Below are 288,358 nucleotides of genomic sequence, written 5' to 3'. Positions count from 1 at the left end.
CATCCCCATTATATTGTTGGCTACTTTTTATAATTCCTTATCTCTCCCATGCAAACCCTTGGAAACCTTTGGAATATATCTGTTGGTATTTCACCCAAAGTGTCAATTACCCTACAAAAAGAATTAACTGTTCTCATACAATTCTTAGATTATCTGAAACTCCAAATACCCCTAGTATTCAATGGCAACCTGTTGAAACAAACCCTGATTACACTGGTCCAATTAGTTCTCTCAAGTATTCATTCAGAAAAAAATAGCTCATGTAGATTGGGGGAAGATACAAAATTTTCAGATGGAAAATTTGATTAAATCGTCTAGACATGGTTATTATTATTTATTTTCCACTTGTCTGTGTTGAATCCAAAAGGGATTTCACCCCTTTACATCACAACCCTGAGACTTGGTCCCACTCTTCTTTATCCTTTTCCTGCCTCTTTCTCTACACCTTTACCATTAATGTTAGTTATCTGTTTTAGATGAAGATGAACTTCAAAGATGAAAAGACAAACCACCCAAGGAAAATATGGCTGTAAAATCTCTATATGGATGCTGAAATTCTTAAGGATAATAATAGGATTTATATATATATATATATATATATATATATATATATATATATATATATATCAATATCATGCAGGTGCCAAAATGTTTATCCAAATTTTGTTGCTTAATCAATTGCTCTGTAACTTACTGGTTGAAAAATACAAATCTTTACTATTTAGCTCATTTTTCTGTGAGCTGCTGGGATAACTGGGACAACCCAGTTCTGGTCTAGATGGAATCAGGTGATTCCTGATTGGCAGTTGGCTAGTAGCTCCACTGGAGTTGAATAATCTAAAATGGCCCCACTCCTCTTATGTTTGGATCTCAGCTGGTTTGCTTGTCTATGTTCTATATGGTCACTCTCTCCTACCTGCTATGCTCAGCCTGTTTACAACGTGGAAGTGGTCCTAGATGCACACAACCACCCATTCACCCACTCACAGACAGAGCAGAAACTGCAAGTTTTCAGATCCTATCTCAGAAGTAGCTCAATATACCTTTTGCCACATTTAATCAAACGAGCCAAGTCATGACATCATTCAAGACTTAAAGGGTGGGGGAATAGACTTCAATTATTGAAAGAGAAGGCACAGAGACTTCATGATCATTTGTGATCTGCCACAACATGTAAGCAAGGTGTCAACAGCCTGTGTGGATGTTAAAATTCTCATGAATAGCAATAGATGTTCCATGTGTATATGTGGGCAGAGGTGAGACAGGTGACAAGGGCTTTAATGTGGAGAGTGAACAGATGAGAAGACATCAAGAAAGAGTAGAAGTAGGTTTGAATAGACAGATGGAACAGTCTTTCAAATAACAAAAACTACTGCATGAGATCAGCGAGTTAACAATAAAAATCTCACCCCTGCTCCCCTGCCCCATACATAGTTCTTGGAATAGCTCACCCAGAGAGTGGCTTCCAGTCAAGACAGTTACAAAAGAAAGAAATATCCTGAAGAAAAAGTAATACTTCTGCTATGAAAAAGGAGATTCAAACATTTAAACAAAGAGTATGTTATTAATAATGGACTAGAAACCCCTGAGAACACTGTTAAAGGAATTGGAATAAAGTGGGAAATGGAATGATTAATTAGGGAAGCAGCAAAAGGACAGAGGTGTTGGGTATTAGAGTATGAAAGGACATATTTGCCATATGTATTTGAAGATGACAGGGATAAAAGGCAAAAAATTAACCAACCTCAAAGTCCTTGGTAGAAATTTGATCAAGGGGCAGTTTTTGTGCTGACATCACCCCCATGTTTGGAGAACTTCTGCAACTGCTGGCACTAGGCTCCAGGTATCACTGCAGATGGTATGGGTAGAGTTACCATATTTAGCAAAGAAGATACAGGATACCCAGTAAAATATGAATAGCACATAGGCATGGAATAATTTTTTAGCATATGTCCCATGCAATTGCTTGGGATATAATAAAAAAAACATTATTTGTCTGACATTCAGATTTAACTGAGGATCCTACATTTCATCTAAGAACTCTGGGGTAGAGAAATGAAATGAAACAGATGAGCAGATGATGAGCAAGCCTATCACTACTGACACACCTGGTGGCCGATTTGGGCATAAGACCTGGAAATGAGTCCTCTGACTTCCAGTCCAGCATCTCTTCCATTTTCCAATTAGGTTTTCTTTTTACCTCCAACTCTTTTAAAGGGTCTCCTCCTACATTACTTCTCTCTCTTCTTCATTCCCATTATCTTCACCTTCACATCTCCTGGTGCCGGGCTCTGGCTCTCCTCTCTTCCCCACCATTCTCTGACTCATCTAATCAACTTCAAGTTCATCATGAAATTGGTGTTCTTATTCTGTCAGCCATATTGTCAGATTTTTCAGTACTGAAGTGGTGTAGAATTGCCTTCTACTATGAAAGAGGAGAGGGGATCCTCCTTCAATCACATCCTCAAGACTGACTCCAATGCTGCTAGAATATGTCACTAATTCTACAAATCAGGAATGAAGGTGACATTCATTAAGAAATATCAAATAAAATATTTAAATGTCTTTAGATTTCATATCCTCAGGTTGATTACAGAAACCCTTGGGGTTTGTTGGAAAGGCTGCTTCTTTTTGTGAGCAGTGAATAAATACCAAAATGAAGTACTTAAAATTGGTTTACAATACACCTCCGTGCAGAGCCGATAAATTAATAAAACCTGATAAGTTTTCAGATCCCTCGAGGGGTGAATATGCAGCTTGCAATGAAGCAAATTCACAGCAACGTGGCAGAACGGTGGAAGTTAATTTTTTTCTTTCCCTATGTGGCAAGGCCCAGATAATTTTTCACTGCCAGCCCCCCTTTTAAAAAATATATATGGTTCTTAGCCCATACTGCTTAATAGTGATTTTCATGTCATTCATTCTCTCTCTCTCTTTCTCTCTCTCTCTTTTTCTCTCTCCCTCTCCCTCTCCCTCTCTCTCTTCAATTGCTTTTGAGGAATTCCAACTTACAAATAGGGACTGCAGATGGCTTTTATCTTATTTACTCAAGTATTTTCAGTGCACTCAGTAATCAGAGGGGTACACTTATCCTGGTGTTGGGCAGGGAATTGCATACCCAGCTCCTATTACTGTTCATAAATTATTGTTCCCATATGCACCATCCTGAAAATGTACCCCAATGGGCTTTGTTTGGTCTATGTATTCCTACTGTTGGTAATGCTAGGAATCTCACCAGCAAATCTGGAAAAAAAAAACAATTAAAAGGCAAATTCTCTTCCCATTCCAATAATACTGACCAAAGCAACTGAGCATAAGGAGATAAATGTGAATTATTTTCTGTGTTTTGTATAAACATTGTAAATTTTAAAATGCATTTTAATACTGAATGTACAATAAGGTCCCCTGGAGAGTTCTGCTTAAAGATGCATCATGCACACAGCCCACCTTTATAGTTCTAATGACCTGAGATATTTTTCCTTAAAGCAGTCCTTAAAGCAGTTCTGAACAATCACAGAATTAAGTAATAGCATGAAGAAAGCTCCTCAATTTACAGCACAAATAAGACACTTTGACACAAGTAAGAGCAGTCAGTTCAAGGTCAATCCTCTAAGAAGATATTTTAGTTAATTTCAGTGTCTGATTAAATAATGTTGCTATGTAGTTACTGCTGTCTACCGGGTCACATTTTGGGATGGTCCCATCTCTCAGAGGCTTATATAGGTGCCCCCTAAGGGTATGTGGAATTGATGAAGTCATCTATTTATGGGTTTTCTGAGTATACCAGAAGGAGCAGGATACCATCCATGTCCTCTGGTAGCTCCCAATCCAGCCAGACAGCTTGAGAGATGCATCTGGGCAAAGAAGATCATGTTGTACAGAGTATAAAGAAGTCTTCAGTAAACACCAGGCACAGGTAATCCAGTCTTTCTTCCTTCTTTTCTTCTTTCTAGAAGAACTGATCTTAATTCTTAGGGGAAAATATTTCAAATTTCCCTTTGTTTTATTTCCAAGAATTGTTTCTTTTCTTCCCAAATAAAGAATTCTTTCTGAAGAAGTGTTCAGTAAAACAGCTACCACTTCAATACAAAGAAAGCAAAACAAAATAACTGATCCATACAATAATATACAATGACTGCATAAATAAAAATAAACATTCTAGTTCAAAAATGAAACAGAGTTGTCACTCTGATGAAGGAAAAGAGAAATATTTCCATACTAATGGTGAACTTGAGTTCTAATGATCTAAATATGCCGCCACATTCGTGAGTAGTTTGCTTCTTTCTACGTATCTATTTTATCTTTATTAGAGAAGTTGATGAAGCCTTTGATGTTCCAAAAATGCAATATGGGATGAATTAAACATCGTTTTCACAGTCATGTGTGCAGATTTGAACTTGAGTTTTTTTTTTTTAATTCAGCCAACCAGTGTCCAAAGCATTTTTCATTATTATTTATATCTTCTCACACCAATTTCTTTCCCAGCCTGATACCTCATTCTGATTAATGGACTAGTAGCAGGGACTACTTTTTTTATAATGATGTTTTGCTTAGAGTGTCTGTTTATGTTTCAACAAAACAAATAAAGTCAGGCATATTAAGGAATATGGTGTTTCAGAAACAAAGAAAACAACCAAGATTAGAGAAAAGTTAACTGTTCCCTGGGGAGAAACCCTAGTGGTTAAACTGTTTCATCAGCAACAGTACAGAAATTGTTTTAATGGTGTTCTGAACATCTTATTCTTGCAAAAATAATACCCAAGCTCACAAAACACAAGGGTGGAAATCCAGGCTATACATTTTGGAAGGTTAGCATTTATGAAGTGCAGTATTTCACCAAATCGTTAAAGTGTAGCATGAGAATATAGAAACTGTGGCATACCTTCAAACTGGATCAAACATTTTTCATGCTAAACTGATTAGTATTATTGAAAACAATGAATATTATTCCGGAACTTGGGAGATGTTTAGTCCTGAGTTCTAGGTCAGAAATCGCCTCATAAAGTTTGTTTAATAGCAGATGAAGAGAAATCACACAGGAAGCAAAACTGAAGTCTTCTGTTTATGTAAAAGCTGAATGCCTATGGAATTTGTATTCACTTTCTCTGCCCCCACAAAAATGCAGCATTCTTTTATTCTCTATTTATTTTCTAGGCCTCAGTTTAAAAATGTAACTCTCCTAAATATTTTGAGGAGGCATATTCCTTACATGCTAAAATATGCTCTGGAGCATTTCCCTGTCTTAGGGGAAAAAAAAACTGTAACTGTTAAATACATGCTCCCATCACTAGATTACCTTGGAGAAACTTCGAGATTGTCATAGCAGCGAACTCCATCATGCTTGCTCAAGTTAAGGCATAAACAGACAGGGCAAGGTCCTCCTCAGACTGCACATCCACCTTAGAGTCTTTACATTTTCTTTCTCCCTCCATCTGAAATCCAGCATGGTGTCCTTCCCTTAAATGCTTTGGTTTGCCTTGATAAAGGCTGTTTGTCACAGCCCGTGTTTGGAGGGCAGAAGTTCTTTGGTAAAACTTGTCATTATTTATGTCCAAGAAAGGGAAACCTTGTCTATTAAATTAATTAGAATGTGGCCTGAAAAGGAATATTTTTGATCAGGGAAAACAGAAGTCTTCGGGAAAAGGAGGGGGGAAAAAAAGGCAGAAAGGTTCAAAATACAGAGCTGCATTGTTTGCAGAAAGCCTGCTGCTTCTTTTATGCCTAACTGAACCATGCCAGGAGCCCTCTTGAATTTCTACAAGAATACAGTTTCAGATCATCTGCATTCAGGGCCAGAGTCATGGCCCTGGAACCGATAATTGCCTCTGACAGGATTTAATTACCTTCTCTAGGACCTTTTCTCTGTTTGATTGGAGACCACCCCCTGCCTCCGATCAAATCAGACAGTAATAACACGCTGAAGCTCAGCAGCCAATCACGAGTCAAGTCTGAACAGTGACCTTGCTGAGCCGAAGCTGATTGGTGGTGTCAGCCTTGTCAACGGTGTCAGTGAACCATCAGACAAGAAAGAGCGAGGGGGGAGCCGAGGAGAGCGAGGGGAGATAAGAGACCAGCATTAATGCTAATGGAGGCTGTCAGCATTCAAGGTTCCAGGCCGCCTTACAAGCGGCCTCGCACAAAAAAAAAAAAAACCAAAAAAACAAAAATATTAGAGAACTCATACAAGTCTGAAATATTCAGAAGGGGAACATTTTCGTTCTCCAGTTTGGGGAATCTATTCAAGGTATAATTCACATGCAATTCAGATGAAATGACAGATACACGCACATGATGTGACAGAATGATTTTTTATGAAAAGGAAAAGTCTCACAAAAGAGCTAGATGAATTTGAGAGAGATGGTGGGAGACGGTGGGAGAACGACAGGACTTTTTAATTTTGAACTATGGGACTGAAAACGTAGGTATTTAAGATACACCACAAAACTGTGCTTTTCATATTAACCTGGCTTTGCAGTCACTATATCATTTATGATCATTTTAGTGAGGGAATATAAGTTTACCCATAATCTTAAAGAATAATACATTCATTAAGTGGCCAATCTTTATGTACATATAATTTTGAGAGATTTTTATAGTAAAGCATAATTCTGGTGATTTGGGGGAAAAAAAAGTTTAAGACATAAAATTTGGTTAACTTCTATTCCTTTTGAAAAGGTGATTTTCCCCAGAAAAATACCACCATAGAGTTACAATATGCACAGAGTCTGTTACGAAATAGTAGTAAGCCAATAAGTGGAAAAGTAGGATGCATTATCAGTCCTGTGATAATTTGGAGTTTGATTTATTCATTATTTTTGTCTGAAAATAATCTTTCCCATAGCATTTATTCTGTTTCCAACTAACCTACCTCTTCACAAATGAATATAAAAAACATATTTACACAGGTACATTAGAATTATTCTTAATTAAGAAACTAACATTCAGTTTTATTTAGTAAAAATGAAATGTTTACCAGTTGTGATGCACATATCTTCCACAAACCTTTTAAGAAAACTATAGTCTAATTTACCTTATCTGGAAGGCAAGGGAAATTATTATGTACACTGGGACTTTGACCAAATAGAATGTTCCTGTTACAGAAGTTGATTCAATATTTTTGATTTCCATTTTATTTTTTATACTCCCTCCACCAAGAAACACATGTTAAAATCCTTTCTTGTATAGCTAGGATTATTTTCCATTATGATTATAAAATTTAAAAGATAGATTTATTAACATAAATAAATCATAATTTTTATACTGGATCAAAATGTATAATGCACTTGTTAAGATGGGATAGCCATTTTGACTTTGAAGCAAACTATTTGAAACAACCTAGAGGGAGGCAGAGCTACTTTGAAAAGATTGCTTATTTTCAGAGCCCCATGATTAAACCAAGTTATATAAGAAGAAATATAACTTACAGAGAAAAATCTGACACTTTAGAGTGTTATCCTAGCCTAGTTATTGACAAACAGTCCATTTGGGGTCAAGTTACTTTGTCGTCATGGATATTGGTTTTCTCAGCTATAAAAGGCAATTAACATGAGGTTACCTAAAGAATTAAAAATGTGTAGAATACAAGTATAATTAGTATGTGGACATGGTAACAGAGTCATTTTACTTCTCAGGGACACTATGTGGGGTTGTGAGTTTTCTCTGCTTCTGTCCTTCCACTCCTATCATGTCACTTGCTCTCAAACCCACCCACCCACCCCCTCTCTCTCTCTCTCTCTCACACACACACACACACACACACACATTTATAACTATTTTGACCAGTATTGAGAGGAAGGTAACACTTGTCACCATCAGTTTCAGGACTAGAATCCAAATATGCTAAATCTTATACCTAGGTTCATTCTGATTCCACTTTTTGCTACTTTGGAGTGAATAAATTATACTTAAGTACATGCTGGTCTTTTACTGCAGTGCTTTAAGAATTTTTCATTTATAGACTCTAGATACATCATGCAATCTCACCTATGTAACCCATGATAAAGACTTTTTAGAAATCATACAAAAATGAACAAACCTAACCCATTTATGATAATCATCAATTATCTCTGTTTTTCTTTCTGAGCCCAGGACTCCAAGATACTAGGATGTGATTCGTACTTTGCAGGCTGAACTTTTACCATCCCTAAATAAAATACCCTAGAATTGTATTGTTTTGTCACATTATTATTGTTACTATTATAGCAATATTGGGGTTTGCCCATGTGTTTAGGAAGGGGTGTTTCTAAGAAGAATACATCTGATTGGATTATGGGTCACTTTTGGTAACTAACCCCAAATCTGGAATATATGGAGCTCTGAAAATGAGGACAAACTTTATTTAGTTACTTTGAAAACATTACAGAAAGCAAACGAGGTAAGTATGTGTATATTCCACACATTGGGGTTTATGTCTCAAAGCAGGTAGCTAATAACATTTTTATTTCAATGGTGGATATTACACTTTCCAAAGACCATCTACCCCAAGTTGTGAAGGCAAATGCACATTTACATTCTCTCCTCCCGCAGTCACATCTTCAGCCAGCTCACCCCAGAGTAACCTCAACAGAGAGGGCAGGAAAGAAGCCAATATCATGCCTTCTTTCATTTCTTTAGCAACAACACCGTTCTCACCCTGAAAAGGTGAATAATTAATACCCATCTGACTCCACCTAATTAAGTCCACATTTGCTTGTTCTGTTCACTTGAACCTGCTTTCCTTTAGAGAAAATAGCCTCTGCTTATCTTCGCAGTTTATATTTCTTAAATGAACACTTTTGGAATTAAAGAGATCCTATCTTGGTTTTGAAAAGCTGTGTGTGTGTGTGTGTGTGTGTGTGTGTGTGTGTGTGTGTGTGTGTATACATGAACCATTAGGAATCAATAGCAAAGCTTTACTGTTTTTCTAAATGGGAGAGAATATCAAACAATTACTGGGTTGAGATTCTTATAAAACAATCAAGCCTCTGGTAATCTTCGATTATTCCCTACCCCTGCCTCCATTTTGGTTCTAGAAAGATGATAAAAAAGGCTTTTTGGTCTTTTAAAAATTGAATACAAACACAAAAATGAGAAATTAGAGAAAAGCCATGCACCAAATGCTGGGTTATATCTTGGTTGCTGTTCAGAATGATCCTTGCATAATCTGAGTTACACAACAGAGTGACTCTAATTGCAAATTCAATCACTCCTTGACTGAGACTCAGAAATCAATTCCCAGTAAAATATGACACTCAGTCATTCAAAAACAATAGAATAGTCAATATTTCACCATAAACAGCCTAGTTAGGACCTATTTCAATACAATACAAATTCAGTTCTTTTACTGTGCCAAGCAAATCTTTTCTATTCTGTGTAACCCTGTCTCCCATTCCCAGTAATCAAAACCATGATGGAAAGTTAAATACAATCATGAGGTTGCCAAGACTCACAGGGAGAATCTCACTGAAACACTTCTGATCTCTCCCTTAATTTGTATTGATTGTCAACTTCTCTCGTTTCCTTGTGGTTTGGTAATTTAAATTTAGACATATCTCATCCAAGTGAAAGGGAACGAGTATAAATGTGGACTAGAGACAGGGGAGTAAGAGAGCAAAGAGGATCCATGTTTGATTAGACAATTTAGAGTATGATCTGCAATTGTAGAATCCTGAAGTTTACTGTACTCAGAATGGAAATTGCCATGTGGTTTCCAGTACAGCCTTCTTTGACATCATTTTCTCTAACTCTAAAAAGACTGAGAGAAAAACCAAAATTCAGATACAGCATTAGAATGCAAATCTAGATAGAAAACTGGTAATTGGTATAGTGTTGAATCAACAAATGTTTCTAAGATTAAAATCCCCAAATTTTGATTTCATGTACTGATATTATTTCTCACTTACCACCTAATCAAATTATTTGGCTGCCAAAAATCTCTGTTTTTCTTTCTGAGCCCAGGACTCCAAGATACTAGGATGTGATTCGTACTTTGCAGGCTGAACTTTTACCATCCCTAAATAAAATACCCTAGAATTGTATTGTTTTGTCACATTATTATTGTTACTATTATAGCAATATTGGGGTTTGCCCATGTGTTTAGGAAGGGGTGTTTCTAAGAAGAATACATCTGATTAAGTGCACTGTTTATTTACTTTGGGATCCACGTTTTAAAAGACTTGCACACAAAAGGCTTGGAAATGCTTCCAAAATGAGAAACTCCAGTCAAATGATTACTCAGCTGGCAAAATGGAAATTTCAAGTTGCATAGACAGCTAATTGTGGCCTGCCTCTGGAATGACAGGTCTATAATTTTTAGTTTTGTGTGCATTGAAAGCCAGTCACCTTGACACTCAGTGGTCCATTATCCACCGGCCACCAACCATATGATGATGTTCAAGGAGTGACAGGCACTTTCCATTATGGGTGATGAAACACACCCGGCTTTATTTGGATAAAGCTGTCCTAAGGGAAAAGAGAAAGCCAGGTGCCTGCTCCTCCCCACAAGCAACAATAACACTGGAACACCTTTAATTCCAGAGAACCAACTTCTTTGTTCTTGCATAATAACAACCATCAGTTTCTCTTGATATTTGTTGCCAACGTCCTTTAACGTGTCACGGTCATAGCCTTTTAACATAAATTTTCCCCCTTAGTCTTACTAGCTCTCCCTATTAAATTTTATGTTAGAAGAACTTGAAACCTGGTTAAGCCTGTGTTTTAGGGAATGCGTAACATGCTAGTTCTTTGCGCTTTTTTTTTTTTAACTCAAAACCATCTTTTTAAATGTCCCAGGTCTTCATGAAATAGAGGAATGTTATTAAACCAAGGGCCAGGAGATGACATCGTACTTTCAGGTATGAATTCATTGACTGTGGACTTTGAAGGAGTACATCACCTTTCTGAGCCTTGCATCTTTAAAATAAAGAGGCTGAAGCAGACCTTTCATTCTCTTCTATCCCTGCTCATTTCTAAATATTAAAAACACAATCGTGAAATTTTCCTGACTGCCAATAGCACTGAACCTTATTTGTCAAGTGGAACAGTGAAGATGTGTTCAGCCACAAGTTAACAATACCAAATAAATGGCATGAACAGATAAAACAGTTAATGATTAGGCCTAACAGGAAATTCTGAGGCCTGTTCTCCAAGATTCTGTCTAGCAACTCAGCATCATTGCCAGGAACCTGGGCTCTTTCTCTTCTTAGTATGTAGGATTTTCATTCTTCAATATTATTTACTGGCTCTACAAATGACTTTAATGACTCCAGGCACCAAAGTCTCTCCAAAATAATTTCCAGAAGAAAAGAAAGGGGAAGACTGAAACAAGGATTCTGTAATGGTCAGAAAGTAAAACTTTACCCAGAAGTCTAATGTAGACTAAGTAATGGCCATCGAGTCCTTGCCATACTTCTCAGAACCTGTGAATGTTACCTTAGATGGCAAAAAGACTTTGCAGAAATGATTAAGAAGGATCTTGAGATGGGAAGATTATTCATGATTACCTCAAGAGCCATAAATATGAGTATCCTGATAAGAGAAAGACAGTGGGAGACCAGAAGAGAAGCAGGAGAAATAATGCTCAAACCAGGAAATTGGCATGACATGAGGAAGGAATCATGAAACAAGAACGCTGGTGGCCTGTAGGAAGTGGAAAGGACAAAGCACTTGATTCTCTATTAGTCTCCAGAAAGAACAGCAGTGCCTACATCTCCACTTTAACCCAATGAAACTGATTTCAGACTTCCCACTTCCAGAACCATAAGAGAGTAAGTTAGCATTTTAAGTCACAAAATGTATGGTGACTTGTTACAGCAGCAGTGCTAAGCTAATACAGGCCCCCAGCAAACTTCCTTTATATCTGATTCCCCAGATATGAGCTGTGTAGAGGCTATTCATAGACACAAGGGAGGCTGTGGTAACAAGTTGCTGGCAAACAGGAAGAAGAGGGTTATGATTGTGTTAGAATTATTTTAATTCATCCCCTGGGTCTGAGTATATTGCTGACCTGAAATGAACTGGAGTTCTATAAGCATGTAAGAAAATGAACATAAAAAATTAAAGGGGATAAAGTGCCAAGGAGTGATATTGGCTAAATGATATTGTTATACTGTATGCGTGTGTGAATCTGTAACAACAAATCCCATCAATATGTACAACTGTAACACACCAATTAAAAAAAATGTGAAAAAAGAAAAAAAACACAAAAAATACTAGAAAATTTTTAAAAGTTCGAAGAAACCTGCAAACTCTGACATAGATTCTATTCTGATATATTTCAAAAAATTATTTAGGTACAATATGTACTAAATGCCTAGTCACCCTGCTTAAAACTTCAGTCATTAAAAGTGCTCCATCATGTAAATTTGCTTATCTTTTCAGGCTACGTCTCATCACTCTAGGGATCCAGGATTACTTGAGTTTTTTTTTTTTGGTTTTGTTACAAACCAGGCTTTCTTAGGATGAGTCTAAGAGTCTCATCCTTCTGTACACTTGCTTTGCTTTCCATGAAAATCTTCCCAACTCATCTCCATGCCCATACTTTTGGCTTAGCTGAATCCACCGACTTTTCACACTCAGCTGAAACAGCAATTCTTCACAGTGTCCCCTGGACTACTCCATTCTACATTGGAAACCTTCATTAGGTGTTCATTTAGCATATTTTAGGTAACATTCAGAGATGGAGAACTACCTGTTCCATGTTGTTTTCTCCACTAGGCTAGGTGCAGCCTGTTCTAACAACGGGAAAACATCCTCAGAGAAAGGCTAGGCCAGAAAATGAGGCCAGGCCTATTGGATAAGGGGGGTGGGAGGTGGGGGAGGGAGCAGGCAACACAACTCCTTCCTGCCTGTTTCACCACATGAGCACTGATGTTTCCATTGTGTATTGAATAGTCTAGCTCTTGGTTTTGATAGCTTTCTTTGACATCATTTTATCCTGGTCCTCACCAGCATGTCAACGTATTATGTTAAAATGGATAGAAAGGAGCCATGTTGTGAGAATTTGCTGAAGGAGGTGGAAAATGAGACGTTGAAAATGACTTCTCTACCCAAATACTCAAAACCCCATCTGCCTTAGTGACCATTCTTTACAACAGAGCTAGGCACAAAGTACTCTTTGGAGAAAATTATGATAAATTATATATCTATTAAGCAAAGTTACCAAGCTCGACACTGGAGTTGTACAAGTCAACAAGACAGTGACCTTCCCCACAGTGTGGCCAAAAGCATCAAATTGCATTTTTACTGCTTCTTAAAATTGGGTCCACACCACTTGCATAGTAATCACTTGCAGTGTTTGTTGAAAAAGAATATTCATGGGTCCCACCCTTGACCAACTGAATAAGATTTTCTTGAGTAGCAATGTTTGGGTGACTTTATGCCAACTAAAGTTCAAGAACCACTATCAAAAATTGAAGACAAAAATGGCCCTATTTTTTTCTATCCCTCCCTGATTTTTTTGCTTTCATTGGCTTTCTTCCAGTCATTTCAAAGACATCCACCCTTTCTTCTATGTATATTTAGTAGACTGTTATGCACACACTTTATTCAATGGGCTATTGCATCCACTGAGCAATTCCAAGATCTTCATCCACTTCTCCATGCAGCTATAGAACAAACACATCATTTGCGCCACAGGATAGCTAACATTCAGGCAATTGTGTTTCGTCTAATTTCTTACAATTAATGAACAAGTTCCCCTATCAGTTTTAATGGCATTAGGTTCGCATTTTGGTGTAAATTATTCATCCTACTAATTTAGTGACAGTCACTGAGGCGAGTTTAAGGCAATAATTTCACACATACGTTGGCCATAGGTTAATTATTTAGGGTGCCACAGTGGGCTTTGCGATACTGAAATCTCCTGGATAGACCCCATAGAAATACATTCCTTACCTTTAACAAAAAGAGGTTTCATCTTTTGAAGTTTCTCATGTGGTTGTTTATGCAACCTTCACAGTTCTACCAAAATGTTAGGGAAGAGCAGAGAAATGCTTGTGCCAAACAAAAAGGGAGAGATGATAAAAAAAAAAAAAGAAAAGCAGGTACACATGTAAAATCTTTACAGAAAAATTCCAAAAATGAGAGGTGACTTAGGACAAAGAACTTTGGGCTTTAAAATACTAAATAGTCAAAGTTTAGGCCCAGTTTATTTTGTGAAATCTTCTTGAATTCCTCCATTTGTAATGCATAGACATATTTGAAGTGTATAATGCTTAGTTAAAGTCATTCATTCCCTTAATTCTAGTAGACAGTAGAAAAGAAAACCTGAGCATTTTGATACAGCAGTAATCCTCAGACTCTGTAAGGTATCACTCTGTTGTACTATGTGCCTTCCATAGGCAGGTGCCAAAGTTTAGTCACTTTGAAAAGTTTACTTATCAATATAAATTAGAATAAATACTGTGATACCAATCAAGAAGCTGGGCGGCTCATGCACTGTGGTATATCACAGGATAAGAACTCTATGGAGCTAAAGATGGAATGTTAAGCCAGAACTGGTGACAAAGTGTGCATTTTCTGATAAGCTTGAAAAGTCTGCTTTCTGAGTATGCAAATCAGGAGGTTAAATGTCCCTTTCAAATAGCAATAGGAAGCTGAATGACTTCCCAGTGAGCACAGTAGTATGGATGGGTATCACTAATCTCCTCAAATCTTTTGCGAAAAATCCCATACTCAAAAATCAAAAGGTTGGGGACCCACTGTCATCCAGAGTGGCAGAGATCTGAAGAAGATATTAGGGTAGAAGAGGAGCCCTTGCTCTGTTTGGGTTTGTGAGCAGAGGGCTTCCCTTCTGGAGTTGCTACTTCCTGGAAAACTTAAAATCATGAAGGAAATAATATAACCCATGAAGGTGATTAATTTATTTTCTGAACTATCTAAGAAAATAATGAACATAAAGCCAGGCAGTTACTCTGAGGAAAGAACTCAATGTGTTGGGGAGCTCCATCTCTGTTCTCACCTGCATAATAATTAGGAGCACATTCCTTTGTTTTCTGAGGCTGTTTAGATGGGTGGACCAATATTTCACCTCTATATGTCAGGTTCCAAATAAACAATGTGTGAAATGCAAACTTTCCAACAGCTAATACCAGTATGAATCCAAAAATTCCCACATATACTTCATTCTTTTGACCCATGATCTTTGAAACATCTCCAGTGAGATCATTATTTCCTTGCTTACCCCTTTGCTCCAGGGAACACTTTGAATGAATCCCAGTCCTATGAATTTATCTCCTTATAAAGCCCAATAGGCTTTGATGCCTTGGTCCCTTCTGTTCATACTCATGTAAGAAGGTGAGACAGGTATTTCATCCTAGCAATAGAAAGCTGACTAATACACATCTGAAATGCTCAATTAAAAGTTAGGGAGGAAGGGAGGATGGCGCGAAGGGAGTGCATCACCCCCGTGTACCGTGTCACTGTGCGGAAGAATGACGAGTTAGAACCGCTAAAACTATCTTTTTAGGAATTTCCAGCAAAATTGGGGTGCTCCAAACCTAGAGGAAGGATTTTCATCACACGAGGATCAGCTACAGGGGCTCAAACGCGAGCGATTTATCAGCACAGAGGGTCACGCTGCTTATTCAGCAAATCGCCCTGCAGCTAAAGTCTGTGGCGCGCGCTGGGAAACAACGAGATAGCAATGCAAAGATACAGCGCTGCAGATTCTGTGGGCTCCTGCCAGCTGTGCAATCACTGTACTCAGTGCTGAATTCTGGGTTTGAGACGGGCGGAAGGAAGCGGTCCAATTCGGTACTCCACACAGGTCAGACCACAGAGGAAGCCAGCGGCCACCATCTTGGAGAGCTGACGTCACCATCCCTGTTTTCGACTGATCGCAGCTCATTCAGCTATAGAACAGGTAATTTCAGGCTGCCATTCGCCTGCGTCTCACAGACAAATTACTCAGGCTCAGTGCTAAAGAACCTGCGGAAACTGCTTCTTGGAGCCTGCTCCTATCAGAACATACACCGAGCCCAGAGCAGCCGAATTCCGGCTCCAGGAACTGCTCTGGCACAGGGCTAAAGAACCCGCGGAAACTGCTTCTCGGTCCGGGTCCTGCTGAATACTATGGAGGCCAGAGGGGCAGAGCAGAGCCGCCGCCCACGCCCGGAACAAGCCCAGCGACCCGCCGGCGTGGCAGTCACGTCACCCCATTTGGAGTAGGGGCTGAGCAGAGCCACCACCCGCATCCGGAACAGGCCCAATGACCCGCTAGCATGGTAGCCACGTCACCCCAGTTGGAGTAGGGGCAGAGCAGAGCCGCCGCCTGAGCCCGCAAGGTAGGCAGACCTGCAACCAACCGGCGGAACAGGCCCAGTGGCCTGCCGGCGTGGTAGCCACGTCACCCCAATTGGAGTAGGGGCAGAGCAGAGCCGCTGCCCGCGCCCAGAACAGGCCCAGTGACCCGCCGGCATGGTATCAAGTCACCCCAACTGGAGTAGGGGCCGAGCAGAGCTGCCGCCCGCACCCGGAACAGGCCCAGCGACCTGCCGGCATGGCAGTCACGTCACCCCATTTGGAGTAGGGGCCGAGCAGAGCTGCTGCCCGCATCCGGAACAGGCCCAACAACCCGCTGGCGTGGTAGTCACGTCACCCCAATTGGAGTAGGGGCAGAGCAGAGCCACCACCTGCGCCCACAAGGTAGGCAGACCTGCGACCGACCGGCAGAACAGGGCCAGCGGTCCGTGGGCGTGGTGGACACGTCACACCAATTGGAGGAGGGGCAGAGCAGAGCCGCCGCCCACGCCCGCAAGGTAGGCAGGCCTGTGACTGACTGGTGGAACAGGCCCAGCGGCCTGCCGGTACGGCAGACACATCACCACATTTAGAGTAGAGGCAGAGCAGAGCCACCGCCCGTGCCCGCAAGGCAGGCAGAACTGCGACCGACCAGAGGAACAGGCCCAGCGGCCTGCTGGCATGGTAGACACGTCACACCAATTGGAGTAGGGGCAGAGCAGAGCCACCTCCCGCGCCCGGAACAGGCCCAGCCACCCGCCGGCATGGTAGACATGTCACCGCAATTGGAGTAGGGGCAGAGCAGAGCTGCTGCCCGCGCCTGCAAGGTAGGCAGACCTGCGACCGACCGGCAGAACAGGCCCAGGGGTCCGCGGGCATGGTAGACATGTCACACCAATTGGAGGAGAGGCAGAGCAGAGCCGCCGCCCATGCCTGCAAGGTAGGCAGACCTGCGACCAACTGGCAGAACAGACCCAGCAACCCGCCAGCGTGGTAGACAGATCACCCCAACTGGAGGAGGAGCACAGCCGCCGCCCGCCCCTGCAAGGGAGATTTTTCAACTATACAAGAGCAATATAAATATATAGGGGGAAAATTTCAAAAACACAACAGTTTCACCTAGCAGAAAGAAATGCTAGCAGTATGAAAAGACAAGGAAAGAAAGGACCACAAGCAATGCAGTTCAACTCAACTTTAGAAGAGGTAATAGCTGCAGCAGATGGAATGTCAGATAAAGAATTCAGGATATACATGCTTCAGATGATCTGGAGTCTCAAGGAATACATTACACAGCAAAATCAGACAATGAAAGATCACTTCGACAATGAATTACATAAACAAATCCAAGAAGCAAAAGATCAACTATACAGGGAGACAGAGGTTATAAAAAACAAACAAACAGAAATCCTAGAAATGCAGGAAGCAATAAACCAACTTAAAAACTCAATTGAGAATACTACCAGCAGAGTAGAACACTTAGAAGATACAACATCAGACAATTAAGACAAAGTATTTCAAATTGAAAAGAATATAGACAGCTCAGCAAGACTCTTAAGAAACCATGAGCAGAACATCCAAGAAATATGGGATAATATAAAGAGACCAAACTTAAGAGTCATTGGGATACAGGAAGGTATAGAGGTCAAAACCAAAGGAATGAGCAACTATTCAATGAAATAATATGAGAAAACTTCCCAGACTTGAAGAATGAGACAGAATCCCAAATCCTGGAAGCCTACAGGATGCTGAATGTGCAAAATCATAAGAGATCCACACCTAGACACATTATAATGAAGATGCCCAACATACAGAATAAGGAGAGAATTTTAAAAGCTACAAGAGAAAGAAGCAGATTGCATTTAGGGGTAAACCAATCAGGATAACAGCTGATCTTTCAACACAGACTCTGAAAGCTAAAAGATCCTGGAATAACATATTTCAAACACTGGAAGAAAATGGGTTCCTACCAAGAATCGTGTATCCAGCGAAATTAAGCTTCAGGATGGAAGATGAAATTAAAACCTTCCACGATAAACAAAAGTTAAAAGAATTTGCAGCTAGAAAACCATCTCTTCAAAACATCCTCGACAAAACATTACAGGAAGAGGAAGTGGAAAATAACAATGACAACCAACAGTGGGAGGTAGGACAGTAAAGGGGGGAAAAATAATCAAAGAGGAAAACAAACCATGTTTAGTAACACAAATAAACAAATATGGCTGGAAGAACAACCCATATCTCAATAATAACCCTAAATGTTAATGGCTTAAACTCACCAATTAAGAGACAAAGGCTAGTAGAATGGATCACAAAACAAGACCCAACAATATGCTGCCTACACAAGACGCATTTGATAGGAAAAGACATACATAGACTGAAGGTGAAAGGTTGGGAAAAATCATATTACTCATATGGACTTCAGAAACAAGAAGGAGTGTCCATACTCATATCAAATAAAATAGATTTCAAGCCAAAGTTAATCAAAAGGGATAAAGAGGGACACTACATACTGCTCAAGGGAACCATACACCAACAAGACATAACAATCATAAATATATATGCCCCAAACAACGGTGCTGCTATGTTCATCAAGCAAACTCTTCAAGAGTCTAATAGACTACCATACAATAATCATGGGAGACTTCTACACACCTCTCTCACCACTGGACAGATCTTCCAAACAAAAGTTAAATAAGGAAACTATAGAACTCAATAACACAATTAACAACCTAGACTTAACTGACATATATACAATATACCACCCAACATCAAGCAGTTACACTTTCTTCTCAGCAGCACATGGATCCTTCTCAAAAATAGATCATATATTATGTCACAGGGCAACTCTTAGACAATATAAAGGAGTAGAGATAATACCATGCATATTATCTGATCATAATGGAATGAAACTGAAAATGAACGATAAAAGAAGGAAGGAAAAATCATGCATCACTTGGAGAATGAACAATAGGTTACTGAATGATCAGTGGGTTTTAGAAGACATCAAGGAGGAAATTAAAAAATTCTTAGAGTTAAATGAAAACACAGACACAACATATCGGAATCTATGGGACACATTGAAAGCAGTTCTAAGAGGAAAATTCATTTCTTGGAGTTCATTCCTTAAAAAAAGAAAAAACCAACAAATAAATGATCTCATACTTCAACTCAAAATCTTAGAAAAAGAAGAGCAAAACAACAGCAAAAGAAGTAGAAGGCAAGAAATAATTAAAATCAGAGCTGAAATTAATGAAATCGAAACAAAAGAAACAATTGAAAAAATTGACAAAACTAAAAGTTGGTTCTTTGAAAAAATAAATAAAATCGACAAACCCTTAGCCATGCTAACGAAGAGAAGAAGAGAGAGAACTCAAATTACTAGCATACGGGATGAAAAAGGCAATATCACAACAGACACTTCAGAAATACAGAAGATAATCAGAAATTATTTTGAATCCTTATACTCCAATAAAATAGAAGATAGTGAAGGCATCGATAAATTTCTTAAGTCATATGATCTGCCTAGATTGAGTCAGGAGGATATAGACAACCTAAACAGACCAATATCAATTGAGGAAATAGAAGAAACCATCAAAAGACTACCAACTAAGAAAAGCCCAGGACCGGATGGGTATACAGTAGAGTTTTACAAAACCCTTAAAGAGGAACTAATACCAATACTTTTCAAGCTATTTCAGGAAACAGAAAAAGAGGGAGAACTTCCAAATTCATTCTACAAGGCCAACATCACCCTGATTCCTAAACCAGACAAAGACATTTCAAAGAAAGAAAACTACAGACCAATTACTCTAATGAACATAGATGCAAAAATCCTCAATAAAATTCTGGCGAATCTAATTCAAAAACATATCAAAAAAATTGTGCACCATGATCAAGTAGGATTCATCCCTGGGATGCAAGGCTGGTTCAATATATGGAAATCAATAAATGTTATTCATCACATCAATAGACTTAAAAATAAGAACCATATGATCATCTCGATAGATGCAGAAAAAGCATTCGACAAAGTACAGCATCCCTTTATGTTCAAAACTCTAGAAAAACTAGGGATAACAGGAACATACCTTAACATTGTGAAAGCAATCTATGCTAAGCCTCAGGCTAGCATCATTCTGAATGGAGGAAAATTGAAGGCATTCCCTCTAAAATCTGGAACAAGACAGGGATGCCCTCTCTCACCACTTCTGTTCAACATAGTTCTCGAAACACTGGCCAGAGCAATTAGACAGACGAAAGAAATTAAAGGCATAAAAATAGGAAAAGAAGAACTTAAATTATCACTATTTGCAGATGACATGATTCTATACCTAGCAGACCCAAAAGGGTCTACAAAGAAACTATTAGAGCTAATAAATGAATTCAGCAAAGTGGCAGGATATAAAATCAACACACATAAATCAAAGGCATTCCTGTATATCAGCGACAAATCCTCTGAAATAGAAATGAGGACAACCACTCCATTCACAATATCCTCAAAAAAAAAATAAAATACTTGGGAATCAACCTAACAAAAGAGGTGAAAGTTTTATACAATGAAAACTACAGATCCCTAAAGAGAGAAATAGAAGAAGATCTTAGAAGATGGAAAAATATACCCTGTTCATGGATAGGCAGAACTAACATCATCAAAATGGCGATATTACCAAAAGTTCTCTATAGGTTTAATGCAATGCCAATCAAAATCCCAACGGCATTTCTTGTAGAAACAGAGAAAGCAATCATGAAATTCATATGGAAAAATAAAAGACCCAGAATAGCAAAAACAATGCTAAGCAGGAAGTGTGAATCAGGCGGTATAGCGATACCAGACTTCAAACTATATTACAGAGCAATAGTAACAAAAACAGCATGGTACTGGTACCAAAACAGGCGAGTGGACCAATGGTACAGAATAGAGGACACAGAAACCAATCCACAAAACTACAACTATCTTATATTTGATAAAGGGGCTAAAAGCATGCAATGGAAGAAGGATAGCATCTTCAACAAATGGTGCTGGGAAAACTGGAAATCCATATGCAACAAAATGAAGCTGAACCCCTTTCTCTCGCCATGCACAAAAGTTAACTCAAAATGGATCAAGGAGCTTGATATCAAATCAGAGACACAGCGTCTGATAGAAGAAAAAGTTGGCTACGATCTACATACTGTGGGGTCGGGCTCCAAATTCCTTAATAGGACACCCATAGCACAAGAGTTAATAACTAGAATCAACAAATGGGACTTACTCAAACTAAAAAGTTTTTTCTCAGCAAAAGAAACAATTAGAGAGGTAAATAGGGAGCCTACATCCTGGGAACAAATCTTTACTCCTCACACTTCAGATAGAGCCCTAATATCCAGAGTATACAAAGAACTCAAAAAATTAGACAATAAGATAACAAATAACCCAATCAACAAATGGGCCAAGGACCTGAACAGACAATTCTCAGAGGAGGACATACAATCAATCAACAAGTACATGAAAAAATGCTCACCATCGCTAGCAGTCAGAGAAATGCAAATCAAAACCACCCTAAGATACCATCTCACTCCAGTAAGATTGGCAGCCATTATGAAGTCAAACAACAACAAGTGCTGGCAAGGATGTGGGGAAAAGGGTACACTTGTTCATTGTCGGTGGGACTGCAAATTGGTGCGGCCAATTTGGAAAGCAGTATGGAGATTTCTTGGAAAGCTGGGAATGGAACCACCATTTGACCCAGCTATTTCCCTTCTCGGTCTATTCCCTAAAGACCTAAACAGAGCATGCTACAGGGACACTGCTACATCGATGTTCATAGCAGCACAATTCACAATAGCAAGACTGTGGAACCAACCTAGATGCCCTTCAATAGACGAATGGATAAAAAAAATGTGGCATTTATACACAATGGAGTATTACTCTGCATTAAAAAATGACAAAATCATAGAATTTGGAGGGAAATGGATGGCATTAGAGCAGATTATGCTAAGTGAAGCTAGCCAATCCCTAAAAAACAAATGCCAAATGTCTTCTTTGATATAAGGAGAGTAACTAAGAACAGCGTAGGGACGAAGAGCATGAGAAGAAGATTAACATTAAACAGGGATGAGAGGTGGGAGGGAAAGGGAGAGAGAAGGGAAATTGCATGGAAATGGAAGGAGACCCTCAGGGTTATACAAAATTACATACAAGAGGAAGTGAGGGGTAAGGGAAAAATAATACTAGGGAGAGAAATGAATTACAGTAGAGGGGGTAGAGAGAGAAGAGGGGAGGGGAGGGGAGGGGAGAGGGGATAGTAGAGGATAGGAAAAGCAACAGAAAAAAAGTTAGAAAAAAGTGTGGATGATAAAAAGGAGCAAATAACAAGAGCAACAAATAGAAAACAATAATAAGTATGTTAGATATTTATCTGTGTCAATACTCATTTTAAAGGACAGTGACCTAAGTAGACTAATTAAAAGAGATTGTAAGAGTGGATCAAAAAACAAGACTCAACTATATGCTGTCTATAAGAAACCCACTTTAATAAAAGATATAGTTTTAAAATAAATGGGTGGAGAAAGGTACATCATGCTAACACTAATCAAAAGAAAACTGAGGTATCTATAATAATTTTGTACAGAGCAAACTTCAGGGCAAAAAGAGAGGAACAAATAAATTGAATACAGAAGATTTGGGGACATGAAACTAATCTTTATGATACTACAATGATGGGAAAATGTCATTCATTTATCAAAACCCAGAGAATGTGAAACTTCAACAGTAAATCCTAATGGAAACTGTAGACTTTGGGTGATAATGATGTGTCAACATAGATTCATTGATTGTAGAAAATGTACCCCTGTGGTGTAGCATGTTTAGAGTGGGAAAAGGTGTATGTGTGTGTGTGTGTGTGTGTATGTGTGTGTGTGTGTGTGTGTGTGTGTGTGTTAGAGAGTGACTATAGGAATTCTCTGTGCTGTCCACTTAATTTGCTCAAAACTCAAAAATTAGTTGACTAATTTGAAGAAAAGTGACTTGTCCAAGATCACACGGCCAGGGTGAATGTTTGAAGAGAGATCTCCTGCTTCCCATTCAACATTTTCCTCATTGCATCATGTTCCCACTCCTCTGTCAGTTTTTATTTTTGTTTCTTACACTGAAAGATTAGTTAAAATATTTGTCGTGTGCATTTTTTTTTTTTGCAGGAGCTGAGTTATCCTTTCATAAGTGAACCATGATTTTCCAAATGTTACTCTCATTCCATCTTATTTAATGCTACATGCATTATTCATATAGAGAAAACAGGGATTAGACTTATTTGTATTTCAGGATCTTCCTAAGGCCTTGTTTTAGTATTTCAGGAGTATACAGTTCAAGTACCTATTTTCTCATTTTGGAGCATCTGATATTTCATCTCAGGTACCTGTGGTCTTCAGAAGCTTCAAGTAGATCATTTTCATGCCAAGAGTTGTTCAGTGCCATAAATTTTAATTTCTTGATTATCTGTTTAAGCATAATCTGTATTTCATTAGTATTACTTATTTCTCCCCAGAGGAAACTACAGACATCTTGCATCTGTTTCTCATAGTCTGATATAAATAATGAAGATAAACTGTACATTCGAAAAGACAGTACACACTTTCAAAATATTTTCCATTACAGTCTTGTCAATTCAAACTCTCTTTTTTTGAAATGAACATGCTCTCTTTTACAATGTCAGTGAGAGCCGGACTGCTGGGAAAAAATATATCTATATTGCGAATAAGTATTAATTCCTTCCTTCTGTTTTCAGTATCTGCAAGCTGTCTATCCCTGCCTCCTGGGAAGTTAGTCAGTGTAAATGTCTGGTGATTTGGATAAAGCTCTCCAGAATTCTTTCAGCTGAGGTTTGAAGAGTTAAACTAACTTCCACCTTAAGACAAAGAGATCATTATGCTGAAACTGGAAAAAAAATAAGCTAAATATGATATCCTATCACATATGAAGTCAAATTAATATTTTTACTTTTAAAAAATGAAATAAAACAATTTAATATAATTACCTTTGGGGACCATGATCTGTATAATTTCAATGTATGCTTTAAAATTGTAGTTTGACAAGGGAGAGAAATGAATTACAGTAGATGGGGGTAGAGAAAGAAGATGGGAGGGGAGGGGAGGGGGGATAGTAGAGGGAAAAAAAGGAATATATATGTACATAGAGAATCAAAATCATTTACAAAATCAATGTTTGTGCCTATCAATGGATAAATGGATAATTTTTGATTGATATGTCTATCTATCTATATATATATATAAATAATTTTTGATTGATATATCTATATATAAATATATAGATATATAGATATAGGGGATGTATATGTGTATATGTATGTATATGTATATGTGTATATATATTAATTATGTATGTGTGTATATACATATATACACATATACAAATATATATATACACATATAGATACACACACATCTGTGAATATATAGCTACAGATATATATACAAAAAGGAATATTGGGCCAGGATTGTGGCTCAGTGGTAGAGCGCTTGCCTAGCATGCATGAGGTACCGGGTTTGATCCTTGACACCACATAAAAATAAACAAATAAAATAAAAGTATTGTGTCCATCTACAACTAAAAATAAATAAATAAATAAATAAATAAATAAATAAATAAATAAATAAAATTGTAGTTTGACGGAATATGGAGAAAGGGTAGAGGAAAATATAAAAGAAAAAGAAAGGAGGAATTGGGTTTTGGTTTCAGTCTCAAAACATCAGTTTGGTCATAAAGTACAGGCTTGTGGAACAATTTAAGGGACACAATTAGGGGAAAAAATGAGCAGGGAAAGTGCTGATGACTGGTCATTGGAAGTTTCCTGTACCTCTCTTTTCTGGGACTGAGCAAGTCAGGAGACAGATAGGGCCTTGGTAGAGAGAAAGATAAGAGTAGATGACAGGTTTTGTTTTGCTTGTTTCAACTTGACTTGGTTTGTTAATAGACTTGTTTTTGTTGAATAAAACGTGTAATCTAAAGGTAGTAGCCAACCTAGAACTAAAATGGCTTCATTCATTCATTCATTCAACAAAATGCCTTTTTGAAGAAGTTGTGATCAAGCTGAAAACAGATAAGGGGCATCAAGAGTGAAAACTTTCCAGGCAAAGGGGACACCATGTGCAAAGCTCTAAAAAGTTTTGAGGAAAAAGAAGGTCAATGCAGCTGTAGTGCAAAGTCTGGGTAGAAAACTGGCATTATATGTCACCATAAATCTAAGAAGAAAACATCTTAGATAAGTTGCTGAATGGCTTTATAAGGGTTTTGAATAATTTCCTCAGAACCATTAAAGACTTTCCAATAATGACAGCTTATAATGCACACACACACATACACACACACACACACACACTATGGAATACACACATAATAGTAGAGTACTTCAAAATATTTTCTACTATGGTTTTGTCAATTCAAATTTCCTTTTGTTGAAATTGACATTCTATCTTTTACAAGCTGAATTGGTCCAGGGGATTGATTAAGTTTAACTTTGTCTTTGTAATTGATGGACTAGAACAGCGATTCCCAATAGAGGCTGATTTTGTCTTTCAGGGGACACTTGGCAATGTCTTCCCCAAGGACAGATTTTTGGTTGTCATAAGCAGGAAGAGAAGGGAAAGGGTGCTACTCTCATCTACTGGATAGAGGTGAGATATGGTGACATTCTGTAATGCACAGGACACATCCCTGCCCCCACTACAGAAAGGAATTATTCTACCCAAAATGTCTATAGTGCTGAGATTGAGAAGTCCTATATTCAAGGAGGCAACTAAGAATACAGGGAAAGTAATTAAGTGACTATTGCAGTCGTCTAGGTAAAAGTTGATAGTGCTTAGGTTGTTGGTAGTGAAATAGAAGTGAATGAGGTCATGCTGAAACTGGACTTCTACCTTTTGTCTATGCTGAAACTGGACTTCTACCTTTTGTAATGCGAGATTAGATCATTCAAATCACTGTTGTTGACTACTAATAAAGGGGAAGTAATTTTTTAAAAAATTTTAAAGATAATTAAATAGCTAATAAATAAGTGAGACATAAATAAACTAATATCTAAAAAAGCAGGGAAGTTTAGAGACATAAGCCACATATTTCAGGTTACTTTTATTTTGTATTTGCCCATTCAGGAGAAAAGCCCCAGAGGTTGAGTTTTGCCTTTAACATCCTCAAAACATTTGAGGAATAAAAGTCAGAATCCAGAGTTTGGCATTGGTGGGAACTCTGCAGAGTTCTGCACTAAACTAAATTACATTCAGTAGTTTAACTCTGCACTAAACTCTACTACATTTCCACTTCAATCTCAAACCCAGAAGGGCTACATCATGAAAGATAAGTGAACTAGAAGCTAAATAGACCTTCCACAGAAGGCTCTAGCTTCCAGTCATCTGGGTGACCCAGAAAAAGTCCAGATGTGAAAATTACATTGGAATGACTTTTTTAATTGCTAATGGATGCCTCTCTGAAACATACAAAAAGACTCCCTAGAGAAAGATGATATTCTCTAAAAATTTTCTACAAATATTTGCCTAACATAGTATAAAATCAAATCTAATTATATACAGGAGAAGATAAGATAGATGTATATAAAGCCAATAGATAAAGACCAACCAGCACTCCTTTAATCACGGACTATAAATCAATTATATTCAAGAAAATAAAAATCAGTCCTAATAATTCAAGCAGAGACTGAGAGACTATTAAGATGTGATGAATTAGCTGAAAGAAGAAACCAAATAAAAATTCAAATGGAAAAATGCCAAGACCACAATTAAGAAATAAGTGGATGGTTAACAGAGCTGAAGATATCATTAGTGAAACAGAAGAAAATATCTAGAATGAGGACCAAAAAAACAAAGGGATAGAAAATGCAGAAGAACGCATATGTAGTCTAGAGTGGACAGAGGGAGCTTTAGCAAACATTTGATTGCAGTCTGGGGAAATAAAAAATGAGATAATAAGTAGAAGCATCATTTGAAGAGAAAATGGCTACTTTTTTTTTTCAAATATGCTGAAAGGAATCAATTCACAGATTCAAAAACCTCAACTAACCTGAAGATAATAAATGAAAATACTTCACATCTAAACACATCTCCAAAGGCCATATCACAATCTAAATTGGAAAAGGTGTTGCCATTCACTGGAATAAGAAAAAGCAAAGAAGGATAAATGGGCAGTAAGAATCTAATCTTGCAAGCATTATGCAGATAGAATATGCTGAAATTCTTTAGTGAAATCAGCATCATGACCAAAAAGCACAACATTTCTTAAACTAAAAGAATGCCCCAAAGAGATTGAGTGCCCCTTATAAATGTTCTCCTAACACTGAAAACACTCATCACACATTGTTATAGTCATCTATTTGCTTGCTATAGACTAAACACTTCAAAAACAAGAGCAATATATTTTATCTGTTATCCACAAAACTATATCAACTTACAAGTTTCTATAAAAATGTCTGCTTGATTATAACAGGGATTGTGTTGAATTTATAAATTACTTTAGGGAAAATTAGAATCTTAAAATACTATTTAATTCTGTGAATCCATAAACATGTTATATCTCTCCATTCATTTAGGGCTTCTTTAATTTCTTAGTTCATTGTAAAGGTTTTAAAAATATTTTTGTTAAGTTGATTCTTAATTCATGCTTTATTTTACATTTTAAATTTTCCTTTTTAAAGATGGGGACATAGTTCAGTGGTAGAGCATTTACCTTGCAAATAAAAAAATCCTTTTGTAATATTTGTTGTTATGACACATTCATTTGAATTTTAAACAATATTAATTCATACTTGAGAACTTACCAAACATTTATTACTTCTAGTAGCATTTTATTCATCCCATTTTACATAAATAATCATGTCATCAACTTTTAGAAGTAGTTTTATTCTCCTTTTCTTTATTCCTATAACTTCTAGTAGTATGTTGAAGAAAAGAGTGAAAGAAACTTTCTGCTTTTCTCATTTTAGGAGAGAAAGCAAATATGATTGTAGTTGTAACTTTTTTCATAGATGTCCTGTATCACATTGAGAATTCTCTTTCATTTCTCTATTTACTGAGAGTTCTTATGATGAATAAGTGAGAAATTTTGTCAAATATTTCTTCTGTATCTATTGAAATTATTATATACTTTCTCTTTATCCAGTTATATGTTGCATTTTTTATTAATTTTCAAATAATAAACCAATCTTGCATTCTTGGGTTAATTTCCACTTGGCTTTTATATATTTCTATATTTGATTACCTCATATTTTGTTGAGGTCTTCATGAAAGTATTAAGAAACAAATTTAAATGCAGAAGGACTGGTCACAAGAAGAAGAGAATATAAACACTAGATGTCAGTATTTGTCCCCCACCCCACAGAAACAAATAAACAACAAAAAGAAAAAAAACTCTAGGTTTAAATGTTTCATTGAGTAATTTTATGAAATGTTTAAAGAAGAAATACTGTCAATCTTACATAAACTCTTTGAGAGAACAAAGAAGAAACATTTCCCAATTCACTTATGGAGCAATCATTATCCTGATACCCAAATTTTTAAAAAGAAAGAAAAGGGACGGAAATGAATGAATGAATGAATGAATGAATGAATGAATGAATGAATTGTAACCCAAAATGTCTCATGAAACAAATGGAACAACTGGTATCCATATGGAAAGGAAGAAACCACAACCATTCTTTCACATGATACACAAAAATTAATTTGCGCTGGCTTATAGCTATAAATGTAAAACTATAAAGTTTTATGAGAAAATGTAAGAGACTATTTTTGTAATTCAAAAACAGACAAAATTTTATTAGACAGGATATAAAAAAATACCTATTAAAGAAAATATGTTAACATACTGTTGAAATTCAAAATTGCTGCTGTTTAAAAGTCACTGTTTAATATAAATTAGAAAGTCACAGACTTGAAGACATTTATGAACTATATATTCTAATTATATACAAAAAATCCTATAGCCACTCAAGACAACCAAATAAGACAACCAAATTCAAAAGTTGGACAACAGATTTGAACAGACAATTCAAAATGTAAAGCACACACAAAAGGTGCTCAAGATCGTTAGTCTTCAGAGACTTCCAAGTTAAAATCACAAGATGCCATTCCATATCCACTAGAACAGCAGAAATTAATAAGCATGACAATACAAAATATTTTCAAAATTGTGATGCAACTGGAAGTCTCATACATCAATGGGGACAATGTTAAAAGTGTCCATTCACTCTGAGAATTGCTTTGGCGATTTATTATAAAGTTAAACATGTATCTATGTTTGACTCAGTAATTCCACTCACACTTGTTTATGCAAGAGAAATGAAAATAATTTATCATCACAAAAAGATATGCATAAGCAAATTTTTAAAAATAACTTTATTCACAATACATAAGCATAAAAAACAACCCAAGTCTATAAACTGGAGAAATTTTTGTTTATCTTTACAATGCAATACAAAAAGAATGAGTTACTAATACATACTAGAACATGAATGAGTCTCACAGACATGCCAACAGCCAGACATGAAAGCACACATACTTGCAATTCTACTTATATCTTCTTGATTTTTTTTCCATATGTTTTATGTAAAACTAATAACAGTTAAAAACGATCAGAAATGTGATGGCTTAGGCAATAGGGTAGGCATTGACTGGAAAGGTACAGGAGGGAACTTTCTTGGGAGACTGAATTGTTTAACTAAGATATACATTTTAATGTATGGAATTTTATGACAAACACCTCTAAAAATTATATTTCAGCAAGGAAATCAGAGTTGAAAGGAAATATAGATGATCTAAGAATAATTAGAATATCAATTTTTAAAAAATATTTTAAGGAGCTGGGGATGTGACTCAAGCGGTAGTGCACTTGCCTGGCATGCGTGCGGCCCGGGTTCGATCCTCAGCACCACATACAAACAAATACATTGTGTCTGCCGAAAACTAAAAAAATAAATGTTAAAAATTCAAAAAAAATTTTTTTTAAATTTTCCCCCCTTTTCTTTTCTCTTTTTTCTTTTTTCATTGTTATTGGTGTTGTTGTTGTTGTTGGTAGTACTAGGGATGGAACTCAAGGCATCATATATGTGTTGTACCACTGAGGTGCATCTCATCCCTAAAATATAGGTAAACATTAAAATTGGGTGATGGTAACATGCGGGTCAGTATACAATTCTACTTACTTTTCGTATGTTTAAAGCTTTCCATAATAAAAATTTTATTCATATAATCTGGGATTACTCATATATCTCCGAATGCATACTTTCTTATCTTAGACTCATACTAATTTCACATCTTTATAAGAGAAATGTTTGGGACTTAATTTAATATTTTAATATCTCACTCATAATAGTTGCCCTATAGCTAATATCTGCACAGGGAAAAATCATTCTTTCACAAAACCAAAGTGTATCATAAGCTGGATAATAATAAAGCAAATAAGCCAAATTTAAAAAAAAACTTCATGATGTGAAGGATATAAGTATAAAAATTATATTAAAAAATCACAGATTATAATAATATAAATATCAGAGAATTAAGTACCTGTATAGTACATGAATAAAGCTAGACAAAAAATATGTCCCAACATTAATCAATGTGTCAGAATCTAGAAGAAAAAAAATAATTCACTCTTAATATTTCAAACAGGGGGATTTTAGTGCAGGGAACTGATTACACAGGTAACAGAGAAGCAAAAAAGTCAAAGGGGGAATTGTGAGGTGACCCAGAGATTGGCGACAAGCAGAAAATCTGCCACTCTGATGCTGGAGAGACAAAGGGAAGGAGCCCCAAACAGAGCCAAAGGGCTCTCAAGTCTCTTATTGGAAGTTCTTTCCATCAAGGATTCCTTCAACTCTAGACACAAGAGCAGAGGCAGCTGCTTCTAGAGATGCCACCCAGACAGAGAGGTCTGGGTGTGAAATTCCATTGTTTCTTCCAATTCTCACCCTCCCTTCTCCAGCCAGTGCTCCCATTGACAAAAGCCAGCTGATGTGAGAGCCTGGGAAAACCAGGCTGCAGGGGATTTAAGAATCTTTAGATGCAAGAAGAGGATGACTTCCAGAGCAAAGTAGATAATGAAGGAAAAGGAATAAAAGTAGGTTTTGGTACAAAGCCTATGCTTCAGCTTCTGTCAACATATTGAACTTCCTTGGTTCTATGGTTGCATGTTTGATGTCGTAGTAAGCACAGATGTTTAATGTCTGAGTGATTGCCTAAAGATCTTTCCATTTCCAATCAGAGGTGGGTTTACATAGAGCTAATGATTCTTAAACTTTACACACCCTCCCTTGCTCAAGGCTCTTCTAAGACCCTGGGAAAGATCCCAGTGATTTTTTAAAATTTACAACATTATATTTTTATGTATTTTTTAAGTTGACAATGGATCTTTATCTACTTATATGTGGTGCTGAGAACCGAACCCAGTGCCTCACACATGCTAGGCAAGCACTCTACCACTGGGTGACAACCCTAACCCCAACAATGTATTTTTTTAAAAATTAAGAATCCAAAATGATGTATTATCTTCCTGTCCCATAAAACCTAAATTTGCCTCTTTCCTAACTGCTCCCCCTCTGTCTTGTAATTTCTAAGTTAGCGTCCTTGCTCACATTTCTTTGTTTAACTCCTAGTTCATCAAATGAAGCCAGGACCCTGGATCAGAAATGCTGGAGAATTCAAATTCCACCTATCAAGATATAAAAGTATTTATTCCTCTTCTGGAAACGTTCTTTATACCTAACTGCTTCCACTTCTGGGATCCAGGCAGAGGACAAATGAATGAGACAGGGTAGGGGGGCTGGAGGTGTGGCTCAGTGGTAGAGAGCTTACCTTGCACCTGTGAGGCCCTGGGTTCCATCCTCAGCACCACATATAAATAAATAAAATAGAGAAAGGGTAGGTGGTGGCCAGGCAGACCCAGGGATTCACCACCAGGTGGACATAAGGAACCTACTAAGCTCCAGTGAACTGTGTTTCAAGCTGAGTTTGCTATATCAGACTTTCCTTTCTGTTTCTGGTTTTTGTTTTTTTTAAATATGATCATAGAGATATGATTTCTGTTTTTTTTAATCTAAGTAAAACTGTGAACTCTTGATTTTTTAAAATTTTTTTTTAGTTGTAGATGGACACACAATATCTTTATTTATTTTTATGTGGTGCTGAGGATCAAATCCAGTGCCTCACACATGTGAGGCAAGCACTCTACCACTGAGCTACAGCCCTAGTCTGTTCTTTTGATTTTTAAATGTACCCTGAAACATTTTTATTTTAATGAATCATTGAACAAAATAAATGACATTCAAGTGCAATTGGAAACCTCTGGACTCCAAGTATACAACATTTATTGTACAGGAAGAAATTTGTGACCAATCTTTCTATGAAATCTGATTCTTTCTAGTCCCAACATCAAAATCGAGAGAATGAAAAGGCTACAGCTTCTTTAGGAAGTCTCTCTCCAAGTTATATAGAAGAAATTGGTTTTTATTTATCACAAAAGAAAATGAGATTCAACAAAATCAGTTAAGTGCTAAGCACTGTTCTGATGCTAAGATAACCAACGTGAGAGTGAAGCCAAAAGAGCAGGGGTAGCTAGCTGACATACAACTAATTAGAATACCATGACGACAAAATAGCGAAGCTATGGAGCTACTAGTGCTAGACACCATGCAGTCAGGTGCTTTTGTCAATCAGACAGTCGGTCAAAAAAACGTGTATTAATCCAGGCACTGTTCTTTGTGCTGGGATTAAACAAGGAACAAGACACAGAATCCTATTTTCTAGAAACCTAGAGTTCAGTAGAGATAGATTGAAAATAAACATGTAAACAAAGAGATGTATAAGACAATTTCAAGCATCCTTTCATGCAATAAAGAATATAGGGAGATGGGGTAGAGAGACATTAGACAAGGGAGATACGAGTTTCTAGGACCATCAGGGATGGCCTCTCTAAGGAACCAACTTTGAATGAACTTGTGAGAAGGAGACAACCGTGATGCAAAATATGAAGTGTGTTCCAAGTAGAGGGTTACAAGTTTGGAATGATCGAGGGACAGCAATTAGGACAGTGTGACCAAAGTTAGAGAAGATGAAGATGAACTCAAAGAGTAGGCAACGTCTCTACAGCACTGTAGATTGTGATTGGGAACTTGGATAAGCACTTACTGTATTCAAGGAGCCACAGCGTCCTTCAGTGACCTGGTGTGTTCTGATTGAAGTGTTAAAATCAACCCGGCTGTCAATGGCCACAAAGGAGATACTAATGGAAGGCTGAGCCAGATTTGAGTATAGCAGTGCTGTTAGTGAGACACAGACAGATTTTGTATTCACTTATTTATTTTTAATGAACTGAATGTATAATTGGAAGTCAAGACCTAAAACAAGTATAGCTTTGTTTGGAGCTGACAAGAGCCACACGGGGCCACCAGCATGGGCAACCCCACCTCCACCCCGGTTACCTTCCTCTTCAAAGCAACCGCCAGTGACCACCTTCCTTCATGCCAACACATTTCCCAAGCCCCAGCACTTTGCCACAGCAGCTGCTGGGCTAGCCCCTATGGGCATTGATGGAGTCAATAAGCAAAACATTTCTATCAGGTGTTACAGGAGTGACTCAATATTACAACACCCAGTGCAGCCATGTCAGATGAATGTTAGTCCTAGACTAAGATGCTTGAAATCTATCCTATTTGACACAGGAAAATGGATGAACATTTCTGGCCAGGGAAATGACAGAATCAAAGTCGGGTTTCTAGAAGGTTGGACGGGCAGCCATAGGCTGAATGAGTTAAGAGAGCAGAGGAAAGAAACTGGAGGCAAGGAGATACAATTAGCAGGCTCCTCCAGAGGAAGCACAAGATAAGGTGAGAAGAACACAGTCATTCCCCCAGAGGGTTTGGTTGTGCAAGTTAGACCTTGCTTTGATAGGAGGGAGACAATGCCATCGCTTCCCCCTTCACATTGATTTGTTGGAGTGTTGTTTTCTTACTGAGGATACCAAGTGAATATATCACTGTCACCTACACACCCTGTGGGTCAATGATAAAATAACCATGCTGCTTCCTCTTTCTTGAAGGAAAGAACTTTAGAACACTGAGGAATGGAATAGGTCAGATTAGGAGAAAATTTCTGAGGTAAACTGCTACTTTCCGATGACAGAATCTTCCTATGAATCTTTGCCACATTGGTTAATCTGGGGGACAAGGAGAGACTTACAGATGATATGAAGAGTATTCAAAAGTCCTTGAAATATCCTCAAACTATATCTTTGCTTATTCACCACTGTCAGAATAGATACAGCAATTGAGAGTGAGAAAGGGAGAAGACAAAATACTAACAACGAAGCCATTGGTGAGTCTAGGTCAGGAGAATGGGGGTGATCATGAGCATTTCTTTTTATTTTTTTACAACTTTCTAATAATTTTGAAATACTTCATAATAAAAAATGGGAGAAGAAAATTTTCTAATTTGCTAATTGTTCTTTCTGGGAACTAAGTGACCTTTGGTATTTTTGTAATGATCATTTTAATGAGTTACTTTATTTTGACTCTTGGAAAGGTCTTTCCATAGGTTAAATGATAAAGTGAATTGCATATGTCTAAATCAAGGGACTAAGGTCTTAAATATTTCCTTTTTCTTTGTTTTAATTTCCCTAACTATCATTATGTAGGCAACAGATGCTTTGTGTGGCTGTAGAGTTTCTAAGGAGAAAAAGTCACCTATGTTTCTCTTTAGCATTTAATTGTTATTCAGACAGACACAGAAAACACTCAATCACGAGATGTTTTTCATTAGCAACTTATGCTTTGTTTGTTTGGGTTTATGATAGTTTTGAAAAGTGTCTACTGTGCTGAACAAACCTAATTTAATACTTAAGAATGTCAGAGGACACTTTACATTGCTATTTATTTTTCAGCTCATCTCTTCGAAATACCATCATGAAGTAAAAACAGTCACATCATTATAGCTTCTGTAAACCTGAACAAAATCCAGTGCAATTCCAGTTGGAACATTTTCTGCTTTGTGGGTTTATTTGCATCTTAAAACATAAGATTTAACTATATAAAATTGAAACTTGGGAGATCAAAAACAGTTGAATATTGACAGTTTCACACAATCCACCCTATTAAAATCAACCCATTTCTTGTAATGTTGACATTAGATAAATATGATTAATGTTGTTTGTTGTATATTATTTCCTCCTAATGAAAGCTCATAGCTTGCAGAAACAGAGAGACTTACAATTTACAGACTCAGAGTGTGCAGAGCATGTGCCCACAGCAGTTGTAAGATACATGTAAATTCACATATAAATTTTAAAACGATATAGTTCAGCATGTAGCATCCAACTCATTATTATTTTGTTACATCATTTCTAGGTTGGCAGTGTTGGAAGAATAGAAATTACTGTCTGGTGCTAGCTGGTGTGTGTGTGTGTGTGTGTGTGTGTGTGTGTGTCCACAGATTGTTTTCTTGTCTTATCTTGGTGACCAGTACAAATTCTGGAACAATTTGGATGCCTTTACCATGGATCCTCATGATTATCATCACCAAAATGTGTCACTTCTTTGCGTGACAAATGGAAGCCTCACTGAGGAGGTTGAAAGTTCCCTAAGAAGCCCTAATCTGTTGGGCACACTGTATCTTTTCCTTTCATTGTTTCCTGAATTACAGCTTCCGATAACCCCTGACAGGTGAAAAACCACCCATTGAAATTTCTTACTCTCTCTTTTAACAAGCGGGTATTTTCAATTTAGCATGTATCATACTCAAATGCCAAATGCTGGATGTCCCACATGATGCAATAGAGCATAGATTATCCTAACTGCTCTGGTAAGTGCTATATTAAAAAAAAAAGTCTGTGAATAATTCTCATAACTTGGCCCCTTTTCAACACTGGCATATCTTTTCCTTGACATAGAAAATGTATTTTCCCCTCAAATGATTAGTGCTTCCCTTGAATATTTCTCGTTAACATCCCTAAATATTGTAGCCCTGAGAACTGTAGTTTTTCTAAAAGCAGCAAGTTACATAGATTTTCCTTTGGAACCCAACTTTGTTAACAGAACGCTGAGATATTAGACCTTCCATACGATGTAGCTGCTCTTTGTTTTTCCACTTTACAACCAGTCAAACAAAATGAAGAAATAGCTGAGATTTAGGCATGTTTACTTACGGAATTCATGGAACACTGTTCTGGTCCAGGTACTTAAATGGTTTACTATTTTGTTCAAGAATTTTTTTTTTCTTTTCTTTCCTGGCAGAAAACCCACACACTAATGTTACCTACATATCCCAGTGACAAAAATAGCAGAGTAGGAAGGAGACTGGAGAAAAAAAAAATAACTAGAGAAGAAAACACAAAGAAAAAGGAGTACTGTGAGGGAGGCAAGAAGACTCAGGTTATGGTAGAGGCTGCTAGAGGCAGCCCGATGCCCAGGGCACACACGTCAGCACTGCCCAGTGCCACCAGCAGGTACCCTGAGTGACAGCGAGAGCCTGGATGCTGGTGTCACACTGCCTGGGTGCAAATCCTGTTTGCAGCTGGGTGATCTTAGATAAGTTGCTTATTTCTCTGTTCAAGTTTACTTGTCAAGGAAATAAATGTAAAAATGGTTGTGTATGGGATTTGGATAAGAGGATCAAATGTGGTCTTCCAGGTAAAGCACTTAGATGATGTTTTTGATCAGTTACCAACAAAAGTTGACTGTAAAAGTGAAAGCTATATCTTGATAACTTTCTTTCCTGGCCTTTACAGAAGGACTCACTAAAACAAGTAGGTATTGTTTCAAAATGCAAACGAAAATCATATTCCTTGGTAACAGCTCTGGAAAAAAACTCTAAATTCAGATGAAACCAGACTAATAAATTAATCGCATCATATAATAACTGAGCAGTGATTATAGCTTCATTATAGCCACATGCAGAGGTGCAGTGTCAAGCTTTGGAGTCACGCAGGTCCAGATGATACTTCAATAATTTGACCTTCAACTGCTCATTTGACCTTCCCCAGTCTGTTTCCTGACCTTTACAATAGGGATAACAACACCCACACACACACACCTTGCAAGATTGTCTAAATAAGCAATGATAACCAGAAGGGTGCTAGGCATACCATCTACACCCAATAAATGATAATTCCCCTTATTCTTAAGGGAGGAAGGCAGGCTATTTAATATAGTCAGACCAGAGTATATAAATTTTAACGTAATAGAATTGATTCAATGAAGCCTTACTTGCATTTGTGTTGGTACCAGAATGATAAAGCTCTGGGTATAAAGTAATATTTTAAATTCAAAAGTTTCTTTTAGTCACCCTACATTTTCTTTTATTTTCTTAGACATTTAAATCTTTACTTCAAGAAATTTGACATGGAGGCCAAATAAGATTTTTTTAAAAATCCAGCCCTCAGCCTGAGAATGTGGCTCATTGGTAGAGTGCTTATCTAGCAGACCCTGCGGTAAATCCGTAGCACTGTGTGGGGAAAGTGCGCCTCCAACAAAAGCTATCCAGTAGTTCTCCTTATTTTTCTCTTACTATGCACTCTGCACTTGAATGTCATGACATAAAGACCCAATCCAAGTACATTAGCATCAGAGGATCTTAGATACCATTAACTGAAAAAGCAAAAGCAACAACTCAGTTTCAGAAAGATGATGCAAGTTGCTTATAAAGCTAAATATATTGCTGATATTTGTGTAAATTTTTTCCTGTGTCAAGTACGAAGCCAAGTACTTTATATGCATTATCTTGTTTAATTCTCAAACTTTCCCCAAAGGCCAAAATTATTTTTATTTTCAAGATTTTAGAGCTGCACTGGCCAATGAGTAGCTACTAGCCACATGTGGCTCTTTCCTTTTTAATTTAATGTAAGTATAATTTATAATTCAGTTTCTCAGTTGCACAGCCCAAACTTCAAGTGATCAATAGCAGCTATAGTACTGATCTTCTCAAATTACAGAACTCAGAACATTATCACAGAAAATTCGGTTAGTGCTGCCTTAGAGTTTAAGTTATTCCTTACACTTACACAGCTAACACATGGTAAAACCAAGACTCGAATGTAGAAGTCCTTACCCCTAACTTGTCATGAACTAAGAACTAAGATGCCCCAGTATTCCCATTAGTGTTCTTTCCATCACCTACTTTCCTTCTAAGAATATGATTACCTTGGTGAAAGACACACATCATGATGACTGCTAGTCAGTTTTCCATTACTGTAATGAGATACCTGAGATAACTGACTTCCAAAGAGGAAACTTTCACTTTGGCTCAGTTTTGGAGGTTAGTCCTTTACTTTGGGCCTGTGATGAGGCAGTACATCATGGTGGGGAGTGGAGTGTGTGGTGGAGCAAGCGGCTTACCTCATGGTAGCTGGGAAGCCAAAGAGAGAAAAAAAGAGACTGGCATTCAACAATCCCCTATGACAGCACACCTCAATGACCTAAAATATCCCATTAGACCTCACGTCTTAAAGGTTTCCACCATCTTCTTATAGCAACAAGCTGAGGACCAAGACTTTAACATGTGAGCCCTTGGGATGCTCTCCAGATGCAAACTATAGCAGTGATATAATACTAACTTCACAAAAGGACAGTATTTCAAACTTCAGGCATTCATGGATCATTTCATAATTTTTGGCTCATCTACATACACATTTGATTAGTACCTAATTTTAAAGAAGTGTTCACTTTTATATTTTTCTATTTTAAAAATATATATTGTTATAGTAAATGACATATCTCCATGTCTTGCCTTATACTTAAATTTATAAAAATAAATACAATGAAAGAAAAATATTCTACAATATACTAAAGAACTTTCATTTCTATATAGAGAGATTTGTATGTCATATCATTATTAAACATAGACTAGTACAAAACAGATACATTTACTTGTCCTAATCCCAGTCATTAAAAAAAGAATTGAAAAGGGAATGCATTTCTCATGATGTGATTTGATGCCAATCATTGCTATATCTGTAGAACCACCTGAAACTTCTTTGGCCCACTAGGAGTTTGTGATACACCCTTCAGGAACTCCACACCAAACAACTAGGGGAAACAAAGCAGCATATAAGAAAGTTCAAATACAACCTTGTGCAAAAAGTAAATCATACACGGAGCAGATCTAGAAAGGAAGTGAGTTTCAAGGGAAAATCTTCATGGAAGGATATAAAAATGGGCTTTAAAAGCAGAATAAAATGAAAAAGATTATTTTGGCCAAAGTGGAAAGACACAGGAGTTTTAGGGGCAATAATATCAGCATGCTGGGTGCAGTGATACATGCCTATAATCCCAGCCACTCAGGAAGCTGAGACAAGAGGAGGCCAGCCTTGGCAATTTAGTGAGGCCATTTAATTTTTATCTCAACATTTTAAAATAAATAAATAAAAAGGGATGGGGATGTTGCTCAGTGGTAGAGTAATCCTGGGTTCAATCCCCAGTAACACAAAATAAAATAAAATGAAGAATACTAGCATACCTAAACCTGCAGGAACACTTTAGAGAATCTTGGGAAATATAACTGAGTAGATTCAGCAGGCTCAATTTGAAAAGGTTTGACACTAGATTAATACAAACTGAGAAGTTAAATCAGTCAAGAGAATGGCTTCAACTTTTATGCAAAGGGTCAGGAGGGAAGCTGCTATTTTCATGTCATTAGGGAAATGAAGGTCAAGGAGGAGTTGGAAAACATCATAGGACCACTAGAACATTCCAGACTTCATCAACTAGGAGTTGAAATTAGTATCACAATATCCCTCCACATCCAAATCTCTTTAACTAGGCCTAATATTAAGTCCAGTTTTTTTGAAGACGTTCCTTCCCCAAATATATTTCTAAATTTCCTAGGAGGTCTTATATGTCACCACCAGCTCCACTAGTCCCAAGTCTGGATGTTTAGTTCAGGAATGATTACAGAAGCACATGGCTGGATACATGGAAATCCAGTATCAGAGCCTTTGAACAGCGTCCCATCTAGCAGAGAAGGGAACGTACCTGCTGCTATAGCATGCTCAGACTGGGGCATGCTTTTTAGAACCAGGTTGGCTGAAAAGGCTCCAGAGCCATATTGCTTGGGTTTAAGTAGCAATCTAACTATCTAACCTCACTCCTTTCTTATTTAAAATGAATAATGACGATCTCACAGGGTTGCTGTTGATATTAACTAAAATAAATCACAGAAATTACTCAAAAGAGCACCTGACTCAATTCATGCCATACATCACTATTATGAATCCAATTATGATAGCTCTTTTAAATCACTCACAAACATATACACAAACACACACATTCCTCAGGAGGCTTGCATCCCAGTGGGGTGACTTGTTTGGCATATTTCCCAGTATTAGCCATATTATTTACCAAAACATATCATCACCACCTTCTGATACTTGATATTTATTGTTGACTGGAAGGCAGAAGATGTAGTATGTGGGGACACGAATGTGTTTGTAGTAAGATGGGAAGGAAACAGTGGATTAAAAGAGATAAAAGAGAAAAAAAATTGATGAGACAAGGTCAAGGTGGCCTTAGGGGTCACTAAATTTCTGAGAACTCTTTCTGGTCAGGGAAGAGGTAAGGTAAAAATGACATATCGTCTTCATTCTATCCAAAAAATCCATGATTCAGCTCCATGGAAATTCTACTTTACAAAGGAGCTTACTACGTTAGGCAACTAGTTCTTAATTGGGAACTATTTTGCTCCCAGAGGATATTTGGACATATTTGGACATAATTTTTATTATCAAGACAGGAGTTACATTCTTCAAAAGAAGAGACATGAAATCACCATATGACCTAATAATTGTACTTTTATGTATGTACCCAAAAGAATTGAATGCAGGACCTTGGATGGATATCTGTTTATCCATGTTCATAGCCATGTTATTACAATAGCCCCAAAGTGGAAACAACCTAAATGTCCATTGGCAGATGTATGGATAAACAAACTGTGATAAATACATACAATGCAATATTATTCAATCATAAAAAGGGAGGGAATTATGACACATGCTACAACATAGGATGAACCTTGAAGATGTTTTGCTAAGTGAAATAAGCCAGACACAGAATTATCAATTTGCACGATTTCCATTTATATGAGTAATCTAGAGTCATCAAAATTCATAGAGACCCAAAGTAGAGTGGTGGCTACCAGGGCTGAGGGTAGGAATGGGGAGTTATTGTTTGGGTTTGGACTTCCTGTTGGAGAAGATGAAGCAGTTCTGGAGATGGATGGTGGGAATAACTGCAATGTGGATGTACTTAATCCACTGGGCTGTGCATTTAAAAGCAATTAAAATGGGAGTTTTTATGTTTCTTATATATTTACTACAATTTAATAAAAAGACTGGATATGCTAGCAGCATCTAATGTGTAGGGGCCAGAGATGCTGCTAAATATCCTACAAGGCCTAATAAAATAATGCCCAAGCCAGTTCCTACAACAAAAATTTCCGGTTATGCTAAGTTTGAAAAATCTTGCTAAAAGACTGTGCAATGATATTGGTCTTTGTACTTTTACACTGCTTTTCCACTCTCAAGCCACTTTCTGGATTTTGCCAAGTTTCCCTAGCCAAATCAAGCTAAAAAGAAGCAGACGGAGCAGAAAAAGAAAAAACGGGGAGGGGGGGGACAATTAATCTTAGAGCAGAATTTCAGAATGCTTGATTTCTGAAATAAATCGTACGTGTGTGTGTGTGTGTGTGTGTGTGTGAGAGAGAGAGAGAGAGAGAGAGAGAGAGTATTTCTGTTTGTTATTTTTAACCAACAAAGTCTGAAACAAAATAAGAATCCCGACTTTGGAATAAATTCTTCACATTTTATTGTATTCTCAAGTGTATCATACACATGTCGAAGGAAATAACAATCAACTTTGTTAGTAAGGATGTATTGTTTTGGTATATATTGTGTCTAAATATATGAACACTGATTGCAACCTTTAGGAAAATTACATGTCTTCTGCAGATGTCTTTCCTGCAGAAAAGAAGGCATCTTGGTTTTTAAAAAAGTCTTTATTTCTGCTGTGTAATATCACAGAGAAATCTCATTGATAAAGAATTATTTTTCTGCAGCCTGCACTATTATTAAGAAGGGAACAATGTCTCCTATTAAATAACTAAAGCAAATTAAAATTTGAATGAACACTGACAGTAAAGAAAAATTATCCTTACATTCACTGTCCATGGGGTCACTGGATCAGTGGCTGTTCAATTGAGTCAAATAAACTTCTGATCCAGTCCAACAACCAGGGAGTCTTGCTATTTTCAAACAATTGAGCAGCTTACTTGATTGAAAACGATTGAGGCAACTATATGTGTGTGTGTTGGGCCACAGTATTTGATACAGGTTAAATGCAAGTGAAAAAGGATTAGAGTTTGAGAAATGATGTTTCTGAAAATTTTTTAGTACTTTCTTAATTTATTATTTATTTAGTCCTCCATTTTGTTCCACCAGAGATTTAAGGCAGGTCTGAGTAATTTTATAATCCTCCGACTCTTATGTCTGTGAATAATACGTAGACTGGGTGCTAAATACTCAAATGTTGAAGATCATTTAAAGGACAAAAGGAAGGAAGGGGGGAGGAAGGGGAAGGAAGGAAGAGAGGAAGGGGGGAAGGAAGGAAGGAAGGGAGGGAAGGGGGAGGGAGAGGAAGGAAGGAAGAGAGAGAGGAAGGAAGGAAGGAAGGAAGGAAGGAAGGAAGGAAGGAAGGAAGGAAGGAAGGAAGGAAGGAAGGAAGGAAGTCTATGTCTTCTAACACCCAATGAATTGTCTTATCTTGAAAACTATTTCAATAACTTACTAATGTCATAAGCAGACCAGGCATTTTACAAGCAATTCATTTGTATTCAAGGGTCCCAGGAGAGATCAAGACAGAAACTCCATCTTCTTTTATGTTTTAGCCTCTGATATCATATAGTGTCAGATTTGCACATGTGTGGGACTGGAGATTGAACCCAGGGATCTCTACCCCTGAGCTACATCCCTAGCCTTTTTTATTTTGATATAGTGTCTTGCTAAGTTGCTGATGCTGTCCTCAAACTTTCTCTCCTCCTGCCTTAGCCTCCTTTGTGGCTGGGATTAACCAGCCCTGCTTTCTTGATTGAAACACTGTAGAAGTCCACCTAGATTCAAAGAAAAACAAAATAGACCCACCTACCATCCAAATAGAACATCAATGTCACATTGTAAGAACAGGTGAGATAAATTATGTACAATCATTTGGGGAAAATTTAAACCACCACACCAAGCTTTCTTGATTGATGTAATCCTGTTACTTTTCAATAAACTCCCTATTGCTGACCTTAGCCAGGGTCAGATTCTATTATTTAAAAGTAAAGAATCTCAACCTAATAGGTAGAGACCTGTTTTATTAATCCCTTGGCAATCAAATGCCATTTTGATGCTGGATATTTAATTAATATCACCATCAAGAGGTTGGTACTTATTCATTAATTAATTACTAGGCACACCTGCATGACTCAGAGAAGGTTCTGCTTGGATGATGAACTATTTTATCAAGCTTCACTCCATTGCTACAAAATAGAGATGATTATAAGAAAATAACTGAGGTAGAGAAAGGTTATTTGGTTTATCACAGATGGCAATGGGGAGTGCAATGCTTCCAGAAAAAAACCCAGAAGTTTTCATTCCCTGGGCCAGGCTGAAACTATTAAATCACATAGAAATACCAGGAAAAGATAAGCTACATGAACCAGTGATTGCTAAACTAAACACTCTAGTGAGTTCAAAGAGCCCTTGGGGCCTGCTGTTTATTTGGAAAACCAGGAAAAAAAAAGTAGTGAGAAAATGGCAGAATAGAAATCTAGCTACATATTAGCTTATGATTTTATCTTAACCAGTCTTGTTTGAATAATTTACATATTAGTGGTGCTTGGGCTTAACTGTGAATTTGTATGTGTCTTTATTCTTTTTCATAAAAGCTTCAGTGTGTGTGTGTGTGTGTGTGTGTGTGTATTTAAAGTATATATTAAATAAAAATATGTTCTAATAAATATAAGAAGTCATCAAAACATCCCCCTAAAGAGAAAATAATTTTTACATAAAAGCACATGAATATCAACAATACAGATTTGAAAAATAGCAAATGAGATAATATATGGAGTATAATAGTGCTTTACTACAGATGAAAATTAAATAAAGGAGTGAGAGAGTAAGTTTGTTGTTTCTAGGGATATTGCATTCTTACTTCTGGAACTTTAATAAGTTCCTGAAGAGGTTGTAAGGTTCAAGAAAAAAAAATGTAAAATGTAATTGTATGATTTACCATCTACACTTCCAAACTCTTTTATGAATGAAGCTCTTGGAGAATGCCAGTGATGCTAGCCACTGATAATTTTCAGGATTAATTTGTCACCTCTTGGTGTTCCGGTATTGTATTTCATCGACTTTTTATCTGACTCTTTCCCTTACTCCATTTTGACCTCTCTTTCTCCTTGTTTCTCTTCCGGAAGAGGCTACTCTCTTCAGTGACAGACATTCCATGAGCTGTTCTTTGTGACCACTGCCTGTGTTTTGAGAACTGTTGTGGTCTTGCTTTTCTTCATGCCTGTCAAAGGCCACGGAGTGTGGAAGGCTGAAAACACAGCCTGCATCAGCATGCACCCAAGAGACTCTCAACAGCATCTCAATAAAACTTCCATTGATTTTTATACACAATATTTCAGTTATGACTGATACACTTCATCTGAAAAAAAAAAAGTTATATTAAATAGCACCTTAGATAAAAAGATCCATCCAAACAGAGAAATGCTATAGAGAATCGTACCTAACACCCTGCCTTTTATTATCCATTTGGAATAAAAATCACTATTAAAACCCAAGAAAAAACATGCATGTTCTTTTAAGAATTACAAATGTCCTAAAACCTTTTATTTGAAAACCTCTTATGGCCTAAGCATTTTAAGCAGAAATGCAGAAAATCCTATTTGTGTAAAAACACTTGTAGGGAGTATTTTTTTTTTCCAAAAGAAATTATTACTACAGGTCATGAGTGAAACAACTTCCTATTGACCCATTTGGGGAGTTATTCTTTTATTCTGTACTCTGCTTGCATTTGTCTTATTTGATTTGCAACTTGTTCCTGGATTCTGATATATTAATTCTTTGCTAAGGCAGAGGCTTTTAATGTTACGTTACACCATAATAGTACCCTAAAATATGTTACATCTTCACCTCTGTGGAAGTACAGTGCTGAACTGAACAACATACATAACTTTCCATCTATCATCTGCATTCCCTCTGCATTAGGTGTAACACTGGCACAAAAATCAGAGCCCCGGCTCCAATTTTTCCAGCTGTCTCTGTTGCCCTGTGATCTTTTGGTACAAATTTTCTAGCCTGTTTGAAAAGGCAGCTTTAACCCCCCTTTGATTGTGTTTAGGCATTTTGCCAGCCTGAGACATGGATTAATATGAACAGAATCACAGACTTTTCTGAACATAAGTCATTTACGTGTGTTTAGTGGTATAGACTGTTCGAGGAAAAGGGCGGACTGCCTTGCTTTTGTGCAGAGTTCGGGCAGGTTTTGATTTCACTCAGAGTAAGAACAAAGCAACCCCTGACTTTTCCTCAAACTCAGGCTGCATGACTTTTAACGATTTCATGAACGCTGGCCTTCAGAGGACTGGAGCATTTTTTAAACTTCTTCAGTTTTCTCCTTCTATGACGTTTTATGATTATACCTTATGGTGCAGTTCTATTTTTGTTCCTCGTGTTTTTTTTTTTTTTTCCTGAGTGCTTAACGTCTAAAGGGAAAATTTTTTAATCATTTGGCCACCATCAAATGTGCTTTTCAGTTTGGGGATAATGTGGAGAGAAGCTTTAAGTACTGTGCCAACCCCAAATATGGCATTCCCTATTGAATGAGCCAATTCCATCCCCTGAGTCTGAATAATTTAGAGGAGACGTGATGTCATTGTCTACTTAGAGATAAATGGAAAGGAGTCTGGGTGTAGAATTTTGGAGTGGTCTTTGTAATAATAGTAATTAAAAAGGGCATTACCTCATATATTTAAGCTTTCTGGGTATACCATGTGCTTTTCTCATTTTTACCCAATATTACTCATACAGGACTGGTATTTCTGTTTCATTATTTTTGAAGCACTGTTTGATGACACTGGTGTAACAGTTTCTCACAGTTCACTGCTTCAGTTTTCATCAAATTATATTTCTAGTTACACTAGACACTTTCATCATCAATTTCCATATGCCTCAAAAGACACACGAGGACCAGTTTGCCAACAGCAGATCAGATACCAGATAATAGATGAGGTAGAACCCATTTTTCTCCTAGTACAGCCTTTTTTGAAAATGAAAAGTTTAGAACTCACCAGGCCAACCCGTTGACACCTAAACACAACATATTCTTTTGTAATTAGATTAATCTGTGTCCATAATGAAGGTTAAAGATTACTACAGACTACTTAATTTTTATGATAAGATAAATCCTGGCACTGGCTATATACTTCCATATACTTCATATCTCGGCTGGTGGAAAAGCAGCAGCCATACAATTTGCCAAAGAACTGCCAACTTTTAAAGAATCCTAAAATCTCTCCTCCCTTAAATTCTACAACTTCCCCATGTTATACCCATCACACTTTGAACTTTCTCTTGTCACATAAATGTGGCAACTGAAGGGCCATTATGTGTTCTACAGAACTATGACGTATGCACAAAAGTGTTATGTCAACAATCGGTGAGAACGTTTAAATATTAGTTAATCATGACTTTTCAGTGAATTTTCAAAGCTTACTGTTTTGCTTATGTATTTAAACAGCATAAATAACTGATAACTTACTGTAGCAAGCAAAACATTAAACCCTTAATTTGCCTTTTAGAATATTGCTAATGCCACTAAAAGCAGGGGACTAATATAATCAGTGCTAAACTGACAAACTAAATGTAAATCTTTTGGTCTTCCAAACATAAATTTAGTCTGCTCCAAAAACATGAATATCAGAAGGGTTTTCTTAATATGTTTTAGGATTACTGGATTCTTAAGGGAGAATCTCTTAAAGTATTATCTCTTTGATTATAATATGTGTGCAGCATCCTGAAATCGAATATGGACTTTTGGGTATTCTGAACTTATAACAAGCATAGCACTTCTTCTAATGAAAGTTATATTCCACGGAAAGATGCTTAATGACATAGAAAAATGTGTACAGTGTACTACTCAGTGAAAAGAACAGGCTATACAGGTGATGGGCTATGACAGACAAAGAGGGAAATTTTGCTTCTTAATGTACTTCTGTATTTATTTACAATGATTGAGTATTAAGTGTATTAATGACTGAGTATGAATTTAAAGCCATATGATAATTGTTTGATATGTATGAGGCATTATTCTAAGCACTTTAAAAATATTAACTCATTCAACTCGTAACAACTCTATGAAGCAGGAGTTGTTTTTGTTTTTGTTTTTTAATATCTTCTTTTTACAAAAAAGAAAGCAAGGCACAAAAAGTTTAAGCAATGTATCCAAGTCACCCAGGTAGTAAGAGCAGAGATGAAATTCAGACCTTGTTCTGCCCTCTGTGTTCCCATTTTTTTCCCCATTTTTGTAAAATACATTTGATTGAATAACTATGCAACCAAATATTAACAGTGAATTTTCTGAGTGATGAAATTAATTTAATTTCAAATTTCTCATTTTGCTTGTCTGTATTTCCCAATTGTTCACACAATAATTTGAAACAAATTAGAACATTTGAAAATAAAAAATAAAAGTCTTTTTAAAGTTCCTTCTTTACTAAGTGCAAAGTGGGAATTTTGATGTAGGACTGTGATTTTTATTTTTTTATTTTTTAAAGAACTGCCTTCCAGTAAACCTTCCTGATTTTATGCATCCAGTAAAACCACATGCCCTAGATCTTGGCTATCCAACTGTTTGTTCTATTGGGTGCAGATTTTACTTGTTTACAGTTGGTCACTACGGAGAATCCTAAGAAAAGAAGAAACTGTTGGAAAATTTAAAATGTAGAAATGCTAAGAAAGAAATAAACTCAGAAAATATTGTTGTCATTACATTAGTCCTAAAATGTTCTTATTTATTCCTGCTCATCTTTTCTTAGTTCAAGTTGCTAAATAGGGCCATGATGACTTAGCTTGTACCAATATGGAACCCAGCCACTGGAATATCATTCTTACAATGGATTTTTAAGACTGATGGGGTCCACATGGAATAATCCCAGTACTGAGAAAATAATATTTGTAGTCAGTGTCCATGTGTCCTCTTGAAAGCATAGCTGTTTCTTTGAAGATCTTAATAAATGAACAACCACCAGTTATGAATCCCTTAGAATACTGTGTTGAATATTGAATATAAGTGAACTAGTTCTGATGAAATCAGACATGGAATGGATGTAGAATATAAAAACTTTAAAGTAAAACAGAAATACATTGACTTCCTGCGTTTTTATTTCATATGAAATAAGAACAAGTCCACATGTGGAACAAAAATGTTTTTCAGGACCTTTATTTTGAACAAAGTTAGTTGAATGAAATTTTATACTAGTGTTGCTCTTCCTTTAGGCATGGGATTCTAAAAAGTATGCACCAGATGGAATAAAGATGGCTTGGAGATGGAGCATAACTGCAGTGTGAAAGCACTGAGGTGAATGGAGTCACTTGGTAAGTGTGGCCCCAGCCTCCCAGGCTGGTTGGTACAGTGCCTTCAGTCAGTATTCTGAGATTTGGGTAATTTTTAATTACGTAAAATTAACTCACATCTCTTGAATCCATTCGTGTCTCTTCATGTCTCATCTTCTCTAAAATGTCCTCAAGAAGGGCCTCCAACCCAGTGATTACACTAACTCCCAAATGGCCTTCCGGTGTTCACTCTGGCTTCCTAAAATCCATTCTCCACAAGAGGGAAGAGTGACCTTTACAAAACACTAATGTAATCATGTTGCCCTTTCTACTTAAGATCTTTAAACAGCTTCCAGTTGCCCTCAGGATAAAGTCAAACATCTTGAACAGGGCCTTGACCATGACCTTCAAATGTCTTTAGCATGGTCCTGCAGTTCTGGTCTCTACTTACAATTCCACATCAATTCTGGACACTCTTACACCATGTAAACCATCATTCTTGGTGCCTGGACACACTGGCTTCTCTCTCTCTCTCTCTTTTCTGTATCTTTATATTCTTTTCCCTCATCATGGAAGACTTCATTGAACCTCAGAGGAGAAAAGACCTCCTTATTTTATGTTTTCTTTGTACTAACTGCCTCTCCTTTTCACAACCATAATTTGCATTCATTCGCATAATGATTTCAGTCAGGATCTCCCTATACCCATGAGATTATATATAGTCATCTCTCAGTATCTCCAGCTTGTGCCTCCACAGACTCAAACCAACCATAGATCAAAAATATTTTGTTTAAAAAAATCGCATCCATACTGAACATGTATACAATTTTTTCTTATCATTATTCTCTAAACAATACAGTATAACAACTATTTACATAGCATTTACATTGTACTGTGTATTATATGTAACCTAGAGGTGATTTAAAGTATATGGGAGGATGTGCATAGGTTATATGCAAATATTACACCATTTATTATAAAGCTCTTGAGAATCTGCATGTTTTGGTATACAAGGGGGAGGTCCTGGAACCAATTTCTCATGGATACTGAGAAACCACTGTAATTTTATATAAGGCAGGGAAGAACTCTCTGCTTTTTTGTATCATTACATCATCAGCATGGCTTAAGATCTGTGCCTGGAACTGAGTACAGCTTAAAAAATATTTGTTGAATAATTGAGCCATGACATTAATAAGATAGTGTGAAATTGGTGTTAGATTCTGCTGGTTTCAAACTCAGTTTTGAAAAACTGTATACATTAATTTAATTATTGCTGAGGAAAAAATTATATAGTCTCAAAATGTTGTTTCTTATGCTACCTTGTCAAACTGAATTCTTAACCTTAAAATACCCACATGCCTATTTTTTACCAGATTATTATGGATTTTTCCACATTGCCCATCTTGCAAGAGATATTTTTTTTATTGGTTGTTCAAAACATTACAAAGCTCGGGCTGGGGATGTGGCTCAAGTGGTAGCGCGCTTGCCTGGCATGCGTGCGGCCCAGGTTCGATCCTCAGCACCACATACCAACAAAGATGTTGTGTCTGCCGAGAACTAGAAAATAAATATTAAAAATTCTCTCTCGCTCTCTCTCCTCTCTCACTCTCTCTTTAAAAAAATACTCTGTCTTTAAAAAAAAAAAACATTACAAAGCTCATGACATATCATCTTTCATACATTTGATTCAAGTGGGTTATGAACTCCCATTTTTACCCCAAATACAAATTGCAGAATCACATCGGTTACACAGCCACATTTTTACATAATACCATATTGGTGACTGTTGTATTCTGCTACCTTTCCTATCCCCTACTATCCCCAGTCGCCTTCCCTCTCATCTTCCCTCTCTACCCCATCTGCTATTATTTAATTCTCTCCCTTGTTTTTTTCCCCTTTCCCCTCACAAACTCTTATATGTAATTTTGTGTAACAATGAGGGTCTCCTTCCATTTCCATACAAATTCCCTTCTCTCTCCCTTTCTCTCCCCCCACTCATCTCTGTTTAATGTTAATCTTTTCCTCATGCTCTTCTTCCCTGTTCTGTTCTTAGTTTCTCTCTTTATATCAAAGAAGATATTTGGCATTTGTTTTTTAAGGATTGTCTAGCTTCACTTAGCATAATCTGCTCTAATGCCATCCATTTCCCTGCAAAATCCATGATTTTGTCGTTTTTTAGTGCTGCGTAATACTCCATTGTGTATAAATGCCACATTTTTTTTTATCCATTCATCTATTGAAGGGCATCTAGGTTGATTCCAGAGTCTAGCTATTGTGAATTGTGCTGCTATGATCATTGATGTGGCAGTATCCCTATAGTATGCTCTTTTAAGGTACTCAGGGAATAGACCGAGAAGGGCGATAGCTGGGTCAAATGGTGGTTCCATTCCCAGCTTTCCCAGGAATCTCCATACTGCTTTCCATATTGGCCGCACCAGTTTGCAGTCCCACCAGCAATATACAAGTGTACCCTTTTCCCCACATCCTCGCCAGCACTTATTGTTGTTTGACTTCATAATGGCTGCCAATCTTACTGGAGTGAGATGGTATCTTAGGGTGGTTTTGATTTGCATTTCTCTGACTGCTAGAGATGGTGAGCATTTTTTCATGTACTTATTGATTGATTGTATGTCCTCCTCTGAGAAGTGTCTGTTCAGGTCCTTGGCCCATTTGTTGATAGGGTTATTTGTTATCTTGTTGTTTAATTTTTTGAGTTCTTTGTATATTCTGGATATTAGGGCTCTATCTGAAGTGTGAGGAGTAAAAATTTGTTCCCAGGATGTAGGTTCCCTATTTACCTCTCTTATTGTTTATCTTGCTGAGAAAAAACTTTTTAGTTTAAGTAAGTCCCATTTGTTTATTCTTTTTTTTTTTTAATATTTATTTTTTAGTTCTTGGCGGACACAACATCTTTGTATGTGGTGCTGAGGATTGAACCCGGGCCGCACGCATGCTAGGCAAGCTCGCTACCGCTTGAGCCACATCCCCAGCCCCGAGAGAGAATTTTTAATATTTATTTTTTAGTTTTCGGCGGACACAACATCTTTGTTGGTATGTGGTGCTGAGGATCGAACCCAGGCCGCACGCATGCCAGGCGAGCGCGCTACCGCTTGAGCCACATCCCCAGCCCCCCATTTGTTTATTCTTGTATTTAACTCTTGTGTTATGGGTGTCCTATTAAGAAATTTGGAGCCCGACCCCACAGTATGTAGATCATAGCCAACTTTTTCTTCTATCAGACGCTGTGTCTCTGATTTGATATCAAGCTCCTTGATCCATTTTGAGTTAACTTTTGTGCATGGCGAGAGAAAGGGGTTCAGCTTCATTTTGTTGCATATGGATTTCCAGTTTTCCCAGCACCATTTGTTGAAGATGCTATCCTTCTTCCATTGCATGCTTTTAGCCCCTTTATCAAATATAAGAAAGTTGTAATTTTGTGGATTGGTCTCTGTGTCCTCTATTCTGTACCATTGGTCCACCTGCCTGTTTTGGTACCAGTACCATGCTGTTTTTGTTACTATTGCTCTGTAGTACAGTTTGAAATCTGGTATCGCTATACCTCCAGATTCACACTTCCTGCTTAGAATTGCTTTTGCTATTCTGGGTCTCTTGTTTTTCCATATGAATTTCATGATAGCTTTATCTACTTCTACAAGAACTGCCATTGGGATTTTGATTGGCATTGCATTGAACCTGTAGAGAACTTTGGGTAATATCGCCATTTTGATGATGTTGGTTCTGCCTATCCATGAACAGGGTACATTTTTCCTTCTAAGATCTTCTTCTATCTCTCTCTTTAGGGTTCTGTAGTTTTCACTGTATAAATCTTTCACCTCTTTTGTTAGGTTGATTCCCAAGTATTTTATTTTTTTTGAGGATATTGTGAATGGGGTGGGTGGTTTTCCTCATTTCCATTTCAGAAGTTTTGTTGCTGATATACAGGAATGCCTTTGATTTATGCGTGTTGATTTTATATCCTGCCACTTTGCTGAATTCATTTATTAGTTCTAGTAGTTTCTTTGTAGACCCTTTTGGGTCTTCTAGGTATAGGATCATGTCATCCGCAAATAGTGATATTTTAAGTTCTTCTTTTCCTATTTTTATGCCTTTAATTTCTTTTGTCTGTCTAATTGCTCTGGCTAGTATTTCAAGGACTAAATTAAATAAAAGTGGTGATAGAGGGCATCCCTGTCTTGTTCCAGATTTTAGCGGGAATGCCTTCAGTTTTTCTCCATTTAGACTGATGCTAGCCTGAGGCTTAGCATATATAGCTTTTACAATGTTGAGGTAAGTTCCTGTTATCCCTAGTTTTTCTAGAGTTTTGAACATAAAGGGATGCTGTACTTTGTCGAATGCTTTTTCTGCATCTATCGAGATGATCATATGGTTCTTATCTTTAAGTCTATTGATGTGGTGAATAACATTTATTGATTTCCGTATATTGAACCAAACTTGCATCCCAAGGATGAATCCTACTTGATCATGGTGCACAATTTTTTTGATATGCTTTTGTATTCGATTCGCCAGGATTTTATTGAGAATTTTTGCATTTATGTTCATTAGAGATATTGGTCTGTAGTTTTCTTTCTTTGAAGTGTCTTTGTCTGGTTTCGGGATCAGGGTGATGTTGGCCTCATAGAATGAATTTGGAAGAGCTCCTTCTTTTTCTATTTCTTGAAATAGCTTGAAAAGTATTGGTATTAATTCTTCTTTGAAGGTTTTGTAAAACTCCTCTGTATACCCATCCGGTCCAGGGCTTTTCTTGGTTGGCTTTTTCTATTTCTTCCCTTGTTATTGGTCTGTTTAAATCGTGTGTGTCTTCCTGCCTCAATCTGGGCAGATCATATGACTTAAGAAATTTATCGATATCTTCACTGTCTTCTATTTTATTAGAATATAGGGTTTCAAAATACTTTCTAATTATCTTCTGTATTTCTGTAGTGTCTGTTGTGATATTGCTTTTTTCATCCCGTATGTTAGTAATTTGAGTTTTCTCTCTTCTTCTCTTCGTTAGCATGGCTAAGGGGTCTGTCGATCTTATTTATTTTTTCAAAGAACAAACTTTTAGTTTTATCAATTTTTTCAATGTTGTTTTTGTTTCAATTTCGTTGATTTCCGCTCTGATTTTAATTATTTCTTGTCTTCTTCTATATTTTGCAAGAGACATTACTTTGGCTTTTACTTCAATGAGAATGCTCTCGTTCACCATGACAAGCCTATCCCAAGTATGACTAAATTCTACCACTTTTCCAAAATTGGAACCATGACATAAGGAAAGATTAAGTAAGCATTAATTGTTAACAGATATCATGTAAGTCTGTTAGAATTAACATTAAAACTGAAAACACATTAACCATGTTCAGTATCTTGTTGAGACTTTAAAATGCATTATAATAGGGATGGAAATGCAGTCCAGTAGTAGAGTGCACATCTAGTATGTAGAAGGCCTTGGGTTTCATCCCCAGCACCACACACACACACACACACACACACACACAAATTATTGCATAAATACTATTTTTTTCTGATTTACTGATACATGCTAGACAATTGTCAGTAAATGTGGGAAGAATTAGTGAGTGTTTTGCAAAATTTTAAGGTCTTTTTTATTCCCTCCATGTTTAATATTTCAGCTGCCAGAAAAGCTGAATTTTGTTTAGCCTAAGACAATGACTAGAAAATTTACTGTATGAAATAAAATTTCATAAAATAACTCCATTCTAGTAATTCCTGACTCTTTCATAGCCATGTTTACCTAAAAGGAAATTTAAAATGCAAATGACACCAACATTATTTATATATTTATTTTAAAGACTTCAAAAAATAAGATTATCTATAAAAATTAAGAGATCTATCAAAAAATAAGATTAAACATCTTTCTTTTGAGAAATACAACTTGGTGAATTTTCTCTGTAAATTTTAAGGCACAAATACAACTCCAGATTCTTTTTATTTTGGCATCTTACTGTATTTAAAGAAGTCTACCTTTAAACAGATGTGACACATAATAATTTTGGTTTCTTTCTTAGAAAATTAATTTCTGAAACGATCTTGTATATTATTTTGTGTTTCTAAGTATATCCATAAATCCTTTAAAATGTGCTATTGTAACCCTCGGGAAACTTCTTAGCTCTGATCCTACCACACTGGTCTCATGACATCACTTCCTTTATTGTAGATCTGGCGTGGATTTTCTTTCATTGTGTATTTGGCTCACTTACTGATGTGTTCTCTTCATCACTTTCTCATTTATTGACCCATGCAGCCATTTAATAAATATTTCCACATTTCCACTCTATGTATAGTACACAAGGATGAAAGACAGAAAAGAAATAGAGGGCACAGTTTTTCAACTTGGGGGAGGGGTGACAATAAAATATTTGAAATAAATAAAAAAAATAACATAAGAACTGTGAGAATTCAGAATAAAGAAATTGTTGGCTGAAGCTTTTTCTCCCCTTAATTAAATGCAAGTAGTAGTCCTATTAAGAGACTGTCATTTATGATGGCATACATTTTAACCTTTGCTGGAAAGTGATAAAAATGCAGAAACTTAAAGGAAAAATAAAAACGATGTTAGAGTAATTATATAATTTTAATAAAATTGTTCAACGAAATGCAGTAATTTCAAGGAATTTTATTTTATTTTTTCTGAAGAAGAATCACAGGATTGAAGCAAGTTTTAAGTTATACACATGTCCCTGAAGTGTTGAAAAACCTGTTCTCAAAGGGAGGATGAAATAAAATACTGCAAACAAAGTACTGAACTTTCAAGGGATATATCATTCCCTTTCCAAGATTCCACCCAGAGTTCTCTCATGCTCTTCTCTCTATTTCCTTCCCTAAATGCATTCTGACAAGGTATTTTAAAAGGTACTGCAGAGAACTATCAGGAAGCATATTTAGCAGTTTCATTGATGAAATCACTGGAAAAAGGGCCCAGCTTTGTATTCTGTTAAAGAAAAATATTTGTAATATCTACTTAAAGCCCATCAGGAACTTGACAGTCCATTTCTGTCCCTTTGTTTTTTCATTGTAAAAAAACAAAAATTGAATTTACAGGTTTGCTTTTCTAAAAGTATAAAAACAAAAACCAAACTTTAGCCTATGATATTTAAAACTTGATATAATGAGGCAACATATCACAGTTTATATCAGGGGATGGATGTTGTTCACATTCAATCATTTTAAAACAAGCTTTGAGTGTAGATAGCTATATTTGTGGAGAATATAATTTAACAAAATGAAGTAAGATCAAATCCACATAATGAGAATTATTTGAAAAGTGATTTCCTTTTGTTCTTGATTTATTGTTCGAATTCACTTACATTTCTCCAACTTCTTTATTTTAGTAGCCAAATGGAAATAAAAATTCATAACCAAATACAGCTTGGTCAATACCAGGTAATTGATCTATTAGCAGGGACACATACAGTAAGGTTGACTTTTTCCTGAACTACAAATGACAATTGTAAGCCTTTTTTCCTCAATTTTTCCCACTCAGTAAAATGATATGTGAATTTCCCATCAACTTTTGTAAAATCACACACTTGATTTTTATAGCATTAAATATCCTGTAATATGTGCCACTAAAATAGAAGGTATTATTATTCACAGTCTGTGTGCACATATTTAGATTCCAAATCATGTTTAAACTAGTTTGGTGGCTTTGATTGACTACCAGTTAGTCTGAAAAGAAGAAGAAAACCACGAAAGTTATTTGGCTGGTGATGATTTTTTTTTTTTGACTGATCAAATCAGCCCAAATCAGTCTAAAAATTCAAACCATTTAGATTAAAGGAGTGTTCTGTTAACTCAGAGAGTCAGGAAAACAAACCAAGCATTTCTTCAAAAATATGATTCTAGTGAGTGTTTGCTGTTGGGCTGCAAAACAAAAGAAAAACAAAACATAAAAGTGCCCCTTCACCCCATCTTTGGCATCCTTTAACATCAATGTCACTTGCTGTGATTTCTGCTAGGCAAGGAAAGACAATGTCCTTTCCATCTCAGCACATTTGACAAGTACCGACACTCTGGGCATGCTGTACAATAAAATAAATACATTAGTAAGACCATTTCCCCCTTCATTTCAGCCCAGGCATAAGAGATGGGTTATTTAAAATTCAAGTGCCAGGAAAGCCCATTGTAAAAGGGAAATATTTTCAAGTGAATTCCGTTTGATCTTTTTTTATAGGGGCTCCTTCCAGCCTCTCTCCCTTCCTCCCCAGGCCCTGGAAACCAATTAGTCTCAGCACAGAAGCCACAGACCAGGTTGAAATGGCTCCATTTTATTTTTAGGGGGTATAATTTCAGCCAGGGTCTAGTCAGTTGTCACATAGTATACTTGGCCCTCTTCTCTCTCACACACATACATTGGATTTATCTTTGGAGAATGCAGAGATCTCTGGGTCTGACTTCTGGAAGGGAATTACCTCTGGTTGCCATCCAAATCCTTTAGCTATGACAATGGTATAACATCACAAGGCAACCACATCTTTCACAGACAACCCGGCCAACCAAGTTTTCTAAAAATCTTCTCTCCCTTGTTTTCTTTAGCATTGCAGCCGGTTTTCCTTCCCTTATGACTTTACATAAAATTCTGAACATTTTCTCTTACATTTTCCAAAGTAGTAGAGAAAACTGGAGTAACTTCGGTCTGAAAATGCTTTTTAAGTGCTTACCTTTTGGGGAGGGGCAAAGTGCCCCAAAGACAAAAATGGGAACAATTGGTCTTTGACTCTCTTCACCTTACTATTCTGAACCTGCCTTAATTTATGGAGGTGAAAGGAGAAAAAAAAAAAAAAAAAAGATCTGTTGGGTTGGCCTTTTCTTTCTCAGGAACAACATGCAGAGAGAAAGGTGTGTGTGTGTGTGTGTGTGTGTGTGTGTGTGTGTGTGTTGATGATGATGATGATGATGAAAGGTTTAGGGAAAGGGAACACAGTATCTCCAGGAAAGCCTCAGCTTAGCAGATAGTAGGAAACCTCGGGTCGCCTTCCTGGTCTGAGCAAAGTGCCCCAGCCACTCCCCTTGCCCCCGCAGGGAGTTCTGCATCTTGGAGCGGTGCCAGGACCTCTGACAGTGCCTGGCGGGTCGATGGGTGGGGGCCCCGGGTGTTCTTTTTGCAGAAGACGCCTATCTGGGGGGATAACTCCCTATTTTCCCGGCGCTCTGTAGCCCGCCCCACCTTCCCGTCCCCTATCATTTTTTACGCTGATCACACTCATGATGATGAACTTGCAGCTCAGCTTCCTGCAGCCTGCTTGACCCGGGAGCACCAGCAGGCTGCCGGCCTCGCCCTCTGCTCCCTCCTCCCGCTCGAAACCCGGTGGCCTGGGGGCGCCGGTGGGGGTTCGAGTGGGCCGGGACTGCAGGAGGGGCGTGCAGGGGCACGGGGTCCCGCCGGGGAGCGCGCACGGAGCTGCGCCTCGGCCGCCCTGCTTCCTGGAGCTGTGCTCCTTTGACCCCAGTGGCAGTCCCTGTCACTGCACCGCTCGCGCTCCCTCTGGCTCGCCGCGCCCTCGCTCCCTCTTCTCGCCCCCTTGTTCGCTCGCGCCCCAGATCGAGGCTGCTCGGGTCCTTTCTCCCCCGCCTCCCTCTAGCGCCGCGCCCCCTGGTCCCCCGCCCCAGCTCGCGGCGGGACCTTCGGGGTCGAAGGTTCTGGCCCGCCCGCGCCCCTCGCCGCCCCCAAGCGCCCCCAGCGCTCTTCTAGCAAGCTCGGGCCGCTCGGCGATGGATCGCCTGCACACCGGGCGCTGAAGGCATCCCCGGGACCCGGAGCGCAGCCCGGGAAAGGTAATCCGCCTCGGGAAGGGAGGCGGAGGGCGGGGGAGGGGGAGGAGGCGGCCGGGCGCCCGGTGCCGAGCGCGAGAGGAAGGGAAAAAAAATGCACACACAAAGCGGAGCCCGGGTGAGAGGTGCCTTGTCAGAGGCGCGTGCGGCGGGGATCGGAGGCTGCCGACCGCGGCTGCCCCGGTGCCCCTGACATTGGCCGAGCGGGCAGTTCAGAACCTGGGAGGGCTTATTTTCAATCCCCAGGCGAAAGCGAATTCTTTTTTAGGAACTGTCTTCCCTCCTACTCCCCATCTTGCCCCTTTTCTCTTGTCCCCTCCCCCCAACCCTCGGCCCCCCGACCTCTTGGGGTCCCCACCTCACTGCCCCCTCCTCCGCCCGTATTTCTTAGGAGTGGATGTCTGCGAAGGACAGGGGCGAAAGCCGGGCAGCGGGGATGGGGGTGGGGACGAGGGTTCGGCGAGCTGTTTACTAGAAAGTCCTGGGGTTATGTGTTCGAGCCGCCCCGGCCTAGGCCCGGGTGCATTGTGTTGGCCCGAGCCCCAGGCGCCCGCGGCGTTCAGAAGCCAGGTGCAGTGGCTGGGAAGGCGCCGTGCAGCTTTGTGCTCCGGCTGCGCCCCGCGGCCACCCCCCGGGGCCGCCCGCGCGCGCTCTGCTCTCGAGCGGGGCTTTTTCTCACCCTGTCCCCGCGCCCCAACCTCACTCTCTGCCGCCGCCTCAGGTCTTCACGATCGTAGCCTGCGGAGCGACCCGGCGACCCGAGCTGGGGCTGGGGCTAGGCGGCGGGGGACGAGCAACGAGAAAAAGTAACCGTTGCCGCCTGATTTCTTCTCTACCGAGGCTGGAGTTTCTTTGCTATTTACACGTAACAAGGTTATCTTTGTAAAGCCTTTGAATTGCAGGGTTTTGCGGCCTAGGAGGTGAAGGGGGCATTTTTCTGAAGGTTCGGGAGGGGGTTGGAATCCATCAGCAAGAAAATAAATGATGCCTCAGTGGGGTTGATTTATAGCACGTTTACACCCACCCCCCAAACACACACACCCCAAATTAAGTGCGAATGCGGCTCATGAAAAATGTGTAATTGATTTGCGATGCTGCAAACAAATAAACACAAACAGGTCAGGGTGGAAAAAAAAAAACAAACAAAACTTTAACTGAAAAGAAAAGATTTCCAAAGAGGGGGGAAATCCGTGGCCTCCACATCCCCTTCCAATGCTCTCTGTCTCCCTCCTTTCTCGGTCGCTCGAGGAAGGAACCTGGAAGCCCCCGGGCATAGAGCAGGGAGGCGGCGGCTACTTGGGGCTCGGGCTCCGCTCTGTGGGTTCGGGGATGCCAGCGCGCCTGGGAGGCTGACGTCGGGGACGTGGGGCTGTGATGCCCCAACGAGGATGGCGCGGTGTCAGAACCATTGGCCACCGGTGGTCATCAATCAATTCGGGGCTGGGGAAGAGGGAGAGAAAAAAGACAGGCACCCGGCGGACCCCGGGGCCGCGAGCGCTAGCGCCAATAGTGCCAGCAGCGGCGGCAACAGCGGAGACGACGCGGTGGCAACCGGGACTGAGCGAGTAAGGCGAGCTGGTGCTTCAGGAAGGAAGGGGGAGCTATGACCCGGACCAGGCAGCCAGGAGCCGGGAGGGCAGGGCAAGTGTGTGTGTGTGTGTGTGTGTGTGTGTGTGTGTGTGCGCGCGCGTGCATGTGTGTGTGTGCAGTAGCTGAATCCCCTCTCCAACTGCCCACCCTCGATTTAAAACAAACAAACCAATCCAAAGTAGAGAATTCTGCGCCCACCCGCCCCACCATATATAGACTCCACGCGTTGTCAGAGGCGCGGGAGAAAAGTCTCGCCCGCCCTCTCCGCAAGAATGTGCCAGCCGGGTGTCCGCAGTGCTGGAGACAAGTTCAGGTGTAAGTGCAATGGGAGGGAGGGAGCTCTGTGGACAGAGGAACGTGGAACTCTATGTCAGCATCCCCTCCAGACTGGCGGAGGAGCCTTGGAGAAGGCATGTGTGCATCGCTCCCGCAAGCAGGGATGAGTAACTGGAAGTGGGCATAAAAGAGTAGAGGCGTGAGTCAAGAAAACAGTGGATCTGTGGATCTGTGAGGCAGAGGGAGGAGAGAGCAAAATTTGGCGGAGTTGGAACTGGCAAGTTCCAAAGTCCCTTCACGCTGTCGGGAGATGTTCTTGGGGCAAGTGATTAAAATGAGCATCCTTGTTTAAACAAGGAAACCGCGGGCTCCTTTCTCATAGGCTGTGCAGGGGTAGAGAGGTCAGGAGTTGTTGCTTTGAAACTTTCGGTAAATTTGACTTCTGGTGTCTAGGAGGTGGAGACAGTTATTTAATTCTTCAGTTTTTAATCCCTGTACTGCCAGCAGACTTTAAGAGATTTTCCAAGTAGATTCCTGGAAAAGAACATTCCTTGTTGTATAGCGTCAGGGACAGGAGAAGTGACTGCTGTCTAGGAAATGCAAAATGTGCTCACATGATTTTTTGAGAAAAGAAAATCAAACTAACAGCAGTGTGGATGTTTGGCAGTGTCAGTCCCTTTTAGGTTTTTCTTTAGGCGAATTGGCGTTTTGTCCTGGGTGCCTTTGTTTTGTGGAGCAAATGTGTTGAAATATAAAATGAAAATTAAGAAAATACTTTCTGTGAATATCGTGGTGGTGTAAGTGTGAAGAGGGTGAGATGCACCAAAATATGGTCATTTGGAAGGTTTTGCTACATACATATATGAAGCAAGGTGGTGCAGCCTCTTGATAATTTTAGGTAGTATGTCTTCTTGCAAGCTTTCCCCCAATTTTCATATGAAGAGAGGTGATTTTGCTGATTGTCCCTTGTCTGAGAGAGTTTACAAAAACAATATATAAAACAAAAAGCAGGCAAATAAATAGAAAACCCCAAATCCAATCTTTTCCTTGTGTCTGTGCTTAATATTCTTAAGATACGTTCATTTTGAGATATGGGTGGAGGTGAAAATAGCATTTAAAAAAAAATAAGTCTTTTCTTGACTTGTCTGTAAAGGTGCTATGAAAGTTTTGAAGCTCTCTGCCTCAGTCTGACATTTTCTTCAAAGGACTCCAGATTAAAGAAGATAGACGCCGCAGGTGCACTGTTTCGATAAAGCATTTGAAAGGGAACATGGCAAAGATGAATTCAAATGAGGTGCCAACCACCCATTTAGCCCTTCAGAGTTCCAGGGGCCTGTGCTTGCTGATGAAAAGATGTTCTATTTGTCTTGCTGGGGCAAAGGTGCAAAGAGGCACAGATATTCACTGACAGAAAAGGCAATCTGTAGGTTGATGTTAGGATGGAGAAGACTGTTTAGGAATGTGGCTTGATTGCTTTCTAAGTTCTGTTTCTTCTAGGTTTCAAATAAGAGAACTTGGGAGGGTATCATGCTACCCACTTCAAGACATTGCATAGAAATTTAAATGTTAAGTTTGTATATTTTATTTGTAGGCCACATTCTGTTTAATGAGTTTACTCCAGAAACATTTAAACTTTTTCTGGCACGGAGTGTTACTCTGGGGTCACAGTGGTCTAGACATGAATTTGGTTTCTTTTGCCTCTGAATGTTCTGTATTTCACACAATAGACATTGATGGAAAGAACATAAGAATTGCCAAGTAATTTTTATACCACTCTCTAATTTATGCAAACACTAAGTTCTCGTAGTCTGAAAATGTGTATTTTTTTCCCCTCTGTGCTTTGATGGCTAACATTCTTTTTAATGACAGTCATTTCTATAACAGGAAGATGTTTTCATTTGTATTTACTTTTCAGCGCCACGCAATTATGCAGCTCTGCGCTTCAGTGGTGTCTCAGTACTTTGTGTCTCAAAAGAGAATTACAGTACTTAGAACAGGACTGCAATTTGAAGCAGGTGTTGTGTTTTACTGTTATGCAAAATAACAGTAAAATATAATTGTGGGGAAAATTAAGGAAACAGCTGCAAACTTGGTATGAAAACTGCTACATTATGATTTGTAAGCAGTTCTTATAGATATCTTACATCAGAGGAGCAGGCAAAGATTTTAATTTAGTTAATCCCACTGGCCTGGGTGTCTATCAACTGGTGCTTAAAGGAGTCATACCTCTCATGAAGTCAGGAGGAAGAAAGAGAACCCAAAGTGACACTTTAAAATGCCAGAGCACCAGGGATTCATCTCTTGGCATTGCAGTTGCACGTTAGGAACACAGACAAGGTTTATTTAGATGGCTTTGCTAATATGAAGAAGCCAGTGATTTGAGTAGAACGTTGCGGAATTTCTTAGCCCAGCTAGCATATGGAGGACTACACAAGCCCCGGGTTGTAAAATAATAAAATAAATGGCCTATGGCAGGCCATCTGCCTTTTGCTCGATATTTAAGGTGTTTCATGCCAAATTTAAATCTAATCTTATTATTCTAAATATTTTTATTCGAGATAGCAGCTAAGATTTCTGGAGCTTAATGGTGCACATGGCAAATGTATTCTGATGCATAGCAGTTAAAGTAAGAGTGCTAGTTACCCAAGGGTTACCAAAGGGAGTGCTTCCCACTTCTCTTCTGAACTCATCAGTTTTAGCAGCTTCCATGCAAGAATTTGCTTTCCCCAGTCTTTTGCACCCTGCCGTAAAAATAGACGCCTTCATTTCTCAATCCAATGTGGCAAGTAATACATGGACATTTATGAAAAGAATGAGAACTAATGGGATTTTTTAAAAAGATGAAATCAACTAGTGAGAATTATGCAGCACCAAGATGCAGTCAGGACTAAGCTCCCTCACTGGTCCATCAGGGCTGGGAGAGGGGAGGTAACGAATGGCATCCAAAGTGGTAGTTCAGCCCTGGATGGATGCCTTTGGCCTTTTCCTGAGTGAACCAGAGTGTTTAAAGAAACCGTACTACATTTAGCAAGAAGGATTTACCTTACCATCAAGTTCTTGGCCAGAGAGAAATGCTTATGCATCCTAGGCATTATATATGTTGGGACTGCAAGTGAAAGAAAAGTCACGTGTTAACGTGTGAGTGTTAATATAAGTATTATAGTCATGCCCAGGTGTCTGTTATAAGCACAGGATTTTTATTTACATTTGTCATGGTGGTATATAGATCTTTGAAGCATGGAGATTTCAAGTGATTATGTGACACCAACTTTGTAAAAACCAAACATTCCAATTAGTGGGGAAGGCTTGGAAGAGTCTTCACTTTGAGCACAAACCATTTATAGCTAGACACCATGGCAACTGCGGATTTGCCCCTTCAGTAATTCACGTTAAGTGCCATAATTATAATTAAAGAGGAAATCTTAGGTTGAACTCCATTGAGATGATTTAGTAGCATCCAGCAATGTCAAATACAGTGTAACGTCCACTCTGAAGTACGAGCAGGGTAGAGAGTTGGGATCAGTGGTACCTACAAGGCAACAACATTGATTCACATTTTTTCCTGAACCAATTTTGTGTCTAGATGTCAAATTTAATATCTCTGAGCATCTTATTTCTCTTTGTTCTTATTATATATACACACACATATATATATTTTTTTCTTCTAGAAACACACAGCGGTATTGATGAGTAAATCCTTGGATTCAGAGGTTGGCTGAAACGAACCATGCCTGCTTCCATCTTTTGCTCCAGAAAGTTGTGAATTGCTCATGCCTATAGGGAGGAAGGATGGCACATGGGATTCCTTCTCAAGGCAAAGTTACCATAACGGTGGATGAATATAGCTCAAACCCCACCCAGGCATTCACACACTACAACATCAACCAGAGCAGATTCCAGCCGCCACATGTACATATGTAAGTATTGCTCATGAACTTAAAAAAAAAATTAACAGTCAAGAGTATAGAAGTAAAATAAGAAAGAAAACCATTCTCTTCTAGCATTCTGCTAGGGAGAATTAAAAAGTAAATGATTTACAGAACAGATGGGTATCTGTGGTTCCAAATACAGCCCAGGAGAAATCCCTTACATTTGCGTAACAGTTCAAATTTTAGAGCACTTGCAAGCATAGTTTGACATTGGATATTCAAAGCCTTTGAAGGGTTATGGTTGGTTGTCTGCATTTTGTAGATAAGAACAGAGAGGTTAAGGTATTTTCTTAATGTTGCACAGGGAATTTTGGCAGCATCTCCTGACCCCTATTTCAGTTTGTTTTGCCCTGTATTACTTGCTTCCATAATGAAATATTTCTTTAAAATTTGTGTAGTTTTTTTCCCACACCTCACCCCACTACCCCTTTACATTCAGCTGGGAAATAGGCCTAATTGGAACTAATTGTCCAGCTACTGCTAAATCCATTGTCTTGCCTGTTGCTAGTGAAACGTGTGCTGCATGCTGCAGGCCTCAAACAATACCGGGTAACAAAGGATTAAGGGACAGTGGAACAGTTGGTTCCAGGAATTGTACTTTTCTCCCACTCCCTAATACTGCTTAAGTCCTGTCTGAGGTTTAAACTGTTTAAGAAGTAAAGTGTGGGAGAAACCCAGAGGCAAGGATTTCGCAGCACCTGGTTGCACACCAACTCTTTTCTGGTCTTCTGCCACAGGATGTGCTGGGCTTTCAGCAGAAGGGGGCCAAAGGTCACCATCTCTTTGTTTATTCAAGGCCTGGTGCTCATTCTCTATGAGACCCTTCCGATGTCTAACATGAGTCTTTCATAGTAGGACTAAACCTCTTTGAAAACTATTGTATAGTCAAGATAGAAGGGAGGTTAGGACTCTGTTGACTGTTTTTACCACTCCTGGAAGAATTGAACTCTGAGCATGTCCAAGTCACAACCTCCTTCTTTAGTAATTCTTTTATGTGGGCATTTACAAAGAGAGTAGAACTGCTACTGCCCCCACCCCACCACAAATCCTCTCAAATTCGGAAACACTAACCAAACATAAAGGCATTGCCCTTGACTATCTTGATATTAGTATAAATACTAGGATGTTGCTTTGTGAGGATATTCTAAAGAGCCACTCAGTAGCCTATGATAAAATTTATGCAAAGTTGGAAAACTAAAACACCATGCCTGAATAATAAAGAAAAAAGAAAAGAAAAATAAGAAAAATCATTGCAAATGGTTAGTGCTAAACTATTTAAAAGAATTTTATACTTTAAATTAGAATTGGTTCACGATTATGAAGGATTACTAATGTGATTTTAAGGAAGAGTTTTTAAGGTGAATAAGATTTGTCTTTGTTCAGATGGCTTTTCTGAACAATAAATATGTGGTCATTTCAGATACTCTTTTTATTCTGTTTCTATGCATTTGACTTTCTTGTTTTTGTTCTGTTTCTATGCATGTGTTTTAAAATTTGTACGACCCATATTTTTGGATACTTACTTTTAATTTGGTTTTGCTGGTGTGACATTGTGTATGAAGGAATCACAAAGAACTTGGTGAATCCTGTTTCCCATCTGGCAGGAGAAGCTATGATTTACCCAGATTCCTGGGAAATGACTTGACAGGGAGGCTCAGCTTGGTCTTCAGGGCTGCAGACATCTGCCCACTTATTCTTGGTCGTAGATTCCACTGATGACCGATGAATGCACAGGGCTATTTTAAAATCACGTAACCTTAGAAATGTTCTGCTTAGATTTAGCCATGAAAAATTGGAAGGATCAAATTATACTCCTTTTTTTGGGGAAAAAATAAAAGGCCTGAGAAATGAGATTTGCAGTGGCAACTTAGATAGCTGTGTAACCCTTTTATCATACTTCCAACCTAGGAACAGAGGCGTCTTCCAGAGGCTGGTTGCCACATGCCTTTTTTCTCTTTTATTACCAGTGGGTTTGCCTTCTTACACTCTGCTACAGCCACTCAAGTTGTCACACTGACACCTGAGCACACCTGGGGCTCTCTACCTCTTCTCATAGGTACAATGTGTTTTATCTGATTATCATATGCCTCAAAGCCAGTGTAGACTCCTGCTCTTACATGAAGCCTCTTCTTCCTCTTTCTTCCTAATCCAAAATGACTGTGCCTACCCAACAGGACACCCCATTACTTGGCATTTATTTCATATGACTTGCATTATTTTTCTTCAGATCTCTTTCTCTAATTGGCTCATCTACATGATTTAATCCTTAAAGTGGGGATTGTACTTCTGAGCAGGTGACAGATGTTCAGATACACTGATCGATCAATTGATTGGATTATGTATTGAGGTGAGAAATTGTGATTGATGCTTGGAGATTTTCATTGGAATTTTTCTGTCTTGACCTTTTGACTTTGTATGTGTGTTTTGTCAGGAAGTTGACTCACCTTTTCATTGCCTTTCCTTTTCCTTGCAAGAGCCTGCTTGATCTTGTTTTGCAGGCCTGAGGACCTGGCACTATGAGGGCCCATAGTAGATGTTCAGTTATCTTCATTGGATAGAATCATGTTATATTTCTGCACGTGCTGTATTAAAGAGCATTGCTCTTAATCTAAATAGAACTAAAGTGGCTTGAAAATACATATGAAATATTTAGTCTAAAAACTTCAATTTTTTTTTTGAAAATTTCAACATGTTTTGGCAGAAATTTGCTCCTTTCCCTAAATGTATTTTGTCTTGTGCATTTGAGTGTTTGCTCATTTATTTTGCTCAGGATTCTTAAAACATTTGCTTTTCTTTTTCACTTAACACCTGAGGTCTACGAAGACCTGTGACAGATGACCTAGAGTAGAGTTAAAATCTTGGCTTCTTTAATGACCCCTTGTTTTCTTTTATACAAGTTCGTGGTGGTATAGGTAGGGTTGTCTCATCTTAATTAAAGAATATCTCATTTCCCAATTAATTCAATTAGTCCTTACTCAGCTTTGTGACTGACCCTGGGCAATTCATTTACTTCCCCTCTCCAGGCCTCAGTTTACTCCCATGTAAACATTAGTGCACCAAATAACAGTTAAGGAACTTTTTTTAGCTCTGACTTACTAAGATTGCAATTAAGACAGGGCTTATTTGCAGGTTGTTGCTGGGGTGAGGAAACAAAGCTAAAGAAGACCTGGTCCCCACGTTGCCGATCTCAGAGCTGCCATTTCATCTGGTTAGAAGAGGTTTTGGTTTAGTTTTTATGCAGTTTTTATTTCAGTTCTGACAAGATTGTTAGCAGGCTTTCTGAGAACCATGGCCTTGAATCTGCTTGTGACTTAGGGTAGGTTTTTTTTTCCCCCTTAAGAAAGCAAGCCTATATGACTTTGGAAAAGAAAATCAAAGCACAGCTGGAGTTCACAGACCAAAATTTAGCCTAGAATTTGTGTCCCTGCTTACTCAGACTCTTGATCATACTAATAGATGTGATGATTGAAGCCTAACAATTAGCAGGGCTTCGTTTTTCTACAACCCCTTCATCTTTCAAGCAGAGTGTTGAGAAAATTATTTTGTATTTTTAATGATGATGGGAGGAGATGCTGAAGGAGCCAATGGAAGTCTGGAAATGCCATGAAGATTTTTTCTGCATGTTTTTAATGACTTTAGGCCTAATAAAATAAAATCGCTCTCAGTTTTCCCATGAAAGTCCCATGTTATGAGAAACCCTTCAGTCCCCCACACACCATGGTGACTACTTACCCTATGAGTGAGGATCATTGCTCTTTTTTTTTCTTTAAGGATTGGCCATGGGGAGGTTCAAAGTAAATTTTATTTTCAGTTTTAGCTTCTTTCCTTGTCTCTGTTTTTGACTGCTGACAGCTCTGGAAACTTAAATAGCACTTGCTTTTACCCTGGATCTGTGAAGGCAGTGTCACAGAGTGGTCACCTTACTAGTGGAATCAGTTGGCCAGGTGTGAAACCTGGTTACACCACCTACTGGCTCTATCATCTACCACAGAGAAAAGTCACTTCCCTGAGCTTTCTTGTTCCATGTGTTAAATGGGATTGATGAAAGTAATGCCTGTCTCCAAAGGTTGCTGGGGGGGGGGGATATAAAAGCATAGGAGTGTCCAGTGGACTCAGGTTTACCTGTTATCATTAATCATTATTTTATTCAATTCCGAGCTTTTAATTCAAATTGTCTCCACCCATATTGAAAATTGGGGATTGTTAATGAAGGAATAAATAAAAGTCACTGGTGAGTTTTGTCCTGTCTTTCTCAAGGAGCCATTATCAGAAGATGCCATGGAGACTTTTCTAGGTGGGATTTTTGGGTGGTTGGGGTCTGCAGGTGTCCTGATGTACAGCCTAGGAGGATCTCACTTACTTCCAATTACTCCCTGAGAGTAGCAGTTCCAAGGGGGAAGGAATTCTGTCAGCCAAGTGCTCCCTTTTGCCTCAGTGGAATGAATGACAGTGGCCTTCCTCCTCCTGGGGTGGATCCTTGGAACCCTGTGCCCTGCCTGGTCAGTGTCTCAGGTTCCCCGCTGATATCTGTGTTTCAAAAAGTTGATGGTCATGATCAGGATTGAATGCTTAGGCTGAAGAAGGAAGACACGGTAGGGGAGAATGTGGCGTGAAGTCAGACATTTGTATACAAGTGTGATCATGCCCTTACTGGCTTGGTCAGGTGACGATGGAGAATCAGGATCTCAGTTTTTTTTTAATGAGGTTTAAGACGGTTGTGAATATTAAATGAGATGACGCATATGACGTATAATCATGAAACAGGGCACTTAATGAATCGATGTTGTGATCATATCCTAGGTTTTAATAGCTGGTGAGCATGATATAAGTATTAATTTTTTCTTTCCAAAATGCTTGGCTGTGTAAACCTGACATGTCCAATGTGTGTTCTTGTTGCACTGTGTAGCAGACATCAGTGTTTGCTGAGCATCGTTGATCAAAAATGAACTTTCAAGGATGCTGAGTGATCATTCCATGCCAAATTCTTACAGGGTTTTGTTTGTTTGTCTGATCTGAGGTTTCATTCTTATCCAGTTCAAGAATGTGGTAGGAAGTCAATGTTTGTTTCAGGTCTGTATTAGATATCCTTAGTTGAAAAACAAAGTTACAGGAAAGTATTATAGAAAAATGCCATTTGGTCAAAAAAAATGCATGCTTATATATGTAAAAGTATGAAGAAGGATTAATAACAACATTATTGGTGAATATTTAGGGAATAAGTTTGGGAATAAGTTTCAGGGAAGGAGTGTTGTGTAATGACCTTTCACTTTTTATTTTATATATTTTTGTATAATTTAAATTGTTTTTATAACAACAAAGTGATAATCTTAAAAAAACACCTTTAAAAAAATAATGATAACAATTTAGCTAGTGTCCAAGTTCTGGTTTGTCAGCAAGGTTTGAATTAAGGATCTTCAGTTTTATGATACAATCAAAGAATAGGCCCATACAAGATATGGTGGCATATTCCTATAATCCCAGCTACTCAGGAGACTGAGTAGGGAGGTGATTGAGCTCAAGAGTTTGAGATCAGCCTGGGCAACATAGAGTACAGCTCAAAACCCAAACAAGAAAAACAAAAAAACCTTCCAAACTAAACCAAACCAAATCAAAATGAAAAACAGCAATAACAAATAATACACAAAGCAAAAGCCAAGGAATAAATCCAGGCTATTTGTTGGCTCAATAGAATTCAACTTGCTCACTTCTTAGACTTATAACAAAAGGGAGGTTTTTAAAGAAGTATCTTTGAATCCAGTTTTGGAACCCAGCAGAGGGTATGGTGTCAGGAAGCAGATATAACTGCAGTGGACTCCTGACAGTGTTGGAGAAACCCGGATTCTGGCCCTGTGGTGGTCACTGTTAATTAGCTCTGTAATCTGAGCAAGTTGGGCCTCTCTGAATTTTGGGTTCATTACCAATGACCTATAGCATGACCTATAGCATCATCCTCTTTCCTGATTGTCTAGAATTTTTTCTATTTCTCTTCTTTTCTTCTCTCTACTCAAAATTAAGAACAACAACCCCACACCCTTAGTGAGATTCCATAGGGAAAGAATATGTTAGTGAGACATCATGGGGATGTGGTCCGGGAGAAGAGAAATGATCTCTATCTCTCACACAGGAAAGAGTAATAGCAACAAATGAATGAAGGTCTGGGGCTCTATAAAATGGCACTTCACTAACAAGGTAGAAATTTATCCTTTGCTACAGAGCTGGGCTGCATTAGCTGTTTGGGAAAAAAAAAAAATTCTAAACACACATTTCTCTCTTGGTAAGCCACTTTCTCATTCTCATTACAAATTTATCACTGGCCTGCACATTAGCATGGCCATAATTTTTTTTAATGTTTTCAGTCTGAAATTTGTCTTGGAGATACTGAATGGCCCTTTTAGCTTGCACTCATATATAAACACAGGGTATTTTTCTTTTCCTCTCTCATTTCTTTTTGAAAATAAGTTCTTTTTCCCATACACTCCCTGAGGGTACCGTCTTGTGGTCCGTGACAGTTGGACTTGGTTTTAGAGCCGACTTTTTCTCCCATTTTTCTGTAGATTTCTTTGTTTACATTCAAGCATTAAAAAGGCAATCCAAAATTAGATTTGTTTTTTGTATCCATATGGATTTATTCTTAGACTCCTAGCTGGATGGTGGATCAGTGGGTAGTGATTTGTTGTTTTGTTTTGTTTTGTTTATTAGCTACTCGACTTTCAGGGAGGTTAAAGAATTTTGACACATAAAATGGATCCTTTGTCTTATAGGTTATATCTGGATTTCAAATTCTGAAATGGTTACCTACTTCCTAGTGATACAGAAAGATCATAGAGAAAGTGTGGCCACAGCAGTGGATGACCAAGGTCTAACACTGGGGAACCAGAAGATTGCTTCCCTTGGACTGAATCTTTCTCCTTCTTTACATAACCTTTTTGTTTTAAACTTCTTTTATGGAGATGTTTTGATAAAGTGGCAAGAAAACCTAAACAGGAAGCAATGCACTAGGTACTGTGCATTTGAGACATATTCAATTTTAATTCTGAGATTTTAGAGCCTACCAAAAAGAGATTTTAAGATGTCAAAACAAAGCTAATGACACTTAACCTATCCCATCTTGCACAACACACTTTAGGTAGTTCTGATCTGTTTCCAAAATGGGGGGGGGGGGGAAGCTCACTGCAATTTGGATTGTTCAGTGTGTTTTTCTTTCTTTTCTCTATTTCCTTAGCTCTCTCCTCCTCATGTATTTCTCCCCTTTAGACTCTCATAGTGTACTGGAAACTAGACTTTTCAGTAGCTGTCCTGGCCTTGATGGGCTATTATTTTGATATCAGTATGGGAAAAACTGCCGCACATTTTTAGACCACCATGGTAGTCAGTCTCTCTCTCTCTCTCTCTCTCTCTCTCTCTCTCTCTCTCTCTGTCTCTTTTTTTCAACATGTAAACGTACTCTTGGAGGTTCTGTGTGGAAATACTAATTTTGCATGGAGGAAACGGTTGGATTTGTTGGCCCTTGCATTGTTTGGATCTGCATATTGTTGTATTTTGCATTATTTTTTTTTCTTTTTCTTCAAATTCTGTCCTCATAAAAGGGTAAAATATTTTTGGTATATAATAAAATGTATTTTTGCAAGTTTTTCATTTTTTGTTCCTTATCATCCATCAAAAAATAAGCTTCTCTAGTTGGTTTAAATTATTTGGTGCAGTTTTTATTTTGCATTAAAGCTGTCAAAACTGTTAAAAAAGAAAAAGAAACTAATATGGCCATTCAATACAGAAAACAGTTACATTTTTAGGACTTGATAGTGTTGAGGTTTAAAATTCTGAGTGGGAATTAGACCATTTGTGAGGTTCCTTGGTCACAGTGGCTTCTTTAAAAGATTGCAGGACTCTGCTCAAACCCATTTATTTCTTGTACAGCCAGCCTCTGAAACCTTCCAGCTCAAAGATTTGATAATTCTTGGATTAGACAAATGTCTTTTTCCATCTTGCTGTGGGCTTTTTTGGCATTTATATTGATTGGCTAAAAAATGAGGCTTCCTTGTACTTGGTTTGAAATATTTGTGCCGTAGACCGAGTTTCAAACCTCTTGCATGTTGTACACTTAGTTTAAAATGTGTTTTGAACAGACTTAAAGCGGAAATCAAGAAAAAAATTAAATCTTCCACCAGCTAAGCAGCCTCAGCATGCTTCCCTAATTTCCTGAAAGGTTTAGCCTTTCACGATGACATAGACATTTTACCAGCTCTATTTAAAGTCTTGAGTTGGGGATTTTATTTTCTTCCCATTTTGATTCATTTTGCTCTGCTCTAAGACTTCCGAGATAACCATAGAAGCCTGTCAAACTGTATGAGTTTTTTAATCACAAAAATGATTTTCTTTGTTTTTATGATTTTATATTTAATATATTTTACTTTTAAAAATTTTTTGACTTTTGTGTCTTGGACCTGCTTGTTTATTGTTATGGTCTAAATTTTGTATTGCTTCAAAATTCATATGCTGAAACCCTAATCTCCAAGGCAGTGGTATTAGGGGATAATTAGTTTATGACAGTGGACCCCCCCAAAAAATGGGATTAGCATCCTTAAAGAGAGGCCCAGGTGAGATCTCTTGACCTTCCACCATATGAGGTTACAGTGAAAAGATGACTATCAGTGAACTAGGGAGATGGGCCCTCACCAGAGATTGAATCAGCCTTGATCTTGGACTTCCTAGTCTCCAGAATTATGGGAAATAAAAATTCCTATTGTTTATAAATTACAGTCTTTTTAAAACCAATATTTTCTTACAGCAGCATGAACACACTAGGGCAGGCAGGTAAGGATTAAGATGAGGGAATTTTGTACGAAGAAAAATATTGGAGAAACAGGGGCGTTTGTGAAGGTGGGGGAGAGAGAAATAGGAGAATATAGTGATAAAGTGGATATATTAGTGAAATCATAACTCTTTCTTGGCTATAGTGATGTTTCTGACCTTGGCTTTGGCACCAGAAGAGGGTCAGTTTCCATAAACTTTGCTTGACAGGGAGATGAGTTAAAATCCTACTTTGGCTAATCCTGGTAAGCGCCCAGTTTAGCATGCCAAAGGATCTAGCAGTCCAAAGGGTTGGGATGGCAATTTTTGACATGTTGGCCTGTTTTGCTCTCTGAGGTGGAACATTTTTTAAGTTCTTTTTAGGTAATTCAAAACTTCAGGTTTGGATTTCAATATTAAAAAAAAAAAAATCCATTTGACAAACAGTGAACTATGAACCGGCTCTTGAGAGATGTAAGAACATTTGAAGTTGTGGTTTCCCAAGGTTCGCCATCTGTTTGTGTCTAGGAGACTTACCATATGTCCTCTCACATCCTGACTTTTACAGGTTAACTTGTTTTCTCTTTGTTCTTAACCTCCAGATTTTGGGCACAGCTGGTAGCACTGAAACCTATTTTGACTCAACAAACTTAAAGAAGAATGGGGAGGGGTGAAACTTTGGGTGTTAACTCTTAAAGAATATTGGTCCCTAATTCTTCTATACTACAGTTCAAAGAAGAGTCTAATATTTTCCCCATGTGGAATATAAAGGTTTGGTCCAGTCTGTGGGACTCGTTCTACACTAGCTCCCAGCCCATCCTGAGGATTGGGAAGAGAAAGAATAACCTTGTGGGAGGTGGTGCCTCTCTGTAGTGGAGGGCTCCTCTGGTTTGTGTCTCCCCATCTCGATCCCACCACGATGTTAATGGCAGTCGGCACGCTTCACTGTTTATCTTGGAATTTGATACCATCATCTTGGCAACCAAATGGGGACCCTTACTGCTCAGATTGTTTGTCATTTGTTGTTAATTATCTGTTATCATAAATTCTGTACTTTGAGGAAAAAGGGAATGTTTTGAAATATTTCTTTCAACATGTAAGTGGAGCTTCATTTTCTGTGGACAAAAACAGAGAGAGAGAGAGAAAAAAAAAAGAAAAAAGAAAAATAAATGAACCCTTTTGGGAACTCAGAGCAATCAAATGCCCCCCAGGTTTTTCAGACAGGGTCCGTTAGATCCCACTCATTCAGCCAGGATTTGCACTGAAAGAACCTTTGCAAATTCAGCAGTGGTCTGCTGTGGTGAGGGGTACCCCTGTAGGAGGAGAAAAACAGCCTAACTCTATTTAGGGGCTTTGCTTTTTAACGGGAACTCTGTATGCTGTCATGGTGGTTTGTGTGTGCTGGGGTCAGTTCCCTTCAGATGGCTGGCTCCTCCTTTAGGAAGGTTATTAAGGTAGAGCCCTCCAAAGTGAAAAGTGGCTTCTGCTTACCTGCCTTCATGAGGTGTTGATTTTGTCAAGTGTGGAATGAAAATGAGTTTTTTGGCCATTAGTGTATTTTTGTTGAGCTTTCAGACCCTGCAGGGAGGTCATGTGGCATGTGATAAACACATAGTACCGTTTTGCAAGGTGCTGTACCCCAGGCTGCAGGAGCCCCTGCTGGACTCGGTATTTTAATAGAGAGAGAGAGAGAGAGAGAGAGAGAGAGAGAGAGAGAGAGAGACAGACACAGGAGAGGGAGAGAATATGAACATTTGTGTTTTGGACTGGAGAGTTTGGGAGTGCAGTGATTGTTGCTAAGCAGAAATCTGGGCACAATTAAAAATACAAAAAAATGAAATCATTTAAGAAGTTATAAAAACAGTGTATCCAGAATTTACTTTGCCCCTTGCCACCTGTCCTTCTTGCATATGTTCACTTATCTTCTCTGTGACTAATGACTAATCTTTATAGTGGGGATCTTGGTATGCTTTGAAAGATAGCCATGTGGTTGAGAGTTAAGCACAGCGCAGGGTCTTTAAATCAGGGATGGCAGCTACTGTTATCAATGATTTTGTTTATCTTGATTGTTTCTGTAGCATTAACACTTGAGCTTCAGCACTTTCAGGGGTGACATATGGTCCCTTATCACCAGAACTTTTTTTTCATGCCATTAAGTTTGGTGCATCTGTTTTCTTGTTTCAAGTAGTTTTTAGGGTTGTGCTGTCTCCCATGGGATTCTGTGCTTGGAGGCAGATGGGAGTCCCTGTTAACCTACTGATAGCCAGGGGCACAGGCTTAGTCAACACTTACCTCAGCTCCCTGCAGGCTGCCTGGGACCATGTGACTCTCAGTGATCTGTCTCTTGCTGGACTTGTGGAGTTTGCCTTGGTGAAGATATTCTTCCCAGATTCATAAGCAATCAAGCTAATAGTGTTATCCCTGAAATAAAGCACCATTTCTAAACACTTTGATATTCCTTTTATTTCTTCTCTCATCACTGTTTTTCAAAAGTGCTAAGGTCGGTGCATGTGCCCTGTTTTAGACCACGGATGGCAATCAAACTTTAAGAAGTGAGTATTGAATGTGTTAAGTTAGCGACTTAGTAAGTGATGAGGATAGAGAGGAAGGGAAGGATAGTGGGAATTGGGGGGAAAGGGATCTTCTAATGCTCTGGGGGAGGCTGGGAAAGGGATTTAACACTTTGGATTTTTTAGAAGCCATTAAAAGTCTGATGGGATCAGGTTACTTGACTGCACATCTGAAACATGAAACTCCTGTCCTAAACCATGCAATTGAGTTAAGCTCAAAATTCAAGGCCTCCCTCTAAGACTGGCCTCTGGGTGAGCCTCATTGTTGATCACAGAATTATTTCCTCTGAGAAGAGCAAGACTACAGTGAGGTTTTTATGGCCAATTTAGCTGTTCATTGGTGCCAGCCAGACATTTGGCAACAGTTAGTGCCAGCTTTGGTGATCTGTCCACCGATTTTTCCCAAGGTCTTCAACACCGTCTGGATTCGGTGCTGACATTGAAGGAAAGATGCATTGTAAGTGCAGCTCTCCATGCACGCCTCCTGAATTTTTATTTTTATTAAGTGGAAAGGTACTGAGAGTGCAGGGTAGCAGCAGCCTGAGCCACTATCTTCAACTTGGAGGCTCTGAGTGACCTTGGTGGTCTTTTCCTGTGTGCTGTTTTCTTGTCCACCTTTGTTATTTTTTTAGGGCTGCCCCTGCCCCTCTCTCTGAATTAGGTGGTTTCTTACATGTACTCACCATTAAAAATAAAAAAATAAAAAAACAAAAAGAAGAAGTCATTTGAGAAGTTATAAAAACTGTATATCCATGTGTTCAGGGTACCTACAAGTACTGTTTTACCTTGATTCTACTTGTTTTAAATATATCTTCAAATTGCTTGTGAAAGACCTACCATTCACTAGGTTGTAAGAGTTATGAAGACAGCAACTCCCTCTATTTTTATTCATTTATTTTGTTGTCTACATCCTCAGCGTGTGTCACAGTGCTAGGCACTATTGTAGAAACTCCACAAATACTTGTTGAATGAATGAATGAAAGTTGAGTTTTCGAGGATTCAAAGGATTAACCTGTGTTTCCTCAAAAAAAAAAATGGTACTCCCTTGCTGCAGTCATCCATTCATTTTGAGAACATGCATGTAGACTTGACAGTATTCTTGGCTTTAAAAAAAAGGGTAACTTATATAAGTCTCCCGTGTCTTTTTCAGGATGGAGCTGGATGAAACTCAGAGTGAGTATTTCTGATACTCCTACACTAATGCTGTGATCTATTCTGCCTTCAGTTGACTCTTGATTTGATTGTAGTAAACTCATTCTAACATAGGAAAAATATCAAAGATTCACTTTTGACTTGACCCTAAACATTTGAGTTTCCTGTATAGTTATATACCTTAAAAACTGGGGCATTAGAGAGTATATTGTTTTAACTCCTTATAAAGTGCTCTGTTATAGATCCTATTGGGAGTCAGCAATTATTGGATAAAAGTATGAAACGGATGGAGATTTATTTCAGCCCACTTACCAGGAGTCTGAGTGACAACTGCTCTGAGTTTACTTGAAATGAAAGCAGGTCATCTGTCAGCACAGGAATCATGTATTTTGCATAAGGCAAACCAGTTTTATTCAGTACTCTTACGATTTACAAACTCTTAAAAGCTCTTTATATAAAACAACTGTTTTGACAGAAGTCTGTGATTTGGGTTAAATACAGATAAAATTATTGAAACAACAGTGGTGTTGTAGCAATTGAAACTCTTTAAAAATTGACTTAAAGGGAAAGCAAATTAAATTCCAAGGAAGTATGTGATGGCATTCTAATTATGGGTGACTAAACTACAAACTTCTTGAAAATCAAATAATCAGAAAAAGAAAAACAAAAAAAAACCCAAAAAACACCTGGTACAGAGTACCACGCTTAAGGATGAATTTTACATGGAACAGAAATTCAAAGAGGTGAGATAATAAGAAAATGAAATTTGCATTGCAACCCTTTCTGGGGCAGGAAGTTTTTCATTTAGGTGACTTCAGGTTTTTTCCATCCCTCTCTTCCCCCCTGGCTGTACCTGCTGCTGTTGGTGTTTTGTAATTAGGCTTTCTGGAGATGCCCTTTGGCTGTAGACCTAATTGAGTCTCTGAACTTGAGTGCAGGGTTAGAGTTGGGGGAGCTTTTTGCCCTGCAGGTAGAAGCCCTTTGATGGACCTGCCTCTTTGATAAGTACCTGTAGTGACTGGCAGTGACATTGTTTAGGTAGAGTGTGGTGTAGTAATTGAGGAGTCAGTGCTCCATAGTATATGAAAATCTTTCTTTAAAATAGGGAAGACACCAAAATCCACATGCGCAATTTAAATGAGCCTGTATTCTGCATTATAAATATGCACCGGATGCCAAGTAGAAAACCGGAACACTCTCTCAGGATGCTGTTAGGGCCAAGCGGAATCTCATTAGGGACAGCTTCAAAGATCAGTTCCTCGTGTCCATAAAAACAAGTGTAAATTATCTGGTGCGCGCCTGCTGTTAGCAGTGCCGTGTTGCATTATGCATGATTCAAGATTGCACAGAGGAGACACAGGCTGCGCAGAGTTCCACAATATATGTGGGGATTTTGCCACATTTTTTTTTTTTTGGTGCTGAGTCCTACATTTTGGAAATTTATGGGTGTGTTTCAGTTAATGGAGGGTGCCATATATAACCTACTCCTACATTTTTGATGAATTGGAGTCAGTTCACAGAGGCATGATAAGGCCTGAATTGTTTATATAAATCGCCAAATCTACTTAGATTTATATATCTTGTTTGCTCACATATGGAGTCAAATTAGGGTGCTGCAGAGGTGTTCGGGGCACACAGACTTGGGCATATTGGTTTAACTCATTTTCTCCTCCTTTTTGGTCTCTTGGTTAGATTTTTAAAATAAGTTTGCATACACGGTAAATTAAGAAAATCTAGTAACAATTAACATATAGGACTTTTAACAATTGTGGAATAAATTTTAAGGATCTAGAAATATAGTCCCAAACTCTCTTGCCCAAGGAAGCAGAGAAGTGAGAGTATACTATTTGAGAACATGGATTCTAGAATTATAGTCCCAAAGCGTGAGTCTTCATCTGCATTTTACTACCTGTGTGACTTTGGGCAGTTTCTTCACCTCTCTGGGCTCTCATCTGTAAATGGGGGCAAAATGATGTTCCTCAAAGGGTTGTGGTAAAGATTAGTGTACCTAATGCTGTAGTGTACCTACAGCATTTCCTGGAATATAGTAGGTCTTATTTCATGTTTGTCCTTACTAATGTCATCGTTATTATTACCAGAAGGTAGAAGTTCTTCCAGTGTAGCTGGGATGTCTAGGTATGAACACACAGAGCTCAAGTTTACAAGCTTACTTGGGCTTTAGTGGATGTTCAAACATGCAGGTTGAGGGCAGGCAAAGTCAGAGAACAGTTACCTGGGGAGGAGAAGCCACTAAAAGTATAAAATACTTAAAGTATTTTATACTTAAAGTGTCTCTTTCTGGCCTATGTGATCCAGAAACCAGGAAATGTAGGAAAATATAAAGAAATGGCAAGAGAGAGGCTGCTTTTCTCTGGCCAGAGTGGAAGACGTTTGTCCATCTCCTTTTCCCAGTTGTCTTGTCCCCAAACAGAGCAGCACGCGGGAGAAAGATCAAAAGACCAGGGTCACCAGGCTTATGCAGAAACACATTGGCACCAATTACTGCTGTTTTGAAATTCACAGTTGCAAATAAAAGGGGATTAGCCACAGGTTTCAATATTTTGCTTTCTAGACTAGAAGCTCTGTAAGGGCAGGATTGATGCTGCTCATCTTCTTCAATCCTTCATGGTGTTCATGGGCTCAGAGGTTAGATACATCTGCACCAACTCAATTAACAGCCTTCAGGGTCTGTGTATTTTCTCTGTTGTTTTGTCCTCCCAGTCAGTTTTCTCTGAACTCATAATCTCTACTTCATCTTCAGAGTCATCCCTTCTATTAATATGCTCACTCAGGCACTAGTTTATTGCCCGCCTTGCTTAAGTTCAGAGCCCCTCCTTGTTGGGTGTCACTGAACATGTTACAGCCAGTGAATCCATCATACTTTTTGGAGGTAGCGTGGGGCGAGGGAGCATGGCTGTCTTGCTTATCCTTTTACCTGCAATGCAATGCCACAGTGCTAACACAGAAACTGTTACTGATGAGCAGATGGATGAAAGAATGTCTTCTTGGGTTTAGCATTCAGAAAAACAGAACTGACAACTCCCCAGTCCCTGTCGGTTAGGGAAACAACCAAATGCGTCAGTATTAAATATATTTGATACAATAATCATGTATGCATTATTAATAATCAGCTATCAGACCATTAAAAAAAATACTTGTGTACTGTCTAACTGTGAGGGGAAAAGAAGCAGAGATTTTTACATAGGGCCTATTGGCAGCCCAGAGGGGTTGAATGACCCACAGAATCACACAGGGTTGCTGATTTTCAGTACAGTGTGACTCTTTACGACCTATAATGTGATGTAGGGACCTAAGGAACTTAGGGGTAGACAATAAATGCTAGCTAGGTAAGAGATGTGAGGAAGAAGTTCTGGAAGAACACGTCTATGTTAGACCTTGTTGAGGATCAGAATTGGTTCTACCAAGTTGCTTTACAATATTTCAATGTTATTTCATAATTTTTCCCTCTGGATATGCACCAGAATAGTCAAAAGGGCTTCAGGCCTGATTCTTCTCCCATGCCTGAAAGAAGGTAGGCTCCCCATAGGGGACAAGCTGCAAATGAAAACTTCAAAGTAACAGAAGCAGCTATTTTACCATGTGCCCTGGAACACACTGGGCATTCATTTCAGAATATTGCCTCCTGCTCCCACCACTCTTGTGTCCCTTGGTTCCTCTCAAGAGATCTGGCAGCATCTCTCGGCCCTATGGGTTTCAGAAACCACTGCCATTTCCTACTCAGAGACTGACTGAGTGTGCACACTTGGACAGCAATTGCATTTTTGCTGGGATGTGGGAGTTGAGAAGTGTGTGGCCATATGCCGTGGGCTTGAATAATGGCTTACATTCCAAGCAAGTTAGATGGTTTCTGGCCCACTGCTTGCACAGCGTGGAAGTGAGCAAACCTGTATGTTTCTGGGTCTTTTCTGTTTGGAGACACGAAGGGGGAACATTGGATGCATCAACCCAGTACATTTTACAAAGTTCAGTAGATGTATAGTGTTGAGTCCTATCTGTGGTCGAATATTTAAGATCAAGGTTAACATCCTAGACACCTTTACTTTAGAGATGTTCTCAGATGTTACTTTTTGGAAGTTGCTATCTCTGACCAAAAAGAAGAGCCACAAATACCTAGCAAACTGCTTCTGTTATCCGTGATCTGTGCTGGCATCACTTGGGTAGACCACTCAAGTGTATCTCTCTCATTAAGATTGAGAAACCCTGTGGCCACAAGTCACTCCACAAGGAACAAATTCAGCCATGTGCAATTTCCCTCTTGAAAAATGCTCTGTGGCAGGTGGGAGGTAGCATATTAAGCCTTTCATGTTAAAACTGCAGCTGGGCCCAAGTTGGCTTTGGTGATGATCCTCTTTGCCTAGGGTGTCGCAGATCTGGCTATCAGTAAGACTGTAGACAGAGGCTTAGGATGTTGGTGCAATGAATGGCTGGCAGCTGGCATTGGTGTGGTTGCTGGTTGTAATCCAGTAGTATCTGTTAGATCTTAAAACCTGAGCATCACAAGAAGTTGGAAAAATCTTTTGGCTTCATAGTTTTTTTCCGGGAAGGTCAGAGATGGCATTTCATAGGAACTTTCGTATTTAGTTGAAGCTGTTGAACTTCACATTCATTTCAAATGTTGAACTTCGGAATGGGAAAATTATCTAATAAAAACTCTAGTTTGGGGCAGTGATTAAAAATAGTAGCTCTGGAATGCTCAAGATCCAACTTACTAGGTGGAGAAGTTCATAAAATATGCGTTGTGAGTAGTTCAGCTGGTGAATATCTTGGTTGTAGCAATAGATCTCACTAGGGAAATTATGTATCTGTATTGTCTATGTGCAAACTGTGTGTGTGGCGTGCGAATATATACATGCACCCACACCTACAGATAAATGATGGTTTCAGATAAACCTAGGTGAAAGTGCTCACTGAACCCTTACGTTAACTATCTAAAAAACAAATAAAACACCGGACATGGCTGCTTATGGGTTGAACACCTCAGCTCAGGATTACTCTCAGAGTTGACCTTGTTTTCTATGGAGAAGCCGCATTATTAAGCATATCGGGTCAACCCTGAGTTCATGTTAACATCATTTTTCTTTCTGCAGAGATGAAAAGGTCCTCAGCCAGATTGTTTTCTTTTTGTTCTGGGGGTGGGGGTGGGGTGGGGGGTGGCATGATTTTGCATGACTATGGGTCTGCTCTATAAATAAGCAGATTCAGTCCTTTGTTTTAAATGTAATCAGCAAGATTGCATTTGCATTGCTTGTAAGTGAATCACATAAGTGAAATTACATTGCCTGAATCTCATTTGGTATCATAAAATGTTATGGGATGCAGGCTGTTTTCCTCCAGCTAAAGTGTCTTGAGTTAGTATTAGGGTGCTTGCTTTCATTTTCCTTTGTGACCAAATTTGTTGCATTCTACAGAGCAAGGGCTCATATTTTCACTTATGTTAGCTACTAGAGAAATCCTCATTCGAGTGCTCCAGAATGAGCTAAGATATTGGTTCGGTAGGGGGTAAATGGGAGTTTTAAGAGTATCTCGTGTCGGGTTGCAAGTGATGGCTAATCACTTTCTGTCATTGGTGACAACTTTTGCTTACTAAGAGTAAATGCCAGTCAGTGTTGGAAGTATAAAACAATCTGAAGGTTTTCAGTCAGTTGGCTACAGAAAATGGGTTGCATAATTAAAAAAAATAAACTAAACTTAAATTAGTCACCCAATTTTTAATGACAAGTAGGAAATACACATCTTAATTGACTCTTTAAAAGGCATCCTTAAGGCAAATGATTCAAAAGTCTTTTTGAGATTCTCTGCTTATTTCTGTGAAAATAAATCATTTAACACAACAATAATAATCGCTGACTTTAAAAGTCAGTAATTTCAGTGATAAATGAGAATGTCCTATTTCATAAATCACCTGCCCCCCCCCCCCATGGATGTTGTCTTAATTCATGAATTTTTAAGATGGAAGTCAAAGGAAAGGTATGAATTCTTAGATGACCTGTAACAGTGTGGTTGCCCACAAAACCTCTGTTTATTAACTACATTATTGATAAAACCCCACAAGGCAGCAGGCGGCTAGTGTACTGATTGTACCCTTTGCTTAAAAGTGAAGACTGTTTTCAAAAGAAAAGACAGGCCAGTTTCACTGTACCCCAGCAAAATGTAGGTGCTTGATAGCAGTTGATGATCTTTGATTTGGGGAATAAAAAGTAGAGAGGAAGGAGAAGAATTAAATGTGATGAATGGAAAATTAAAATATGAGCATAATCCCCCCACCCCTGTCAAAATAGACAACTAAGGATCTTAAACCCAAAAGAAAAATTAACTTTCTGAAATGGCTTACATTTTTTTTTAGTAAGACTTCAAAAGATATTTGTAGTCTTCGTCTTTATATTATTTTTTAAAAATGTATTTGGAGAAAACATTTCATATGGAAGAAGATTGAGTATAATTTTTTTTGATTTATAAACTTTTAATTGAAGCCTAACATACAGAGAAGTGTAGAAGCGTGTTCTACGCAGCAAATTTTTACAAAGCAAAATATTTGTGAGACAGTATTGGGTGTAGTTTTGAAGATCATTTTGTTTGTTTTAGTTTGCAAAATAATATTTTAAAGTCATAATAATTTAAATGTTAATTGCAATCTATAATTAATTTTATTAATACAAATGGTCGAGAGAGACCTTTGTTATTATTGCTGTGTGATTTACAAAGAAGACATTTGTACACATTGGGACCCCTGTGGCTTCCCATAGATTCCCCTCTGATGGATGTTCCAGCATATAGACTTGCCTATGCAACTACTGCGACTTTTATTTCAACTGGTCTCCAAGGCACACTTTTCATTTGTAAGTCACATAAGATTTCCTGAAAGCTCCTTTCAGTGATTTGAAAAATTCTCTGGATAATATTTCCAAATTGATGACTTTCTTGAGTTAAAACATCTTTTTTTTTTTTCAGTTTAGCTTTAAAGATATCTTTATTTTCTATTCCATTCATCACCATTTTCTCATTGAAAAAATTAACCATGCTTATCCCACTTCAAATGAGCAGCTGCACTTTGAAACCAGATCCTTCTTTTGGCCGTAATTGTCCAAATGAGGAGGACCAGGTTCCCTAACTATTTGAAAAGAATTGGTTGTGACCATAAAGCATTTTATGTTTTCTCTTTTTTTCTCTTCAAATTTTGGTATGTTCCCAAGCCAGGAAATCAGAAGAGAGGCGAGAAGGGAGGAGGGAGGGAAGAAGAAAGGAAGGAATCAAAGAAAAGAGAAAGAAAAGTGGAAAAACTGCTGTTTTCAAAATACTTAGAAGGAAGGCAGCTCTTACCTGGCAGTACCTGAATTGCACCTCTGGAGGAAAGAGGACTTAGGATGACCTGATAAGACTGTTGGCTTGAAGTGTGACTCCAAACCACTGAGTCAGATTATTTTTACTCTTTTCAATAATTCACTGGTATAAGTAAAGTAATAATAAAATACATAACACGCACATACGTGGGTGTGACTGAGTGTGTGGGGGTGCTCTTGGGCATTGTTATTACCTATTCTTAGGATACTTGCTGAGAAAATTTCCAAACCACCTTATTTAAGAATTATCTTTGGAGCCAGTTCATGGGCACTAAGGAAAGAGTTCTCCATGTTTACCAGCTGCTGAAACCATCTTCACTCATATGCACTTCTCTCCTCCTGGCAAGGCCCTTACAATTCCAGTCTGATACGCCTAAGGAAATACAGTTCCTTAATGAATTTTCACATATGACTCTCTCCCTCTGGCCACAAGGCTCTTTAGACTCACCAGACTAAAAGCCTTCCACTGGATCCCTCGTGGTCATTGCCACGAAGATTTTTCATATGCACATTGTTCTAGCAGCTTCCCACTTGCCCACAAAAGTACTGGACTGAACACTGGAAAGCTAAGTCAACAGTTGGTCCGAGTGATTCTACATAAATGGGAAATATGATCTATCAGTTTGGAGGCTGAAATAACTGCACATTCTTTTGGTAAAGGCACCAAGATGGATGATTAGAGATCTTTGCTGATAGGTTAAAAATTAACATGTAGCCATTCTTTAAAAAAACAAAACAACAACAACAACAAACCCCAGAAACTAACAGTCATAATAGATTATCCGGCTATGTATGTAAGTTAAACCTTATAATAACTAGAGAAGGACATTTCCAAATAAAAGTGAATTATCACTGTGCATGGTGGCGCACACCTGTAACCCCTGCAGCTCAGGAGGCTGAGGCAGGAGGATCTTGAGTTCAAAACCAGCCTCAACAAAGGCTAGGTGCTAAGTGATAGTGAGACCCTGTCTCTAAATAAAATACAAAATAAGGCTGGGATGTGGCTCAGTGGTCAAGTGCCCCTAAGTTCAATTCCCGGTACAGCCCCTCCAAAGTGAATTATCATTCTATTTGTATTACTAGTGTGGAAGCCAATAGTTTGTTTTGACCTAATTGTCACTTTTAGGCAACAGTAATTATAAATGAAGGAAAATATCCATACATTTCCAAAAGTATATTTGAATCCATATGTTTTATAGTTTACAAAATTGCACACAGTCACCAACAAAAAGTGTGAATGGACCCCTTTAGTATAAAAATATTCAAAAACATACTTTAACCTTATAAATGGAATCGTGAATGCAACTATTTCAGCTTTGATGTGCATTTGCTTAGTTGGCACGGTCATTCTTTTATTCATTCACTCATTCAAATATTTATTGAATTCTTGCTATGTACCAGGCAAACAAATTGCAAGTCTGGAACTATTAAACAAGTTGAAATGATAAATTGCTTAAATTCATTGTGAGGGAGAACAGTTCAATATAGTGCCCACTAATGATTTGTATCGGTCTTGATACAAAATTTGTCACAGCCTGGAGTATGGAACTAACCTTGGTTATTTGATTTTTCCATCCCAGTGGCTTGGCCCTCATCATATTGCCGTATGTTGGTTAAATACTGCTTTTGTGTAACCCCTTCTCTCCCTCCTTTAAGACATCTCAGATCTGGATTATAGAGCACACAGCCTAAGTGAGAACCACGAGACCAGTTAAAAAGAGGCAAGCCAGATAAGACAAGGCAAAATCCACAGAAGGAATGATACATTACCACTAACGAAACAGCTACCATTTATTGAGTGCTTATTGTATACTTTGCCAAGTGCTAATTTCCTTATTAAGATAATTTATTATCTTACTGAATTCTCACCACATAACTGGATATTATTCCCATTTTTTCAGATGAGAAACCCAAGGCTCAAAGGGCCTGCTGAGGGTAACCTGGATTTCATAACAGTTTACTGAAACTCAAGTTTTCCTGAACCTATGTATCTTGCTACTCTGTCAAGGAGGCTGTGACAGACCTGTGGATTAAAGATTCAAATTTTGACTATTTTATTTTCCAAAACAATGATCATGATAAAACCATGTGGAACTGAAGTCATGAAGAAGCATGAAGTAAATACAATCCAGACCCACAAACATATTTTTGGAATGGTTCCACCGATTGAGGCTCCATAAAGAATCGTGACCTAGAATGACTTCTTCACTCAGAAACACCAGTGTGGAGGGACTCATTATGAGGCGTCTGAGGCACGGCCTGGAGAAATGCAGGGGACTTTGGGTTTAGTATCAAATGGTGTGGGCCTCAGTTCCTCCCATTTGTAAAAAGAGACTTGTGCTGGTTACAGCAGATGGTCTCCAAGGATCCTTGCATTTCAAGCATTCTAAGCTTTTAGACCAGAGGCATTTAGAATTCCTTCTACTAGTTGCTGGACTTCCCACTTAAAAACTGCAGGGATTGGACACAAATTCGGAAGGGGGGGAACAAGTGGAAGCAGTGCATTCATAGATCATGGAATGACAGAGGGAACACTTGAGACTATTAACTTACTCAGCAAAACACTCAAAATGGAGTTTAAAAAAATTTTTTTAAAGGAACAGTTTTCTTTCTTTCTTTTTTTTAAAATGTGTGTGTGTGTGTGTGTGTGTGCTGGAAATTAAACCCAGGGCCTTGTGCATGCGAGGCAAGCACTCTACCAACTGAGCTATATCCCTAGCCCTAAGGGAACAGATTTTCTTAACCTGCAGATTACATACTGAGGGGCCTAGAAAAGGAGTCTTGCTGATACAGAATTATTAAATTAAAGATGTAAAGACTGTCCCTTTACTAACTGGAAAGAAAAAATTGAGATTCCAGGGGAGCCTGTCAAGGTTTCATTTCTTTCATTGGTTCATAGACACATTCTTTATAGAACCATGTGAACGGTGGTGTGAGAGACTAGGTATGGGATCTTCTAATTTGAGCATGTCCATAGACTCTCACTTTGATATCAATGTCTCAATCTCATTTTCTAAACTCTTAAGATGTAAAGCCCCCCAAAACTTTCTGATGCTGAAAATCTGCAAGTTGATTTTACCTTTGCAAACCACCACAGTAAGAGTGACAGCATTGTGATTGAGTCTCAAGGGGCATGAATCATGGCCATGCCTTTCAGAGAACTGGAAGTAGTTTCTTTGGGGAGAAAGAAGTCCACCATCAGAAAGATAATCTGCAGTTGAGCAAGAAGAGGTTGTTTTGTGGGGTGAGTTGAGTAGATAGATGATAATTCTGCTGTCATACAAAGGCATCTAGGAAACCATGGAGGAGGCGGGACAACACAGGCCAGCCTTGCTGTGGAATCCCAGAGACCATCTATCCACATCTGGGATTAGAGATCACATGGTCCTGGAGAGTTATGTGCTAAATGAACTGGGGAAGGCTAGCACATGATGTCAGGTCCAAGTACAGGAAGTGCAGGGGATCTCCTAACCCAAGAAAATGTGGTAGCAGGGAGCAGAGTTTGAACAGATAGATTCTGGAAACAGATTCTAGAGTTTCAGGATAGGCATTTAAAAACAGGAGTTTAGCCTTAAAGGAACCAGGCAAGGATAAGTCAACTGCAGTCCTTGGAATTGTGTTAGGACATCAAGGCAGCAAGAAGAAGGAGGCAGAAGTTCATGTTCTAGGCTGGAAGGGAGAGAATGACTTGTGCCCGAGTGACATGACTGATTAAACTAACACAGTTTAATCAATTTGGGAGCCTGGTCTTGGGATGGACTGAAGGATAGGCGTAAAGCTGTCAGGACTCTAGACAGGGCGTTGACATAAGGCAAAGACTGGGGTTTGCAGTTATTGAGACATTCACAAAGTTGCCTGAGGACCCTAAATTGGGCAGGCGGCCTCAAGATGAACCAAGAAGTCTAGGTAGGGTGTGCTTTTTCTTCCTGGTTGTTAGTTTGTTTCATAAAGTGAACACAAAGAAGCAATAGTCCTAATTTCTTAATCTCTAGATCCTTGACCTTATTTTTATGATGATTTATACCCCTGAGTTGTCATTGCAGAAAGCCTACTGCCTTCTTCTTCTTGCAGCATTGCTCTTCCTGTTGTCTTCAATTATCCTGAAATCCTTGCACGGCAGGCCACATCTGCCGTGTGCTTCACAGGGCACTTGGAGTTACAGCTGCCATATTTGACAAAGAACCCTTCTAATGGGTGCCTAGCTCTCTTCTTCATGAGGCTTGAATCAGAAGTCAGGTCTGGCTCTTCCTGAGACAGAGCCCATTCTTTTCCATTTGACCACCGTGACTTGGGACTTGAAGCACTCTGTGACTCATTCTTGTTTTAACACAAACAATGAAGCGTTTTCAAAATTTCAGCTAGTGTGCCTGAAAATCTGCAAATGCTCTCTTTGCTCAACCTTTAGCTGCTTAAAACAAAATCCACATTTGTTTTAACTGTGGGAAATGCAGATGGAACTCACGAGTTGTTTCTTGTGATCACAGCACAGTCCTCAGTAGAAAGGCTTGGCCTGGAGTTTGGGATCTTAAGATGGTCAGGCATGATCATGACACTGTTGAGCAAGCCTCGATAATGGTGTTTTCTAGCATCAGAGTTCCATTCTGTGACGATAAGCAAAGTCTGCTTTGTTTTTTCTACCTAACCCTTGTCCTTATGCTGTTATTTTTCCCCCCAAATGAAAATGCAATGAACATGATACATTACTTAAGAAGTAGATCTTATGGTGCAGTTGGTGGCGACCAGTGTTGAGTGCTGATGGAATGGCGCTTTTGGAAATAAACTGAGCTTGGGAAGAGGAGAAGAGAAGCCACTTACATCTGCGCTCCTGCAAAGGTGGGAGGTGTTTGTGCTTCTCCGTGTGCTCGCTGTGGGTGGCCAGGGCTGTCCAGAACATTCTTTTATTTATCTTAGAGGAGCTGTTATAATTGTTGACCAGAACTACTGGCATTTGGGGTTCACACATCACTGGATTCACGGTCTGTTGGCATTTGAAGAGTAGGACCCACCGTGTTTCTCACAGAGAGAAGTTACATAGTTGATGCTCGAAATGGCCCAGTTCAGGACCACAGGCAGCCCCCACTGTTAGGGCTGTGTGTCTAGAGATCTTGTCTGGGCTTGACAGCTTAAAAGCCTTTTGGGGGAGTTTGGCAAAGGGAAATGGTTAAGAAAATTATGACAAAACTAACCCATTTAATATCCCATAGCCAGTGAAAATGTTTATAAAGAGCCTGCAGTTAACAGTGAACTCACTGGTGTTAAAATGGTTTAAGTGGAGAAAAAAATGAAACCCAGAATATAACATTTTGAGTGTAAAATGATCCCAGTTATGTTTTTAAAAATTCATAGCAGAAAGAGGAAATGGAAAGGTACTAAGATGTTACCAGGAGCTATTTCTGGGGAGCAGAATTATGGGTTGGTTCATCTTTCTTTGCTTTTTATTTATACACATTCTTAATATACAAAAGTTAATTATCCCTAACTTTAGTAAGCATCTATTTTGTAATTAGGAAAAAAAAAAGCTTTTTCACAGCAGAAATATAAATTCTCATATTTTTTTGGGAAACTCCTCTTCAAGGATTAGAAAACTTCACTGTGCTTCACTGTTCTGGTTTCTCAGGTGACTCGTCTTGGACTGAATTAACACATTCCATTGTGTAGAATAACACCTATTTGACACAGGCGCTGAGGTGATATAGAAGACTTGACAGTTTTAATGGTACCAGATGAATAATAACTTTAAGAGATGGGATTGGCTTATGACTCACTAAATGGCACGTTCTTTTGCAGTCAGGGCATGGGGTGCTTTATTATCTGTTTATAAGAGATATGTATTTGGAACCTTTCATCAGGGAGAATATTCTAGTTTCATTCACCTGGTTAAATTAGAGCAATCCTGGGAAGTTTTGCAGACACAGAAACAACAACTAAACTGTAATAATTACAATAATTACTGGACCTTTACCTTGTGCTCATCGAATTCAATTACTTTCTCACAACATCTCACAAAATACATATTTTTACCCCTAATGTAAACGTGAGAAAACTGGAGGAGGAGGTTGAGCCACTTACTCATATTCTATAGGTTGTCAGTTTGTGTATTCGGGATTTAAATCCCTGTCATTTGTCTCCAGAACTTATTATGCTCATAAAGTTTTCTGGGGAGTCTAGTAAAATTCATGCAGGAATTTATATTAAACCATCTGTTTTTCTTTTAAATGAAATAAGAGCTGGGAGCCAGTGATATTTGGACCCAGTAAAAACACCTGAAAAAGATAGCACTTTTTAGTGTTTTCTGTTTGACATTACCCAAGTTGTCAAAACTAGAATTTCAGAAGTTTATTAGGTATTTAAAAGTAATTTATTTGAAATTTGAAGAACATTTGTATTTTTTCAGCTTAGCATTGGATTTTCTTAGAAGAAAAGACTGGCCTGGGTGGCTGAATAAACCAAGGAGGCAGACAGACTCCCTTTGTAATTGAGGCTTTGCCCTGTATGGAGTCTGTGACCTTGGGGAAATAATTTAACTTTATAGCCCAGTATTTCTCATCTGTAAAATGGGATTAATAGTACCTACCTTACAGAGTTCTTGCAAGAAATAAATGATGTAACGTTCATAAAGCGTTTGGCACAGCGCCTGAGGCACGGTTATAGCATTCATTGATGGTAGCTATTATTTTATTACTGGGAGTTGAGAAGATCCAGTTCTGCCGCTAACATTGGCACTGAGCAAGTCACTTAGCTCTTCTGGATCTGGGACTCCAGTGGGAATAACTACAGTTTCCTATAAGGTAAAGATGAAACAAAATTATGAATGAGGCAGTTTTTTTTTTCCCAGAAGCATGAGGGGCTCCACCAGTATACGTAGTAAAGTTGGAAGGGAACAGCAGACAAGCCAGAGGGGCAGAGTAATTAAGTCTACTTGAAGTCATAACTGAGGCTTTGCCACAGGAGTTCAGTTTGCATAGAAGAAGTTGAGTGAGTTATACTTTATCCCCTGTGAGAAAAAGATTCCACCCAGAAACCTAGCCGTTCGGTTCACCAATCAGTCTGATTTGTGGCCTTTCATCAAGAAAGGGCGAGCTCTGACTGGACCTGGCAGGAGATCTTATTGCATCTTTTTGCAGGCTGTGCCTTCTGGTTAATAGGGCGCTTCTTGACAGGGCTGGCTGAAGTTTACTCTTGTACTCAGGAGTGGAGGAAAGAGCCAATTCCTTCAACCTTGCAAGCTGTGAAAGCATCAAGGGCAGGTGTGTGTATTGGTACCCCTCAAGCCATGTGCTTATAAAAATCATCTGCATCTAAATTGCCATCAGGGTTCAGCAAAGTTTTGCCTCAGCCGACTCTGCAGGACCATATGGGAATACTTACTGGCTCTGGGTTCTAAAGCAAATAAAGAGGGCAAACAAAGTGAAATTACATTAGTCCTGCTGCACTCATTGAAATGGACTCAACATTCTCCAGGGGTTTCCTAGGATTGGCACCATGCTACAGCAAGGGCAAGAAAGATGCCACCAGAGGCTGATTTGTACCTGGGGATTGTGAATCTTTTCAAGGACTGTTTCTCAGGTCTAGTCACCCTAGATTCCTACAGGATCACATTGTCTCCAAACTATAGCACCAGCCCCATTGTCAATCAGATTTAATCTAACAGCTAGGACTGCTTTCCTACAGTGGGCATTTGGGGGTATTGCATATTAAAATGTTGAGTCTTTGACACTGTTTTGAAAATTAATCTGAAGGCTTGATGGGGGACTTCCATGTTTTTATTATTACTTTTTAAAACAGCAGTTGATATAGGAGTGGGAAGGGGACAGATTTGAACTTAACATGCCCCCTTAGCTACCCTTCCCCAAAAGATGATTTAAAAACAGGCAGAGAGCCAGAGAGTTTTCAAGGCTAACTTTCTCACGTGGAAGAGAAAAATTATTGCAGTGCCCTTTAGCTAAGTACACTCACTTCAGCTTTTATGGATGACTGCAGTCACGTGCTCACCTCTTATGAGGAAGAGAGCTTGAAAGGACCACAAGGCAGAACCTCTGGAGACTGGGGCTGGGATGATATCTGATACCAAGGCACAGGTAGTACCCAGTAAGGGTGTTTTTTTTTTTCTTTTTTTTCCCCCAAGGTTTCTTTTGATGAAGTTATGTTCTTTCCACAACACTGAAGTAGACTAACCCCCTTTTCATCTTACCCATCATTGCTTGAGTAGGAGAGAGCTGTTTCTGAGTCTTAGAAGACTTGCAAGTCTCTATTATAATAAGCGTTTTTGCAAGATGCACACTTGAAGATAGAGGCTCTTCCACATTTTAGCATTTGCATAAGTGTATGAAGGACTGAAGAGAAGAATAGTGGGAATCATGCACAGAAGTAGATGAAGATTTCTAGTCAACTTTAGCATATGTTGACACAGAACCGAGAATTATCCAAAGCATTCAGAAAAATGACAGATTTGAAATAGAATAGGAGGGGTAATTTCAATGTGAACCTTTGTGGGATCAATAAAATGTAGAAATGGACACACAACCAGGTACAGAAAGAAAGCAGATCTGTCCAGGATTAGAATGGGGTATAACTGGATTTTTGTGTTATTTTCATATGTGTATAGGGGTGTGTGTGTGTGTGCGCGCGCGCGTGCGCATGTATGAGCACACACATGGATTTAAAGTAAGCTAACCGTTAAAGTATGTTGTATAAAATTTTGTCTGTGTAAAATATGTTTCATACTTTGGACTCAGTCATTCTTGGTTAATACTTTTTTTGTTGTTTATAAAGTTTGGGATAAAATAACCACTTGTTTTTAAACCAGGTGAATAGTTATAACTGCAGTTATATGGATTTGGTGTCCAGATTTTGTGAAGATTTTTATCTGGATTATTCCTGTTTGACTTTGGTAATCCTTGTACAACAGGGAAGTAGAGAGGTACAAGGTTTAACAAATTTAGGAAAATTCAGGTCACCTTACCAATGCAGTGCCCACTGGGAAATTGTCTTCTTTGTAAATTTGGCACTATGACTCACCTTCCCTGACCTTTTCATCTCTCTCTCACACTCTTGAAATTTAAACACTGTTCCTTTTATGTGGAGTGACATTATTCTGACTCTCTGCTTGGAGAACTACTAAACTTTTAAGGCCCAGTTAAAATATATACTCTTTTCTTGAGGACTTCCCCAAATAGAACTGATTCCTTTCATCGATACTTCTCATAGAATAACCTCAATAATGATGTCTCAGACTTACAGAGCATTTGATGTGCACTGGGCTCTTTACATGCCTATCTTAGATCAATTTTGTGTTTCTCTATCAGAATACCATAGACTGGGTTATTTATAAAGGAAAAAAATATTTCTTACAGATATGAAGGCTAGGAAGTCCAATATCAAGGTGTCTGTACCTGGTGAGAGCCTTCTTGCTGTGTCATCATGAAGCTGAAGACAAGCAGATGGGAAAGGGAGAAAATAAAAGAGGGCCAGACTTGTTTTTATGACATATCCTTTCTCAAGATAAGAAGCCCACCCCTGTGGTAGCGACGTTTATTCATCAATGAGGACCTCCTAATCACTGAGTTCCTTCTCACTCTCCCTCCCCTCACATGCACATACACATGTGTACTTTCTAGTCCTATGGATCACACTTTGGTATGTAGGCACTCCCAAATGAAAAGGTGAGATTCAAGATGGTAAAAAAGACATCTTGGGATCTCTGTCAAATGATCATCTTTAAAAATCGACTCTCCTACAGATGTAAAATGAGCACTTGTTCAGAATTTTACTGAACTTCTTGAGGAATGATAGAAGCAAGAAAGTTGTTAAAAGTTCCCAGGAGAACCATAAGTTTATGTGGAATACAATAATGTTGAAATGGATTTACAAATAGAGGCAGAGCAAGGGTGGAAGCCACTTGAACCTCCACTGGACAAAATTTGTTTGCTCTATAGACAAGAATTTCCATTGCTTTCAGTTATCTACAGGTTACAAGTTATCAAGTAGCCCTAAGAATAAGACCCAGGATCAGACAATCCCTAGAGGTTTCAGTGCTGCATTAAAAGGATGCCTACTCCAAAGTCAAATTTCCCCCTCAACCCCCAAGAAATAGTATTGTATAGCAAAGAATATAGGCTCATGGTTTAGGCAGGCAAGATCCACATCCAACTCTCAAGCTTATTGTGTGACCTTAAGTAAAGTTTGGAAAATAATACAAAAAAGTCCACACACGTGTATACATACCACACACGCATGTGCACGTGCACACATACACACACACTCACACAAATATCACACAGAGATTTTGAGAGAATTGAATATAATGATATAGGAAAAGCCCACCTGGTAGGTACACACTGCTAAATATTAGGTATTATTATTGGCAAACAGAGCAGTTATCAAGGTGTTTGACATAAGTTGTGGTTTAATACATGTACCTTGAGGAACTAAATCAGGAGTGAACAAACTTTTTCCCTTTAAAAGAGTCCTGGACGTACCAACTCCATATATGCCACTTTGGTATATCGATTATTTTGAGCTAAGGCACTTAAAAAATGTCAGATGCAGGGAGAGGCTCTCTCTGAGCTCCCCTTATCTGGCTAAAGACAGATCCTGCAAAAGGCACTCAGTTGTCACCAGTTCCCTCCCCTGGAGTTTGAGTAACAGGGAAAATCAGCTCTTATCACAGGAAAGGAGACCAGAAGTTAACAACACCTGCAGACAAACTTGTCACAAGCTACTCTGCCTCCCATCTGTTTTCCCATGGGCCCCTTCCTCTTTTCCTACAAATCATTCCCTCTCCCCTGGTTTCCTACATTCCCCTCCCCTTTCCCCTCTGAAGACCTTATGTAGACTCCCAGATCTCACTGACTTTGGGAGTGTTCAACATTTTTTTTTCCTGTGACCTATATTCTAAAGGTCTAGGTAGTAAATATTTTATGCATTGCAGGCCATATGGTGTTTGTTGCAACTCTTAACTCTGCTCTAGTATCTTGAAAGCAGTCACAGACAATATTTAAACAAACCGTGTGGTTGTATTCCAGTGAAATGTTACCAAACAGGCATTGGGTGGGATTTTTCCTCTGGACTAAGGTTTGTGATGGGTGGACTCAGTGAATAGAACGGTTAATTCAAAAGCTTGGGGAGGAGGATTATTTACCAGTCACACCTGTCCGTAGACCTTGCCAATGTCACTTACCAGGAAAACTCTGGACAGGGTTTGGCCAGTGCTAACCAGAAGCTGTAGCACAATGTGGTAGGTGTTATTTCCCTGTGCTATTGTTAGAAGTAAAGTGACTCCTGGAATTGCAGTCAGATCTATGCCTCATTCTCTTGTCAGCCACATACTAGTTAAGTGATCATGGGCAAGTCATCCATCATGTCTATATCTTGGATATGCCAGCCCTGTGATACTCACGGGGAAACATAAGCTATGAACTATTCTACCAAAGTAGTATTTATTTCCAGAGTGGGAAGAAAGTATTCTATGGGTTCTTCAGTTGTGTGGGATCCATGTAACTTTTATGGCTAGTTAGTGGATCAGCAAAGGGATAAAGATACAGGATGAAATAGGATAATATAAAGTATATATATTTTTTATCACCACAAAACAGTATCCAGAGAGACAAATACTGTCTAAAGTTGATTGTTTGGGATTGATTTTTGAAAGGTCATCAAATGTTGCAACCATGTTAAGTGGTCTTATAAATATGCATTTGTCTTGAAACATGTTTAAATGACTTTTCATACTTGGATAAAAATGGTCTTTTTTTCTTTAATCGTGACCAATTCTGTAAAAGTGAGTATATCAACTCAATCCAAAGTTGGAAGAAAATATTCAGACCATTAAGACCAACTGAAATGACCACACACTTTAAAGAAGGTCCATTAACCATGCAAATATGAAGTTACCTGCATTGGTGCTTACCTGCCCTAGTGCTGAGCACAATTAACTAAACAATGAGGCCCCTTAACAACTACTTGTAAACCATTAAGCCTTGGAAAACTTGGCTTTGATGAGTTGGAAAGGTAGAGAAAGATGGCATTTAGTCCCATTTTTGCAGACTTTGAGTACAAAAAAATCTTGTTTGCACAAGTCATTAGAGTTAACATTCTTCATGAACTGTACCCTCTTCCCCCTGCAACAATAAAAAAAAAAGAATTATTTGTGTTTTTGATGTCCTTTGAGGTTCTTTCTACTGGATAGAGCTAGGTGAGGACACAGTTCAGGTGGGTCAGTGTCTGAAACAATCTACCCTTTGTTCTTGAAGTTGATTTGAAACTGTGTGCCCTGCTTTAGGACAGAGTCTGCTCTTAGATGTGTGTGTTGTGTAAATGGAAGATAAAAGCCTATGCTGAGCCATCAGATGGAACAGAGCTACTTGCTAGCCCAGTGCCTTTGCCATATTGCTTAAACTGAGCCTCAGTGTTCTTGTGTGTAAGATGGGAAAAAGATGAGATCTACCCGCTGTCTCATCATTACCATTATTGTTGTTTTCTTAAAAACAAACAAACAAACAAACAAAAAACCCCCAACTCCACGTTAGTGTTCAGATTGGTGACAAAAGTGGGCATAATTTGGAGTTACAATAGACTTCATAGTGTCGGTGTTGTGGTTCATTTCTGACTGTTCCTTTAGTCCTCCTTTACAGTATACATCTGCACGATTATTATGATGTCTTTGGTTTTCCAGGGCCTTTCCTTCATGTTCTTTCATTTCTCTTTTCTTTGGGATTGAGCCTTGGCTTCATCATCCTATGCCTAGGGGTTTTGCAGTCAGTTCTGAGCCAGCCTTTCCTCCAGTGTTCTCTGCTGAACCCCCATCCTACATGGAGCCAAATCAGTTTTCTAAAAGTCAGCTGTCGTTGTGACCCTCCTCACCTCTTGTTGGGCAGGGGAGAAAGGTGTTTCCTGTGGCCTCCAGATTCAGGCCCCACCGTCTGGCTCTCTCAGGTTTAGCTTCCATTTGTACCAGCCTTTCAAGTCTTCTGTTCCTAGGGACTGTGCTCCAGCCACACCCAGAAAGTCTCCACACTGGCTAAATACTTCCACACCACTCTTGTCATGGCCTGGACAGACCTTTTCTTTCTGATTCCTAAGGCCCGTGCTTGTTTCCTTTCCAAGTCCCAGACTCATGCCTTCTCTTGCCCTTTCTTTCTGAGACCCCAGGAGTGTTGATCCATTGTCCCACTCATTTGAAGTTGACCTGCTGCCCTGGGTTCTGTGCCCAGTGTTCCCTGCCTTTCTTGGCCCACAGGCTATGCCAGGTATTTTCTCCTATATCTCACAGCACCTCGAATATTATTGATTACAACACTTTGCACATTGTTTAATAAATCATCCATTATGTATCACATGGACCATCTCAGACTTGTCTATACCTCTTTCCCAGCACCTAACATCATCTATGGCCCATAGAAGGTGCTCCGTAAATGCTTGTGAATGACTGAATTGTTACCAGTTATGTTAATAAGCATGTTTTGCATACTCAATTAACAGACTTGAAGGAGTCATGCTTGTAGCTTCTTTGTCCTCCCAGAACCTACCATAGGTAGGTGCATAAGAAATGGTTGTTAACCAACTACCCGATCAATTGGATGTGTGGAATAATGGGAGCTCCGAAGACTGTGTGTGCCTTCTTTTCTCTAATTCAGGGCCATTACCCAGAATTTTAAGCTGATTAACGTGGTTGTCAAGACAGAAGAGAGAAACATTTAACTCTGGACGGTGTATCTCCAGTGGGTTATTTATAACCCAACAATATGGCAGCTGAGGGCTTTAGTGGCTGACACAGACTGCTACCCTGATGGCTATGGAAACACCTCAAATGGCACTGGGAGGATGGTGAATTCATATTGCATGCAGTGCTCAAAGAATTAAATTGTTACCACTTAATATTCATTGAATGTCAGCACTGTACTTTTGTACTCGGAAAAAATAGAGGAGACACACACTTCATGCAGTGGGCTTTGTTAGCTATAATTAGTTGGTGATAGAACAGTGTTGATACAGCAGTTCAGCAGTTAAAGGAAAGCAGTGCCCTTGGTACAAATGTGAGTATATTTGTACATCTGGTTCTGCTATGCTTACTATGTTTCAGCACCGGGAATGTTCTGGAGCATGACAGCTAAGCTAGGAGAATTTCATCAGCTTGTAGTTTTAGGAAAATATGAACAGCCCCATTTCTGATGTACTGTAGTTCAGTAACATATTCTTTCATTTTGGTTTTGTGTGGTATCTGGAATTCTGGATTTTTTGTTTCCTTTTGTACTACATACATCTGAAAATTCCGTGTACAGACCTAAATTGTAATTTCACTTCTCATCATAAAAAGAATGCTAATTCTGATTATATTTGGATGGATCTGAATGCATTTACCTTTGCACTGTCTGGGAAAGCAGGAAATAAAATTGCAAAGCAAAAAGACATGTTTTAAGAGACTTCACAGACTACATTGTTTCTGAAATCTTTCACCAGTGAATGGGCAGTGTATACGCCAGGTGGCTAACCATGGAACCTTGGGATCCTTGGTTTTGTCCCTCTTTCAGTATTTGAGGAACAAAGGCTAAAGTAAGGGAACTTACTTGTCCAGGGGCACACTGCTGATTGCTAATAAATATAGGAAGAGTGCAAAAGTCCCTGGACTCCACAACCAGATAAGAAAGTTTATCTGTCAGTAAAAGTTGTCCCTCTTTAGAGACCTATTAGGAAAAGAAAATTTGGACATAGTTGTTTTTCACTTGTGACTTGACATCTCTACAAATGACAAATACATACATCTTCACCAGTGTTCTAAAAATCAAACTTATGTATTTTTCCCTCCCTCAACGAAATATGCATTTCTTTTTGAGATTTTAGAGGCCTCCATTTGACTGCATAACCAGCATGGCAAATTAGTTCATGACAGGAAAAACTAAACCTTGGAAATTTTGTCAATGAACTGTAGTAATTTTGAGCAGTATCTGTAGTTATTAATGACCCCCCCACCAGAGTTCAGGAGATCAATTTTCTGGCACTTTGTTATAGCTAAACTCATTTTTATTCTCCAAGTGCAGAAACATTTTAGCTTTCAAAATTAAGTGGATGGAAAGAGAAGTACATTAGAAGTTAGGAAACCTGAGTTCTATTTCCAGCTCTGATTCCTTTTGTTAAAGTGAGTCTTTTTAAACCTGATCAGTTTTCCAAAGTGTGGAATATATATTATTGGTGTTAGGCAGGATGCTTTAGAGTAGACAGACCTTAAACAAAATTTTAATAGTTACGTGTTTATTTTGACGTGTAGTTGAAAAATGAAACCGACATGTCCAAATTATAACTGCATAGATGATATTATTCAGGGCAAAAGTAAAAATGACTTGTGTAAAATTATAACACACTTAACCCAAATTAAGTCATATTACAAGCGAGTAAGACAAAGATCACAAAGATGATATTCAACAAAGTTAAGCAGAGGATTAGATAAGGTCCCTTCTACTATAAAAATTCTGTGATTCTGTTAATGTAAGCCTGGTATTTATTTATTCATTGTTGTGCTTACAGGTTTTGCATTTGTCTTATCAGAGTATGTTTAGGTTTGATGGTTTAACATCACAAAAAATTTTTTAGCTTTTATGCTATCTAAATTTTGTGATAAGAATGAAAGCTTCATGTTACACTGGAAGACTTTTACAGATAAAGTCAGTGGAATGCATAAGCACAACATTGGGGTTTTAAAGAGGACTACAAGATGCTAAACACATTGAAATCCTGTTAAATGTTCAGTGAGGATAATGCTTTATTTCTCACATGGAAATACAGGTTAATTGCGTGCACAAAGGGTTTTACTAAACATGGTCTCAAGAAGAACTCCATGACGCAGGAAACCACATGATAACATTTCTCTGAAAATCTATCAATGACACTGAATGAATGTGTTATTGGAAAAAATAACAGACATGGTCAGAAGAGAACTCCATAATGGAAGCAGTAATGTATCACATATTTTTATGGGTAATGTGTCAAGACTGAATAAATGGGAGTGGTTTATTTGTTTGAATATGCAAGGAGATACATAACCATCTGATGATCAAGCATCAAGAACAAGATTCGAGGCTTGGCACAAAACTTGGAGAATTAATTAGAAAACAGTTTAAGATGGTCACTCAGTCCTCCCCTAAGAAAATCTGCCAGCAAATCCAGCAGTGTCACCTCTCCATGGCCTGGTTTAGCATTTGTCTTTGATGAATGGATCATTGGTCTATGAATTCACACAGGCCATGAATTCTGACACTGCAAATAGAAAGGTTATGACTGGTGAGGTTATATCTAGGAGGAGATTGTCAGATTGCTGAGGGCACCAGATACCACACCACACAAGGTAAAACAAACTGTGACTGCTTAAACGGAGTAGAGAAGATTTCAGGGGGTCATTATAGGTGTTTTCAAATATTTGAAGAACTGTCACATGGAAAAGGGACGATTTCAGAGTGCAGAAGTAGGAATAAGAAGTAGTTAGGGGGTGCTGGGGTTGTGGCTCAGTGGTAGAGCACTCGCCTAGCACATATGAGGCCCTGGGTTTGATTCTCAGCACCACATAAAAATAAATAAAATAAAGGGATAAAAAAAAGAAGTAGTAAGGGGAAGAACATAATGAATTTAAAGACTGGATTATGGGTCCAGTACTGTGCTAGGTATTCTGTATGTGATCTCCCATTAATTTTTTAAAAAATATTTTTAGTTGAAGATGGACACAATACCTTTATTTTATTTATTTTTATGTGGTGCTGAAGATCTAACCCAGTGCCTCGCAGGTGAGGCAAGTGCTCTTCCACTGAGCTATGATCCCAGCCCTCTCATGAATTTTTGCAAAGTTCTTGAGAGTAGCTATTATTATCTTCTATTGTAGAAAGAGAGATCAAAGAAATTAAATTTTTCTATTTCTCTGATATCTATATAAACACACTCACACACACATTTTTCTGTGCTGGGGATTTGAACCCAGGCCCTTGAGTAGGCTAGGCAAGCCTTCTACCACTGATCCCTACACCCTGATACTGGATCACTAATATGATTTGTTAATAACGTGTGGAGTGGGATTCAGAGCCTCGCAGTCTGGCTCTAACAGTCACCCTTGCTTTTCTGCATCTCTCTTTTTGGAACGTGCATTCTATGTCAGATCCTGTATATTGACAGTTAATATCCTCATAGTGGTGTAGCAAATTATTATTCCCATTTTACAGATGAGAAAAAAATGAAGCTCAAAGGAATTAATAAATTTGCCCAAAGCAAATGACTCAGCCAAACTAGTTACCCAACAATTCAGGCTCCAGGCCAAGTCTTTGGGCTTTGCTCAGCTTTCCTAGAGGTGCAGAATCTAGAACAGCAACTTTCTAGCAAGTAGAACTAGCCGAACCCCAAATGGATCCTGCTGTGGATAGGACGTGGGCTTGGGATCTCCCTTTTTCTGGAAACCTTGGAATGAAAATTTATATGCACTAGATAAGGAAGGGGTAGAGGAAATTCAAGCATCATATAAAGTGTTGAACCAGATGCCCTGTGAGGTTTTTCTTCTGCTCTGGGATTTTATAACGCCGTGTTTTCGTCTCATCTTCCCACGTCATCTTGTTTTCCCCTGGGTGTCCTCAAATGGATGTGCAAATCTCACTCTGATATTTGAATCTGGCTCTGGGGGTTAGATTGCCTCGGTAAGATATTCACTTGCTAGGATATTTGACATGATGCCTTGGGGGAAATGTTAGGTCATCTGCGAAGTCAGCAGCATAAACAGGAAGTGGTAAAGTTGTTAACTAAGGAGGAAAATGGAGTGTGAGGGTATCCCCACAATGTGAAAAGGTGGATCTCCCTGCAGCGTCAGGGTCTCTCTTGGACATGCTCTTAGAGTGAAAATGTCTGGCTGTCTTGACTCTGTCTTTTCAAGATGTTTATCAGATGCCCAATTTGGGAGTAGTTGTTTCCCTAGGGTTGTCTCAACTTTAATGACCTCCACTGCAACTTGCCCATTCCACCAGACGTCTTATTTTCAGCTCTGAGTGTCTGTGGGAAGAAATGCCTTTCTTCCTATGACCCCAGGTGCCACAGTCTTGGCTGGGCACAAGATCATGAGCCACTCACAGCTTTGTCGATTCAAACAGCAATTCTTTATTACCGAACTCACACCGGCCTCCACACACGCTCTGGGGCAATCCCAGTTCTCCTCCGCCCAATTCACCTACTCCACTAGGCTTTTTTTCCAATATCCTTTCTGAATCCCTGGAGAACTCAAGGGGAGCTCAGGCAGCAGGAACACCCTAATCCCAGCAGCAATAATCCTCAACCTCCAACTTCCCTAAAACCCCTATTGTCTTAAACCGGGAACGCCTTAAACTCAAGGATCGGGATACTTCCTCAAACCTGATCAGCTCTAAACCCGGATCCGCCCTGGTCCTTGAGCAAGGTCACCTTACATGCAATGTCAACAGCAAAATTCTAAGGCAAGTCCATATAACATGGGGTACGCTGGCAAGGAAATTTCGATGCGTCATTCCTACTTGGCAATGGCCCTCAGCACCCAGGTGCCTTGCAGTCCTGCAGTGAGGCTCTGACATGCTGTCCGTCTTGCCTTCTGAAACTCTGTCTCTTGCTTTGTCCTTAGTCCTGTGAGGAACAAAGTACATCAGTGTTCCAGGTTCAGGGCTTCTGTCTACATTTGGGTTTGCATGTTTATGCTCCCCACTCCCCCCAGTTCCCTATCAATCCTCTGTACAGTTTCCAAGCATATAACTTTGCTTGGATGGCATCATGTTGGTGGTGTGGATGGGGCAGCCAAAGCTTGCCCTGGACTCTTCATTCCAGCTCAAAGCTGAGAAGAATCACTTGCCTCCTTTTACCTGCCCCCTACTTTTATGTTGTCTGGACTTTATTTAACTGTTAATTCAGCTGGAAGTTTAAATGTTTCTCTGGAGGAGGTGGGAAGGTGGGGAAGGAGGTTGAAGTGATTAAATAACTGACTGGTGTTCCCCAGAGTCTCAGAAAGTTGACTGCTCAGTATGGAGCCAAGGTGGCAAATAGTCCTATACCATGGGATGGCTGGCTGCTCTAATGTGGGTAGAGGCATAGAGTAAGGGCCTGTTCACATGAGGGGTTTCCATATCTGCCACTGGGGTGGGGGGGGTGGTTATCCTAATTAGTTGTACATGACAGTAGAATGCACTTTGACACATTATCCATAAAAGGAGTATAATTTCTCATTCTTTGTAGAATCACATTGGTGGTATAGTCATATAAGTACATTAAAAAAAACAAAACAAATAACCCAATCAATAAATTGGCAAAGGAACTGAATGGACACTTCACAGAAGAAATACAGTCGATCAACAAATATATGAAAAAATGTTTAACATCTCTAGCAATTAGAGAAATGAAAATCAAAACTAAGATTTCATCTCTGCCACCTTTTATTTAATAAATTCAAAATGATGACAGTGTTGTCCCTATAAATTGGGATAGACTCCCAAGGACTTTGGTGCAGTAGCTATGCCCGTAGTTCAGCCCAATTGCGGAAGGGGAGAATTGGGCGTTGTGTCTGTGGATTACCATTAGGAGGAAAACTGGAAAATTATGACACATATGTACACACATGCATCATATTGAATTTATTCACATTTGATGGTCCAGTGATTGATTATTAAACGTCCTTTCAAATATTGTGGATTAAGTGTAAATCCTGACAATTCCATTCCATTGAACATCTTAACTTTTGGTACTGGGACATTACATATTATTTTTTGAGGGTGACAGTCAGTTGTGGCGGCGAAGAATCATTTATTCTCTGGAGAAAGTACTTTTACAAGTCAGGTGATGATTGTTGGTGAGACTGGAACCACTGAGATGGAGTGTACTCTAGTCTCCGTGACAGAGAAAGACACCAAACATTGCTATGTATAAAAACAGCATCGAATGTAATTGGGAAGGCTTTTGGGTTACTAGCAAAGTCTCTGAGGGTTAGTGAACTTTCTCTGTGGTAGCAGCATATTAATTTATAACCTTTACAGAAAAAAGGATTATTTTTTTGTAGACGTTAAAATCCTGATTAGACCCATCCAGTAACTCTTCACATTTTCTTCCTCCCTCCCATCTTTTCCTTGTTCTTTCCTTCTTCTTTAATTTCCTTCTTCTCTTACAAAAATAAAACAAATTAAAAGATCAACTATTGAAAAAATGCAAGACTGTCTGGGCTTTATACCAGTGTCTTTATTTATTCACTGAAAGTGCCATTCTTAAAACAGATTATTTCTTAAAAGAAAAAAAAAAGAGGCCAGGGATGCTGGTGCATGTCAGTAATCCTCGCTACGAAGGAGGCTGAGGCAGGAGGATTACAAGTTCAAGGGCAGTTTGGGCACCTTAGCAATAAAATGAAAATAAAATGAAAAGGGATGGGGTATGGCTCAGTAGCAGAGTGCTAGCCTAGCGTGTGTGAGGTCCTGGGCTTTATCCCTAGTACAGAACAACAACAACAACAACAAAAAAGCCTGTCAGGCAATATGTATTGGAATCTAGAGCTTTCAGTGTGTTTTCTGCTGCATGCTAACTATCCGGGGCGGGGCTGTGATATGAAATATTGTTCCTTAATTAACATTTTACTCTCTAATCTACGCATTGCATATTTGCTTCTCTTGTGACCTTCTCTTTGCATTTATAACTTCTGCTTTTCGCCCATAATCCAAAAGTAAGCAGACATTCCTACGGAGAAATTAAAGGAAGCTGTCAGTGGAGAGTTAATATAGTGAAAACATCCTTAACTCCGCTACCAACCTCTTAAATAATTAAAACTGTATGCTCCAAGAATCACATTTGCATTTCTTTACCAAGTTTATTTAGTACACTTTGTTACACTCAATTAAATGAGAATGTTCTGTTTCATTTTCTTGGCTTCGGGTTGATCACTTTGCCTTTTGATTCTTATGCCCTGGTGTAATTTCACAGTGCTTAGGTCTCTAAAACCATACATATATTAATGTATATGTAGACACATACATACCCATTAAAAGGCGTACTTTATAGGAAATAGAATCTTTCGCCCAAGGCACCTGAGCATTCCTTGTAACCTGAGGTGTAACTGGGATAGCAGATAAATTCATGGTATAAAGATGAGCTTGACAAAGTTCTTTTAACATCCAGTTTTTCTTTTTAAGCCTTGTTATTTGGCATCAATTTCCCTCTTCACAATTTGATTTGTGAATCTCTTAGCAAAAACGGAAAGAATACAGGTGTTGAATGGTTGTGGAAAGGAAATTAAATGTAAGTGCTGTCTCTCCGCATCTCAGTTGGCAGAGCCTGTGCAGACGGCTCTCTGTAAATTAGTTCATTGCTTAAGTTATGCATGTTTAAGAAGGAATAAATTAGTTATCCATCTCCTAATGAGTAGTGGGATCAATTGAAGCATGATGAGAGAGAAATAGCATAATTTTGCTTCTTCAGTTGGGGTTCAATATCCCCAAACTTCACTATTAATCACTCTGTCAATTTCCTGGGTTATTTCTGATTCTCCAGGTAAGATATTCTTCCCTTTTAATTTTCCTACCAGGTAAGTAAGACTTTTTTTAATTTGTCCAGTGGGGTTGTGGATGAGGGATGCTTCATGCTCCCAAATGTCCCCTGTTACTGTGGGTCCTTTTGCCCCTGCATTGGTTGGTTTGGGTGTGTTCATGTAACAGTCTATATGTATGTGCGATGACAATTGCCAGGGTTCTAATATGTTTAACTGTTATGGGATCTGTTATGTCTACTTTAGGGTCGACCCCATCCCATATGATACTCCAAAACCAGCGGGCCACACGCGGTTTGTCTGCATCTCAGACACACACTCCAGAACAGATGGTATCCAGATGCCTTATGGGGACATCCTTCTCCACACAGGCGATTTCACCGAGCTGGGACTGCCCTCAGAGGTTAAGAAGTTTAATGACTGGTTAGGTAAGGAATGATTGCGTTCTGGCGGCCCCAATTAACCTTTCCCGTCCGAGTGTCACTCACTGCGTCCTAATTGAATTAGAGCACTTGGAAGCCAGCTCAGCCATTTCTCGTATGATATGCGGTGATGTCTAGCTTTAATCCAATTCTGTTAATTAAAGATGAATTTTTAGATATTTAATTTTACTGTGCATCCTTTCAGTGCCTGGCCTCGGCGGCTCTGGGGCAGAGGGATGGGAAGCTTTGAAACCGATCTCCTCTCACTCATGCTGCTTTAATGAGGGTATGCGTTGGCACACATGAGACCTAGAATCATATTTTTAATTCACTGGCTCTGCAATCTTTCCCAGATATTAGGATCAAAGATGTACAAATGACCTAGTAGTAAGAGAACATTTCTAAGAAATGGAAGAGGATGTAACAGTCCTTATATGAAGTTAAGTTGCTCTAGCACAGTGCTGTTTAGGAGCAGCTTTTCTAAGTGTTCTAGAGGGTGCCTATGATCCCTGAAAAAAATCACATCCTGCTGTAAAACTCACCAAATCTAAAATACGAAACTGCCCTGGAACTGTGGAAAGGCACCCACGGATTGTGGGTTCTGAAAAATATTGGGTCCTAAGTCAGGTAGTTTGCAAGTAGTATTGCAAAGCAGTCTGGGGATTATTCATATCTTTATTAGAAGATGGATCTGGAGCTGGGGTGTTGCTCAGTGATAGAGCATGTGCTTAGCATGCATCAGAGCCTGGGTCCAATCCCTGTCCCTTAAAGAGAGAAAAAAAAGGGGGGGATATTTATAAGAATTGTCTTAGGTGGGAGAAAGAAGGAAAGAAGTATAGCATTCTGAGAGCTTAGAAACTCTAAAGATACTAAGGAATTATAACATGAAGAGCAGAAATTGCTCTGGAAGATTAATGTCATGAATAATATGTCAGGCAAAAAAGTATTAAGGAGATTCAGGCAAAAACACTGAAATGTTTCCCATCAAACTAAAGTAAGGTTTGAGAAATTTTTAAATGATTGGTTAAATGATAAAATGTATGTGTTAAAGAGAAATAATATTCTTTAAACATGATTAAAAATATTAAAAAAATAAACAAGCCTAATTAATAACATAACGATTTTGGTTTTTTCATGTGATGTTACAGATCAATCCAACTTATAAGCAGTTGAGTCAGAATACATACACCTTACTTTTGGCTATTTTCATTTAATAGTGTTGGTAAGATTTTAAATGGTTTTATGTAATTTTCTTATTTATCCTTTTTAATAGCAATGTGACGTTCATCTTGTTTGCTGTTTCTTAACTTTGTATGACTTTTCTACAAAAATGAACATTTACTTTGATATCAGTTTTTCCTCTGGTAACTGGCATTGAAGTGTGCATTTCCATGCGTATGTCTTTTTGCTTCCATTGACTTATTTCTTAGGATAAAACATTATGTCTGAGTTAAATTTGTAGGTCAAAGGATGTGAAATTCCTGTGGTTCTTGCTGCTTATGGCATTTTGCTTTCCAACAGCACCGTGGCTGTTTCCCTGCAGTAAAACGAATGTAACGGTTTTACCAGGATCTTAGCAGTGCTGGATTTGGAGCTTTTATATTTTGTGCTCTTTTATGCTCAATCTTATTTAAAACAGTAACATTTTAAATACCATCTGGCATAATCACCTCCTTTTTTAGGTGGGGCAGAAATTTAGAGAAGTTAAGTGACTTTCTCAATACCATTGTAGCAGGTTTGGGTCTCTAATTTCTATCTTTTCACTTTTTTTTTTTTTTTTGCCTCTGTTAAATTTGCTTTCAAGGACAATTGCCTCATTGTTTTAGCCAACTTTTGAACTCTTCATAGTTAAAATTATTTGGGGGTGAATTTTGGGCATTTTAAGCTATTCTGTGACATCTGAATCTCAACACAGATACTAAGGAACTTAGTGGACAGTTCTTTTTCTGGAGGAAGGGAGCTGCATTGTGGAGTGTTCCCAGAAACAGGAGACAAGAGACAGGTCAGATCCTGGTTATAATCTTGTTTAGACACTGACCTTGGGCAACTGAATGCACCTCTTTTCCCCTTGGTTTCCCTCTGCAGAACTAAGGATTAATACTACCTGTCTTTCTGGATTGTTGTGCAGATTAATCAGTAAATGATTGCTGCTAGTGAGTTTTTGTGGGCCATTAATAACTGAATGGAGAATGTGGTGAGTGAACCATCAACAGATATTTAAAGGATAAAAACAAGAAGAGGTCAGAAGAATTATTTAGTAGATTAGTAGTAAACACTGGGAGATTTTATAAGGCAAAAGTACTCCATAAATGGAAATGTGCCGTAACTAAGGAAATAAAATGATAAGGAAATAAAATGCTAACGGACAGCTGCAGTCAGTTCCTCCTTTTCTTACATCTCCTCTGATCTTGTGAGGCAGGGAGAAGAGACTTCAGCATGGGGTGCAGAATGAGAAACCAAAGGGAGCCCATGGGATATGGGTAGAGAAGTTGGGATCCCATCGAGAAGGCTGAGAATAGCTCACTGTTACCAGGGCAACCTCATGGTGCTCAGAGGGTGAGAAATGGTGTGTGATTACACTCTGCCACTTGGCCCAATCAGGAACCTCTCCCTAGGAAGGGGTGCTGCCAACAAGAGCTGCCAGGTAGCCTGGCAGAGCAGAGTCAGGTCAGATCGTCCTAGGGCCTTACCACGGTGGTGCATTCAGCTCTCAGCAACAGAGGTCTCACAGATCAGGCAGGCACTTACACTTCTGATTGATTTCCATCTTTCTACCATCTAGATGACTCTGATCATTGAAAACAACCTGGTCATAACCCAAGCTCCCCTGCTTTCCCACTGGATAAATATGTTTCTATTACAGGCCAGGCACTCCTTCTTCACCTATAACATTCCTCTAAGTTGCTAATGTCAGTCCCATTTTATGGATGAGGAGCCCGAGTTCAGCAAGGTTAACTTACCCAAGGTCATTTAATAGATAAGAAGTGCAGAGAAGCTAAGGATTCTATCCAGGGTCACTCAGGTAGTAAACCCTGAGCTCTTAACTCTAAAATGTGAGTCCTCTTCTTTTATTATTCTGTGATATTCTGACTGAGTTTGAATTAAAAAAAAAACTGATGTAGCTCCTGGAAGCTTCATGCAGAAGTTGCATAGCTATTTGGTAATGTGCTAATATTGCATAGGTTTGAAAGATGTATTTAGGTCCTGTCCATCTTGATGCTTTCTTGACCTTCCAGCTGTAAGACCTGAGAATCCTTCCATGAGCTCCCTGTCATACCTGGCAGGTATATCATGTAAAATTATTAATGTAAGGTACTTTATGATATAAACTAGCACACACAGCTCAGGGCCATAAGAAGATGGAACTCAAGCCAGCTACAGACAAAGGACAGGAACGTAGAATAGCGTGTTGGGGTTATGAGCAGTTGGGAAAGTCCAGCCTTGAATTCATTAACTTTGGTAAGTTGTTTGAACTCCTGAGCTTTGATGTTCTAATCTGTAAAATGGGCATTGTAAGTAAGAATGTGCCCCAAGGTTGTTGTGAGGATATACTCTGTGCTAAAGATTGCACCATTCTTAAAACAATTCTTGATCTGTGACAGCTTTCAACCAATCGTACAAATGGTAACAATAAAGCCAGCATCATAGACCCTGATGGGCAGAAACTAAAAGGGGCTGACCCTGGGGATTTCAAGAGGGACTTAGGGTTGTAAGAGGGAGCACCAAACTATCTAAAATCAGAGGCTGGAAACACACTTCCCTCCTAGACAGTGACACTAACTGGATGGGAGATTACAGCTGGAAGAGGCCTTGGGGTCCTTGAATTCTGCTTCCTAATTTAATAGCAGTGGAAACTGAGGCCGGAGGGATTGAATGAATTGCCCTGGGTCACTGTTGATGAATGATCAAGTTGAGACTGGAATTTGAATGGGGCAGGGAAGGGGAACACTAACACACATTGTCTGTGGGTGGTAGGGTCCCCTCCCCTGTCACATGCATCATTTCATGCAATCTTAATAACTTACAAAGTTGCTATTACGGGATTCCTTTTTACTTCCGAGGAAACAGCCCTGGTGAATGTAACTTCCTTAAGGTAATACCACAAGGAGGTGACCTCAGAGTCTGATTTTAGGTGCATCAGACAGACCTCAAACCCTAGTTTGGCTGATGGGATGGATATCCCAATAGTTCCTCCTCACAAACGATCTGCCTCTCTCTGCTGCTGTCTTTAAAGGAACCAGTCCAGCGTCAGAGAGAGAGGTAGGTGGCTTCTTATGGCCAGAGACTGCAGAAATGTGGAAAATAGACTACATTCATAAATGTTTTCCCCCAAATTCTTTTAAGAATGAGAGTTAAATGCTATATCCCATAGTCCCATTAGTATTTTAGCTCAACTCTGCTTTTTTTTTTTTTTTTTGTACCAGGGATTGAACCCAAGGACCACATCTACCAGCACATTTTACTTATTTTTTTGAATTTTGAGACAGGGTCTCACTAGGTTGCTTATGGCCACACTAAGTTGCCGAGTCTGGCTTTGAGCCTGCGATCCTCCTGCTTCAGCTTCTTGAGCCTCTGGGATTACAGGCGTGCACTACTGTGCCTAACTAACACAGCTGTGCTGTGGGTACGTACGTCACAAATAGTCTTGGGTGAGCTGAATGAGGCCTGGCCACCCAACCATTATAGCAGTTTATTTTTTTCTTTATTTTTATTTTTTAATCTTGGCAAAAATTTCTCATGATCATAGGCTTGACTTAAATGTACACTTGTTATCTGTAAAGTACCTGCCTTTTAAAGTGTGATTATTTTTATTGCTTAAAAAAAAAAAAAAAACCCTGAACATCAGTGGCTTCTCCTGTCACTTTGCCTGAAGGCGCATTTTGTAAGCATTTTACCGTGTTCACTTTGGCCCTGTGTTCTTCCTGCCTGTGCCTCTTTGGTATTCTTTACTGTTCACTTGACTTCATCTCCACTGTCCTCTCATTTTCAGAATACTTTGTCAGCCTTCTTCCTGATTATCCCACATAGGCTGTGGATATTGCACGAGGGGGCTTTAGGAGGTCTTATCCTCTGATTGCATATCCACTTCTTATTTCCAGCTTTCAATTACACCCACATCCCATTTCTTCCCATTCCCCAAATGCAGTGTGTCCTTTTCCACATCCTTGCCTTTGCAAATCCTGTTCCTGTTTCCTGGGGTGGCCTTCTCCTCCAGAACTCTCTCATCCTCTGTGACAGATTCTTTGTCATAGTTAGTCACTTCCTTGAACATGTTAGTTAGACATTGTCCCCCTTGTTATGTAATCACACTTGTCTTTCTCCCCCCCAGACAGCCCTGTGGACCTAATGGGTGCCCTTCATAACCTGGGTTCTAAGTATAGGACCTGGAACATAGTCGGTGTACACAAATATTTATTGAATCACTGAGTGAACCAATGAACATAAAGGTGCAAGACTTTTTTTCTGCTTGCAGTTTTGGCCCAAACTTTAAAATTACACAGTACTGTATATACAGGCCCTTCCCTTCCCATTCCTTTTATCCTCAAAGAATTTATAACATCTAGTTGGCTGTTGTTAATTATTCTTATATACTGTGCAGAAATACTTAAGAAGAGTTTGTTGTTGTTGCTGTTTAGTTTCTTATATGATAATTAGAAAGACAGGGTTCTTGGGTGGTCTTCATTCAGCTGAAAGTTTATATATAACAGTCTACTCAGTCAGAAATCCCTTTTAACACAGCACCAGTGCCATGAACTTTTAATTATGGCTTTCTTTGGTCTAGATTGTCTTTTAAAAGCTCATAGCTTCAGTTTCCCCAGGCCAAAAGAGGAGAATGAAAATGTTTCCAAGGAAAATCTCAAAAAGAAGGTTATATATATTTGTTAGGAGCATTGTATTAGGCATGGTTATAATAGAGTGTGACTGCAACCAGCATTTCAGATTTTGGATATATAAATCGATTTTACCCCTTTCTGAAGACTGTGTTCCTTTCAGTGGTCTTGCTACGGGCCCAGAGTTTCAGAACTGGCCTTTAAGGAATAGCCTTCTCTGGCTGAGCTGTTTGTTTTATTCTTAGACCTATATTATACATGTTCATTCCTGGTAACTTAGAAAATAGCAGTAAGTGAAAAGAAGAAAACCAAATGATCCATGGACAGATATAATCACTCATTTTAGTATGAGTCCTTATTAAATGTTTTCTGTAGATGCATGCATGCCCCTATACACATGCTCACAAATATCTTTTATGAAAAATAGTAATACCATTTCATAGTCTGCTTTTCATCAAAACAATAGATCATGAACAATTTTCCACTTTAATAAATATGGCTAAAATACTTTCCCCAAAAAGAATACTTTTATTGTTTATAATTTATTAATTAATAATTAATAATTTATTAATACTTTTATTGCATATATTATAAAAATATAAATATATGAAATGTGCAAAGTAGAAAATACACATTCCTTTGTAATTCTATTTCTAAAACAATTGCTATTTGGTGTGCAGTCTTTGAGAAACATTTTTACTTTCATTTCTATTTTGAATATACTCAGTAGCAGGAAATATTCAATTTTGGGGGGCTCTAGTTTAATGGCTACTTTTAAAAAAGAATGGAGCAGTGCATATTATCTTGTAACTAACTTTAAAAAATTGGTCCACCATGCTTTGCGTTGGTGTAGGAGTCTGTCGTATGGATGTACTCTAATTTATTTAGTTTCATCTCTATTACTGGACACCTGAGATGTTGCCATTCTTTTACTATGGTATGCACTGGTGTGATGAACATTCTTTCTCTCTCTTTGCAAACATCTTTAAATATATTTATATATATTTAGAAATAAAATTTTGCTTCAAATGATATGTATTTTTTAAAAAGACATTTTTATTATATGTTATCAGGTTTCCCTCTGTAAAGATTGTAATTTCTCCTTAATGTTCTTGTAGTAGTTGAGGGTTTGTGTCACGTGTCTTTGAACATCTTCATTGGCAGCAAATCTTTAAGAGCTTTAAGAAAATGACCACAGACTTTTTTTTTTTTTTTTTTTTTTTTTTGCTGCTTGTGAAAACTAATATGATCATTGTAAAAAAAAAAAGTAAATAATAACACAGGTGAATAAATGAGATTGTCAATTCACATAATAACTACATTTAACAGCTTGTGTGCATACTGTGGTGTGGTATATGTGCATGTGTGTATTGATGTGTACAAGGGCCATACAATATCAGGTTAAGAGTGTGAGTGCTGGGGCTGGGGATGTGGCTCAAGCGGTAGCGCGCTCGCCTGGCATGCGTGCGGCCCGGGTTCGATCCTCAGCACCACATACCAACAAAGATGTTGTGTCCGCCGAGAACTAAAAAATAAATATTAAAAATTCTCTCTCTCTCTCTCCTCTCTCACTCTCTCACTCTCTCTTTAAAAAAAAAAAAAGAGTGTGAGTGCTGGATTTAGTCTGGCTGTGTTAAAATCCTGGTTTCAGCATTGTTCATTCTCATCTTCAGTTTATGTAAAAAGAAGCATTAGTGCTCAGCTTGTCTGATTTTCAAGGACTGTTGAGAGGTTAAATAGGACAAAGGACACCTGATGCGTGCAGGTGGCAAATGGTCAGGAGTCGGAATCTGGCGTCATGTCAGAGCTGCCCTCACTCCTGCTTCCTGCTCTGTTGCTGGGTTTCTCTTCACCTCAGGACAGAGAAGACCAAGGGACACAGGGAAGAGAGAACTTTGGGGAAGGTGCCTTTGTAGTTTCTTGTGGCACTGTGAATTTATAGAGCAAAGCATCAGCACTGTGGTCCTGCCTGGCCACCAGAAACCTGACACTGTCCCCTTTCTAAGGACCTTGGAACAGACATACAAGCCCTTTCTCTTAGACTCTGATTAGCCTCTGAACCAGCCATAAGGGGGCTGAGTCTGTCCTCTCCCGTGCCTGTCTCAGTCTCCTGTCATCTCTCCTTGTCTCCCCTCTACATTCTGACCACTCCCTCTACCCTCCAGGGTCACCACTCCTCCCTCCTGGGCCAGCCCTGCCCCCCAGCTTCTGTCTTCAGGAGGGATATCAAGGGCAGTTTCCTGTTCATGTTTAAGACTCTTCCACATGTTTACCAGGCATGGTCTGCATGTTTAAGGCTTCTGTTTTTTTTTTTTTTTTTTTTAAACAATCAAAATTATTAGTAACTCTAGCTAGTGAACTGGGAAAGTTAGGATATGCCATTAAAACAACAACGACGATGATGATGTGATGCCGTGACAACGGCCACTAGTGGGGTGCCTAGCACGTTCCAAAGAGTAGTTTCAGAAATGAAGTGAGCAGGGACAGCCTCACTGGAACTTTATGATCACTCCATATCATGTCTAATAAAAAGGTAAAGGTAGGAGGCATTAAGAAGGGCAAATGAGATGACTTTTCCCACAATTTACAGAAGAAACTATGCCCGAGAGTTCCCCAAAGCCCAAAATTCCCTGGTTCCTGTTTTTGAATGTTTAATACCTAGAGAGTTTCTTCATCTTTGGTCTGCTCACAAAACAATACCTGATGTGCTGTACTTTTCGATTTTCATAGTTGGATTTCCCCAAATTCCTTTCTAGGTTTAGAATTTAATTTTTTTTTTCTTCTCCATTTCAAGCAATTTAGAGTTTTCCTCTCCACTTCAACTCCTCCTGCTCTTTCCCTTCCTCCTCCTCCCCTTCCTCCTCCTCCTCCTCCTCTTCCTTCTCCTCCCCTTCCTCCTCCTCCTCTCCTCCTTCTTAGTGTATAATTCTAGAATTTCAATAGGAGCCTATATATTCTATCATGTGAATACCATGCACCCCACTTACTTATCTGTAATTAGATAAGATTATTCATTTGCTCCAAATAATGGTTTATTCATCATTACCTGCTTGTCCTTCTTTTCATGAAGAATCTTTTCTCCTGATGTAAATTCCTCCATATTCTAATTCATATATAAGTACATCTTGTCAATAAGGACAAAGCTAACTTTACAAGTAGAATTCAGTTTCGGCATGGAATTAAGTTAAAATACTTGGGGGGAAAAATGAACCTAAACAGAGTAGTTGAATATGCACAAATATGTAAGATTGGATTTTGTTCCATTAGAAGGAATTGTTGGTGACCTGAGAACAGGATGACTAGGTCTTTTGTGATCCACATGAACCTAATCTTTGGTTTGATGGGCAGCTATTTCCTCAAATTACATTAATTATGATGCCTCTAATTTATATGACATCTTTCCTCCAAAGGATTTAAAGTACCTTTGAGTATATGAGATCATTAATGCTTATAATGGTCCAGGGAAGTGGATACGGGCAGACAGTATTAGCCCTGTCTTACTGATGGATGGATGGAGATCTGGAAAGGTGGAAGGTCGGCCTGGGGTCACATTGGGAACCAACACAGGAGATGAGAGGCATCTAAAGTCACTGGCTGTTGACTCCACTGCTCCAGCCTTCAATTCTAAAGCTGCCTTCTTTTTTTTGAAATCTTCCCATATTGTAAAGAGAAACAGTTGGGGGCAAGACACATATAATCATTACTTCAGCAGCTTAACAGAAAAGGTCAGGTAAACACTTTCTTTAAAAAAAGAGCACTTTTTCTTTCCTTTTTCCCCATTTTACTGTATTAAATTATGTCACTGTAACTTTTTTCAAACCCTTTAGTCCGTGAGGGAAAGCTGAAGGCCCCAAATGTGCCATCCTAAGCACTAGAGAAGGATCCTTATATCAAGAACATGAAGAGACATCATCTTCAAGTTATTTGCCTATATCCCACTTGTCCTCTAAGGCCAGGCCCTGCTATGGTAGGTGCTGAGAATGCAGAAGGGAACAAGATGTCATTGCATTTAGCATCCAGATCTTCATCACTAGAATCATCTCCCCGTCTTATAAATGAGGCAAGTGGATCTCAGAGGACTTAACCATCTCACCCAAATTTGCACCTATTTGTTAGTGGAAGGCCTTGGACCAGGGAGGGACTCTGTCTTCTGAGTGATGCCATTTCTCATCCTGAACTAATTCTGCATATCAACACCTGCAAAATTATTCCCTCTGAGGTTTTGTATATGGGGGAGAATGTTAATTTCTCTCTCTCTCTCTCTCTCATACTTGCATGGAACTGGAGACTAGATACTTTGACATAGACGGCAAAGATGTACAGATACCTCAAAACACACATATCTCAAATTGAATTACTTCCAGATACTACTCATCCTCCTAAATTCCCCTCTGATTTACATTATCACTGACCCAGAGACTGCATTCTCTATCTGAGGCTGTGTTTTGTTGGATTTACCTCCTGAGGATCTTCTAGGCCTCTCTCCTGCCTTTGAAGAGGCTGGGTCCAGCCTGCCACTCATCTTTCCTGGAATCCTCTAATAATAATAACTCAACACGAAGCAACCACAGTTGCCAGACCCATTCCATTCATTAACTCATTTGATAGCTTGATGATGTTATCACTAGTTTTACTGACTTGGAGGCAGGGGAACTTTTTCACATGGGACCTCCCGTCAGACTGATATTTTGTGGAATGCATTTTGGAAACTGCTAACCGATAGCGTCAAGGCGCTGTTGTGACACTCAATGTTTTTCATGAGTCGATCCAGCTGGTCCGGTTTGCCCGTCCAGCTTCACTTCCCACCAATCTCTCTGGCTTCTCCTTGGCTCTTTAGGCTTGTGTCTCACCATTTTCTCCCTTGCTGCCTCCTCTTGACTACGGAAACTTTCTGGTCCAAGTTTGTTCCCACTTTGAACTTTTGTACATTACCATTTTCCTCAGTCTACTCAAACACCTCTTCCTTGGTGAGGTGTTATTTGCCTATTTCTGGAGATTCTTATTTACGGTCAGTCTTTCTCCACTACGTGCCACTCTGTGATGGTCTGGATGTGTCTTGTCCATCACTGTGTCCTCCGTAACTATAAGAGCACCTGGGACATAGGAGCTGTTCAAAAAACGTGTCTTGAGTGATTGGATGGATGAAAGCAAGCACATAAGAATAAGAAGTAAGAGAGATGGTGTCTCTCTAACTCCTTATTGTTATTGGGGTTGCAAGCACCATGCCTTGTGCACACATAGTAAGCACTCGAAAGTTTTGCAGAGTAATGGATATTTCATCATGTTGGTCTCATTGCCTGCCTCAAATCTTGTTTCCTTTTTTTTCTGAGAACTCTTGTTCATTCTTTAAAGCCCTGTTCAAAAGCCACCGCTGTTATGGAGTTGGCCCTGATCTTTCCTGTTGGTCCTTATCCCTTCTTTCCCTCCATCCTATGTCCAGACCACTGGCACACATTCCTCCTGGATCTCGCCTGAAATCATACTCTCAGCAGACGCTCTAGCATGCAATAACTCTCCAGTAAATGTTTGGTTTTCCTCGCTTCCTTGTGTGTTTCCCTGAGCAAAGTCTGTTGCTTCCAAGAGATTCAACCACTTCTGTAACAAGGGGAAGTTATCAGAATTGGGAGTATGAAGTTTAAGGAACATCCTTGGAAGATGTCAAACGCCATGTAAATTTCACGGTTGTCAGCTTATTGTTAACATCCCTTCTCATCATTGCCTGCACTGGAGAAATCCAAGTGCATTTCCAGGCCCTGCTGTAGGTTTCTGGATGAGAACAGGCATCCTTACACCCTTTGACTTAGCTTTGAACTTGGCTAATACTGCATAGATCGCTTCCATTTTAATTCCCCACCTCCCCCAGCCTGCCTGCATGTTGTTTCCAGGAATCTTAATTCCAGCTGTCCCTTGGGTTTTTGAATGACATTTCCCTGGCCTTTCAAGCTGCATGAAGAGTCAGTCCTGCTTCCAGTCTATCACTCGACTCACTAATTCTTGATGTTTCCCCCCCTCCCCACCTTTGACTGATAAATTTTCATTATTGGTTTTGCGTGAACGTCTTCAGGGTTCCACTCTGCCTGACCCCTGTTGTCACTTAGTGATTACATGCGCCAGCTGAGGTAATTTATTCACTTTGTTTTGGTGTGAACATGTCCCATGGGGCTTGTAACTGCTATAATCACTTGACCCTAGTGACTGTTAAATGCTTTAAACACAGTTATTTTAAATTTATAATTGTTTTCATTAAAAATCCCTTATAGTAACTTAACTGACCTTGCTGTCAACATGGCATTATATGCAGGGGAAAGAAATGAAAATATTATGATGCAAATAATATAGTAGCCATCAGAGAGATGTGGCAAATCATTAGCTCACCCTGCACATTCTCACTTGGAGTCCGGCAAGAAAGATGAAAGGGAAGAGGATATAATTACAGCACTGTCTCTGAAATTCAATATGGCCATTTCTGCACACAGGCCAGGCCACCAGCCTGAGGAGTGAAAGTGGAGTGGAGTCCCAGATGCTGGGGCAGAAGGGCCCCGCATTAGGCCCATCATGAATGTGGAGACCGCCCTTCTCCCACCCTGGTGGATTCATGGGTTTTTAATTAGCATTTTTCTATTTCTTATTTTGAAATAATTTCAGGTTTCAGGAAAGTTGCAAGAATAATACATTGAACTTCTGTATGCCCTTGGCACAGGTTATTCTCCAGTTGCTAATATTTTGTAACATTTTCTTTACCATTTTCTATTTTTTTTTCTGAAGCATTTGAGAGTAAGTTGCACACATTTACCCAAAATACTTCAATGTGTCTTCCCTAAGAATACAGAGACTCATTTATATTAACTCACCACAATTATCAAAACCAAGAACTATGAATCAATACAATTATATTTTCTACAGATCATCTTTAAGTTTTGCCATTCATTTTGCTAATAATGCTATAAGCAAATTTGCTATCTCCGATTTTTTTTTCTCTGTGCTATCCTAGAATCCAATCCAGCATCATACATTGCAATGAGTTTCAAAAATCCAAATCCAACTAAATCAAAATAGCTTCCCTTTCCTACCTTAAGGAGGGAGGGGTTATAATGGACTCTTGGTCCTAGGTAATTAGTATTTTTACTTATATTTCTAAATAATTTTTAACCTTTATTTATTTATTTTTTATATGGTGCAGAGGATCGAACCCAGGGCCTCACACGTGCTCGACTGCTGAGTCACAACCCCAGCCCTAAATGATTTTTTATATGTATTGTTTTAGTTGTAGTTGGACACAATACCTTTATTTTGCTTTTATGTGGTGCTGAGGATCAAACCAGTGCCCCACACATGCCAGGCAAGCACTCTACCACTGAGCCTCAGCTCCAGCCCCTAAATAATTTTTTAACTTATATTTCTGAATAAATAGTTATAAGAATCACTATATATTAAATGCCAAGGTAGTGTGCTAGGTGGGTGTTTTTTAAATGCACTTGTTATTTCATTTAGCCTCCTCCTTCTCCCAGCAAATATGCAAGGAAGTAGGTATTGATCTATAGTGCTGGATCCTGCAGTCCTTAGAGGGCTGACCACACCTGGGGCCACGTGGCTCTAAGTGCAGTGATGTGTTCCCAGTCCAGAGCTCTTCCTTGGCAGATGGGAAGGGTGGCACACTAGGATCTCAGGGACTAGGGGCCAATGGAGGGGACTGATGTTATGTATTTGTTTTGTTTCTAATTCTTATATTGTATTGTCAAAGATGAAGAATACATTTACGCTAGAGAGTTACCTAATACATTTTCGGGGATCCCAAAGATATGGCCTGAATATCTTAATTCATTTTAAAATTTAGTGAAATTAGTAACACCATGTCAAATAAGTACAGTTTATTTGATGAAAGGTTTTTGGACTGCAGACCAGCGTGTGCTAAAGGACAAAATCCTAAATGCTGTGATAACATGTCTGTGGTACTGGAAACTTGGATGCTCTAGGTCCTGTGTGTGTTTCTGGCCTGGCTGAGTGAGTCCCTGTGGAAATCTGAAGGCACCTTCCAAAGTTTGGAACCAAATAGTTCCTGCAAAGACAGATGATTTATAGGCATTCATAGTTTAGCCAAAATAGGGGAAATTCAGTTCAGAACACATAATCACATTCCTCTGCTTTTTTCATTTCTCTTTTTTTTTCCTTTCTTTTCTTTCTATTTTATTACTTGGGGGAAGGGAGTGGGGATAATTTTGCATTTTCATTTTAAATACATCAGTATTTTCCTAATACATTACTCCTGGTCAGGGCAGCTGCTTATCCATGAGGTGCTTCAGTACAAAGTGTGACGAGGTACTCTCTGCAGGCGGAGGGTACATAATTAGGTGAATGACAGGCAGATTTACTCACCCCACTGGCTGCTCCTCTTGTATAGACAACAACCTTCACAACCATACACTACAGCCTTCAGTATTTTTTTTTGATGTGTCTCCAAATGAGCATTCTTTTTTTTTTTTTCACTTTTAATCACTTATCTTTGGTTAATGTTCTTATGCTAGTATTTGTTTCTGACACCTTGTAACCTTTTGATATTGTATTATATGTCATTTTCACATGCAGTATTTGGAAACACAGGCTATTTAGGTCATTTGATTTTAGTATTTGTAACAACCTATAAAATATATAATTATAAAAGAAATTATTATGTTCCTTAATCAAAATGTCCCTTCTAATTTTGGAAATTAGAGGAGTTTTTTTTTAATGTTCCAGAAAAGAAGTACATCAGAGGAGGAAAAAAATGACTATTAATTTTAGTTACATTGCCTGAATTTCCTAGTTTTTTTTTCCACATCTGGAATTTGTTTTAAAATTGCATTTGGTACATCCAAAATGAATAATTAAGCAGCTAACTATCACATGCATTATTGATCTACCAGATTTAGATGTTGTTATAATAAGTTTTGTGGGCATTATGAAATTGAAGCAAACTCTTTATTTCCCACTATTTTAAAAACATTCTGCTCAAAATTCACAAGTAGGAAGGGAACAGCACTTATTTTTTTCCTCCTGATTTCTGGGTAAAGTTGTGCAATTAAACTGTGCTGTCTCCCTTCTCGCTTGTCCTCTGCTTTATCCGTTTCTTCTTTGTTTGGAAATAAGGTCAGTAGGTAAAGTTTCTTTTTTTTTTTTTTGAGCAGACTATACTTGGCTCTGAGGACAGCAAAATATACAACCTCGGGTTTTTGATTCCTCTGTAAAATGTTAAGAACGACAGTGTCCTAATTCTTGACTTTCTTACTCTAAATAAATTATACTACTCAATTATTTAAGAATCAGTGCCCACCAAGCCCTGTGGAATTATATCCCTTTGTTCCTTCAATTTGAAATCTATAGCCAACCGAGATCATATAATAATTGTTTTAGTGGTGGCTAGGGTGGTGGTAGTTTTACGAATAATAAGAATAGTACCAATAGCAGTGCTCGATTAGTTAGCTATAATTTATGAGTCGTTGTGGACTTGGGAAACCAAGTTGCTATTTTAATATTTTCGTGGTATATTCTTCATGGGATAAATCCATAACTTGAAAAGTAACCCCGAAGCCTAAAAGTTTCTGATATATGATTTAAAAAGGTGAACCCTTAAACTTGTTCATTTAGTACTGTGATTTCTGTGTAATCATTCCCCTATAGAAACAGGTAGAAAATGAAGCTACAAGTATGACTTTTGTCCTGCAGCTATAGCTTTAGCTCCTTGAGGTTTTGTTCTTTGAAAAGTCTGAGGGTGGGTCTTGGTGTAAAGGCCTGACTTCTATATTCATGGGAGTGAATAAGCAGCACCTACTCGAGTTAAAGCCTACTTCCCCAAGGACCGAAAACTGCTTAATTAATCAAAAGTGTCAACAAAAGCAGTAAAGCATATAAATAGTAGCCACCTAGCTTAATGGTTTTACCTTGAAGCCCCCAGAGGTTTAGCTTTGGCCTGCCTTCCTGGGTAGCACCCGGGCCTTTCCTTTGAGCATGGACACACTGATTAGAGATCAGCACTGCCTTTCTGGTCCAAATCCCACATGGATTTTCTCACCTTTGTTTGAAAGTTATCCTATTTATCACGTTTCCATTTTGGCTTGCGTATTGGTGAGTAGGAATGTAAGATCCTTGTGGGACAATCTGAGTACAGAATCCTTCGAGTTTTTTAAGGACTATGCGATTGTATTAGACGTTTATGCTAAAAAGTACAGTGGCACAAACAGGTTAGGGATCATCACAGATGGCTCTGGGGCAACCTGCTAGGGACAGCCCCTGAGTCATTAGTCTGTACCCTTCAGGCAGCAGAGTGTGTGTGCCTCAGAGAGACTGAAGACTCAGTAAAGCAGCGTGGAGAATATCAGAAAGAACTTGAACAGAAACGTGTGTGGTTCTTGTACTGTTCTGTAACTCCTAACTTGCGGTACTCTCTTTGAGAAATTCTCAGACAAGTTTTTACCCTTAATGTATGATCTATTTGCTTGCCTGGGAAATGGTTGGATTTTTTGTTTGTTTGTTTGTTTAAATCTAGATTCAGTTTTGTAATGATGAGCATGGATTCGTTGTTCATGGTCAGTATACAGGGCCATGTGTCTCCTTTTTATTATAAAGAAGCCAAAATGTACCACAGGGTGAGATTCCACAGTGGAAGGCATCAGGGAGGAGCTTACATCTCGAGAAGCTGTGGTAGCTTTTAGTAATAGTTCATTCATGGTTTTACCAAGGCAGGTGTGGAAATTCCCCATCAGGTAACAAGAGGGGGAAGGATCAAGAAACTTGTCAAGGATGGTTTTGCCATCCTTTCTGATTCCTTTTTATTGGGGCTGTTGAGGGGGAGAGGGGATTGAAGTCTGGGACTGTCCATGCTCACAGATCAAGGCCTTTCTCTTCTCATTAATATCCTGCTCCAGGGCCCAGGAATGAAGCACACAAAACAAGACAGCCGTACTCCTGCGGGGTTACTACCACTTCTAGACTTGGAAAATTTGGAATTTCTGCCATAGCTGCTTCATCAAATATACAGTGTACAGTGTTGTTTACATCCACCTTTAAAAGTGAACAAAGCTCCTTAGTACTGCCGGTTTTTAAAAATTCCTTCTACCATGTGTGTATGTTTGAATCTATCTTTTTAGGAAATTTGTGCTTGTGGTATTAGGAAAATAGGCCCAGTGTTCATAATACTGTTTTTGTATGCCCTGGTGTAAAATATAGGATACACACCAACTAACAATAGACATAAAAATGAAATCTTGCATAGAGCGGTGCCCTGCCTTCCCAGTCAGCAGGAACAATGCTTTTGGGGTTGAAGACAAGCTTTCTCACTGGGGAGGTGCGTGTGTGGGGGTAAGGAGGGGTGGCAACAGCTCAAGAAGTGGGAGGGGAAAGCACAGCAAATTTTAGTATAATGCATAATGTTGAAAGAAATTTTATCCCATCATAAAGATTAGCAGGCTGTGTAATTCAATTTAAAATTGGTCGGCGTGTCCTGACTATTATAAAGCCTTTCTCTCTCTTTTTTCTTTTTTATCATCATTCCATTATTTTATATTGTACACCAATATAGAATGGAGCACACAGCCAAACCATACAAAGTCTCTTCCCATATTTCCACCCCTTGGAGAAATTGTTGGGAAATGTAAGAGATTATCTTAAAATGAGTTAAGAAAATGCTTGCTCAATTGAATGCCTCGTTGTTTTCTCCCCACCCACCCACCCCCCTTTTTTAAGACGTAAAATGAATTTCTTCTGAGCAAGCAGCCACTGAGAGTGAAATTCTTTTAAAAGCATTTGCTGGACACAGGGCTTGGTTCTCAAAATTCCAGCGTTAGCACTTATCTACAGTATCATGGGCATTACTGTGCCATTGAAAACCAAAACGCGGTAGCTTATGTTAATGCAAGACTGACAGACCCACATCTGATGGCAATTACCCATACTGGGGGGTTAATAAATGTTCTTAGAATTACTGTCTTTATTTTCTTTATTACAAGAAAAATGGGCAGCTTCCTAAGCCGTGCCTCCTGCTTCTTGCTACCAGCCTTGGTGACTTGCTAATTAACTGTTTTGGTTCCAGTGCTTCTTGGGCTCTGCTCAGTTTAATATTCATATTAGGGAAATGCTAAACCCTTTGGCCAAACTAATAGGAAAAAAATTAAATGAAATTCAGCATTTATCCAAGTGCCCTTTTTAAACATTCAAGACTTGAAGAGCTCCTGAAATAATAATAATGAGCCTTGGATGCACCAGAAGAGTGTTTGGAAAATGAACACACACTATTTTGTTTTTCTTCTAGTAGGAAAATATCTTAATTTTTATTCGTGTTCTGAGAGGGTTTCAATGCACGTATGGCAGAGAGAGGTGGTCACATTTGCCAACTCTGATCAATTTTGAAAGTGGCTCTCTGATGCACTTTGTAAAGAAGAAACCTCATGCACATCCAGACTCGGTGGGAAACATGTTATGATTGATAAGCAACGTTGCCAGGCTGTGGAAGGGGGTGTGGTTATTCATATGCCCTGTGTTTACTATTCCCGGTTTGATGTCATTCATCTGTGGTCCTATTCATGCTCTCTGACTGTGTTGGACAGAAAATTGTCATAGTGAAATCGTATGCCTGCTTTAACTCTTTCGGGTCACATCCAGACTTTCCAGTTTCTTTATTAGAAGGTTCTTGAAATAACTGTGACCTTGGCTTGGTGGGATTTTTTTCAAGTTTTCTTCACCTTGTAGGCTGTCCTGAATCTGTTACAGGAGGTCTCCAAACGTCTGTGAAGCAAGATGGGGCTTATGTATCAATAAAACTGTCAGGAAGACAAGAAAATACGTCTTTTCATATCCTATAGGAGGAGGCAAATTGAACTTCGGTGTGTGATCCTAAATCCATAAAGATTTAAGGTCATATAGCCACTCAGATGGAAGTTAACTTTTGAAGCTTTTTGAATTCCTGTTTAGACAGGAATTAATAGATCAGAAGAAACGAGGCAATTCAGTTTATCCTATTATATTCCTCAAATCTTGGGTAGCTCAGTTTTCTCTAGCTCTCAGTTTCTATTTCCTGAACTTCATGCTTCTCTCAATCTTAGATTCCCGGAACCTAGTTCAGTTCTATTGAATTGGATTCTCTATTGATGAGTCTTACCAATTGCAGCTTTGATGACCTGGGTGCAGCCAGTTCACTGCCACCTTCTTGCTTTTCATCCTGTGGTCCTCTGAGTTTCGCAGTACAATCTGCAAACTCTGACTATCCTCAATCAGGCCCCTCTCTTCTACTCTCTGTTCATCCTGACCTCTGTGGACTTCACTTACTTTGTCTGTAAAAGGGGATGATAATTTTTACCTTATAGGGTTGTAGACATTCAGTTAGTTTATGTATACAGTTCTTTACCGTATACAGTGCCTGTCAGAAGGTGTCATATACGTTGGTTCCAAACCTCATAATCACTATCCTCATTTTGTTCACAAGGACTCTGAGTATTCTTGGGGTGGCAAAATCAACTCAGGATCTCTTACCACAATTTTATAATGAAGAATAGAAGATAGACAAAGAGATTGGTTTGTTTGAAACATGAATTGAGCTTGTGGAAGTGTAAACTAGTGAGTTGAATCAGTTAGGAGCCCTTTGGCTGCAACAAATGAAATGGCTCAAGCAACAAAGGATTTATTCTCATATATATATGAAGATGTAAATATATATATGTATGTGTATATATATATATGTATGCATATTTATGTATACATAAAAATCTGGTAGTAAAACATTTTTCAGAATCAGGAATAATGTTAGGAACTGGGGTTCTTTCATTATTCCTTCCCCCTATTCATGTGTATTAATCTTGTCCCAAAGGTTGGAGAGTGTCTACCCCAAAGTTCCAGGTAGAGCGTGATGCTGTGACAATGTTTGGTGGAAAAAGAGGGCCCTTCCCTCCAGCACGTCTCTTTGTGTAGGTAATGACCGTTTCCTGGAAGCCCTTCAGCTTGCCTCCTGGTCCAGTACTGGATGCCACGCATTCCTTAAACCAACGGCTGGAAAGGAGTTGACTTAGACTAATTGAGATCCACCAGCTTGGATTGAAGAACAATCCACCTTTCTTGAGCACCTAGCTTCCCTGGGGAAGATGACCAAAGAACAAAACCGAGGTTCTGCTGTGGAGGGGGACTGGGGGTAGGATTGGAGTAACTCCTTACCAGCATCTGTCTGCTTTATGAATCCTGTAATAAAATGTCTTTGGAGGACACCTTGAAGACAGCACCCTGCCCTCTTCCTAAAATGAAGCCCATTTTGTGTGACTTTCTGTAATTCAGGGAGCAACCCTATGGCATGGCTGGCCAGTGACTAGGACAGCCATGGACAACAATTTAAAATACCATGCTTGTCACCTATTTTCGTCTTGGAAGTTTTTGCTCTTTTCCTTTTCCTTTTCTTTCTCTTTTTTTTCCCTCTTTTCTATTTTTTGTTTCTGCTCTTGCTCATGCCATGGAGCAGCCGCCAGACTTCTTCCTTTAGACAGGAGGAGAGGTTTTGAGCCCTTGTGTCTTTTCCAGCAGAAACGATGCCAAGGGGGAGATTAAAGATTCTGTTATGTGGTCAGATTCCAAAGGTCTGAGAGGCTGAGCCCATCGCTGTCCATTGTGTCTGATGGGTGTCCGTTGGGAGCAGCTTGGCCTTCTGTGCTTACCCATCTGCAGTTGGCACATTGAGATTCCTGAGGCTGACATCCAAATTAATTAGCTGGTTGTCACCATCAATTGGTCATCAGGAGATGTCAAGACACTTGGTGGAAAGCTGAACCCACCAAAACAGAGAATCGAGAATCTCAGTGACATGCACAGAGGTAAAGCCTTGGCCATCAATCAATCAATCAATCAATCAATCAATCCCCAAATCAGCCCAGTTCTATTATAGGTGGGTAGGTGGGTAGATTCCTTCTACTTCCAGACTTGAATAAAAGTAGGGCAAAAAGGCTCTTGTCCCCCTCCTTGTTAGGGTAATATTGGCCTCTGAGATCTTATTTAATTGTTAGAAGATTCAAAGAAAAGGTAGAAGTACAGAAAGAGAATTGTTTTATTTTTCCTTAAGTTCATGGCTCATTTAGACCCAGAGAATCTGAATTCCCCAAATGGAGACTGGAATCTGATTAAAAAACAAAACAACAACACAACCCAGAAAACTCCCTATATAATTCAGAAGACCAATAAGTTTGGGAGCAATTAGCCTAGAGTGACTATCTCAGACCTTATAATAATTATAGAGTTTGTACAATTCAACTTCTAGGGCAGTGGTATTTCTTAACTGTATTCCAAGGGCCCTGAGGGGCTAGGAATAGGTAATGCAGGGCAGAAATCTATACTTTTTAAATTTTTTTAAATCTAATTTGAACTTCTTTATGAACTTTTCTTTGAATGTGGTGTTCCCTGTAAACCGCCCTCCCCCTTTACCCCACCTAACAAACAAAATTGATCTGCCTCTGGACCGAGACATAGGATCTTCCTGTATGTCATCACCCATGCCATCTTTAGCATGCTGGGAGAAGAATCCCATCAAGACCTGAATGTCTGAGCTTTTGTGAACAGAATATGGAAAGTCAGCTGTAGCTGAGTAAAATGGCCACGTGTGTGTGTGTGTGTGGGGGGGGGGCTTTGGAACCAAATGGCAGAGCCCTAGTCATGAGGACATCCTCTCCCCTAGGGCACTTGGGGGCCAGATGCCAGTCAGCACAGTCCCCACGTGACATTCTGTTACTGCCTGTGTGATATTCCCTCAGTTAATCCAGTGTTCTGACAAACCTGAAGGGGAGAACCCCCCAAATTAGGGAAAACTTTGTTTATAGTTAGCTTTGTTGAACTGCTCCATGCCACCCCCTAGGCAACAACAACATTAAGGACTCAGGGCTTGCACATGGTCTGCCCCATCTTGTACAATTTACTTCCTCTTGGTTGCTTCCTTATTATGCTTTTCTTACTAGGGCAGAAAATTGAATAAACACATTTAGAAAGATTTTTGAACACAAGAATAGATTAAAATTTAAAAAAAATAAAATTGACTATAGCAGATTGCTATAGATGATTTTTTAAATGAAAAAAAAATTGAGATTTTTCAAAGAACCATATGCTTGACACCTGTCATGAATCTCTCCAGTGTGTGCATGTGTATGCTTCTTGCCTCACTGTGTTATGTTACACATAATGAGGAAAGTCTATTTCTGACACATCTATTGATTATTGATAAAGGAGTGGGCAGGCAGAAAATGTTGACTGATATCCCTCAAAGACACCTCCTTGGTTGCCATATTTATCCTGTGTTACTGTCTTTCACAGAATCTACTAATCCCCATTCTCCCTAGCACCTACCATAATCTGAGTTATGTTAATAGGTATTTACTTCTTTATTGACTGTGGGTGCCAGCTCAGTATAAGTCCCATAAAGGTGGGTACCATTTGCCATTTTGTGCATCATTAGTCTCAGCCCCCACCAAACATTCTGCCTGTCAAAATGCTAGGAACCTAAGGAATTTATGAAAGGAAAGTGGTTTTTATTTTTATTTTTTTTTTAGAAAAATCTTTTGTTGTAGAAAGACATGATCATTCCATGGGCATTCTAGAACCCTGTTTCATTATCAAATCTCATCCTGACTTTTGAGAGGGTCAGAAATCTAATGGGATTTAATGGGATCTTGGAGGATCTCTGATCCATAAACCTGCTGCATTAGAAAATTTAGGTTGAGACCTGACTTTGCAATATCCTTGAAATGATACAAATGGAAATCAAAGTCAGGGAAAGGAGAGTGAAATCACAAAGTGGGTGAATCTGAGAATATGGAGTTGAAAGTGAAATGTCACATGACAGATTGAAAAAGTAAGGACAATTTAACCCAAAGAATTGAAATCTGGCCAGACCTTCCCAGTAAGGGATCAACTTTACAATCTTTGGATGGGTTTGAATAGAAGTGTTTGGAATTCTTGTTTCTAGAGAATTATATGAAACTCTGCAATAATAACCTTCTCTTCTTACTAGTGTATCTAATCTACAGTTTCCGGAAAAAAAAAAAACACTCCAAAGGAATTCAATTTAAAAAAATAAATAAAAGTAGCCTTTTTACAAAGAAACTTGGCCTCCATTTCTAGCATTTAATAGTCAATGATCTTGGCTTCAGCTCCTACTCTGAAGAGAATAATCCTAGTGAAAAATGGAAGCTGGTTATTTCAGAGACACATAGAAATGAAATACTGTGGTTCAGAAGATATCAGTCTGGAAAATCTTTTGCTCCAAACCTCGAGGAACTATCAAAGTATTTGAAAGGAAGAAGGGATGCCATACTGTCTTAAGCAAATGCAGCCCCTTAGCTATACATCGAAAAATAAGTAAGGGGCTGGGGATGTAGCTCAAGTAGTAGCGCGCTCACCTAGCATGCATGAGGCACTGGGTTCGATTCTCAACACCACATAAAAATAAAATAAAGATATTGTGTCCATCTAGAACTAAAAAATAAATATTAAAAAAAAGAAAAATAAGTAAGTAAATTTAGGATATTGGCCTGATGGAAGATTTTTTCTATTAAAGAGTGCCTTAGTAATAGTATCAGAAACAGAAGAAATATTTGGAAGAACAGTGGCTGAATCCAGAGAGGACATTTCTCTCACCTTAACTTACTCTTTTATTTAAGCTCACAGTTAAGATAACTAGTAGATGCCTTCCACAAGTCAAATAAAAGAAAATCTCTTAAACCAGACGAGTAAAGGTTTAAAAAGAATAGAAGAGAGTTTCTCAAGAATGGAACCTCAGCAATCTTTAGTGTCTGTGAGATATAAAGAAATGAATGACTAAATGTCCTGGGTGTTAACTGGAAGACTCTTTCAGGTAGTGGTAGAAGGGTTTTAGAAATCAGAGTTCATGGGTATGGGTTCAGAAGAGCCTCTCAGTTTCTCTGAACTAAAATTTTCTGATCTGTAAAGCAAAGCACATAAATTATCTCTGACTCAGAACCTGACCATGTCATCCTGTGATATGGTGGAACAGAGAGGATTGGTTTGTGATCTCAGGCATTCTGTGTTGTACCCAAGCCACTGGGTGACCTTAGAGGAGTTATGTGTCCTTGCTTGGTCTCAGCTTCCCATTCTATAGAAGGAATGACTGTGAACTCTGAGGACTCTGCTAGGTAGGAATTTCAGTAAGCCTGGAATTAGAGGATAAGCGGTCAGGAGCACCCTACTGCCCCTTGATTTTTCTGTTGGAAGCAAAAGGAAAGAGCTGGCCCTGCACATAAATTAGCATGGATTCTTTGATCTGACCCAGTGACTTGGGGGCCTGAGAAGATGCACACATATGTCCTGTCTGGGCCTGGGCAGTAGGCTCATTTATGAAGAGGGGCCTCTACAAAGCCAGCTGTCAAAACAGCAATGATTTGCCTGGGAGGCCTAGGGATGAAAACTAACAGATGAAGGGATACAACCAGGAAGAAATACAAGCACCTTTTTTGCATAATGAATGACCATTCCATTAACTGCATCTATTGATTCCAAATCCTAGTAACAAAGACTGGAAAAAAATCTTTAAGTGAGTAATGTTAAATATGCAGCAATAATTTCCTTCTCTTTTGAAATGGTGGTGCATTATTATTTGTGTGATAATGCATTCATTTATTTGTTCACTTATTCAACAACCTTGAATCCTTATTATGAGAAGGCTAATCTCTTTGGCCCCTATGCCTTTCCCAGAAAAATAGTCCTCCCCATGACAGGTTTTTAAAATCAGATTTAGTTTCTTAATAGCAAATGAATGGTATAATTCAGGATATATGTAATTGATGACATCTTGGAATTTGATCTATAACACTTTCAGGCCATGTTGAACCCAGAATTTGGGTACAAGTTACTCATATCCACATGATTCTCATCTGGGATAGAATTATTTCTTTATTCATTCATTTGCTAAATAATTATTGAAGCCTGCTGGTAATACAAAAGTGAATGTAGTCTGAACCCTCCCAAGATCCATAGTTAAGTGGGAGAGAAAGAGCTATGTAGACAAATTCTCACTGTATGAACTGTAAGCACTTGGCGAACCTCAGTGTTCAGGGTGTGGGTGAAGGAGCAACTGGCTGGGGCTGGGTCTCAAAGAATTCTGCACATCACACCAGCAAGGTTAGCCATTTTATGTATAAATTATTTATTTTTCCTGTAGGCAATGCTGGAGAACCTGGGAGGATTTTAAAGTTAAAGTGGGTGAGAATTTGAAGTGTGTGGAGAGAGTAAATATGATCAGATTTGTAATTTTTAAATATTTTTTTAGTTGTAATTGAACACAATATCTCTGTTTTATTTATTTATGTGGTGCTGAGAATTGAACCCAGGGCCTCTCACGTGCAAGGTGAGTGCTCTACCGCTGAGCCACAACCCCAGCCCCCAGATTTGTATTTTGATAGATGGTTTCAGTTTTAATGTAGGAAGCAGTAGGCAGAGACTGCCTTCTAGAAAGGTGGGTTAGCTCACCAGACTGTCATAACAAAATACCAGACTGAGTGGCTTAAACAACAGACATTTCTTTTCTCAAGTTGTAGAGGATAGAAGTCCAAGATCAAGGCAGGTTGGTTTTTCCTGAGGCTTCTCGCCTGGGCTTTACATATGGGCTGCCTTCTTGCTGTGTCCTCACGTGGCCTTTCCTCTGTGCATGTGATTCCCTGGTGTCTGTAGGTCCATATTTCTTCTTATAAGGCACTGGAATAGGGCCCACTCTCATGGCCTCATTTTAGCTTAATCACCTCTTTAAAGGTCCTATCTCTAACTTTAGGCACATTATGAAGTACTGAGGGCAGGCCTCTTAATAGGAATTTTTTTCTTTTCTTTTCTTTTCTTTTTTTTTTTTTTTTTTTTTTTTGCAGAGGGACACAGTCATCACAGAAGTGGACAAAAAGATTGGGGGAAACCCATGCCTTGGCAGTGGATATAGATATGTACAATGAGGGACAGAAGTTGACATGTTTTGTAATAAACAATTTAAGGCAAAGATAGAATGCATACACCTGACCCAAATGCCCAGGAATAGGGAGCTTACAGTACCATGGTACGGTACCATGGCAACCTCTGCTTTTTTTTTTTCCTTCATTTTACTGTTTACTGGGAACAGCAGAAACTGTTCTTCATCTATGTTCTGATTACCTGGATTCCTTAAAATATTTCATTGAATTATTTAAAGGAGAGCTTTAAAGAATACCATTTGCCTTATGCATCCTACTAAAAGAAAACATGAATTTAGGAAGACATAGTAGACATTCTTCTCCTGAGCTGTAGGTAACTTTAAGATGCTGGAGGCTAGGTGTCTAGAAACTGGAAAGCTGTAGGCAAGGAAGGGAAAATGTGGACAGTGACATAGATCTCCTGCTCCACTTCCTGGAGCCCTGGGCCCCAAAGATTAAGATTTCCTTTCAAAAGTTCTTTCTGCCTAAAGAATTATATTATGTACTCTGTACTCTTCATCCCAGAAGGGAGGATGTGGCCTGAAGTCACAAGCTATGACCAAGGAGAGTGTTGGAACTGGTGTTCCCATGGCACCAAATCTTAACTGAAGGAACTACACCATCTCACGCCTCCTAAGAAGTTTTCTTGGTGGCTCTGATTTAAGTGGAGTTCTTATTAATGGAAGTTGTTCCCAGTTCATGGGTGAGGAAAAGCAAAAAAATGAAAACAGAAATAAATGTGGTCTCCATTCTCCCTGTCTCATCATTGTCACTATTGATCAAAATAACCTTCCCTGTAAGATTTCTTTATAAACTTCATCCTTGAAATGCTTCATTAAAATTTTGAGGTATAAAATAAGAAAAGTCAATTTCACTGGATCCTAAATTTTACTCTATACAGCTTCCTGTCCAGAGTGCAAATTATTAAAATTGACAGAGGACGTGTGTGCAAGGTAATATCTCCCTTCGTAGGCACTTTTCTAAATTTCAAGATAGTCTGTAAGAGTGGATTAGATTATACAGTGAGTGGGGACTCTGAAAAGAAAATAGAATTGTGTATTGATGCCTTCAGAAATATTATTTGATGGCAATAAAGTATTCCCTGAAATTCCCTTCAGAGGGGAGAAAATGGAGTTTGTTTGCAGTAATTGCATTTTCTAGCATTTGCTCTCACACTTTCCAATATAAGCCAATTGGAACCTGTGATTTGGTTTTGCTTATTGGCAAAAGTACCATGTAAATTGATCTGTGATGCATTTAAAGAAGATGCTTTGAAAGTTTGGAAATTGAGATGGCTTTTTCTTATTAGATTTCAAGAGTATTAGGGTTCATTTCTATATTTTAGTCTAATGTAATATTAGCCAAATATGTTCTTTTTCAATTTAGTTTTAATCAAGTTCTAGAAGACCATTTTCATCTGGCCCCAGTGGTGCTGTTAAGGCAGAGATTTTATTTCCACTGTCAACCCCACAGTCTGCTTTCTGCAGCCCAGCCCCTCAGAATCACTGCATGCTGAAATCCTGCATTCATCTGCCCAAACGTTATTTCAGCACGCAAAAATAATAGTAATTATTACAAAAAAAGATTTTTTTAAAAAAATTCCTATTTGCAAGGTTAAGGAGGGGGAAATCAAAAAAGCCTCTAAAATTGTTATTTCTTTTAAAAGATGTGGCCTTTATACCTTGTGTTATTTTTATTTAATTTGATCTTCACCATACTTAATGGTGCAAAATGCAAACCCATAGGATTTGCATTTGTTCCTCTAATTATTCAGTGGAATAATTGCCACTTATTTTATAATTATTGCTGGAAGGAATACCTCTCAAGTTGCTTTTTAAAGGCTTTGTGGGGGATTAACCCAATGCATTATTTTTTTTTCAGCTCACCATAGACTTTGTCAGTCAATACTTCTAATTTATTAAAGATATTTACTGAATACTTTCTTAAGGTGATAGGCAAAAAATAGGAGATGGTCCTTTTTATCCTGAATGAAGTTGCAATGAGAAACAAGAACAAAATAAAAATAATCATCATCGTCCTTTGTGTGTCAGATATTGTATTAAGTCCTTTCCTGTCTGACTTAATTTTCATATCTACTTTGTAAGACAGATTGTCTAGTTAGTCTACTTTTTTTTATTCCTGTTGGATAATATGAAGGTTAAATAGTATATTTTGAATTTGAGTCTCAGAGGAAATAAACAACAGGACTAGAAACTAGATCCTAACAAAAATCCTATGCCCTTTCCTTTATGTATTCAAACATTTCTGTAAGTTTGAGTGCTGTAAACATGTACCCAGATGATCAAGATGAGACCCGACAATGTCTACCAGTTTTTCTTGGGGCTATCTGGTGAAACCCTCGTTTGGATTCAGTTTTCTGAAGTTGGAGGAAGTAGATTGAATAGTCTTTAAGAGATAGCCTGTTCAGATCAAATTTGTTGTACATGGTATAAGTCTTTTCACAACAAGCCAAGGTTCTCATTTAAAAGGAAAAGGTTAGGTAAAATAAACAGTGGAATAGTCTACCTTATGATTCAGGCTGTGTAGACAGATGGCTGTGATGAGTCTAATTGAAGTTGACCTTCAGTGGACAGTTACCACCACAGCTGCCCATTTAGAACACGCCCTGTTGGTCTAGGTGGCAATAGAGACACTCTATTGGGAAACAAGGAGGATATTTTCATCCCTTTTTTACTAAGTTGTGGTTGTCTTTATATACATATAATGTGACTATGAAGGAATGTGTGTGCATGCATGTAAGTCATAATAAGTTACTTTGGAATAAGGTTACGGCCGAGACAGGAATGCATACAAACAAGGAGCTGCTAGGTGACATTCAAATCTCTGAGCTGTTTTCATGGTCCCTAACAATGTAGTTCCTACCAGCTGCTCCCTCATGGTTTGCACTTCTTAGCTGTGTTATCTGACATCAGTGCAGAATACTGGTGACCACTTAGGTCCAGAGGGAGACTGCCTTCCTGGGGAGAAGAGGAGTGGACTCTTATCTCCTTTGTGTGGATTAAGACTTATAACATTTCTGGTGTCTTGGGATTATTTTTATGGAGGAGGCTGAAGAAGAGGAGGGAGCCTTTCAGCTATAATTTCTTATGCTCAACTTAATTCCTCCAGTGGACGGTCAGGCTTCCGCTGAGCATTCCTTACATTCTCCTGGGTTTCTGGCTCAGCCTTGACATTATTGTAATATAGTTTTCTGTGTTTAATATTTCTTAGACTTGGTTTTCCATTGCAAGCATGGAAGAAACCCTAATGCATGAGTTTCAGAGGAGAAGGTAGCAGTCTGAACCTGCCATGTGGCTCCATCAGCAAGTGTGAGTATTAACGTGAGAGCTGTCAGGACTTGTGAAAATTAATGGAGCCTGACGGGGGACAGACTGAGGTCAGAGACGGAGCTTACCCCAACTGAATGTTTCTGGTGGTTTTGCAGCTGAGGCAAGTGAGTGCAAATCTGGAGCCAGGAGGGATTCCTGGAGGTCTGTTCATTCATTTAACAAGTAGGCAGCGGGCACCAAGTGCCAGGCATTTTCCTAGGTGCTAGAGGTACAGCAGTGAAAAGTGGCCTCTGCCTCCTCTTATCTGACAGAGCCCCTCCCTTTTTCCAGGTGGGCTTGGCTCTGATATCAGTCCCCATTCATCACCAACCAGGGAATTGAGATGAAACGTCTCCTTAGCCCGACCCTGAGCCTCCTAGTTCTTCTGTCTTCAGAGCCACTGGTGTTACTTTCCCCTTCCATCATCCTGCAGAATTTTCTGCTTGGCCAGTTCTCAGGCCCAGGTTATTCTTGCTCAGTCCTCAGTAGAATAGAGAGACTTTAGGAGTTTGAACATTTTTCCTGCTCCTGCTGGAGTCGTGATATTAAAAATATAATTATAATTTTAAACAGGAAAAATTTCCTCCTTCTATCTACCTTTGGGGTATCACAAGGTCCCTTTATACCACTGGTCTCAGAGACCAGTATTTTAAAACAGCCCCCTGGCACTGCCCCGCACAAGCTGCAGGTGGAGAAATCTGATCAAATTGTAATGTATCTCTTTTGTTTAGAAACAGTCCCATGATAGTAGAACTATATGTCTGTTTTATTCTTTGTTAGCTCAGAAAGTGAGGTAATTCTCCAGCACATTGACAAGGGAAGGTCAGCCCTATGCTTGTATTTGCAGGTCTGATTTTCCCACACCTTTGAGCCATATCAAGTTCTTCTGTCCTGTCCTCTCTCTATTGTTTTTTCTTCCTGCTACAGAGTGACTTTTATTTACTGTGAGTGCTGTGTTACAGATCGTTTTAATTTCCTCGTACATTTTCAAAATCCATAATTTAGGAGCATAAAAGGGGACGGACACAGGGCTTGAGATCTTAAAGTTTGTCACCTTTATAGAACTAGGTTTTCTTTTACTGAGGAAACCTGGAAGACCATGTTGGCTTTGGGATGCCTTCTTTCAGAATTATTGCTGAAGGTTAGGTTTCTCTTGTTTTTAGCAGAAGTGAAGAGGAGATAGCAATTGATTAGCCTTGTTTACCAGTCCCTGATTAAAAAAAAAAAAAAATGAGGTGTGGGGAAGGTGATATTTGGCCTTAGCCACAACCTGATGAGCCACTGCTATATTTCCTGTGCTTCCCATTCATGAGGTGGTGCAGAGCTTGAAGCAAGAGCCATTTTCTAGCAAGTAGCAGGCAGATTCCTGGGAAAAGTGAAGATACTGAAATTGACCTTGGATGTGGTTTGACCTGTACTTGAATTTTCTAGGGAAATACATTACATAATGATTTATAGCAGAAAAATAGGTTGCAGGTTTATGATACTTAATTTTGAGGGGCATTAATTTTTATTGGAGGAGAGGGTCAAGCTAGCAAGGGAATCTTGTTTGGCTAGAGCAGTGATTGTATATGTTTATTTAAAATGATGCATGCCTTGCCCCAGGTCTCACTGTTTTCTATTATCTTCCACCTGGTCCAATTCAATTTTTTTTCTCTTATATCCCTGGTCCCTATAGGTGTTTGTGTTTATTACCTTAAACTTCCATTCTTTATCCTAGTTTTGTTCTTGTTTTTATAATATAGACAAGTGTTTAGAATTCTGGTACCTTACATAAAGTTCACTTTCCTGTCCTGGGGAAAGCACCCAATTTTTTTTGTGACCCTCCTGTCCTTGGATGGGCTCCCAGATCCTCCTGGGAGGTGGTGGGTAAGAAATGACACCGAGATAGCTGCTGTAGCATTTGGGGAATGCCTTAGTTGTGCCAGAATGTCGTCAAAGCGTGAGTCTGACACTGCCCCTCCTGTCCTATGGAGAAGTCCATGACATAGCCAGAGAGACATCTAGAATGTGCGGCTCTGTTTCTTGGAACAAACGAAAAAGGCATCACTGCCTAGAACTAGAGAAGAGGTCGCCAAAAATAAGGGAATAGCATAAAAAAGACTCATGTTAAAGGTAGGCTCTGAGCCAGACTTTATTGTGCTGTTACAGATTTGGGTTCAACTGAAATAATATTGGCCTGGGAGACAAAAGAGCTAGATTGTTATCCCACTTCTGCCACCAGCTCAGTGACTTTATATAGCAAGTAGCAGCACCTTTCTGGCACTTGGTTTCTTTTCCAAGAAAACGGAGCTGGATGAATCAGTGTTTGGGTTTTTTGTTTGTTTTGGTTTTATTTAATTTTTTGTCAAGCCAAGGAGTCTATCTTCAGGAAACCTGTCCACACATTGTAAAATCAGGGAACACAGAGCGGCTCTGGTGAACATGGAGTCAACTCCCTCCCCTCAGCCCTCGGGGTCTTTCTCATTTTGCCTTGCTGCAGCCCTGGGGAAGCTTCATGGAGCGCAGCTTCCCAACCATCAGTAGTCTCGGAGGACCCGCCTGGTTCATCTGCTGTGATTCATGGGAGCCACTGGAATGACACATTCAGCGTCCAGAGTGTTATAAGGCAGGGAGGCTGACCTTGACACAAGTCCCTGTATGTTTGCTTTGAAGTTGTTAAAGATTTACGAGACACATGCAGAGCTGAAGATCTTAAACTTTTCTTGGTATTCTATTTCTTGTGACATGCTCTTAGAAAAGCACCCCCATCTGACTGCATGAAGAAATCAGAGACATTCCAGATGAGGAATAGCTCTTGAGAGAAAGGGCACCTGGAGGCCATCGATCTCGGATTATACTGTTCATTTGTGAATGAGAGGCCAGTCCTGGCATATCTTCCCTCTTCTGTAAATATTGAAAGAGATGGGTAGCCAGGCAGAGAAGAAGGAAAAAGATGGCGTGTCTACGGCACTCGCTCTGCCAGGTTAGGATATTCTCGACACTTGTACAGGCTAGAGGGCTCTCTGCCCACTCCTCTTTCCCAGTAACTCCTGATGCCTTATTAGCCTTAATAATACTGTTACTGCTTGAAGGACACACTGGACCATGCCAGACTCTACCATTAGAAAATTCACTTTTATTTTCCATATTCAGATGCTTTACTTGGAGAGAAATGCCATTGTGCCTGGCACCAGGGAGTGATCCCATTTATGGATAAACTGACGATTTCTGGGGTAGCCATAGGGAGGGCTCATCATCCCCATCATCAGAACAGTAACCACGGAGCTCGTGTCCACTGACTGAATGCAAAGTGTGGAAACCATGAGGTTCTTCATGTGGAGCATCTTGTTTAATCCTCGCCAGTCCTTAGAGGTAGCCTTATTACTTTCTGTGTACATAATGGTGGGATTTGTTGCTGTGTATTCTTATATGCACACAATTTAACAACGTAATTTGGCCAGTAACATTCCCCGGATTTTCCCTTTCCTCTACCCAACTGATTTCCCTTTTATCTTCATGAGACACGCCTCCCACATTTCTTTCCCTTTTTCCTCTCTAGCTTCCACATGCGAGAGAAGCATAGGACCCTTGTACCACTATGCTGTGATGACTTTAATTCTTTAGGATAAATACCAATGAGTGGTATAGCTGGTCAAGTGGTGGTTCGATGCCTAGTCTTTGGAGGAAACTCCATACTGATTTCCATGGTGGTTGTACTAATTTACAATCCCACTTGCAGTGTAAAAGTATTCCTTTTTCTCCACCCCAATCTGTAGTTTTAAAATAATCAATTGGAAGTTAGCTGACTAGACCATATATTAGGGAACAGAATAGGACACCTCACAAGGGCTCAAACTTGGAAGAAATCAGGACACTGGCTTTCACTCTGTCATAGTCCAAAATGACAAGCCCAATTTCTGGAATTCTTAGGAAACTCCTGGTGAATCTTGCAAAGATTCATTCATTCCATCACTTATTCACAAAAAAATGAACTGTGTGCCTGCCATTAGGAAGTACTGAACTGGGTACATTGGATCAAACAAGGAATTAGAAGCCATGATCCATGCCTTCAGATCTGGGGAGAGACGAGTCACACGTGAGAAGTAAAACTAAAAGATTAAATAATAAAAGTTAGCAGGCACTGGTTCTTGACTCTATCCCATGCCCATGCGTTGGATGTTTCATCTCATTTTATCCTTGCCACAACCCACCAGATAGGTGTCGTTATTCTCTCCATTTTTGCTAGTGGACTTTGGAAAGCACAGGAATCTGTTCAGGGTCATTCAGCTAATACACCGTGAGCCCTGCAGAGTCCCAGCTTAACTCTACGCTGCTCACATAGTTTAGGTTTAAAAATTGAACCGTGAGGAATAGCAATATGGGAATTATAGTAAGAGTGCCTTGAATAATCTCCATAGAAGGAGAGGAAGGAGGAGAGTCTCAGGGTGTAAGCTGCAAAGCAGCCGGGAGGATGGGAAGTGAGCTGAGGAGAAAGAAACAGGAAGGGAAATACCAGACAGAAGGGGAGGGGGGATTTAGAGAGCTCAGTCAGGAATCCAGGGGAGAGACTTTCAGAGACCACATATCATTGTGGTGTGAACAGAGGTGAGAAGAGAGAAAAAGCCTTGACTTTGGCCATTAGGACATCATTAGTGACATTCCAGGGAGGCTTTTGGAACAGAATTTCTTAGAAAGAGAATCCAGGTTGCATTGGATAAATCCAGAGTAACCATTTCTCTGCAAATTGTTAGACCTGATAATACAGGGGCCCATCAGGCAAGCGAGATGCAGTAAGTGGCCAGGTAGGAGTGGAAACAGGAAGGCACAAGTCTTCAGAAGATGGAAGATGGAAGTCAGTGTTTCCTGATCTTTTGATTTTCCCAAAGAGGCTGGATACCCAAGTGTGTGTGTGTGTGTGTGTGTGTGTGTGTGTGTGTGTGTGTATTATCACCTGATAGGTCATTTTTTTTAAAGTAAAGCTTCAGTTGGGGGCTCACTATAACATCTCTGTGGACTGAATTCAGCCTACCAGCTGTACACATCTGAGGTGCTCTTCCCAGAGGTTAGAAGTGACTTGAGGAAGCATGTCAAAGAACAAGGTCAAGGTCAAGTCCTGTTTAGAATTGTGTGTGTGGCACATGTGGCTGTGTGCGGATCAAGGGATGGGTATCTGTGAACGCATTGTAGAGGGAGATTCTACAGATAAAGAGAGAGGAGCAAAATGGCAAAATAAGGCGGTATCTGGAGAGGAAGGTGCCAGAGGGAGTCAGAGGAAGGTGAAGAAGAGGCCAGATATTAGAAAGAAGACACCTATGGAAGGACCTGAATGTGAAGGGGAGGAGCCATGCCACCCGCCCTGCTCTTTATCCCTGTGCTTAGAGGGTATGTTGCCTGTTGGTGAGGGGGCCAGAGGATGCCTGGGAGCCGGAAAGGAACCAGGCTGCTTTGGGGGGGAATACTCTAAGGGGAACACTCTAAGCCCGGAAGATACAGACTAGAGTGAAACGCAGATGCAGCCTCCGAGCCCTCACACCTCATCTGTAGTCTGTAGCTCTGCACTGGACTGACGGGCTAGTTGTCCACATCATTCATTCACTGGCTGCCACCATCACCTGGCTGTGCCTGTGAATTATTTGTGCTCTTATTGGCTCAAAGTTTTCTTAAAGTCACCTCTTACTTGTTTTTATCTTTTTAAGTTTTCTGTTTTATTCGTTCTTTTCAGTTGTACGTAATATTAGGGTTCATTTTGACATAATTTGTTTTATTCAGTCCCCAGTACCTCCTCTTCCCCTGCCCTCCTTCTTCCCCATCCCCATCTTTTACTGATCTTCATGCTATTTACTTATATTTTTCTTTTTATTTTTTAAATTAGTGCCTGTGGATATACATGTTGGTAAGATTCACTGTGGTGTGTTCATATATGCACATAGGAAATTGAGGTCAAATTCATTCCGCTGTTCTTCCCTTTTCCTGTCCCTCCTGCCTCTCCCCTCAACCCCTTTCCTCTACTCCACTGATTTTTCTGTTTGATGGAATCCCTCCCACTGCCACTTTTATTTATTTTTTCCTTATTTTGGACTAACTTTCCCATATCAGAGAAAACATTTGAATTTTGACTCTTTGGGTCTGGCTTATTTCACTTAGCATGATGGTCTCCAGTTCTATCCATTTACCTGCAAATGCCACTTCATTCTTCTTTATAGCTAAGTTATATTCCATTGTGTGTGTGTGTGTGTGTGTGTGTGTGTGTATAACATTTTCTTTATCTGTTCTTCTGTTGAAGGACACTTAGGTTGGTTCTGTAGCCTGGCTGTTGCGAATTGTGTTGCTACAAACATTGATGTTGCTGTATTCCTATAGTATGCTGATTTTAGATATTTTAGATATATGCCGAGGAGTGGGATAGCTAGGTCCTAGGGTAATTCTGTTCCTAGTTTTTAGAGGAATCTCCATACTGCTTTCCAGAGTGGTGGCAACAATATGCAGTCCCACCAGCAATGTATGAGTGTAATGTACCCTTTTCCCCACATCCTCACCAACATTTATTGTTACTTGTATTCTTGATAATTGCCATTCTGACTAGAGTGAGTTAGTCACCTCTTATTTTACATGTAAAAATTTTAAGAAATGAAGGCTGTATATTATTATTTAATGATGTTATATTGTATTTTTTTCCAAAATGTGCATTTTTAAAATGCACAGAACTGTTTGACATTTTGTCAAGGGTTCATCTTCACTCCACCTAAAATAATTTTGGCTGTCATTAGTGGAACATACACCATATCTTGGGAACGATGGAAATGGTTACTTGGTAGAGTTCTTTACGTCATTCAGAGCAAAGATTTTTTTCTATTTTAGAATATCTATATGTGGACTTGGGTTTTTTTTTTAAATTTTTTTTCAAACAGGTTGGCTTAAATGGGCTAATATGAATAAAATGGATGAAGGCAGGCAACTCTTTGTCTGACAATTTGAAAGTGATGCCATTTGAATACCAAGAAGTTTGAAGCTTGACTGCTGAGGCTTCCAAATTAATCTAGTCTGGAAAAAAATGAAAATGCCATCAAGTAACAGGAGATTTGTCAGCTGCCCTGCTTACACTTTTCATATAAAACATAAAGGTTGGCAGATTATAGATGAAAGGTCAGTTCAGCAAAAAAGAAAATATGTCAGACAATCTCATAACACAGGTAACAGAGGATGGAAGTTGGAAACTACTATTGAATTCCCAGAAAGAGATGAGTTTGTTGGTGATGTGTAAATATCATCACAGTTTCTGCGGGTGTTCATTTCGGTTGCTACTTCTTTATGCTGAGTCTTCAAAATTTGATTTAAAAGACACCAAGGATGCCTGTCGTCCTGAGGAAGATTTACTTTGCAGCAGTTTTTATTTTATTTTATTTTTTTAGAAACTGGTCTGAAAGGGAAAAATGGTACATCCTTCACCCTGTGTCCTGGTCTTACCTGTTTGGAACCAAAGCTGTAAAATGAGGACAAATGGAGAAGCCAAGTCCTCTTGCAAGAGCATTTGTGCATAATTAAAGGGTTTTCAGGGACTCCAACTTCATGAAAGATTATAAAGTAGAGCTGGACAGCCACAGTACAATGTGTACAAGTAGAACTGCTCAAAGATTCGCACAGGCAGGACCTGTCTTGGGATGCCTTACTGTCCAGGAAAACATTTTAGCCTGTTTTAGCTTTGGGAGCACAGGTGAAACTGGGGGTACAAAATCAAGCCATTGGAGGATTCACAAAGCCATGATATTAGAGTAGAAGGGCCTATGACTTTCCAGCATGTGCCGTGCTGGGAATTTGTTGCCCTATTTATAATACTATCCTTCATCTGTGCTTCAAGTGCAGGGGTTGTGCAAAGTGTCATCACCATTCTATCTAAGTAGCTTGCAACATACATCACACTAATAATTGCCAAACTTGCATAAACATGAATTTGAGGGAGGCTTCTTATTTTGGATGTGCTCTTCAGCACAGCCTTGCAAATAACTGAGGCCAAAGGCATGGTTATGTGGGCTAGTTATCAAGGATATGCATTGACTCTTGGCCTCAACATTTCTGGTTTCATCTCTCTGTGGTGTCATTTTCCATCAGACTGCTTTCATCTCTCTCTTATCCTCCCCATTAATGCACCCCCTATATATGCAATTCTGTTACCATTAGAAACTGAAAATTAAAAGCCAAAGAAAAATAGTAGCATTGCAAAACATTGCAAATGTCCATCTTTAAAACCACTGTACATTAGCATGTTTGCAGTATGCGGCTGAGATTGCAAGGAAGGACTTCACAGTGTAACCTTTGTGGTTTTCGTTGCTGAAATCCAAGTGGACCGATGACAGAACTTGGTCCCCTCCCCAACCTCCGCCCCAAATTCTCTTCCCTACTAAGCTTTCTTAATTAGATCATTGACCCTGGCTTGCTGGTAAGGACCAATTCTTACAACAAGTGTATCCAATTTCCTGAGAGTAGTAACTTTAATTCTTCCTGGAATAGCAGGAAACATTAATTTTGCATTGGATCCAGGAGTCTCAGGAAGCTAGAATCATAGGCGCTGTTGTCCTTTTCTTCCTCCAAAATGAAATAAAATAAGCAGCAGCCCAACAGTGAGGCTTGAGAGATGGGTAGTGACAGAGTAGAGAAAAGGGCATTAATCTCAGAATGGGGACAGCTGCCCGGTACTATCTGCCTTTGGATTTGGGTTCCTATAGCATCACGGTGAGTTATTAATATGTATGATCTGTACTTTATTCAAACATTATAAATCTATGCAGAAGTCTGGTGTTTGGGTTTTCCTTTATAGCTTTCATTCTTCTTCCCAGAATTATCTCATTTCGATCGGGAAACTTTTGCATAAAAAGCACACACCGAGAACTCACATTTCCATACCATAAATATTAAAAGGGGGTTAAGCGTTACAGTTTCTTCTCCCATCCCAACAGGGGGAAAGTTAGCCTTCCAATCAGGGGCCCCTTAATAATGTTCTATTTATTCACAAGCCAAAAGGTAAACTTGAAATTATACTTGCATTATGAAACTGTAAGATGTGGTTCCTTTCGTATATGTAAATTGTGGAATGCTTGGTTATGCCATGTCTTTTCTGTGAAGGATATACTAAAAATATAGCATTTATCTGAGTTGTTAGGAATAGTTGGTTGGCATATTTTTTGAGGACCAAACCAACCTCAGGCCTTCTCTTAGGTATCATGATTAAAAAGCTTTTGACGGGATCATTATGAAGTGTAGATTCATTACTGTGTAGATCCCATCACAGTGAATCTGTAGAATACAGAAGAGGGAAATGGAACTAGAAAGTTTAATGTTTTCTTAGTAGCTTTTTAGCTTCTTAGCAGCTTCCTATCTCCTGTTTATTTTTGTTAGCATCAAGGAATAATCATAAATTTTGGTTCACACGGAAATATAAAGGAATGTGTGAGCTATTTCATTTGGGTGAAGCGTCTGCTAATCACACAATCTTGGCTGCTGTACTTTGTGATGGGAAATGAACGTGCTAATTGGTGCTTTTTTTTTCTTATTTCAGGAAACCTGCCATATGAATATAAAATAGTGATTGCTGGGAATCATGAACTGACATTTGATAAGGAATTCATGGCAGACCTTGTTAAACAGGACTACTACCGTTTCCCCTCTGTGTCCAAATTGAAACCAGAGGACTTTGACAATGTTCAGTCCCTCCTGACAAACAGTATTTACTTGCAAGATTCAGAGGTAACAGTGAAAGGATTCAGGATATATGGTGCACCTTGGTAAGTGTTGATTCGAACAGTTTTCCCTCTGTTATTTAGCTGGACACACCAGGAAAGCATGATTTGAATTTAGATCTTTTAAATGAAAATGATCAGGATGGAAAGAAAGCTTATTCCTGCCTTTCCAACAAAACACATACTCTGGTACTGTGGCAAACACAGTATGTGTTATTTTCATTTTGAAAAAGATTCCTTTAGGTAAGATCAATGGGAGTAGGGCTTTGCTAGATATGTACATATGTATGGGATTGGGGATGCACGTGTGTCTGCATGACATGGGGGGACCTGGGGAAGGTTCCATGCTACCCTTCACACATGTTTGGCTCCTCTGAACATTCCAGCGATCTTTGGTAGCTCATTTCCCTCTTATTTTATACTGGAAGCAGTCATAAAATACCTGGCAGAGATTAGGGTTTCTCAAAGCTCTCTACATGTCAGAATAACCAGCTTTGTTGAAACAGATTTTGAAACCCACAAATCAGGCTATGATTCACCTTCCTTCGATGAAGCCCAGAAATCTGTATTTTTTAAAGTTCCCCAAGTGAGGCTGAATCACAGGCAGTTTGGAAATTACTGGTTGAGAACTTGGTACCAGAATTCTCAAACTGTGCCCTAGAAAACTTGAAGCAGGTACTTAGCCTACGGGCCAGACAGGAAGCACTGTGGATCTTGGCACTACTGGTTGACAGTTGCCAGGTCTTGAAATTACTTCATGGTGGCTGAACCTTAGTTTTTGATTCTTAAAGATTCAAAAATAATACCTACTTTAGAGGGTGATTACAAAGACTAAATAGTAGCATTTGCAGTGGACTTAGGAGAGTGACTGGTAATTTGCTTAGGATAATAGTTACTATTTTTCTGCCCTTAGCTCTTCCACTAAGTACATACGTGAACTTGGACAAGTCAGTTGGCCGCAGAGCCAGTGTTTCCATGTTTGAAATGGGAGTGTGGATCAGCTGATCTGCAGTATCAGAGAATTCAAAATTCTAGCCCCCCCCATTTTTTTCCCCTGAAGGTTCTGTGTATATATTGAGCAGAACTAAACTTTACATACCCTATCTGGAAAAGCACCCTAATCTCTCCCTAGCAGTGGATAGGGCTAGAAGAGGACAGGCAATGAATTAAGATTGCTTTTTTCACATTAACAGTTTGGTTTGTCTTCTGTGAGATAAAAAGTTGAGATATTTTCTGTAATTGTTTTCCTACCTTTACTGGTTGGTACCCAGAAGGACTGATAAATGGGTACAGGAAATTCATTTCTCTTTAAAAACCAACCTGACAATGATTGTGAACTCTTAATTAAATACTATCTGCCAGGCACTATTCTAAGCCCATTCTGTTATCTCATTCCATCCTCACAGTACCTTTAGAAGATAGACACTATTATGATCCTCATTTGGCAGATAAGAAAACTCAGGCAAAGAAAGGTTAAGTAACTGCTCAGAAACACCACAGATAGTGAGTGGTAGTATCCTGATTTGAGCCCAGCAGGTCTGACTTCAGGGAATATAGAATGGCTGAGGGGTGGTAGTGGTAGGTGTGGTATGATGATTAGAGATTATAATTGGCAGATCCAGTTCATGTTCTGTTTTATTAATGTCCATCAATTTTTTTATTATTATTATGCATGAGAAGGTGGAAAAGGGCAAGAGAACAAACAACAGAAATTAGTCCTGTCAACCTGCAATCTAGAAACTGATCTCAGGGTAACACAGGATGTTGGTATTAGCATTTCTGTATAGGGCAGGATGCATCCAGAGCATTTCTCCCTTCACAGTCCAGTTCTTAATAACAATGCAATAGTTGACAAATGACTTGTGATTGTCAGAGAAGCCACATATGAGTTAAAATCATTTCTTCAATAACAAAACATGATTTTTGAAAAATCTTCAAGAGGCGCGGAGCATTTTAGGCTATACCCGAATAAACAGAACTTTCAGAGATTCCTGGATTGATAGTTGCTGAAATGATGACAGCAACTAACTTCCTCCATTATCTGAGCTGATGCAAATCTGTTTAGGATAGAGGTCAGCTAAACCAGATTACAGCGGTGATGGATAAGGCAATGGTTTTTGGTCCTGGGCAAAGGACCTTGCAGCAGCATCTCAAAAGTACTTCAAATATGCAATGTGATGGGCATGAGCTGTCTTTGGTGATGATACAAACTGCAGACAATCCAGTTATCTCTAGACGAGATTGAACCACTTAAGATTTTTTAATTTTAATATTGAGGAGGGTGGTAAAGTTAAGAAGATAGGCAGCGTTAATTAGTCTTCTGAGGTGTTATCCTAAAGTTGTTGCTACTGTAATATGTATTGGGATTTTCATAGATTTGAATTATTTCCTGCTGAGCACTTCTTTACAGTGAGGGAGGTCTCTAAATGGGACTTTCTCCACCCTAATTGTTGGTGTTTTGTATTTTGAACAAAAATACAAAGGTTGATCAAATGGAAATTTCAGTTTCATCCTATCTTTGGAGACATGAGTTGTTTGGATTGCACTGTGAGGATATTTTGTTAAAATGAATATTTCTATGATAATCTGAGCATTAATCCCAGGAATGTCCACATTTCTGTAGAGGGAGGACAGTGTTTTCCATTTCTACTACTTATTCAACTGTGGGACCATGGAGTTTCTTAACATCTATCTCTCTGCCTCTGTTTTTTTCATCTTTAAAATGGGAAAAGACATTATTTCTCTTAAGTGGTTGATATGAAGACAGAGTTAATGCCTTTGCAGCAACTAGACTTCCAGGCATGGAGTAAGCATTTGATAAGTGTAGCTACTACAACCAGTAGGGCACTGATGTTTCCAATCTGCTTAATTCCTTTGTCAGCCTTCATAAGGACATTGATGTACTTGGAGTCAGATGGGTGAGTTCTAGCCCTGGGTTAGCCTCTGCTGACTAAGCAAACCACTTAAATTTATTTGGGTTATAAAACAGGGAAATGAAGTCTACCTTAGTCTTTTTCATAGATGCCCCCCACCCCCTCCCTCCATGGAATGTTTACCACAGTTAGAATCTTTTAAAAAAAGAAAAAAGTACATATTTGTGGGTATGGACACTTTTTAACATCTTTCACCATTAAAAATTTGACAAGAAGCAAAATTTGGGAGAACTTAATATTGTAGGTACTATTTTTCTACTTTCAAAAGTTTGGTGCCATCCCTGAGATTCTCTTGTAGATAAATGCCTGCTTAATAACCCAATAGATATTTCACCCCCTCTCATCATGTAAACTGATTAATATTGATTTCTATGCATTTCCAATGAATGTTCTGAGGAAATATTAAGTTCTGAATTGCTAATATGGCTAACAGTTTGAATTTAAAAGCAGAAACAAAATAAGAACCCTGACACGATTTCTATCCTTTCATAAGTCTCTCAAAAACAATTGCCATTAGACCAAGCAAATAACTATGACTCATGTTTGTTTGTTTGTTTGAAAATATGGGGTTAAAGTATATCTCAGTGGTAGAGTAACTGCTTAGCATGCACCCTGGATTTGACCGCCAGCATCAAAAAATGAACAACAAATAAATAAATAATAAGGATTGAGATTTAGTTTAGCTTCAAAAAATATTAATCTGTATACATCGCATGTTTGTAACTTGTGTCTCAGCTAAAAGCTTCCTAAAGAATTCAGTTTCCTGATTTACAATTTGACAGGCATGTAGAAAATAACTTAGAACATATCAGAGCACTTCCAACCAGAATATTCTGTGGTACTTAAGCAAGAGGATTCGAATGTGGTTTAGTGGGTCTGGGGAAGTTTAATGTTTTAACCTGATGAAGTTGTGAGTGATGTTACATGTCCAGGAAAGGAGATGGGCTCCCTTGGAGGGAGAGTAAAGTGTTCATGAGTTTCTGGGTCACCCCTACCTCCAGAGGCCATAAGGCAGGTTCTTTGGCTTCTGTATGTATCCTCTTATCATTTCCTTCTTCCAGGAATCTTGAGGAATCTTCTTTGAAGAGTTTGGTCACAGATTCACTTAACTTCCTGTTGTTGTTTTCTTCTCTCTCTTTTGGGGAGAAGAGGAGAAGAGGGTCTTGTGTTGCCATACAGTTAGGTCAGCCTTGAACTTTGAAAGCTCAGGGATTTCTCATGCCTCTACTGTTGATTCTCTGCCTCCAAGATGGCTCATGATTTCCTCTTTCAGATTCTCTCTCAGCTCTGGAATGTCTTTTCCAAAGGCTCAGTATGGTTAGAAAGAGACAAAACATCTCACCTGTCAGATATTAGACACTGTGATAATGAATTGCTTGTCTGGCTGGGGTAGGGGGAGGTAGAATTTTAAAATCGTTTTTTAAAATTTTTGGTTACTGTCAGTTGAGTTTAGCATAAACAGATTTCAGTCAAATTACTTGTGGGACTTGGGAGTTAAAAATCAACTTCCCTCAGAGCTGGGGTTGGGGCTCAGTGGTAGAGCACTTGCCTAGCATGTGTGAAGCACTGGGTTCTACGCCCAGCACTTCATATAAATAAATTAAATAAAGGTCCATTTACAACTAAAAAATATATTTTAAAAAATCAACTGGCCTCTACTTTTTCTGATTTCATTTGTTCTTTTGACACTATGATGCTACGTAGAAAAAAAAATCCACATACGAATTGATCAGTAATAGAGCTGCAAAAAGTGAAAAGTCCTTATTGCACTGACTGGAGCCGAGCAGCTGTACTGTTCAGCTATAGCCTGCACCTTGTTCTCTTGAACAGAAATACAGAGGTGGTCTCCTGTGGTGTTTAATGAATATGAGTGGGGCTTTCCGATGTCCAGGAATTTGATCTCTAGGCTGACCAAAGGGTCAGGAACAAAGAGCACATTTTTTTCACGTTAGAGTGGACCCAGGTGTAATTTGTCAGATTTAGTAACTGTGGAGGAAGTGCTTTAACTTCTACAGCAGGAAAATTAGATCAGCCCTAGGCAGGGTAATTCTGAAATGGCTGAAAGAGGAAGAGAAAACCCATTGAGTTGCATTTTCAAAGGAGGCTGGAACAGGATTCCCCACCCCCTTTCTTCCCCTCATTTCATATCACCAACAGGTTGAGTTCATTCATTCATTTAGATGTAATTTTCTCAGCATTTTTCAAAGTGGGAGTTAAGTGTTGATTCCACTCTCTGCAGCATTTCTAATTGTTGTTTGCACACAAACAGCTACAAGGTTGCTCACGTTTCCTTGTTCTGATCAGTGCGGTAGTACTTTATGTTTACCCTGTCAGAAAAGCCTCAGATGTTTTTATTTCCAATTATAAGTTTTGTAATGCATCATGTATTTTGCTGACAGTCTTTAAGTTCTTGAAATAGCGAACAAATTAACAGCAGATATTGAGTGAGAGGATTAGAAAACCAATTGGCAACTCATGTGATAGAATTCTGATATGGGGATGGGTGGAATGGGCTCATTTATTTTATTTTCACAGTCCTACTTTGTAATTAACTTGGGCAAAAAAAAAAAGAAGAAGAAGAAGAAAGAAAAGAAAGAAACATACTCAGCAGAAAAGTATTTGGGAACTAAAGAATAAAACTATGCAAGCAGTATTTGTTCTGTACCACATTTGCAGGGATCCCTAGCTTTTATTCAGGAGGGTTCCGAAAGGTATTGGCACAGAAAGAGGTCTTGTGTGTATGTGTTAAACAAATATGCACTCTGCTTTTACATGATTCTGTTTAAAGGCCTGGGCTAACATTTCATTTTTCTTGGCACGGGGCCCATAGACTCTCCCATTATGAAACCTATGGCTGCTCTGCCCTGGTCTAGAGTTACAGGGCTCTGTTTACATTTTTGCCTGTTTCAGAATGCAGCTGACTGCTCTTAAAGCTGCACGGGATCAGATTCACTTCTAGTTTAACAACTGCCCTGTTTATTTGAAAAAGGAGAAAGCAAAACTGATCAGTTGGCTTCCTACCTCCCATTGATATCCAAGAGGGTACAGTAAATACCACGTCCACGGCCAAAGCAGTTTTATGCAGAGCCTGTTGTGTTGGATCCCACTCAGACCTTCATGCCTGCAGCCTGTCTGGTTACCTTTATCTGACTTTATCTGATGCATGGAGGCGTTTGCATGGAGAAATGTGGAGGGGGTTAAAGAAAGGTTCCTGGGCATTCAGTTGAGCTTCCTATCAGCAGCTGGCATCGTGTAAATTTTTGCCTGCACATGATGAGAGAGCAACTCAGCAAACAAGGATAAATTTACCATTGGATGGTGTTTTTCACCCAGAGAACTCTGATACGTGTTACCTCACTTGGGCCCCACAACAATTCTTTAAAATAAGGACACTTAGTAGTAATAATAATCAACAATAACCAGCATTTACAAGTGCTTGTGCATCAGGGGTTGCTCAGTATTGCTTCCTTTGGACAGAGAGACCAAGTTAGGGAGTTTTTGACAGAGAATGTCACTTGCCCAAAGTCACAGAGCTGGTTTGGGGAGAAATAGGACCAGAATCCAAAGTTTCTTTGCCAAGTTCTCTAGACTAAACTAGGATTTCCTAGTCTACTTCTTGACCTGAAGAAACTCAGGAAGGGGCCACTTCTCATCATAGAAGACTGGTCTGTTTCCACTTAACGGCAAAAAGGATGCACAAAAATGCAGGCCACTATTCATTGGGGACTCTCGGGATTAAGTGGGGAGCTGAACTTACAGGGAGAGAATGAGTATGGAGCAGAAGGGAATATTCCAGCATCTTTTGCATGATGTACTCCAGAGAGTAGGGTTTCAAAACAGAAAACTCTACATCCCGGGGTGTTGTAAGACATGGGTCAGCTCCTTCTAGTCCTTCTGCGTCACAAAGACAACTTTACACTCAGCACACATCAGGGGTCAAGTATCTGTTGTGTGTGGCTTTCCCTGCTGAAGCACCATGCAGCAGTTGAGAGAGGTAGCATCCCTGGGCATATGCACCAAAAGGGAAGTGTTGGCATGCCGGGCTGGCAGGGTCCTGTACACTGGGCTCCAGAGAAGACCTGGATCTTCTGAGGCATGGCTGGCAGGTCACTGGGTGTCATTTCATTTTCTCATGTTTCATTCACCATCTCCTTCTTTTAATCCAGAGTTGCAACTGGTGGATAAAAGGAGATTATAAAGTGGCTATAAGTTCCATGAGGACAGGGGCCTGTTGATTTTCTTCTCCATGCCTTCTAGCCCAATGTCCAGCACATAGTCAACATGCAGTCCTTTATCTGATGAATGAATGAATGATGGTGGTGGTGATGGAGACACATCGATGGCTGATGGACTGAAAGTTTGTACAGATGAGAGAGTATTATAAAAGGAAAGACAGTATTTCCAATACAAGGCCAGGAAGCTATGAATCTACAGAATGGAGGACTAGAGATGGTAGAGGAAAATGGAACCAAACAAAGCCCTGAACTATGTCCAAGGGTTTCAAGAACATGCCCACTTCCTTCCTGAACATTCAGAAGTATAGAGAGCATAGCTTTTCTCTAGGCGAGCATGGTTTCATAAAATGATGAAAGGAGTAGGACTAACCTGAATTGAAGACAGTGAGAGTTTTCAAAGACAGGTTCCACCAGTAATTTTAGGTTCTTTTTTTTTTAAAAAAAAAAATCTTTGTTTTATTTATTTATTTCTTATGTGGTTCTGAGGATCGAACTCAGTACCACACACATGAGAGGTGAGCACTCAACCACTGAGCTACAACCCCAGCCCCATTTTTAGGTTCTTTAGTGTATTTTTTCCTTGCCTTGGATACCTTATCCCCACTCTGTGAGCAGCTGGGGAAATGGCTGGTAGGTTTGGAGACTATTTCTTTTTAGCTGCAGTCAAGCGGGCAGCACACAGGTTGAGGTGGGCTCTCGGAGCACCTTCTGGATTTTATAAACCGATTATCAATTATGTCATGTTCCTTTTTCTCAATGGTTGGCTGAATTCTTCAAGTCAGAGTCATGTAGATTCTGTCCCATTTATTTTTAAGCTATTTGACAGACACACATTTTTTTATTTTGTATGCTGTAAGTGTAGGGTGAACTTTTCCAGATCCCACCAGACTGTAAGCCCACTGGGGTCCCAAGACAGTCTTAACCCATGTTTGTCTGGGTTTAGTCATGGCTGCTGTTCTGCCTTCCTATGCTGCACTTCTCCCCTGTAGCTTAAATGTGTTAGTCCAGGTAACTATACACGGTTTTTAAATCCTCCAGATGACCTTCCATGAGCTTTCGCACACAGATGAGAGGTTGCCCTTCTGCCTAGAGCTCCCCTTTGGCCAGCACCAATGTATCTGCAGGATGCAGGACATCCCTCCCACTCTTTCTGATGAGCCTGTGTGCTGCCTGGGCTCTTCCACAATAGGTCTCAATAATCAAAACCATGTTGTGCTCTGTGCTTGACAGGGGAGAAGCACTCACCCTCTGTGCAGCTCTGTGAGAGGGCTGTCAAGGCATGATGTCACTCATCCCCTCCTGGATTCCTCTGTTAAGGCCATGGGAGGCTTGATGGAGGACAGGCTGAACTACGGTGTGCTCAGGGATACCTCCTCTCATGATCAAGGATTTGTTGAAACTGGGCTAAACTCTTCTTGCTTATTCCCTCTGTCCTGAAACCATCAGTGTCTTAGGCTTAGGAACTTCCAATAGGATCTTCTCAGCAGGAAGGCCCACACTGAGAACTTTGCTTCCATGTTAGATACTCTTTCTACGTACTGAGGCAGCATGGCGTAAAGTTCTGCGGGCTTTGGTCTTGGAAACAGAGTGTTCCCAGCTAGCTTGAATCTCAGTTTTATCCTTGAGAACTTATTTATCTTGTTAAACACTTACATACGCTATTTAATCTCTCTGAACTACTGTTTCATCTGTCCAATGGGTATGCAAATAACAATTGCTACTCCATCTTGAGGATCACCCCAATGCAGTCACCATATGTAATGTTGTTTGTAAGGCTCACAAAAACCGTTTAAGAGAAGTATTACTATCCCCATTTGAGAGATGAGAAAATTAAGGTAAGAGAAGATAAGCAGTTCACCCCAGGACACTCACTTTGCAAAGAACTAAAAAAATATTATATATATTATATATCAAACTGAACTCTATTTGGCTCCAAAGTCTTTATTTTTTTCACCACTCATGTTTTTCATAGGATGAAAATGAGATCACGTATGACAAGTTTCTGGGACTCAATAAATGTTACATAAAATATTTTCTTCCCTGAAAAGCAAAAATATTTGGTTTTCTGCTGGCTATAATGTTTTTGTTTTGTCTCTCTGGTGATATACCAGGGCAGAAGGGGCAGAAATAAAGTACATAGCCAAGAGCCTAGAAAAATGGCTGCCCCACGTGAGTGAGAGAGAGAGTTTTAAGAAGTGAGTATTTACAGTTTCTTTGCATGGCAACTTGCTTGTGATCTGGGTAAGTGGAAACCATTTAGGAAAGGCACCCTGTGTATTGGCTGCCTTTGGTCCGAAGGCGTGGAAGAGTGAATAGATATCTGTTAAATGAAGACATATGGGACATTTTTAAGGTCACTTACACGGAGTATCATATTCAATGTATGAGTAACCCTTGGCAGTGCGTTTTCACCCAGGAAAAATAAAGGTAATGTTGGATGGTGACTATAAATTGAATGTGAATGTTCCACGAGGGCTTTTCCAGCACGAAGTTGGTGGCAAATTTGAAAGCCTCTGGGTTAGCAGAATGTGTGTGCATTCTACAAAGAGCAAAAAAGGTGAGCTGCCAATCTGTGTTCATTCAGGAGAAGATAGAAGAAGACTGTTTTGCTCAAATATTAGAAGGGATCAACTTGGTTAAAGTGCAAATTGGTTATTATGACTAATAATGTTCAAGTGTGAAATTTGCAGCCACAAAAGGAAATAAAAAAGGAAATAAGAAGAGAAGCACCTGGTATATAAGGGCAAATGAGAGGAAGTGATTAAGCCTTAGCCTAAATAAGATTCTTCTCAGGATGAAATTTCCCAAAACAGTATTAGAAAGTGCTGGTGATGATGATATTTATTGGTTCATTTAGATAAATTTAGGCCGAGTGTCTTGGCCTGGTGGGTATGGATAGATCACATAAATAAAAATTGGTGCTAGAATTTCATATGAATCCATGGTAAATCAACATCAAAGATAAAGTAAAACCAGTGCTATGTTTGCAAAGGAAAAGAAAGGTCAGAATCGACACACTGATTTTCCATTCTTTTCTATAATTGGTTATGCATTTCTTTCATACATTATGTGCAAGATTGCACATAAACGTAAGTGCTTCTGATGGCTGCCTGGCTTAATAAATGGAGGCTACTGTTTTTCTCACTGCATTTCAAGCTACTGTATGTATTGAAATTCTGGGATATATCCATCTTGAAGCTGAATGTGATATGGTATTCAGACTTTCCATGTCACACAAGGCTTCACGAGTCATGAGAAGTAGCTTGGGTCACCATGGTTCTAGCAAGATTGTTGAAGACAGAAACTAGGGGAAATTTTTTTTTTCAATTGCCTTAATCATTTACAATACCAACCTCTAAATCACTCTCATTATTGGGGCCTCTATTTTTTATTTTGAATCCAAAATCAATAAGAAAACTCTCTGGCTTTAGTCTAGTTGCTAGATTAAATCCATATCTGAAATTGTTGATGGCAAAAGTAGTCAGAATGTGCTGTTGGGTTTTGTAAGCCACCTCTCTACTCGTCTCCGTTTCCTTTGGTGTTAATATTTAAGGGAAAACAAGTTCGTTCGCTTTAAAAATTTGCAGGGTTAAGTCAGCATCAGTGATTTAAGGAGGCCCTAAGCAACTTAGCAAGACCCAGTCTCAAAATCGAAAATAAATAAATAAATAATGGGCTGGGGATGTAGCTCAGTAGCTGAGCGCCCCTGTGATCAATCCCCAGTACCAAAAAAAACAACAACAACAACAAAAAAAACCCTCATAGGGCTTATTTGTGGATTTTACCGTTTTATGTAGTTTTGAGAAGTAACACATAGGCAGCTTTTGGCAATGAGGATTTTGGGCTGTGCCCACGCTGCCTGTGTTACTGAACATTTATTCCTTAATGTGGGTTCTTTGAGATGAAGCAGCCAGACTCATTCCTTTTCTTATCCAAATTCAGCCTCTCTCTTAAAAAAGAGATAATTATGAGAGAAGAGGTACTTACCTATTGGGGCAGCAGAATGAGTAGGAAACGTGGGAAACCCAAGCGTGTGTGTTTAATGTTGAATCTGACCTTTGTGCTTTTAAATAGCTCTTACCGGAGGCGAATTCTGTGTGGTTGCTGGCTGGCAGAGCAGCATCAGAGGAGGCCCATGAAAGGCGAGGGAATTTTCAGAGCACTGAGTGTCTGCCTGCATTCACGCTGTATGCGCTGCTCCGTATTACTACTAAAGGGAAAAACTGCTACCAACGAGGGTAGTGGTTTTTAAGGTTATTTGCTGTAGGAATTACCTTTTACGGAGTTTGAACTCTTGTTCCAAAAAGCCTGGGAGAAAACAGGATCACTTCTTAGGAAATTCTGAAGTTTGGCTCTCCTGTGAACCACAGGCCCACCAGTGCTCTGAAGTCAATCTCAGGCTCTGTAACTCACGAATATGCATTATGAATGGGTTTGGGCTTTGATGTTAGGGTAAACAGAATAATGGAGTTATTGATAAAGAAGACTAGAGATAGGGCAAAGAATATCCGTTCTGTTTGGTTCACACTGAAATAGTGAATCACATCTTTTTCTCAATGAGACCAAACAAAGCTTTTGTCTACACATGAGAAAAAAGAAAAAAAAGGTGAAGGGAAAAAATAGTTAAATTAGAAAATCATCCAAGATAGAAATCATGCAATAAAACCAAACAAACCAATAAAAAAAATCCCAATAATTAAGGATTTGGTTTCCCAAGCTGTGTAAACTCTTACCAGGTAGCCAGATACTCACAAGTATGAAGATTTTACAATTCAAGTAATACCATTCACAGGGACCTTGAAGGGTTTTAGCCATTGAAGAATTAGCATCATTTATCAGGAAGCAATGACAGGTTTTCTTCTTTTAATTAGCAGTAAGCATTTAAAAAGCTATATTCCTCACCAAAAATATACAGATGAATCCTAACCTTATGATAATTATATAAATGTATACAAAGAACAAAAGCCAAGACCACAAGGACACTAGAGATTTTTTTCTTGTGTTTTTTCTTTCTCTCATTCTGCTTTTCCTTGGATTTTGAATATTCTTCTAGGACATAGTTTTATTTTTATACTCAGGAAAAAAAAAAAGCCACATTCTGTAGTTGTAAAATGAGTGTCTGTCTGCGGGTAATTTGGAAATGAACTCTTTTTTTCCAGCTTTATGTTCTCGTCATGTATATAGTCAATGTTTATTTGTGGATCTGCACACATACATACACTTCACCAGTCACTTGTGTGACAGGCTGTTGCAAAAGATGGGGAGTTAGTTGGAAGTACTTATCCTCATTCACAAGTGCTGTGGTTTGCTGGGCTGAAAGGAAAGATTCCCTTGAAACACCTCGCATCATGTATCATTTTGCCGAAAAACTGTGTTTCCTCTTCCAAATCAGAATTTTCAAGGAAGGTACAACCTAGATGGCCCACCTGCTGCTGGGTCCACTAATAAACCCCAGACTTTTCTGGTGCTGCAGTTCAATTCATACCTGCATGCAATGCCCTGGGACCATGTCTCTGGGTCTGGCTTCACAGGATGTGACTTCAGCCAAGGAAAGACTGATGCCTACCTTTGCTTATTTGTATTCCAGTGCTGTAACCTCTCCTCCTCTCCTGTGTCTTTGTTCTATTAATCTGCAAAACAGGGCTCGACTTGTGATTAGTCCTTGGAGCTTGTTTCTATTAATCAGTCTGCAAAACAGGTCGACTTGGATGCTTTTGTTCAAGAGCTTAATGCGTTCTCCTTGTCAGGCTGTGGTTCAGGCTGCTTGGTTTGCCTTAAACAGTACCAGGCGGTGAAATTTGCTTTTTATATGCCAATTGCATTGTCAAAAAAGAAAATACTGTTTGAAAAGACAACAGGAAAATGCTAATGTAGAATTGTAGAGCTGTTTTTAAGGGGAGGAAAAGTTTATAGAAAATACACCTTCTGTAACCTGGTTGTGATGTATAATAAACTACACAGTGCAGTTGACTGGGGCAGAAAATAAGGCTTTAATCATATGGTCTAGAAGTATGGTGTCAAGCAAAGGTTGCCTATTTTAATACTTTTATGTGTATCTGAAATGTAATTCTCTTTTGATACTTAAAGTGAGAATATCATCCCAATTTAGCCATGTATGCGGTAATTATAAGAAGACTCAATACAATTCTGTGAATTTCCTTACTTTTGTTTTTCTTTCCACCGTCCCTTGTGCCAAACGACCTTGCCACAGATTAAAATTATTTTACTTGTTACACAGGAAAAACGCTCTATCTCAATTTTCTTATCTTCATTATCAAGGGACAAGAACTGACCTACCTATGGAGATGGTGTAGGTTAACTGAGTGATGATTATAAATTGCTTCGTAAAATGCTCATTATCACCATTTAAAAAATTCTCCCAACCCCAGTGTGCAAAGGGTAGCGTGACTGGAAAAGGCTTTTAATGCTAGACTTTTCCCACTGACAGTGTGACTCTAGGAAAAATGCACTTTTCTAGTGGAAGTTGTCTTTTACATCTCTAAAAATCTTGAGCATTTAACATCCGTTAGTTATTTCATAACTGTTCGCACCCCACCTCCAGATCTGTTGAAGTATATGCAAGGAGCAAATTCTCAGAGTCTCAAATTAAATTTGTCATCAGTGATAAATTTAGTCCTGGAAGACACTTTAATAAGTATTTCAGTGTGATTTATTGGTTTTGTTAGTTAACACGAGTGTATTGTGTCTTGTACAGAACTTAGGAGCAATTTCTGACTAGATCTTCCCTGATTAAAATTTAAAAAAAAACAAAAACAACGAAAGTCTCATTTTCATCACGGTGGTAATTATTTTAGGACTAAATTGGAAGGTAAGCACACTGCAGTCCTGTCACGAATTTAAAAATAAAGACAGAAAAGAAAAAGAAATGTCAAAATGTGACAGGAAGCACATTTAAATGATTCCACTTCTTCATGTCTGTACATTATTTCCTTTGTGTGTATGCCAAGCGTCTAGGCTGTTTTACTGGCCGGGGCTTAAGATGCAGCCCCTGCATATATAATCACTAATGAGTGTCAGGATTCAGCTGCTAATTTGAAAGGCTTTGTGGCTCTTTCACCCCAGACACTAGCAGCTTCATTAGACGCTCCTTTGCCCAGTCTGACCTTTGCTTGCCCAGGGATCACAACTAAATACCAACATTACACCAGCACCTCCCACTTGAAACAGTCCAGACACAATTCCTTTGGCGCATATCTTATCAGAATCTGCTACTGACATAAACTTGGATGTCCCTGTGGCTTGCCACATAATTAGGATTACCTTCCCCCCAAAAGAGGCCCTATTTACTTACACCCGTGGGGGTGTTCAGTTGATTGGAGATTTGAATTTTCAAGCAATTAGCAAATTTCTTGATCCTCTTTTTTTAAAAAAAATTTTTTTTGGAAGGCATAGCTTTTAAAATGTGTTTTTATGGCTGTCTCAGTGAAAGGAACAGTCACCAACTAACCCCTCTAGAAACATACATAGGATTTTTTCTTAATTCTTAATGACATTAAATAAGAAAACAGAAACTAAAATTCGATGTTTTTTTTTTTTCTTTAGAGAGTTATGCTCCAGAGTACATTCTTAAAATTAAACCATGTAGCAGGGAGGTGGAAGGGAGCTTTCTGTTTGCTGTGGTCTTTTATTTATTCCTGAGAAATGTAAGGTTGGGCCTGTTTTGTCAAGCTTTGGGTTGCTGGAAAGGAAAGCTTTTCTTTTACATTTATACCGTCAGTGTATCCTCCCCCTGTTGTTCCCAATTTTCAGAAACACTATCCTGCTTTCATTTAGAATCTACCTGCTATTTGCTATGAAACAGTAAGTGTAGGCAGAGGAGATATCTTTTGGCATTGTATGTAATTATCAGTTAGAGAATAAATTTTGTTTGGCATTGTATGTAATTATCCAATTAGAGAATTGAAATTTTGATCAAGTTTTTTTCTACTCAGATCCCATCTTCTAAATCAGGTCTGGAGTGATCTTATTTTGAAGGGGTTTGAATTCTCCTTCCTTTTTAGAAAGAGTCATAAAATTAGAGATGGGAAAGAACTCTATGATTACATCACTTTTTCCACCCCCTTGGCCAGTGTGATCTTCCTCCCTCTTGGCATATTCCCTGGTGTTCCATTCAGCCTAGTTTAAGATAATAAGACCAAGGAGGCTTCTTGTCCAGTATCCTCTGGGAAAATGTCCCGCGGTTCTTGACATGTGGATATGCTTTTAGGCATGCAAGCTGAAGTTTTCTCCTGCTTTGAGAATGCTTCAGCATTCTTACATTCAGTCTCTTTGCTTGTTATTCCTTGCTTCTAAACCTTCAGGAACATTTTCCCCCCTCAAACAGCCTGTGTTGTGAACAAAGAAACACACACAACATGTATGGTTTTCTTTTCATATTCTTCCCATTCAAAACGACAACATTACTTAGGGCATTTCCTCACTATTAACCATGTATCAAAGACATGCCTAAATTGGAATGGCCCATAAATTTTATTTATAAATGAATCTCATAAATCCTTAGCCATTTCTTAGAGCCTGTGACTACAACTTCTCAGAACTTTATTGGTTTTGAGACTTCTCAAGAGTCCAGGAACCAGAGGAGGATTCCTTAAATATTTGTTTTCAGAGGGACAGAATTAAACTAATCAAAGTCCTTGGTTGATGACATATTATCATCATTGGCCCATATCTAACCCTTATTAATATCATATTATTTATCCATTTATCCATTACCCCTTACACAACCAGAGAACTGGAACACTGACTTGTACTTATCAGTTACATTCTCCTCCCTTCTCCCCTACCTTGTTCTCCAGATGCACATTAATCTGAATTTTGTCTTTATTGTTCTTTTGCTTATTTAGATGCTCCATGTAACACACTGTGTACATATACATACGCACCCACACCTAAATAACATATAGTTCCTGGTTTTGAATTTTATAAAAAATGATGCTGTGGAGTTCTCTGTTATGAAGGAGTAAACTCTTAACAGATTAAACCTTTCACAAATAATTATAACTTCAGGAAAAATAAATAAATAAATACATAAAGAATTATTGGGAGCTTTGGAGAAAGCACAGAAGTGGACAGATTTTTGGAGAGAAGTTGAACCTTAGAGGAAGCAGCTGCCATAGAATTTTGCATTTCTGTGGTTTTGCCCTCAGGACTATCATAGCTGAGTAGAGTTGTGGCATGAGGTAACTAAAATTCTGGCAGAAAGACTCTTCTTTTTGGCAGAGGAACCATTTGAAGAAGCCCAGTGACCAGAGTCACAAGAGAGTAAAGGAGAAGGGAAAGAATGCCCAAAAGTGGAACATCAGACCTATAAACTCAGTGAAGTCTCTAGACCCTGATCCATGCATGCAAGGGCAGACTGAGAGCAATCTGAACTGAAATATCAGTTTAGCATTTGATTCTAACCAAGTTAAATTTTGCGCTGAAACGAATTATCAGCACTCTTCCAAGAAATATAACAGAGTCCTGAGTTACCACAACATAACATTCAAAATATCTGGTATTATTTGACATATGAAGACCCAGGACTGATTGCCAAGGGGAGAAACAGTCGACAGACAGAAGCCAACCTTGAAATGAATCATGTTACCATTATCATATAAGAATTTGTACGTAGTTATTATAATTACACCGAGGATAAAGAAAATACATTTGTAATGAATAAAAACTTAGGCAATGTCAGAAGTGAAATAAAAAAATAACCAACTGAAAAATTTGCTACTGAAAGGATGTAATATTTGAATATATTATTTGCCACGTAGGCTTAATAAGCAGATTAACTAATAGAGAAATAATGAGTAAACCTAAAGGTAATTAATAGAAATCTTGCAATCTGAAGGAGAGAAAGAAAACTTATTTTACAAATGAACACCTCAGGAGATGATATCCAAAGGTTTAGTATACAGGTGATTTGAGACTCAGAATAAAAGGAAAGAATTTGAAGAAGTAATGCCCTGTTAGTCCTCCAATTTGATGAAAGACACAAATTTACAGATTAAGAAACATAGCTAATGCCAAACAGGAAAAAAAAGATATAGAAAACTGTTCTTAGGCATACCAGAGTCAAGCTTCTGATGATCAGAGAAAATAGTTGAAGTAGCTAGCTTAAAACAATCACATATAAGGGGATAATGATTAAAATGGTTTTAGATGTCTCATCAGAAACCATAGCAGTCAAAAAATAATGAAATAACTTCAAAGAGCTGAATAGGCAGTGGGGGGTGGAATCCTGGAATTCTGCATCTAATGAAAACATACTTAAATAATAAAATCAAAATAACATCATTTTCAGACAAATAAAATTTTAAGAACTGTATTGCTACCAGACTTACACCACAAGAAATGCTAAAGGAAATTGTTCATGTTAAGGCAAAATGATATTAGAGGTGAACTGGATCTTCAGGATTGAATGAAGAACATTAGAAATAGTATCTGAATGAATATAAACACCCATTTCCCACTGAATAAATAATTATATGACTGTTTAAGGCAAACATTATATAGGTTGTATATCCTTGAATCCCAAAATCTGAATTTGAAATGCTCCAAAGCCTGAAACTTCTTGAGTGCTGACATTTTGTGCAAAAAGTTTCAGATTTGGGGCATATGGGATTTTGCAGTTTCATGTAAAAAGTACTCACCCCTCAACTGGTAAACTCTATTCAGATATCCAAACATTTGAAAGATTCTGAAATCTGACACATTTTTTATCTCAAGCATTTCAGAAGGAGAGCCTCATAGTATCTTGTGTTTGTCACACATATGGATATAATATATGTGACAACCGCATCATAAAGTATGGTACGGAGACTGACATGAATGCAAGTTTTATATTTTATGTGAAATGGTATAATATTAACTCTAGACTCTAAAATGTTAAGGATGTATAATGGAATCCTTAGAACAACCACTAAAAATACAATACAAAGAGGTATAGTTAAAAAATCAGTTAATAAAATGTAATTCTTTTTTTAATGTTTATTTTTTAGTTGTAGTTGGACACAATATCTTTATTTTATTTATTTATTTAATGATTTTTAAATAATAATGAAAGAATTCAGGGGAGAACAGAGAAAGGAAAACAAAACAAAACAAAGGTGTACATCTACTCACATTAATAATCACATTACGTGGACTTAAAAGGCAGAGATTATTCAATTTATCAGAGATATCCGACAACTCAATATTACCTAAAAAAGACACATACTTTAAATATAATACATAAATAGGTTGATGTAAATGGATGGAATTACATAACTTGCTGTATGTTTTAGCTTTTTTCGCTGCTGTGACTAAAAGGCCTGACAAGAACAATTTCAGGAGGAAAAGTTTATTTGGAGGCTCACAGTTTCAGAGGTCTTGGTTCATAGACAGCTAACTCTTTTCCTTGGGGTTTGAGGTGAGGCAGAAAGTTATATGGAAGGGTGGGACAGAGAAGAGTGGCTCTGTACATCACACCAGAGAGAGAGAGAGAGAGAGAGCTCCCTTCACCACTGACAAAATATATACCCCAGAGGCATGTCCCCAAGGGCCCATCTCCTCTAGCCACACCCTACCTGCCTACGGTTACAACCAGTTAATCCCTACCAGTGGTATTCATGTCCTGATTAGGTTAAGGATCTCATAAACCTCTAAACCTTTTTGCATTGTCTCACACATTCGCTTTTGGGGGATACCTAAACCATAAGGGTGTAAATGCAAGTGGTTAGCGTAAGAAGACTGGGATGGCTATGTTGACGTCAGGAAAAATAAACTTTCCAGAAGAAGAGTATCACTAAATATAATAAAAAGAGACAGTTCTAAAGAAAGACACAACAATCATAAATGTGTACATGTTTAGCATTTGTTGTGATTTGAATATGAGGTGTCCCCAAAAGCTCCTGTGTTACTAAAGGAATGTTCAGAGCTGAGATGATTAGATTATGATAGCTCTAACTTAATTGATGGTTTCATCCATTTGACAGATTAATAGCAGGCTTTTTTAAAAAAAAATTTGCAACAAACAAGTTGTTACTCATGTTTGTTTGAAAATTAAAATTGTATACGATCACCAAAAGCATTTTTTGGGGGGGCGGGTACTGAGAATTTAACCCACAGTGTTTAACCACTGAAGTACATTCCCAGGCCATTTATCTATCATCTATTTGTTTGTTTGTTTATTTATTTATTTACAAGCAGGGTCTTGCTAAGTTGCTGAAGCTGGCTTTGAACTTGCAATTCTCCTGCCTCAGCCTCCCAACCCACTGGGATTACAGGTGTGTGCCACCATGCCCAGCACCAAAAGCCACTTTAGAATAAAAGTTGAAGGACTTATCCTACCTGATTTATAGATTTATTATAAAGCTTTTAGAAATTAAACAGCACTCTTAGTAAAAAGTAGACCTGGGTGTTAATGGAAAAAGAAAGTCCACAAACACATCATCAAATGAATTTAGCACTATGACAGGACAATTAAGGGGGAAAACAGTAGTCTTTAATAAATGATATTTTGGCAGATAAATATAGCCACATAAAACTTTAACCATTACCTCTCACCATATTCAGAAATTAAATATACATGATAACTACCAAAAAAAAAAACCCTACATCTATAAAACTCTAGAAATGAGCTTAAGATAATTATTTTATTTTTTTATTTAACATTTTTAAAATAATAATGAAAGAATTCAAGGGAGAACAGAGAAAGGAAAAAACAAAACAAAGGTGTACATCTACTCATATTTACTTATATACAGTGCTGATGGGATAGGCAAAGATTTCTTAGATAGGAAACAGAAAAAGAATGAGCCATAAAATTAAACTGTGACAACAGGACTCTGCCAAAATTGAAAGCTTTTTTCTCTTTGAAAGATACCATTTCAAAATTAGAGAGACAGCCCTCAGTCTGGGAACATATTCAAAATATATAAATCTGGAAATTATATAACTATCTGAACTATGCACTCAGGAATGTTACAGCTCAATAAAGAAGACCAACATCCCAAGTTTTAAAAAAATGGGCAAAGTTTGAATTGACTCCTCATAAGGGATATATACAGATGGGCAAGAAGCATATGAAAAGACATTACCTGGTTACTTGAGAGGCAAGGCAGGAGAATTAAGAGTTCCAGGCCAGCCTGAGCAACAGAATGGGACCCCATCTCTAAAAAAGAAACAGGAAAGATATTAAACATTGTTAGTCATGGCTTCAGTGCAAGTGAAAACCAAGAGGAGATAGTGCTACACAACCATTAGATGACTAAAGCTTAAAGTCTGGCAAGTGTGACAAATGTATGCAGTAATAGTTCTTCCACACTGTGTGTGTGAATATAAAATGCTAAATCCACATCTACCATACAACGTAGACATCCTGTATATCTATACCTAGCCCCGAAATATCCACCCAAGACAACTGAAAATATATGTCCACATAAAAACATGCACATGAATGTTCGTGGCAGCAAAAATCAGGGAACAGCCCACTTGTCCATCAACATATGAATGGATAAACAATTACAAAATAGCCATACATCGGAGTACTACTCAGCAATGAAACAGAATGAACTGCTGATAGATGCAAAAAATTAATTAGTCTTGAAATTATTAAAACCAAATGAAAGAAGTCAGATGCAAAAGAGTACATAAAGCAGGAGTTTATTTGTATGAAATTTTGAATTAAAGTCATAAAAAGATCAGTGGTTGCTTGGACTAGGGGCATAGGGAACCATGGACTACAGATGATTTGAGGCATATTTTGAGGGTGATGGAAATATTTGGTACCTTGATTATAGCAATGTTTCATCATTGTAGATATGTGTACATGTGCAAAATTCCATAAAATTGTACATTTTGGAAACAGCTTATTGCATATAAATTTTATCACAATAAAATTAATTTTTAAAAGGACATTTAACTGAATGTCATCTCCTGGGACTTGCTTTTTTCATTCAACATTTATCACTGTGATTTATCAGGGCAGAGTGGGGAAGAAGAAGGGAGGGAGTGAGGAAGCCAGGAAAGAAGGAAATTTATGTCAGTTATTTCATAGGCTGGGAAAAAGAGTGGAAAGGTATCCAAGTCATCTTTAGCAAAACAACCCCGATTCTGTGTTCATGTCTGTCTCTCTTCAGCTATCAGAGAATGACCTTTTTAGAGCCAGGCTCACTGTGACTTTTAGTCAAGACTATTACTGCTTTTAATAATCAAGAAAAATTTCAGTTTGTATTTAGTAACATTCTGTAATCTATCAAGTTTTGCAGCTTGTTTTGTTTTAGATCTTGGAGCAGCGTAACAGAGTGAGCATATTAATTAAAAGTTTTGGGGGAGCTGGGGTTGTGGCTCAGGGGTAGCGGACTTGCCTGGCATGTGTGAGGTGCTGGTTTGATTCTCAGCAGTGTATATAAGTAAATAAAATAAATCTATCAATAACTTAAAAAAATCTTTTGGTTGCAACTATCAGAAATCTAACTCAAAATGACTCAAGCAAGCATGGGAAGTTACTGGCTCACATAACTTAGAAGTCCATGGGAATGACTGACATCAGACATGGCTTGATCCAGATGACCATGTATTATAATCAGAATCTACCTCTATTTTTTGGCAGAGTCTTTAGGTATCGGCTTTGTCTATAAACTCCCTTGTGATAGCTGCTGGCAGTTTAAAATACCCAATTTTTGTGTCCAATCAGGAGACTCTATTTATCTCAGCTTGATTTACGTGCCCTTTTCAGAACCAATCAATGTGAAGAAGCATGGAATGCTCTGGTTGGCTAGGCTCAGCCATGTACTCTTTACTGAACCAGACAGGACATCAGGTGGCCCCCACCAGTATACCTGTATCATATGAAATAACAGTAGGATAAGAGCAAGTTTTCAAAAAGAAAATCCATGTGCTGTGCACTTCTTGATGGAATATCCTATTTATACCTTAAAAGGAAAGTTAAATAATAAAATTAGATAAAATAAACACACTAAAATAAAAGTGGATAAAATGATGACAGTGGACAGCTAGAAGATTTCAGACACCAAGCATAAGTGTGGTCACTCACAAGCAAGCTAGGCTGTTTGGATTGAGGTGGCTGCATATCATAAATTTGATGCTGCCGTTGAAAGACCTGGTTGTAGCTGGGCTGAAGGCACTCCCCATGGAGTTGTCTACATACTTTCCCAGACACAGTGAGAGTGAGCCCCTGGAGAAATTCTAGAGATTAGGTCATGGTGCTTTCATAGAAATTTAGTTGTTTTTATATGTGCACATTCATGGATACAGAGAGAGAAATGAAATTTGCCTCCTAATCAATGGAGGACATGCAAGTAGGACCAGTCATGATCATGATAATGATTGATAATGATAGTGATAGTAGTGATAAGTATAATGCATGTGTTTGAGGACTTACATCGTGGCAGGCACTCTCTGAAGGACTTCATAGATCCTCTCATTTAATTCTCTTAGCAACCTGCTGCTTAGGTACCCCTTATATGCAGGAAGAGGCCAGGTTCAAGAGAAATGAAGTTAAGTTCCTTGCTAATATACATATTTGGAGAAGCAGAACTAGACATGGATCTCTCTACCATGCTACTGCTACATCTCTGTTTCTGAGTTTCTTCATCTATTAAAAAGGAAGACAGTCTTCATGCATTCTTATTAGGTTGATTATTCTGGGTACTAGATGAGTTAATGTATATGAATTTTCTAGAACCAAACCTGTCATCTAGTAAGTGTTCAATGAATGTTAGATATCATTTTATGTTATCATCAGATTCCATATTACTTTTTAAAAAAATTTAGTTGTAGATATACACAATACTTTTGTTTTGTTTTTATTCATTTTATGTGTGCTGAGGATCAAATCCAGTGTCTTACACGTGCCAGGCAAGCGCTCTACCACTGAGCTACAACTTCAGCCCCTCTATCTTACTTTTAATATTTAAAAGAAGAGGGGCCATATTTTAAGGGAAAATACACAGTAATGAAACAAATGCACACATACAGTCAGTGAAAACTGTGACTTCTTTTCTGCTTCCATCAAAAGCTATTAAAATGTAGGGCCCGCTATTGTATATTTATTCAGACATCAATCTTAATCAGCTCCTTTGCTACTTTGGCGGTAAGGGCATTGTAATTCTATTTTTATCGGTTCCTTCCTGTGCACCAGACATTCAAAATAGCATGAGTAAGGATCAAAAATATCTTAATGGATTTGGTTCCCAGAGATATCAGTGACCAGAGGAAGAGTTTTGCAGAAAATTCTTACTGAGCTGATAAGGAAGGTAAGTGGGGAAGGTGAGGGAGGGCTGGCTGTGCAGCTTGCTGTACATCTACATAGAGCAAAAGGCACAGATCAAGCAGCAGGGTGACACGGAGCCCTGGAACAATCTGGAGGAGCAGATCATAAATGCTTCCTATTCTCAGGTTTATGCTCAGGGTCAGTGCAGTGTCATTGTCAAGGATAATACGAGGCAATCATATTTTTGATGAACAAACTTCTTGGTGCAGTTGTGGTTTTTGTACACACATGCAAAATACAGAGATTTCTGTGCCATTAATGTTTTTGCATGGATATCTTGTCTAGGCATCTTTTCTCCTTTCTGTTTTTCTCATTATATCACCTCTTTATCCTTCTACCCTCCTTTCTTCCCTCTACCTGTCTTTGACTCTCTCTTAGTACTACTTTATGCTCAAACTAATCATTGTTAGAAAGTTATTAAAGTTTAGAATCTGAGATGGAAGGAAAAAGAAAATGAGATCAGAATAACCAGAGCCTTGTCTTGCTACAGAGGTGTGTGTTATGTAGGGCTCCCAAACTGTGGTAAGTCATGCCATTAGTGAAGCGTGACATCATCTCAGGCAGTGCACAGATGCACGTTTGTTCTCTAGTAATTTTGTATTTATTGCATGCATATTGAAAAGTGTATGTGTATGTGTAGCACACCACCCCTGTGATTTCGTGGATATTGTTGTTTAGGCTGAGGATAAATTTATTCAAGTAATAAAAGTGAGTCCATATGTAGAGAAATATTTAGTAAATATTAGTACAGGTGGTACCCAGATGTGGCAAATGAATCATGACTCTTGCACATCAGGACTGAAACTTGGGCACACTGTTATAATACATGGCATTTTTTACGTGAATTGGTCACCCCTGGGGAGCTCTATAGAAGGTAGGCATTGGTCCACTCCAAGTGATCTCGAAAGAGTGCCCATGCCATCATGCCTGGGTTCAGTTGTAGCATTGGTGAGTCTCTCTCAGAGGTAAGGATTCTGAATTCAACCAACCCCCTCCCATCTGCCAAAATTCCACAGCTGCATTGCTTGACGAAAGCCCAAGGCGTGAGCAATAACTCTGCACCAGCAACTTGAGTTTTTAAACATTTAAACATGTATAGCAGGTGTGAGTATTATTCCACTATGATATGCAGATGCAAGTAATTTCACATCCGTCTGTTTGTTTGTTGTTAGAGTTGAAGCAAATCTAAATTTGAGCCCTTGCTTCTTTGTGTGAAAAGGAATAGATACTGCTTGAGATGGAGGTTCCTTGTACCCTGGTTCCCAGTCCAGAGCCTTGAGGTCATCCAGGCCATGTGGTAGGGACCATACGTGGACTTTGCTCCACACCATCCACTGCCAATGGTCCCCCTATTGGCATTTCATGGACTTTCGAGAGCAAGAAATGGCTGTGTTTTCCCTGACTTGGGTTTGGGGATTTCTGCTCAAGCTGGGAGTGAGGACATGATTTAACTTCCCAGAGTAGATCACATGACTGTTCTACTGAGGGCTCCCAACCCACCCTGCTCCTTTGCTGGGAACCCCATCTGTGTCCTCACCCTTCCACACAGTCCTTGCTTATTCTCTTTGGCGGGGGTGGGGGTGGAGGGTGTGGTGGGGTCTCCCTTCTGCTTTCCTGCCTGCTCTCTGTAAGTCCTTTACTTTCACAAGTCCCTAGAGGCACTCTTTATATCCCCTCACCCCCACACCCCCAGCCCCCCTCTTGACCTAACTTCATGCTCTTAGTGAAAACAAAAACTAGGAAGGGTGTGAGGGTGGTGATTCTGACAACCTCTGTTTACACCATTGTACATAAACACCCCTGAGGCAAAGGAACACAAAGACTTTCTTGGAATAAGGAAGTGAAAACAAGAAAACCAAATACAAGTTAATATTTTCATAACTTTTCTGTCACGTGTGAAATAAAAATTTGAAATGCATAAAGCAAACCTCCAAAATAATTAAGGTGCATAAGTTGGAATAGTAGTATTAATAGTATTATCTCTATGATTATATATTAAGTGCCTATGCTATGTGAAGCATTATGTTTGCGTTTTTTGAAAAAAATAAAACTGTTTTGCTTTGAAAACAACAACAAAAAAAACAACAAAAAAATTTGAAATGCATGTATATACATAAAATAATATGTTATAATGTTACACATACACACTCAACTCCCTAGATTCAGAAGTGTGTTCACATAGGTATAGTACATCGGTATAGTACATAGGTATAAACATAGTTTCCCTATCTTACTAAATAGAGTCTGTGCAGAATTAGAGAATCTGAATGCTACGTTTCTTAGGCCTTAATGATTATCTCTGTCAAATGCATTTTATCCAAAAACTCATAAGGTAGTTGAGGCTGAAAAGCACTTTTATTGTTGAATTTGCTGAAGCATTTAAAGAAAGATAATACAGAGTTCAGTGGCCTGACCTTAGATCCACTTGCCTTAATGTCCCATTAGTACCAATGTTTTAAAACTCCAAGACAATGCTGATTGTTATGGTTTGCATCTGATGTGTCCCCCAAATGCTCATGTGTGAAACAATGAAAGGTTTAGAGGTGAAATGATTGGGTTATGAGAGTCAACCCCATTAGTGAATTAATCCCCTGATGGGATTGACTAAGTGGTAACTGGAGGCAGGTAGGGTGTGGCTGGAAGAAGAGGTGGGTCATTAAGGGCATGCCTTTGGGTATCTGGCCAGTGGAGTCTCTCTCTGCTGCCTGATCATCATGTAAGCCGCTTCCCTCTGCCACTCTTCCACCATGATGTTTTGCATCATCTTGAGCCCTAAGGAATGAAGCTGGCTGTCTATGGATTAAGACTTTGAAACCATGAGCCCCCAAATCAACTCCTCCTCCTCTAAAATTGTTCTGTCAGTCTTTTAGCCACAGCATCAAAAAAGCTGACTAAAACACTGATCCGTTGTACTTTGCATTCAGACCCGTGGCCCGCCCTGCTCCCTCTGCAGCTTAGGGCGGACTGAGCTCTGCCAGCTAAGATTCCCAGGCTCCTTTGCCAGCTGGCCACCCTCACCGGCTCCAGAGTCTGCCTTCCCTGGAGAGCCCTTTCTCCAGTGGACCCAGCTTCTGTCGGGCAGGCCATTAGTATCGGATGTTGGGGTGACCCTGGCCTCCAGCAGTAGCACCTCCTCCCTCTGTCACTCCAGCCCTATTGCTAGGAGTGACATCTTTCAGTTAATAAATCCAAATTCCTTTTCTTACACCTTTGAAATTAATAGTCCATATTAATTCCTTGATTGAACAACTTGACTGTTGTATTCCGCTGCCCTAGCTGGGTCTCAATTCAAAAGGGAAGATGAGGGCTGGGGATGTGGCTCAAGCGGTAGCGCGCTCGCCTGGCATGCATGCAGCCCAGGTTCCATCCTCAGCACCACATACCAACAAAGATGTTGTGTCCGCCGAGAACTAAAAAAAATAAATATTAAAAAAAAATTTCTCTCTCTCTCTCTTAAAAAAAAAAAAGAAGATGAATGAAGAGGCTAAAATTCCTAATTTGAAAGTAGTGTATAGAAAACACAGGAACAAATAATAAGGGTCACTGCCTTTCATGGTTATCACCTTTTGCCAGGTTCAGAGAAAAGCCATTGCTCTCATGGAGCTTACCTTCTAGCCAGGAACAGATACACCAACAAAAAGGATAACAGAAAAGAATTTTAGACACTGACAAGGACTGACCATGGGAATAAAATAGGGTGATGTTTTAGGAAGTGGTTACTGTAGAGAAAGGCTTATAATCACACCAGCCTGGGTTTAGCTTACAAAGACACTCCATTCACAGAAATCCTCCGTTCCACCTGCCACAGATTCCTTCAAGGCTACAAATTAGGGTTACCTTGTCCTCCCAAGTGCATTGTTTTTCACGTACTGTATTTTGCTTATGGAAAGAAAAATAAATTTAAAGGTCTTGATGTGAGACAGGTACTCCCTAATGTCCCGTAGTCTCCATCATTATTTCCAGTTATTTTAATATCACCACTTCACCTATCTACATGAACTTTAAATGCAATTCCTGCTTGAACTGTTCAAGATCATTTTAATTTGTGGAGTGTCACTTTCCCTGTTGGAGAAGTTGCCAGGTGTTAGACACCAGGCCAAACATTTCATCTTTACAACCTTGGAAGGAAAGTGTACTAATTCTCATTTTACAAACCATACACCTAAGAGGTTACTTGCCTAAAGTCATGTAGCTAATGATTAGTAGAAATGGGACTCAAACTCAGTTTGTGCAATCCCACCACTGACTTCTTAACAGAGTAGAATTGGACTATAACCGGTGATTGCTGTCCATGGGTGTCAGTATTGTCTATTCAGCCTAATAAATTTGTAGTTACCCATCCAATTCCTTGCACCCTCAAAATAGAAACTAAACATAAAATAAATATAAAAATACTATCATTTTATAAGATTCTAAATCGTACATGTAAATTGACAAAAGATGAACAATGAGCCTTAGCTTTCTTTATTTCCAGATTTTTCTCTGAATTTGATCAAAGCCTCTTCTTATAAGCAAAGTAGCTTAGTCAGATTTCTGCCCATTGGCATAAAGCAGACACGTGAAATGCCAACTGTTTATCCAGATGATTGATTAAGAGCCAGTATGAATTAGTGAAGGCCTAAGTTTCAAAATGTTTATTAAAATCAAGTCATTAAGAAACTAAAGGGGAATTTTGGGCAAAGTGAGGAAAAAAGGACAATATGCCCATATGGGTTGTGTTTTCATTATAGTGTTATTGACTTCTTTTTCCTTGGAAAGACTATCCCTGTTTCTGAAATTATGTCTATCCTGTGTTTCAGGTTTGAAAATTTTTTTCAATGAAATATAGTAGATGATAGTCAAGCGTGGTGTATGTTTGAGAGTGTAGGTATGTGTGCATGTTTGTGCTTTAGTGTCCTTTCATGCCAAATTAGTTATTAAGGCTTATTAGTACATAAAGCATTTCTTAAAATGTTATTAGTTCATGAGATCTGAAAAGCTAGTAACCTCTGGCCCTGATAAAAGATCAACTCTGTGGGCACGGTGGCCCACTCTGGTAATCCCAGCAATTTGGGAGGCTGAGGCAGGAGGATCACAAGTTCAAAGCCAGCCTCATCAATTTAACGAGGCAAAAAATACAAAAAAAGGGCGGGGGTAGGAATGTGGCTCAGTGGTTAAGTGCCCCTGGGTTCAATCCCTGGTACAAAAAAAAAAAAAAAAAAAAAAAAGATCAATTCATTGAGGCTGTTATGTGTTAATCACATGAATTATTTGTAATGAGCATTTATATAATTTTTAAAGATACCTTGGATATATTAATATAAATAATCAGTTTTTACTGAATGCTTACTATATACCAACTCATAGTCTAGTAGTTTCAATATTCTTACAGATTGGCCTCCTTCTTAGGCATACTGTCTCCTCAGGCTTCTACAGTGGCTGGCTGCCAGTGGCTCTGAGGGAGGAGAGACTCAGCAAAATCCTGAGACTGATCCTGTAGCCAACTTGGGTCCTGTGCCCAACCCTGCAATCATCCCCAGGGTGGAAGGGATAGAATGCACTCCTGACCTTAGCCTAGGACATGAGTTCTGCCTTACTGGACCTGACGTGCAGCCAGCTTACCCTAAGTCCCTGTGGAAGTCACTGCTGTTGACAAGAGGAAATGGAAGAACACGGAAAAGCAACCAGTAGATGCCCACTAGGAGCTGTGTACTGGAGACAGGACGTGGACAGCTCCTCTTTGCAACTTGTTTCCTTTAAACAGTTGACATTATTTGTTGGATAGCAGAAAAATCTCTCTTTAGAGACATAAATCTGTACAAAGAAGGGTACCAATGACTTCTAACTTCTTTTCCTCCTGTTATAAGTTTACTATTTGAATAAAAAAAAAAAAAGATCAGATCTGATCCTACATTATTCAGCTGTTGCTGAATGCTCTATTTTCTTAAAACCATGTTCTTTAGAAAAGTCGATCTTCTCTCCCCCTAACAGTTGATACTCTTTCTCCATAGCCAGCCCCTTTCGGTAGACACTTTCCTTTCCAGATTTAAAATCTCTTCATATGAGGCTTTTTAGACTTCTCATTAAACTTTCCATCCATCATATGAATGCCGGATGATAGAAACTGCACCCTTTTCCGCACTTTTGCCATGTGGGTAATAAATACATCTATTTACTTCAGTTTCCATCAATTACAAAATACTACAGTGGCTTTTTATTTCATCAGTTACATGGAAGTTGGAGGGGATGGGAATGAGGCTCCCTGTTTGCAAGTACTTGGACGTTAGTAAACTTTTCTTAGAGATCCAGTCCAGGAAAATAGATTGCTGGCCCAAAATAGAAACAGGATTCTTTTTTTTTTTTTCCCTAAATGAAGGAAGTCATTGTTTAAAGCAATACTTAAAAGTCTTAAAAGAGCCTAATTGTTCCCTTCCTTTTTAAAAGTATTTCTGAACGTATTGTTAAAAGACTCTCTATATCTTCCTATTATTTTAAAATGGTATAGTCGTTTTTATTCAGTCTTGTTATTAACACTGAAATCTCATGCCCAAGTGGACCTCATGGTTTGGAGTCTACAGTTTTGCCTGTTCTAGATGTGTTGTAGAATGACGTGAATGAGTCCATTGGTGTTTGCAGTTTTCATGTTATTTGCTTTTTACAGTTTTCAGTTTAAGTTAAATGAATACATATATCTTTGATTCCTCTTTGGTAATTGGGGCCTTTTTACCTTGGAAAGCAGGAGAAGTTTTCTTTTCTCAAAATGTACCAGAGCCCAGGGAAAGCTTCCCAGGTTCTTTTGTGCAGATCACTGTGTTTGAGATCTGTAATGTTTCCCCTGGTCTCCCTCCAGGCCCCACATCCCAGACTCCTGAGCCTAACAGCACTTGAAGGAGGTGTAACAACTTGCTGTCATACAATTGATAAATTGATCAAATGAATTTATGCAAGATAATGAGTGCCCAGCACCTCTGCCCAAATGTTTACACAGGATAATCTCTTGGAACATAGTTAAATTTCCATTTTGTGATAGGAAATATATGCTGCTTATCTTCAGAATCTGAAACAAAGGTTAGGAAAAAACTCTAGAGATTAAATTGTCAGGATGCTTTTTTCTTAAATATGTGAGAGCCTGAAGAACATTGAGTCTTCATAAAGAAGATTTAGTTACTGTAGTCAACATCTATTTGCATGAACCATCTCTATTTTTTAAGGTCCTTTCATCATAGGCCAGCTTCAAGGTGCTGGACTTTGGACTGCAGGTCAGCCAGGTTTCCATATTTTTATCGTCTAACAGCCCCTGTAGTTCCAGAGGCTTCTTCTCCTGGGATTAAAGTTGTAGCGTGAGTTGCAGAAGCCAGAGCGGCCTTTCCACTCCAGCAGGAACAACTTTACTGTGGCACAGTGAAATGCTCTCTGAGCTCCATTCAGTAGCAAAGGTGGTAGACATCCCCATTTTTTGTCAGGTTCTTTTATTATGGATAATTTTTTAACTGTAGTAAAATATAGATAACCTAAATTGGATATTGTAAGGTCAGGCACAGGTGATCAAAAGGAGGCAAATTAAAAGCAGCTGAACAAGGCTTTATTGAGATTCGCTCCCAGGCCAGACCCTCCAATTCAACAGAGCGGGTCTGGAGGAATCACACCCATGCTCAGCCAGATTGGAATTTAATTGGGTTTAGGGCAGGAAGGGAGGGCTTGGAACAGATAAGAAAGGTTTTTAGACTCCCTTGTCCTCCTTGGGTTGGTCTAGGGATCTTGCTGAAATCTGTGTCCTTCCAAGATTGGTCAGGAGACCCTGCTGATTGACAGGTGGTTCACTGCTTGTCTGTTGGAGGCTGATTGGTTTTTCTTTTACATGAGTGGGTTGCCTGGTGCTTTGTTCCCTTAGCCACCTCAAACTGACCTAACATCCCAGCCTTTTTGATGATATAGGGTGCCAAATTACATCTGGCTACTTCCTGCTGGCTAGGGTCTCCCCCTCTCTGTTTAAACAACAAGCATGTGGTTTAGGGACCGTGCCTGCCTTAGGTTGTCCAATACTACATATGGTCCTTACCCGTCTTCGGATGAGCTGACCTCAGGGCATCAGCCTCCTGTCTTAGGTTGGTACCATTGTAATTGGATCTTACCCGTCATTGACTACCGGTCCAGTATACAGCTACACCTGTGGAGAGGTCTTTGTCATGACAAGCAGAAGGGAGGAAGATACACCAAGCCAATTGACGGCTCTTGTTGGAAAAATTGTACAACCGATGACATCATCAGTAAAAATACTCCAACACTACCACAAGTCACTGCACCAACAGATAGTTCACAATGCATACAAGTGAGTTCACAATGCATACAAGTGACACATAGTTTAGGCAAGTTCTGCAAGCAGTTCAGTGATGGCTATTGCAGAAGCTGTAGATTAGTTGTATCTTTGTCTTCATCGGCACTGGGATGAAGATAGGAATTCTAGCAATAATGGCTAAAGAAAAAATTATGTAACATTCCAGAAGGCACTAAAAGAAAACAATTTTCTTAACAATTTACATTATCTTGAAGAGAAAAGAAAACAATTTTCTTAACAATTTACATTATCTTGAAGAGAATTATTAAATATAATGAAAAGGAAAGGTGAAAGTAAACAAACAGATCTGTTAACCTTCTTTTTTGTTTACATATTAAAACAATTCTTAACAGTTATTTACCCAATTTAAATTAAACCATTTAAATAATGTGAATAAAAAAAATATTTGGATCCATTTTTTCATGAGCTCTCATCATATATGATATATGGACATATGTACATTCAAACATATAACACAAAACACAAGTGTGCACACATAATATAATACATACAACACATAACATAATAGTAAAGGCCTTATAACTTTTTACAGGTGAAATCTCCATTGCAATGTTTAAAAACTCTATAGTCAAAAAAAAAAAAATAGAACTGATCAGCAAAACATTAACCTCGGTCTGTATGAGCTCAAAAAACAAAATAGAACTTCATGATATGGGAAAGGGCAATAATAAAATAGATATTGAAAAAAGCATCCTGGTTCTGTCACAGATGTAAGGATAGCCAAATTGGAGTTTTGGATATCAGCTGTTATGGATTTGAGCCAAATCATCTTTTTGGTCTGTAGAAATCGCTTTAGTTAATCTCTTTGGAATCCAAATTGGCTGCTGTTCTCCCTGTGGAAATACACAAACAGGCCCCCGACTCCAGACAATCACTGGGTCGGGACTTTAGTTAATCTCTCCGGAATCCAAATCGGCTGCTGTTCTTCCTGTGGAAACACACAAACAGACCCCCGACTCCAGACAATTACTGGGTCAGGACCTTTCCATTGTCCTGTTAGAATATCTTTCCAAAGTACCTTGGGCTTATGTACATTTTTTGGACACATATGCCTTTCTGCAGCACTAAGTCCTGATGAATCCAAATTTAAAAAGTTTAGAGTAAAAAGGGTTATTTTAAGTTTATCTTTGGGGAATATATACCCCTTCCCAATTCCGTCTTTTTGCTTTAATAAGTACATTTTAATAGTTTGATGAGCTCTTTCAACTATGCCTTGTCCCTGTGGATTGTATGGGATTCCTGTTATATGAGTAATTCCAAATGATGAGCAAAATTGTTTAAAAGAGGTAGAAGTATAACCAGGGGCATTATCTGTTTTTAACTGTTTTGGAATGCCCACAGTGGCAAAATTTTGTAAGCAGTGAGCTATACCATCTTTAGTTTTTTCTCTGGCATGAAGGGAGCCCATCAGAATTCCAGAAGAAGTATCAACTGTAACATGCAAATATTTTAATTTTCCAAATTCTGGCAAATGTGTGACGTCCATCTGCCAAATATGGTTAGGTATCAATCCTCTAGGATTGACTCCAAGATTAACTTGTGGTAAAAAGGTCACACAATTTTGACATTGTTTTATTATTTGTCTAGCTTGTTCCTTAGTTATTTTAAAACGCTTTTGTAAAGTATTAGCATTGACATGGAACCTTTTATGAAAATTTATAGCTTCTTCTAATGTAGAGAAAATATGTATGTCATGTGTAGTTTTATCTGCTAAATCATTGCCCAAACTAAGGGCTCCAGGCAATCATGTATGTGCCCTGATATGTCCTATAAAGAATGGATCTTTTCTGTCCCAGATTAAACTTTGTATAGTGGAAAACAAAGAGAAAACAGTAGAATAAGGGGAAATCCTACCAGCATCTTCAAGGGATACTATAGCATTAACTATATACTGACTATCAGAAAATAAATTAAATACAAAATCTTTAAACATCACAAAAGCTTGTAATACTGCATTAAGCTCTACCTTTTGAGCTGATTGTTTGGGTACTAAAAATGTAAAAGTTTGATCAGGTGTAACTATTGCTGCTGTACCATTATTTGACCCATCAGTGAATATATTTGGAGCATTCATGATAGGTGTTTTTCTTGTCATTTTTGGAAAAATTACAGGATGCAATGACCAAAAAGACAATAAAGGATTAGATGGTAAGTGGTTATCAAATGAAACATTAGATTTGCACATGATTATTGCCCAAGTATTTAATTCATTAGCTAATTCATCAATTTGATTCATAGTATATGGAGTAATAATTTTATTGGGAGAAATTCCAAATACTCCCTTTGCTGTTTTTATTCCTTTGAGTATTAATTGTCCTACAGCCTCAGGATACCTAGTAAGAATAGTGTTAGGAGAATAAGATAAATGTATCCATAATAATGGACCTTCTTGCCAAAATACTCCTGTAGGAATATTTTTTGTTGGTAGTACAATAAATAATAAAGGCAAACTTATATCAATTCTATCCAAATGCATATTTTCCATATATGTTTCAATGATTTTTAATGCCTTTCTTGCTTCAGGCGTTAACATTCGGGGTGAATTTGGATCTGATGGACCTTTTAGGATATCAAATAAAGGTCCCAATACCTTATCTAGGTATTCCAACCTAGATAAGGCCTTATCCAATTTATGTTTCCTAATAACTTTTGAAAGTCATTAAGTGATTTGAGTTGATCTACGCGTATTTGAATTTTTGGTGGACGGACCATGGTTGAGGATAATAGAACTCCTAAATAATTAATTGGAAAATTTAATTGTACTTTATCTATTGCTATCTCTAGATTATAATTTTTTAATAAGTTCGTAAGTGTGGCATAACATTCTAGCAATGTGTTTTTAGCTTTGTGTGCTAATAATACATCATCCATATAGTGAAATATTTGTAGTTCAGGATTTTGATTTCTAAGTGGCTGGATTACTTTGTTAACATAAGTTTGACACATAGTTGGGCTGTTAGCCATCCCTTGAGGGAGTACTTTCCATTCATATCTCTGATCAGGACCTTCATGATTCAGTGCAGGGATAGTAAATGCAAAACGTGGACTATCCTCAGGATGAATTGGAATTGAAAAAAAAACAATCTTTAATATCTATAACTAAAACATACCAAGTTTTTGGCAAAGCAGACAATTGAGGAATCCCCGATTGAGCAGGTCCCATAATGACCATTTCATTATTAATGGCTCTTAAATCTTGCAATAATCTCCATTTACCAGATTTCTTTTTGATGACAAAAATGGGAGTATTATGGGGAGATACAGAAGGTTGTATATGTCCTTCCGCTAATTGTTGTTTTACCAGATCATGGGCTACTTGTATCTTTTCTTTAGTCAAGGGCCACTGAGGAACCCATACTGGTCTTTCTGATTTCCATGTAATTTTTATTGTCTCAGTGGCCCTTTGTGAAAATCCAACCCATGTCTGTCTGTTCCTTGATCTATTTGTATTGGTGCTGCTATACCTTGTTCTTGTTTTTCTAATCTTTTTCCTTTCCTAAAACCTTGTCTAGCCATAATAGTGGGTGCATTTTGATTGATATTATCTGTTAATGTCAAACCTAATTGATCTAAGACATCTCATCCCCATAAATTTACGGGAAGATGATTCAATACATATGGCTGTATAGTTCCTTCACATCCTTCAGGATCCTTCCAATCTAATACCATTGCGCTTCTATCGGGATTAGTCGCCCCTCCTAGGCCTCGAAGCGTTTGAGTGGCTTGTTGTAATGGCCAATGTTTTGGCCATTCTTGACGAGAGATGACGCTAAGGTCTGCACCTGTATCCAGTAGCCTATTAAATTCATGTCCTTGAATAGTTAGTTTTAGCATGGGGCAAGAATCTAAATTTAAAGAAAGCATAGCCCAATCTACACCTGTGGAGCCTAATCCCTTGGAACCTCTTTCTACAGCATGACTGGAAAATTTATCATGTAGGCTTGGTATTATTAGTAACTGTGCTATTCTATCTCCTGGTGAAATTACTGATATACCCTTTGGAGAACTGGCTATAATTTTTATTTCACCTTCATAATCGGGATCAATTACCCCAGGACTTATCAAAAGTCCTTTTAGAGTAGAAGAGCTGCGTCCCAATAATAAGCCTACTGTTCCTTTGGGAAGAGGTCCTTTTACCCCTGTGGGAATGATTTGAACTCCCATCTCTGGAGTTAGTACTGATCTGGCGGAGGCGCAGATGTCCAACCCTGCACTCCCTCTGGTTTGTCTGATGAGGGATCTGATGGACAATGTGTCCTGGTCACTACCCTGATGGGGTTGCTGGGTTCCTCCAGTGCTCCGTATATTTGTGGTTTGGGGCCCTGGAGCATTGGCAACGGAGCCCGATGCCTTTCTCCACGATATCGTGGATAAACACTTGGTCCTTGTTCGTTTTTTGATAATGGAGTACCCTCTAAGGTGGTTTGAGAATGGCATTCATTAGCCCAATGTAATGGAGTACCCTCTATGGTGGTTTGAGAACGGCATTCATTAGCCCAATGTCTCCCTCTACGGCATCATGGGCAAATACCCAGTATTCTGCTCCTTTGATACCTAGTTTTGTTAAACCCTCCTCCTATGGGGCAATTCCTTTTAAAATGTCCTGTTTGTTGACAATTGTAGCATGTTCTTGGCCTGGCATATAAAGCCTGTTTTACTGCAGCTGCCACAATTTGCCCTTGTTCATTATTGTCTCTGGCATCTAAAGCCTGTTTTACTGCAGCTGCCATGACTTGCCTCTTGTTCATTAATGTCTCTACATAATTTAATATATGTGTTTAAATCTTCCTGTTTCCATGGTCTAATGATATCTCTGCACCAACGATTCGCTTGGTCATAAGCCAGTTGTTTTATTAATGGCATTGCTTGTTCTGTATTCCCAAAAACTCTGGTAGCTGTTTGAATAAGCCTATCTACAAATTCAGCGTAAGGTTCATTAGCTCCTTGTATTATCTTAGATAATTGACCTTGTAAACCTCCATGTCCTTGTAAAGTCTTCCATGCCTTAACTGCATCTACAGCAATTTGTAAATATACACCAGGATCATATGCAATTTGTTGCTGCCGATCCTCATAAGGTCCCTTTCCTAACAACATATCTAGATTTCTCTGAGGATAACCAGCTGCTGCATTTCGCCTAGCCGTCTCCTTGCAAAATTCCTCATTGGCAACCTTCCATAACAGGTATTGTCCTCCACTTAGCACAGCTTTACAAATATTAGCCCAATCTGCTGGCGTCATGTTTAAGTTGGTAATGGATTCGACCAAGCTTACAGTGAAGGGTGCTTGAGGACCATAGGTTGTTATAGCCTCTTTTAGCTCCTTCACTGTTTTGAAATTTAAACCCTGGTAAATTTGCTGCCCTCCTACCTCAAATACAGGGCATACTTGAGATCCTGTCTCAGGATCCCAACTATCAACTGCAGGGGTTGGGAGTCTCCTAGCATATGGAAGTGGTGCTGTTGATTGGACACTTATGCCCTCTGGTGATAGAATGCTGTTAGTAGCAGTCTCCTGTAGAGGTGGTGCTGTTGGTTGGACACTTACGCTCTCTGATAGAAAGGTGTTATTAGCAGTCTCCTGTTGTAACTTTTCCCCTGATGGCTTTTTCTGCTCTAAACTTCCTTCCTCTGTCTCACTAGCTCGAAAGACCTTCTCTTTTACTTGAATCTTTTCCTCTTTCTGACTAACTTGAGAGACCTTCTCTTTTACTTGAATTAATATGTCTTCTCCTTCCTCTACCTTTGTCTGAACTGAAGGCTTTGGACTAAGCAAACCAGATACGAACGTCCACAATGGCAATGTGCCAACTGGCAGAGTCCCTGGGTTGTTCTTTTCTATTCTTTTTAAGTCTTCACCATGATGGTCCCACTGTGATATATCTAACAACTCCTCCTTAAAAAGCCATGGGCTACATTTTTGTATTATATCAATGTATGCCCTGACTGCTCTTGATTTTACTGGGAAGCCTCCTTCCTCTAATAATTTACTTAACAGTCTTTCGGTTTGTTTTTTACTAATTTCTGATCCCGTATTTCTACTATAATACAACCCAACAAGATGACGCCAAACAAAACCGAGACAGAATGCAATAAAAATGGAATAATAATTCATTATATCAGCCTTTCTATCCTCCTGAAATGTGTATCCGTCCTTTCTCCCTATCTGTTCCTCAGACGCAAATAGTTTTTCCTCAGATGTGAGCGGTTTTTCTTCCGTCTCACTCATCTCCAGGGACAGGCAACTTAAAACAAAAATGAAGCAAAACAAAAGAGGAAACTTAGAATGGCTACCCATCCTCTCGCCCTGCCCTCAGGGGCGAGCAGTTTACTTACCCTCAGTGGCTCCCCATACGGGCCACCAAATGCCACAGTCTGGCTGGGCACAATTCAGGAGCCACTTGTCAAAAGAAACTAACTTTATTTTTAGAACTAAAAACACCAAACAAAACAGCTCCTCAGGAAAAAGCCCTCAGAGCCCAACTGCCACCACTGGCTTCCCACAAGCCTCTCACCCCCACACAAACCTCAACACCTCCCACAATCCTCCTGCTCTTGAGGCTGATTGGCTGGGTTGCGTGGGCGGAGCCAAAGAAGTCCCCTAAATGAGCAGCTCCGTGGAGGAGCCAATCAGCTAGATGTTGCTGGGGCCTCTGTGAGCCAATCATCAGCTGGCAGTCTGAAGGGCAGGGAAAAAGCCCAATGAACATCACCGCAGAGGAGCCAATCAGCTAGATGTTGCTGGGGCCGCTGTGAACCAATCATCAGCTGGCAGTCTGAAGGGCGGGGAAACAGCCCAATGAACATCACTGCAGAGGAGCCAATCAGCTAGATGTTGCTGGGACCGCTGTGAGCCAATCATCAGCCGGCAGCTGGAAGTTTGCTGGCAGCTGGAAGTTTGCTGGGGCCCCTTTGGCTGTGGCTCTCAACACTGCTGGCTAGGGGTACTGGGGGGATGGGGATGGCTCGGGTGTCTGTTTGGTATAGAGGCAAACTGTAGGGGTGTAGTAGCATTCTTCTTTCAGGAATAGACATGTTCCTCCTTTGTCTGCTGTCAGGAGATCTAGGCTCAATGGTTCTGTAATGAAACTTAGGCAATAGATGTTTTAAGAAATCTTTGTCCTTTTAGCACATGACTGATTATAAAAACAAACTTACACAGACATTCTTTATCACTTACTTAAACCCTCATATTTACTTCATCATATAAAGACTTTCTTATCCAGAAACACTTTATTTTCCTTCTATTAAATATGGTTTACATACCTAGAACCTTCTAATTTCTCTTTCCCATCTGTTAACCCCCTTTTCTGTTAACATTCTGAAACAATCTTTGTAGTATTATGAATGTAGGCAAATTATTTCATTTTAGTAAAAAGAAGTATTTTATGTTATTTATAGTACTCTTAATTGGAACAGTTGAAACTTTGGGGCCTTTGTATATAGAAATCTTCTGTAAGGTCACAGAGAGCTTGAATTCTGTCTGTTGTCAGATTTTTGGAGGCTGGAGTGAGGAGTTTACCTAAATAGATGACTGAAGAGGTAGTAAGCTGGGCTTTGGCTGGAGAGACTCGATAGCTCCGGGACCCCAGGAAATTGAGGAGCTGAGCAGCTTGAGTTTGGGAAGTCTTGAGGGATGAACTGCAGAGGAGAAGGCCATCCACATACTGTAAGAGAGTTCTGTTCCCAAGTCACAAGCAGTTAGATCCTGTGCCAAGGCTTGCCCAAAGAGGTGGGGAGTGTCCCTGAAGCCTTGGGGTAGGATTTTCCATGTCAGCTTTTGAGACCTAAAGGATGTAGGGTCTTCCCATGTGAAGGCAAAGAGGTAAGAGCCAGGATGGAGAGGCACTGTAAAACAGGCATCTTTAAGATCCAGGACAGTGAAGTGTGAGAAAGAAGAGTGTAAAGGTTGGGAACCACTGGGTGGATGGGAATAACTGCCTCATTAATTAGGCGAAGGTCCTGGAATAAGTGATAGGTTCCTGGGGGTTTGCGTATCGGCAATATGGGAATGTTGCAGGGGGAGTCAATAGGGAGTCCCTGGCCAAGTAACCAGTCTGTTATGGGTTTAAGTCCCTCCCTGTGGGTTTTGGAGATGGGAAATTGGGGACACAAAGGAAATTTAGTTTGAGGTTTCAGCTGGATATGGACTGACTTGTGGTGGGAGGCTATGACTGGCTTGGCGGTGTCCCAGACCTGGGGATCATCTAGGTCAGGGGACAGTGGCACAATAGGTACTGTTAGATTACTAGAGAAAGTAAGAATTAGAGGTAGAAGAAGATGGGTGGTAGTATTCTTGGGGTGTAGTTGGAGGGTGGCTCCTAATAATTGGAGAACATCTCTGCCCTGGGAGACGAACCAGATAGAATGGAATGACCAGAAAAGAGTGTGTGAAAGGGTGTCCCTCCAGGGCACAGGCCAGCTTAGCAGTCAGTCCCCATAACTGAGACCTGGGAAGGAAACAGAAGCCCAGAGTGGGCAGGCAAGACAGAATAGGTAGCCCCCGTGTCCATAGGAAGATTATGGACTTACCTGCTACATGGAGCATTACCCTGGGCTCAGCGAGGGTGGTGGGCATCCTCGAGTCTGGGCTTCTTCAGTCTTTTGCAAACTCCAATAGTGCAAGAGAAGGGACCACCTGGCTGGTCATACCCCCATGTGCTGAGGAAGGGCCAGCCATGGGGCAGTCACTCTTCCAATGTCCTGTTTACAGGTGGGCACAGCCTGGAGCAGGGTGCTGGGGTTTGGGCATTGGTGAGCCCTGTGACCTTCACATCCACATTTGAAGCAAGCCCTCCTCGGCAGAGAGGAAAGCTGGTTCCCGTGTGAAGCTCTCTCTTGAGTCATAGGCCCCAGGGCTGCTGCCAAGGCCTGGGTTTGGAGTGTTACCTTTTTCTGCAATTGGGCCTGCCTGGCTAGTTCAGCTGATTCCTCCCGGGCATTATAGATACTTTACAGGCCATTTTCACCAGATCTTAGATAAGGGGTCTGAGGGCCCTCCTTAGCTAGTTTGAGCTTTTTTCTAATATCATGGTTCGATTGAGTAATGAAATGGGTTGCTAACACTGTAGCCCCAGAGGAAGACTCAGGATCCAGCTTAGTGTATTTGTTGAGGGCCTCTGTAAGGCGGTTGAGAAATAAGGCTGGATTCTCATCTGGATCCTGGGTGATTTCTCTCAGCTTATCAAAATTAACCACCTTATTGGAAACCACCTGCCTCCTGCTAAAAGATATTGGACCATGCAAGTGACGGTGACCTTGTTGGCCATCTTGGTAGTCCTAGTTGGGTTCAGTTAGGGGAACGGCTGCTTGACCTGTGGGGAGAGTTATATCTGTTAGAAGAATTTGATCAGCATGATCTCGTGCAGACTGCTGGATGCAGATTCGCTCATCCAGGGTAAGGGTGGAGGAGAGAACAACATAAACATCATGCCAGGTTAAGATCGTAAGTCTGAGAGAGGTATTGGAATTCCTTAATTTAAGTAGAAGAGTCAGCAGAGAAGGACTCAAGGTGCTTTTCAATCTGGGAAAGATCTTGAAATGAGAATGGAATGTGTACTCAGACAATTCCTTTGGCTCCAGCCACTTCCCTGGGGTGGACAAAGAAGCTTTGAGTTAGCTGGTAAGTGGGCCTGGTGGGACTGGGTGTGGGACTAACAGGAGAAGAGAGGAGTGAGTGGGTGGAGGGATCCATTGAGGGTGGAGGGGGAAGGGTTGTATCAGTAGAAGAGGTGGGTGGAGGAATCCTAACTGCAGGAGAGGAGGAGGGGGAGGAGGGGAAGTTGGATGGAGGGGGAGGGTCCTGGAGCAGGGAAGGAAGAGCTGTGGTAGCAGGAGGAGGGGGAGGGAAGGGTGCAGGTGTGGGAGGGGAGGAGGGGGAGGATTGGCCTGGGTAGGGAGGGGGAAGACAGGAAGGTGGGGCTGAGAGCAGCTTGGGCAGATCTGAGAATGAAAAGAAGATGTAGAAGAACAATGGAAAAGGAGTTTGGGATTTTCCCTAGCAAGGAAGACTTGAGCAGTAGAACTGGTGGAGCAGAGGGTAGGACGGGAGCGAACCTCAAAAAGCCTGAATGTAAGCTGGATTGGAATTTTACTGGGTTTAGGGCAAGAAAGGAGGGCTTGGGACAGGAAAAGGAAGTTTTAGAGTCCCTTGTCTTCCTGGGGTTGGTCGGGGGATCTTGCTGAGATCCATGTCCTTCCAGGATTGGTCAGGAGACCCCACTGATTGACAGGTGGCTCACTGCTGGTCTGTGGGAGCCTGATTGGCTGCCCGGTGCTTTGTTCCCTTAGCCACCTCAAACTGATTTAACAGATATTTTAGCCATTTTTAAGCAGTTAGTTCAGTGGCATTAACTGCATTCACATCATTGGGCACTAGTCAAATTTATCTCCAGAACTCATCTCAAACTGACATTCTGTACCCATTAGATAATAGCTCTTATTTCCCCTCCCCCACCAGCCTCTGGCAACCGCCATCTTACTTGCTGTCTGTATGACAACTCCGTTTATACGAGTACCTCGTATAAGTGGAATTATACTGTTAAAAGAAAGACTAAGGCCATTGAAATTTTTAAAATTTTACTCAAGCAAGAAAAAGTTTCTAGAACCTGGCAACCTTCTAGACGGAAGATGATTCAGAATGCCACCTTCTTACAATTTGGTGAGATATTTTTACGACTAGAAAAGCAGGAATTGGCATACAGAGATCACCTGGTTAGTGAAGTTTGCCATTGTCTACTTTGGCCATAATTTGGCAGGGATTGTCTCAGGGGTCATCTATTGTGACTGGCTGAGGCTGAGCTACAAACTGGTTAGATTACAAATTGCTTGCCCCTCAAATAAGGTTGTAGTTCATTATCTGTGTCAGCCACTTTGGACCAGACTTTGTATGGAGGCCAAATTTATTTCAGTCAACAATGAAATTTTTGTCCTTTTGTATTTGGTATATTTCACTTAGCCAAGTGTCTTCAAGGTTTATGCAGTAGCATGTGTCAGAATTCTCTTCCTTTTTAAGACTGAATAAGTCCCTTGTATGTACACACACATTTTGTTCATCCACTCATCTGCCATGGACACTTGGGTTGCTTCAACCTATTAACCATGTGTGAATAATGCTGCTATGAACATGGGTATCAGTACTTGTCCAAGTCCCTGCTTTTAGTTATTTTGGGAATTTACTCAGAAGTGCTTGATTACATGATATTTCCATATTTAACTTTTTGAGGACCTGCCATGTCATTTTCTACAGTGTCTGCCCCACTTTATATTCCTTCCAGCAATCTGTCAGGTTGTTTTCAAGGAACTGTAATTCCCACCTCACCCTACTCCCACAACACTGGGCAAATCCTGATTCTTGTTGGAAAAGGTTGTGAAATGTGAAGGTACTGACTTGGGGCCAAGGGAAGCAGAAATGTACTAAAAGATGATATGAAAAACAAAAAGCAAAAATTAAGGCATAACAGAGTAGAAAAGACAGTGTTCACAAAGTATATAGCATTAAACAGAAAATGCTGTAAGCAGGGTGTAAGTCTCCCATCTGTCTGTCCCTGCCTCATTTAGGGCACCTGGTCCTGTGGTGTCAAGTACAAAATGCCTTGTGTGCCTTTGTAAGAGCCCAGCTCCTGGTGTCCTCTCTTCCCTACACCAGTGTCCATGTGGTCTACAAAGTGGAACAGATGCCGGGCAAACTCTCAGATACAGCCTCCTTTCTGCTATTCACCTCCAGATAGTTCAATCCGTGTCCTTTTATTTCTGGGGAAAAAAGTGTCCGTTTGGAATTCGGAAAACACTCGCCACCTTTGGGCAAAACTAATTATCACAATACACATGTTCTGTTCAGAATTTCCAAAGAGAAAGAAATGTTTGATTCTGGTACATGTTACCTATGCCTGGTTTGGGGAGAAGAGGAAGGAAGGGGCAGGAGGACATTATTTCTGATTTCAGGTAACTTTGTTAACTTGTGTTACTTCACTTCTTGAAATTATACGACACCAGAGAGAGCGCTTCTGTGTTCAACTTTGTGGATTTGAAAACTGCTACGCTGAATATTTTATGATCTTCTTGTCAAGGCCTCTCCTTATAACGTGACCTAGAGGCACTGCGTGACTTCTTTTTTTATGAAGACTTGAACAGTTACAGTTGTAGAAAAACCTCAAGAGACTCGGCATTTCAAAAGCCATACTTTAGGTTTTATTTTCTATGCTGAGATAGTGTTTGTGGGCTTTCTTATTATAAAATTAAAGTTGTCATAGTGACATCTCTTTCAAACCAGATATTCTGTGGTCCAAGAAAAGTCTCATATTAGGAAATTGGGTCTATTTCTGAATGTATTAGTTCTGTGCACAGAAAGCAGCTCAACATGAGTGAGTAGGCATCTTTGGTGGATGGAGTGTTTGGATCAGTTTAAATGTCTGAGGATTAAACTGAAAACTTCTTTATCCTGATAACTGTTCAAAAATTATCTTAAGACCTTTAAGTGAGAGTCTTCTAGTGTTTCCAGGTGACCATAGTTGAGATAATTGTACTGGTCTAGCTCATCCATATTTAGAATATGTGGCGGCTGTCTGCAGGTCTCAGTTCTGACCTGAGTACTTGTTAAGCCAGTGCCTGGACTTTTCCTAGACATGAGTCAGAACATTTGGTGGTGGGGCAGGAAATCTGCACGTTAGCACCCGGGGTGATTTTTATGCCCAGTAATGTGTGAGAATTTTACTTGAGCAAGGTGTTTGGGTTGGCTGTGAATTTATTCTTAGAATTGCTTCTTATAAATTGAATCCTGATGGAGGACATCTTCCTGCCTCTTTGCTATAAAAGCGGATGTCAAACTAACTTCACATTCACTTAACACAGGAGTTAGATTGGTTGGAATATGAATAATTGTGATTTTTTTTTGCTGAATTCTAAAAATAGTTTTCCTTATTTGTTTCATTTAAAACTCACTGTTCTGTGTTGTGGAAGGAGGGTTGGCATAAAATTCAGAAGACACCAATTATATATACGGTTCACTTCCTAGTGGTGTAATTTTGGATATCATCTTGTCTCTGGTCTTTACTTTCTTCACATATATAATGGGAGTGTTGTACTAATAGATCTCTGAGTTTCTTTCCATCCCTAACATTTTTTGTTTCTCTACCTTATTCTCTTAACTTTTTCTCTTCTACCCTCAAAATATTTTCTCATGCACAGAACTGGAAAATACCTTTGAGATTATTTATTCTTAATCTCTCATTTAGCACAAGAGAAAATAGTCTGAAGAGCAGGCAGGAGGTGCTGCTTTGGAGGAGCCTAAAAGAGACCCCAGGGCTTGAGCTCTCAAGTCGGGGCCCCTCCCACTGTGGCATTAATTGCATGTCACACAAGGGGCTCCATTTCATTTATTCTGGGAGTACCCCATAATCGTTAGATTCTGTAGCAACAGATGTTGCCCTGGACGTTTGATAATTAGGAACTGAATGCCTAGTGGTGTATTTGTGTCATCAAACTATATCTTTATTCTGGGGTCAGAGATTCTAGGGACATCAGAATATGACTATGGCAGTCCACAAGTAAATCCCTGAAGACTCTTGCTACTATTTTAAGAATACCAAGACAACATAAATTACAAACTCCATTGTGATGCTCTGGTGTCTTGGAAAGAATGTGGCCTTTGGGCTTAGATCTGTGTTCACAACGTGGGGCAGCTGCTAACTGGTACCCTGAGCAGGTTATTTTACCTCTCTGAGCAGGTTATTTTACCTCTTTAATCAACATAAAGGTTGCAACCAGATAGTTTGCTGATTAAATGAGATAATTACAAAGATTCCTAGAATTTAGTGGGCACTGAGTAAATACTATTTTTCTTTGATGGTCCTTTATTTTTTGAGATTGTTAGGGTTGAAATTTTATAATCTTAAAGCACTTATCAACAATTTGCAAATAAATGTTAAGGGGTCATTTTAAGCTTCTTGGGAAGATCAGCTTTCAGGAATTTTTTTTAAAAAAGGTCTAGGACTCTGTCATATCTGTTTTCGTTGCTGTCACTGAACATTTGGGAAGTTCAGGTGCAGGGTGCCAGCATTTGGTGAACACCTTCTTGCTGTTGGTGACGTGGCGGAGGGTGTCTCATGGTGAGCCACAGCAAAAATGCCAGTTCAGATCTCTCTTCCTTTCCTTGTAAAGCCACTAATACCATCATGGAGGCCTCACCCTTCACAGCTTCATCTAATGACTTCCCAAAAGCTCCACCTGTACATGCCTGTAGCATATGAATTTGGGGGTTGAATTTCCAACCTATGTACTTTTTGAAGCATACAAATCTTAGCAGACTGTTTTGAAAAATTAGGGCTAAAATGCCAGACTCCTGTAGGGACATGGAACTCTTCTGGAGTGTTTTCAGTGTTACAGACTGGGGAACAAAACCTCTTATTCATCTTGTCCCCACTTTTTCTTGCTCTCAGCAGTCCTTTAACAAGTCTGGGAGCAGTGTTAGAAGCACAGTCCCAAAGCCTGGTGACTTACTCCGTAAATGCTGGCAAGTGTTTTCACAGACCAAAGAAGTCCTGTGCGCGAATGTCCTTCCACTAAAGGACAGCGAATAAAATTTGTGGCACAAAGAGTAAGAAGATTGATCCTTTCCAGAAAATGAATTTTCTTTCAACAACTTGTTCCTTTTGATGAAGTATTCATTTTTTAAACAGAAATATAGATCACTTTTTTATAGGTGTCAATTAGTTTTCCTATTGCTAAGTATTTGTCAGTCCTAACTTTTTTATTTCTTTTTTTTTTTTTTTTGAGATGGGGTCTTGCCATGTTGCCCAGGTTGGCCTTGAACTCCTGGGCTCAAGCAATCCTCCTGCCTCAATACAATACAATCTACAATACCAAGGCCTCCCAACAAGCGGAGACTATAGGCTTGCGCCTGTGTATCCATCTCTGACCTACTATTGTGTTCATATTGATAGCTGTATGGTTACCTGAATAATTGGTGCTCACCAAGTGTTGACAAGCCTTATCTTCCTGGAAAGACTGTTTTTCTTATAGGAAACTATTCTGGTGCTGTTTAAGAAATTGTAAGGCCCAAATTAGATATTCTGAGATGATAGAAGAAAAAGTAGGCTAAAAAGGTAGGAGGGGCGACTTAGGCCACTTATTTTCATTTTTAATTTCTGTTTGATTTTTGGCACTACAGAATCTCAGGATTATAACATTCCTTAAAGTTGATCTAGACTGCCAGTAAACATTCTCCTCCTCCTACACACACACACACACACACACACACACACACCAAGACAAAGAGACAATGAGAATGAGAATGAATGAATTCATCCACTGTTTGCTGTACTGTGCCTGTGGTATATGGAGTGTGGCCAGGACACCTGTTATCCTATCTCTGTTCAGACTGATTTTGCTGGTGGGGTACCAGCCTACTCCCTTCCTCTTGCACTATCCTGTGTTTGTTTCTCAGATGAGAATCATTTATCAGGCAAGGTTGTATATTTCTGCTCAAATATCCTTCAACTGAAGCCATATCATCCAAGCCCTTGTCCACATGGCAGCTCCTTGAATAGTCAAAAGGAACTTGGCAACGTTCTTAGTCCTCTCTTCTCTGGGTACTTGTCCCTGGGCTTTTCTTTTACTGGAGCATAACTAAATGAATTGCTATAGGTTTCTCCCATGCCTACTAGTGCAAGTCTACCATAGATAAACAATATTGACAAAGAACTATTAAACTCATGCCTGGAGAGAGTTTTAAGTTCTTAGCAATGACACTGTACTTAAATGCAAGACCTCAAGGCTTTTCTGTTTGAGATGTGGTGCTACAATGCCCAGGCCAGTGCCCTATCTGTGTTAGAGTGGGGAAGCTCAGACACTGAGCCTCTTGGTCAAAGCATCAGTATGTCAGTCTTACAGAACAGAATGGCTGGCACATAAGCAGTGCTGGGGGTGCCCCAAAACGGATCTGGGCTTGGCAGGACTGTCAGGTGAAGAATCTTTGGAAGTGGGGAGCTCCCATATCTCATCGTGTTCAGCCAGGCTGATCTGCAAAGGGATGGCTTCCTGGGGGGAATAGCAGTGCTTAATTGATTTACACTGTTGATGAAGAACACAGACGCATCTTCTAATTACCTACCATCCCATATGGGGAGAAAGGCGTAGGTTGTAGAAGCTGCCTCTTGACATTAAAAAAAAAAAAAAAAAAAAGACAAGATGCTAAAGTAACTTAAGGACATGTACACATGTATGTAGCTTTTTTAACACTATGAATGAAAAACGAGTTTTAAGTTTTAAATGTACATTTTAATAATAAAAAAATAGAGCTATTGTCAAAACTCCAAAAGGAAGCCTTTTATTCTTTAAGCACACAGAGAGAGAGAGGGCAAGAGAGAGATCAAGTGTCTTTTCTTTTCAGCAGTCCTTCCTAATTGCCTTTTGAGAGGCTCTCTGCAGAGTTCTGGGGCCCCCTTTGGCAGTGCTACTTGGTGGGATGGAGCAGGGGCCAGCATCCCCGAGGGGGATGGGGCGGGGACACTGGGCTGGCTCCCAGGCCTGTTTGCTCTGAGCACCAGCCAAGTCAGGTTTGGCTTTTGCTCACCTGTCACTGCAGCAATATGTAGTGACATTTCAAACAGCTAGCATGGATACAAGGTAAAAACTGCTTGGGACAACTGGGAAATTTCATTTAGACAAAATGTCAGACCTTAGTCTCCAGTGTAAATACTAGAGGCTTTGCTCTGTCCGGTTATGCAATAGCATTTGGTGTGAAATTAAATCAGAGGCTAGTGAAAATCCAGATAGGATTTAAATGTGTTGAGTACATTTCATTTTCTCCCCTAATTTAGGAAACCTTATGCTTCTTCACTCGTCAGCACTCACAAGTACCTGCAAGAGGGTCCAGTAGTCTTAACTAGAAATATGATAGTTAAAAGAGTCTCTATCACATAGAGAAATTCAGGGTCTATGGACACCCTGACTTAAGTGTTTTGGTCTTCGGGATCTAGCTAAGCACTGATTGTTTTGATTTGCCCAGCAACCTAACCCAAATTCTTGCATAAGCAATAAGAGTTCTTCAGCCTTTAGGAAGATGAGATGCATATATTCACAAAACACTCAGTTCCTTTTTTCAGATATGGGATTTTTTAATAAAGGAAAGAGAACAGGATCATTTTCATCCTGTTGCCAACTCTTTGTCTTTCAGAGATCAAATTATCCAATTTTAGGAATTCATTTAAAAAAAAAAAAACTTGGTCGTGAGTTTCAAAGGCCACCTTTATTGTCCTCAGCAGAAACATTAAACTTGTAAAGATTTTTAAAATTTTTCCTTGCAGCAACCCTCTCCACTCCATACAAAACTGCTCAGGGAAAATGCTTGCCCTCACTTCCTGCTATTCAGCCCTGTGCATTGTTAAACTGATGCAGTGTTTATACACATGGTGGTTATGGCTGTACCCCGGCTATTGTTGAAGGATGTTAGACAGCCATTTATCACAGTACGCCAGTAAACCCATTGTAAAAATGTCCTACTAGTTAAATGAGGCTTAGATTTAATGAGGCTGTAAGAATGGAGCAGGTTTTTGTCATACTGTAAATAAGGTTCCTATAGCAATGTCATCGGGATTAAGGTGCAGATTTCTTTTGTTTTTGAGCAACAGACATCTCCTGCCAAGGTAAAAGAAGCCCCCTCTGTTTTAAAGGAACCTTTTGAAGAAGCTGTTGCTTCCTTTAAAAAAAAAAAAAAAAAAGGTTGAAACAAAGGTGTGTGGCACAGAGATGACAAGATCAGGGATGACCTCTTGGGAAAGAAATGACATTTTCCAGAACTCCTTTGTGTTCCCCAGCAGCACAGAGAGCCTCACAAGTCCTCTTGTTGACTCTGGCTGCATGCAAATGCCATTCAAATATGATCCCCTGGGAGGGGGTAGGTGGGGTGGGGTGGGGGAGCCAGCCCCAGAGAGACCAAATCTGAGATTCCCGGCCAGCCTCTGTAGGGAGTAATCAAGTTAGACATAGCAGGAGGATATTTGCCTTCCCAGCCAAATGGGGAAGGCAGGATAGAAGAAACTATCTTCTCTTCTTGGCCTTATCAGTATCCATTGAAATCTGCCATTTCAAAATCACAGAGGAAACTGTAGGAGATGATCAGAAATTTTTAGTGCACTCAATTTTCCCCATGGGAAGGAAAAATCAGTTATTTTCCTAATGTGTAAGAAATCGAATTCAGTGAGCATGTCACCATATGCAACCAGAGGTAGGTACGTGGGGTTCAGTTGCTACCATTGGGGTTGCAGTACACTATTTACAAATATAGCCAGTCTTGAAATTGTCCTATTGGAGAGAAATTTGATTGTTCCAGAAATAAAATAAAGTGGCCTCCATCTTTATTTTGATAGGGCCCCTGCAAAGCCTCAATTCAAAGAGATCAGTTTTGAAAAGTACTAAATTAAAGGATGCCTTGAGAGTCAGTTGATGACAGAGACAGCTAGCTGGAACACCTCTGCAGTTTCCCCAGTTGTCTTTCTGGACCTTGAAACTTTAGAGGCTTCTTAGACTGGGCTTGCAGCTTGATGTAATAGCATATGCCCTTCTGTTCGGGCCCTAACTTCCCTTCCCAATGAAGAAGTCTGAGGGAACCCACCATTTTGGTGGTCTCCAGAGGCCTGACTTAAGCTGTTGATAGTTTAACCTTTTATATTTATTTAATGTTCTGAGTAGGAAAAAAACTTCAGAGATCTGAATTTTTGGCCCATAGCACACACAATCCCATTGCCAGTCCTTGCTGGGGATGTCTGCTTAACTCTACCAGGAGGTCATATTTGGACAAGGTGCAGGTGCACCAAGCATCTCAGCCAGGAGGGTCTCCTCTGCGATGTCTCCGTCTTCCATAGCCCTTTCTTGGGGTTGAGTTTTCAACTTCCTTTTCTTGGAGTCTCATGGAATGATGCTGACATAAAAACTTCGTGATGGTTCTTAGCTTATTAATCCCTACAGTGGTTTGCATAGCCCCACACTCCTGGACATGTGTGTTTCTAGACACTTTCTAAGACAGTTCACCTACAAGCAAAGAATCTGGATCTGGAGACACAACAGTAAATAAGGATTCCTGCCACTGTAGATACAATGATTCTCAAACTTTAGTGTGCACAAGACGTGTCCCACCTCTGGGGGTTGTGATTTACTCAGTTTGAGTAGGACTCACCTATCTTCATTTCTGACAAGCACTGCAGGTGATTCTTATGCAAGGACCATAAGAGAAATACTGATATAGAGGAGGAAGGGGACCCAGAAACATCATGAATTATAATTTGCAAGAACTACCTAAATGAAGGTCACAGAGTGCTGCTATAGAAACAGAGAAGGCATTTATGCAAGGGGATGGACAAGAGCAGGGCCCAAAGACAGGCAGTGTTTAAGCCAGATTTTGAAGAGTGATTTAACTGCTTGGCACTGCTAGAAGGAAGACTTTCTGAAGAGGAAATCAGACCCTGGGGATGGAGGGTAAAGGCATACAGGAATGGGCGCAGCCAGGATGCTGGATGCATTCCTCCCTCACTCTGAGCTCAAGAATTTGGAGTTCATTGATAGGCTTGTAGAGGAATATAATCATCAGATTTCTGTTTTCTTTCCATAGTGACCAGAAATAAAGTTGAGGTAGTTTTAGGCAGCATTAAATGACCATAAACGAATGAGATGAGGCAGGAAATTGAACTGTCTATGACTCCTTTCTCTCCTCACTTTCCTTTGAGGCAGATTTAATTGGTGTGGTTCCATTCCCAATTTAAGAAATCAGGGTTAAAGACTTATGTACAATTGCACTGCTGTGTGTGAAGAGCCAGAACTAGGACACAGGTCTGCTGCCTCCAAATTTCCGACTGGATTCTCCACTGCAGCCTGTCTGCAAACATTAGGCACTTGAAAAATGTTCCTGCCCCATCCCTTTAAGTTGCGTGATAAGGAGTCCTATAGCATGAAGCAACTGTATTCTCTTTAGAGTTGAAAGGATATTTATTTCATGAATAGACATGAAATAGAGAAAGCTACATGGACATTTGTAGTACCAGCTTCTTTAAATATTCAAATAGCATCTCCCATGGAGTGGTGATAGGAGTGGTGGTAATGGTGAAGTTACTTAGTAAGATTTTAAATAAACTATATTTTGGGCCATGAGTAGCAAAATCCCTCAACCAACTAGGTTTTCATAATAAATAAGAGGACATTGGGCATTTGGACTCCGTTATCCGTCATAATAAAAGACCACCTCCCTCACTCTGAGCACCTGCTTCAAACTCCATGTGGGTCAGGTTAGCAGTGAGCATTGTGTTCCTGAGGCCTGACAGCTAAGGTCCTTAGTCACGAGGGGCCTGAGCTTTGTCACCGCAATCCTCGAATATCATGAAAGCAGCTAAAAACATGAATCAGTTCCCAAAAGTTTCTCCTTTCTAGAAAAGCAGGGTGAGATGTAGCTCCACAGTGAGTTTCAGAGCTGGAAAAGGACTCATAGATCATGTAGTCAAAGTTGCCATCACCTTGTTTACAGAGGAAGAAGCTTAGGTCCAGAGAGGGATCGTGATTTGCTCAGATCCCCACCTTCAGTTAGTGGTGATGGTGGCATGAAAACCTATAAGAATGACTCTTGCTGTCACACCAAGCTGCTGCTCTCAAGTCCCATTGTTTTGTGCTGCCCACAGATTATTTTCCAAGGATCCTCTGGGATAGTTTTAAAAGCAAAAATTAAAATGATGCTGGGAAGCTGGACAGCCTAGCCTAGGCTCAGGTCTCAGCTCAACTGCTTAGGCCCTGAGCCAGACCTCCCCTGAGCCTGTTACTTCTTCTCGAAAAAGGGGCTAATACTCTACCTCTTCCCCCTTATAAGTTTCTCCTAGGCCAAAGTGCATTGTTTTATGTGACAATGCATTGCAAATTGGAAAACTGTGAAACTCTCAACTACAAAACCTGGGTGCAGAACAGGAATTTCATTTGTGTAGTTATTATTTTTCTATTTATTGGACGCTGCAAAAGCCCTTGGGAGTGACCTTATGGCTTATTCTCTGAATTTAGGTTTTGGAACCAAGCTATTCTCAAATCCCAGCTCCTCTTTCACTCAGTTTTGACCACTAGCAGGTTCATTTATTTCCCCAGAGTTCACGTCTTCATCTATAAAGTGGCGCCAGTAATCACAACTAATTTACAAGACAGTTGTGAGAATCAGTGAGATAATAAGGGCAAAAAATTACCTTGTACGGTGCTTGAAATAAAAGAACAACTTATAAATAATACCTTTTATTACTAATGTTACTTCAGGCATTATAGTTATTTATTGTGGTCTAAATTAGAAGTGAAACTGTAGAGTTAATAAGGATAGAGCCAAAGGCTCTTTTGTTAACCTCTGTATCTTTAAGTCTGGCGCAACCTGGCAGAATTAGATGAAATAGATGCTCATTTCTTATTTTGGAATGAGGTGATGAATTCATACCTTAGAAGAATTTTTTTAAAAAAAACTTTCTCTACATGGTATGTTTGGTAACTGATTAACAGGAGAAAAAGCAGACAAGTTTTATTAGTATTTTAATTTTACACACAAGGACTTCAGAAAAGAAGTGAAAACCCAAAGAAATGGTTAGACCAAGTGGATTATATCCCATTTTAACAAAGAACAATATATTGTGGCGAAGAGATTAAACAAATGCAGGGAGGTTTGGGCCTTTAGGCTGACAAATTATAGGAACATGACTAGGAAACACACAGGGAAGCTAAGAGAAGAGAAGGGTTATTTTAGTAAGGCCTGTAATGTAGACTCCTCTCAGTGCCAAGTCTCCATATCTTGTGATAATAGTTTCTCTCCTCATCTTAGCACCTCCTTGACAAAGGGAAATGCCTGCCCTGCTTTTAGGCAGAAAATGGAAGAGCAGAGAACTTTTTTGCATTGATTGATTCCCAGTTGCCTTCAGCTCAAAATTATCCTTATACCAAAGTGGCATATTCTGGACTTGACACGTTCTGGACTCCTTCAGTCTATAAACACATCAGGACTGTAAGATTCATGACATTCTGGTCAATTTAATTTTCACTTGTACTTAGGGGTACTCATTCATTTCTCCCACTAATGGTTATGGAATACCTACCATGTGCCATATGTCCAGCAGTGGATGTATATTAAAGAATAAAATTGACACTGTCCCTATTGGGGACAATAAGAACCTTAAAACCTAGTTGGGGAGACTGAAAAGCAAATAAAGAGATGCAGATGACTAGAACAAAACAATCCAAAGTTATGAATTATATTATGAAGGACTCAGAAAGCAGGGGTTAAAAATATTGGAGTGTGTTCCTCTGCATTACTAAGGGATGGCTTCTAAAAAGTTTAAAAAAAAAAATCTTTGAATTTTATCCTTGTTGAAGAAAAGTGCCTAAAAATTTCATTTCCTTGTAGGTCAAATTGAACTCATAGCAGTTACCTTCTGTCATAAGAATAACGGCTGTTGTAAGAATAAATGTGAACGAGAACTATTAACTCGTGCCACCATGATGTTCTGTGGAACCCATGCCGTGGTCAGAAGCCTGGGTCCCAACCCAAGCTTGGAGAGTGAGGCTGCCAGGTGGTGGCCTGGCATCTGTGTTCATTGGACTCCTCGGGTTTGCCTGCGTTGCCTCCAGGGGCTCAAGTCCGAGAGCCTAGCTCATTCTGGGAGCTAAGATTCCCTTGCTGGATGACTTCTGAACATCATAGCTCCCTCCCCCACCAGGGGGACCTTGCTGCAGAAGGCATGAGATGGGTAGGATTCTGTATGAATGATATCAAAATATGCTTTAGAATTCTGATGGGAACTCCTACTCCTCTTATAAAAATAAAGCCTTTTTGATTTGACTCCTTCTATTATCACAAATGATGCTCATTGACCTCTGAGAAAACACGCCCTGGATAGTGGGTGCTGGCAAGAGACAAGGAATTCCCTCCTGGCAAACCAGAGATTCCCCCTGAAAACATTCCTGATGGGGGATTCAGTTCTGTAACACTCAGTATGTAAACGCTGTGCCTTTGGTGTACACATGTATTTTCTCTCATTTGAGATCTATAGGTTTCTTCACCTTTTTCAAGGGATCTGCTCCCTAAAGCCATAAGCACAGTGCTGGATGGTAGCAGTGGCATCGTGTGCCACCCACACTTAGGCTAGGGACCAGTGAAGAATAGCAGCCCCTCAGGAAACACAGAATGAATGAAAGATGCATTCATACACCGGATGAAGCCGACTCCGTCAGCTGTCAGCAGAGGACAAAACCCAAGCTCTGCCTTTGCCTCCTCACCCCTGCCTAACTGCACAAACCCTTTTTGACTGTGCCACCCTCTTTTATATGCCTCTTTGTGCCGAGCTTCCTATTTATCAGCTATCAGTATCCAGCGAGTGCTGGCTCTTGTCAGTCTAATTTCTGGTTGCTGCTGCTTCTTGACACTCCGCACTTTATCAACCACACACTGCTTGGCTCCTATTACCACTGATCTCAGCATTGCTAATAAACAGCAACACCAAGGCCATATTTTCCGGTCCCTGTCAGGCCGCTGCTTTCCTGGGTGAAATAAAAGTCCTATTAACATGCTCCTCCTCATTGCCTCTGACAGATTGATTAATTAGGCCTCCTCTTTAGATGACCTCCGCACTGACTCGACAAGGAGGTGAATATAAAATGAATAGTTTGCCCACATAGTGGGCTACTGTGGGTTTGGGAGTTTTATCAAATCGGACTGTCAGAAGTTACGAAGTTGTATGAAATGCATCGCGCTCAGCAGCAGCAGCAGCTGCCACCGCCCAGGAGGACAGCTTCTGGTCCAGTGGACTCTGTCACATCTAGATAGGACTTGCATGCAAGGCATGCGGGGCAGGGAGATCCCACCTGCCAAACAGCAGCCTGTCTGCTTCAAGTGACCCTTAGGTCATGCAGCCCAGTTTATACAGTACTGATATAATGTTCTTTAAACATTATCAATGGGCTGGGGATGTGGCTCAAGCGGTAGCGCACTTGCCTGGCATGTGTGCGGCCCGGGTTGGATCCTCAGCACCACATACAGACAAAGATGATGTGTCTGCCGAAAACTAAAAAATAAATATAAAAAAAAAAAAAAACCTCTCTCTTAAAAAAAATAAAATAAAATAAACATTATCAAATAAGGTGACCTTTTGTTTTCCACAGCTTTTCTTTCCCTCCATCCCTCCCTCCTTAACTCGAAAACACATGTTAACTTTGTGGTTGCTTTGCCTCTGCAAACGCTAATGCAAAACCATTACAAAAGAGCAGTTGAGTTAAATGTCCACATTTTCATTAAAAGTCACCATTTTCAGGGAAATCAGTAACTTGGACGTAAAAAGTCATTTTAGACTCGAACTCGGCATCGTAGGAGTGGGAGTGGGGCGGGGGGGGGGGGGCGCTGACAGTCTTGGCAGACAAATCATCGAGCGGCTTGTTTTCCATTACGGGAGTGTGGGATCGGAGGGGTGCTCATTGGCTGCCTTTGCTGTTATGCTCTGCTTTAGCGAGGGAATGGCTTGGGAAGCCATTAGCCAGATTGAAATATACAAGGGCCTCTCTAATTGCTTTGCCGAGCAGGCTCTGTAGATATTTAAAATCCTGCCTGCAAGGAAGAATGAAACAGCCTGGCAGAGCATGGAAACAAACATGGACAAAGGTGCCAAGAGATGGAGGGTTGTTTGTTTCTTCTGCTTACTTCTATTGGTTTTTATTTATTTATTTTTTTCTCTCCCATCGAGTTAATGTATTCTTTTTAAATCACACCTCCTAACAACTAACACCTTTTAAAACATGTCATCCCATCATAGCGTCTTCCAAAGAAAAGTACTTTGAGTGAGGCTGAGATCAAGCCTGGGAACTCCTGGCACAGAGCTTAGTGCTCACTAGGTGCTCAATAAATGGTTATCAGGTTGAGCTGAATTAAGTCTTTGCACAGGATGAAATGCTAAGAGGAGAGACTTGCCAGTCTCCTCGAACATATTCTATTTGCTGTACGCAGTTTGTAATTCCCAGGAAAGAATGGGACTCCCAACCTTTGACCTTGACTGCAAAGCTCTTCAATTTGTAGTAGTCTAACTGGGGGGCTAGTTTTGCAGCTTTCTGCAACCATCTAAGTGAAATACAAGGTAGTCCGTAGAGAAATGATGGTGTCGTTAGAAAACCCGGACCTCAAGAAGGGGCACACCCTCATTGCCATCACTTCAAACATGGTATTAGTGATGCTAGGGAAGGAAGCAATTGATTGATTAAAAGTTGCATGAACATGAAAAGGTGTTTGTATACCCATTTTCACAGCTGCGTTATTCATAATAGTCAAAAGGTAAAAACTACCCAAGTGTCCAATGACATATGAATGAATAAACAAAACATATATACCTACTATGGGTTATTATTCTGCCTTTAAAAGGTAGGGGATTGTAACACATGCTGCAGTATGGATGAACCTTGAAAACTTATGTCCACTGAAATAAAAACACACCAGGCATAAGAGGACAAATTCTGGTATGTTTCTGCTCATAGGAAGTACTTAGTAGTCAAATTCGTAGAGATGGAAAGTAGAATGGTGGTCGCCAGGGGCTGAGTGATGAGAGTAATTATGGGAAGGGTATAGAGTTTCACTCTGGGAAGATAAAAAAAATTTGTGACATGGGTGGTGGCAATTGGTTTTTCAGTAATGTGTATGTACTTAATGTCACTGAACCCTGTACTTAAAAGTGATTAAATGGTAAATTGTTATGTATATTTTACCACAATTGAAAAAGAAGTTACACTGACCAGTGATAGATAGGATTACAACTTAGTTTTCTTGTATCCTAGTCCAATGGCCGGACAGAAAGACCTTCCATATGGTCGTCGGCAAGTGTGGCATCTAGTTCCCTTCACTAGTGGAAGGTCTTTGACAAATCATTTCAGCCCTTTGAATCCGTGTGAGAGGGTTGAATCGTATTCCAACTATGCCAGTCTTCCCCCCACCCCAGTGCCCTTTCTCTGCCAGTGAGTTCTCTACTCAACATCTTAATGAGGTCAGCCTGGGTTTTGCTCTCTTTATATTTTCCTTGTCACAGGTCATTCAGACAAAGACTAAATACCTAGACGAGGCATTGTCAAGAGGAAAGAGGGGAAGAGAAGATAGAAACTGTAAAGGGACTACTCATCTCCCCCAAACTTAATTTCACAATTCCCAAAGAGGAAAAGAAATTAATGTAGTTGCTGTTAAGAAATTGCCCTGTGTCCTGTTCTTTCTTCCTTGTGTGGCTGATCATTGACTCCCAGAAATCCCTGACAAATAAGTCAGAGGACGTTCTGAAATCTGTTTAGTCAAGGTAGTGCTGGGGCTGCTTCTGTGTCATACACAGTTATGGGGATTTAAGAAAAGAATACTACCAGGAGTGCATTTGAAAATTTTTTTAATATGTTGCTTCATTTTTAACTAGAATAAATTAAACAAGTGGAAAATATCATCCCCTTCTGAACAGCACAACCCAAAAAGTACAGAGAAAAAAAGTCAAAAGAAAACATAGATTGAAGCAAGATTACAACAAACGTCTTTTTTAATTGAGCTAAATGAATGTATTCCTTTTATGTCTTAACCTGTAATATTATTTAGGTCTAGCACTAAATGTACCTTTTCTTTTCTTGCCTCAGCACTGAAGTGTGTTCATTTGGAATGTTCATTTTAAATGGGTTATAGCCATCATGGAATGAGACCGTCTTGGAAAAATGTGTCCATTCTTAAAAAAAGAGAATAATGTTTTCCGTGGTTGAGAGTAATTCAGAAACTACTGCTAACTTACAGTCCTCTTATAGACTCCTTCAGAAAGGCAAGTGCATCTGATATGTTTGAAGCACTTTGTGAGACAAGCAAAGCAATCTGGAGCATTGAAATGACAACTCTGCCTCCAGAACATGGCTTTATTTTCATTACTTTATAATGCAGGTGGAATGTAGATCATGCCAGGCCAATTCATTCTCCCTCTCTCTCTCTCTCTCTCTCTCTCTCTCTCTCTCTCTCCATTTCACTCATTCTTTCTGCATGTTAAAAGCAGACTTTTCACTTACCGTGACAGTTCAGTCCTGCTTGATTGCTTTTCCCCTTTTCCAGTGAATAGTCAGGTTTTTTTTTTAACTCATTGCAATAAGTTTTGATTAATTTTCTTCCAAAATAAATTTTTGTCTTTTTTTTTTTTTTTTTGCTTTAACTCTCACAAGATAGCAATAGCAGACGGAAACAAGAAATTCACTCTGCTTTGAAACCAGTGCTTTTTCCAAAAGATCTCGTATCCCTCAGCAAAGTGTGTTCATCCATTTATCAAATGTGGATTGAGGACAACACACTGTTCTGAGCATCTGGGCGCTAGGGAGAAGCATAAGGTGGGCCCATCCCTGCCTAAGATGGGTTTACTGTTCAGTTACGCAGTCATCCTTGTGGTAAGAAATGTCAGTGACTCATACTGTCTTCAAGTAGGCAGAGAAATCCATCACACTAGGGACAGGTCATTCTCTTGAGAAAGATCATGGAGGAGGAGTCTCCTGCTTATTACCTCCAACTGGGTACAAAGCATCGTTTCTTCCCTAACTTAATTCTGTAGAGTCAATATCTGAACCCAGATCTGTCTGGCTGCAAAGTCTGGATGCTTTCCAGACTTTTCCAGACTAACCTGCTATTTAGCCTGTCTTTCTTTCTGCCTTCACCTTGTCTGTCCCTGCCTTCTCTCTGTCCGTCCTCCTGTCCCACAGTGGAGAAGTGATATTTAAGAAGCACAGTGAGACAGAACCACAGTCAGACAGACCAGAGCTTGACTCCCTCCTGTGCTAGGTGGCCTTAGATAAGTTATCCACCTTCCCAGAGCCTTGAACGCCTCCGCCAAGAACAGAGCAGCTACTAATGCCTTGTAGTGATGATGCACCCAGCACCTAATTAATGCACTGTCTGGGGCTTGATAAACAGGAAACTGGAAGCTGCCCCTTTGGTGCTGACTGCTCTTAGTTCACATCTTGTCATCATAAATGCTTTTTTTTATTTTATGACTTTTGTAAGGCATCACTTCCCACTAGATCCCCAGCAGAGAAGATGGGGAAACAGGAGTGGAGGAGGATTGGTTTCAGGGGTCTGTGCCTATAAGTAGAGAAGAGATGTATTAATATTGCATCTGAAGAAATTCTCTTGTGATTGATCTGTTGCATGTCAGGATCAAAACTAGTGTTAGTAATGTTTTAAAAATAAAAAGAGCTACAGTGGAGAGTCAGCTGAAATGTCACCTTGCATGTTACATTTTCCGGGACTCTCCATTTTAGCCTCTGTGTGGTAAACATTGTAATGTCTGTCATGTGGCTAAAGGAAGGGAGTGGTGAATGAATGACACGTACATCTTGTTCTCTTACTGGGCCATGAGATGGGTGGGATCTGGAGAGGTTTTTAGTCTCTACCTGTTTTCCCTGCTGCCTGTGCTGCTTCACACATAGTAGGTGTTTGGCATAGGTTTATTGTTTTTTTTCCTCTTTCCGTATCAGAAGCAATTCTGCAGATACGGTTTCATTTGACTTAGTACTCACTTTGTGGATCTTCATGAGTTGGACTCTATTTCTGTTTGCTCTAAAACACCCTATTTCACCCTGGAGACAATTCTTCCATGTTTTTCTCCTTCCAACAAAGTCTCAGAATTTCAACTGCTATCCTTGAAGGGTCTTCTCTATTCTTCCAAAGAGTCTTTTCACTTCTTTTCACGAGTTTCCAGCAAGCACTCCACTTCTACTTAAACCATGTGTCTGGAAAATATATGAAACGCTCTGTCTTGCCAGTTCAAAGCCAATTGCCCAATGAACTAGAGATCGACAAACAAAACTATTTAGTTCACATCTAGGTGCCAAACACTAAATTAGGCAGTCACGAAACAAGGCAGGGCTGGGGCTCATGGAACTTACTCCAGCAAGGAAGCCATTTCAAGGTTAGTGTTTCAGAGCAGTAAAGAGGGAACAGGAAAGCAGCCTAAGGTGGCCCAGGGCCGGGGCTCTGAGGACTGCTGGGGCCTCAACACTTGTTCTTGTTGGGTCTCAGGAATAGGGAAACCTAAGTGAAAAAGAAAGAAAACAAGAGGATGAAGGCCACGGTACTGGAAAACCATTTGAGGACCAAAGCTTTAGAGATGTTTCCCACTTTTATAATTGGGATTGAATTAAAGGACACAGTGGGAGAGAAATAGGAGCCTGGACCACAGAATCACAGATCTGTTGCCAGGCTCCTGGAATAGGAGGGTATCTTTTGGAGGCATGATTAAGCTGTGACCGCAAGATTGTAGTCAATTTTAAGTTTTTTTATACATTACAGATGTTTCTAAGAGCGATTGGTTTCATGGAAGGAGATTGTGGCAAATGTTGTATAAAAATACGATCTCTCACTTGTTCCATTTCTGATTTTCCACATGGAACAGATGATCTTAATTGTCTCATGGTCAGCCCAGAATTATGAAAGTCTGGGAAGATTAGAAGGAGAATAAACTGCTACTTAAATCTTTTCTCTGCAGCATTGGAAAGCATGTGTTGCTGGTAATAACTCCTGGGAACTATTTGGTCAGTAAATGCTTCAGCTGTAATTAAAAGGGCATTTCCTTAGTTTTAATTTCTTTTAATTAATTAAAAAATATGTCATCTGGGTATGGGAAGGTATAGTCCCTTCCTAGAAATGAGAAAATCCTATTCTTGAGGTCAGAAAATAGTGTTTTCCAAGGAGTGTTCGGAAGACCACCAGTCCTGCTGGATAACTTGTAGAGAGATTGGTTTAGGAAGTGCTGCTTGTTCTGTCCTCTTAGAGATTCACAAACATGGTAATGAGATTCACAAACATGGTAATGCACTAAAGGCTTTGAGAAGTCCTACAGTCAAGAAACCTCTTTGACTCAGCTATTCACAAATATGTTTGACTACGGCACCCTGTTCTTTACCTAAGATATCTTACCATTCTGCAGAATGTACTTTGAGAAACATGGTAGTGGTGGGATTTCTGCGCCCTCTACATGCATAATTGTGGTGATAGGAATTACAAGCAGAGCTACCTCATATAGAAGTCAGGGATGAGGCCTCAGCTGCTGATTTGCTGGTGGTGCCAACTCAGGCCTGCTTACAGAACGAAGTGATATGTCAGTGGACTATAATGGAAATAATGGTGGACCTGAAATCAGATGGTTAGGGCCGATCCCTGGCCTAGCACAACCAGCTTTGCTCCCTTGTGTAAGGAGTTAACCCCCCTGAGCTTGTCTTCTCTCATTTGTAAAATGGCTAATGCTAATGTGGTACTTGTCTATGACTGCCCTGATAACTATCAGTGCTTAGAGTCTAGAACAGGAGTCAGCAAAGTTTTTCTGTGAAGGACCAAACAGTACATAGCTTAGGCTTTTCAGGCCATAGGATCTCTGCTAGGGTTGATCCCTTCTGTTGTTGCAATGTGGAAGCAGCAGCCATAGACAATACATACACATATAGGCATAGCTGTGTCCTAATAAAACTTTATTTACAAAATCAGGACTCCAGATTTGACCATGGGCTATAGTTTGCCAATTTCTGATCTAAGTTATGTCAAAGGCTTTATACATATGTGACATCTAACCCTGTAAGAGTAATACAGTTAGTGTTTTGATTTTTACCCGAGGAAATCAAGGGCACAGAGATGTTGAGCAACTTGCTTAAGGCCATATAATTAATAAGTAAAACCAAGAACTATGCTCTTACCATGCTAAACTACAGTCTCTTGTGATATCACAAAAACAGATTATAGGACTGGGGCTGTATCTCAGCGACAGAGTGCTTGCCTAGCATGTGTGAGGCACTGGGTTCAATCCTCAGCACCACATAAAAATAAACAAGTAAAATAAAAAAGCTTTCTGTCCGTCTACAACTACAAAAAAAAATTTTAAAAAAACAGATTATAAATTACAGCAGTATACTCAACTAGGTTGTAGTGTCATCTAAGGACTTTCCCTTTTACTTGGGTTATTGGACGCAATCCATAAGGAAAAGTGTGTAATATATAAACACACACCTCTCTTCTAGCCAGCTCTGCCGCACTTCTACACCATAGCAGTGGTTGGGATTTTTAATGCATTATAATCCAAAGAAATCACTTTTATTCCGAAAATTACCCCAATCTATCTGCAGTCTATTGAACATAGTAGTGACACTGCAAATGTGCCTGAAACTTCAAACATTCAAGTGCCAGAATGCTGTAGACTTGAGTTTAATAGGAAACGCCTCAGCCGAGTTCCAGCAAACGCAGACGATTTCTTAATAAAAAATAACCCCGTGTACATTTACTTATGTTTTTCTTCCTAAGTGGAGTAATACTAGCCCTAGAGTCAAGTTTGAAATTATTTTCATAATTTTGGGTAATTAAAACACTTCCCAGATCTCATTAGCAAAAGCCCAAAATAGAATAATTGCCATATAATTAGTGATTGGCAAATCTTCAGAGGCTTGGAGGTTTTGTTCTCCTCTAAATCTGGAAGTACAAGGGCCTAACCTGAGTTTAACTGAACGCAGGACACTTTAGATCTAGACACTCTTCCTTTCCCTGTTCATTGGTTTTAGTTCTTCTGTCTTGATTCACCGAATTCCATATCCTTCAATGAGTACCTTAGGCATATTTCGTCTTTTTATACGTCTGTACTTACCCCTGACCAGACTCTTGTTCTTTTTAACAACATTTAGCATTGTTCCTTCTCTAAATCTAACATCAGGCAAAATGCTACAGGGATATGGAGGAGGAGATGGTATCTGTCCTCTGGTACATACAGCCCAGTTAAGGAGACAGGATGGCGGGATGCAGCTCAGGAAGGGATAGGAGGCAGGTCACTCACTCAGGGATGTTGCACTCAGAGGCTGACAGTTGGAGCATCCTGTTTTCTCCAGTACTTTAAATGCTTTTCAGTGCAGTCCTGGTTATCTTGGTTGATCTCAAAATAATTCTGGGAGTCACTGCAGGTGGGACACCAATTAGTATCATCTTTCATCTAAATAAACTGAGGCACAGGGGAATTGGTAGTTTCTCTAAGGCCATGCAATTATCTCTGGGTTTGACAGCAAAACAACAAAACAGATCTCCTGCCCTCTGGCCTCACCTGTGTGTACTGGGATGTGCAGGCACATGGCCTGTGGTTTCCCTAAGCATCTCACTCCTATGCCTTGTCAAGGGAAAGAATTTGAACTTTGAAGTCAGGCACTCTGCAATCAAATTCCAGCTTAGCCACTTGGCTTTGACCCTTAAGTCAGTGACTTTCACTTTCTCAGCCATATTTTTCATGGGTAACTTGGGACTATACTTATCTGTCTTTTAGGATGCTTAAAAGGGATTAAAATAGAGGACAAATGTGAAAACATATAATATGATACACTTGTCCTATTACTTCTCAAGTCTGTTCCCTTTAACTGGACCATGAACTTCTTGAAAATCGAGCCATTTCTTGATCATCTCCAACACATAGTAGGTCTCACTACAATTTATTCAGGTAACAAACACCTAGCATGTACTATATGTCAGACATGTGTTCTAAATGTTTTGAATGTTTGAACTTAACTTCAGGACAATCCATTGAAGTAGAAGAACTCTATTACCCCCTCCATACAGATTAGGAGACAGAGGCACAAGGAGGTTTGCCACAGTTCGTACAGCTAGTGGAAGGTAGAATAAAGACCCCACTGTCTGGTTCCAGAGTCTGTGCCCTTACCCATCCAGTGCTGCCATCAGTTGGACTGGATTAGGCCGACCAGGCCCCATGAACTTCATTTCCCCCAAGAGTCCTACTTCTTAGCCCTGGAGGGTCATTGTGTTAACAAGTCAGGGATTCTCCAGTGAGGTCAGATTCCTTCTGGCTGCCTCCCTTGAACTGCTCTTGAGCTTCCTGAGTTAGCAAGATGACAGCTGAATCCCTGGCCTAAATTTCAAAGCAGAATTGACAGGTGTTTAAAAAGAAGAGGGGAGGCAGCAGGCAAGTCAACTGGGTGGAAGAAATCTAGAAACTGGACTCAGGCTAGTATGCAAGTAAGGGTTGACCCAGCAGAGCCCCGTTTACATTGCCATGCCTGTGCTGTTCTTCAAGGAAAGGGCTTGCTTAGAAACAGAGAGTAGCTCTTCCAAGCTTTCTTGCCATCCTAGAATTGGAATTTGATGGGAAAAAGAGAAGCTTTTAGGTCTCAAGCGTCTGAATCTTCTCCCAGTCTCTATTTGAGATTCTCAAGTAAGGTAGGTTTATATACTTGCAAAATTGTGTAATCAGTTTAAACGAATCATAGGAAAGCCTGAATGATCAGGGGAAGAGACATATTAAAGCAAACATAAGGTAGTAAAAGGAAAATCCATTCTGAGTTGTGGGTGGGTAACTTAGTGTTTAGGCCCTAGTTTTTTTTATTACATTCCCAACGCTGTGAGCCCAGCAACTCCGGGGTAGGCCTGGTGATGACAATATCCATTAAAGTTAATTTCCTGGTAGAGGCCACTTAAATCTGATTGTTGTTTTAATTTGTTTCACTGCTAATTTCCTTCAGCTTAAATAAAGGAAGCTCTCTGCACCTCCCATGGCCAGCCCAGGCAATTTCAGAGAGGTGACATCTAACTGGGCCTTGACCAACCAGAGAATGACCATCTCAGCTATGCTCTGTAGGCAGGAGGTGATGCCTTTATTTATCGTTGGAACCTAAATGTTGCCTGATTTGGAAAATATAGGTGCTCACCTTAAAAGACTAAAGGTGCATCAACTTATTAAATGAGAGGTCTCCTTCTGTCACTCAGCTAAGTCCCAAATCCAAATAGGCCTTAATGGGAAAAAATGTGAGCCCCTTCAGTGTCCCAGTAACTATTAGGACGAGGTCCAGGATTTTTTAATTATACGTACTTGTTTTGTTGCTTGAAGAACTAACATAAATAAAAGCTGAAAAAACAAAGCAGAAGAGAAAAATCCCACAATAATAATACCAGCAAGTCCAGTGATGTATCTGGCTGTTCAAAGTGTCTTACATCACAAAATTTGTAAAGTAGATATTGTTGTTCTCTCTCTCTCTCTCTCTCTCTCTCTCTCTCTCTCTCTCATATAAATGAGGAAGCTGATATTCAGAGATAAAGTATGCTAACAGCCAGGATTTGAATTAGGGAAGTCTGCCTCAGATGCCAGCTCATAACCAAAACAACAATGCTTCTCAAAACCCACAGCATCAGAATCATCTTGGACTGGCTTAGAAATGCAAATTCTCAGGCCCCAAACCTCTACCTGTGAGCCTTGGAGTAGGCCTTTAGGTGATTCTGATGAGCCTAAAGTTTGAAAACCACCTTACCATGTGATGCTACTTCTCCAGAATTTTTTCTTAATGTTCTATAAATATTTATCAAATACCTAATATATGGCAGGCACTGTTGTAGATACAGCAACGACAAAAATGCCTCCCCTCCTGGATCTTACGGGTTAGAAAGTGAGATTAAACATTTTGTATACTGAGCTCTGTTAACTCAGGTTGGCAGAGTATGTTATTGTTAATTTAAAAAATATATATGATAAATCTCTGTGTTCTCCACTCTGATAGGCAGATGAAGGGACAGCTGCACAAGGAGTTTAGTTAACTTACCTCCTAGATAGGACTAAAGGTTAAACCCAGTTCTCTTGGTTCCGGAGCATGCTTTCTTGTCCTCCTATACCCCTACCCCTTGTTAAGGATAAAAATACGTGAGGTTCATGGACAGGCTGACCTGAGACCAGATCCTAGTTCTGTTACTTACTAGTTCATCCCACACGTATTAACATGGCTGGGGGTTGGTAGAAGCAGAGCTAGAAAATCCAATCTCGAGGCTGAGGTGGTAACTCAGTGGTAGAGCGCTTGCCTAGCACGTGTGAGGCCCTGGTTTTGATCCTCAGCACCACATATAGATAAATAAATAAAATAAAGGTATTATATCCATCTACAACTACCAAAAGAAATTTTAAAAAAATTAAAAAAGAAAGAAAATCTAATCCCCAGATAGTGCCAGCTCACAAACCCCAAAGGGACTACAGGCTAAGGAAGAGATGTGATTGATGGGTGATCAGATTTTGTTGGCCAAGTGTCACTGTATATAAACTACACAGCTTTCTATTTTTTACCTTTGTGAGGGTTTTCTCTTTCTCAATGTGATGTGGTTAACCAAAATCCTCAGAATCAGCCTAGATTTGAGGAAGACCACATTAGATAGTCTTCCAAATGTATAGCCGCTGTGATTAAGTGTCCCTCTCTCTGGTTCAAAGTTTTCAATTTCAGGGACAGTCAGCAAAAATCTGACTTGGAGAAATTTCTGTGTGTTGAAAAAGTCAAACAATACTAGTTTTTGAATTCTGTTCATTAAAGGGCTTCAAGAAGAAAGTATTTGACTACATAGAGGCTGTGGCCATTTCACACAAAAGAGATGATGAGTCACCCTAGAATAAAGGTGACAAGGAAGAGCAGAAGACACCAGGCAGTAATAACCCATTTTCCATAGAACCCAAATTTCATCCCCTTGTTCCACACACCAGCACCAACAAGGAAGTAAGCAGGACTTTGTTCTCTGCAGAATTAATAACTCCAAAAGCCCTTAGGGAGCTCACTCAGAAACTATGCTCGCTCTGATTTAACTCAAGATTCTGACATGCTCTGCTAGCCCCAGAGGAACCTGGGTAGCAAATTTGAAGGAGAAATAGAAACACTGAAACCAGAGGCTCTGGAGACAAACAGATCTGAGTTTGGAAACTAGCTTTGACTGTCATATGCTTGACCCAACCATGTGATTTAAATGCGGTAGACCATGTCTCATCCGATTGTCTGTAAAACTGAGAAAATAGCAGTTCCTATCCCCTAGAGTTGTTGTGATGCTTTTTAGCAGATGATTGTATAATCATGATGCGTAACAGGAAAATAAAGCTCATTGAGAACCTCCTGTGTGATGGATACTTTTTGATAAGTATTGGTTTTTTTTTTAAATATCTGTTACTATTAGAAGTGATTGTGTTATCTCCATACACTCTGGCAACCAGGAAGATTTTTTAAATATTGTTTTAAAACAGAATCAGAAATAAATGAGCTTATATCCATACAAAAATAGTGATTTAAAATTTAAAATTTTTCACTATCTTTAAGAAAAGTTTTCTTCAGGATGACGAATCAGGATGATGTACAGATTCAGGCGTTCCCAGCAGAGAACCATACCCTTGGAGGGTAAGCACACCATGGTTTGAAAAGTACAGTCCAGTCCTCCAATTTTGTCTGACTCTGCAGTTCAGGGCAGTGTTAGCTGAGATGGTGATTACAAAGGTGCTGTTAAGGAAGAGAGAATTCCTGTGACTGATTTTGGACCTGGAACTTTCAAGAACTGTAAAATACTAAATTTGTGTGAAGTCACTAGCTTGTGTAAATGTGTTAAAGCAGCAATAGAAAACCAATACAACAGCATCCAGGAAACCTGGATTTCCTCTGAAAACAGTGTGGATGAATCTTTCTTCTGTGAAAAAGGACCCATCCTTAGACTTTGTCATTTTTCATTGCAAAACATAAACACTTTTGTCCCTCTGAAAAATATCTAAATTCAGTCTCAAAAGACTCATGGGCTGGGGACATGAGAGTGAAGCCAATGTAGGAGAAGGAATGGTGACAGGGGCCATCTGGAATAGGCCTGGATCTGCCCATTGGACACTGTTTCCTAAAGTGGTTTTCAAAGAGGTTGGTTTTCCAGGGTTTATTTTGGTATTGGGAATAAGCAGGGACCTCTCTATGACCTTGAAAAATCTTTAACCTCTCATTGCCCTAGTTTTCTCATCTATAAACTAAGATTAGTCATAGCATCTACCTGGGAGAGACGCCATGCATATTAAATGAGTTCATATGCAGAAAGTGCTTACAACAGTACCTGCCACATCCCAATCTGTATATAAAGGTTCGCTATTATTCATAGATGTTGTTTTAAAAGGTGGGACAAGGTTTATAGTGGCCTAATATGTTTGAAACATGTTCAGTTACATCAAGTTAAACAGGTTTCTTTCCCACAGGGCTTCTCCCAGACTTTACTATGGTAAAGTTCACTTAATCCCTCCAAGCTGGGGGAGAAATGCACTTATTCAACTATAGACTTATTTAACCACAGAACCTGATTTTATCCAGAACAATCCTAGCAGATCAGATCTATCAGGCATAATGTGGAAAACACTACCCTAGAAAGTGACACCAGGAAGCCTCTCTTCAGCTGTCTCTAAGTCATTGTCCGTGCCCAGCCCCTAGGGCTACCACAAAATTGGAGGTTGGGGAACCTCATCCTACCAAGGCAAGGAGACATATGTCCCTGGTAACTAGAGCTGAAAATCAGAGGCGTCTTATCCATGTTCACACTGTTCCAACATGATCCTTGTCATTGTATATTAGTTGTCATATGAATTACCCACTCCTGGGAGCTAGAATGGGAACCTGGCATTATTTCTGTAGACAATACTTAAGTTCCAACCAGGCAATCTAGATATAGTTCAGTGTATAGTTCACAAATTGTGGACCAGTGGGTTCATCTTCAATTTGTGAGTAAATAGCCAAGAACTTATGCATCTGATGATTATTATACTCCTGAGAGTAAATAGTTTCCAAGAAGAAATTGTTTGAATATTTTATAGGGTAAAAGTATAAAAATATTTTATATGGCAAAATACTACATCACTATGTAGTATTCATTCTGGGGCATATTTTTTGAAAAAGATAAAAAGAAAAAAAACACTGTGATATCATTACTTCTGTAAACATAGAAAACTAATTTCTGGGGAATTTCATTTCAAGAAATCAGAACTGACTCACATAAGGATATCTTTTAAAAAATACAAGATAGCCCATTTAGTTAAATTCTGCTGTTTTTGTTTTGTTTTTGTTTTGAAAGCTATAAAGAAGTAAACTATAGCCCTCTTTGTTTTCATCAGACACCTCTAGAAAACCTTAATGTCCTATTTATAAAACCAAGAGTTTGTTTTCATGCAAACTTACCTAGAGAGAGAAAGCAGAACTGAGTGTCAGAAAAATGAAATGTTCCTGCTTTTGGTTTTTCTTAAATTCATCAGCATCTTTTGAAGAAACAAGGAAGCAATTGACTTGGTCCTGTTTTTGCCATGATGAGAGGTTACCCAGATAATGATAAATCATGCTTAATATTCTGAGTAGATTGGAACCAAATGATTACCACCTAAAAAAAAAGTCAAGTTTGAAATGAGGGTGCAGTTTGACTTTATAAAGTTATGCTGCTAAGTCAAAAACAGCAAATAATTGGTAAGTTATTCCAATATCACATTATATAGAACATTTATAATTTCATCACCTCTCAAAGTATTAAAAAATGGAAAGAAAACCTTGGTGGAGTAAATTCAATGGTTATAAAACATTCTAGAAACTAAAGTTAAGTAGCCCAGTGCAACTAGGCAGGGGTGTAGGGAGCATGTGGGTCTGGCCCTCTGCTTGGTCATTGTGATCAAGAATGTATCATGCTATTTCCTAAACTATACATTAATAATAACAATAATAAACCCACTCTATGGAGTGCTTATTATGCACTCTTCCAGGAGCTTTTGGTGGGTTATTTTATTTAATTTTCTAGACAAGGTATTAATGAAGTGGATATTATAATTTTTTCCCATAGAGATGAGGAAACTGAGATTCTGGAAGTGCAGGAACTTGCCAAAGTCCACACTTACAGAAGTGCAGTAGCTCACTCAGACTGAGGCCGGACTCCAGCGCCTCCCTTCAGGGGCTCCCTGTCTCATGGAGCGGACATGAGCCAACCACAAACACCTGCTTGGTGGCAGAGGCTTAACGTGAAGTCACATGTTCACGTCCAGTCGGCCCTTTTATGGTAAAAATCCAAGAAGCTGGGGATCCAAGAAAAAACTGGTATCACCGCCACCCCCACCACCACCACCACACTGCAACTAAAAGAATAGCTTTTATTTCCCTTCACTTTCCCCAGGCACTTCTTAGCCTGGGACAGCTGAGTATGACCTCCTTCTGGTGGCCATCTCACCTTGTGTACATTTCCATTTTACTCACTTTTGTCCCTTTACTGGGCTGTGCCTCTATCCTCTTTCACTTCATATTCTAATCTTCCCTTAGGACAGAGCCTGGTGTGTAGGAATGATTCAGTAAGCATGACAGATGAGGAACAGGCCTACATGCAAATAAATGCATGTAGACTCACACACCTTGTGCAGTGTATGTTGTGGGTGGATTTTTTTCAAGCACTATTTTGTCTTAAGAATTTTCTGCACTGGGTGAGTGGGAGGAGGGGAGATTCACTGGATTGGACAGGACAGAGTAGGGGGAAAGGAGGAATGGGAATGGGAAAGACCTTAAAATGAATTGGACATAACTTTTCTGTGTTCATATATGAATACATGACCAGTGTAATGTCACATCAGTACAACCACAAGAATGGGAAATTATACTCCATGTATGCTTTCCTGTATAACTGCAAAGAAAAAAATTTACAAAAAAATTTTGAAGAAGTTACCAGGGATTGAACTCAGGGGCACTCAACCCCTGAGCCACATCCCCAGCCCTACTTTGTATTTTATTTAGAGACAAATCTCACTGAATTGCTTGGTGCCTCGCTAAGTTCCTGAGGCTGGCTTTAAACTCATGATCCTCCTCCTCAGCCTCCCAAGAAGCTGGGATTATGGGCATGCGTCACCGTGCCCGGTTTTAAATATTTTTTTAAAGAATTTTCTGTGTTGCTACCTAGTCTTCACAAGTGATATTTGCATAGTATACATTTTATGGGTATTCTGTTTTTTTTCCCACTGTGCTGGGGTGAGAACCCAGAGTATTCTTTTCACCTCCAAACTACCTACCCAGCCCTTTTTATTTTATTTATTATTTTCAGACAGGATCTCAAATTTGCCATCCTCCTGCTTCAGCCTTCCAAGCAGCTGAGATTACAGGAGCGTGCCACCACACCCAAATGATTTTCTTAACCATTCCTTTTTAAAGCAGAACGCAGGATGCAATTGTTTCCATTGTTTTGCTCTTATAAATAGCACTTGCAGTAGACAAATCTGCATAGAATTTCTGTTTGCTTTTGGATTATTTTGTTAGTATATAATGTGTAAGCAGGGATTACTAAATCATAGTTTTGTAAGCATTTATATGGTCTGTGACAGCATTGTCCAATACAAACATAAGATGAACCACGTATATAATTTAAAATTTCTTATCAGCTGTATTAAAAAGTAAAATAAAATAGTCAAATTCATTTTAATAATATAGTTCATTTGACACAGTTATCTAAAATATTATCATTTGAACATTTATCCATGTATTCAATATAAAATTATTAGGGCATTTTCACTTTTTTTTTTTATAAAGTGGTGTGTCTTTCACACTTAATAGTACATATGTGTCAAAACTAGCTCCATCTCTGTTGCTCAGTCATCACAGAGTGGCTATCATATTGGACAGGACTGTCCTGTGATATTTATATACATATATAATGTATATATAAAGCCTGGTATTTATAAACATCTTTTGCTTTTTAAAAGACCAACATTAACCTGTCTTGCCCTAAACTAATCTCCAGTCACATATATTATCTGAATCACTTCCTTGCACACTTATTCTAAACTGACCTTGATTTTCATTATTGGGAATATTTCTTTTTTTATTAGTTCTAATCAGTTATGCATGACAGCAGAAAGCTCTTCAATTCATTGTACACAAATGGAGCAGAATAGTAGAGCACAACATTCATGCAATCGTACATGTGCCTATGGTAGGAATATTTTCTTAATATCAGATCAGGCCATTGGGGAAGATAGACATAACCATAGTAAGACTTTGACTCAAATGCTTGTTAGAATAAAAGAGAAAATTCTCTCTCTCTCTCTCTCTCTCTCTCTCTCTCTCTCTCTCTCTCTCACACACACACACACACACACACACACACACACACCAGTGATAATGCAAAATATGATAAACTCCACAAATGACGATTAAACAAAAGGCTGAGGGGGCTGGGGGAAGCTTCTAGGGGAAACTATAATTATGAGTTAGGCCTTGAGGGCACAGTAAAATTTTAATGGGCAGAGATAGGGGAGAACAGTTTTGCTTGTGACTATCTTGTTATCCCAACCAGATGGCAGGTTGGTGAAGGGTGGGCCATTGCCTCGCATCATATTTAGATCTCCCCAGAGCGCCTTGCCAGAGTTTTGCAGTAGAAGGTGCTCATAATGTTTGCTGAGCCCAATTAATAATATATGGCTGGCTGGCACTCAGTGAGGGAGACACCGGGCCTGTGTACTTGCCTTAACCTCTGAATTGAAGGGGCAGCTTAGGCTGTTCACTCGTTCCTCTGATTGGGTGTGCTGCCAGTGTGCAGTCACAGTTTTCTCAATTTACTAAATCAGTCTGGACCGAAACTAGTCGTTTAGAGCCAAAATGGTACATAAATGGAGGCCAGCACTTTAACTTACATCTGACCCACTTGTCACTTACTCCAATTCCTCTGAGCTTTCAAATAGCACAAACAGGCCAGGCAGACACGCAGCGACCTGGGAATTAGAATACGCTTCATCAGAAGGGGCTTTCCTTTCCCTTGGAACTTGTTTGACAGACTTGCAGGTTTCATAGGAATCATTAACCCCGTTTTACAACTCCTGACACGGGAATTCAGGTTGCTCAAGGTTACACAGCAGGTGAGTAGTGATAGCCATCAGTGGAACCCCTGTCTTCTAATTCCCAAGTCACTTGTCATTATACAAAGCTGGTTCATCCATGTCTAAGGCCATCATCCATTGCTTTGTGTTGTATCTCCTCAATCTTGAGAAGTAGAGAGAAGGCAAACTTTGTGGTTATATGAAGAAGATAAATTACCAATCAAAAACTAAGGGGTTGGTGGCGTTAATCCTTAAAATGATGTTAGCATTCATCAAAATGATGACAAGAGCTACCATTTGATTCCTGATATAGGCCAGACTGTCTGCTAAATGCATTGCATATATTATCACAGTTAGTGCTCATGACAAACCTGTATGGTCACTATTATTATTATCTCCATATTTTATAGATTTGAAAACCGAGATCACATGGATGAACTTGCCCAATGCCATGTTTCTGAGTAGAAAGCACAAATTTGAACCTATATTTAACTCTGAACACTGCTTATGAGGTTAACCATACTTTGCTACGAAGTTCTGCTCATGCTACTTTAGAATAGGTGATCTTAGACAAGTCACTCTAATTCCTATTTCTGTACCTTATTTTCTCTAAGATAATTAATACCTTGCCCAAATAAGCTCTCAAGTGAGCAAGGTATTAATTAATACCCTCTCAGAGTTTTTGTGAACTAATAAATTTGAGAACAATTTGTAGTATGTGTACAGATATTTACACTGAAATTTCTCAGTCGGATGTAAGATGTATACCCAACAAAGTGGTTCCTGTCACTAAATAGGTGCTTAGTAAATATGTATTGAAGTACTTGAATGAATAAATGACTTCTGCTGTCAAAGATGCCTTTCTGATCCCACCAATGAAAATAGTGAGTAGAGAAAAAGAAGGCAGACCCTATGTTGGTGTTCTGAGCAAAAGTCTCCCAAATCCACCAATTTTTCCAATCCCTGGAGTAAATGCCAATAATAGAGTCTATGTAAATATTCAGTTCTCCAAATTATTCCATCCACAGTTCACTTACATTTAGCCATGTGAAGATTTTTACACTGATTTTTTTTCTCTCTAAATGATATGTGGTCATTACTTTAGAAAGTAAGAAATAATAGAAAGGGGGAGGGAAAACAGTCCATAACTCTTCTCCCCAAGATAACTACTTAGCATATTGGTTTGTTTCTTTTTATTTTCTAAGCATCTTTTTACATACTTGAATTGGCACTGAAGATAATACTAGGGAAGAAAATACTTGGCTTTTCTACTGAACATCAAGGTGTATACATTTCCTTATGCAGTTTGTAGCTCTTCATGAACACTTGTTCTTATCTCCGTTCAATTGATAAATACTTATGCATCTGTTCATGCTGGGGGCTGGGAACATAGTGATGAACCAGACTGAGGTCACTGAACTTCCAGTCTACCTTTTCATATTTTATGATTTTATTGTCTACTTATAAATTATTCTCTTTGGGTCTACTTTTTGAGAGACATTATTTCTTACCAGCAAAATTCTCTCCAGCCATATCCCTGTGGTACCCCCAAATAGTCCATAGTATGCAGAAGAAACCAGCATTAGTGGCATTAATATATTATGCACACACAAACACATTCTAAACTAAACCAAACATAGTAAAATGCACTACCCTCTATGTGGAAGGATAGTTTGTCTCTATCCCTTAAAATCAGATCTTGAGATTTTTCCATGTAACAAGACAAAATTCAGCTAATCCTGAAAACCCACCTTTCCTATTTTTCTTATTACTCTTTTGGGAAATCCAAGTTAGACAAGAATTCTCTATCTGCTTGGTTCCAGAGACACGTCTCCAGGTAAGAAAGGAGGAAGGGGAGACATAGATGTTCTCTGCCCAGTTCCCAAGTACTTGACTGTCTTCCTGCCGCCTCTCTTGTCCTGTTGGTCCTGTGCTTTACAGCCCAGCCAGGCATGTGACCTGTGCTGCTCTCACAGCCTCCTTCTCTAGCAGGGTGTGGTTCTTGTGCATTGTGGCCCTGATTTTGATGGCAGAACCTTATTAGGGAGCACACAGGAGGAAAGGAACGGAGACCTCCCCACCACAGTCCTGCTCCAACTCACCTCTTGGCTAGGGGCCAGTTGACTTGGAACTGCTAGATTATTTCTCAGATCATTCTGATGTCCCTCTGAAATTAGGTTGCTTAGAAATGAAGGCCATAGTTTAAAGACTTCTGACCAGGGCAGCATTACCTACGAAACAGTGAGCTGTAGGTTGGTTGTAAAAACTGAATTGAAATTGGTATTTCTAGTGCCTGTCTTTCCAGAACCTGGCTCTGAACAGAGATCCAACTGAAGTCTGTTGAATAAGTAGATGCCCCCGAAGTTCTTCACTGAACCTATCCTCACTGGGCTTTCAACCCAGCAAGTGTGGCACTTCACAGAGAAAGGGACTGGAGCTTATTACCACGGGTCCCCCTGTGGCCAAGTTTAGCACCTGACACTACTGAGCATTCAAAACCTTAGATGGAAAAAAAAAAAAATGAATGCTGCACACCAAACAACAGAATATTATTCAGCCACAAAAAGGAGTGAATTGCTGATACATGATACAGTGTGGCCTTGAAAATATGCTAAGTAAAGTAAGCTGGACACAAAAAGACAATTATCTGACCCCACTTATGTGAGGTACCAAGAATAGTCGAAGTCATAGAGACAGAGAGTAACATAATGGTTACCAGGGCCTGGGGAAATCCAAATGGGGCATTGTGGTTTAATGGGTGCTGAATTTCTATTTGGGGTGCTGAAGTAACTTGGAGATGGATAGTGGTGATGGTTGCACACCATGGTGAATGTACTTAATGCAACTGAATTATACACTTAAAATGATAATTTTTATATTATGTATATTTCACCACAATGACTGTTTTCTTTATTTCTCTTCATCTAGTCACCCTCCCCTTCTCTTTCAAATCTGGAGGATGGATGTTGTCAGGTCCCTGTTTGAAGAATCTTCCCTATCTGGGGTCAGATCTCAACACAAGTCCCATTGGGGCTGCTCAGTCCAGGGCCTTCTTCCCACTTCCTTGTCTGAACAGGGCCCACCCTTGTTCTAACTGAGGTTGTCTAGACTTTAGTACAAGTCCTGCCATGATCCTTCCTTGGCCCTGTTAGGCTCTCAGAGTGATGGATGGGCACAGTCTTTCTCCCAGTCATAGGGAAGGAAATAGATTGAAAAGATTCCTCTTTCTACTATGAATTTGTTTATAAGATCAAAGGCCAGTATGCCTGAGAGGGCTGGGCAGATACTATGACATTTTTTTCTAACAATTCAGAGCAACTCCATGTTTGAAAACAGGTCATGATGCCCTTTGTTCTTTCTTGGTTCCTAAAGCAAGCTCTGCTCATACCACCTCCTTTGCAGCAGAGCAAGGAAAACGGGCAACAGAGACTTAATTCTCACACTTATTCCTTATTAGTTACAAGAGGGGGGACAAAGTTGGCCTGTTCGTAAACACTGCAGTGTGTGTTCCCTTGGTTTGGGAAACCCTGTGTGTAGCTCACGAGGCTCATGGGAATCATCTCAGATGCCATCTTTTCCTTTCCTGTCCACAGCACACAGACCACATTAGCCACCCAGGCCTGCCCTTTATCAAAATCGCATCTCATTGCATCCCAAGGACCTCATAGCAGAAGACCAGGCTCCCAAGTCCTAGTGGTGAGATGGGACAAGACAGCTGGTGAGAGGGAGGCACCACTGCCTTTGGGGGCAGCTGAGTGCTGCTGTGGTGAGACAGGCTTCCCAGGCAGCTGGGTGGGGTGGAAATCCTGCCCTGGAGTTACATTTTCCCTCCCTCTCCCGGTGATGTCAATTGGTGCATGTGTCTCCTTGATGCGCGAGGTGTGAAGTTGCTCTGTGGGCTAATGCAAGACATCCTTTTAATTGCATGGAGGAGTAACTTGCAGGCTGCCAAGGGGAGAGATTTGGGTACAGGTGGAGGGAGAAGGCTGGCTTCTTCAAATCCAGAGCTAAGAAGGGAAAACAAGGGAGGGAGGGAGGGAAGGAAGGAGGAAGGGGCAGGCGTCTGCCTTTCATCTGGATATTCAGGATGACACATCTGGTGCCAAGGAAACTGCTATTTCTAACTGAAGGGGAAGCTTTGCAGTCAAGGGAGGGCTGAGCTGTCAGGTGAGCTAGAGATCAAGAATTATCATGACAGCTTCATGGCATGTGAAAGGCTCTGTGAAGTGCGGGATGATTTTAACCAGCGGTGGTTAAATTAGTTCTCCTGGACCCGGTGTGATGTGCAGTCGGAGAGGGGCCGGTGGTGGCTGGGAGTGCCAGGCGTGAAGAAGGTTGCCATTCTTGAAGGGCCAGGATGTAGGAGAGAAAGTGTATGTGAAAATTGGCTCCCGGTTTCTGAGTTTTGCTTAATGGAGGTGCCAGGCAGCAGTGAGAGCATTAATTAGTAGCTTGTCAATTTCTCCAACGAACCTCTCTGAGCTCCCTATTATAAATATTCCGGGGACCCAAAATAACCTCTTCTTGAACTTCCCCAATTTAAGATCTTGTCAGAATCTAACCACCTGTACCAGCCGGCTAAGCAGCCTTGACTAACCGCTTTGCCCTGTGCTCTGGTGTTCTGCAGGATTGTGTATGCGCCACTGAGCGGACGAGAGGCTGAATGAGCCAGTGCCTCTCTGGAAAACTTCCACTCAAAAGTGAACTGAGGAAGTGCCTTTTAATAAGTCATCAGCCAGATGAAATCAGGCTCGGTTCAGCCATCCAGTAATACCTGCCTGTTCATTGGCAATTTTTTAAAAAAATCCTGCAGCTGGAGGGTCTATAGTTTGATGAGTCCCTGCATGGAAAATTCAAGAAATAAAAACATGAACAACTGTGTGTGCGTGCGTGTGTGTGTGTGTGTGTGTGTATGTGTGTGCATGCACATGTACCTTGCTAACCTATATCATATACAAATTAAAAAGTTGTACATTAACACTCCTAGTCAGTACTCTGCCAAAAGTTCTGTATAAGTTAATTTCTTTAGACATAGGAAAGATTCTGATCATTAGTGGTTTCTTTTTATTTCTTTTTTTTTTTTTTCTGTCCTTTTCTTTTTTTCTTAAGACAAGGAAACTGAAGTTCAGAGAAGTCCGTAATCAGCAGGTCTGGAACTTGAACATGGGTCTGTTTGGCTCCATAATCCAAACTCTTAACCTTGGTCTCTAAAGTAAGAATGGCTAACTTTTATAGAGCCTCCAGATTCTCATTGCTCTAAGTGGCACAGCTAGCCTGTTAGGTCCTAAGTCCGGATGTTATGGGAGCCCTTGACTTGACCCTTCATAGCTACTGTGCAGAACCCCAGTGGAGCTGCCCCAGGGCTTCCAAGCCTTAATCCCTGCAAGAGGCACCCAGGAGACTATATTACCAAGAAGTCAAATCTTTGTGGTACAGACAGCCCAGGCAGGACCTGTCTCACCATCAAAAATTTGTGCACACTGACCAGCACCACGCTTGGGAACCCTGAGTAGCACACCTGAGCACAGCAAGCACCAGTGTCTTACTTCCTAATCTGCTTTCCCAGGCCATGGCCAGTCCCCTCTGAAGTTTGTGGAGGAGTAAACAGTCGTTCGCCTGTCCAAGCCTCCCTGGATTTATGGCCTGATGGCTCTCCTCTGCCTGCACTATGTACTGTGTACTGCAAACACAGATGACCTTTGCAGAGATTTCATTTCAACTTGCTTCCATATAGAAAACCTGTTTTGTATTGGCATTATTTAGAACAAGTTCTGCCTGTGTTAACTCCCTTAGCCCCAGCCCTTGGAATTCCAGAGGCCAAGTGCCTGTGATTTCAAGAGCCAGGGGGCGGGTACCTTGAAAGCATCCCCAGCTTGCATCTCTCAGAGTCGCTGAGTCCAGTGACTTCCGGGCAGATGGAGCTGCTCCCCTTCTTTCTAGGGTTTTTTCATCCCTCCTCCGTAGGAGGGGCTGGGCTGCAGGCTCAGATTGGCCCACTGGCAATAAGGTGCTTTTGTGGGACATTTTCTTACAAGTTGGTTCCCATGTGGTGTTTGTTAGTCACAGCTAATTATTAAGTGCTTGGCCCAGGCAATAGACATTGTTCCCTTGGATTCCTCTCCCCTCCTTTTCCCCCTCACCCCCCATTGCTACAGAACAAAACCCATTGTGGGGCTCTGGAGGTTGGCGGTGCACATATTTTCCAGTGAACCCCTGATGGGCTCTCTGCTGGGGTTTCATGTTTCAGGTTGAAACTGAACTGGATAAAGCATTATTCATTGACGCTGACACATTCAGTCTCTGCTCTGTTCAGATATTTCTCCCTCACTGGACTCGGTCCCTCTCAGGCAATTTGGGTAATTCACTGAGAGCAATCCACAGTACTTGCTCACAACCCCGATCATCTGCACAGAAGGATAAAATGTTAGAATTTTGAGATCATAGAAAGATCATCAAGTTCCAGGTTTGGCCAGCTTCTCTGGTCAAGACGCATATGTTCGGCCTGGGAGGGGGAGGGTGCGAGGGCGGGGTTGAATGAGCAGGCTCTGAGTTCCTTCCTCCCATCCCCGGGCACCAGGGCCTCTCCTTTTCCCTGATTTGCATATTGGGCTTCTCATAAGATTTGCACAACCTAAAGGCAATCTTGAAATCCCATAATTGAGGCCACCAATTTGTTCATTTCTCCGATGAGGAAACTAGCCCAAAGAAAGTCATTCTCTCATCTAAGGTGCAAGTGGGTTCATGAAATGAGGCCAGAATGAGAATAAAGGTCTTTCCACTTCTGTATGCCCCATTTATTAAATCAATGCGGGATAATTCTGGAACCCATCACTGGGCTGCTTTTCCTAGTGCCACTCTCTATGAAAAGACTTACCTCTATATAAATATCAAGCCCCCACACCCCAGTCAGGCCTGGCACACTGTTTTTATTTAAGGCTACTTTGGTTGTACAATCCCATGGCACCTTGTGGAATTGTACAGTAATCAGCCTAGGAGACTATAGAACAGCCATGTTTTTACTTTATATATTAAGAGCCAAACTGACATTGGGTTAAAAGATTCTTGTTGGCTTTGTGCAAGACAAGAATAGGCTTTGTAAACAGCAGGTCTGGGTTCAGATCTTACTCACTGGACAAGTTACATGGTATCACTGATTTTAGGTTTTTTATCTAAACATAGAGTGATAAAACATGGCTTAAGGATTGTGATGAGGAACTGAATTCAATAGTCTATGTAAAATCTCTGTGTGAAGCATATCAGGGACTTGATACATGCTCCTTTTCCTATAACTTAACTACTCTCACTCTCACACATATACAAGTTTGAGTTGAAATAAAAACCAGACATTTTAAAATGTGATACTGAACTTAGAAACATCTGGATTTTGCCACAAGGGTTAACATTAACAAAGTGAAATTTGGGTTATCTATAAACCACAAGTTTGTCTTACTCTTTTACTGAGAACTTATAAAACTGAACATCTTCTGGGGGAATTTGACTATGGACTTCTGAGAGAAAATCCTACAAGGGAAAACTGGGGGAAAAAAAAAGTTTGTCTTTTGCTGTGACTCTGGAAGGACCTCCTGTCCTGGGACCCCAGAGCTGCCTGTCTTCAGCAAAATCAAAGCCCTACATTGGGCACAGTGGTGCACTCCTAAAATCCCAGCAACTTAGGAGGATGAGGCGGGAGGATCACAAGTTTGGGGCCAGCCTGAACAACTCAGCGAGGCTCTCAACAACTTAGCAAGACCCTGTCTGAAAATAAAAAATAAAAAGGGCTAGGGATGTAGCTCTGTGGTATAGCACACCTGGGTTCAACCCCCACTCAAATAAAATAACATCAGAGTCCCTCTTTGCAGCGACAACTTGAGTGTGCTTTCAAACACGTCTTTATTTGCCATCCAAATAAGAACCATAGTCCCAGAAGCTTGTTTCTCAAAATTTAGAAAAGCAGATGTTTTTGCTTATTTTTCTCTCTGTCTTTCCCCTGCCAAAATGCTTACTGGATTTTCATTAGGTTCTGAAGTTGTTATTCTGTTTTGTTTTGCTTTTACTTTTAAGACAAATCTTGGAAGGGAGTCACTGTAAATTGGAGGATGGGCATCCAAACTGAGAAAGCTGTATTTTAGACTCTAATGAAAATGTTTGAGAAGCTGAAGGCAGGAAGTGCTGGAAGACTGGAGCGAGCACAGCACCATGATGAATGCAGTTCTGAAAGGGTCTCCTGGCATTCTCCCCAGGCCTGCGAGGCTGGGCTGCCCCAGCAGGCCGGGATTCCAAAAGGAGCATTGCTTTCTAAGGGTTCCAGGAGCAGTGCAGGTAGTGGAACACGGCAGGCGGCTGTGGATGGACTGCGTGGATTGAGCATGTGCCAAGGGGGGGCGGCCAGTGCCACTCACAGCCCCTGTACAGTATAGCCTCAGAAACGTGGTAGGCACTGACTGTATTCGTTTCTGTTTCCACTGTAACAAATCAACTCAAATGCAGTAGCTTCACAGAACACATATTTACCTTAGAAAAAGTGACGGTCAGCAATCTGGTGCTGTTCTGACTGGACAAAAATCCAGGTGTTGACAGGGTCGTGTTCCTTTCTGGAGGCTCTCTGTGAGAGAGAGAGAGTTTTTTATCCTTAGCTTTTTCAGCAGCTAGAGGCCCCCCACTTTCTGTGGCTACTGGTCGTCTCCCACCATCCTTACCAGTAGTGAAAATGGGTTGAATCTTATCACATTGCTTCACTCTGATCTCTTCTGCCCTCCTTGTTCCACTATTAGGCACCTTTGTGGGCTCAACCCTCACTCAAATAAAATAACATCAAAGCCAACTGAATACTGAATACTGCAAGGTAATCTGTCTATTTTAAGGTCAGCTAAATTCCCCTTTGCCATATATCGTAATATATTCACAGGTTCCAGGGGTCACAAATGAACCTCTTTGTTAGGGTAAGAGAAACTATCGCCTACCACTTTCATACCACATACAATAAGTATATGTAGTAAGACTCTTTCAGTTGCAAGAAATAAGATCTAACACAAGCTAATAAAAAGGAAAGGATTTTATTGCCTCAGGTACTTGGGAAAGTTCCACTGGCAACATCCGACATAGCTAGATCCATATGTCCAGCCAGGTCATCAGAGTCCTCTCTTTCTTGGGTTTGATTCTTAAGCAAAGGCTAAGACAGCTCGCAGGCAGTTCCAGGCTTACATAGTTCTTGAGACTGAAGATGCCAGAGAAGAAACCAGGATTTTTTTTTTTCTTAGTCAGCACCAATAAAATGCTGAGGATGACTCTCATTGACCCAGCTTAGGTCACATGTACATCCCTAAACAAATTATGTTTAGAGAGATACAATACTTGCTTCATCTCTAAGGGCAGGAATGGAGCCAGCCTTGCCAGAAGCTCATGTACTGAGTTAGGGAGGAGGTGGCTCCCAAAGGAAATTCAGATGTTGTCACCAAAAGGAGAAAAGATCTCAGTCTATAGAAACAGCAGGTGTCTATTCCACCATGTTATTGCTGGACTTCAGAACCATGAAATTGGCATATTACTTGGCTCCAAGCCACAAGACTTTCAAACTTGAAAGAGTTAGAAGAGGCTCACCCAGGACAAGTAGTAAGTTAATTCAGGTGATATATAAGAAAAGAGGAGTTGTGTAATGGGTAAGAGTATGGGATTCGGAACCAAGTTATTGGTTGTATTTACTTGACCTCTCTGTGCCTCAGTTTTCTCATCTATAATATAAGTATGATAAAGGTACCTACCTCTGGAGCTTGTTGCAAGGTTTAAATGTGTTAATACAAATGAAATACTTAGAATAGTGCCTTGACACAATAAAGGACAGCTGTCACCATCATGATTAGCATTTGTTATTACAAGTAAACTCCCTGTGCATGGCACAGGGGTTTGGAAAGTTGTTGGGAAATAAGTCAGATACTTTCTTGATTTCTCTCTCTACCTGGGGCCACACAGTCTCCTCTTTCTGGAACTTTCTCCACCATTTCTGCAGGAATGGAGGTTCTCACCTGTAATGTAGATTTTGACATAACTTCCTGTAGCTGACCTTCTGTCTCTGGCCTCAACTACATATGTCAATCACCAAGTGAATTCTCGGCCACTGTTTCTGAATCCAGATTCTTGAGAGAATTCCATTAATCTGGCCAATAATTGTCTTTACCTGAGAGGACACCAGCTGTTTAATTAGCTGAGAAGAGCCAGGTTAGGGTTGTGTAACACTGAAGCGTTAGGTATGTGTGTAGCTGCTGAATTTGGCAAGTCAGATCTGATAGACAATAGCACTCTCTTTATACAAGCTGGCATTTATTTGAGTGATAATATGGAAGCAAGAACAAAAGCATAAGTGATAGGTAAGAGAGAAAGAAAAGAAAACACATCACCAGATCAGGGAAACACCAATACCTGAAGTCATGTAGCTGGGGATTCCCAAGGCAGCTTTACAGGGTCCCCACTGGGGAGTCCCAGGCAGAGTGTCCTCTCCTTGGTGAGACTCCAAAGTCTTATTCCCGATGGAGCTCCTTAAATAAAGTGAGAACAAAGAAAGTTCCCTTCTAACAACCTGCATGACCTGTGGTCCCCTCAAGGATACGTCATCCCCTAGAACAAACCAGATCCCCTGGGGAGGGACTGACTGGTGGCCTTGAGATAAGCGAGTGAGTCTGAGTTCTCCTGAGTGAGCCAAACCCAGCAGAAGTCAGCATTCTTCAGATGTCCCATCAAGGACACACAAAGGTCACACCAAGCGCATGGACAGGGAAGATCTTTAATATTTCCTTTAGGTCACCTCTTTCAGTAGGTATGGAAGGGCAGGTTAAGCCAAAAGAGGAAGTTTGGCTTAGCCAGAAAAGTGTCTTTTAAATGCATGCCCTAGCAAATGGGAATTCCCCTACAAAACAAGAAACTTGTGTCAAAAAAGTACTGGTTATATGTAGACATTTTGGAATAAGACAGTACTAGGAACTGCATTATACTAATGTTATAGTCTTCATAGAGAAGAAAAAAATGATCCTTCTCCCATAATTATAAATGGCACATTTATAAATGAGACATTGTCGGCCCTAATTAGAACATTCATCAGATGGACAGAGACTCTCATTCTATTCCTTATTGATTCCTGGAGCAGAAGTTCCAGTATAGTGCTCACAATCACTGTCAGGGGAGTGGATTCCAGAGTGACCAGTGATGTCCCCAGATCTTCCCTTTGGTGGCAGGAAGAAAATCCCTCACTCGCTTTTTTCTTATGCCTTAGAATTATACATAATGGTGGAATTTGTCGTGACATATTTGTACGTGCACACAGTATATAACAGCGTCATTTGGTCAAGTTTGTTCCCCAGTTCCTTATTTGTCTTTTGTTCACTGTGACCTTTTTTTTTTTCTTTTTTTACTTTGGAATGTCCCCATATTTTTTTCAGTAGTTTCAGTCCTGAGTATTCTTGACATCTCAGTGGACACAGAGTTTGCCTCAAATCCCTTGTCCTTTTTCTCAGAAGACTTTAGTAAGAATCTTTCTGGTGAAGTACTTCTATAGTGATGGGGAGGGTCAAGGAGTACTGACGGAATTTCTTAGCTCTGAGGCACTCCAGGAAAGCTGGAAAATGCTTTGGATCAGGGCCGGGTATCTTAGGAAGCACTGAGATTTGGGGGAAGACAAAGCATTGTCAAGATTTTGATAGAGGCCTGCTGGGAAAGTCTCCACTGTAAAGGCTCCTGTGCCCCTTTCTAGTGGAACAATTCGGAGGCTCCACGCTTGCTTTCAAATGGATTGGTTTTGAAGCAGTCAACAAAAAAGCATCCTGCTGCCAGGGCCAACCATCAAAAAGAGAAAAGAGAGCAATGCAAACTGTGGGGGAATGTGTGCGAAAGAGAAATATCGTAGAATGGGGATGTGGCTGTGCTGGCCTGATACCATGTGCATTATCTCCCCCAAAGGACCCCGTGGTTTAATGGATGGGGCTTTAACCTACCCAGAGGTCAGTCTCTACTGGACAAGTGGAACCTCATCCCTGAGGGCATCGACATCCTCATGACACATGGACCTCCTCTAGGTGAGTAAAGTAAAGGTTCCCCTTTTGTCATAGGAGATGACTTTTTTTCCCAAGCATAATGAATAATGCTTTAGGGATATGATCATTTTCCTCCAAAAAAAAAAAATAGTGAATACAAAAAGAAAAAGTCAATGTCTTTAAAGAAACCCAGTATGATAATTAAACTCAGCAGTTCTGCAAGGCTTACAGGTGTTCGTGAAATTAAATTTTTTGATTTAGTCGAGTCAGGGAAAAATCAAATGAGTATGGAGCCCCCCAGTCTTTTGAGCTTGATAATTTATTTTAAGAACTGTATTCACTTTGGAGTTAAGGGGGAGTGGGGAACGGAAAGAAGACATGGACCTACCAATCGCAGGGCTTTTGAATGGCAATGAAATGATGGAAACTTTTGTTCAAAGGAGCTCATTTTACTTTTCCACATAATGCTGGAACCTGGGGGATCTTTAAAGTTTAACATTTGAGCTGATTATATGAGAAAAGACTTTTTTTTTAAGTTAAAGTGTTCAGTAAGGACTTATGTTGAAAGTTACTTAAGGATACTCATTCTATAGGCACCTTGGGGCTGCAGCCAGGTTTATATTGTCTGTGTGCTTCAAAGCCATCCCCTAGGGACCCAGATTATGGGACAGAAGATGATTATTGATTTATATAATTATCCTTAACTATTCATGAGCTTGTTATGGTTTGACTTAGCCATAGAATATTTTTCAACCAGGACCTACCACCTGGTCCCCCATCTACTCAGTACCCCTTGTGCAAGGACCCTGTTGTCCATCTAAAATGCACTCAGAAAACTCAGATGTTTCACTTTAAATGGGGGTGGGGGGTGTCTTTTTAATCATTATTATTATTGTGGTAAAAGAAACATGACAGGAAATCTACTCTTGTTATCTATTTTTGATTGTACAGTACTAAAAGAGTTTTCTTGATAATCTTGTTTTGAGAGCGGGGAGTCATGCGAATATAAATGATCCTCACGACATTTCTTGGTGTGGGATTGTTATCCATGTCCCCTCCCTCCTCTGTCAGCCTAAACTTTCTCATATTCATCCCCAATGCAAATTTGATCTTTGTAGATCTCCAAGCCATTTGGTGCTGCTATCTTTCCTTTAGGAGGGGAGCATTCCATGGTTTGCAAAGAGGGAAAGGGAGGACGAGAACATAGGCCATGGTGGCTCATTTCAATGATGGAGAAGCGAGGGAAGAGGAGCCAGTTGCAGACATGGAAGTGTTACAGGCGGAATCACTGTCCTCAAGCATATCCCTTCTCCATATTACCCCAACCATGTTTTCAAAGGTTTTACTTGGTGACAGCCTTTATCAAGCCATAATCAATTAATTTCCCATTTGACAACCACTTACACTTGCTAAATTGTTAATTTGCTAGCTAAATACTCTTATCAGTGTTCGTTACCTAGTCAAGGTACCTGAGTAACCAACCTTACAGAGCTGCTATCCCATCCAACTTTATCCATCTGCCTGAGCAGCCTAATCTGATTGGATTCAGTCATGATGTTCCTTTGGCTATTTATTGTCAGGGCTTTGGGCATCTTCAGTATAGAAACATTTACTGGACTATACGTATTACTTAGAATGTGACTTTGAATTGAAAAGTTAATTCACAAATTTTATCAAACCATTCAAGAAAAACACATCCATGAGATAATATGCCAGTCACTGTGGATTTAGGATTTTCCCCTCTTGTTAAAAAGTTTTGAACATCCTGGTTTGATTTTTTATCAGGAACCTCCACTTTCATCTGATGTTCTTCCCAGATTCTCTGGTCACTTCCCACACCCAGTTAACCTGTCTTTACAGAGACACTAAATATTCATGTCTGCAGAAAGCTGCCTCTTTCTGCCCGATCATTTCTAAACAGTAGAAATAACCTAATGGAACCATTAAAATGGATTCCCACAGATTATGATTTAGCCTTTCATCCCACCTGCCTTCCTCATGCTCCATCCTTCTGGGGTGTATAGATTTCATTTCAGACCATAATCATCCAGATAGCTGACTTTTGCTATAATTGATGTCTGTTTTTATAGATTTCCTGCATTAAGCGTAGCACTAAGTGGCTTTTACTTTAAAAGTAGTCAATTAGCCCCAACTTGCTGGATGCCACCATGAGGTCATATTGTTGCCTGTTGCCATAGAGTGGAGAAGCAATGGGCATTCCAAAGCACTGGTCACGGGAACCACCAAGGGTTAAGAGCTGATGTCTTCAAAGAGAGCAAGGGATCTTGTGTCCAGTTCACAGATAGTCCCTCCCTGTTCTGTCTCTGAACCATTTTGTAAGTAAACTGCTCTCAGAAAGTATAAGAAAGATAAAATTTAAAAAAGAAAGTAACTGAATCGAGGGAGAAAGAGATATTATTGGGCTGCCGGGAATAAATGAATAAATGTCATTTGAGCCCCATGAAGAAGATTTGAAACCCATGGCTGAATAAATCAAATTCCTTACAGGAAAAAAAAATGTTAATTAACGGGGGGGGGGGGATGGAAAAAAAAATCAAGAACCTAAAGAAGACAAAGCGACGAGTGAAAAGTTTCTTAAAAGCCATTGTGAGCTTTAATGGAGAGGCTGGGATTACAGATAATGTAATAATCCTTCTGTGAGTTATGGCTTCCTGAAAGTCTAAATGAAACCTTACCTGAAGAGAGAAAATTAAGAGTATTGATTGCATTTCACCCTTAGGTTTTCGAGACTGGGTTCCAAAGGAGCTTCAAAGGGTGGGCTGCGTAGAGCTGTTAAACACGGTCCAGAGGCGAGTCCGACCCAAGCTCCATGTGTTTGGTGGAATTCATGAAGGTAAGCAAAAAGGGATTCATGACTCACTGCAAAGGAAGACCTTAGCTAGACTGGGAATAACTAGAGCAGTGGTTTTTAAACATTTTGGCAGTGGAATCCTTTAATAAGATGAAATCTTGTGAGAAAAATCTGCACATAGAGCTGATAAATATTTCATATGGAACTGCTTGCTCTCTTTTACAGAGAGTAGAGCATAGGAACCCTGTCTGGCCCACCTTACCACAAACCCAGCATTCCCCCAGGCAGCTTAGAATCTCAGGGCTGTAATGAGGAATATTTGATAATCACTGCGGCAATGCAAGCCTGAGGTACGTAAAGACAAATTTTCTCTTTAAGAGAGTTAGAAGAAATGCCCTGGATATTAGAAGCTATTTAAAGCTTTTATAGTTCATGCCTACCTATAAATATTATGTTTCATATGAAATGCATAAAAAGACCCAGGAAGACAAGGCATTCTCTGAAAAATAACTGTGGCCCTGCAGTGAAGGATATACAACAGAAGCAGAAGGAACCAGCACATTTGAAGATGGATGTTTCCCTTGCTAACGTCAGAAAACTGTTTCAGATTTCTCAGAAATCAGCGACACAATGAGCTCAGGCTGAGATTAAACATAGCAATTAAATCTCCCCTAAGTATTAGGGAACTGGTCCAGTTGCCATTTTCTGCCTTTCAAGGTAAACTGAGTCAGGATCACAGAGCTGAAGCTTCACGGGAGGTTTCAGGGATGGCTCTAGGTTTTGTTTGCTTCTCTTGCCTTTTTCAAACCAGAGGTAACTGGCTTTTGTGCAGACACAAAGCCCTCCTTCAGCAGGCCTTAGGTTTTCTGAGCTCACCGGCTCTGCCAGGGACACATGTTTGTGTGCAATTGGTGCGTTTATGTGGGCAGCCGCCATATTCTCCCCGGATCCTGCTTGCAGCTGCTCCCTGCAATAATTTATGAAACTGCAGTCAAGTTGAGGTGTATAAGGCTATGTGCCTGACGAAGCAAAAAACAAAGTTTGCTTTTCAAAGTCCACAAATCCAGTGGCTTCCTGGTTATGCATGTAATAAAGAGCATATTGAAAAAGCATCCTACTGAGGCCAGAGAAAATTCAGCTTGCTCCAAGTGCAGGCACCAGCTGAGTGACTGGAAGGAGGGATGCAGCTCCCCCAAAGCAGGCAGCAGCAGATATCAACTCCTCTGACTCCACAAAGGAGGGTACTTCTCTATGATATGATGCAGGGAGGGGAGACCAGAGATGGGACCTCATATCTCAATTGCATTTCAGGGGGACCATTATCTTGAAAACTGGTTTGAATTCCTGCAGCATTCCTTTGAGTTTGCATTCCACCCCCCACACACACACACTTTTTAAAATTTAAATCATTAATTAGCTTTAAACTATCCAGACAATTGGGGAATTCCACTAAAGTCTCAAAATAATAAACTAGCTTAAAAGGGAGGAGATCATATTCAAATAAACTTGTCTCGCCTTTATTCACTTAAGACAGCTGAAGAGGGCAGAGAGAGGGCAAATACCAACCTCTTGATGGAGAGAGATAACAAGACTTTTTGACCCCAGAACTAAACAGTGCACATTTTAAATGCCTCTTTTCTTTTCTTAAGAGATTTTTCCATTGACCCTCATTAAGCTCTCCACAGGCTTACTTGCAGAAATTTTAGCAAATGGAAAAAAAAAACCTTAACAGTGATTTCTCTAAATCCTGGTAATTTTATTTCTTCATGGCTATATTTTTACATGCCTTAAGAGCTTGATATCGATATAGAATTGCAAACTTAGTTGCAGAAGCTGGAGAGCAAATAGATGGTATCCAGGGAAATATGCAAACTTCCAAACGTCCTAAAATTAATCATATAAAATTATAAAAGAAGCATACATGCCAGAGTTCCAGGGAAGTTTTCTTAGCTTTCTTCCAATAGGTCACTTCCAAGAGGTTTCTACTGCAGGCAGGGATTGATTTTGTGTGATCTAGTGCTCAGGTTAAGCTCAGGAAACAGTGGCCTATGGTGATGTTTCTGTACATCACTTGGACAGTTGATTAGTAGATGCTTTTGAATGAAACTTTGAAATGCAACTCCGCATCAAAGCCACAGAACTCAAGGTAAAATTACGTATGGTTAACTCTCACAGAGACAGTTTATCTCATAGAAATGGAAGCCCAGTATCCACATCTCCCAACTCCCAGAGTTCTTTCCCTTCACCTGCCCTGAAGCCCACTTGGAATTTGGTCTGTTTGTCCCTGAGGAGTTACTCCTACATTACTCACTTCCTTCCCTAGAACTCAATAGTTCATACCAGGGCTTTGAAGTGAAAATGCTATTTTTAAAAGAGATGGGGGTCAGTATTTTTCTTTATTCTCCCTACTAAAGAAATCACAGTCATTCCCTGACAAGTCTAGTGTTTAAATAAGAAAAAAAGAATCACTCTTTGTTGAAGTGGAGAATTTCCCCCCCACCACCACCACCCTTTAAAGAAAATAGGATAAAATCAGACATCAGCTCCTGAAAGTTGTTAGATCTGGGCAGGCAGGCTCAGCTGAATTTCAACTCCTGCCCCACTGACAAAGGCTTTCTTGTTTTCCTTGCCTGATGGCCCCGCGTTCAGCCACCATCATTTGTATACATTACAGTAACTGTGACACCATCTCCCCACAGGTTACGGCATCATGACCGATGGCTACACAACGTACATCAATGCCTCAACATGTACAGTCAGCTTTCAACCGACCAACCCTCCGATTATATTTGACCTTCCGAACCCACAAGGTTCCTGAAGCTCTAACTATCTTATTGGAATATGAGGGAAGGTCTACAAACTGCCATTTTTCTAATTATAAACTTACATTCTCTTACTTGTTTATTTCCAAATGCTGTGAGTTCTTTTTGTAAATTGTCGAAACAAACAACAACAAAAAAATTGATGCTAGAGGTTGTGCTTCTTTATTATTATTATTATTATTATTATTATATTATTATTATTATTATTATTTCTAAATGGGGCACCCATTGGAAATCAAAGGAGCATTGTGAATTTGTAAAATGACTTCTGATTTTTCAAAGGCCACGCCATTGTAAATTGTTAGTGTTCGCCAAAGGACAGCCAAGCTTTCTTTTAAAAAGTGAAAGAAGTCTTATTTTAATATGCTTTAAGCTGGAAGAAAAAGAAAAAAAAAATGGAAACAGGTAGACAGTGTTTTAAAAACCACCCAGATTTGCACAACTGTTTAAGAGTATTGTTTTAAGTATTTTATTTTTTAATGTTTTGTTGTTGTCGTATTCTTGGTAATGCTTAATTTTTGCAGATGTGGCCCTGATTTTAAACAATCTTCTCAACTGAAGTAGGTATGGAAAAAGCCTTCTCGTCACATTCTTGCTGGAAAGAAGACATGTGTCAAGGGAAGACAACAGCCCTCATTTAAAGGATGGCTTAGCTAGTGAGATCCATATCGTGGTTTTACAAGGTCTCATTGTTTGTTTGTTTCTTTTAAATTATTTTAGCTTTAAAAATATGGAAATGGAACCTGTAAACAGCAGGTATTTCATGCAGTAAAAAAAAAATGAGTGTGCAGACTCCTTTTCAGTATGGGTTTATATATATAAGTATTTTTTTGTGTGTGTACTCTAAGTTAGGAGTTTAACATTGCCAAGGACAGTACAACTGTGGTGGGATGCTGTGTGGCTGCACCTCAGAAGTCCGAAGGAACTGACACATATTCTCAGAACTCAAGGTCTTAAAGAGCTTGAGTTAAATCTAGGTACAGTTACAAGCGTGTATAGAATTAAATGGATGCAATGGAAGCTAACTAAAATAAGGCTTAGTTGTCCTTTCTATTTAAATGCCCTGAATTGTCTTCTTACTTCCTCTCCCCCCTCTCCCATTTTGCACTGTGTGTTGATGCAATCTTCGCTAGCACAAAATATTGTCGCTAATAGTCATTTCTGTTTTCCCATTGTAAATGCTGTTGAGCTTTATTCTATTTTATGTTACCTTGAAATTTAGGAAAGTTGTTGTTTCTTTAAATTTATTGTGATATTCTATATCTAGCGGCCTTTATATGCAAATAAAATTGCAAGATTTTTAAATCTGTGCTGTTTGGAGAGTTGACTGGTGGAAGGGTGGTAGTTTTGTCCTGTGGAGGAGGGGGGAGGTTCTTCATATGCTACATCATAATCCCTTTTAGAATAATTAAAATGCATGATTTTTTCCCTAATTTTCAATAAACTTTTATTACCCACCATGCGCAGGCTGGCAGGTAGGTCAATAAGACCTTGGGTGTAGTCTTTCCTTCCATTGTGCTGTCATCTATCTTGCTGTAGATTTCAGAGGGTACAGATTTCATCTTTGGCCATTGTAAGGTTTGAGGGAATAGGGTGACTGCATATGTGGATGCTATTTCAGGTGTATTGTATGTGGAAGCTGTTAATGATAGAGTAATCACTGCACATTCTCATTTTTCCTCATCAGCAGGCCCCATCTCCCCATCACTGTTGTTTTCTTGAAATGATATCCAACAACAAAATGCTTTGGCATCCAGGAAGGGGCAGGCAGTGGGGTAGGATAATGCCTGTCTTTTTATTTTTTTTCTGGAAGGACCATTGAAGAAAGGCAGTATATCTGCAATGTATCTCCAAAGTCTACTTCTCAGTCAATGCCTCTTGGATTGCATTTGGATACATCTTCCTACGCGTGGATCCTTTGGTGCAATTCCTAGAAGGAATTCTCTGTGTCACTCCCAGCAGAGAGAAAGTACTAGGCCTGAATTTCAGCTCAGATTCACATTTAATCATCATGATCCGTTGTAGTTGTTAACATTTATTAAGCATCTTGGATGCCACGCAGAGCCTGTGGTGGACATTAGTCTAAGCTTGCAGAGAAGATGTTCAAGCTTACCAAGGAGAAGAGAGAGGTCCATGATCGTGTGGTAGCAACAATGGGCCAGTGTAGGTTCTGAAAGAAATTTATATCCTTCCTTTGACCTGCTACCTCAGTAAAAGAGAGTATTGACTTCAAGCCCCTTTCTGCAAGGCTGGAAGAACTAGACTGCTGGATGGAAATTTCACCTGGCTCTTGTACCAGGAGGTAGGCTCAGATGTCTCAAAAAGCAAGCTCTCTAGAAATAGGTGGATGATCACCATGACAAGTGTGCAAACCCGTCTGGACACAAACTAATTAAGCTGAACACTTACTAAAATTGCTTTCCATTGTGTGGGAACAGGAAGCAATACAGTCTACTAAATCCATAGGGTAGCCTGGCTCATGGACAGAGATTCCTTTGGCCAGGCCACAATTCCATGTGCGTGAACTGCCTCCAGGAAATCGCATAGAAGACTGTTCAAAAACCTAAAGTTCTCTCCATTGGGCCTGCTAACAAGGAAACATTCAAAATAGCTCTTATAAATCAGGCCCTTTCTATCCTTCTATCACCAGGCACTCTGCTGAGCCCGTTTCAGATTTTATTTCTAATCTTCACAAAATCCTGGGGGAAGTCACATAAGCCCCACTTTATAGATAGGAAAACTATCCCTCCCCCAACCAAATAATTTCCCTTAGGAAAATGTAAGGTTCAAAATCTGGTCTGTCTGACTCCATAGCACATACCCTTTCCATCACCCCTGCTTCCATGGGTTAAGTGAATGCCTTCGAGGGCTAATATAAACTGGTTCGGCCAGGGCATTTCCTGTCCCTCTCATAGGAACCCACTGGAGTACCTTGCAAGCAGCTTTCCAACAATATCAAGCTGGATCTCTTCCTCTCTGCTTGAGATCCAGCCCTGGATAAGAGCAGAGACCCTAGGGCCAGTGGGCCAGCCCACATCCCACCTCCACCATGGATTAGTATGGCTTCCTGCACCTGGGTGCTCGCTTTCTCCATAAATAGGGCGGTGAGAATGAGGAGGAAGTTGTGTCATACGAGTTCATACATGGAGATCACTGCCTGGCATATAGTCAGCAGTTACCCCTGCTGTGTCTTGAGATTCTCCAGGCAAGATTCTGTCTGTTGACTTCTCACCCTGGAGAGCACCAGGTGGCACTGTGTTGGAGACAGCATGCTTGTGTGCATTCTTAGGATCTGTAACACACTTCCCGCCCTAGAAATATGAAGAATCCCAAGGGCATTTCTAAGCGGCAGATAAGGAAAACTGACTTCCGAGTTTGGGTATTATATTTTGCAAAATCCCTTTTAATCTCCAAATAGGAAAGGGTCCCTACTCTTTCAAGTTGCTTAAAGTGGCACCCACAGATCTTTCCTGAAGCATCTTTCTCCCCTTGGAATTTTCCCTCTCCATCCCACCACATCCTTCTACTTCAATTAGTGAAGTTTTTTCCTATATATTTTCTTGTAATCTCCTTTTGTTTTATAAAGATATTAGGGGGATCCTGAAATCCCTTTAAGAGACAAGTTGCTGTTATTCTGACAGGTGGTCAATGTTAAGCCTGTCTTGTCTCCATCGCTGAAGGAAATAAATACTGTGACTCCTTAAGTAGGAAGAATCGGAAGCTGGGAGGATCTAGGATTTGTTGATTGCAGAGGAAACACTTGCTGTGCCTCAGAATCATGCCCTCATCCCCCATTCTCACCCTGCAAGGATGTGCAGCTTTAGTGGAGGCTTTTAACATCCTTATATTGTTTTGATTTTCCAGTATCATTTAATGTTCTGTTGCCATTTTCCTAAAAGTTTTTAGGAACTTTTTGTTTAAAACAAAAGTGAACTGAGCTCTACTTTAAGAATTTGACCATAAGCTGAAACATGTGGAAACACTGTTGGATATGGGTAGGAAGCAATTGGATGTTGTTATGGTTTGTATGTGTGTGAGGTGTCCCCCAAAAAGCTCACGTGTGAGACAATGCAAGAAGGTTCAGAGGAGAAATTATTGGGTTGTGAGAGTCTTAACCCAATCAGTGATTTAATCCCCTAATAGGGATTGAGTGGTAATAGAAGTGGTAGGATGTGGCTGGAGGAGGTGGGAATTGGGGCGTGGCTTTGGGTATATATTTGTATCTGGAAAGTGGAGTCTCTCTCTCTCTCTCTCTGCTTCTGGACCATTACGATATGAGCTTCTTCCCTCTACCACTTTATCCTGCCATGATGTTCATCCTCACCTTGAGCTCTGAGGAATGGAGTTATCCTTCTGTGGACTAAGACCTCTGAAACCACAAGCCCTCAAATAAACTCTAACCTCCTCTCCAGTTTGGCTGGTCAGATCCTTTAGTCACAGCAGCGAAAAAGCTGGTTCAAACAGATGTAGGGGGGCTGGGGTGGTGGCTCAGCAGTAGAATGCTTGCCTCACATGTTAGGCACTGGGTTCGATCCTCAGCACCACATAAAAATAAATAAACAAAATAAAGGTATTTTTAAAAAAAAAAAAAGATATAGGAAAGGTTTTAGGATTGGAGAGTCTTAACCATGGGTTTCATGGAAAGCTTCAGGAAACCTCCTTGAAAACTTCTAGAAACCTCCTCTTAATACAAAAATGTGTCTCCCCCTTCCTGTAGTGAAGTAGCAGGGCTGCTGAGTGTCTGTCATCTCCCTAGCATGGCTCTTCCAGAATGTTCAAGCTGCTGCTTTCTTTCCTTTTCTAAATACCCACTTTCTCTAAACTGGCCTATCCTGCTTTTCCAGGAAGAGAAAAACAGATTCCAAAGGTTTCTGGAGAAGCCCCACTCTTCCCTGGTACCCACACAACGATCAGTCTCTGACGGTCATGAGAGGTTCGGAGAGGGTTGGTGGCACCACCACAGTCACATAGCAAATCAGGAGACAGAATCCCACATTGTCATTTGGATTCTCAATTTGGAACATGACAATTTTTCAGCTTGACCTTCAGGAAGAATCGAGATGGAAAGATCAGTCTGGGCCGGATATAGTATGATTTTGTAGTAGAGAACAAGCCACCAATCTGTGAAGGAAACCTCAGAATCTTCTGCCAAGTTTGCTCTCTCTCCCTTTAACGAGTCTGCCTGCAACAACTCTGATGGGCCCCTCATTTGTTTTCCTGCAAGGGAGATGGGCACAGTTTCTGCTTTTCCTACCTCAGAACGTCATAGCTCTTCGTCATGGGGTTTTGACACGCATACATGTGTCATGTCTGGAAGGCACTAGGAGTTGGTAAGCTTCCCCACCCGTGGAAGAAGACATGTTGAGTGCTATTTTATATCTGTTAGCCTCCGATTCCACCCTGTATAATGGGGATAACTACTGCCTCACAATGAATTTGTCAGACTTGACACAGTAATATCCACAGAGCCCTGGGAAGAAAATTGTATTGTTCTGCCAGTCATAATTTCTTAAAGCGTTTTTTTTTTTTTTAATTACCTTATTTTGGGTGCGTCACAACCCTTCGGAAGAAAAGGCGAATTGCTTGAGCTGGACTGAGTCAGAGGAATGATGCTGCCAACCCCAGTTGTACAGAAATTGAGCTCTTTAAATTCTTGTCTCTCTGTCTGAATTACCTGACAAAACATTTGTGGTGGGTTCTCCCTGACTCCTCCTCATTTCCTTCCTGAATTAGGGATGCCTTACAAGACAAAAATCCAAGGGTAAAAAGCTTCTTTTACATCTGAGAGCATCTATATCTAGGTAATGGTGAGAGAGTGGGATGCATTTCCATTAGGAAGCCCAGCCACCACGGGACTAAAAGCCCAAGCAGACTAAACACAGGAGGGCAGAGAGCCTCCTCCCATCCATCAGCTTTGATTTTTATGAAGCCACCGTTACCATGAGGTGCGTCTGAACACTCAGAGCTTGCTTACCAAGGCAAAGGGCCTGTGATTTCATGGCCCATTTCTGCCCTGACCTTAGTGGATGACCTTGGGATTAGGTTGAGCTTCTAAGCAAAAGCTCCTGAAATAGCAAATGACTTGGAACCCAAGTGCTCCTTCCATGCTTGGGTTCACCAACACTTGCCTTTGTACAAGTCAGCTACGATGCTTAGGTGACAACCACTTAATTCTTACAGGGATTCATATTTTCTAGAAGCCTTCCTGGATCCACTATCCCCACTCAGAACACTCGCCTGCGATGCTGCTATAGCTGCCCACACATTCTCCTCTCTGTGTCACATAATTGTTGCTGGTCTACCTGTGAGCTCCCTGAGGCCAGTGATCATGCCTTCTAAGCATCTTAAGTCCAAACAAATGCTTTCCTTAACTGGTGAAAATAAGAAGGATAGATAGGCAAAATTAATCACAGGTGGAATCAGCAAATATTTACTAGACCCCATAATCCTCATGCTGTGCTAGTAAGTTTCATTTGTAAGAAAAGACCTTTCCTTTGCCGTGAAAGGGCCTTTGAACTAGGTGGAGAAAACAAGATATTGATGCATCAAGGTAAATGGCAAGAAGAGATGTAAATTACAGGTCAAGACATCAATGAAAAAACATTGGGGTGTGTGAAACGAGCTGTTTCCCGTTATGTGAGTGACCATAGTTTTGGGGAAGTGCAAAGAGAAGGTATGAGTCCCAGACAAGCGCAGGCAGCTAATCTAGGAAAGGGAGTCTGTGGGAAAATGATAATGTCAATCCATATATAGTGTCATTCCAGGAGGAGAAAAACCTGTATGGCCAGTGGCAATTCCAAGTGTGTCACGTAGCTGGTTTGTTTTCTTAATTTACTCTATGAAATGGTTTTCTCTAATGGCATGCCATTGACGAAATGCACTGTAATGTCGCCATCCATCACCTCCAAATGCTTTTGCATGCATCAGTTGTTGACTTGTTTTCTCCCATTCGGCACATAAATGAGAGGAATGATTTATCCAAGGCCACCAGTTACTCTTATGTGGAATCTGAAATAGCTCTCTGGAGAAATACTGCCCTGAGCACTTATGTCTTTATGCTGCTCTGAACTTGCATCGAAGGGCAACTTTGGCTTGGGCTGTGCTTGGATGACCCTTGCATTTCCTGGAGAGCTGGTCCAGGCGTCCACTGTGGTCTGGAACTTCTGAGTTGTGAGAGCCGGTTTTCCTGTGGGTGTGAAAAAACATTAGGGTAGCATGGAATTATAGGGTATAGAAATCAGGGCCTTAGCCTTTGTTGCTGTGAGTGTACATTTGAACAAGCAATGAGATTCCCTCTGTGAACTTAAGCTCATTTCCTTGAACTTCATCTCTCCATGCCTGGGACATCTAACTCCTTGTCCTTCAGAGTTTTATAGAGATCAATAGATCAAAAATGGAAGCTAAAAAATAGGAACATCAAGGCAATTCTCACCTGCCAAAGGTGCTTTGAGTGAAGTCAGAGTATGGCATTTCTAAGTAGAACCTGGTGTTGAATTAAATGCCAGAAGGGACCACTCCATAAGAGTTTTTCTCATTAGATGATGGTGATAATGCGGACAAAAGGTTTGATGCATCAAATGCTACAGAAACCCTGGAACAATAAACACAGTACTCCCGTGTGTGGCATTAATAGATTATGTAAAGATTTGAAATATCCTTCCTCTTAGTTCTTGTCTCAAAAAACTGAAAAATATAACTTGGAAGGTTTCACCTGAGAAAATTTGTGGAAATTAGCAAGGAGAAAAATAACAATACTCATCAGAGATTATTTCTGCATTAAATATTTTTTGTTGAGTGTGTTTACATTTTTACTTCAAGAATACTATGTCTGGGCTGGGGATGTGGCTCAAGCGGTAACGTGCTTGCCTGGCATGCGCAGGGCGCTAGGTTCCATCCTCAGCACCACATAAAATAAAGATGTTGTGTCTGCCAAAAACTGAAAAATAAATATTAAAAAAATTCTGTCTCGGGCTGGGGATGTGGCTCAAGCGGTAGCGCGCTCGCCTGGCATGCATGCGGCCCGGGTTCGATCCTCAGCACCACATACCAACAAAGATGTTGTGTCCGCCAAGAACTAAAAAATAAATATTTAAAAATTCTCTCTCTCTCTCCTCTCTCACTCTCTCTTTTAAAAAAAATTCTGTCTCTCTGTCTCTCTCTCTCCTCTCTCTCTCTCTCTCTTTAAAAAAAAAAGAATAGTATGTCTAATATGTGACAAATGAACCTTCTCTTTGGCTGTATTTCTGAGTACTAATGAAACTGAAATAAGGGACACAGAGGATAAGAACTTTCTTACTTTCTTTTCTGAAGAGTTGAATAACCAAAATTAAAAATCCAAAGCTAATCATGAGACCACTAGCTGCAGTGAGAAAATTATGTGGTTTCATATTTTGTTTCGGAGAAAATTCAGAAACTACAGTAGATTGGCATTGCATTTCTCTCTTGCATTTTTGTCTACTTGATAATCCTTATTTAAAAAGGGGAGGGGGTAGTGGTAATAGGTACGACATTCAGGAATAACAATAAAATGTATTTGAGTTCAAAGATCATGCAAAGCAATTTTCTCAATAAAAAGATGAAATGGGGGTTGGAGGATGAGAATAAGAAGGAGTGGATGTGAGGGAACCAGGTTCCAAAACAGAATGAACCTTTTCATTCCTCAGGCTAAGACGTATGACTTGTGCATGTCTTTTGATCATTTTCTTTCTCTAAACTATAAATTGATAAGTTAATCTTCTCTGATGTCAGGACACCCCTGAACAAAGGGAACAGGTGAGTACCCTGGGTGTTTCATTAATATGAGTTTCACTGGCTTTACGGGGGACCAGGAGAATTAGACCTCTCATCACAATCAACCTGTGATGGACTTCTCCAACACAATGGTGCCCTAGAGACTGGTTTATGAAAATGTTCTTCTGAAACACTTTTCCCAAGAAATAAACGATATGTCTCCAGTGAAGTGACAGTATGCAGGCTATTCCAGAAATACTTGTGGATTCAGCAGTATACCATTTATTGATATGAATATTTATATCCATGACATAGTGCTGTGCTTGTTGGTGGTATTTGCAATAAATAACTTGGCTGGCATGGTGAGGACATCGCCTACTGTTTTTAAAGCTCAGCATTCCCAAAACTATTTGAAGAACCCCCTCATCACTACTACTTTGGACCCATGTTAAAAACAATTCAACAGAGACATTCTCCTTTCATAACCCTGTAAATAAATATTTATTTTGCTGACCTAGAGGCAATTCTGGAATAAGTTCAATCTTAATTTTATATGATTCTATTTCAACTGAAAACTTTGTTAAAGTATAATTGCCTTTATTCAGCTAAATTTGTATACAGTTCTTTTAGTTTCTTAGAAAATGCTTTTGTAGCTGGGTGTGGTAGTGTATGCCTATAATCCCAGTGACTTGGGAGGCTGAGGCAGGAAGATTACAAGTTCGAGGCCAGTCTTGCAACTTAGCAAGGTCCTAGGCAACTAAGTGAGTCCCCGTCTAAAACTAAAAAAGGTCTAGGGATGTTGCTCAATGGTTAAGTGCCCCTGAGTTCAATCCCTGGTACCAAAAAAGAAGGAAAGAAAATGCTTCCACAAACATAAAATTAAAAAGATTCTGTCTTTGTAATCATTCTAGGGTAGAAGTTTGGAAGTAGGGGTGGCACATACATCTTTCCAGGTGTTAATGGTCAGTGATGTGTACCTAGAGGAGAAGTTGAGGTTGGCAATGCAAATCTGTATTTCTACAGCCCTGCAACAGAACAGGTAAGTAAGACCTCTTGTGTGTCCATCCTGAGCCAGCACTCTTCTTAACATAAGATCCAGCCCAGAGTTAGGCCAAAGAAAGGATCCAACTAAAGCCTTAACCCCTACCCTGAATCACAGAGGTATGACCTGCACTGGAGCAAATGGGCCTCTTTCCCTCCAAGTAACCAGTATGAAACTCAATAGTGCACCTCTATTTTCCATTTTTCTCCCTGCTATCTTGTAATACACATTCCCAGTCTTCTCTAGTGATTTTTTTTTTCAGGCCATGGATTCTATTTTCATAACTCTTTTGTTGTTGTTTTCCACATTTTTATTGGTACATTATAGCTGTACATAATGATGAGATTTGTTGTTACATATTTGTACATGCACACATTGTAACAATATTATTTGGCCAATGATGTTTCCCAACACATCCCCCTTATAACTGTTTTCTTGCTTTGGCCATGATGTGGCTATAAACAGAAAAGAAATATCAGTATATTCCTCTAAGAATGTTTGATGGTAAATATACTTTATTGAAGAGAAATGAACATGGGGTACTTGACCTTGGGGATCATGTAGTTTGGAGTGAATATCCATCTATAAGCCAGGAGGTCTGGCTAATGCTAAACCTCAGAAATTAAAATCTTAGCCTTTTTAGAATTTCATCATTTGGATGATATGTAAAAACACAGGTTAAGGAGTGCACTGTCTCTTCTTTGAACGTTTGGAACTTCTCTGGCTAACATTAACATTGACATCAGCAAAGTAATGTTGAAATAGACGCCCAAATAATGAAGAATGGAATGTATTTTCTGCACGTCAGGGCCTTTACCACCTTAAAGTTTTGGAAAGATGTGGCCCCTTTTTTTCCCCCTGGTAAGGTAGTCAAAAAACTCTTCACAGACCTCTCTGTAATTAGAGTGAAAGACATAACTGTAAATTCAAGACTTTAAATATTTCTGCAGTACAATACAGAATTTCAGGTAAGTCTTTGTTCTCAGATTGGTATAAATGGGGTGTGTGTGTGTGTGTGTGCGCACGCATGTGTGCCTTTTTAATTATACACAACATTTTAATATATCTATAAACACTCACTTTTTTCATAAATTTTTTTTCTCCTGTTTAAAAGCAGTATCTTAAAGGTTAGCAATTATGTTTGTGGTTGGTACCCACAATTCATACTCTTTAGCTGGTGGTCCAGTCTATTTATTTAGACTCTACATAGAGACTTCACTGCAAATGAGACCTCCTGAATCCTCATTCATTATCCACTTAACATGAGTAAATATGTTAAACTGTTCATAAAATGATAAAATATTTCTGAAGATAAATGTAAATTACTTTCACAAAGACACAAAAGAGTACATTACATTCTTCTCTGAGTAATGCCTGCCAACATTCCAGAGACCAGAGATTTGATAAAATACCAATTTAAAGGATGGGAAGAAATGATTCCTTGATAAGGAATCCCAGTTCCTCACGATGAGAGTCTAATTCTGGAGGAAAGGCGAAACATAATTTTCTTCTTTCCTTTGTAATTCCGCAACTCTTAGGCTAATAAATTAGAGAAAGTGGTTTATCTGAGACATGAAGAAAATTGGATACCACATGAGAAATTAACAATAGTGTTAATGAGAAACTGGTCATCTTCTATGTACTGGGCTTGGATTTAATATGCAGGGTGACTAGGTCTTCATAAAGTTGTTTATTTTTTTTAAGAAATATTGTGATTTTTTCAAATGTTCCTATATTCTGCCAGGGTCAAAGAAAACAATTTCTGCTTTGTCATATTATGTTTTGATATAAGGGTTGATGGTTTAATGAAATCATGATAGAAGATTTGGCCACCGGAGTATATCAGCCATGTGTGTCACTGATGGAATATCTTTCACAATTAGCTCTCTTTTTTTCCTTTCTTTCTTTCTTTCTTTTTTTTTTTTTTTTTTTTTTTTTTGGTATCCGGATTGAACTCAGGGGCACTTGACCACTGAGCCACATCCCCAGCCCTATGTTGTATTTTATTTGGAGACAGAGTCTCATTGAGTTGCTTAGCACCTCATGGTTGCTGAGGCTAGCTTTGAACTCGCCATCCTCCTGCCTCAGCCTCCCAAGCTATTGGGATTACAGGTGTTGCTCCATTGCACTCAGCAACAACTAGTTCTTCATAAAATATGATAACCTTCACATTGATCACATGTGCCCCATCCTCTAGAATGAAAACATTATTTAGGACCAACCAAAATTAATCTGGGCCCTGCTGAAGAGAAGTCAACTCCTTATTAGTTCTTTTTCTGGCAAGCTAACTCTCTATTCTGATATGTATCTTTTTTTGTGCTCTATAGAGAAAGTGCCTTTGCACATCTGTTCTTCCAAAGAGTTCTTTCTGATATTAGAGAAAGCTTAAAACATCTCTCTTGGTTGGATGATGTTTGACTACAAGCAACCAATGCTCTAATTCAACCAAGAATAAATTTTTTTAATAGGATACAAATATAATAAATAGCAGAAAATGAACCAGATTAGGAAGGGAAAGAGCCAAGATTCTCCAGGCAATGGAAGAATGCGATGAAAGGAAATGTCTTGGGTGTGAACTTCACAAATATTATTCATTATTCTTGTCCACACCCCAATTTCAGCTCTGCTATCTAATAACTGTCATCAGCATGACTATGGGGATTAGTTAAAAGAATATGAGTAAATTGAGGCAGAGCTATTTCTGCTACAATTAAAAACAGCTGCAATTAATTCATATTCATTGAGGCACTGACAGGAATTAGAGCCATGTTTATCTGCAAGGATAATGACTTAATAATATCCCAGCCTGGTTTCCTATACAGTTGAGAAATGAATTAGTCAAACTCAAGAAATAAATTGGTCAAACTAAGCTATAAAGCAGCTCTTACAAGATGTTTGGCCCTGCCCACATTAAAGACTCATAATAGACTGATTTTTAATTTCATGGTTAACCCAGGTCACAGGGGATGTGATTGACAAGGTGAACCTGAGGTAATGATAAGGGTGGTGAATAGCTCACATTTTTAAATTCGTGTTTGAAATAGGCTTTGGTGTCGCAGGCAGGCTTGGTTCAGGACAGGACTCCACCACTCACTCGCTGTGAGGTTTTTAAATCAGATTTCTTAATCTCTCCAAGCCTTGGTTCCTTCATCCTTGAAACAGCAGTGAATAGTACTGATCTCACAGGACTGTTGAAAGAAGTCAGTAAGAAAATGGATGCAGAGTACATGTGAGCTACCATGAAGTCATTTATAAACACCTTTTGTGAATGTCAGTGGTTCTTTTACAAAGACTTATCTCCCTGAATCTCACAACAATCTGATGAACACACTGCAATGAAATAACAGTTAAGACAACATTGTCTACATCCAGTATAAGGCAAGTGAGACCTAATACCACAAATTCAACACCTGGAAATCAATAAAATGTAAGAGCAAAATAAATAGGTCTTTGTGTCAGAGCTACTGAAGGCGTACTACTTTGGGAAATGTTCTAGAGCAGATGCTCCAGAAAACCAGTAACAGAATCCAAAATAAAAAAGAGATTAGCCGGCAAGAAATAGAGCCTAATGAATTAACTATTTTTATTTAAATTTTAAAAACAGAAAAGAGCATTCAATCAATGGTTAAAGTGGGGATAATTCTATTCTGAGCGCTCAAATAAAAATGTTAGGACATAAAAAAATGTAAGCTCATCAGATGTAAAAAGGTATGATTCTGAGCTTATAAGTAAACCTGGACTTTCCTTCAATACATCTGGTTTCCTCCTCTGTCTCCTGGGTCATTGAGCTGAAATTCAGAATTAGAGGGCACATATTCCAGACCATTCCTGTGAAACAAACCACCAGCCATTTGCAAGGCTTAAATTTATAGTAATCATAAAACGTGTAGCTATGTCTGAGCATAAGGAATAAGCAGTCCAGAGGATAGAAAATTTAAGAAAAAAATCACAGATACATATGGCCAGCTGCTAAAGGCTGGAATGGGAATATTCTCAGCAGTGGATATTTGCTGCCATTGAATGTTTAAATCAGTGCAGGTGGGGCATTCAAAAGCCTTCCGAGGGGGTCAAGTTGCTCCAGATATTTTGCAAGGTTATATTGTCCATGAATGAATGATTTTGCTTTATGTCCCTGCATGGGGGAGTCGAGGACAGAGTTACTCACTTAGTTCCCCAAGGATTCTCATCTGCTGTGAATAGCAAAAGCCCCAGGTAGGAGGATGGGCCAGAAATCTGAAATCCAGAGCCTTGCTGGAATGCATGGATCTTTAAGAAGTAAGCGTCTCAGCATGATAAATACGAACTCCTCAAGCACGTTAGGGAATGGAAATTTAAGAACCAGTTAGGTCAAAGATCAGAAAATTTATGACGATTATCTGCGGTTACAGTGTAGAGTGTTTGAGGATGGTTTAAGCTAAAGAGTCCAGTGCCTGTAAATCTTGAGAGAGATATTAATACCTCTGTGAGCGTGTGTGTACAACGTTTCTGAAAAGATTGATTGCAAAGGCCAGTTCCCAGGAAAGACAAGCAGGTAATTGGCATTTAATTAATGAGAATAAGTTCTATTAAATTAAAGACTTATAATCCTTGATTATTTATCTTTCTTGTAGCCAATGTGACAATTTACTCTTAGATTATTAACTCAGGACTGCTTTTTTTTAGAAGGTCAAGCTAAATCGTCCTTTCAGACCTTACAAATATACATCTCAACCATGGGAACAAAATATCCTTTGAGAAACCACAAGATATTTTTTAAAAAATAGAAGTGGTATTTAAAAATTAAATCCAACAGAGCATCCAAGGTATTCTCCAGCCTTCTTCATGCATTCAGACCCAGAAGACTTGATTGGAGCCATTGTGTAGTAGAAATAAGCTTGAGGGTCAGCCTGACCTGAACCCACAGTGAGTCCTAACTCTGGCTTATTTTATCCATGTTAGCCTTGGGCATATTATTAAAATGACCTGAAGTTCAGATCTCTTATCTTCAGAAACAAGAAAACAATACCCACCTAGAATGCTTTATTTTACAAATTAAATAATATTGTAAATTCCCATGGTCTGTTGCCTACCACATAGTGCTCAATAAAATTTCTTTTCTCTTAACTTTCTTCTGCTTGTGTAGCACAGGATTGTAATGGTTAGAATATTATCGCAGAACAAAATTAAAAGATTCACACTACCTGTTTTTAGCAGTTACTGTAAAGATGCATTAATCAAGTTATTGTGGAATTGGTGGATAGACACATACTAAAATGGAATGGAACAGAAAGCCCAGAAATAAAGCCACACAAGCATGACTTTGGTCTTTGGGAAAAAAAAATACAAAGAAAATTCACTGAAGAGAGGCTAGTATTTTCAGAAAATTGTATTAGAATGATTGCACTTCATATACAAAAAAATAAATAAATTTAGAACTAAACCACTACTTTATGCAAAATTTAACTTGAAAGGGATCATCAATTAAATGTCAAAAAATGTAGAAAGCATTCAGAAGAAAATGTAGGAGAAAATATTCATAACCAGGAATGAGGGAAAAAGTTATTATATATGACACCAAAACACAATTCATAAAAGAAAAAAAATGGTAAATTGGACTTTATTGAAATTAAAAACTTGCTATACCGAAGATACTATCTAAGAAATGAAAAGACAAGCTATGAACTTGGAGAAAAGATTAGCAAATCAAATATCAAACAAAGATATTGTAGTTAGAATATATAAATAAGTCTTAAATTCAATAAAATAAAAATGGGTCAAAAACTTAAACACTTTACCAAAGAGCATAGATAGATAAAAAATGAAAACACAACTTTTAACACCATTAGCTACTAGGGAAATGCAAAGTAAAACCACACTGAGAATCTACCACATGCCTGTTTGAATAGCTAAAACAAACAAACAAGATACAAATTATGAAACTCTGACAACACCAAATGCTGGTGAGCATGCAGAGAAACTAGAATTCTGTGCTTTACTGATGGGATTGAAAAAATGTTGCAGCCACTTGGAAAACAGTTTACTGTTTCTTAACAGTTTAAACATAATTACCATATGGCTTAACAATCTCAGTCCTCAGACTACTCTAGAGAAAAGATAATTTTTGTTCAAATAAAAAACCTACATACACAAGCACTTAGAGAAAATTTATTCATAACCATGCAAATCCATAAAAACTCAAATATCCTTCAGCAGGTGAATGAATAAACAGTGGCATATCCATATAATGGAATATTACTTGGCAATCAAAAGGAAAAGCACACAAATAACATGAATGAACACCAAAGACATTATTCTGAGTGAAAGAAGAATGTAACCTTTTGTTTACATATTGTTTGATTCCACTTCTACAATATTCTCAGAAGAACGAAACTATTGTGATCAATGGTTGCCAGGGATTGGGATGGGAGAAAATGTGACTACAAAGGGGCAGCCCAGGGGCTGGAGAGTTTTTTGGGGGTGATAGGACTGGTTTTTGCTCTGATTACTCTAGTGGTTACACAAATCCATGCATGTGTTACAATTCATGAGTATAGAAGGGAGACCAGTAGAGTAGAAGAAAGGGACCAGGGGGATGGAGAAAGCTAGGGAAAGGGAAAGTACGAGGGGGTGAAACTGACCAAATTATATTGTTCTATTGTGTGTATGCATGAATATGTGACAATGAGTCCCAGGATTATAATATAATCCCACAATTATAATCATAATGCATCAACAAAAGTTCTTTAAACTCAGAACCATCTGCCACAAATGTTAAGTTGGCTGTATGTTGTTTCAAATATAGGATAAAATTAAAAAGAAATGGGGTTAAAAATGATTCCACCAAGAAGCTATTAGAACTGTGATCAGCTATAAAGATAGAACACAGTAGAATTCCAGGACTCTTTAAGTATAATTTACTCATTTATTATCTACTGGACAATATTTATTGAGTACTTCCTATGCGCCCACATTGTTTTAGGTGTGGGGATTAAGTCTTAAAACATAATAAAAACTCATGGGAGTTGCATTATTATAAATGAGAATTATATAGTATGTCAGATGCTCTAAGTACTGTGATAAACAGGATAGGAAATCGAGGGAGGCTATATTATATAGGATGCTTATGGAGAACAGTTGAACCATAGACTCAAAGGAAAAGAGGCAAGCTATGCAGATGGACATTGCAGACCAGGGGGACCCCAGTCCAGGTAGAACCCCAGTACAGTACACAGTCTTGTGACTGATTTAAGTAGAACCACCCTCACCTCAAACCTGATATTAGATCCCAGAGAACCCTCTCAGACCCCCCAGGATTTTGTTAGGAAGACAATATGAAAACCACTGTGTTAGAGTACTCTAGAGAAACCAAACCAATAGAATAGAAGTAATTATAAGAGGGTATTTATTACATTGGCTCATACAATAAGAGACTGCAGAGTCCCACAATAGCTGTCTGCAAGCCGGAGAGCCAGTGAAGCCTGTAGTTGCTCAATCCAAGTCAGAAGCCTCAGAACAAGAAAAGGTCCATGAGGCAAACCCCCCTGTAGAGTGACTGACCCAAATCCTCATTCCAAGGCTGAAGAACCTGGAGTCTGATATCCACAGGTGAGTGAGGGTGAGCTTCCTCCTCCTTCTAATGTTTTTGGTTCCATTGGGTCCACAGCCTAGTGGATGGTGCCACCCACATTCAAGGTCGGTCTTCCCCACTCAGTTCATCATCTTTTCTGGAAACATCCTCAATGACACATCCAGCAGTGTAGTTTACCAATATTCTAGACATTCCCCAATCCAGTTAACTGACAACCAAAATTAACCATCGCAACCACTAAGCCAAAAACCATCCTGCACAGTCACTGGGTTTTCTATGAAAAGTCTCTTGCCTAAGGCCAGGAATAAACTGTTCTAAAAATCCCATGAGTTGGAGGCCTAGATGATAAAGCCAATAGTTTATTTGAGCGGGGTTGGGGGGGGGGTGGAGGAGGTGGGGGGAGGAAGGTCTGTAGAAGAGGAATGATTCCTAGATTGGCTGAAGACGGAAGGTTCCCAAATTAAAGGAGCAGGAGCAGATACCGAGAGAACAGTGGCTGGGAAGAACTATTGGGCTGACAGAGGGCAGCCTGAAGGGCCGAGGGCAGACAAGGCCTTGAGCAATAAGATGCTAGACCCCACGTGTAGATGGCAGGAGACTGGACAGTGCGACTGAAGCTAGTGGACACATTGCAGTCTGTTTGACTTCAGCCCTGAGCGGACTGATAATGCACTCTTCTCCCCAGACACTGTTCTCTCCTCCGCCTCCATGGCTGCTCCTGGAATTGTCTTGAAGGTGGTCAGATCTTAAGTGCATGAAAACTTTCCCTCATCTGCCTGTCCATTCTTATCCCAAGCTCTTTCTTGGGTTTCCGTTCACAAAATCCAAAGGAATGTTTCCCCTTTAAGAACCCATGGCTTGCAGGGACTGGCTTCCTGCCAGTGTAGAAAAGTAGAGCAGGAGACATTTAAAGCCCTGTTTAAAAACTGTCATTTTTCCAACGACCTCAGATGGGGTGATTAATCAAGAGGCAATTCCACAGAGAAGCCATCTTCTTTACCTACTTAAATCTCCCAGGTTAAGTTGTATTTTAAGCCCTGGCTTATTTTTAGACAAGTTTGTTGCTGTTGCCTAACCCTATGTTAAAGCAATTATTGTCTGCAAGGGTCACGCAGAGTTCAGTAGAACTGAAAAACTCACAGCCTTTAGTATTAATGGGGTGAGCAGCCTGTTCAGGGTCTTTTCCTTAAAGGGACAGGCCAGTTGAGAACAGTCAAGAAAGGACAAAAATACATTTGACATTTCAAGACTGAGGAGGCCTATTCCTTCTGTGGCTTCTGGCAAAGGATCAAACAACAAACAAACAAACTTAGATGAAAATCAATTATTGTTTTCTACATGCCAGCACTCAAAAAAAATGTTGAATTTGTTTTTTGAACCCCAGTGGGAAATTAGAAATTCCAAAAGTGGAGGGAAGTGAACCAGTAAGTGTACTTTGAACACCTGCTAGACATCAAGAGTTTCACAAAAGTTACCTGAATTCTTTTACACTTATGCCTTTGAAGTTGCTATAGGCACTATGATTGGATGTCCTTTGCAGATATAGAAACTGAAATTAAGGAGGTAAATGATTTGCTCAGATTGTACACATAACTAGTAAAGCCATGATTACAACTCAAGTCATCCTGACTACAAGATCAGACACTTTTCATATAGTCCCTGGACCACACGCACTTAAAACAAAACTGTGGGACTTTAAAAGTCAGGACAACCAAGGGAGTTGAATTTTTCAGTTTGTCTCTATATGCCTATATGAAAGTCTATAAATACTTCTAAATACAGATTATGAAATTTATTTCAGATATCTCTTTCTGGTTTGGCTCTGTGTTGATTAAAGAATAATGAGAAATTAATTTTAAGACTTAAGAAAGGCCAGACATTGGAGCAAAATGACATAATGTTGTTGAATCTACACTAAACATGCATGCACGCATGATTAAAAGTTTTCACAGACACAATAATCATCCCATCTTAAAGAGAAGGATGCTAAGGCTTAGCAAGCTCTCACTCATTTATCATAGTATGTGGTAGAGCCAGGATTCATACCCAGACGTTTTGATTGGGAGCCCACAGTCCTGCCCACCATTTCATTCAGGGCTCATGGCTCCACACTGCTGACTGACAAAGTTAGGCACCTGTCCCAGATTTTCTTCGTGTAGAACCTAATTACTGATCTACAGTCACTTCCAAAATGCACTGAGCATGCACAGGGCAAGATGAAGGGTGAGATCACCACACCAGGTCCAGTTCCCTTCTTGCCTTAGTCTCCAAGGCCACTCAGCCAAAAGGCTGCTAAGATACCCTCTGTTGAGCTGAGCTGTGGTTCAGGCCCAGTCCTCTAGCTTTTTTCAAGGCTGTAGTCATTTTCTTCTCCCCTTGCTTCTGGGTCCTGCAATCTATCTGTGGCTTGGTTGTGGTATGCAGTTAAATGGCTGCAAATTCCTTCCATTTCACTGTCCAGGTCCTTTGCAGAGTAAGGAGCAAACTTACAGTCCAGGGCTAGAGTCTATTTCGCTACCCACCCGAATCTGGGCTGGTGGTGTGACTTGCTTTAACCAAGCAAATTCTATGCAGTGCATGCTGCTCTGAGACCACCATACAAGGGTATCAATCTCTTCTAGAAGATGAGAGGCCACATGGAAGAGACCTCAGGGACCCCATCCAACAGCCAGCCTCACTGCCAAACATGTGAGCAGACGGCCATCTCTACCTGTGAGTCCCACTAACCTTCCAGCTAAAGGCAGCTGCTCAGATGAACCCAGGCAAAACTAGCAGAGCAACCTCAGAGGCAAAACACAGAATAGTATATTGTTGTTTTAAGCCACTATTTTTTTTTGGGGGGGGGGGAAGGATTGCTACATAGTAGAAGCTAACTAAAACACTATTCCTTTGAAGTTCAGAGCAGTGTAATGGTGAACCCTTGAGGCTTGACACACTTCAGAGGCTGCCATAGTGCAATCAGCAGCAATAATGTCCTCCAGAATCCTGCCTCTGTTACCATAAACTCCTCCAGAGGCCAAAGGATGGTTTTGGGCTCTCTTCTGATTAGCATAGATAGGCAGGCATCCAGAAGATTAGGTCAACAGTATTTGGCACCTGGGAAAACTATTGTCCAGGTCTTTTAAGAAAAATTTTAAAGAGGGCTAAAAGTTGAAATTAATAAACATTTAGTTGATCATCTATGAAATGTAATAAACATGCTAACTAGTTGCCTGTATTTCAGCATTTGTATACAAAATATACTTCATGTGAACCGTTATAGTTGAGTCAATGATACAGAAGATTTCTCTCAAAAAGGAAGGTGATCTGGACCCCATGGAGATATTGAATACCTCTGGGCCTTCTGGATGCTGTTGGACTTGGGAACTCTGTATCTGGCCATCAAGTTATACTCTAATGTCTCAAATTCTTACTATTCTATTATCCTGTCTTTGGGAAGAAGATTGTAAGTTTCTAAAGCTAAAAATGCCTTCCCTATCTAAGTCAGTGTCTAAATAGATAATCATTTGCCTCAACTTTTCAGAGGCTCCATGAGCCATCGTCCAAGACACTAAATTCAGCAAAGAAGCCATAGAAAGGCAGTGTTATATGTTCTACATAAGCAGTGCATGAAGGGATATGTAAATGAGGACATTAAAGATTTACTGAAGTCTTCACTGACTAATTGAGAATTATTTTAAACTTAAATCCCACCTGAGGAAAGAAAACAGGCAGTTCCTGCATTTTTGCCCATTAGAATTGCAAGCACAGCCAAACGTTTGAAAAAAACGTAAAAGTCAAACTGGCATGTTAACTTAGCAGAGGACCACAAAGAATCTTATTCAACATTAGCCCTCAGAGAACAGGCAATTCCCAGGGCACCATTTTCAAATATGAGGATTGCTCACTTCTGCCTGAGTAGAGTTCTCTGTATGGCTCTGTGCATGGCTCTGTGCATGCCCACAGAGTATGTTTGTTCTCAAAGTCTATCTTTTGTATCTAGGAATATACCCAAACTTAATTAAGTTTCCCCAAATTCCACCTAAATAGCCTCAAGGCTATCTTGGAGAAACGGTCCACTTTCCTTATTAGAGGCCACTAGGATCATCAACTAAACTCATGAATCATTTCTGCAAGGCTACTGCTTGGTGGAAGGGCCCTGTTAAGAGCCAAGATTGCTCTTAGTTTAATCTAGTGCAGTCAGTCCTCCAGAGAGGTGCCGAGGGGTTGTTTATGGGAATGGGGAAGTAAGTAATCAATACACTATCAGTGAGGGAACCAAATAATTTAAGTCATGTTCATCTGAAGGAGGGCAGATCTTCTAGAAAGGGCACTAAGTACAGAGAGAAGGAGGGAGGAAAGAAAGACAAGAAAGACTATTGAATAAGTTATACTCCATGTATGCATAATATGTCAAAATACATTCTACTGTCATGTATATCTAAAAAGAGCAAATAAAAAATTCAAAAAATAAAGAATAATGGAAGTGGAATTTGAACATTTTTGTCCTACACGTACCAATAAGGAAAAGATCACTGATCATTTTCTAAAAAAGCTGTTTCCTTCCAGATTTACCATTCCTTAAAATAGAGGGTCATCAGATGCCATTTAGGTTTCTTGCCATTCACAGCCATTCATTCGGGAGTAGGCATTGACCCTTCAAGTTTCTCGGTTCAACCACAGCAACTAACAAATTCCTATTCCAGCCTAAAATGCTCATGCTATACATTTGCTTTATCTATGGTAAATGCCTTTGAGCAGACACATCTCAATATTCTAGGTCATGTTTGAGCGATAAATGAGAGGAGTAAGATTGAATTCAGCATGAACAGTTCATTTACTTGTGTTTCAGCAAATATGTATGTGTGCAAGTGTGATTGTTTCTATCTTTTATAAAGGTAATATTGGCACAGCTAGAAATTTTAGTTTTGCAAAATAAGTCTCCCTTCCACCCAGGGTAACCCTTTTCCAAGCGTCCTTCCCAAAGGCAATTATTTATTTCCAGCATTATTGTTTAACACAAGGTTCTTGGCATTGTTTGATGCTTTGCATTATTTTCACATAATAATGTGTTTTGGAACTCATTCCCTGTGAGTATGTGTAGGTCTGCCTTATTGTTTTCAGTGCTACATAGGATTATATTTGGTATGGGGTTTCTTTCTTTCTTTCTCTTTCTTTCTTTTTCTCTCTCTCTTTTTCTTTCTTTCTTTCTTTTTTAGTTTTGGTAAATCTCTTGAGTATCTCTAAAGTATTAAACAAACAAACAAACAAAGATGAATCAGGTATGGTCCCTACCCTTGAAGACCTCCTATTCTAAGGGAGAAGACCGGCATAGAAGCCATCAACTGATGATTTAATCAATTAGTATCGTATCGAGTGAACTACAATCCTGATGTGAATCAAGAACCAGAGAGGCACCCAGGAGGGAAGGAGGATACCTCTCCTTGGTGGGGACAGAGAAGGCATCAAGAGGAGAGGACGTGGAAGCTCCCCAGGTAGACAGGCAGGTAAGCAAGCAAAGAAGGACTCTGCTTATAGAAGACACCGCCTGTGCCCATCAGCCAGAGAGTGAGTAAGGGTGACCCCGAAACACCCAAGTGTTAAAGAACTCTCTGTCTGAGGCAAAATATGCAGACAGAGCCCTTCCCCTTTCTAAACCTCAGCATCCCCTACTGACTTCTCTCCTGCTCCTTCTGTTCACACACCAACCGCAGAGAACGTGTGGAGGCCTAAGCTGGACCTTCTCAGCACTGTGTTGGGAACTTTCCGTGGGAGAGCGGCTGGCCCCTTTGGCTGTCCGGCTTCCCTCTGGGAGCTGAGCCGGGCGCTGTACACCTGCCCCCTGAATTGTATGCCGCAGTTGATGGCCCAGAGCTGAGTGACACAGCAGGTGCTTCCAGCCTGCAGACAATTCCATATTTCAATGGAGCGTCGCCACCAAAGCTTATTATCTAGGGCAATAAAGTTTGGGATTAGGGGGATTCGGGATGATTGTGTGATTCTCCACAAAGCTTATCTTCTAATAGACCAGCTGCTTTATTAGGCCGCCCCCGCCCGCACCAGGCCCTTCCCAAAGCATCCCAAGTCCCAGGCAGTGGAAGGGGGGCCTCGAAGGCGGTAGTGGTAGACAGCTGGGGGTATCACATCACCCTCAGTCTCCATCTGCGAGTGTTAAATTACTGGCGGCTTCCAGCTGGGCACACCCCACTCCCACCTTCCTCCCACAGAGCCAGGCGGCATCACTGTCAGGCATCTGCCAAGGACACGATGTGGCTGCCCCTCCCCTGCTGGGCCCCACCTCTGAACTTTAGGGCCAGGTCTGAGTATTTATTTACTTGCTCTTAAGGCTGTCACTGTCACTGTGCGGAAGGCAGTGGGCTGTGGGGGCACTGTGGAAATTTCTTTGGGACTTTTTGGTAAAGCTGTTCATTATAAACAAGAAAGGGGGGAAAATTGTGGACCGCAGAACCCCAAAGAAGCTGGCATGTTTAGCCAGCTCCTGCGTATTTTTCCCCAGACAGGGAGTTTCCTTAACACTTGGGTGTTATGGGGTCACTCTTACCCACTCCCTGATTCCTTAGCCCAGTTCCTTTTCTGAGCAGTGAGTGTTTCCCCAGCCACATGTGGTCAGCAGCACAGAGGCCACTCTATCTCCTATCCCTCCCTGACTGTTTTATCCCCAGTCCCTGGCAGATGACCTTTTTGAAGGAGGAGTTTATTAATAAGCAGGCTGAGAGGAATCTGGGAATTGGTGAATATGTTTGAGACACAATGAATTTTTCCAATGAAATGCTCTGAACATTGGACTTTGGTGGACTCTAACAAGCACATAGCACCTGATTATGGATTCTAGGAAAATTTCATCATAGACTTGCTCCAGAGTTCCCATTTCAACCACTGTCCTGGTGTGTCTGAGACCTGTTGGGAGTGGTGATCCCTGTCCAAGTTGGTCTTTGTGTCTGTATCTGTGCCATTCAGTAGACAGTGTGGCTTCAGTGTTCTGAGTAATTAACCATAGTACAGCTTAAGCTTCCCTAGTATAAAAACATGGAATCTGAAATGCTCTAAACTCCAAAAGTTTTTGAGCATCAACATATGCCACAAGTGGAAAATTCCACACCTGACTTCAAGTGAGTGTTGGCTATAAAAATGTACAAAATTATTAAAAATATTGCATAAAATTACCCTTCAGTCTATGTGTATAAGTTGTATATGAAACAAATGAATTTCATGTTTAGACTTGAGTCCCTTTCCCCAAGATAATGTTTTGATGTAGATGCAGATATTCCTGTTTATGCAAATATTACTAAATCTAAAATCTGAAGAACTTCTGGCTCCAAGCATTTTGGATAATGGGATACTCAACCTGTACAGAGATGAAGGTCACTTTGAAATCCAACTGTGCTTATATATGTGCAAGCAGGGGAGTTAGACATACTGGGGTTCCAGTTTGCTTCCTTCACTACAAGCTGTGTGGGCTTGTTTCGTGAATCCAAAATAATATGTGCATTTGATCACTTCGCAGGACTGTGGTGAGGGGTAGAAATAAACATGAGACAAGTGAATGCATATTTGGTATGTGCTCAAGGAGTGTTGGTTTTTATTATCACCATTACTATTATTGCTTTTGCTATTGTTAGCATAAGTGTCCTGTATACACATTTATTAGTACTGCCTATATAATGACCCTGCTGCTGTGAGGCAGGGCAAGAATTGTGGACCATAAATCTAGCATTTTCGATCAGAAGAGCTTGACAATTGTAAATGAACTTGAGGGTGGGGCTAAGTGCTTTAGCAGTGAAGAAGATCAGAAGTTCATTTGATTTCAGCACCATCTAGTCCTTTATTCAACAAACCAACTCTTACCTCAACTATGTGCTAAGCACATAGATGCTATCAAAACAACAGCATATGAGAAATTAAAAGTCATAGTTTCTCTGGAACTCATATTCTGTTGGAGAGGAGAAAAAAATGAAATGAAAACCAGTAAATAAAAAAGCATGATTTCCAAACAAGAAATATATGAAAAAATGTTCAACATCTCTAGTAATTAGAGAAATGCAAATCAAAACTACTCTAAGATTTCATTTCACTCCAGTCAGAATGGCAGCTATCAAGAATACAAGCAACAATAAGTGTTGGTGAGGATGTGGGGAAAAGGCACACTCACACAGTGCTGGTGGGACTGAAAGTTGATGCAGCCAATATGGAAAGCAGCATGGAGAATCCTTGGAAAACTTGGAATGGAACCATCATTTGACTCAGCTATCCCACTCCTCGGTCTATACCCTAAAGACTTAAAAATAACATACTACAGGGGGACTGGGGTTGTGGCTCAGGGGTAGAGCACTCACCTAACACGTGCGAGGTGCTGGGTTTAATCCTCAGCACCACATAAAAATAAATAAATAAAATGAAGGTATTGTGAAAAAAAATAGCATACTACAGTGATGCAGCCACTTCGATGTTTATAGCAGCACAATTCACGATTGCTGAACTGTGGAAGCAACCAAGATGCCCTTCAACAGATGAATGAATAAGAAATTGTGGTACATATACACAATAGAATATTACTCAAAATTAAGAGAATAAAATTATGGCATTTATAAGTAAAAGGATGGAGTTGGAGAATATCATGCTAAGCGAAATAAACTAATCTCTAAAACCAGGGGCTGAATGTTTTCTCTGATAAAGTGGATGCTAATCCATATTGGGGAGGGGGGGGTAAGATGAGTGGAGGACATTTGAATGGGGCAAAGGGGAAGGGTGCAAGGGGGGAAGGGACAAAAGGGTAGGAAAGACTATGGAATGAGATGGACATCATTACCCTAGATACATGTATGATTGCATGAATGGTGTGACTATCTCATGGACAACCAGAGAAGTGAAAAATTCTGCTCCATTTGTGTACAATGAATTGAAGAGCTTTCTACTGTCATGTATAGCTGATTAAAACTAATAATAAATAGAATTTTAAAAAGCATGATTTTAGACTGGGATATAGCTCAGTGGTGAAGCACCTACCCCACATTTGAAAAGCCCTAGGTTTAACACCCAGTTCCAAAAAAACAAAAAAGAAGAAGAAGAAGACCAAAAAAAGGCACAATTTCAAACTTTGACAATCTTTAAGAAAACAATTCCAGTAATGGGATTAGAAGTTGACTGGAAGGGTGGAGTGTCGGTGGGGTGACAGTAAGGAGGGTGGCTAAAGAAAGAGGCTTACCCTACGTGGTAGGAAGAGGTGTCCACAGGAAGATCTTGGAGAAAAGTGTTCAGGTGAAAGAAACAGTTAGTGCAGAGCTTCCAGTAAAGGATACACAGCAGATAGGACAGTGTGGACAGAGTATGACCTCTGAGGGGAGAGGCGGGCAAAGTCCTTGCAGGCCCTTGTTAGACTTAGGATTTCATTACCATTGCACTAGGGAGACAGCAGGTTTTGAGCAGTTAAAAGATAAAACTGGACTTCTATGTTGGGAGGTTCCACCAGCTGCTGTGTTCAGCAATGGTGCACTTGTATGAAGAGTCATCAGTGTATGAAGTGAAGAGTCATCACTTGTATGAAGATTCAGAATGAACATTTAGAAAGCCAGGAAAATAGAGACCTGAGCCACAGAAGACCAGGCTCTAGAAACCCCTGTAATATGAGCAAGAAGCCCAAGAAAATCATGAATTTACATTGAAAGAAACTATTTTGATATTGCATTCTCTGCCAGGTTGGGGCTTTTGTTTCATCTACGCTAATACCTAGGACAGCTATAAAAGCTTAGGATTTGAGAATAGCAAGAGATTGTACCTGATCATCCTTGGAATTGGTCACCATGTCAGTTGCTGTTTTTTCCTCTGTCTCTCACACAAATTATAAAATTTTGCTTTAGTTCTTTATGTTCTAGGATGTGATTTTAACACATTCCCATGGGGCTTCTGCTTAATAGGAAAAAGGTAAGTGACTTGCATCCCTACTTTCACAAGAAATGTGAAGTTTCACAGACGTGAAAAATTGTGCACTATTTGTATAAAATGAATTGAATTGCGAAAAATTCTGCTGTCATATATAACTAAAAAGAATAAATAAAATTTAAAAAGTTTTAAAAAAAGAAATGTGAACTTTGATTGTGGCTCCATTTCCAACTAGAAATACAAACTTGACAAGATATATATTCTTTCAGGACTAAATTCCATTTTGTCATATTAACATAGAGTAATAACTCCTCTAAAAAGAATGTAGACTGCCGCAGTCCGGCTGCAGCAAACTAACCAGGGGGGTGACGAGCAACTTCTGTACATTGATACAGCAGGAGTGGGAGCCAGTTTATTGTAGGACAACAGAGGTATTTATACATTCCACACAGCTTATCTTAATTAACATAAACTAGATACAGCAATCAACCAATAAGAAATCTCCACACTTAATGGCTCGCTGGTGTTACTTCACAAACCACTCCCTCTGGCAAAATGCCAGGTGCTATCCAGACTTGTTTATAGACTCTCACAGTAGACTTCCTACATGTGCTTGAGAATCAAGTACAATTTAAAAAATATTCTCCATACACAAGTTGAATATTGTTCAGTCCACATAAAAAAACCTCCTAACAGTACAAATAGGAAAAGCTTTCTTATACTTCACACACACAAACTTTATTGTTAATTCATAAACTCTTCCATAATATTACAGAAGAAGATTCAGAGTGAAAAAACATTCCTGTGTACCAATGTCAAGGAAATAAGTTTTCATGGTCCCTATAAACTGGGACTATCCTTGATGTTTGTATCATTATGACATCTAGCACATAATAAGCACTCCATAGAGATGTTTGCTGAAATTTAAGTTGTTCTCAATTGTCACTAATTTTTCTTTTTAAAAAATTTATTCTTTTTAGTTATACATTTTTACATATTTATACAAACATGGCTATATCTTATTCTAATTAGGATCCCAGTCTTATGGATGTACATGATGTTGAGATTCAATGTGTTATATTCATATATGTCAAATTTATTCTACTGCCTTTCCACTAATTTTCCTTAAAGGCAAAAGATTCAAAGAGAATTAAATGGATGTCTAGAGCGGTTAGGTTTGGACCAAAGAACCTGATTTGTCTTGATTCCCAAAATTATGGTTGCAAAATGCACAACAAATTAATAGACAATGACACACTGATGATTTTATATCTCAAGAAAGAGCTGGACCACGGACAATATGCTCTATTTAAGAAGTAAGAAAGCCTTACAGATAGCTCAGCAATAAATTAGTTCAGATTTAAAAAAAAATCTAAGTTGTGGTAAGCCATCAATTTTCCAGAAAATAAAGCAGTTAGAATAAATTATTTATTACTAATTTGTACATAAATATCTACTGACCACATACTATTATCCAGGTGGACAGGCATGATACGGAGTCTCCTTGCCTCATAAAGTCTGCATTTATTTGGGATAGGCTGAAATATGCAAGCAAAAGAAACATATGAATATACCTCTGGGCTCTTAGTAACTGAGAGTCTCCTTTAATACAACCTCATAAGTCCATATGAGAAACAATTAAGAAATTAAACACAACAGTGCTTTTAAGATTAAATGCACCCTAAAACTGGAAGGGTTTTACTAAATAGTAAGAGACATAAAGAAAACTTAGTTATTAATGTCAATCTTATTACTATGTAAACAGATTTAGAAAAAAAGTGAAAAAAATCAAATTACAGCAGTAGATAGATACTGTGTGTGTGTGTGTGTGTGTGTGTGTGTGTGCATTTGTGTTGCTTATGTGTGATTCCACTCTTGAATGGTGTATTGAAAATCTATTCAAAGACTTTTGTTTTATGAAAACACTTAGAAAATGTTTGATTTTATTTTACAAGGGGCTTGCATCGCTGTTGTGATTTGTGTTTTTAGTGCAAAAATAGTCATCGGGATGTTATGGGACTCTATAAATAGGCACGCGTGCATTCAAAAGAATCAGAATGTGTGCAAGATGGTTGCCATTAAACACGACAAATCTCTGCTGCATCCAGCTTGGGTAATGAGGTAGAGAGAAAAATTCATCAAGATGAACTTGGAGATAATTCCTTTAGCACAGAAGGCAGAAGCATTAATTGATGGATATGATGCCCACGCAGGACAACACATTTAGCTCCTGAACATGACAGTTTCAGGCAGCCAACGTAAAACCAAAATGAAATAAAATAAAACGAAACAGAAGCCTCCTGAATTGAGGTGTTTGAGGAGAAGAGGAAGGATAACTTCACTGGGCACCGTGTATCTATTTTTTGTTGACACCAGGACCTTGGTCCAATTAGGAGATCTCACAGTCATAATTCTCTTGGCAAAATTCAGGGTAGGATCTCTTGGTTTTTCTTCATTTCTTTTCCCTTCTTTCTTTGTATATTTTTAAAAAATCATCCTCGTGCCAGGCATGGTGGCTCACACCTGTAATCCCAGCTACTTGGGAGGCTGAGGCCAAAGGATCCCAAGTTTGAGGCTAGCCTGAACAACTTAGTGAGAGACCCTGTCTCAATCAATCAATCAATCAATAAAGCTGAAGATGGAGCTCAGTAGAGCGCCCCTGGGTTCAATCCCCAGTACAACAACAACAACAAAATTATCATCATTGTAAAATAACTTCATGCTGAAGTGTAGAAAGGAGGAAAAGATTCTCCTTTTAGAGAAAACAACTCCATTGGATGGCACCTCACAGATCCATGTCTGTAGTTTCTTAGGTGGTGGCTTGATGATATATGGTCAGATTTTAAGATGATGAAAAGGTGAACAAACCATACACTGAACTCACCCCAAGCCTCACATTACTACAGAAGAAAATAAACCTTCCTGATCCTGACAAATCCAAATTGAAGACTGCCTAGACAAATCCCAGCTTATCACTCAGGCAGCTGGAAGCAAACCAATCCTAGTACCAGACCCCTGCACCCCCAGCCTGCCCCGTTCACTCTTTCACTCTATATTTCTCTTCTCTGAACATCCAAGTCATTCAAATCGTTTGGCTATTTTAGACCAACAGCCAACCCGAACAACCAGAAAGAAAACAGCAAAGTGAGAAAAGGATGCCTACAGTGTCTCCGAGCAAAATTCAAGATCCTCTAGTAGGATCTTGCATTTACCTAGAGCATAAAAGTGGCCCTAATGGCGGTGGGGTGGGGGTGGGGGTGTGGAAGGAAGGCAGAGGCTTAGTGCTCAGCAGAGCTGGGTTTAATTTCTGACCTGGCCCTGTGCTATCTGCCCATGGACCATCCATGCACACTAACCTTGGGCACATTACTTCCTCTCCGACACCTCAGTTTTTGCTTATGGATACTGGAGATTGTAATACCTATCTGGCGATTATGCGGAGATTAAGTGAGAAATTGCAAGTCAAGTGTTTGGCTTATTATTTTGAGAGAAAAGTGGGTTGAATTTAGATTCTGAGGGAAATTGGTGTAATTGACCAAGGAAAATCCTGGAACACAGGACTGTTCCAGAATGACATGGGAATATAAAAATGGGTAATTTCCTCCCTGATGCCAAATCACAGTTCCATAAATGGGCTGAAAGCTTTGAGTAATTGATGTAATTGCTCCGAGTCCCAATATTCTTGTCTTTAAATGGATAATATTTCTACTCTAATCTTAATGAACTCAGAGATCACGTAGCTCCATCTTAGAATAATGTCACATATAATAAGCACGGATTCCAACAGCCCAAAAGTAGCTGAAATGATATCCCAGTTTTTGCTGGCATTGCTCAAATGACATTATAGAGGATTTAAATACTTGGTTCACAGCAATATTTAATCAATCTTTGCCCTTTCCCCACTCACTTCATTTATTCCCCACATAACTTCAAAGCTTCTCTCCTCAAATGCTCCTGGAAACCTCAACTGATTCCACTCCACTATCCCCATGGTGTTCTTCTATCCTTCTCCCCTTTCTCCTGTCTATTTGTAGTTTATTAATTACATCAGTGTTCAGCCCCTCTACCAGCAAGAAGAGTCCTTCCTCTTGCCAACTGAGTTGGCTATTTACAGGTGTGTCTCTGTTGGACTAGAAATCTGTGAACATTAAAAATATTTATTCCCTTACATATGCCTCATGAGGTGATTGTGAAAATTAAATGAGATAGCATCATATAAAATTTAAGCAGAGCACTTGAACATATTAAGTGCTCAACAAATTGTGTTATTATTCTTACTATTACCTTTGGGCTGAAGATGATGGACCATGCTCAGCCAAGTAAATAAATTAGTTGAAGAAGTAATCAGCAAACTTAGAATACAGAGACTAGAGTCCAACCTTGCTTATCAATATCAATCTTACAAACCTTTATAGTTGACATCCTTCCTGTCTGCCTGGACATAGTGTACCTACTTGCCCCTTCTGTCTCAGCTTTCCTTGGAAATGACCCCTTATTTCCCTAGAGAATCTAGGCCTATAACTGCCCTGGTACTTCCTGCTAATGCCTCCTACTTATGATTCTCATTGTGGAACTTTTCAATGTTTGTATTATATCACCAGATGCTAGTGAAGAACTCTAGCCATGAAAGTATTCTCATTGCCTGGCAGTCATTGGGTTATCCTGTTATGGGAATAAGGAACACTTCCCACTAAATCTTTTGGCTATATTTCTGTCAAAGCAGACTTCTAGTTTCCACGCCCAGCTAAGGAAGTAATGCAGAAAATTCCAAGATATTGTAATCTATTTTTTGGGGGGTGGGGTTGGGTACCAGGGATTGAACTATTTAAGAGCACTTGACCACTGAGCCACATTTCCAGCCCTATTTTGCATTTTTCTTTAGAGAGTCTAAAGAAATACAGGATCTCACGCAGTTGTTTAGCCCTTACTTTTGCTGAGGCTGGCTTTGAACTTGCAATCTTCCTGTCAGCCTCCCAAGTCGCTGGGATTACAGGCATGCACCACTGCGCCCAGCAGGATATTGCAATCTTAAGTGGCATCCCCAAACAGGGAGGTTTGCATGCACACAAACCTCAGAATAAACCACTAGAGTGATTGTTTATCCACCATTTTCCTTTGAGCATTTTCTGATGTTATTCTTGGGAACTGGACACACAGGAAAAGATACAGTTAATTAGAGAGGTTCCCTCCTCCTGTCTACACACATATATTTAAGACTCCAGCTTTAATTTTTGCAGAGATTTATTGATATTGTCCAGTGCTGACAACCCCAGTTCTACTATAAGACATGTTAGGAGGTGAAGTGGACTTAGTAATGCCTTCAAATTTCGTTACTCAGCTAGATTGTAGAGTCTATCAATTATCCCAGCATTGACAGTCAGGTGAATTAATTGGTGTATTTGACAAGGACAGCTATTACCCTATGTTGTTCTGACAGCTCGTTTTGATACCAGGGAATTTGTCAACCTCCCCTGGATGGGAGCAGTGGGAGGAATGGTTGAGTGAGTCAGGTGAGGACATTGCAAATTTTCTCCCCACTCTCAGCAGCTACAGATAGTCCTCCTCCAAAATGGAATTGCTGACATTCTTAACCTGGGCATTCCAACCCATGTCAGGCTTTCACAGTACAATCTACACTGAATGGGGCTGACACAGTAAGCAAAGTTGATGAAGCTATTAATACTGGACTGGACACCCTTTTGTAATGAAATAAATGCCTTTCAGAGACCAGTTAGGCTCCCTTTGCTCCACTTTCCTGAGTTTGTTCATCTAACATACATGGATGTTTTATGCCAATCAGTAGAGAAGGTAACTTTAGTCAGAGGTCATGCATGTGACTGGTTGTGGCCGACTTTATTTGAGAAAATACTCAAAGCATAGAAATGCAAATAATAAAAGACTTTTAAAGTCCTTACAACTTCAAGATTCTTATAATTCTCAAGTTTTCTATACTTTCTACAATAAATTTATTTTTTTTAGTTCTTATTACCAAGTGACTTGAGTTAGTGTGGCGGAGGGGAAACATGTTAACCTACTGACTTTCAGTGTGAACTTGAAGGAAGTCAGTCTTTCTGTGTTTCTATAACCTATCTGTAAGATGGAGAAAGAAGCCATCCTACAGCTCTCAAACACAATTTTCCAAGATAAGAGAGATAGTAAGATTGGGATAGAAATTTGAACTCTTTGGAAGACAAGCACAGTTAACCCAAGTCATTACTTGTACATTCCTCCTGAGGTTTTGTTGGGTGAAAAACAAGAACCAAAGTGCTGATTTCATTGGGATGCTATAAGGCCAGGTGTTAATCGCACTGTGCTGCAGTCATTTGGTATAACTAGTCTCAGACATTAATGCTGACCATGTGAGTTAACAACTCAGTAGGTCTGCGATTGTCCGGGGTTGAGCAAGAAGTGCTGAGCAGTAAATGTAATCCACAATCCATAAAATTAAGCCTGGTGGAGAAATGCAGTTCAAGGACATTTAAAACAGTTAAGCAAGAGGAAAAGCAAAACTGATGTTCAGTTACATTTTCTGGGTGGCTCATGGTGTGGAAGTAACCCCTTGAAAAGGTTAATGTCAAAGCCACTCACTGCCTCTGCTGTTAGCGGAAACTAAGCCTTTCCCTCAGGACGTGATTAGGTCTTTGGGAAGCATGTAGAGGTGTTTCTAGACACTGTCTGCTGTAGATTCCTTCTCAAGTACAGGGCATGCCATGCTATTAATCTCACTTCTGAGCCCACGGTGTCTCCTCATAAAAGGATGGTTGTTTCTTGTTTTCTGTCTTCATTATTCCCGCCCCTTTCAACCCCCTCCCAGAGATTAAACTGCAAGAGCCAAGTTGGAGGCAAAAGCAGGGGTGTGAGAGGATAATAAGTAGAAGCAGAGACTCTGCAACATGATATATTTGAAAGCTCATTACACTCAATCAGCCTCCAAGCATGGGCCCACATGACTATGGTGGTGCTGATGATTGTGCAGGTTCTGCTTAAATTGCTCCAGTGGCAGGCTCTCATGCTCCTCCCAACTTCCCTCTTCTATTTTGAATGGCTTTGGATATTAAAATAGTATTCTTGAACAGAAGAAATTTTGTCCTCCTGTAACTCCTACCCACCATTATAGATGTAACCCTCTGATACAATATGAAACCAAAGGAGCCAAAACAGTGCCCTGAACATCGCTAACCCAGGCGTCCTGAGCTGAGCTGAGACCAAGTTTTGTTAGAGATGAAGTCTACAATTTGAGAGGCCCTGTTTAAGAAAAATGACATGTAATGACTATAACAAAGTTAAATTTGAAAATAAACTATTTCAAAATAAATCATAATGAACATTTTAAAAGACAACAATCCAAACCACAAAACTTAGAAAACCTAGAAAAAAATATATATATATTTTTAAATTAACAGCCCAGCAGACCTGTTTATTACTTTTTCATTTTTTGGACCAACTCTTTTATTTGACAATAACTTTGTAGTATTATTTTCTAAAGAAACAATAGAAAGGGCTGGGGATGTGGCTCAAGCGGTAGCGCGCTCGCCTGGCATGCGTGTGGCCCGGGTTCGATCCTCAGCACCACATACCAACAAAGATGTTGTGTCCGCCGAGAACTAAAAAAGATAAATAAATATTAAAAATTCTCTCTCTCTCTCTCTCTGTCTCTCTCTCTATCCTCTCACTCTCTCTTTAAAAAAAAAGAAACAATAGAAAGGTGATAGTCTTTGTTTTTTACTTGTAATAATTTAGAAAAAAATATTTTGCAGCTACACCAGCTTTGATAGGTAATATCAATACTTTTTTTTTAGGATTGTTGTTAAATTTAGGAAAGTTAAGTGTTTTTATATATAAATGAGTTCTAAGATTCAGAAGAATTTTCCATAGGCCAACTTCTGGTTCTAGACCTTTTGTACCTTGCTTCTCTCTGCTATCCCTGAACATCTGATGCCAGGTGCTACCTGACACTTAGTGTGCACAGCTCTTGGTCTTGTAGCTTCTTGACATAATCTGTGAGTGGTCGGCCAGGACAGTCAGTGAAGAAAATGTTCCTGGAAGCCGAGTTGACCCCAGGACAGCTTTACTTGACTGTGAGTGCAAGCCACAAAAAATATATCCCCACTACACTCAGGCTCCTTTAGCAGGAGTTGAAACACATGTGGCCTCTCTATTGCCCTCTGATAGAAGGATGTGTGAGAGGGGAAAAGCTGGAGAGCAGAGGGCAAAGAGACACTTTCCCCTTAACCAATTGTAGTTGCAAGTCTTATTAAACTGATGACCAGATTCTCATATTATCAGCCTTGTGCCAGGTCTCAGAAGGGTTCTGTGAAAATGAGACACCCAGCGTTTTCAGCTTGTTCATTAGTCTCACAGAAATCTACCTTGGTACATGAATTCTCAAAGAAAACAACTTGCCTGGGACGCAGAGTCTCTGGTTCCTCTTAAGATCTGACCTAGAGTCCAGTGAGGAGTGGGAAAAACCAGTGGTATCAGATAGAATCAGGAAGAGAGCCACTCTTCCTCCCTGTATTGGCTGTGGCTTTGGAACATGGCCCAAAACGTGACGTGCATTTACCAGCAAACCAACTGATTCTTACTGTGAGGTCTATAGTATTTTCTTTCGGTAAAAGTCCATTTATCCCCAAAGTATTGCCTGTGAAAAGTGGAAGCTGGAGTTGTATCTTACAAAGCCAGAATTAACTCTGGTTTCAAGAGCTAGCTTTGCTTAGGAAGGAAAATGTTGTCTTCCAATCAGGAAAAGTTTTCATTGAGCCTACAGCATTAGTTTCTTGTTCTTTGACTATGGCATGAGAAAGGAAGGGCCATCTAGAAGCTAGGCTTCACATTTAGATGAATAAATGATGCTGCCTCTCCTTTTGCACCTATTGTATCCTGAAGAATATTGTTTATTTATTTTTTAAAAGTAAATGTATTCTATCTTTCATCTAGACTTCAAGTTTCTCAGGATAGGATTGTGTCATATCTTTAAAATTATTTTTGTATCTTTAGCATTTTAGTATACCCTGGAACATGCATCAAACAACATTATTCTTGAGATCCTTTTACATATATAGTATTTAGATTATTCAACTGCTTAAAAATTGAAAAAAAATTTTTGATTTACACATTTTTTCTTTCTCTCACACTTTTCTTCTCTCTTCCATTTCTCTTTTGTGCTTTCTCTATCCTTCTTCCTTTATCCACTATTCTGTCTTTTATCCTCTTTTTTTTCCCCATGAAGTTTTGGGCTTCAGAAACAGGAACAGTTTGAAGCCTGACTTTCTTACTTACTGACTATATGATTTTGAGCAAGAGATGAGCTACAGTTCCTGCATTCATAAGATGGGACTAATAAGAGATCCCTTCAAAACTGTTTTGAGAAGCTGATGAAATAATACAGTGAGTCTCAACCCTTTGGAGACAAATGCTTCAATTTTATTGCAAATACCTCCTTTACTATCCTGAAGTAAAATTCATAAATAACATAACCTTTAATCACATCTAATAAAAAAATCAATATAATGCCTATGTGTGATTTAAAGAAGATATAAAAGGAAAACAATTTACAATAAAATAATTTATAAATACTCAGGCACAAGTATACTCGATGCTATAATGAAGGGTCTGATGTGTGCACCTACATTTTTCACCATATATGTGACAGGCACAAATGTAGGCCAACACTGTTGTGTTGCATTGTCAACTCAAGTACCACGGAGCATGAAAGAAAGCACAATCTTCCCTAGGTTTACAAAATAGTTGCGATCCTGGAAAGTTACATATCTGTAAGAACTATGCAAAACATAATTCATAAATAAAATTAAGTTAGATTCTAGGCTTAGGTAACTATAAGCAACTTTTTACTTCCTTGATTGTCCCAATAGGCCCTTTGAAAAGTCAAGTAGGACATAGGACAATACTTTCTTAGGTAGAACTTTTCCAAGAGTTGAAAGATGTCTAGTACCATGCACCCTTGAGTCCCACCTATATGATTTTAACAACATCAGCTGATTGTACAACAATCCATTCAATTCTGACAGTAACTCCAGAGTTAATGCAGATCCCATACATTCGGGAATTAGCCCCACGAGATTGCCCCTACTTTACATGCCAGTGGCAGGTGGGTTTCCATGCTACCCACACTATTGTCCAACCAAATATAAATTTAAGGTTGCCATCCCCACACCTAAGATTTGATAACTGACTAAAACAACTCACAAGAGGTCAAGAAAGTGCAATTATTACAAATTTACCATAAAAGATACAATTCAGAAAGAGCTCAATGGAAGAAAGAGGTAGGTCATGTGGAACTTCCATCCCCTCTCTGGCCAGGCCATGCTTCCCTCCTAGGGCACTGATGTGTTCACCCACCAGGAAGCTCTCCAAACCCCATAGCATAGGGATTTGGGTGGAGGTTTCATTCAGAGGTGAGGCAGGCTTAGGGTAGTGGTAGGAATGGGCTGAAAGTTCCATCTCTTTAAGCATGGCTTGTTCTTTCATGCGATCAGCCCCGCTCCTGAAACTCTCTAGTGCCCACTCCCTTGAGTCATCTCATTAGCTTACAGAAGTTACTTATCATTCATGAAATTCTGGGAGTTTTAGATGCTCTATGCCAGGAATTTGGGACAAAGACTAACTATTAATTTTTTATTATTTTATTTATATATATATTTGGTACTAGGAATTGAACCCAGGGGTACTTAACCACTGAACCACATCTCCAGCCTATATATATATAAATTATCTAGAGACAGGGTCTCTCTTAGTTGCTTAGGGCCTCACTAAGTTGCTGAGGCTGGCTTTGAACTTGCCATCCTCCTGCCTCACTCTTCTGAGCTGCTGGGGTTACAGATATGTGCCACTGCATCTAGCTTATTTTTTAGTATATAATACCACTCCATAAATGTCAATTATGTTCAATTTTTTTCAAATGTTTTTAGTTGTAGATGAACACAATACCACTGTTTCACTTATTTTTATATAGTGCTGAGGATTGAATCCAGCACCCCACACATGCTAGGCAAGCACTCTACCACTGAGCTACAGCCCCAGCCCATGTTCAATTTTTTTTGACAACCAAAACGTAGCTCCACAATTTTTTTTTAAAGAGAGAGTGAGAGAGGGGGAGAGAGAGAGAGAGAGAATTTTGATATTTATTTTTTAGTCATTGGCGGACACAACATCTTTGTTGGTATGTGGTGCTGAGGATCGAACCCGGGCCGCACGCATGCCAGGCGAGTGCGCTACCGCTTGAGCCACATCCCCAGCCCCTCCACAAATTTTTAAAAGACCATGTGACCTGAAGCTCTGAGGAATTTCAAAAGGGAGAAGAGGACAACTGTTAGATCACCTGACCCCAACTTAAAATGGTTCAACCTATAATTTAAAAAAAAAAAAATTCTGATGGTTTGAGAGTCATGCATTAAGGAGAAACAGTACTTGGAATTTTGAAATTTGGTCTTTTCCTAGGCTAGCAATATGCAGTAGTATACTCTCCTGATGCTGGGCAGTGTCAGCAAGTCCTGGCTCTCAGTCAGCCATGCAATCACAAGAGTAAACAACTGATACCCCATAATATTCTGTGTCGCTAAGCTGGAAGTTCAGTGGTTTAAGTGTATTAAATGCAGTTTCAACTTATAACACTTTCAACTTGCAATGGTTTTATGGGAACATAACTCCCTTGTGAGGCAAAGAGCACCTGTATTTCCATTTGTCTGTCTTGGAGAGAAGGCAATGAGAAAAACAAACACCAGTTAACTCGAAAAAGAAAATCTATTCACATCCATGGGAGTTTTTTTTAATGGTGTGCAGACATCTGTACTCTATGAGGACACACACTCAATTAACTTAGTGGTAGATGGGAACTTCATCATGTTCAAATAATTTAGAAGCAGCTGCCAAAGGACTAAAGGAATAGTCTTGGTTGTATTTGCTTTGAAGGATTTTGAAAACAAAGGTGACATCAGACTTGCTGTGGGCATCTGTTTTCTTTCATAGGGAAATCTGTGGAGGGAAGAATTCATTTGACAACAGGAACTCTGAAGAGCACCTTTGTGGTAGTGACAAGAACCAGTGTCAACTGCAGAGTTCTGATTCTAAGGAAGTATGTCCTTTGGAAATGACCCCAAAACTTTGAACTTGGGGCTGAGGGCAGAAAGGGGCCTAGGAAAGATAGGGTGATAATAAATTTGGTCCACTCAAATTCTTTCTGGAATTGGTGTTCTCACCAGCCAGTACTTTGTACACTATGGACGGTACCACCTTTATTCTCATAACTTTTCTTGAATTCACTATAGAACAGGGACATGATAGTATTTCAAAAGGTAAAGTATATCAGAGGGTAAAGAGAACAATTTTGATAAACATACAGGTGAATGGGTTAAATCTCTCAGATTTTTTGTTTTTTAAAAAGTGGTAGTGTCATGGGGCTAAGGGTATAACTCAGTTGGTCAAGTGCTTGCCTCAAATACATAAGGCCCCGGGTTCAATCCCCACCACCACAAAAAAAAAAAAAAAAATAGTAGTGTCTTGAGGAAACAATGTTCAGAAAAAAAGACCAGGTACATCTCATGGCTCAAGTACATCCATCAAATTATCACTTAGCCGAAGTAAGCCAATCCCCCAAAACCAAAAGCCAAATGTTCTCTCTGATAAGTGGATGCTGATCTGTAATGTGGGGAGAGGGCACTCGAAGAATGAAGGAATTTTGGATTGGGCAAAGAGGAGGCAGGAGAGGAGGGGGCATTGGGGTAGGTAAGATGGTGGAATGAGACAAAGATCATTATCCTGGGTACATGTATGATTGCATAAATGGTGTGACTCTGTATTGTGTACAACCAGAGAAATGAAAAGTGGCTCCATTTGTGTACAAAGAAACAAAATGCATTCTGCTGTTATGTATAACTAATTAGAAAAAAAATTTTTAAATCCATGCTGTGAAAAAGAAAAAATCACTTAGAAGTTGTGTATTATGAATATTATGATGATGATGTTGATGATGATGATAATGATGATGATGATAATAATAATATAATAATAATAATAATAATAATAACTCCTTAATTCCAAGCATTGAAACAACCATTTCAAATCCTTGGAATAGCACACTATAGATTTTATCATTCCATTTTATAGGTGAGAAAAACTAGGTTCCAGGAGGTTAAAAGCCCTGCCAAAGTTCTCACAGATAAAAAGAAGAAACTGAAATTGGTTAGAGTAGAGTCCAACTGACTTCAGAATCCTCGAGAAGCCATTTCTCTACTTCTTCTGGTTTAAGTATCCTAAAAGCAAATTCCTTCCTCCTTTTTTTTGCCAAAGCAGTGCCTAAATCTTTTTAGGGTTTAGGGTCAAGCACATTTTCAAAAACATAAATAAAACTTAGACGGAAATTTTTAAAATTATTTTGACTATATAAAATTAAATAAAAATTTTGCAGGATAAGAAACACCATTTAAAAAATGTCAAGAGGTAATCAGAACTGAGGGGAAATATTTGCAATATAAGCCACACATAAAGAATTGATCAAAAACATGATATAAAAATAAAAAATTTATGAATGGCACACAAAAAAGATTTAATGTTCAAACCCATAAATCATTATTAGAAAAACAAAAATTAAACCAACATTTAAGTTACATACCTCATCCAGAAAAACCCTTAAAGACATACTCTAAATATTGTTTAGCCAAATATCGGGGCACCCTGTGGCACAGGCAAGTGGACACATAAAATTGACCATTTTTGTGTAACAGATATCCATCACTCCATCATCCACCCATCTAGTTACCTGTCCACTCAACCCCTCTGTTTCGTACTTTTAACACTTTTCTTTGACAATGAGAGACCTGGATTTCCATTATTCACAATGTAATATATTTACTTATCGCTTCAATCCTATAACACATGTAAAGAGTTTCAGATTTGTTAGGCCATACCCTTGTAGAAAAGAATCTTATCTGCCAACATGAGTAAAATATTCGTGTAGTCTTATTTTTGTCTTTAGCTTAATAACATATAGTCAAAATATTTTCTTCCCAAGTTATTTGGGCTTTTCCTCTCCTTTTGGTGTTTTTATATTATTGATTTGTTATGTAGTTAGTTTCATTTTTATTGTTTGTATTCCATTAAGGATTTCCTCTCATCCTTGGCAGTATTAACTCTTAAAATTTATTTTGGGGATATGATAATATTTGCTAGAGTTATACATTAAAAAGTTATACTCAGAGTATCACTCTTCCTTAATCCTTCTATCCCATTTTCATTCCCCATTCTTTATATTCTGTTCCCACCCACCACCTTTCAGTAACTATTCCCTTTAGCTTCTAGTTTATACTCACCATTTACCTTTTGTGCAAATGAACATATATCACTGTTTCCTTTGATCTCCTTTTCTTACATAAAAGTTAGCATATGATGAATATACTTTGCATTTTTTTTTTTGTATCTAACAGAATATACCAGACATCCAGGCCAGCTTTTTTCTTTATACTTGCTTAGTATTGCATTGAGTGAATGTGCCATAGTCTATTCAACTACTCACCTATGTGCAAGCCTTTAAGTTTTTTCTGATATTTTGCAATTACAACTGATGGTGCAATAACCTTTTGTATATGTATTTGCATATTGTTGGACATAAGTCTTCAGGGTATATTTCTAAAAGTGAAATTCCTGGGTTGAAAAGTAAGTGTGTATGTATAGTTTTGTTAGGCATGTCCAAATTGTCCTACAAATGGTGTAGCAGTTTACATTCTTACCTGCAGTGCAGGATAATACTTGTTTTTCTACACTCTTGCCAAAAAATATGTTGTCCACTGATTAATCTTCACCAATATCTAGGCACTAGGTGTGCTCTTTGCTATTAGCGTGTTATCATTCTAGGCCTTTAGTGTGCAAAATTAGATAATATACAAAGTTCTCACCTACTCATATAAAAATATCTTTTTTAATGTCTACTATATATCTATCATTCTATTATTTATGTATCTGTGTTCTCCAAAAGAATATGAATCTTATTACTTCATGTATATATGTATATGTATATTCTATTGTTTTATATATGTATGTATATGTTGTTTTATCTTTATTTGTATTTATAAAGAGGTTTGTCATGGGGAATTTGATCATGCTACTCTGGAGGCTAAGAACTCCATAATATACCATCTTTAAGCTGAAGACTCAGGAGAGTCAGTGATGATATCATTCCAGTTTGAGTCCCAACCCCTGAGAACCAATGATGTAAGTCCAAGTGCCAAAGACTGATGGCACAGTCAGCATACTTCCTTATGCTGTCTTATGCTAGTCAGACCTTCAAGGGATTGCATAGGGTACACCCTATTGGGTAGACTTTACTACAGTCTACCAATTCAAATTAACAATTCCTGATAGGATACACTGGGAAGGGAACAAAATGTTAAAAACTGCATGAATTTAAGTTGAAAACACTGCAGACAAACTAAAGTGGAGGGACAGATAACTATAACTACAGATAACTGTAACTCTTAAACAGGGTCAAGGTCATTGAAGATAAGACTGAGAAACTGGCATAGATTGCAAGAACTAAGCAGACATGACTACTAACCACAGTGTGGGATCTTGAACCAGAAAGAAGACATTAGTGGGAAAACTGGTGAAATTCAAATGAATATTCTATCAATGTTCATTTCTAGGTTTCAACACTTGTATGGTTTTTGCAAGAAGCATGTGGGTAAATGGTGTGTGAAAACTTTACTACATTTTGCAACTTTTCTACAACTTTAAACCTAGTTCAAAACAAAAAGTTAAAAACATAGTGTTGGGCCAGGGTTGTGGCTCAGTGGTAGAGCATTTGCCTAGCATGGGTGAGGCACTGGGTTCGTACCACATAAAAATAAACAAATAAAATAAAGGTATTGTGTTCATCTACCACTAAAAAAAATATTTAAAAAACAACATAATGTTTTCCTCATAAAATCAATGACTAGCTAATATCAATAATTGGTAAAGTTCAGAATAGCACAAAGAAAAAATAATCAAGTAATTCCATAACCAAGAGATCAAACCTGTTTTCATTTTGGTATAATTGCAGACACATTTATTCTGTTTCCAACATTAGGCTAATAAAATATTCATTGTTATATAACCTGCTTTTTTCCCACTTAACATTATATCCTCAGCACTTATCCTGGGGAATCAATATTTTTAAAAATTGTTTTAAATAGCAGCAAAGCATTCCAGGATACAGACATATAAGTTTATTTATCCCAGTATTTCCTGAAGTATATTTTACAGAGCACTTGTTCTGGAGTATATTAGGAAGGATTTTATAATGAAGGGTTTCTGTGGCCAAATAAATTTGAGAAACACTGAGTTAAGCGTGGCTAAATCTTTTCTTTATTGCAGATTTTTTTTTTTTTCTGACAGGATTCTTGTTAATAAGCTTTCTGATTCTGAAAAAGAAGGATATACTATGTGGGTCCCAAACTTATTTGATGATCAATGGCACAATCCTGTCATTAAAATAGTGTGTGTGTTATATTTTTCCTGATATTTTAAAAATACTTGATTCCATTGGATCAAGAAATCCCCACACTTAGTAGGAATCCAAACTGCTGTCCATTCAGTTGTTGTTTGGATTCCAAATGCCAGAACCACTAAGTACAGGTGAAGATCCAGAAATTGTCGTAGTCTCCTGAATCTTAATGCTTGGCTCAGAGGAGATAGTGTTTTGTTTCCTCCAGGGGTGAGAGCTAAAAATGCTCACCCATGGTTACATCCATCTTGGAAGAAGTCAGCAGCCCTGAGCTGAAGTTTCAATAAAAGTTCATAAAAGTTGAAAACCATGTAATGATGGTGTTATGATCTGGATCTTTAATGTCCCCTGAACAGCTCATGTGTTAATGTAGTAATGTTCAGAAGTGAAATGATTAGATTATGAGAGCTGTGACATCATTGGTGGATTAATCCATTTGATAAGTTAATCCTTTAAAGGACTCTTACTGTAGGCAAGTAGGGCACAGCTGGAAGGAGTAGGTCACTGGGTGCATGGCCTGGATTATATCTCGTCTCCCTTCTCTCTTTCTCAACTTTCTGACTGTTGTGAGCTGAGCCGCCTTCCTCTGCCATGCCCTTCCGCCATGATGTTCTGTCCAGAGCAATGGAGTTAGCAGACTATGGACTGAGACCTCTAAAATCAGGAGCTCAAAATAAACTTTACCCCCTCGGGTATTCTGGTCACAGTGGTGAAAAGCTGACTGACACAGATAGCGAGGCTCTAGACCATAATTCCATATGAAGCCAGACACTAGTTTTCAAGGCAACTTGACCTTTCTTAATGACATAAAGAGTATAGGCAAGCAGAGTAGTGCAAGAATATCACCCTACAAAGGCAGAAGCCAGGGCTTTTCTTTGATCTCTCCACTAAGTTAACTTATTAACAAGCTATGGGACCTTGGGTAATTTACTTAACCTCTCTGGACTACCATTTCAAATTAGGTCTTAAATTACCTTGATTCACGTGCCCAGATTTTGATGAAAAGTCAAAATCATTGCAGCACTTAAATAAAGCACTTGATTTGTTATCTCCACCACGTGCATATCAATAAGTTGGGCAGCAGAATGGATAATTTAAGTTTCTCTCTGAGAGGAGATATCATGTGCCACAGAGCTTACATTCCAAATTTCTAAGCGATCCATTAAATTCTTTCCAACCTCAGGGCATTTGCTCTTGTTGCTGCATTTGCCTGAAAATGTTTCCTTTGACCTGCAGCTATTTATTTTCTTTTTAAGTTAATTATTATTTTAATTATACATATTTGTGGGTCACACTGTCATAATTCTATACACATATAAATTGTAATGATTAAATCAGAGTAGTTAGTACTTCTATTTTCATGTGTGTGTATGTGTGTATTTTGTGTGTGTGTATGTATACTTTGTGTGTGTGTTTGTGTGTTTGTGTGTGTGTGTGTGTGTGTGTGTGTGTGTGTAGTACTGTGATGGAACCTAGGGGTGCTCTATTACTGAGCTACATCTCCAATCTTTTAAAAAATTTTTAGACAGGGTCTCCCTAAGTTGTCCAGGGGATCCTCCAACTTGTGATCCTTCTGCCTCAGTCTCCTAAATAGCTGGGATTATAGGCTTGTGCCACTGTGTTTTGCAGCATTTTTTAAAAGAATTTTTTTGATCAGCATGTAATAATTGTATATACTTATGAAGTACAGTCTGACATTTAAATGCAGCAAAGGGACACCTTTTTTTCATCTTAGCTGAAATCTTTGTTAAAATTTCCCCAGAGAGGCCTTACCTGGCCACACATCTCCTAGCCCGTCATCCCATCATCACTCTTCATAGAATTTTATCTCAAACTTACGGATTTGTTTATGTCCCTATTGCTTGTTTCTCTTCATTGAATATAATATGATCCACACACACAAAAAAAAATAAAAAATAGATCTTGTGGTCTTGCTCAAACTGTGCCTAGAACATCACCCAGTGAGGCAAATAGCCCAAGGCAGGAAATAACTCACTAGGCTGGAGATCAGAAAGAAGGCTGTGTGGCTGGTGCCTTTAGGGTGAGGAGAAAATCAGTAAGAGCCATGTCAGGGAGGTAGTCAGGGGCCAGACCACATAAGATCTTATCAGCTGGCGATTAAATGGAAGTGATGCCATAAAAGAACGTGAATCTTCTCACCTGTGCATATTTATAAAGAATAAATTATTTGTAGACCTCTATACTTGACCTATCACTAGAAACCATTTACTTGATCTATATGCTTCAAAGTTGATACCACATCCCAGTGAGTCACAACTAGATAGCTTTATAGGAGACTCTTAAAAACAGGGGATCTTAACCTGGGCTTCAAGGAAGGGCTTCAGAGAACTTGTGAGTCCTTGAAGCGAAATGAAAATTTTTGCTTGTAAGTGCAAGCATGTATGCATGTTCTGAAGGAGGGGTTCACTTCAGTACCTTCATAGGGGCCGTATGACCTCCCAAATTTAAGAATTGTTGATCAGCTTTCTCTAAACAATTACAGCATCTTGTTCGGGCTGGTGAATATGCATGCTGTCCATTTAAATCACAACTGAATTTTGTGAATGGTACTTTCTTTGATAAGCAGGCAAAGAAACAAAAACAAGGAAACACAGACATTTAAAAAGGATCAATTAGCAGATGCCAACCCGTGATAAATCCATGTGTTAAGGAACCTGAGTGCAGGTGGCAAGAGCTGATGTTCCTCCCAATGACAGTGGCTGAAATATCCATATAAGATGATCTTTAAATATTTGACTGTTGCCTTAAAATAGCTACCCTGATGTTTTTAAAAAAAGAACATAATTTAAAAACCTTTAGCTTATTTTTAATTTATAGTCCTTGGAAAAAAAATAAGTGGCTGGCCCAATCATTTATATGCCTGGGCAAAAGCAATACATCTATATAAAAGTACAGTGATATATTTCTGTTGCTACTTTAATGTGCTGCTCCTCGCCCTGTATGTTCTGATTCATTGGAGAGTAGCAATCATGTCGACAGGCGCTGTTCTTCAGTTCCCATCAGCGACAACTAAAGGCCAATTCAAGGTTGTGGTGGGGTCATGAATCTAACACAGTCGCTGATAGAACAATTTCCCTTCCACACAGCATTGTCAGTTGGACACACTGGGAATAGACGGGGAGGCTGGCTGTGTGTATCTCTATCTTCTTGCCTTTCCTTTTGTTTCTGAGCCAGTGTCTGCAGTGTGTACCAATCTAGCGCCATTAGGGAATAAAGGGCCAGTCCTTGGAAAATTGATAAGGGAGAAAATTTCTAACACCTCAAGAATTGGGAGGGGGGGAGCTTGTCCCTCTGTGCAAACAAGTCATGTAATAATGTATTACAGGGGGGTCAAGAGCAGAGAAACAGAAGGAGAGGCGGAAATAAAAGCCTGTGGGTTGGACACAAGAGAGGTCTCAGAGCTTTACAAAGAAAACGTTTACATTCCAGAGACTCTGAGGGTTAATTAAATAACCAAGTTCTCTTGTTCTTTCATTTCCCCAGTAGTGGCTGAGTGAGTGAAGAGGCTCTCTTTCTTGGCTGCTTTGTGTGCTCTTCATTCTAGGCTGCAGCCCGAGGTTGACCAGAAAGCCAACACTCAGTTTCAGTTGAAAACCAAGTCGGAAGATAGGGGACCTCACCTGAAGCTCTTGTGGATGGCATCGTCACTTCCATGGCTAGGCCTCAAGTTGTGTTGAGATAAAGAGCTCTCAAAGTGGTGTGAAGGATGAATATTGGGGAATTGTGGGCAGGTTACCTCAAATGGACAGTCCTAAGTCATGGAGACCAACACATACAGCATCTGATGGCATTAACAGCATTCCACAGTGGTTTTAAACTTAGGCTTGGGATTCAGAGAAGGCACAAAGAGCCTAAGGACTCACTCAAGGGCACAATGGTGGGTGGGAGCTGTGATGTGAACCAGGGCCTCTTCAATTCCAGAGCCCATGGTCCTAGGTGTTAGATTTATGGCTCCCCGTTTGGGTGGGCCATGTGACGATTCACCAGGGCACCTTCCCTGTGTCCCTCTGGGCCCCAATTAAGCAACTGAGCGGACAGCAGGGCTTGTTCCAAGTACATGCCTGTTTTTCTCTTCTGGAATCAAATGTTTCTAAAACATTAGAAAAAATGTAGAAGATGAGTGAGGAAAATATTTTCTGTCAAAGACGGAGCTAGTTCCAGCAACTACTAACTACGCATTCTTTGCTTCCTATAACAAAGATAGTTGCTTGAAAATAATAATAATCTCTAATTAAATTAGCTAATAAATGTAAATAAGAGTCAAATCTACCCCCACAGATCTGAAATTCACTTGAGAGACAGTCAATTGCTATTTTTTTAAGTTTCTTCCTTCTTTTTATAAGAAAAAAAAACCCTGATTTCTTAAATGATATTTTTCCCATTGGAAAATGAATACAATTATTACAGAACATTTCAGAAGTACTGGAATATAAAAGAAAGAAATTAACCAGCCATAGTTCTGCCACATTATCAGTATTTCGTGTTATTTCTGCTTGACCTCTTTAGTGTGTGTAATTTCTGTCAGTTAATAGTCACACTGCTTACGTAAGCCTGAAACCTAATTTTTAAAATTTAACATTTATATGTAAGCACTTTCCCATGTTGTTAGAAACTCTCAATAAATAACATCTTAATGGCTGTTTAATGTTCCAACAAGTGGGTATTCAGACATTAGGTAGTTTTCAGTTTTTTTATTATTACAAATAATGTTCTGAGAAATATTTGGGGACATTTTCCACATTTTAGGTTATTTCCTTAAGCCAGATTTACAGAAGTAGGATTGGAAGGTCAAAAAGGTATGAAAACATGCAACACTCTCAAGAAATATTGCATGTTCCTTTACAGAAGGGTGGAGGCAGTTTGCACCGCCACTAGCGACTAATCGAGCAAAACTGCAAAGCAACTCAAAACATTTATGGTGTTAGACCAGGGTTTCTCAACCTCAGCACAATTGACCTTCTGGGCTGGGTGATTCTTTGTTATGAGAGCTTTCCTGTGCACCGTTGGACGTTTAGCAGCATCAATATCTACTCACAGTCCAACAGCAAACCTCAGTGTGACAAGGGAATTGTGTTTTCAGACATTGCCAAGTGTTCCTTGGAGGGCAAAATTGCCCCTCATTGAGACCCACTGTGTGAGACAAACTTCAACTTGTATTTCAACTCAGCCACATACTAGTAAGGCAACATGGACAGATTACTTGACTGTTCCTGGCTTATCATCTATCTATCTATTCATCGTAAGCTTAAATAGGATAGTGCACATATGGTGTTCCATTCAATACTTAGCACATGGTGAGAGCTCATGGCCATTTGTAATGAAGACCATGGTGGTAATGCTTCTAGTGACCATATAAAGATTGGGTTTTTGTGAATGAAGGTATAGGTTTGGTAAATCGTTGACATTCATTCATTCATTCATTCAACTAGTATTTATTAAGTCATTACTATTCATCAGGCATTGTTCTAGAAATTCCCTGGGGATACAGCAAACACTGTCTTCATGGAGCTTACATCTGAGTGGGGAGTATAAATCATAAATATGATTGAAAACATGAACCATATGATTTGTTAGCAAAGGAGGTGTTTGGGAGGTAGGGGAAGTTAGAACTTTAGGTAGGCTAGCTCATCAATCTCTATTGAGAAAGTAATATTCAAGACCCAGTTTTTCCATGTGGCAATGGTGGAAGGAATAATCCAGACAGAGGGAAGAGCAAGTTCAAGGACCTTAAAAGAAGAATGTGTCTAGAATACTTAAGGACTAATAAGTAGGTTCGTGGGCCTGGAAGAGACTGGTGAAGGAATTGGGGAGTGGGTGAGTGGTTGGCTGGTGGCCTGATGATGAAGGCCTGGTAAAGACTTTGTTTTTACTCTGTGTGAGGTGGGCAGGCATTTAATAGAACTATTTTATACACTTCAATTTTTGCTGAGAAATCATGCAGATGGAATAAGGAGTGTAAGGGTTGACTATCCAAGAGTTTATATTTTCACTCTCTAAACCTGCTTTTACTTGTCTTGCTCTTGGATAGGCAGAATTAATATTATCAAAATGACCATACTACCAAAAGCACTATACAGATTTAATGCAATTTTGATCAAAATCCCAATGGCATTCCTCATAGAAATAGAAAAAGCAATCATGAAATTCATCTGGAAAAATAAGAGACCCAGAATAGCAAAAGCAATCCTTAGCAGGCAGAGTGAAGCAGGTGGCATCACTATACCAGACCTTAAACTATACTACAGATCAATAGTAACAAAAACAGCATGGTATTGGCACCAAAACAGACTGGTAGACCAATGGTACAGAATAGAGGACACAGAGACTAACCCACAAAATTACAATTATCTTATATTAAACAAAGTTGCCAAAAAACATGCACTGGAGAAAAGATAGCTTCGTCAACAAATGGTGCTGGGAAAACTGGAAATCCATATGCAACAAAATGAAATTAAACCCCTATCTCTCACCATGCACAAAACTCAACTAAAAATAGATCAAGGACCTAGGAATTAAACCTGAGATTCTGCGTCTAATAGAAGAAAAAGTAGGCCCTAATCTTCATCATGTGAGATCAGGCCCCAACTTCCTTAATAAGACTCCTATAGCACAAGAATTAAAAGCAAGAATCAATAAATGGGATGTCTTCAAACTAAAAAGTTTCTTCTCAGCAAAAGAAACAATCAGTGAGGTGAACAGAAAGCCTACATCTTGAGAACAAATTTTCATCCCTCCCACATCAGATAGAGCAGTAATCTCTAGGGTATATAAATCTGCCTCTACTTGAGATAGATAGGGCTTACCAGCCTTGTTCCAAATCTTGCTAATCTGGTAATTCCATTCTACCTCCACTGAACAATCTGACTTAGCTGGAGGCAAAGGTTCAGGTTCAGTGAGGAGAGCTGACTTCAGGGATGTGCCTAATTGTCATCTGAGTGGGTGGGCTTGCTTTGTTCTCTTATTTGTGTGACAGCCACCATGATGGATGCAATGTTCTCCTGAGAACAAGGAACTTAACCCTCTCTTCTTCCCCTGTATCAGCAATGAGGCTTTTGAAGCACCCATGAATGGTGTGCCCATTTCTCTTTCTACTTAAAATTATTGAAAAGTGAAGCATTAGAGGGAGAAACTTAGACAATAAACTAAAATGAATGAAAGTGGTGTAAACAGACTTGAGGACTTTCAGCCATAGGTTGCTCTGATGGCTAGAGAGTGATTGGACAACACCTTGAAACAAATGTCTCCTGCCCTTGGGGAATGTGGAATGACGACTTTCTTGGTGAGACCGGATCAGTGGTATGCATTTCTCAGTAGTCTTTTATTCCAGTTTTATGACTCAGATTTAAGGTGTATCCTATAAGCATGTCAACAAGTATAAACTCATGCTTGAAATGTTTTTCTCCTTTAGTCCAACTTGATATTAATCAGAATTAATTTCAGATAAAAATCTCAATATACACTTGAACTTGAAGGAGAGAGTGCATTCCATCAGTTCTCATCGCGTAGAGCAACTCTTCTACCAGCTCCGGTTTGGCAACCTGACTCTTCTCCAAAGGTCAGTTCTCAAGAGCTTTTATAGGGTAGGGAAAATCTCTTCCTGAACTTGAAGGCAAGAGGAATCGGTTGTTTGGTGTTTCATAAGGTTTACAGTATTTGAGGTGATTTTCTGAATTGTACGGCTTTAAAACAGATCTATATGTTTTGTGAAAATGTTTAATCTGAGTCTGCCTCCTGCTATTCATTTCAGAGTTTTCAGGGATGGATTTACTAAAGGATCAAAGACAACTGCCAACCTCCTCAAAGACAGCTTTTCTGTGTAAAAGACACCTGGGCAGATTGCTCGAGGCTGCACTCATTTATTCCCCAATATTTTCTCCCCCGATTTCATCTTGGATTCATTTCTTGGCTCTGCCAGCTCATTGCTTTGTGAGCTCCATTTCCGAATGGAAATTCAGTCACTGCCTTGGCCCAGTGGAAAGTTTCATTGACTCAGGATAACAATGATCTGGGATCCCTTCATTCACCCCGAGTTCTCCAGTTAGTTTCCCTTTGGCAGAGTCATCCAAGCTATTAGAGTACCCTTGGCCAACCTGTCTGATGACTTTTAAGACTCTTCTTGTCACTTAATAAACCTACCTTTTCAAAATCTATAACCTGGAAAGAGGAAAAACTGGTCATTTTCGAGGACATGAATGTCTCTTCACAACCCGTCACTTCCCACTCTCAGTTAGGACAGCATTCATTTTTATTATCTGTCTTGGTTACTGTAACCCTGCTACTGCATTGTGAAGGTGCAGGAAATTCCCTCCCCTAGTTCTCTGACCAGCAGATGATTTAAATGGCTTTAGGAATATTCACAAAACTATGGGGTGTGTGTGTGTGTGTGGGGTCACTGGTTGGTTTCACAGTGTAGGGTCTTGGTTTTGATCATCTCTAATGGCAGACCAGGTTTTGGGACCAGGGATGGGGGTCATGGAAAGCGGCATACAAAATTTAGCTGTGGCTTTAGCAACTC

The 288,358-nt window shown here is 39.6% G+C and overlaps 1 protein-coding gene across 7 annotated transcripts; it reads left to right on the top strand.

Moving 5' to 3' along the window:
• The first annotated feature begins 58,106 nt into the window (after window positions 1-58,106).
• On the top strand, window positions 58,107-237,409 carry MPPED2 (metallophosphoesterase domain containing 2). Of its 7 annotated transcripts, none has more exons than XM_081278861.1 (7): window positions 58,108-58,642; window positions 64,174-64,422; window positions 106,050-106,231; window positions 144,855-145,080; window positions 230,405-230,520; window positions 233,219-233,332; window positions 235,990-237,409. In XM_081278861.1, exons 2-7 carry the CDS (start codon window positions 64,295-64,297, stop codon window positions 236,106-236,108), a joined length of 885 nt encoding a protein of 294 aa, XP_081134987.1. In that variant the 5' UTR covers window positions 58,108-58,642; window positions 64,174-64,294; the 3' UTR covers window positions 236,109-237,409. The 7 variants fall into 7 exon arrangements, with proteins under 7 accessions (XP_081134991.1, XP_081134987.1, XP_081134988.1 ...); XM_081278862.1 differs by lacking the exon at window positions 58,108-58,642 and adding an exon at window positions 58,773-59,512; XM_081278863.1 differs by lacking the exon at window positions 58,108-58,642 and adding an exon at window positions 59,567-60,204.
• The last annotated feature ends 50,949 nt before the right edge of the window (window positions 237,410-288,358 follow it).

This window comes from Spermophilus citellus (assembly GCF_964194105.1).
Source record: "Spermophilus citellus genome assembly, chromosome: 2".
Taxonomy (NCBI): domain Eukaryota; kingdom Metazoa; phylum Chordata; class Mammalia; order Rodentia; family Sciuridae; genus Spermophilus; species Spermophilus citellus.
This window is presented reverse-complemented; position numbering and strand designations above follow the sequence as displayed.

Bases quoted from the DNA above. Each gene is read 5' to 3' on its own strand.
- MPPED2 (XM_081278861.1), top strand. From the start codon at position 64,295: ATGGCACATGGGATTCCTTCTCAAGGCAAAGTTACCATAACGGTGGAT. The intron at 106,232-144,854 runs GTAAGGAATGAT...TTCTTATTTCAG, and splicing joins GAAGTTTAATGACTGGTTAG to GAAACCTGCCATATGAATAT. The intron at 233,333-235,989 runs GTAAGCAAAAAG...ATCTCCCCACAG, and splicing joins GTTTGGTGGAATTCATGAAG to GTTACGGCATCATGACCGAT.